Source organism: Callithrix jacchus, chromosome 7 (genome assembly GCF_049354715.1).
Source record: "Callithrix jacchus isolate 240 chromosome 7, calJac240_pri, whole genome shotgun sequence".
NCBI classification, from domain to species: Eukaryota; Metazoa; Chordata; class Mammalia; order Primates; family Cebidae; genus Callithrix; species Callithrix jacchus.
The window spans coordinates 80863965-81151344 of record NC_133508.1 but is presented as its reverse complement, the minus strand read 5'-3'; the positions used below and the strand labels follow the sequence as shown (position 1 = coordinate 81151344).

Below are 287380 nucleotides of genomic sequence, written 5' to 3'. Positions count from 1 at the left end.
GAATTAAAACCTTCTGGGGAACGATCCAGGATGGCTGATCGCTAACATCTCGGGATTGCAGCTCCCAATGAAAGCGCAGAGAACGAGAGGACGCCACACTTTCAGACAAATTTTGGTCACTCACGGAGCAGAAGATTCCAAGTGGAGGAGACCCATGGGTCGCCAGCGCAACTCTTGTGGCCGGCGCAGCGGTTTTGCCGGCACCTTGGCGTGGCAGCTCTTGGTGCAGAGTAAACGGGACTGGTTCCCCTTCTGACCAACATTTGGAGCTCTGGGAAGGCAGAGTCGCCTATTATGGACTCAAGAAGGAAGCCAGACTGGAGATTCCCAGGCAGAAAAGCACCATCAGTCTTAACACCACTGTTTTGGCTGGCGCAGTGGGTTGCTCATATTTCGGTCCTGGGAATTAACAACTTGGACATCCACCCAGAGACCTAATCTGAAAGTTGGTAATTACAAAGATGACAGGTGGATAAATTTACAATGATAGGAAGAAACCAGCGTAAAAAGGCTGAGAATACTCAAAATCAGAATGCCTCTCCCTCTACAGAGGATCACAGTTCCTCAACAACAAGGGAACAAGGCTTGATGGAGAATGAGCACATCCCATTAACAGAATCAGGCTTCAGAACATGGATAATAAGAAACTTCTGTGAGTTAAAAGAACATGTTGTAGCCCAATGTAAAGAAACTAAGAACTTTGAAAAAAGGTTTGACGAAATCCTAATGAGAATAGACAATTTAGAGAGGAATATAAGTGAATTAATGGAACTGAAGAATACAATACAGGAACTCCGAGAAGTATGCACAAGTTTAAACATTCGAATTGTTCAAGCAGAAGAAAGGATATCAGAGGTCGAAGACCAACTTAATGAAATAAAATGAGAAGACAAGATTAGAGAAAAAAGGACAAAAAGGAATGAGCAAAGTCTCCAAGAAATATGGGACTATGTGAAAAGACCTAATTTACGTTAGATAGGTGTACCTGAATGCAACAGAGAGAATGAATCCAAGCTGGAAAATATTCTTCAGGATATTATTCAGGAAAATTTTCCTAAACTAGCAAAGCAGGACAATATTCAACCCCAGGTAATACAGAGAACACCACAAAGATATTCCTCAAGAAGAGCAACCCCAAGGCACATAATCGTTAGATTCACCAGGGTTGAAAGGAAGAAGAAAATACTAAGGGCAGCCAGAGAGAAAGGTCAGGTTACCCACAAAGGGATGCCTATCAGACTTACAGCAGATCTCTCAGCAGAAACCCTACAAGCCAGAAGAGAGTGGGGGCCAATATTCAACATCCTTGAAGAACAGAACTTTCAGCCCAGAATTTCATATCCAGCCAAACTAAGCTTCACAACTGAAGGAAAAATAAAATGTTTAATGAACAAGCAAGTACTCAGAGATTTTATTACCACCAGGCCTGTTTTAGAAGAGCTTCTGAAAGAAGCATTACACATAGAAAGAAACAACCAGTATTAGCCTTTCTAAAAATATACCAAAAAGTAAAGAGCATCAACATAAAGAAGAATTTACATCAACGAATGGATAAAACAGCCAGTTAACATCAAATGGCAGTAATCCTAAATTTAAATCGACTAAATCCCCCAGTCAAAAGATACAGCCAAAACCCAACGGTATGCTACATCCAGACCCACTTCACATGCAAGGATACACAGACTCAAAACAAAGGGATGGAGAAGGATTTACCAACCAAATGGAGAGCAAAAATAAATAATAAATAAAAAGCAGGAGTTGCAATTCTTGTATCTGATAAAATAGATTTTAAAGCAACAAAGATATAGTGGTAAAAGGATCAATGCAACAACAAGAGCTAACGATACATAGAGACTTAGACTCAATGAGACAGAAAATTAATAAGGATATCAAGGACTCGAACTCAGATCCGGAACAAGTAAACTTAATAAATATTTGTAGAGCTCTCCACTTTAAATAGACAAAATATACATTCTTGTCAATACCACATCACACCTACTCATAGGTTTAAATGAAATATTAATCAGCCATTATTAATACCCATTTTTTTTAAGAATAAAGCAACATTTCCGTTCTCTCTCCCTCTTTTTCTTCCTCTTTCTTCCTCTCCTTCACTCCTTTTCTTTCTTTCCTTCTCTCAAAAGAAAAGAAGAAAAGAAATCAACTTGTAGACCTCTAGATCCAGGTCGGCAATGTCTCTCTCATTGCCTGATTTCCTTCCTTCCCTTCCCTCCCTCCCTCCCTCCCTTCTTCCTTTCCTCCCTTCCTGCCTTCCTCCCTTCCTACAAAAAAAAAAAAAAAAGAATTAAAACCTTCTATATGGTGTAAGACAATGTAAATAAAGACCAGCAATAGACAAGGAAAAAATATTTGTAACACGTATCACAGAGAAAGAATTAATATCATAATGTAATGGAGAGAACCTTCAAACCAAAAGGAATAAGATAATCTAATAGATAAATAGGCAAATAATATAAACAGGCAATTCACAGAACAAATAGAAATAATCAATAAAAATATGAAGGCATGCTCAGTTTCACTAGTAGCCACAGAAAATCTATAAAAGAATAATATACACTTTTTATTCATTAGATTTGTAAAAACTAAAGAACTAATAGTATCCAGCATTGGTGAGATGTGTAACATTATTCTCATTATGTAAATGAATATTCTCATTCTCTATTGGATGGGAATGTAAACAAGGATAAGTTAGCATAGTCTCATAAAAGAGCCTTTTTTTTTTTTGAGACAAAGTCTCGCTCTGTCACCAAAATGGAGTAAAGTGGTGAGATCTTGGCTCATTGCAATCTCTGCCTCCCAGATTCAAGTGATTCTTCTCCCGCAGGCTCCCGAGTAGCTGGGACTACAGTTGTGCGCCCCCACGCCTGGCAAATTTTTGTATTTTTAGTAGAGACGGGGTTTCACCATGTTGGCCAGGATGGTCTCGATCTCTTGACCTCATGATCTGCCCGCCTCAGCCTTCCAAAGTGCTGGGATTACAAGGCATGAGCCACCACGCCAGGCAAAAACATCTTTTAATTCAGTTCTTCCACTTCTAGAAACTTACTTGCAGAACTAACTAGATGTATCTATAAAAATCTATGTGCTGCTTTCCAGCGGTGACGATCTATCCATGAAAACATGCCTCTCGAAAAGGATCTCCTTCATCCCTCTCCAGAAGAGGAGAAGAGGAAACATAAGAAGAAACGCCTGGCGCAGAGCCCCAATTCCTACTTCATGGATGTGAAATGCGCAGGATGCTATAAAATCACCGCGGTCTTTAGCCAGGCACAAATGGTAGTGTTGTGTGTTGCTGCTCCTCTGACCTCTGCCAGCCTACAGGAGGAAAAGCAAGGCTTACAGAAGGATGTTCTTTCAGGAAGAAGCAGCACTAAAGGCACTCTGAATCAAGATGAGTGGGAAACCACCTCAATAAACACATTTTGGAAAAAAAAATGTATGTGCCAAAAGTTCTCTGCAGCACTGATTGCAATTATAAAAAATTGGAAGTAAACTACACGGCTTCCAACAGGAAAATAACTAAATAAATTATGGTAGTTCCAAAATATGAAATACCACTTAGGAGGTAAAAAGAATAAGGTAATTCTATAATGATTGACATTAAGAAATTTAAAATACACATGGTTAAGTGAGAAAAGAAAGCAGCACATTTATGGTATAATCCCATTTGTATAAAAACTATATTGTATCTACATAAATGTATACATGTATAAATAGAAAAGGTCTTCAAGGGTACCTATTAAACAGTAAATAGTCCAGTTATTTACGTTTGTGGAAGGGACTAGGATTAAAGAGGTGGAGTAAAAGAGACTTTTACTTTCTAATTATTTCTGTAATTTATTATTTTTTTGCAATGGGCATGAATTTATGTTTTATATTTTTTATATATTTCAAAAGCAATAGAAAGCCCAACCTCCTGTTATATCTACAGTAAGAGGCAATGCAGGCTTCAGCAGGGCACTGGTTTTGAAAAGAAGAAGGGAGGCCGGGTGTGGTGGCTAACACCTGTATTCCTAGCACTTTGGGAAGCCGAGGCGGGCAAATTGTCTGATGTCAGGAGTTCGAGACCAGTCTGGCCAACAGAGTGAAACCCCGTCTCTACTAAACATACAAAAAAATTTGTATTTTTTTTTTCATACATACAAACATATGAGGCTGAGGCAGGGGAACTGCTTGAACCAGGTAGGTAGAGCGAGACTCCGTTTCAAAAAATAAAAAAAAAAGAAAAGAAAAGGAGGAGGAAGGGAAATCTCTTTCAGATTTCTTTTTAAACATACTTTGTGTATCTCCATTATGTGGATCATCTGAAGTCTGCTGGTATGTATGTATTCGCTTCTACAGACACAGAGACTGATAAGTATTCACCTCTGGGTCTTCAGTGCCTAGCAATGAGTTAGGCATTTGGTAAATGTCACGTAAGTGTATGTTGAATGAATCATAATCTGAGAGGTCATAAAAAGGTAGAATAGGAAGGGCACTGTAGCCCATGCCTTAATCCCAGCACTTTGGGAGACTGAGGCAAGCAGATTACATGAGTCTAGGAGTTAGAGACCAGCCTGGACAACATGACAAAACCCCGTGTCTACAAAAAATATAACAATTAGCTGGGCATGGTGGCACACACCTGTAGTCCCAGCTACTTGGGAGGCTGAGGTAGGAGGATCACCAGAGCCCAGGAATATGAGGCTGTGTTGAGCCATGATAGTGCCACTGCACTCCAGCCTGGTTGATGGGGTGACACCCTGTTCTGAAAAAAAAAGGTAGAACATACAGTTTTTGCTAACTCTTTAGCCGAGATGGAGTGAAGAAGAGGGTTGGAATAAATGATGATATCATTACCAGACAGGAAAAAATGGAAGTTTGGGGACAATTATGGATGATAATAGCTAACATTTAGTGATTCCTGACTATGCACAGATATTGTTTTGAATGTGCTGTATCCACTATCTCATTGAATCCCAAGAGTAAACTTGTATTTCCTCACACAAAGAAAGAACAGTTCAGAGACTTTCCCCAGGTCATTCAGCTACCTAGAGCTGTGACTGAAACCAATATCACAGATGCCATGCTCCTAACTCCGAGGTTATACTGTCTCTCCAAACATGGAAAGTTAATAAAATCAGTTTTGACACGCTGAGTTTGAGGTGCTGGTGGAAGACTGACTGAGGTGGGGCTGTGCAGTGAGGAGCTAAATATCCCGTCTGCAGCTTCTTAGAGCGCACAGAGCTAGAGACAAGCCTATGAGAGTGCTATCTGGGAGGCCAGTACTCAATGATCATTCTACAAACATTTATCAAGCTTCCACATAAAAGTCAGGCTTAGCAGTATCAAGCATTCACTTCAAACCCATTTGGATTCACAGAATGTTTATGTGTGAAAGTACTGTGATCTGGTATTTTGAATTGTGGGCCTTTAAAAAATCTAATGTTCTTAATCACGTTGTAAGCTTCTTAAGGGCAAGGGCAAAACACTGAATTTCTTTGCATTCCCCTTGTTAGAGGTCTCAAAACATGTTTGTTGATTAAATGCTTGAGAAGTGTCCTAAATCTCAAGAAACCAAGAGGAGACAGTTTTCATTTCTGTTACTATCTAAAAGTCTATAAAAGTATCCAGGTTTCAGACCAAATAAGATTTTTCATCAGTGTCATCAAGGTTAATTGTAGGCATCAGGGGGAAAACTGTGGCTTGGAGCAACAGGCTGGCTGCCAGAAGGCTTGCGCCATGTGATATTGCCCTTGTCACATGTATTAAAGACCAGGGTCCAGCCTTCACCCTTGCTGGTCCAGAAACTCAATCCTGTCAGAGTCCAGAGAACCCAGGGAGGGTCATGTATGCTAAGTCCTAAAAAACTGAAGTATAAAACTAGAATGTCAGTTTATTTTATTTGTCTATTTTTGAGATGGAGTCTTGCTCTGTCATTCAGGCTGGAGTGCAGTGATCTTGGCACACAGAAACCTCTGCCTTGCAGGTTCAAGCGATTCTTGTGCCTCATTCTCCCAAGTAGCTAGGATTACAAGTATGTACCACCACAACCAGCTAACTTTTGTATTTTTAGTAGAGGCAGAGTTTTGCCATGTTGGCCAGGCTGGTCTCCAGGCTCGTGACCTTAAGTGGTCCGCCTGCCTCCGCCTCCCAAAGTGCTGAGATTATAGGCATGATACTGCACGGCCAATGTCAGTTTATTAAGATACTGTAAGGAATGTGACTATCAGGAAAATCAGATATTTACATCCACCATCATCTCCCTGTAACCAAATGGTGTGCAAAGCTGAGTACTAGGAGACTGTACAGTAGGCCCAGGAGGCAGGGGCTTAGTAATAGCATTAGAACGCTGAACAGCACAGGCAGGATGAAGCAGGGGCAGAGCATCAGCTTTGGAATCAGAGGCCTGGACACAACAGAATTCTTCACGCACCAGCAGAGTGGCAGGGGGCAAGTCATTCACGTTCTCTAAACTCCAGTTTTTAGAAGGTAAATGATACTTCACTGGCTTATGGTGAGGATTAAATGAGATGACGCGTAAGATGTGAAACCAGTCCTTGTCATGTGATATGCACCATGGCGGCTACATATTCATCTTCAGGGACACACCTGTTCATGGTCAAGTCAGCTTTCAGAATATCCTTTGCTCTGAACAAAACTAGGCAGGCAAGACTGGAAGCAAAAGACCATTTAGAAGGCTGCTAAGTAATCCAGAACATAGATGCGAGTGACTTAAAATAGGGCTGTAGCTGGGGGAACAGAGATACGTATATAGATTTGAAAGCTATTTAGGGGGTAGGTACTATCTTGGCTGTTTTACATAATTACTTATTGTCCTGACAGCAGTTTGTAAAGTAGGTTGCCTATGTTTTTGTTTTTGTTTGAGATAGTTTCGCTCTTGTTACCCAGGCTGGAGTGCAATGGCGCGATCTCGGCTCATTGCAACCTCCGACTCTCGGGTTGGGGCAATTCTCCAGCCTCAGCCTCCTGAGTAGCTGGGATTACAGGCACGAGCCACTATGCTCAGCTACTTTTTGTATTTTTAGTAAAGACGGGGTTTCACCATGTTGACCAGGATGGTCTCAATCTCTTGACCTCGTGATCCACCCGTGTCGGCCTCCCAAAGTGCTGGGATTACAGGCTTGAGCCACCACGCCCAGCTTGGTAGCCTATGTTTTAGATGGAAGTGAGAGATATTAAGCAACCAGCTCAGGATCACAGGGCAATGACTGAACTAATATATGAATCACAGCTGGTGTGACTCCAAAACCTCTATCCTTTCTATAAACACAATATACTGCTGTATACATCGTTCTCAACCAAGATGTCAGTTGTCAGGAATACAGTAATTTCTTAACACTAATAATTAAAGTATTGAACTTTAGAAAAATGATTCACTTTTTGGGAAATAAAATGTGGAGTAGATCAAAGTTATCACTATAATAATTAACATCACTATTGCTCACTTCCATTACAATACATTTTCTTAAGGGAGAGAGAGAAAGAAGTGGAGGTAGAGCTCATGGACCAGAAATTATGCATCGCTGCACGTTTGTTTATGAGACAGTATCACCTATGTAACTTCGACCATTATGCCTTATTGAAAACAGTTTAAGAATGGTTACTCCAGCTGGGTGCCCTGGCTCATGCCTATAAACAGTTTGGAAGTCCAAGGTAGGCAGATCACAAGGTCAGGAGTTCGAGACCAGCCTGGCCAGCATGGTGAAACCCTGTGTCTACTAAAACTACAAAAATTAGCTGGGTATGGTGGTGTGCATCTATAGTCCCAGCTACTCAGGAGGCTGAGGCAGAAGAATTGCTTGAACCCAGGAGACAGAGGTTGCAGTGAGCTGATATCGCGCCACTGCACTCCAGCCTGGGCAACAGAGCAAGATTCCATTTCAAAAAAAAAAAAAAAAAAGGAATGGTTACTCCAAGGAATGGGCCCTCTTTCTGAGCAAAGATAGTCTTAGGTGAAACATCTACAGCATTTCACTGTAACAGTGACAAACTCTTCAGACTGCAGACATAGGTGCTAAGCAAATCATCATCTTTCTAGCACTGTGTTCTTTAGATTTTCATGTTCTCAGTCACGTTCACACACAAAATTACAGTTCACCACAAAACTTAATTTTTTCTATGAAAGACAATATCATATGACAGATTTGAGCTTCTTTTCTATATGAACTGACAAGTTAGGTTTTTCCCACTTTTACCCCTTACTTTTTAACTGAAGCATAAAACATTTCTTTTGTTCTTATAAAATTTTACTTTGAATTCGTTTGACCCTAAGATTCCATCCTCATGAGATAAATGTAAACCAGCTTTTCATCCTCTGTGAAGTTAATACTCGTGTTTCCATGTTCCTACTCTAAATATTGCTTAAAGCAATTGTTCTTTTCAGAAGTTTTTCGTAAGTTATTAATTCACTAGAGAAATGTTACCACATGCCACCCAAGTACCAGGCTCCTCAAGGAATTTACAGTCTAATAAGGAAAACAGATTGGCACGTTCTCAGTAACAGTAATCACATTAATAACAATTTCTACTATTTCTCATATCCTTCTCTGTGCCAGACTCTGTGCTAGGCCACGAGAACAAAAAGACAATGAAGAAATTCCTCTACCTTCAAGGGGCTTCCCATGTATAACATGATGGAAGAGGCAGGCATGTTAACCAACAAATGCAATAAACAAGCACCTTGCTAGAAATAAAGATCGTGTGTTTGGCAGAACACAGGATGGAGGGATTGATGAGGGATAAGGAGAGTTGGAAAAGGTTTTATAGAGGAGCTAAACTTTGAGTTGAGTTTCAGAAGATGAGGAGGTATTCCCCCAATTAAGAGCAAAGGGAAGAAAAAGGGTAACAGTGGCAAAGGCAAATGTAAAGCAATTGTATGTGTTTAAGGAACTGCAGGCAGTTTGGTAGAGATGGAGGTTACAGTAAAGAAGCAGGAGGGAGGCCAGGTACGGTGGCTCACGCCTGTAATCCCAGCATTTTGGGAGGCTGAGGCAGGCAGATCACAAGGTCAGGAGATCAAGACCATCCTGGCTAACATGGTGAAACCCCGTCTCTATTAAAAATAGAAAAAAATAGCTAGACATGGTGGCACATGTCTGTAGTCCCAGCTACTTGGGAGGCTGAGGCAAGAGAATTGCTTGAACCCAGGAGGCAGAGGTTGCTGTGGGTGACAGAGTGAGACTCTGTCTAAAAAAAAAAAAGAAAAAAAAAGAAGTGGGAGGGAGTTAAGAAGATCCAGCAAGAGGCAAGGAAAGAAATGAGAGAGCAGATGATGAAGGATCTCACAGCCTGTGTTGATCTTCATTTAACTTCAAGGTCAATGGAGAGTCAACGAAGAGTTTTAGGCATGGCAATGACAACAAGGTTTCTCTTAGAAACAGAACTCTGGTCGCTATGAAGACGATGGAATAAAAGGATTTGAGACGGGAGACAGAGAGATCAGTTAGAACATATATTTACAGAAGACATTAATAAGTTACAATAGTTGAATAGGAGAAATACTAAGTTCACATGAAGAAATTAGGAAAGAGACAACCCAACAGAAAAATGAACAAAATGTCGAACAGGCACTTCACCAAAGAGACTATTTAAATGGCCAGTAAACATATGAAAGGGTGCTCTGCCTTACCAGTAACCACGGAAAGGCAGACTAAAAGTAAGCTAAGCAATCATTATGTATCCAGAAAGATGACAAAAACGAAAGGGTCTGACAATATCAAATACTAGTGAGAATGTGAAACAAGAAAAATTCTTATATACCGCTGGAAATAGAAGAAATTGGTAGAACCTCTTCGGAATACAGTTTGACATTAAAGTTGAAGAAGCACTTTCCCTAGGTGCCAGCAATTCTACTCTTGGGTCTCTGCCCTAAGGAAGCTCTGGACCTGTATACTAGGATACATATAAAAATGTTTATAGCAGCATTTTTCTTTTTTTTTTGAGATGGAGTCTCACAGTCACCCAGGCTGGAGTGCAATGGCATGATCTCAGCTCACTGCAACCTCCGCCTTCCAGGTTCAAGCAATTCTCTTGCCTCAGCCTCCTGAGTAGCTGGGATTACAGGCGCGTGCTGCTGTAATACCACGCCCAGCTAGTTTTTGTATTTTTAGTAGAGACGGGGTTTCAACATCTTGACCAGGCTGGTCTTGAACTCCTGACCTTGTGATCCACCTGCCTCGGCCTCCCAAAGAGCATTTATCATAGTACCAAAGAATTAGAAATAACCCGAATGTATATCACTATCAGAATGGATATAGGAGTCAGGGTAGGCCAAGCATGGTGGCTCACGCCTGTAATCCCAACACTTTGGGAGGCTGAGTCAGGTAGATTGTGCTTGAGTCCAGGAGTTAGAGACCAGCCTGGCCAACACGGTGAAACCCTGTCTCTACAAAACATACAAACATTATCTAGGCGTGGTGGTGCGTGCACCTGTAGTCCCAGCTACTCAGGTGGCTGAGGACAGAGGATCACTTGAGTTTGGGAGGTGGAGGTTGCAGTGAGCTGAGACTGCACTACCACACTCCAGCCTGGGCAACAGAGTGAGACTCCCATTTCAGAAGCAAAAAACAAAACAAAACAAAACAAATTAGGGTATTATACAGCAATAGAAATGAAAGAGCTCCAACTACATGCAATAATATGGATGAATCTCACACAAAAACAGTACAAAAAAATGATTTCTCTCATTTGAAGGTCCCAGATAGAAAACTATATTGTTTGGGGATGTATACATGGGTGATAAAATTATTTTAAAAAGCATAAAAATAATCATCATAAAAGTCACCGCATATTCTCACTCATAAGTGGGTGTTGAACAATGAGAACACATGGACAGAGGGACAGAGGGAACATCACATACTGGGACCTGGGGGTGGGGGGCTAGGGGAGGAATAGCAGGGGGTGGGGGATTAGGGAAATACATAATGTAAATGACGGGGCAATGGATGCAGCAAACCACCACCATGGCATGTGTATACCTATGTAATAAACTTGTACAGTCTGCACATGTACCCCAGAACTTAAAGTATAATTTTTAAAAAGTCAAGGTAGTGGTTACCTAAGTAAGAAAGAATGGGTTATAATCAAGGAGAAACATATAAGGGGCTTCTCACATGCTGGAGATGTTCTATTTCTTTCTCTTTTTTTTGAGATGTAGTCGCACTCTGTCACCCAGGCCGGAGTGCAGTGGAGTGATCTCAGCTCACTGCAAGCTTCATCCTGGGTTCAAGCAATTCTCCTGCCTCAGCCTCCTGAGTAGCTGGGATTACAGGTATGCACCACCATGTCTAGCTAAGTTTTGTATTTTTAGTAGAGACAGGGTTTCACCATGTCAACCAGGCTGGTCTTGAATTCCTAGTCTCGTGATCTGCCCACCTTGGCCTCCCAGAGTGCTGGGATTACAGACGTGAGCCACCGCCCCCGGCTAATGTTCTATTTCTTGAGCTGGGTGTGGTTTCATGAGGGCTCATCATGTAATTTTTTAAATGTACACATATGTCTTGTGCACCTTTCTGTATGTATGTAACATTTCAAAATATAAAAGAAAAGAATTAATGTACTTGGGGAAAAAACCAAAATGCTCTCTAACAGCTATGTACTGCAAGATAAGCTTTTATAAATGAAAAGCTAAGAGAAGGAGTAATGGTGAGAAAAGAGCCTAGAACGGAAGCCTGAAGAGTTGTGGACTTTTTGTGATAGGAATGAGGAGTGTTAGGTAGGCAGATGACACGAATGAGTCTGCATGCTAGCGAGACTCTCAGCAGCAGGGTACGTGGAATGAACTGGAAGAGAGCAGATGCTAATGCCAGAGCATGATAGGAGCCTCCTGCAACAGTGTGGTAAGACAGCAGGAGAGCATGAACTATGGGGAAAAAAGTAGAGACAGATGGAGGTATTTAGTAAGCAGAATTGTTAGGCCATGAAAATTGATTAGATATAAGGGGCGAGGTAATAGAAGGATCCTGTTTCTAATTTGAATAATATTAGCATGATAAATCAAAATAGGCAATACAAGGGGAGATACAGATTCAGTGTTAGAGAATGGTAAATTTGGTTTTAGTTCCGCTGAGTATTCAGTGCCTGCTTGACGTCCAAGAATAAAAGTCTAGAAGGCAGCCAGGTACACATGAGTGAAGCTCAGCAGCAGAGATATTTGCTCTGGATCCTGATGATTCAATATCTAGGTCTCAAACTGTGAAATGGTTCAGTGTGGTTTGGGCCACCACCAGTTATTTGAGAAGTCTCATTTCCACCGGGCATGAGGGTGGAGTAGGAGAGTGGAGAGCAAACAGGGAAGGTTCCTAACTTTTCAGCCAAAGCAATTGAGTAAACAATGGTGCTATCATCTGAGATGAGGAGACCTCATAAAGAAGCAAGATGATTTCTGGTTTTGTTTGTTTTTAAGAGGGGCAGGCCAGGCACAGTGGCTCATGCTTGTAATCCCAGCACTTGGGGAGGTCTAGATGGGCAGATCACTTGAGTCTAGGAGTTCAAGACCAACTTAAGCAACATGGCAAAATCCTCTCTACTAAATATACAAAAAAAAAAAAAAATAGCTGAGCATGGTGGTGCATGCCTGTAGCCCCATCTACTCAGCACTGAGGTGGGAGGATTGCTTGAGCCCTGTAAGTCAAAGCTGCAGGGAGCCAAGACTGCACCACTGCACTCCAGCCTTGGCAACAGGAGTGAGACCCTGTCTCAAAAAAAAAAAACAAACAAACAAAAGAATGTGCATGGTTGGGGGGGGTGAGGGGGTGGGGGCAAAGAATCAAGAGCTCTCCTTTGGACTTTTTTTAGATAGTATGCTTGAAACGTCTTTTCACGCTGGGCACAGTGGCTCACACCTGTAATCCTAGCACTTTAGGAGGCTGAGGAGAGCGGATTACTTGAGCACAAGAGTTAGACACCAGTCTGGACAACATGGCAAAATCCCATCTCTACGAAAAATACAAAAATTAGCCAGGCGTGGTGGCACAGGCCTGAAGCCCCAGCTACTTGGGAAGCTGAGGTGGGAGGATCACCTGAGCCCAGGGAGTTTGAGGGAGGGAGGCCGAGGCTGCCAGCGAGCCATGAGCATGCCATGAACTCCAGCCCAGGTGACAGTGCAAGATCCTGTGTCAAAAAAGAAAAAAAAAAAACAAATGTCTTTTCAACATCCAACTGGGGATATCAGGTAGGCAACTGTGTGTACCAGTGTGGAGGTTAGAGGACAAAGTCAAGGTTAAGAGTTATAATTTTGGGTTTCAATGATATAAAGACAGCATTTAAGGGTTTCCTGACCTAATAATTCTAGGCTGGGTGCTACTCCTGTGAATATACCATATACTTATTCCTTTTGAAATGTGAACCTCAGTGTTATGTATTTGGCTGTTTCCATATCTGTTTTCCCCGTAAGTACTGTTAACTGCTTGAAGGTAGAAGTTGGGTCTCCTTTTCATTGGATTCTTATGACCTAATGGCTCCTAGCACATAGTAGCTACTCAATAAATTTGTGGACTGAATGATGAAATGCTGCTGACTCCTCTTATCATGTCTTGAGTATGTCCTGCACTACATTCAACAGAGATCACAAACCTTCTTCATACACTGAGTTTCCAGCTGCTCCTCCATTCTTTCCTCCCCAGTTCTCCACAAAGTACTTTGTTTCCTACTTTCAAAGCAGAGGCCACTAGCATCTCCCTCCTCATCCATTTAAAATGTTCTCTTCTTTCAGAATATTGCTCATCCCCAAGGCTGATCCTTCTCTCTATCACGTTGACTGGGTCTTTTACTTCTTCCTTAGATTGACGCCCTTTATTATTCCTGTTCTGTATTATTACAAATTTTATCTCCCATGTATCCATTCATTCATGCCAGCTTAGAGAATGTGAAAGTACCATATTTACCCTAGAAAATACTAGATCTTGAATGTAGGGAGACTGACTAGAGTTCACATTCTAATGGTAATGTTCTCTTTAATATCCTGCCAGCCAGGACTTAATGCTTGGAGCTGCGATAACAAATTAAAAGCCTCAGTCCCTATGGCTGCTTAGGGATGGGGAGGCATGGCCTGACAAACTCTTCTCTCAACTTCTGGACAAGATGGGATTGCACTAGGGCAAGGATTTCCCCCTTTAACTGAGGATCAGCCTTCTTTCTTTGCAATGATAATATCTTGGAAGTGGCCAACACAACAGGTTCTAGGTGAGGGGATGAGTCAAGTCATATATTCTGATGTCCAGGAGTCCCCCTTGACAGGCTTCACATGGGAGTCCTCAGGCCAGCAGCTCCCCTTGGCAACACAGTCCTGGATCTGAGGGTTAACACCTGGGCAGAGCTCGTCCTTGAATCTGGCTAATGTCAAGGCCTCTGGAGCACCTGGAGGAGTTTTTCTTTGAGACTCAGGGAACAGGAGGCACAGCTCCAAAGAAAGCTCTGCTCTAAGCTTTTACTTCCATGCTGGGTCCCAAGCTCACCCATGATTAATACTGCCTCAACAGAAAAAGCATCAAGTTGAGAAGGTGTCTGTTCTTAGTTGGAATTCTTTCCATCCTGATCTAAGAGATCACTGGGTAGAGCTTTCTGAAGTCTGCTGGAGTGACAAAAAGGGAAGAGCACAGATTTTTGGCATCAGACAGGTCTGTCTTTGAATCTCAGCTCTGCCACTAACTAGCTGTATATTGGTCAAATGTCTTAAATTCTCTGAGTCTCAGCTGCATTATATAAAATGGAGACAATGTCTACCTGCAGGGCTGGTAGTCAGTAAATTTTAAATTTATTTCCTCTCTACTTTTTCTGTAACAGCAACTGGCTAGGAACATTAGCCCCAATGCCAGGGTCAGCTTTGAATAAGTCCCTCCATTCTTTGCTATGTTCTCTTCATCTTTTGCCACTCTCCACCCTTGCACACTGCACACCTGCTAGAGTGAACCCTTTTCAGTTTCCTGAATGCATCAAGCTCTTTCTGGACTGAGCTGTCCAAGAGAACTCTCTGCAATGATGAAAAAGTTCAGTACCTGCTCTGTCCAATATATAGCCACTAGTCACATGTGGGAAGTCGCCATTTGAACTGTAGCTGGTGGGATGGATAATTTAGACTTAAATATACCCATGTGGCTAGTGGGTACCATGACTTATAGTTCCAGACTGTAAGTCTTTGCATTTGCTCCTTCCTTGCATGAAATGTATTTACCCTCTCTTCGCCTAGCTAACTTCTACTCAGTCATAGAACCTTAACTTGAGCATCTATTCCTCCAGGATGCACATCCTGTGTCCCTGGATCAGCTTTTGTTCCCTTTTTGTCCCTTTTGTTCCCTTCTATAGCAGCCTCTACACATCTTTTATCACACTCATTACATTTTATTTCAATTATTTGTCTGTATTTTCCACTAGTTGTAAACTTCATCAGTTATCTTGAGGCTCTATGGACTTCCTCTCTCAGGTCTGGGTACCTCTCATCTTCCCTTTGAGTGGACATCCACAGGAACTTAGGATGTAGATTTTTCCCAGGGCACTATCTTTGAGATAACTACTGCACATTTGAATAGCTTTAGGGATTAATTAGAAGTGGCCATATAGCTTTCTAAGGATAAGTCAAAAGGGAAAAAAAAAATGATAAAATGTCTTGTTAAAAAGTAAAAACTTAAGGCTATTCTGGGCACACTGCCTGTGGGGTAGCCCTGTCCACAAGGAATAGTAAAAAAATAAGATGAAATAAAATAAAAATAAATAAAAACAAATAACAACAAAAAGCTCCACCGCCGTAAAGTACCAAGACAATGATAACCTGAAAAAAAAGTGCAACAAATATTATCGATTTAAAAAGATGAATATCCTTCCTATAAAAAAGACCTCTTAAAATCAATTAGAAAAGCACAGAAACCCCATAAAGGACACAGATAACCAATTCAAAAAAGAACATAAACTAATCCCAATAAACGTTTTAAAAAATGTGTAGCTTCACTAGCAACTAAAGAAATACAGATTAAATAAATAAGAGGGTAGGACGTGGTGGCTCATGCCTGTAATACCAGCACTTTGGGAGGCCGAGGAGGGCGGATCACAAGGTCAGGAGATCGAGACCATCCTGGCCAACATGGCAAAACCCCATCTCTACTAAAAATACAAAAATTAGCTGGCTGTGGCAGAGCGCATACCTATAATCCTAGCTACTTAGGAGGCTGAGGCAGGAGAATTGCTTGTACCAGGGAGGCAGAGGTTGGAGTGAGCCAAGATCGTGCCACTGCACGCCAGCCTGGTGACAAAAAAATAAGTAAATAAAAATAAATAAGCAAATAAGAAACTATTTTGTCTATTAAATTGGCAAAAACTAAAAATATTATAATGTGTTGATAACAGCATAAAGAAAACGTAATTTGGCAATTGGCATAAAGATGTAAATATGCCTGACTTTTTATCCAACCATTCTGCTTTTGGGAATATATCATAAGAAAATGATCAGACACTTGACAAAGGTAAATTTACAAAGATGGTCTTTGCAGTGTTGTTTCTAATACTGAAAAGCTGGAAACATCCTAGTTAGACAACTGGAGATTGGTTAGATAAAATGTAATACATCCCTGCAATGAAATACTAACTAGCTTTTAAGAGTAGTGATGTTGAGAGAGATTTATTTTGGCATAGACTAGTATCTGTAATAAATGAATAAGTGAAAAAGAGTAAGAAACCAGCATTTGGTATGACCCTACTTATATCAAAACACATTGATCTACTTATCTATCTACTCATTAAAAGGAATCTGGAATATACACCAAAATACTAATGATTTTTGTCTGTGTGTTTTATTCTCTTTCTCCACTAAAAATCATAGCAGAGAGCCAGTGGGAGGTTCTCCATAGCATTCTCTGGTATAAGGTTTTTGTCTCCTTACATGGGTCACAGGGTACCGAGGAAACACCCAATATTAGGCTCCCTGCTGATGCAGCTGTAAGCTCAGTGGGAGCCTACACCTTGCCTGTATTATTCATTGCTGTATCCGGGGGCCTAAAATTGCCTGATACATAGTAGGTATTTTCAATAAGAACTTGAATTAATGAATCATATCAGAGTACCAATTTTGCTTAATGATAGGCATATTAAAATATTTTTTGACATAATAAAACCAAAGTACAGGCCAGGAGCAGTAGCTTACTCTTGAAATCCCAGCATTTTGGGAGGTGAAGAGGGGAGGATCGCTTGAGCCCAGGAGTTTGAGACTAGCCTGGGCAACAGAGTGAGACTCCATCTCTACAAAAAAACATTTAATTAGCCAGGTGTAGGGGTGCATGCCTGTAGTCCCAGCTACTTGGGAGGCTGAGGTGGGAGGATCACTTGAGTTCAGGAGGCTAAGCCTGCTGTGAGCTATAATCAATCACAACACTGCACTCCAGCCTGAGTGACTAAGCAAAATGCTGTCTCAAAAACAAAAAACAAACTAAAATACAAAATTTACAAAAATTTAAGCAATACAAGACTTCCAAATAGTTGATCCTTTCTATACACTATTGCAGTGCTGGAGGGCAGAAGTTAATTTTCTTCTATATGTGTTATTTTCCCAGAAGAGTTGGAGAAACAGTAAGTCGTGTCTTTGTTTGAGGCCTTTCCCACTCCATCATGAGGCCAGGTATTACAATCTTTAATTTACAGATGAGAAAATGAAGGTTCAGTGGTTGCAAGGTCACACAGTTACACAGTAGATTGAATCAGGATTCAGATCCAGGCCCGTGCATCTCCAGAACTCATCTGTGGTTTTGAGAGGTTGAAAGTAAGACAATGAAAAGGACATTGCAGATCATGACAGCTACTGTCTGCACTTCCTAACAAGTCACCATCCCTTACCCCTGAGCTCCCAGGTCTAAGAGTTGCTTTTTCTTAACTCTTGGAGAATCCAGAGGACGATTTGTCACCAGGGTTATTAGCATTTCTCCCTGGATATCGACAGCTTGTCTTTCCTCCCTCCAACCAGTGACTGATTTCTTCAAATGCTCACCAAATACAGCCCAAGTCACCATGGTAAACGTATTGACAGAATCATATTAACAGCTACTGAGCATTCACAGGGTTGTAAGTTATGCAGGGCGGAGAAAGATAAGAAAAAACACAGGGAAATAAAACAAGTTCAATCAGCAGTGACAATTATTTATTTAAAAGCTGCTGGTTGGAACAGTTTTTAAAATATATTTTAATTGCTAATTATGGTTTCTAACAGGAGAGTGGCCTCACTCAGAGTTGCTCCTCCTTAAAGCTAATCATGAATATTTTAGGGGCTTGGCTCAGAAACTGTGCTCATGCAGTTGGCCCACCCACAGCTGTGTCTACACAGTTGACTCTCGCTTTAGCTGCTCACTAGGAAACAGAAATTCTACAGCATTGGTTAGTTTGCCATCCCAATCCCAAAGTGTGCTTGCTATCCCATTTGCCATAAGGCAGGAGTAGTCTTCTAAATCCTTACTTCTCTGAAGATGGAGGCTGGTTCAATAAGCAAAATTGTGCTCTAAGCCACCCAAACAACTGTCAATTTTTCAAAGGAATGACCTATCTTTTCTAAGTGAATTTACACCTTTTATTGGGGGACATAAGTGTTGCCTTGGGCAAGACACAGAATCCTGAAGAGTTTGTTTTCAGTTTCTAATTCCCTGGGCCCTTCTATATGAGCCTCATAACAAATAAGGTCAGCCTCTAGGCCCGGGGAGGTGCCGGGAGTAAACAGGGGAAAGGGCACTCTGGGGTCCCAAGAGTGTGAGTATGTTTTGGCATAGCCCCATCTCCCAAGTTTCCAACTTCACATGCTTCTTAAGGAGAATCTAATCCTCAAGGGAGAATTTAATCTGTTCATTTGCACGCATCTCATCAGCACCCTGCTTTGTTGAGGACTGTTTGATGTCCTAAGGAAAAGACTTCGAAGTCTTTTAAAGCCTTTTTGATGTGAACCAGAAAATCACGTTTTGTCAAGAGTGCACTCAACTTGAACCTCAAAAGGTTCAGGACTCAGAAACCACACGGTTCAAGTGGGATTTAAACTGGGCAAAATCACTTCCTTGTCTTTCCCTGCAAGTTCCTCCCCTGGCCTTTGTGCTAGCAGTTTCTGTACACTATTGGGCCTTTTCCTCTTTTCATTCTCTCTCTTTTGCTCACACATGCGTGTATGTATGCACACACACAATCTTGACAAGAAAACCTAGAAAAGAAGAAAAATATATTACCCCCCAAAAAGTGGCTGTCTTTCCACTAGGGTAAAAGCTGTTTCCCGTTCCGCTCTGTCCTCACACATTCAGAATGGTCATTTGCTGGGCCCCCGAGAGGCCCGGGCTGCTTTAGGTGAGGGTCAAATGATTTACAGAGCCAAACAACTATGATTACATCCTTAATCGAGGCATTTAACTAAGTACAAGACAAGAGCTCCTTGTGATCTAGGGACCTTTTGCAGAGAAAAGTGGAAACTTGCTTCAGGGACTCTATGCCAAGGAGGCATATACCTTAGGACACTTCTGTTAAGCTTGGAAATGGAAGGAGAGGAGATCTGACTCCTCCTAAAATCAGGGGGAAGAGCTGAGCTGACAGAGAAGATTCTAACCCCAACTTTGTCTATCCAAAGATTTCTTCTATTTTTTTTTTTTTTTTTTTTGAAACGGAGTGTCGCTCTGTCACCCAGGATGGAGTACATTAGCACGATCTTGGCTCACTGCAACCTCTGGTTCAAAGGATTCTCCTGCCTCAACCTCCTGAGTAGCTGGCATTTCAGGCAAATGCCACCATGCCCAGCTCATTTTTGTATTTTTAGTACAGAAGGGGTTTCACCATGTTGGCCAAGCTGATTCAAACTCCTGGCCTCAAGTGATCCACCCGCCTCGGCCTCCCAAAATGCTGGGATTACAGGCGTGAGCCACTATGCCTGGCCTTTTATTCCTCTTTAGACTTGAAAATCCAATTACTCAAATACAGCAAAAGTTTAGATTCAGGAGACAGAGTCTCAATTGTGAAAAGGTCCCAAGTGTTCCTCTTTATCCTAAAGAACTCTGGTGCCTTGCTCCCCATGGCTGTACGTACTCACACTGAAGTTTCACTGATCAAAATCTCAAGGTATCCTCATGTCCTGCTAGCTATAATAGTCACTATTTATTGAGTGGCTACCACAAATCAGGCAGTATGTTCTAAATATATGATCTCATTTAGTTTGTTCAATAGAACAAAATGATGAGTCAGCTGATTCCCACTGTGCAGACAGGGAAGCCCCAAGCCTCGAAAAGTTTAAATTACTTGCCCCAAAGCAACATAGCTAAGAAGTACCAGAAATGCAATTAAAGCTCAATTTGTTGCACTCCAAAGTCCATGTTCTTGGGCTAGCACCATGTTGCTCAGCATGTTGCACTCGATTGCAGATTATTTGGTGTTTTTTAAGGCACTTCACATTTTAGAAATTCATTTATTTGACATTTATCGAGTACCTACTATGGGAAGGGTATGATAGATATTTCAAAAACTAAAAGACATTATTCCTTCCTCGTCTTTTTTTTTTTTTTTTTTTTTTAAGACGGGATCTTGCTCTGTGGCCCTAGCTGGAGTATCGTGGTACAGTCACAGCTCCTTGCAGCCTTGAACTACTAGGCCTAACCGATCCTCCCTGCCTCAGCCTCCTGAGTAGCTGGGACAGTAGGCATGCACTACCACACCCAGCTAAGTTTTACATTTTTTTGTAGAGACAGGGGTCTTGCTATGTTGCCCAGGTGGTTTCAAACTCCTGTGCAATGGCCTTTTCACAAGTCTTCTGTCACTAACACTTTCCCTACGGCAATCTGTTAGTCACATGGCAGCCAAAGCAATCTTTTAAAGTGATAGATCACAACATGGTACTTCTTCCTGTTTAAAACACTCTGTGGCTTCCTCATGAAGCCAAAATAAAATCCATCTCTCTGTGGCCTAAAAGATTTACAGAGGTCTGGCCCCTCTCCATCTCATCTCCTACCATATTCTCCCAAATTCATTCTGTCCCACACCTCAGGCCTTCTCTCCACTCCTCAAACATTCCAGGACCCCCCATTCCCAAACCCTTACATAGTGGTCCCTGGCTCATCATTGCATATTTCAATTCAAACATCATTCCAAGGGCAGACAGAATATATCTGACAGAGCAGGTCATTTTTTAAATGATAAATAATCATGTAATAATCAGTCATAATGATTTTCTTGATTCCATGTAATAGTCATAATAGTTTTCTTGATTCTTTAATTTTAATATAAGCAGTTAATGATTTTAAAAGAATGTTTTATTTTATTTTTTGAGACAGAGACTTGTTCTGTCACCCAGGCTGGAGTACAGTGGCACAATCGCAGCTCACTGCAACCTCCACCTCCCAGGCTCAAGCAATTCTTGTGCCTCAACCTCTGGAGTAGCTGGGACTACAGGCATGCGCCACTGAACTGATTAATTTTTGTATTTTTAATAGAGATGGGGTTTCACCATGCTGGCCAGGTTGGTCTTGAACTCCTGGCCTCAGGAGGCCTCGGCCTCCCAAAGTGCTGAGATTACAGGCATGAGCCACCACACCTGGCCATTATGTTTTAAAGATGCTCACATTTAGTAAACTATTTCCTAGGCAAACTAAAATTTGCACATACAAAACAAAAATACTACACCCTGCAGTTCAGTTTATTTCGCTGTTTTAAAACTTAAACACATATAAGAACTCCAAGTGGTCACAAAGAACGACAGAATTTAAAAAACCTCCAATTTTCGTGACTTGATCTTTACAGTTCATGTGCTGTCATTGTTTATTTTGAATATACTGTGTCAACGCAGGAAGGAATATGCTGTGTCACGGGAGCTGGAGATACAAACTGTGTCCTGTGGAAGCTCAACTGCTTCTGAACTGTTACGTATTTATTCTCAAATCAAGCTGAATTTGCAGATATCAGGGGCCCATAGTACAACTGGAAGTTCTCCAGATTCTTCCTTGTAGATGACAATGTTCATTAAAGGACAAATAATTTAAAAGTGCTAATTTGGCTGGGCACAGGGCTCACACCTGTAATCCCAGCACTTTGGGAGGCTAAGGCAGGTGGATTACTTGAGGTCAAGAGTTCGAGATCAGCCTGGCCAACATGGCAAAACTCCATCCCTACAAAAAATACAAAAATTAGCTGGGTGGAATGATGCACACCTGAAGTCCCAGCTACTCAGGAGGCTGGGGCAGGAGAATCACTTGAACCCACAAGGCAGAGGTTGCAGTGAACCGAGATCGCATCACTGCATTCCTGGGTAGAGTGCCTGGGCAACAGAGCAAGACTCAAAAAATAAAAAGCTAATTTGAAACCTACATACATATCAAAACTCAAGAGTAACCACAGCAATTTTTTCAAACTTATACCAACAAAATATTTTTGTGGGGAGAAATATTTTCCAACTGACATTGTTTAAAACTGCCCACACATGATGATATTAAAAAGCAGACCAGAGCTTTTTGTGGTGGTGCACACCTGTAGTCCCAGCTACTGGAGAGGCTAAGGCAGGAAGATTACTTGAGCCCAGGGGCTTGAGGCTGTAGTGCACTATCATCACACCTGTGAATAGCCACTGCACTCCAGCCTGGGCAACATAGCAAGATCTTGCTTCTAAACAAACAGGCCAGGCATGGTGACTCATGCCTGTAATTCCAGCACTTTGGAAGGCTGAGGCAGGTGGATCACTTGAGGTCAGGAGTTCAAAACTAGCCTGGCCAATATGGTGAAATCCTGTGTCTACTAAAAATACAAAAATTAGCCGGGCATGGTGGTGGGCACCTGTAATCCCTGCTCCTCGGGAGGCTGAGATACAAGGATCACTTGAACCTGGGGGGTGGAGGTTGCAGTGAGCCGAGATTGTGCCAATGCACTCCAGCCTGGGCAACAGAGTGAGAAATAAAACAAACAAACAAACAAAAGCAGACCAACTTTTAGTTGATTATTGTTTTAAAATGCCTCTACAGAGAAGCAGGATTCTGTACCCCCCATGCATACTTTATCACAATAAAAAAAAAATCAAAGTGCTTTAACATGGGGAAACACAGGTTATTATGAGAGCAAAAATGGCTGAAGAAGTGGAAGAACAATAGGAATATAATGTCCCAGAAGCCAGGGTAAGGGGAATTCCAAGAAGGATGAAGCAGCTGGTTGCAACCAATATACAGAAGATTCCTCTTTTCAAGTTGGGTGCCAGGGCCAACTGGGAACAGGGCCCAGAGATCTCCCTCTCTGCTACATGAGAAAGTAAAACCCAGGTGCTTTCCTCTGGCTGAGATGTGAATTAATTCAAAGGGAAAATGTCTTATATTTGGCCTTAGCCTTACTATCAGCAGCAGGAAGATTGATGAGCACATATCATATTGAGCCAATGTCTCTATGCTCTCTAGACCTAATCCTGCAACAAACACAGCTGATGGCTACCACCAGCCCTGCTGGTGCATGAGGAGGAAAGTGATTCCACTCAGAAGATGGGCAGGGATGTAGTCGTCTTGCCCACTCCTATGTGGCTGCAGCACCAAGTTAAGTAGGGGAAAAGTTTCATAGATACAGCCACAAACGGAGCAGGTTAATTGAAATTCCATTTAGCACTCACATCTGCTGTCTGTTCACCCCATCTTGCTCACTTGAAGAAAGCAGCGAGCATTTGACCACTTCAAGTCTTATTCATTTTTAAAATAATTTCACTATATAGCTCCTGGACCAATCTGTGCTTTTTGGACGGCGAAACTGAAATAACCATCAGTTAACCTTTCTACAAACTAACTCAGAAGAAAAAACAAATTCAGAAAAGAAAACTAATTTTGTAAACACACACACACATCATTTCCTGGCAATTGTGACTGTAATCCCATCCACTTGACCATTTGGAAGAAACAGAACTAAGTAGTAATTATAGAACCAGAGAAATCATTCAATTTTATCAATTCATCTCTCCAAGATTCAATCATAAATGCTAGGTTATGAGTCTGTCGCATAATATAATCTTCCAAATCATCTTTGAAAAATAAACTTTTATTTTTGAATAGTTTTTAAATTTATAGAAAAATTGCAAAGATAGAAGAGGGTTTCCATATACTCTTCATCCAGTTGTCCCTATTATTAATATATTAGTAATATGGTAGATTGATCACAACTAACGAACCAATATTGATTGATACATTATTAACTATATTTAGAGTTCCTTAGTTTTCTCTAATATCCTTTTTCTGTTCTAGTGTCTCCAAATTACTTTTTTAAAATCATAAATTTTTAAATTATAAAAATAATACATCACATGTTAACTTTTCAAATATTGCAAAAGAGCATATAAAAAAAAGCATTACTTGCTTCTTCCTACCTAGTCACACTTCCCAGGGGAAACTATCATTAACAGTTTCATACTTATCCTTCTGACATTTTATATGCATATATACAGATAGACACGTATGTATCTTTTTTCTGTACAAAGAGGTTTTTTTCTCTCTGTATCTTGTTTTACATATAAGCACTTACGGCTCTAACTTATTTTGTTAACCACTATGTAGTATTCTATAATATAGATATATCATTACTTATTTTACCATTTCCCTATCAGTGTACATTTAGATTGTTTTTTTCACATTACAAACAATATTATAAAGAGCATGCATCTTTAAGTACTTAACCCCCCTATATATGTAGGATAAATTCTTTTTTTTCTTTTTGAGACAGTGTCTTGCTTTGTCTCCCAGGCTGGAGTGCAGTGGTGCGATCTCAGCTCACTGCAACCTCCGCCTCTCGGGTTCAAGCAATTCTTCTGCCTCAGCCTCCTGAGTAGCTGTTATTACAAGAGCCCACCACCATATCCAGCTAATTTTTGATGGGGTTTCACCGTGTTGGACAGGCTGGTCTCGAACTCCTGACCTCGGGTGATTTGCCCACCTCGCCCTTCCAAAGTGCTGGGATCACAGGTGTGAGCTACCGCACCTGGCCAGGATAAATTCTTAAATTGAATCCCATCAAAGGATATTTGTATTTAAATTTTTCGTAGAAAGACATTGCTGAAAGGCCCTCCAAAGAGACTACTGCTTTACAGGCCTGCCAATCACACATACGGGGGCCCTGTTTCCCGCTCCTTCATCAACAACTGTATGCTATAAAACAAATTACTCACAATTCCTTGAAATGCTTCAAATGTTCCATCTTCAAGTTTTCTCTCCTTCTTTTGAGCTCTCTGGCTACTTGCGGCTTTCTTCCCACCTTCCCTGTGAAGGTTTTCCTGTATTTTCTTTTTCTCCACTTGCACTCTTGACCCCCTCCTCACTTCTCTAACACCATTCCTCGTGCTAATTTCCCTTGCAGTTTCTCTGCATGGCTGAATAAAGAACAGACTCCTCCTCTGCTCTCCCAGCCTGCTGGCCCTCCTGAACCAAGAGAGAATGTTAATAGGGACACCTGAAAATCCTTAAATGGGTCAGCATATTAGAAGGAATATATTCAACCTGGTGTAATGCTAAGAGAAGACATCTGGAAGAATTTGCATGGTTTCCTTTGTTAAAATCTTATCTGTTGGTTTTTTTCTACATTCCACACCTGGATAGGATTCCCTCCTTTAAAGCAATAATTCAAATTTGTTATTCATTACTCCCCTCACTTTCTTTTTTTAAGCTAGTGTTGGAGTGAAGGCAAAAGTAGAGGTGGAAGGAAAGAAAGGAAAAATCCACAGGTGGCAGACCGAACAGCAGGAATGAAAATGCAGGAAGGGAAGAGGTGAGGAGGCAAAAGACAGTTTTGTGGAAAATGTCAATCTCTTAAGTCCTCTAAGAGGAGTTCTTTACTTAATTTCATCACCACTTCCTTCATTCCAAAGGTATAAAAACAGAATGAGGGCCGATTGGGTTGGAGGGTGGGGCACAGTGGAAGGGGGAGTGAAAGTATCCCAATTCCTCCAACTGCAACTTTCCGCCCACCCCAATTTCTTATCCAGCAAAGCTCTCTCCACCACCAAGAATCAGCTTAATAGAATAAACCACTTAGGGCTACGGCTCAGAGGAAGTCAAAGACCCCACAATCTCCTTGCTTATTAAGCCTCTTAGAAGTTAGAAGGCTGCTAAAGAAAAGTGATATTATGGCCGAGCTACTTAGAAAGAACACAAGGATGTGAAGTCGGAAAGAGGGAGGCCAGTTTGGGGGTTTATGAGCATCCATGGTTAACTAAAGATGATGGGGCAGGGTGGGATAGTGGAGTGGGAGCGAAAGCAGCCAGCCGCAAGAACGGTTCTTGGAAGTCTTCAAATTGAGATTGAGAAGAAGAGCATTTGTACACTGTACAAACGCGATGAGCTCTAAATAGAGCGAGAGCAATTTTTCCCCTTCAAGGGGAAAACACAGTCTTAAGCATTATGTAAGTAATTAGAAAATGGGAAAAATAAAGCAGACTGCAGTGGTTCCTTGCCAGCTCCAATTTCCCAGTGATTCTAAGCGTTCTATCACTTCCTCATCCTCTCCCCAAAATAGCGGGTAAACAGTAAATGGTCCACAGACTTGCTATCTGAGTGGCTGACCAGGTGGACACATAGAACAGGATTCATCAAGCCCTTTACTAAACCCAGAAAAAGTCCTTCTGGTTTACTGTCCTTCCTCAGGTAGGAGTTCAGTGTAGAATTCTAGTTATTTCCACTCTGCCTTTAAGAGTAGTTTAAAAAGGGGGTCACTGGTGAGTGCTAAACTCCTCCTTGCTCCAGCCCCCATATAACTGAAGCCAAGAAGGAAAGACAACATTATAGGTACGAACTCCCAAATATCAATTGGAAGATTTTTCAGCTGTAGAAATTTGTCACAAACTGCACGAATGTATGAGTTCAGGGCTTGGGGCTGAGTATGGTGGCTCACGCCTGTAATCCCAACACTATGGGAGGCCAAGACAGGTGAATTACCTGAGGTCAGGAGTTCGAGACCAGCCTGACCAACATGGAGAAACCCTGTCTCTACTAAAAATACAAAATCAGCTGGGTGTGGTGGTGTGCAACTGTAATCCCAGCTACTCGGGAGGCTGAGGCAGGAGAAAGCTTGAACCTGGAGGCAGAGGTTGTGGTGGGCCGAGATTTCACCATTGCACTCCAGCCTGGGCAACAAGAGCAAAACTCAGTCTCAAAAAAAAAAAAAAAAAAAAAAAAGAATTCAGGGCTTGCTGGAATCACTGTCCCCATAATGCAATCAGGAGTGGAAGTAAGAGTTGGAGGAACCTGGATTAAGAGACCTAAAATCTGTGCCGAAACCCTTGTAATATTAATCGTAGCTAACATTTATTGAAGGCATACTTTGTGCCAGGCAGTGTTCCCAGGACTTTATTTGTGTTTTGTATGAACTCATTTAATCCTTACAACACCCCTAAGAGATTGATACCAGTGTTCATCCCACGTTACCCTGAAGAGATGGAGGCACAGAAAGGGTAGGTGCATCTGTCCCATCTCACAGATTTAGCTCTTCTTAAGCTACTATGTCTGTAAAGTACATTGGGCGTTAGCAGATACTAAATCATCTTCCCCCATCCCACCAATGGGTATGTTTGACAAACTTTTTTTCTTAGATCATAACTAGTAAGTTCCAGGCAATGCACTGGGTACTGGGAACAGATATCTAAGACTAAAGACACAGTTCCCACCTCAAGGAACTCACAGTTCAGAGAGAGTGACAAGGGCTTGTGAGGGGGCCAAAATAAATTGTGCCTAAGGGCAGCCACACTGCAAAAGGCTCCTGTGAATTTTTCGAGTATGGACACAGCCTGACATGCAAAGTGTTCGGAACAGTGTCTGGCACACAGTGAACAAATGCAAGTATTATTCTCATCACCTCGTGAATCTGATCCATAGGTCTCTCTCTCCTGGAGTGTCCTTCCTTCTCATTGACTCTGGAGTAAGACTGCCTGCATCTGAACCTCTTCTCTCATACTTGCTCATGTGACAATGGGTATATTGCTTAAACACTGTACCTCAGTTTCTTCATCTGTAAAACGGAGATAACACCTATCTCATAGGGATTTTATGAGGATTAAATACGTTATTAGCTGTAAAGCACTCAGAGCGGTGCCTGACACATAGAAAGTGCTCGAAAAGTGTCAGCTATTATTATTAGGAGTAGTACTACGTTCTTCTCTTTGCCTGCAGTCATTTCATTTGCAATAAAAAGACTGAATTGAAATGCATCTGGTTTGGTTAGTTTCAGGAGGATAGGAAGTCTCTGGGACTAAATGGGAGGAGAACAGGACCCCTGGGAACTTGGAGGAATAACCTTGAACTTGTTAATTAAGATCTTGTTAATGAATCTGCTTGTTAATGGTCTATTAAATAATCACGCAATGAAGTTTACCACATAAGTAAAGCCTTTTTCTTTCTCTCTCTCTCTTTCCTTTCTTTCTCTTTGTTTTTTTCTTCTCTTTCTCTCTCTCTCTTTCTTTTTGTTCTGTCACCCAGGTTGGAGTGCAGTGGCGCAATCTCAGCCCACTGCAACCTCCACCTTCTGGGTTCAAGCAATTCTCCTGCCTCAGCCTCCCAAGTAGCTGGGATTACAGGCATGTGCCACTATGTCTGGCTAATTTTTGTATTTTTAGTAGAGATGGGGTTTTGCCATGCCCCCAGGCTGGCCTCAAACTCCTGACCTCAGGTGATCTGCCCACAACGGCCTCCCAAAGTGCTGGGATTATGGGCATGAGCCACCACACCCAGCCTAGCAAAACCTTTCTCAAAGTCTTGCTCTTCCAATCCTCCTGGCCCAGCTTTAACTTCTAAAGATCTTGCCTAAGGAGTAAGCCCTTCCACATCTGACAGGACCCTCTTCATCTTGTCATCCTGGCTGATACAGCATGGCTATTCTTGCACTAGGAAAGGTCTCTAGGGCAGAAAGCCCTCTTCATCTTGATTCTGCTTATCATTCCTCAGGCCAAAGCACTGTGCATCTGAGCCAAAACATCTCCCTCCACAAAACAGGAATAGAGTCACTGGCCCTGGAAAAGGAAAAATAAAGATGTCCTGAGCTTTGCTGAGAAGAAAGGCAAAGGGTAAACTTCTTTCAGTGGGGATTTGGCAAAATAAAATTTCAGCTGAGATGTCATAGATCTGTATAGAAAATGGCCTGCCAACTTAACATTCACAAAAAGTCTACAAGAGTTGGGTAACTTTTACCCCAAAATACCTAGGAAAATAGTGCTGCAGCTGGTCTTGGGGAATGCAGGCTGTCTTCTGTAGCTCAACTTCAAGGATGGAATGGCATGTCAGAGGGCTCCCTCTAGGTTGAATGCTCAGGCTTTTCATAAACTATTTTAGCCCCGAAGACCATTTTGCTCTTTAGACAGAGATTCGATAGGCATATTGCATGTACCCATGTTAGGTGAGGCTATGGCATTTATACGGTTACTTTTAGATTACAAAACACATCTGGTTTATCTATTTACTCAGCAACCTACAGGGTAGGGCAAGGACTATCTGCCATCTCCCATTTTATATATGAAGAGCTGGGGCTCAGAAAAACAGAGACTTACCCAGCGTCACATGGCTAGTAAATGACAGGCCCAGAGCTTCTGACTGTGCTCTTGCCCTACTACTGAACCGTTCCTCTATTTCTAGTCACCACCTCCCACTTGTAAACATGCCAGGAGGTGCCCAGTGTTTTGGTGGATCCTGTGTGGCCCTTCAGACTATGTCCACATGGGTAGAGCCAGCTGGCAACTCTGCAAACTCAGCAGAAGAAACAGTGATCCTGGGTTCATTTACTTTAACAACAAATATTTACCAAGCCAGGCACTACACGAGGGGACACAATAGATGGACTCACACAAGGAGACATATATGGGCCCACGGGAGAGGCACAATTAAGCAAATAATTACAATTTAATGTGATGAGCGTTTTTTTTTTCCTGAGACAAAGTCTTGCTCTGTCATCCAGGCTAGAGTGCAGTGGTGTGATCTCAGCTCACTGCAACCTCTGCCACCCAGGTTCAAGCGATTATCCTGTCTCAGCCTCCCAAGTAGCTGGGATTACAGGTGCCCATAACTACACTGGCTAATTTTTGTATTTTTAGTAGAGACAGGTTTTCACTATCTTGGCCAGGCTGGTCTCGAACTCCTGACCTTTGGGAGATCCACCCACCTCGGTCTCCCAAAGTGCTGGGATTACATGCGTGAGCCACCATGCCCACCCTGATGATGAGTGTTTTTAAAGGGGAAATTATGTTGGGGGAAAAATACGACCCCCAACTCCAGAAGCAAGGCTGACGAGAGCATCCCCTGCTGCACAGGTACCTGAAACCCCCTGAACCTCTCAGAGCAAGCCCCTAGTCATGGCTCACTAAACCTTCTAGCCGGTGGCAGCTGCCCCCTGGAAGGGTTAAAGCTTAAAGCAGAAAACCAATCTGCCGGTGTTGGTGACTAATTCTGCCACTGAGCGACTCCTCTAACCTTCCAACTTTTATTTCTTTACAAATGAGCATGTGAACGCTCAAGGGCTGGGGAAGAGCATAGAGGAGGCTGGCAAAACACACACACCAAGCTCTCTACAGCCCCTTCTCGGTAGAGCAACAGCAGTGAGAAGACAAGCTGGACGGAGTCCAAGGAGCACTGCAGCACACACTGGCCTCCCTCACATCTGGCTAAGCACCTCCAGCCCCTCCGCTGGGCCACCTCATAATTATAATATTGCACCAAGAAGGGGAGGCCTGGGCACAGACAGTCAGTTGATCAGCAATAAGACAGGCAGAGGGAGGCAATCCGAGGAGGATCAGCGGCAGAGGGGGAGCCAGGACAGGTGGACAGATCCTCCCCCAGACAGGAGACTGGATGAGAAATACTGTTTGTGAGCAGACGCTGGGTCTTCGCCCTTCCCCTGCCTGCCCAGACTCCTCAGCGGGCCTCCATCCTCTTCCATTCTTCCCCTCAGGCCTCACTCCTCTTTCTGCAAGGCCAAACTCCTTGGCAAAATCTTCCCCTGAGACTTTCACCCTAGAAGAGTGATTCCTAAACCTTAACGAGCACAGGAATCACCGAGGGTGGCTGCTTGCTAAATACACAGTTTCTACGCTGCATTCCTTGTGATTCTGAGTATGAAGTCTAGTGTAGACCCCAGGTATCTGCATTATAAATAACATTCTTCACCCCACCCCCATCCTCCACTACCAACACCACACCATAAGTGATCTAAAGCAGGCAGTCTTTAGATCACATTTTGGGAAAGCCAGCCTTAGGGATGACTCTCTCTTGAAATCCTAGTGGCCTTTCTGCCTGTTAGTTTACATCATCATTTCTTTTCCATATATACAGTTTAGCTACTCACCTTAACCGTAAGTCTGTCAAGAAAAGGAAGTATTATCTCCTGCTTCTTTGATACCCCTGCAAACAGCACCGAGCACAACGCTCTACACACAGGACCTCAGGAAATGTTCTGGATGTAGAGCGATGATGAAGATAAGAGGCCAGGGAAGGAAAACCACAGCGGGGATGGTGGAGTACAGAGGCCCTGGCTGGAAGGAACTGTTTTTAGCATGCCGCCGTGTGCCGGGCTGGAACAACGGTTTGCTTCGTCTTCTTTCCTTCTTCAATACTCTTGGCATATACACCTAACCTCCTTGTGAAAGTCAAGCCTGAGCAACGCACCTCCCAGAGGAAACTCTGCCAAGAATCCAGAGTGCTATGTGGCTTAGTTTAATGGCCAAGTGAGTACTCTAGGCCCTGAGACCTGTCACGTTTCTGGGTAGAGCAAAGGATAGAGCTGAGCCTGAACTTTAGTAAAAAGATGAGGACACTTAATCTACCTCACTCAACATCAGCAGGGCAATGGCCCTCCTTCATTCAGCAAATATTTCCTGAGTATCTACTCTGTGCCAAGCATGGTTCTGGGTGCTCATGGGTCCTCTGGTGGTTAAGATAGCATATGTCATCAGAAATCATTTTCTAGTGACTTATCTTTAGAAAGTTACTTTAAAAGCAGGACCCCAGATGATGATGAGCCCCAGAGCCACATAAGCACCAAATGGACCTTCTCAAGAATGCCTGGTTATAGGATGAAGTGCTATAGAGAGATCCAAGGTCAGGTCTCAGGCCCTGGCAGGAAACAATGCTATTTTCACTTTATTGTGAGCAATGCTTGGCAGATCTGGAGTTCTTTCTTCCACTCTGATACTATACTTTGTCCAAAAAAGCAACCTGCTACACCTAGCTCCTTTGAATAAATAACTCCTTCTTGATTTTCAGGTATTAGCTTAAAGGTCACTTGCTCCAGAAAGCTATCCCTGACTCTTAGAAAAGATTAGATGCTCCAACCTCTAAGTCTCATGGCACGTTATATTTCACCTATGAAAGCACTTTCCCAGAACCCTGCAATTGCTAACTAAACTTCGAGGTCCAGTAAGGCAGGGACTATAATCTGTCTTGCACATCAGTCTATCCCCAGTACCTAGCATCGTGCCTGAAACAATGTAGGTACACAGTAAGTACAGCTGAATGATTAAATGAACTGATGAGTGCATCATATCTGACCAATGATGGCAACTGTGTCATGTCTCATGTGATAAAACTCTGACATGGTTTTATCCACTGCCACCAACAAACAACTAAGATAAAGCAATACTATTCCTTCTGTGGGACCAGTAACTTACAGAGGTAAAACTGGGGCTCACAGCAGTTCCCCAGTACAGACTCCAGAAGGCACTTCCCATGATCAAAGATGGATTCAATACTGCAGAGTCAATATAATGTCATCAAGAGCCTGAGACACAGGACTTGATGGTAAGTAAGGTTTCTTACAAGTCATTCAACTTCTCATAGGCTCGGCTTTCTCATGAAGAGGACACAAGCACTTCAGCAGCAGGTACTCTCTTTAAATAAAGAAGAAATGACAATAAAACTTTCCCCACACCCGGATGGTAAGTTAGAAGGAGGAGGCAGCCTTTGCAATGAAGTATCTCTGTGGTTAGGAAAGGGTTAAACCCATGTCTGGGTTCTTTTACCCGTAAATCAGCCTTGACTGCTGCTCAGACTGAATGAAGCCCCACCAGGTTGGCCTGTCAGGAAGGAAGCCCATACGTCCAGACTTTTGTTGTTCTAAGGATTTTTTTTTTTTTAATTTTACTGCTCAGGAAGGAAGCTGAAGCCGAGGCCCTAACTGCAGTCCTGCTGATTCCTCAGCTGAGCATGCGCTACTGCCCCTACCTCTCCAGCTACTTCAGGCTCCACTCCTTTTCTAGAATTCCTTCTGAACCATGATTTTGGCATTTGGGCCTAAATCCCAGACTTTCTCCCCTTCTTTAAGAACCAAACATTAAGAACATTCAGCATTTCCCTTCCTACCTAGCACACACTTTTGTGACCAAATGTGGGGAAGGGCTGGGGACAGAGAGTGAGCAGAATTGGGTGCTCCATGATCTTCAGAGACACTTTACTTCCAAAGGTGAGCTGAACCCCTTTCTTTAAATGGAGCCATGAAGGAGCTGATAGAGACTGGGTATCAGATGACTGGCCTCCAATGGCTATTTCTGCTACAAACATGTGTGGGCATGAGATTCTTCAAATATGAGGTACTCTATTTAAAGAACAGACTTAAATCCAAGGTCCTCAGGCACAGGGTTAGTCTTCCCTACTCCCATCCTCCTACCCCCCACCTTTCCCACTGACATGCAGAGTCATTCTCTGGTAGTCCCAAGTCCCATGGGGCTTTTTTTCTACAAAGAGAAAAACACTGAGTCTATTTGTGCGTTCAGGGTAATGGACAGCCCTCTTTTACTCCTAGGAGAATGCACACAGACACTATGCCCCGCCCAACACTGCCCTCCCCTTCCCCCTGCTAATCCCTCCCCAGGCAGCCCCCCCATCTCAGTCCTGCTGCTGTATTTCTCTTCTGACCTACAAGGCCCCTTCAAGCCCCGTCCTAAGCCTCCCCCAAGCAGAGACAATCCATCATGCTGTGGGACTGTGACACACACAGATGGGGGAAGGTTCACAGATTTGTCTCACATGGGCAAGAGGGTAAAAGTGTCTGTATAACTTAAAATCTAAGGACATACAAGAAACCCAGGGACTGTGAATTCTAATACTAGTCAAATACCATTACAGCAAATCTCATTACATGTAGTCCAAATCTCTATCACACACAAATTCTAATAACACATTGATTTCAAACAATAGCCAGTAAGACAAAATTTCAGAATAAGAAAATACCATGAGATTTGGCTTTTCTAACTCGGGCCCCTGCCTAGATATCCAACCCTAGTCAAGTCCTCTCCCGACTCGCAGACTCAGTTTCTCTAACTTGACTATTACCTTGCTTCTAAATAAAACAAGGGAGAAAGAGGTCAGGGGGACACCAGGGCTAATCCTGGTGGATGGATAATAATGAAGGGAGGAGAAGCAGCTGGCCATCACAGAAAAGGGCTTTGGAGTCTTTCTCCCTCCCTCTTTCCACCTTGCCATAAGCCATGAGTGTGTGAAAGGACCCTACAAACATTGCTAGTTGCTAATGACCCTGTGTTTGGCTACATCAGTGCTTCTAACAGGGTAGGTTATAGGACCAGATTGTCCTTGAAAAAATAGTAACTAAGTATTAAACACTTAATATGTGTGAGGAATCTTTCTAAGCATTATCTGTGTATTTAATCTCATTCAGTCCTTCCCAACAACGCCTTTAGTTTATGCAATCCCCATTTTGCAGGTGAGAATACTGAGGCCCAGAGAGATTAGGTAACCTGCCCAGTATCAGAAAGCAAGTAAGCTAACAGGTCAGGATTTAACTCCAGAGGCCAAACTCGTAATGACTATATTATATTGCCTCTCCACCTTTGATCTGAAACACCTTCAAGTTGAGGCTCAAAGGGGCAAATATAGCTTTTATTCCTCTAACAGGTATTTATTATGCTAGGCCACTCTGACTTACTTTAAATCAAACCCCCAGAAGCAAGGTCAAATGAGAGCAATATAGGATTAGCTGGCACCTAAATGGGAATCATATACCTGAAAATAAAGCGAAGGTCTCTCCAGGGCTGGCCCTTACCCCCTCCCTACAGCTTTCAGTCTCTGCTGCACTAAGATGGATGTAAAGCCATAAGTCTCAGCCTGCAAATGAATTTCAGTGGAAAAAGACAACTCTTGCCTGGTAAGTCACACTCAGACTTACTGGGCTTGATTTCTCATGAGACTGTACCAAAAGGTTTCTTCTTCACTCATATAGCTCCAGATTTTCCTAAAGCTTCGGATCTGTTAACAGAATATACTGGACGCAGCACCACGTCTCCCACCAAAAACACAACTTTCATTTCCTCTAGGTCATCTTCAACCAGAACACATTCCACAGAGAAAACTGACAGCCACACATCTGAATTGTTGGATGGTTACACGTGTCTACAAAACCTCCACATCACTTGACTGTTTCCAACTTCGATCAGGATCTAGGTAGAAACTTTTTTCTAAAATACACACCAAAAGCAGATTCGTATTTGTGGACTCCACAACAGGGGATGTAATGCTGTGGGAAAACATTTGGAAAGGGGATAGACTCCAATCTTAGGTTTCTAAAGGTTAGGGTAAAAGGAGATTTAATTTTTTTTAAGTTATAAATGATTTTGTATTAATAGTACCCCAAGTAATCAATTGAATAAGTCTATATTTGAGAAAGGTGATTTCACAAACTATTGGAAAACTCCCTCCCTACCTTGGTCATTATGAAACCTCAAGGTATAAGGAAGTTCTTCCTTTCTTTCCTCTGTACTTTGGGATAACATAGTCTTTTACAGATACTTTCCTGTGCAATGCTGAGGAGTGGCAAGATCATGAAAACTTAAAGTAAAATCTAGGTTACAATCACCACCATTACAGTATTCAATATGCAATGAACACTAAACTCTTTTATATGATTGGCACCAGGCAAGAAAATAATTTTTTTAAACATTAAAGCTAAAGTAGTGTGATGAAGATAACAGAAAGGTCCAATCCATTGGGTAAGGCTGGAAGATGATGAAGTTCGTCTGTTTACTAAGCATCTGCCAGGTGTTCTGATTCATACCACAGCTTATCATTTCTCCAGGCCCAACATGTAGTCCCAATCCAAGATCTTTTCCCGGAAAAGGCGTAAAAAAGAAAGTTCTTTTGCAGAAAATTCTCCTTCTTGCTGCAAAGAAAAAGATATTTACAAATTCCTACCCTGGAGCACACATGTGAAGTTACAAAGGATAACAACACGTTCTGTTCAACCTCACATGCCACAATTTAAATGACACTTAAAATTTAGCTAATATGTAGCAATAAATTATCCTTAACTCTGCAGTTCACCTCTCTTTAAGACGGGATAAAATGGCGCTGGGAAATGCGGTTAAAGTCTTAGGAGCAACTATGCAAGTCCAAACAATATTGCTATTTTGGTGTTTAAAAATCCTGTGGATTTTACCATGAAATGTATCATCACTCCAAATCTCAAGTATTTATAAAGAGCATGGCCCAACATGTGCTTTGATATTTATTAACCACATGGATGTGTCAATAAGAGTTAAAAGTATGAAAAACCATTATAAAAATATAACTGTATTAGACATATTGTCACTCCAAACCTCAGTTATTTACAAAGAATACATTTCAATATGTGCTAATATTTATTAACCAGATGGATGTAGTTAATAAGGGTTAAAAATAAGAAAAGCAATATAAAAATATAATTCTATTTTTCAGTTTCCTCTTCCCTGCCTAATGAGGAAAGGGGGTGGGAGGGACAGCAACTTTTGTTATTTGGATACAATGTGTGGTTTGTTTTTGTTTTCAAACAAAAAAGGGCCACCAAATAATCAACCTGGAGCCGCTGACCGGAAGGCAGCCCCGGAAAACTTCCCGTGGGAAGAGTTCCAGAAATTGCCCGGACTTTAACGAGTCCCGCTGTGCTGGCTGCGAGCCTCAGACCGTCAGAGGCCACCGCTACTCGCCTCGCCCGAATGCCAGCAATCCCGCCGAAGAACGAGCCCTGGACTTGGGAAACATTCCCCGGAATATTTTTACAGATTTGACAAGCAGGAAGGGAAAAACATTCTGAGCAGAAAGGAGAAACCTCAGAGTTCTGGGGGCACCGAGGGGCCAGCGAGGTCCCCAGGCGTTGTACACACGTCCATCCTCCCTCTTCCACGCGCCCTGCTCCCCCACCCCTTCTCCCGCCCCTCCTCCCCCACCCAGAACCCTCCCCGAGCAGTGGCCGTCCCCACGCTCGCGCTGTGTCCCCCTCACACCGCGTGCACCCACTGGCGCCTCCCGCGCTCCCCTGCACCCCGACGTTGCTGGGCGCTCCCCTTATCCCTCACCCCGGTCCCCACTCTCTTCTGCTCAGACGGTGTAGAGGAAACCGATCGGGGACTGGGTTCTCAGTGCGACTTGGGGACGCACAGACTGAGGGCGAGGCGGGGCAGGGCGGGGGCGCTCCCTGCCCTCGGGGCGGCGTGCGGATTCCTTCCGCGGCCTCCAAGTGCGGCAGAGGGACAGCGAGATCACCAGCATTTCTGAAACCACTTGCGAGCCGCCTCGGTGGCGGGGACTGGGGGGGTCCCTTGCAAGTGAGCGAACGGGGCCAGCTCCGTGGCCTGGCCTCCCCGGGGCCCGTCCTCGCGCCTCTCCGGGCCCCCTCCCCCAGACGATCAATTACCAGCCACCCTTCAGCCGGGAGCGGCCAGGGGCTGGCGGGCGGCCGCGAGGAAACGGCAGCCTGGATCACTTCTGCATGACAATTGACGGGAGGGAGGGCGCGGGGCGAGGAGGGAGGACGGCTGCGGTGTCCGTTTTCTCACCATGGTGATTAGGCATTCCGGCCGTAAGAGGAGGCAGCCGCCGCCGCACAGAGCGGCGCGGCGCGGAGCGAGGACAGGGGAAGAGCGGGAGCTCAGCGAGAGCGAGCCCAGCCGCCGGGCGAGCGGCGCGCCGAGCCAAGCCAAGCCAGGCCAGATGGCTCAGCAGCCATCAGGGACTGCTCCCGTCCAGCCCGGCCCCACTTTAGCTGTGCAAACATTTCTTTATCCCAACAAGACAATTAAACCCAGCAGCATGAAAAGGAGTCTCCATGACTGTGTTGGGAGTGAACAACCAGAAACAACCACACACATCACAGGAGTTCTTACCCCCGGGGAGCGGGGGAGAACCCGGGAGCAGCTGAGGTAGAGGCAGGCTAGGTCTGGGCAGTCAGAGCAGAGGGAACCATCTGACCCAGCTATTCTGGCGCTGAGCCTTTCCCAGTGGTCACCTGTCCCATCTGCAGCCCAGTGGTGCAGCCTGGTCACCTGGCATGCCCCAAACATTCTCCCTAGGAAGAGCAACTCTCCTAAAAGCCCAGAGTACAGTCCCTGTCCACCCCAGTCCCAGAGCCCTTGGAAAGTTTCCCCCTTCACCCCAGCCCGCCCCATTCCAGGCTGCCTTTGGCTAGGTAGGCTCAGCTGATTTGCTTGTTAGAACGCAGGGTCTTCAAACATGCCTTTATAAAGACACATCTCAGAGTACAAAATACCATCTCTTACTCAGGGCTTTTGGGACTCAAGAATGGCTGTCAAGTAGATCAAAGATGAGAGCGAAACAGAACATTCAGGAGCTGCTGTGAGCCATCAGGTTTCTTGCCCACCTGTGACTCTGACCCACCACAGTGAAGGTCAAGGAAAGAAGGCAAAGCCAAGCCACTTATGGTCAGTATCCAGTGTCCATCCCTGGGGTAAGCCAGAAGGCAGAGCCAGTCGTCGCTCCACGCAGGCAGTTCTGGGCCCTCCTCTCAGCCCTGCGGTGAGCATGCATACTTAGCCAACTCCAATCTGGGCTGAGTGGATAGGCTGGCAGGCTGGCCAAAGACTGTCACACAGGCAGGAATCTGGGCACAGGGGCAGCCTGAAGAGAACCATCAGGAAATGCACATGACAGGAGCTAAGGGGGTCATAAATGTATAGATTCTAACACAAGGCAGCAGACAATACTTATCTTCCCTTTTGTTGTAAAGTTTCCTTAATGAGGAAATGTTTATTTTAAAGGCCCTGGGAAACATCATTGTAGATACTTCATATGTAAGGCACACGTGGACTATTTGTAATTGGTCCATAAATTTTAGCATTATTTCCCTGGACAAGGAGCCTTGGGGACTGGTTCAGGGAGTGACAATAAACAGGAGTTACCTCAGTCCCGTTCCTGGGGAATTACGCATCCTCCACGAATGGCTCCTCACAAAACACTTCTCCCATTTTCAGGGGCAAGTAAGTCAGTCCCGTAGAGTAAAGGCTGCTTATTTTTCTATACACCTCGACACCTACCTCAGGAATCACCTGTGAAGCCAGGTGAATGGACAGGCAAGCAAACTGGAATCATCTACCAGGAAAGATGATACTTGACCCAAATCGCTATAGCTCTGTCTACAAAAATGTATATTTAATCACAAAAGAAATTCTGCCTACCAGTACCCAGATTTAAGAAAAGAACATGTATGCATTACACCATGTCTGCAGGCCCCTCTTTCCCAGTGGGCTCACGAGTGGACACATCTGCATATTGATGTAGTGTGTGAGCAGGGGGTGGCTGCAACAGTAAAAACTGTCAGTGTTTCCATTATACAACTGATTTCTTAATGACCTAAAACTCAGTCATAAAAACTTCTCTAAGTAAAGGACACACACCCCCATATTACTCGCCCCCTGCCCCCGCCCACCAACAAAGCTCTAAAGCCAAATTCTGTACTTCAGACTTTTACTGCTGCATTTAATTAAAACATTTAAACAATCTTTATGAAAAGATATTTATATGAAGAGAACTGAAAAATGAGTCAACCGCATCAGAAATTAACTCTAAATTTTAAGAATATATATACATGTATACACATATGTGTGTGTGTTATTAATCATATGTGGTTAATTTGGGCAATCTGGGGAAAGCACTGTATCCTATCACTCTGCTCTTCTGAACACTTTCAATCCTCTGTCTTTTCATATCCCCATCCCCCGTCACTGCCCCCATCTGCCCCTGAAGCTCTCTCTCCCTTTGGAAGCAGTCTTGTATACTGTCACTCGATTATCTGAGAAATATTACTTATTTCAAAACGGTTCTGTAGGGAGGACCTGAAAGGCATCTAGTGGGAATAATCAGGCCTTCTAACGGCCCTTAAATATGTATTTACATAAAACAGACCATAAATATTCCGACACACGTCGGCATATGACAGGAGCCAAGAAGGCTACTGCAGACTTTGTCTTAGTGCCTCTTCAACCCTTCCTTACAGAAAAATACTTCTCCTGCCTTCCAAAAATTCGCAATCAAAAGCATGAATGCTATCCAGTGTGACCCAGTGAGGGATGTGCTAACCACCTAAGCTAAGAAAAGGAGGAAAGAGCACAAATTCAGGGTGATCACGGGTACCACAGCCTCCTTTTCACTTTGCACCTTTGTTTCTTATTAAAGATCAGTTACAAATGCAACTCTGGATTATAATGTGGGTGTCCAAACACCCTCCCCTCACAGACACTCCTATAGGTTTTATGTTTGTGTAACACAAGGTACTCTATAAGGGAAGATTTTAAATGAATAAAAGAGGAAAGGACTCCAATTTATATAACACTACATTGGAAATAAAGAATTTTCCCCACCCTTCTGATCAGAATCTCATTAATTTCAAGGTCAGAATTCCATTTCACTTTGGGAGACAGACTCATTTAATTTTTCTCCACCCAGGCGTATTCCTGTGTGAGGGATCCATCTCCATGGGGGATGCCACCACCACACAATGCAAACCAGGCAAACAGAAGAGTTATGGCTTTGACACTCAGAGGGGAATGGATATCCACGTCTATGAGTTCTGACTTGACTAGCAGCTTCCTCCTGCTCTGGAGTCTGATACAGGTTTGGGCTAAAAAGACAGAAAAGTGGAGACAAGCTGGATCTGTTAGGTAGGAAGAAAGGGATCTCGATCTCCAGATGTTACTTTATGGCACATTAGTTATGAGAGGATTTCATTTTCAACTTGTATTTGGAGAAAAAAAGAGGCAGAATCTGTCACACCCTAACACAAGGCAGTTTTAGCTGGAGGTCACATTACAACTAGCCTTGATCACATCAATGGACAAATGAAAAATAGAATAAAATAAAACGGACCAATACAATGCCAATACCTGTTCAGCAGGTATATCCAAGAAGCAAGATCACAAGACACACAAGTCAACAGAAAGTGAAAAGGTGAAAAAGAGCCAAAGCCAAAGTGAGAGAGCAACACTAGCAGTGGTGCTGTCAGCCAGCAGCCTTCTGCCTTAAGTGGGGAGGTCTCTGGCTTACAGACGCTGACATAAAAGACACACTTGCAACATATTTCAAAACCAAAGAGCGATGGATTTACAAGGCAGGTTGATTTTATGATGACTTTTATTGAAAAGGTACGCTGGGTTTAGGCAGATGCCTTTTAGCGCAGGAAAGTTAACACAGTGCCTAATTCAAGGAGACAGCCTGAGGAAGCAGTGGCGACAGGGGAGAGAGCTGCAATGTCTCTATTACTCTCCTCGGCATCATAAAGAGGAGGGAAAAAATGGTATTCCTGTTGGTGGTTATAGAGAGGACGGGAGCACGAAAAAATACAGAAGAGGGGAAGGCGAACCTCAGATGTAGTTTTCTTAAGAAAATAATATGAAGCAAATCTGAGAACAAAGGGCTGGGTGGAAAAAACACCCTCAGTTCATAAATTCTCACCAGGCTTGAAGAAAACTGCTCTGTCTACCCACAGCCCAAAGCTTCAAAACACAATTATTTTCTGATTATATTAGAGCAAAAGATTGCAGGGTTCAGCACTCCTAGTCTACAAGTTCCAAATAAAGGTTTAGTTCCAGCTAAGAGTAAGTGCAGCCAGAGCCCAACAAGGCACTTGGAGAACATGAGAAAAAGCTGTTTCAGAAGCAGAAATTAATAATAGTTGTGAACATCAAATATGGAGCAGTCACACAGGTCAACCGTGTCTAGTCCTAAAAGTGAGCCCCTGGATAAGCATCCAGCAAACCTGTGAAATCTCCAGAGAAGTCAGCTTTCTAGCCTTGCGATCGCAAGGAAAACACAGCTGTTTGAAATGTTTTATGGTGATTGACGACACCTTTGTCCTTCTCTGAAAAATAGTCTGATGTGGACAAGGGCTGAGAGTTGTGAAAATAGAATCACGTGGAGTCTGCTGGATGTGATACAATGGAAAAGCTAAAAAATAACACTGAGATCAGACAAACATAATGAGGACAGCAAAGAGAGGAGGGGTGGACATGTTTCTTTAGGTCCCCCAAATTCCCTAGGAGCCTACACTTCTTAATGAAATGCCATTCACTCCAGCACATCTGGGGCACCCCTCTTGGCTCCAGAGTGCTCAGAGAATAAGCCCAGAGAGAAGGGCTGTGCTGGGGCCAACTTGCTTCTGGCTACCTTCAGAAAAACATTTCAGGAACTATCAGTACTCACTGATGAGAGACAAGCAAAGGTTAGCACTCCACAGCTAGTGAAAGGGAAGTAGTTGGCCCTTCCCATTACTAGGAGCGAGCAAAATGCCACCGACCTGTTGAACACCACGGTGAGGCAGGGCTTACTAGGGGTAAGGGAGGGCTCAAACCAAAGTACTTACATCTGTCATTCCGATCTTCTGGGCTAGATGAGGCTTCCCGATCAGAAATGAGGCCAGAGACAGCAAAAATCTTCTTCCCAGTGTCATCCACCTTTAGTGAACCGGGGGAGCTAGATGGCAGCTGTGTCCCAAAGTCATATTCCTTGCCATCTGCATCTGAGAAGCGCAAGTGGGGAGACTCTGTGTCATGGCAGTTCTTAAGTCGCTTGGCCGGCGTAAAGGCTGACTGATAGCTCTCCCGGTCCTCAGTGGAGGCAAAGGGCCGGAAAGCCCCCACACCACTATGATTCAGCATACTGATTGGGGTGCAATCTAGATTTGGGGGAGCAAATTGAGGGTGGAGGTGTAGTAGAGAAGGGGGGAAATCGCGATTGGCAAAAGTGCCTGGCACCCCACCTTGCCGATGGTACATAGAGGCAAAGGTATAGGAACCGTTGGTGAAAGGAATGTGCACGTCCTTGTCAACTGAGACAGGTACACCAAAGGGTCGTGGCTGCTGACAAGGGATGGAAGCATCACGGCTGGCCTCAGCCGTGGATGCCAGGACCATCAGTGCTGGGGATGCCAGAGGGTTGGGAAGGTAGGATGAGTTCTCCATCTTGAAGGCTGCCCGGTGTAAGTCCATCGGAGTCTCTTTCTGTGGCCGGCGTTATACAAGAAGCAGTCTTCCCTGGGAGGGAGGCCAAGCAGCACTTTGGATCAGGGCAGGGAATATTACTGGGGAATCATTCCCTTCTAAGACCTGTGAAAACAGCAAAGAGAAAAAAAGAAGGGGGAGGAAAGTCAGGGGTAGGAAAAAAAGGGAAACCCCAAGTGATTGAAGCACCATCCTTATGGCTTACAGATGCTCGGGCAAGAGACACCACAGGCTTTAGGAGCCAGTGGGCAGCAGCATCAGACCATTTTCATTCAGGAAAATCAATAGACAACTTACTGTGATGTACGCGTAGCTGACTTTGGTCCCTACACGTTCCGGGTGAAATGCGCCTGAGCCCAGCAAAGAAAAAAATATCATAAAACCTCCAAATACAATATTCCCTGAACAAATGAGCTTTGGAAGGCCAAGTCATCCAGTAGATTAAGTAGGGGTCTATATTTCAAAGGGCTTCCACCTGCATCCACCACTCACAGCAGGCCTGACGTTCAGAGACCAGATTCTACCTATATGATTTCCTACATATGCATCCTCTCTTCATCTCCTCTAACAACGCCCTAATACTGAAATATCCCTAATTCAAGTTCATCTGGACCAGAACACTTGTACATATTAACTGGTACAAAGTATACACATGGATAAATGATACACATTGACAAGTACACACACACACACACACACACACACACACACACATCTTCATGCGTCACCTAAGACTGCTTCCAGAAAAAAGTGCTATGTGAACAAACAGCATTAACATTTATTTTTGATGCACACCCCTCTCTAATCATATGGGCTTTCTATTTCTCTTTTCTGAGAAGGAACAAAACCTTCATCAATAAAAGGCCTGGCGTCTCTGAAAATATTTAAAACCATAATGGGCGCCTTTGGCATACGCTCTCTAGAAGTGTCTGTCTTCCAAGGGGCAGCAAAGAACGGATCGGTAATTTTAGTTACTAATGCACTCACTCTTAAGTAGATTTGTAAACTGCCTTGGATTTGCCATTAACATTTAGAACAAAATGTTAACAAAATTTCTGACTTATTTTGCTCTGCTTATTGGCCCAGTCAGAGCTGATGTCCAATAAAGGCCTCCGGAACAAATTGGAGTTCAGGGAGACTTCTTTCAGTTTCCCTTGTAAATTCAGGTTGTACATTTTCATAGTCACTGGTTCCATTCCAAAATGTATTTTGAGTGGGGGCTGGGAGAAGGGCTATATATCAAAAGCCAGGACAACATAAGATGAATGCCAGGACTTACTAGCATCAAAAATATACGTGAAATAGAAACTTAATGGAATTCAAGGCATAACCAAACAATCACCATCTGCTACAAATTATAACCTTTAAGTTGAGAGTCATATCAGAAATAAAATCTACCTCCTCCCTGTTAAAAAGCCCACCTGGAGTATCTTCGGTATTCCCTCAAATAGAGAAACCTCAGTTAAACAGTAGATGAATCCTCCTGGCTTAATGCAGTGCAAAGAGTGTATTTCCTTCTCCCATCCTGTAGCAGACGTGTCAATGATTGTTATTAATTGGGAAGATGAGTGGACACCATCAGACTGCTTCCTCATTTGGCATCTTTCCTTATAGACATCATTGCTAAATTACCAGATTATGTATCTCACATTAACGGATTTTTCTCTCTTCCAAATTTTAAATAACTTTCCTGTCAAGTTATAGCAGTGCAGAGAATGATCTGCCAAGGACAGCCAGTCAGCCTGACAAGTCTGGGAATCCTGTTCTTGGCTGTTTTCTAGTCAGATTAATGGTCACACAACATGGATGCTCTGAAAGTAGGTCTAGGGCTGTTCCAAGGGTTCTAGGCAGCTCTTCACAACAGAAAGAGCTATTGTCTATCAACAAGCAGTATTATAGGAGGCAAACTGGAGGAAAGAACAAACATGACACACTAAGTGTGAAGGGAGGAATGTTTCCCTCTCAAAATACCACCCCCCCCCATTCACTTGCTATTTTTACTTCCTAGATCACCTCATTATCTTAAATGAGTTTCATAAATTAGTAATCTGGTGACAGCACCGGACACTCCAACAGAACCCGGTGAATCACTCAACCCTGATTATTCATTTGAAAACTTCATTACACTGAAGATAAATCAACAATATTTTTCCAGGCCACATCTCTTTTACTTCACTGCGTGGGCGTTGGTCTCTATGGGGGAGGAGGGAGTGCTTTTTTATTTTCCCTTTTCTTTCTTACTCTCTCTTCACATTAACAACTTGTATAGATGAGGCTTCAGCCGACCACAGTCATTATGAAAATCTATAGTTAATACACTCCCAATGTCAAAATGTCATGGTTTTAAACACAGAACCCAAAATAAGAAAACTAACTGACCCTCTTAATTAAAAAAATATGGATTGTAAGATAATCAGCTTGATGGAGCATTTGGGTGACTGTGAAGAATCGGGCAAAGGGAAAGTAAGTAACTGTTACTTTTCTGCCTCTATGCTGATTTTTTTTAATTTAGCACTTCGTGCAAATCCAGATTAAAATAACTCCAGCTATTGATCCGAGCAGTGGAATTGACATTAATTTTAGTTCACTTCTCACTTTGCAAAGGGATCAATAGGAAGTAATAACAGCTGACATCCCCGCTGAAAGGAGGAGAAAGAAGGGCTGAAGACAGAAATCGAAAAGCAACCAAATAAATCATCAGCTACTTTTCCACGGCATCAGACAAACTCCAAACAGATTGCAAAAAGTCTTTGTTGAATTAACTAAACAAGGAGGAGGGATCAATCTACGAAGCTAAATAAATTGTCTGGCAGGCAGTGAGGTTGGACGGAGGGACCAACAAATATTGAGTTTTAAAAATTTCAAATCCTTGACGTGATGGGTTTGGTTCAGTTCTGTATCTGTGGGAGTTTGTTTGTTTCTTAAATCACACTCCCGATCCAGGTTTAAAGTGATTACAAAACGCCAGCTATCTGAATAATTAGTGAGATTACTAATTGCTTGGTTAAACATGCCAGAACCAAGACAAATGAAACGAAGACGCCCGCGTTTGGAACGTGAAAACGTCTGAGGCTGGGCTGATGCGCAGCGCTCTGCGCTCTGCGGGGCGAACTAGTCACTTTCGCACAGAAAAACCGAAAGCCCAAGAGAAAGTCTCAAAGAGTAGGTAATCTCCCATCTCATCCTCTGCCCATCCCGGTCCAGGGTCTGGGCTTCCTGACCCGCGCCCGGGATCGGCGTAGAAGGAAGCGGTGCTGCTGCTGCTGCCGCTGCCTCCCCCGTAGCTGAGAGCGAAACCCATTTGCAAATGACTGCCACAAAGAAAGCTGCAAAGGGCTCTTTCCCGGAGCCGAGCTCAGGGCGCCCACCAAACTACTACTCTGCTGGCAATTAAAATGCACACAAAACACTCCTCTGCTTATTACAACAGGTGACATTTTTGTGGTCTTTGAACCGTTTCCAAAAGCCAGGAATTAAAATAATAGAACAAATTAAACGATATTTTTCCTTTGCATAAATAAACTTTTAAAAAATTAACAGGGAACTTAAAAAGCAAAGAACAATGGGAAATGAGGCAGAGTGGTGGGGGGTTGTTAAGAACGCAGGAAAGAATTTTTTTTTTAAGTTCACAGACTTCTTCGCTTGAAGAGAATTCCCGCACACCAAATGCCCAGGGGGTATTTGGAAATACCGCTCTAACAGAAATTTTACCACTAGATGCAAGAGCTCAGGGAACATAAGGCTAACACAGTTCCCGGGCTAGGGCCGATGCCTGCGGTTCAGGCATGGCCGGGTATCGGTCCCAGATTTGGACCCGGATTCAGGCCCAGCTTGGCCAACGGGTGCGAATCCAAGACAGCCCGGGCCAGTCCGAGAGTACGGGATCGTTGGGATACCGACTTAGCGAGCGGGTGCAGAATTCAGCTCGGAAGTCTCCACCAGGAAAAACCAACTCTTTTAGGGAAAACGGGAGAAAAAAAGGTGAAGGCAAAACATACATAAACTTGGGGCCAACACGGAACAGAGCCCCCTACTCTTTGGCCTGACCTCTCCCTCCGGCTCTCGGTTGTCTTTGTATATAGAATACTCTAGGTCCCAACAACCTCCGCACGAAACCATCTGCGCCTAACTTTTGGGCAACCAAGGCGCCAGTCTGGGAAGAACCGACACGTGCAAGGGCCCCTGGTCCGCAGCGGCGCGGGGCCCGCGGGGCAGGGGCACGGGCCTGCCAGCCTTCGACCGAAGTCTAAGGACCTCCAGTCCCCAAGCAACCCCGCCCCGAGGGTCACCCGGGTCCCGCCGCCGCTCGTCACCGCTCCAGCGGGCTCCTCCACTCCCGTTCTCCTGCAAATGAGGACCCGCGCGGGGCTGGCGGGCCCTCCCAGCTCCTGGAGCGGGGTGCGGGAGGGAGGATTCTGGCGCACACGGCGCGGCTCGCAGAACAGGTGTGTGTCCCCGCTAGCTCCGCGCCTGACCCCGGGCGCCGCCCCGTCCTCGGCCTTCCCCAACATAGCTCCGAAGCTCAGCGAGCGAACTCACGCCACTTTTGCCGGGTCTCTGCGGGCCAGGAGGGATCGGCACGGAAGAAGCCAGCAGCGCTTTTCCTCGACGCTCTTTCTGCCTTTTCCCCCTCTGTTCATTCCCCTTTGCAGGAAGAGCCCACGAGACGGAAAGAGGAGGAGGCCAGGCAAGGCGAAGGCCCCCTGCTAGCTCTGCTCCCTCCAGTCCCTTCGCTGCTTCCTCACTGCCCGCCCTTTTTTCTCTTTATTTTTCCTTTCTCTCCCCTTTACCCTTCAAGCCGAGTCCGGAGCGGAGGCTAGAGGCAAGACGTGGCTGCTGGGCGTCGCCGGCAGCGAGCGCCGTGCTCTCCCCCTCAGCGGTTCCCAGGACAGGGAGCTGGCGCAGGCGGGAGACCTCGGACGACCCGGGTCGGCCAGGCAGGGCTGAGTCCCCACACCTATGGCCCGCGCCCCATGCACCCACCCAGTGCGACGCGCGCCCCACTCAGGGCAGGAACACCGGCTCTCCGCTGGAGCCGCATACACGACCCGAGAATACAGCGTGTTCTTAATGGGAAGCGAGATCTCTTCCCCTGCCTGCTGGCTGCCCTAGTCCCCGCTACTTCGGGACTCCCGCGCGCCCTCGCCAGCTGGGGTCTACCCGGGGCGCGAGCTCTCGGAGAGGCTCCTGGAGCCGGGAACGAACCGGGCATCCCCTCGATGGCCTCGCCACCGTGGGCGGCCTCGCCCGGGGGGCCACACGGAAGCTCTCCGCCCAAGTTTGTTGTGCCCTGGAAGAAAAGGCTTTCTCTTACAAAGCACAAAGGCGAAACGCCCAGGCCGAGCCCTGAAAAGCCCTGGGTTGGGGGGCGGGGGTGGGGTGGAGGAGGCTGGAGGCTCCGGAGCATGGTGGCGGGGCTGGGCTCCAGGCAGAGAAGGTCGCTCCGCCCGGGCTGACAAGCGCGGCGGCGGTGGCCGCAGGACGGTAGCGACCGGCGTGCTCGCTGAAAAGTTTTGTTCTCAAGTCAGAAGAGAAATTGTTACTCAGTTTAAGGCAGGTCTAAGATTAAAAATAAAACTACAAACAGAGTAACGCGCCCTAGTCTCCACTACCGTCCTCCCGCTCACTCAGTAGAACCGCTGGGAGAGGGGTCCCGACCCCGAAATCCCCGGGATACCCCACGTGTCGGGCTGCTCTACGGCCAGGCCGGTCCAGCGCAGCGGAGCAGGGAGTTTACCCGTGGCATTTAGAACGGTCTGCCTCTGTGCTAGCACCTGCCTCCTTCCTGCCCGCAGAGGATCCCCCCATCCTACCCCACCTCCCTCCCTCCACACCCTTTACACCCGCCCCCGCTAGGAAAAAACCCAGCACCCGGGGCCCTGGGCTAAACAGTCACTCCCCGGGTACCCGGCGGAGCCGGCAGTGTGGGGTGGAGGCTGTCGGGGTCGTTTCTCATTCCAATCGCCCCTTCTCCATCCCGCCCGTCGCCTCGGGCTCCCCACTGAGTACCACCCAGCCCAGGCCTCGCCGGAAATCCACGCGGGGTACACAGGGGAGCCCGGAAATCACCGGGAGGTGCAGCAGGGAGCCGGGCGAGAAGGCATTCTCTTGAACGATCCAAACAAAGTGGGAATGGGGCTTATTAAAAGATGGAGAAAAGAAGTCCCACTCCCTTCCCTTGCAGTGCCCTCACCTTCCCTACTTGTCCAATTCCCGCGTCTGGTCCCTCCCCTTTGCACCTCCCCCCCCAAATAAAACACATTAAGGAAAACTCAAGACGGAAAGTTTGAGCGAGGCAGCGCACGGAGCGCGCAGGGCACCGACGCCGAGAGGCTCCGTCGCGAAGATCCAAGACGCGCCAGTCCCGGTCCCAGCCCCTGTCCCCGTCCGGGGGGAACCGCCCGAATCCCTAGGAAACGGACCCGGAAAGTTAGCCAGGTTCCTGAACAAGCCGGCCGCCCTCGAACCCACCCCTCTTGGGTACGCACACACGTCCACACCCCTTTCTGATCTCCATACTTGCCGTGGAAATTCCTTGGGAGAACGGTCGCACTTTTCAGGACACGGAGGGAAGCAGACGGAGAGCGTGGTGCATGAAAAGTCCCGGGTGCGCAGAGCCGGCGGAGGCAGTGGCGGCGGCGGCGGCGGCAGCGGCAGCAGCAGCAGTAGGCGGCTGGCCCCGGGTTTGTGTTCGCGAGCTGCCTGGGATTGCATGTACAGATCAAGAGACTCGGTTGGCGTGAGAGAAGGAGCAGTGCTGCCTCTCAGCGCTGGCTCTAATCAGTGAATGAGCCTCCACTCTCCCAGGGACTCGGAGACACACACACCCGCGCGCACACACACGCACGCACACATTCTCTCACACTCACACACATACAGGCACTCTGAGCACTGAATACATTAGGGGACTAAGGGACTCTGGGAAATGAAGTCCAGACCCAGGGCACTCCTGGATAACAGACCTGCTGGCCCTCACCAAAGAGCTTGGAAGTCTTGGGGTCACGAGCCATTGTGAACTAAAGAGAGCGTTGGCTTTTGTTTACATCCCTCCTCCCCCACCCGCAAAGGTCTCAGTGAATGGTTTGGTGCTTGCTCTTCTTCCTTTCCTGAACCAAAAGGGATCAACAATAAATGGGCAAAGCTTGAAGACTGATATCCACTGCTGCTTAAATGACCCCCCAAATCCTGGCTCCCTCATAATCTCTGCCTTTTTCCAGAAAAATCTTACCTGCTGCTTTGTTCCTGGAATGTTTCTCCGGGTCTTTGCCTACAATAATACAATAATAAATGAATATTAATAAAACTGTAACTTTGGAAGAGGTGGAGAGGGCCTAGTTTAGCATCCAGATGTGGGAATAAAATTTTTTATTGGTGTTTTATTGCTGTTTATATTACAGTTCGTTCTTTTCTGATCATTTCACATCATCCAATAATTCACCAAACACAGACAGATAAATAGGGAAAATGGATAGAGAACTAACATTCCTGAGTGCTTTCTAGGAGCCCAGTTATGGGACTAAATGCCTTTACATAATCTCATTTACTCCTTAGATTAATTCTGGAGATAATATTACCACTAGTTTATAGAAGAGGAAACTGAGGTTGAAAGGGTTTTGTAATTTGCCCATGGGAACGTGGTTAAAAAGTCTAGGATAGCAGGTAGTTCTAGTTCTGAAAGCAAAGCTCAACCAAAATCAAATCGTGGTTTTAGAAGTCATTCCTTTGTTTTGCGGTTCAGTGTCTAAAACCTCAGATATCTCATCTGGAACAAAAAAGCCGGGGAAGTGGGGAGGTGGGGAGGGAGTACACGCTGATAATCCACCTTGCAGAGAACCTCATAGGATTATAAATTGCCTAAAACAATGAGACTAAAAATCTCATTCTTGCTATTATTTCATTGTCCTTTTTACTTATGTTTAACATTAAGGTAGCATATAAATATTAAGTATGTTTAGGTATATGTGTGCTATTTATATTTTAAAATTGTAATTGACAACTCTAAATGATTAATTTGATCACGTGTACAACTATTTCTGTCTCTGTAAGTCATGGTATCAGGGTTGTTTGCTGAGGAATTCTTTTTTTTTTTTTCTTTTTTGAGATAGTCTCACTCTGTCACCCAGGTTGGGTGCAGTGGGGTGATCTCAGCTCACAGCAACCTCCGCCTCTCGGGTTCAAGTGATTCTCCTACCTCTACCTCCTGAGTAGCTGGGATTACAGGCATGTGCCTCCACACCTGGATAATTTTTGTATTTTAGTAGAAATAGGGTTTCATCATGTTGGCCAGGCTGGTCTCAAACTCCTGACCTCAAGTGATCCGCTCGCCTTAGCCTCCCAAAGTGCTAGGATTACAGGGGTCAGCCACTACGCCTGGCCTGTTGAGGAGCTTCTAATCCATGTTTAGCCATTCACTCATACACCAGCATTCATTATGTTAGCTTCTATTATTTCCACTAGATTATTCTTTCCTTCTGGACTGTAAACTTCATGAAGTCAAGAACCATGTTTGTTGTATTCTATGTCATACTCTCAGCACCTAACAGCATCAGTCTCTTAGTTAAATGAATAAATGAGGATCTAAAATGGAACAAACTTCTATCCTCAAAGAGCTCACCATCTAGTAGAGGAGACAAAGAAAGAGTTAGAAATCAATTTCATGATCACTATAATTAGGATGACCATAGAATTAATTTATCTAACTGAGATAAGTTCGATGACAAAAAAGGGACACTTTTAATAATTGTTCTGGGATGACAAGTGTGAACAAGGGCCATCCTGGGCCAAGCAGGTTGAATGGTCACCCTTGCTACATAAGGTGTTTCATTCATTCATTTAACAAGCATTTATTGAGAACTCGCTGGTGTGGTTCTCAATTAAAGGAATTATAAGCCACTGATTTCCCTAGAAATTGAGGTATTAAAACATTGAGCAGCAAGAGATAGGCAGGAGAAGTGGGCCAAATCACAAAAGGCTTTGTATACTAAGCTAAGGAAAGTGGATGTTATCCTACAGATGATGAGAAACCCCTAGAGGGTTTTAGGGGTGTGACAGGGTAGGATTTCTGTTTTAAAACAAGCACTAGTTGCTGGGTGGGAAATGTGGAGCTTAGAAAGGAAGGAGGGAGACCAATTTAAAAGTCTATTACAGGTAATTCAGTTGAGATAGAGTAGGGCCTGAACCAAGGTACTGGGGCAGAGTGAGTGGAGAGGAGGGGACACATTACAGTGAGATCTAAAAGGTAGAATCAACAGGATTTAGCCACTTTAGTGAAGGCAGAAGGAAGACCCTCTGTAAATTCTAAATAAGATTTTATTATTAATAGCACAAGACGCTGTCAGTTCTTTAACGTTCATCAGTAGTAAAAGGCTCCCTCAGATCAACTTACAGAGTTCCCATAGATCCAGTGCACATTCTCACAGATAGGTGATACAGATAAGAAGGACTGTTCAATCAGCAAGCCAAATATTTTTAGCTGCTACCACATGCAGGGGTCCTCACTATGACGCAAGTACTTAGAAACTAGAGCAAATAATCACTGTCTATAACAGCAATCTAAACGAAAAAATTAAATGCAAACCCCTGATAAAACCTTAGCAAAATTATATAAGGTAAAATTGAATATGTAATACCTCACTAATTCACAGGTCATATGTCCAGCAACCTCAGCTATCCAAAACACAATGAAGCAGGAAATAAGCAAAAAGGGTCCCAGAATAGCCAAAATAAACATTACAAATTCCATGCACTAAAGTTAACACATTTCCCTCCTAGGAGAATTACACAAGCCTTCATTCAGAGCCAATTTATCCTTTCTTAGGTACAATTCTAATAAGTTTGATTATTTGGCTTTCCCATTCACAGCTAATTAAGATTGTCAAATTAAAAGGGGGCAGCCATTAAAAGGAATGATATAGACTTGGATGTACTGACATGGAAGGATACCTCTTATACATTGTCGAGTGAGAAGAGCAAGTCATATAACAGTATATATAACATGATTCGATATTTGTCCATATACATGTACACACACATTGACAGAAAAAGGCCTGTAGGGATACATTAACCGTTAACAATGGTTATGGCTATGGAGTTACAGTGTGGACGTGGTAGGGTGGGGGGTTGGGGGTTAGACAGGAAAGAGGGGAAGACTTTGACTTTTTACTCCATAGACTTCTGTTTGTTTTCAGTGAACACATATTGGTTTTGTAATTTTAATATCCATTAAAACATATAAAAAGAGCAAAGGGTAGCGTTGTTAGAGCAAGAACACTGACAATGAGAAACTGTGACCGCACCGCACCGTAAGAAGCAAGCACCATAACTCAAAAACTAGAAGAAAATGGGGTTATTTGGTGTGAGGGCAAACAGCCCTATCCCATCAGTGGTCCCAGCGGATGTCATGAATTCCAACCAAACATACCCTGATACTTTTGGGGATAAGTCATCAAGGAACACATTAGGCTTAGTGTATTTTACTTATGAGAGCCAGCACATATGTGAAAATATAGAAAAGTAAATTTCCACCAAAATGATTTAAACAGAAGATTTTGATACTTTAAGAAGTAAATTTTTAAAAAAAGTAAATTTCGGTTGTCTGGAAAATATACTTTTGTGGAACACATCATTCCCTGAAGATGAGAAGTAAAGGAGATATCACTTTATAATAAGAGCAGAGGCGATGCAGAGTAAGGAATGGTCCACAAATTTAACATTCAACAAACATTTATTGAGTGCCTACCAAGTGCCAATCACTAAGAATAGAAAGATAAAAGTGCCTGCCCTAAAGAGGCTTATAGTCCCTTAGCAGAGAAGGATAACAGAGCAAATACATATGGTACAATGTGAGCAGTGCTATAATGGAAATTCTGAGTCTAGGGTGGTAGAAACACAAAAGGAGGAGGTGCTAAGCCTGCCTGGAGCTATTAGGAAAGGAGGCAGAGATACAAGTGGGTGTTTAAAAAATAACTATCTTATGGAATAACATCTAAGCTTCCTCAAAAATGACTGTTACATTTTTGTAACATTTTGGAATAACACTGAAGGTGGGCTTTGAAGGATAAGTAGAGTTTATCAAGGGAGAAAAATGGGAAGAGCACTCCAGGATGAGCAAAGAGCATATTCAAAGACACATGAAATTTCCTGTGACATTCCGATAGTACATCTCAAATTTTTCCACAAGAAAGAGGTGGTGCAGGTGGTGGTGTCTAAGGACAAGCCTAAAATGACTTGCCACCAGCTTGAAATTTATGTATCCTGTTTTATCTTGAAAAATGAATGGAAATTTTGCTTTCAACTCCACAAATATATTAAGCTTTAATATAAAACTGTGTTTTAAATTACTTATTATTTGACAGAACTGATGCTCCAGAAAGATGCATCGCATTTATCTGGTGCTTTCTCAAATCTGAAGTATAACACTAAATAATACGGGGGCATACATTCCTAATTTGGAAAACATTCAGAAATTGGGCTGGAAGCTAAAAGAAAAAAGAAAAGAAAAAGGAGTAGAAGATATAAGGGGAGACTGGAAAAATAGATTAATAGACTGTGAAAGATCTTGTTTGTCACGTTAAGGAACTAACTGGACACTCCCAGTGTCTAGCCAACTCCTATTTATATTTCAAGACTGCTTGGGATGGTCTCTTCCAGGAAGCCACCCTGCCCACCAGCCTCTCTTCTCCTCAAACCTGAGTATCGCAGCAGTCTAAGCATTCATCTATTCACTTATCATCTTGTGTTGGAATTATCAACTGTTTTCAGGTTCCTCTACTAGACTCTGATCTGCTTAAAGCAGAATTCTGTCTTAGTTGTTTTGCATAGTACTTAGCACAACAGACACTCGTGTCTGTCGAACTGAACTGATTTAGTTAAGAGGACACGATTCAGAAAGTTCTACCTGGTCTAGACTCTAAGCTTCTTGAAGTGAAGGACTGCTTGCATACCACTGTAACCCAAACACTTCACACTCACTGGAAATATCCCAATAGGTGATCGATAAAATGTGTAGAATGAATGCATGAAAATTCTCAAGACGGGAATGACATCATTAGATCAGGGTTTAGAAAAATAAAATTGGAGGCAATATTAATTGTAGATTGGAGAGGGATAAGCCTGGAGGCAAAGAAATGAAGGAGGTAAAAAATGCAAAAGAAACATAGGACATATTGGCAAAAGACTGCGTTTTCTTAAAAATGTTTTCCTAATTGGCTAATTTGATTAGATGTTTATGTTTATCTTACAAGACTGGTCTTTTTATTCTCTTAGGATTTCCTGGTGGAGGATGCTCAGTTGCCTTGTTCTCTGACCCCAGCCCACTTCAAGCTGGTGTCTTCGTGTACATCTGGAGGTCATTGAGGGCAGTGACTACGTCTTATTCATCTTAGTATCTCCAATGCCTAGGACATGCCTGCTCAATAAATGTTTGCTGAATGAATGAACACATAAATTGATCTATTAGTATACTGTACTCAAGCTCCGACCAAGACACAGAGGACCTAATGATCCCCAGTGTGCGCGTTTCTGGATACAGGAAACAGAACAAATAAAGCAAGACTAGATACGGATGCACACCTATTACACAGGTAACACAGGGTAAATTTCTCTCTCTGACCCCTCCATCCTCATTCTGAAGAATAACTCTCATTGAGTGAAAATCAATAAAAGTCATTTTAAGGGAAGTAGGTTTAGAAAAAGGCTCTGAAGGAGGAGAAAGGAGGAGGGGAACTTCAAGTTTAAGCAGTTTGGACTTTTTAAATATATATATAAGAACTTGTAAGCTTCAAAAAACCTTTACAAAATAAAAAGCCTGCTTTTCCACACTCACTTTCAAAAGGAATCTCCCCCACCTATGCCCAACACACAAACCAGCAGTCTTTTTGAGATTTCCAGTTTTATCACCCAAAAAGAAAAAATAAATTCACAGCAGAAATAATAAATCCTCCATTTTTCATATTGACTCTAACTTTCCGAAGTAGTTGTAGGCAGCTCCCAAAGACATTCAACCAATGTAAATGCCCAGATTGGCCATCTGGCAGTCCAGCAACAAATATTCACTGACTACATACTACGAATCAAGGTACTAGGAAGAAGCCGTAAACGATGCCCACCCTATCCTCCTAAAAAGGCACAAAACGCACTTCCTGTCCCTAAGAAGCTTGTAGAATTGTAGCATTAACTCATAATCAAAAGAAAGGTTGAATAAAACCAAACTCAATTTTATAATGTACATAAATTGTATCAGATGAGTAATACAGGGAAACTGTTGTAGGTTTTCAAAAGCCAGAGAAACCATGGCTATGGTTGGAGACGTCCTCAAGTGTTTTGGACAAAGGTAAGATTTAAGTAGGGCATTAAAAGATATAGAAGTTGAATATTGAAGAATGGAAAATATTACAAGAATAATACCCATGGTATGTCAGGGAACAATTTACTCAAGAATTGTGTCATGAAGAGTATTCACAATGATAAGAGTTATTAAACTTTGACATGGAAATACAGCATCACAGTTAAGAGCAATTGAAGGCAGATCTGGGTTTGAATCCTATTTCTACCACTTATTGGTTGAATGACCTTGTCACATTTATCTTCTCTAAAGCTCTGTTTCCAAAAGCTTAAAATGGAGACAATGTTAACTTCATAAAGTTAATATGAGGATTAAATGAAAGGTACTCACCACAGTTCTTGGCAAATAGTAAGGGTTCAACAGGTGAGAGTTCCATGCTCTCCCTTCAAAGTGCAAGTCTGTGGCTTGAAACTTCTAGAGATTGAAGGGGAATTTTTTTTTTTTTTTTTTTTTTTTTTGACGTAGATCAGAACAGACCCGTATAGAATGGATAGCCAGCCATTTTGCTTTCACCTTATCCAGTAGAGTGGCTATTCCCTGCTGATTTCCATTTGGAGCAAGATTTAGCATCCTCATTGTTTGATTTGGAAACATCCTTCTTTCTCTTCCTAAAGTACTCTGAATCTTGCTCACTTTCACTGTCATCCCCAAGCTTTTCTAGACAATAGAATGCTTCTGGAGGAAAAGAGGGAAATGTGCAGATTTCAGATTCATCTTATTTGCTTGCATTCATTCATCGATTCAATAAATATTTATTGAGCAACTATTTTTGAAAGATTAAAGGCCATCAAGTGGAAATTACTTCAACTTCACACCCCTTACTTGCACCTGTTCCCTCTTCCCTTGTTCTCTCCTGTTACAGAGAGGGAAGAAGCCCTCCTCAGATGAAAGGCGGGACAACGCCACCTGCACTTTGGAGCCCTGGTCTTCTTTTGGGGCCTTTGCACCTGTAGCATCTTTTTCCTGTTTCCAATCTCTTCCTCTGTAATGATTTTTTTCTATTCAGTACTTATACACACTCAAGTGTTTCTCATTAAAAAGAGAGAGAAGTTTTTCTAAAAGAAAGAAAAATCCTCCTTAGTCCTTCATCTACATCCTTCTCCAGTTCTAATACTCCCTCCTCCCTGTTCTTCTCAGTCAAGCTTGCGAAAGTGTGGTTTCCAGACCCCGTCTTTATTTTTTCACCTCCCACCTACTCTTCAAGCTCATCAATCTGGATTTTGTGTCTGCCATTCCTCAAAAAAACGGCTCTCAGTAAGGTTATCAGTTTTTATTTCCCATTTTACTTGACATTCCTTCTTTGAAATGCTTTCTTCCCCCTGACTTTGGGGATATCACACCTTTCTGATTTTCTTTTTACCTCACTAGTAGCTCATTATTGCCCATTTTTGACACCTCTTTATGGGACCATTCAATGTTTTTCAGGGTTCTGTTTAATGTACACTTCTCTTCCCACTCTGACTTTTTCCTAAGATAAATGCATTTACTCCTGTGGCTTTCTTACCATGGATATACCTAAAGCTCTTCAATCTGTAGCTTTAGACCCTCGTACCCAGCAGCCTATCTAACCCGAATATTTCACTGGCACCTCAAACTCTGCATATCCAAATCTCATCATCTTCATTCCCAACCTTCTCCTCTGGTGTTCCTCAACTCAGTAAGCAGCAGTAAGAGCTAACCAGTGGTTCAAGGCAGAAATTTAAGAGTCATCCTTAACTACTCCTTCTTTACTATGCATATCAAATCAGTTGCTAATTTTGCCTTTTTTTTTTTTTTTTAATGGAGTTTCACTCTGTCGCCCAGGCTGGAATGCAGTGGCGCCATGTTGGCTCACTGCAACCTCTGCCTCCTGGGTTCCAGCGATTCTCCTGCCCCAGCTTCCTGAGTAGCTGGGATTACAGGACCCACTATCACACCCAGCTACTTTTTGTTGTTGTTGTAGTTTTAGTAGAGACGGGGTTTCACTATGTTGGCCAGGCTGGTCTCAAACTCCTGACCTCAGGTGATCCAGCTGCCTCAGCCTCCCAAATTGCTGGGATTGCAGGCATGAGCCACCAGGCCCAGCCCATTTTTTCCATTTTTTTTTAACCAATATCACCTCTTGTCCAAGCTATTGCAACAGCCTCCTTTTTAAAAGAGAAAATCTGCATATCGCTTTTAATGCTTAAATTATGGCTTCCCATTGACCTTTGGATAAAGTCCAAAAGTCTTTAATGTGATCCACAGGGTCTTATATACTCTGACATCTACCTGCACTTCCAGCTTTATTCCATGAGGATCACTTCTCTCTGCTCTCCAGCCATGTTATTCTTCTCTCAGCGCTTCGGTGATTCTCATGCTCTGTCTCGCCCTAAGACTGTGTTCTCTCCCTCTTCTATCAATCTCTACCTCCACCTATTGTAATAGCTACCTAGCTAATCCTAGCCACCTTTTCAGGTTTCAGCTAAACTGTTGTAGAATTGGAAGCAGAGTTGGTTAGTTTCCTCTTAATATGTTCACATGATGCCTCATCTTTTCTTCTCCTTTTAATACCCTTTGCTTTTATAATGTCTGCCTTCCCTAATAGTCTATAAACTCGAGAGAGATAGGACCCATGCCTGTCTTGCTTATCAATGCATTCCTATCACATAACATAGCATCTAGCAAATAGTAGGTAATAACATGTTTATTAATTCATACAGTCAGCTACAGATAGAGTTTGTCTTTATTTCTGCAAAACCTTCCGGAACCACCCCAAGCAGAATTGATAACTTCCATATCAGCATCACCACTATGCCAAACACTCTGTTTTTGTACTTACACTGGATTGCAATTATCTCTTTACACATTTAACTTCTTTCTTTCTTTCTCTCTCCCTCCCTCCCTCCCTCCTTCCCTTCCTTCCTTCCTTTGTTTCTTTCTTTTTCTTTCTTTCTTCTTTCTTTTTGAAATAAGATCACACTTTCTTGCCCAGGCTGGAATGCAGTGGCTTGATCTTGGCTCACTGCAAACTCCACCTCCCAGGTTCAAGTGATCCTCCCACCTCAGCCTCCCAAAGCTGGTACTACAGGTGCATACCACCACATTGGGCAAAGTTTTTCTAATTTTTTATGTTTTCTTGTTGAGTCAGGGTTTTGCCATGATGCCCATGGCTGGTCTCAAACTCATGAGCTCAAGCAATCCACCTGCTTCAGCCTCCCTAAGTGCTGGTATTACAGGCGTGGGCCACTGCACCCATCCCATTTAACTCTCTTTCTAAAACAATTAGCTTCTTGTACATCAAGATTATATCTTATTTGTAGTTTTCTTCCTAGCACTTCACTTGGTATCTGGCACAAAGTAAATGCTCAATAAAGACTTATAGAATTAAATCAGCAGGGCCAAGTGTGGTGGCTCATGCCTGTAATCATAGCACTTAGGGAGCCCAAGGCATGTGGATCACGAGGTCAGGAGTTCAAGACCAACCTGGCCAAGATGGCAAAACCCCGTCTCTACTAAAAAAAACAAAAATTAGCTGGGCACAGTGGCAGCACCTGTAATCCCAGCTACACAAGAGTCTGAGGCAAGAGAATCGCTTGAACCCGGGAGGGAGAGGTTGCAGTGAGCCGAGATCATGCCACTGCACTCTAGCCTGGCAACAGAGCAAGACTCCATCTCAAAAAAAAAAAAAGAATTAAATCAACAAACTGCCAACTGACTAGATATGAGACTTGAAGAAATATGGAAAATCAAAGATAAACTCTGAAGTCTGGTTTAGTCTTTGACAGAAATGGAGAAATTGGTGAAGGAGACTGGGTGGTTTAGAAAGTAAACATATGCAGTTCCAAGCATAGGTATTGATAGTGGTAGTAAGAAAGGGGAAAATTTATACTCAGCGAGACGGTAAGTAAAGCAGTGGGTTCCTGAAAGGACACCATGGAAGTTGTTCCACAGTAGAAAGCCATCTGCTGTAGTCAGGAGAGGGCTGATAGGCTACATTCTAATTTGTCTAAGACAGTCCCAATTTACACCTGCTGTCTTAACATAATAATTGATGGTGCCTGACCCTTTACACTCTCAAAGTGTTCAGATAAGTTACATGGCCAGCCTACAGGAAGATTACATGAATTTGGAAAATTTGAATAAATTACGGTCAATAACATTTAATACAAGAGCATGGCAAGGAATTAAAGTGAGTTCACATAGAAGGGATGTACTGAACTGAATGATATTTTATAAAGAGCCAACTATGAAATGAAGCAGGTATTCTATAGCCATTTTTAAGTAAATGGTGTCACTTAATTTTCACACACAAAAAAAACCCCTGATAGGTAGGCATTTCCATCCATATTTCACAGATAAAATAATTGAAACTCAGATCAAGTAACCTTCTCAAAAAAGTTAACATGGCTAAAAAAGCAAAACTAAGTATAAAGAAATAATTGAAAAAAGAAAATCAAAGGAGGACACATCTGAAAGTCATTGAGCGGTAGCTTCTCTGATACTTGCAAGCATTTTGAGTGGGAAGGGAAAATAAGGCATCAATATGAACACCTTCCCTACAACAAAGGGCAGCCACCACTCTCAAGATCCCTCCTTCACTGTAACTCGCAAAATCATCATCTACTATTTTCTGGAGCAATGAGCTTCATTGTAAGTCACCCTTCTTTTCCCAAGAGGGAAGTAATTTCAGGAAGTAACTTCAATGAAATGGAAAGTAGATACTTCCAGACCAGGACATACCTAGCTTCAAAATAAGCTTATCGTAGTGAAAAATCAAATATTGAGGGACAAAAAGAAGTTAATGTGGGCTAAAATGTATGTCAGATGAGATATGATTGCAGGCTGGATGAGGTGGCTCACATCTATAATCCCAGCACTTTGGGCTGATGAGGCAGGAGAATGGCTTAAGCCCAGGAGTTTGAGATTAGCCTCTGTGGCATAGTGAGACCCCATCTCTACAAAAGATAAAACTAAAAAATTAGCTGGGTGTGGTGGCATACACCTGTAGTCCTCACTATGCAGGAGGCTGACAGTAGGGGGCTCATTTGAACCCAAGAGTTTGAGGCTGCAGTCAGCTATGATCACACCACTGCACTCTAGCCTGGGCAGCACAGCAAGACCTGGTCTTAAAGATAAAAAAAAAAAAAAGGTTGGGCACGGTGGCTCTGCCTGTAATCTCAGCACTTTGGGAGGCCAAGGTGGGCAGATAGACTGAGGTTGGGAGTTCAAGACCAGCCTGGCCAGCATGGTGAAACCTGTTTCTACAAAAAATACAAAAATTAGCCAGGTGTGGTGGCTCACGTCTGTAATCCCAGCTACTCAGGAAGCTGAGGCAGGAGAATGGCTTGAACCCGGGAGGCAGAGGTTGCAGTGAGCTGAGATCACGCCATTGCACTCCAGCCTGGGCAACAGACCAAGACTCTGTCTGAAAAAAAAAAAAAGATTTTATTGCAATAAAAATAAAAGCAGGAGATAGGTAAACTAACCTAAGGAGAATTCAGAAATCAATATGTAGAAGTAAAAATTCCTCCAATAGTTGAATAGAAGCTAAACAATGGAGTGGCACAAAAGAGAAATGGCAGAGGAGCCACGTGAGACAAAAAAAAAAAAAACGTATCATGGGGATGACTTAAAGGTTCTAAGTTGGCAAATGGGTTGACTCTTGTGATGATTTCTTCAAAGTTAGTGAAAATTGCATTTTTGCAGTAAATATCCTTCAATCTTCCCAAGAGCTAAATAAGGTGCTCTTTATTATGCAACAATAATCCTCGTTTTACTTTTTACTGCCTCCCTCATTGAACAACACCTAATAAGCAATTACGCTTCAGCTCTTTTGTATCGTTTTCATTTCTTTCTTTTGAAGACTAGAAAGAAATGAATGCAGCAGCACATATGCAGTTAGAATTTCACTTCATGGCAATCACTTTTAAGAAACACTCTGCAAAAATGGGTTGCATTTAAGAATGCATTTTGTATATTTCCTCTCCATGGAACAACACAGCCTAATAAAAAGAACAAGTACTATGAGCAAGACGTCAAGACGTTGACTAGTTGTAGAACTCAGGTAAATCATATACTTTCTCTTTTCTTCTAATAGGTTTTTTCTTCCTGTATTGCAGAAATTTTTTTGGTGACAAATTTTACACAAAAATAAGGTAGGTATTATTAAGGAGTGCCTTTTAAATATTAAATCCATTTTTAAATAATTATAAAAGCAAGCAAATAATTAAATTTTCTTTATTCGTTTCCTTTTTATTTGAGATGGAGTCTCGCTTTGTTGCTCAGGCTGGAGTGCAGTGGTGTGATCTTGGCTCACTGCAATCTCTGCCACCCAGGTTCAAGCAATTCTTCTGCCTTAGCCTCTCGAGTAGCTGGGATTACAGGCGTGCGCTACCACGCCTGGCTAATTTTTGTATTTTTAGTAGAGACGAGGTTTTGCTGTGTTGGCCAGGCTGGTCTTGAACCCCTGACCTCAGGTGATCCACCCGCCTCGGCCTCCCAAAGTGCTAGAATTACAGGCCTGAGCCACCATGCCCATCCCATTTCCTACTTTTTGTAATAATCTCACACTTTATTGAATAAAAACTCATGAACCTTAAGAGTTTGTGGATGTGCTAGGGGTCAGGTTAATGTTTGTATTTAAGCAATAATTCAAATTATATGACCTTTTCTTAATTTACATATAATCAGTCAATAAACAAACATTTGTTCAGTGCTTACTGTGTGTTAGGAATTATACAAGGCTGTTTGGGGGAGTGATACAAAGTACTATACATTATCAAATCAAAGATAGTTTAGATTATAAGATGTATCCCCATTTCAGAGCTGTTAAAATGTGGGAAAATATGCATCTCAGAATTGATTATATGTAGGTAAAAAGCAAAGAGCTTCCACAGTGGGAAAAGAATGGAATATATCCATAAAAAGTGCCAAGTGAGTATTAGAGACAAAGAGGTTCTCAGAAATTCAATGGAGCAAGAAGTTACAAGGAGCTGAGGGTGGTGAGGAAAGTGTACTGTGTATGATACTGGCCTAGTTCTGCTAATGTATTTTCTATTGATTCTATAAGGTGTTGGCAAGTAAAGGACAAATTAAAAACTAAGCTTTATACTTTACCTCCTGAAGTGTGACAACTTTCAGTTTTGTTAAGACTTCTGAATTCTATTACTATACCAACCCAAAACCAGTGTTTAGTGTGGACATTAACTTAATAAAAACAATTACTTATATTAAAAATTAAGCAAATATAGCTGGGCACGGTGGCTCACACCTGTAACCCCAACACTTCGGGAGGCCGAGGCAAGTGGATCACGAGGTCAGGAGTTCGACACCAGCCTGGGCCAGTATGGTGAAACCCTGTCTACCAAAAATACAAAAATTAGCTGGGCCTGGTGGTGCATGCCTGTAGTCCCAGCTACTCTGGAGGCTGAGGCAGAAGAATTGTTTGAACCTGGGAGGTGGATATTGCAGTGAGCTGAGATCTCGCCACTGCATTCCTGCCTGAAAGACAGAGAGAGACTTTGCCTCAAAAATAAATAAATAATTTTAGCAGATATATAATATGCTAAAATAAGAGTGAAATTTAGGGGAAATGGCCCAAATAATTTAAATGTTTAACCTGCAAAAACAAAACAAGTGAAAATATTTTAAAATAATAGTTTAGGCATTATTTCTATACTTGAGGAGTAAAAAGAAAACTTGTAATACGACAGATATAGGATGTTCTAAACTACATCTGCACCTGTAGATCTAGGGTCAAGAAAAGGCCATTCTTTTTTCTTTTTTAAATATGAAAGGCTTTACAAATTTTTTTGTCATCCTTGTGCAGGGAGCCATGCTAATCTCTGTATCATTCCAATTTTAGTGTATACATTGCTAAAACACTCCTGGGCCACTCTGAAGTCCCCCCCTTTCACAGCTACCCTAACCCAAGCTTTAAACATCAAGACCTCCAGGCCTTGATTAAGCAGGATACCAGTGGATCCTGGTCTCATCCAATCTTCTTAGGGTCACTATTCATCCCTCTCCTCAAAGAACCTTAAACTTCAAGCTTTTTTGCTCCATACAATTATCCTCTGCTGCATCTCCTATGACTAATCATATCTCTGTGTGAAAAGAAATGTTTGCAGGACTTTTCGGACCACAGCTGACTTTTATTGGCCCTTGTGTCCACCCTCCTCTGAGGGTTAAGTGAGGCTAAACCTATACAGTTTCATTCCTATTTTCACAGGTCAAAGCTCCAAATATAAACAGCTAGTCTACATATCTGTAGCCTCAGAATCTATGGTGAGGGTGAGGGGGTACTTAGCTGCTATGACTGCTATTTTATAAAGCACTCTTCGGAGAATTCTAAATCCAGGCAATACAACATAAAAAAGAAACAAGGCATATGCTTATCAATAGTCCTAGAACTCTGATTGGTCTTGCCTGCACATGTGCCTACTCCTGAGACTAAATAAGATCGGATGGGTATCATGGAGGAATTCCTCGAAAACATCAGTATAATAAAGGTGCAAATATAACATAGCATAATGAAAAGGAAAAAGAAACAGAGAAGGAAAGGAACTGTGAAGTGAAAAATGAATGGAGTGTTGAAAATGACACCAGAGGAAGAGAAAATTGTCCATGAGTGCTTCATGCTATAGAACTTTTTAAAAACATGAATTAAATGTCGAGGTGCAGTGGCTCACACCTGTAATCCCAGCACTTTGGGAGGCCGAGAGGTGAGTGGATTAACTGAGGTCAGGAGTTTGAGACCAGTCTGGCCAACCTGGTGAAACCCCACCTCTACCAAAAATACAAAATATTCAGGAGGCTGAGGTAGGAGAATCACTTGAACCCGGGAGGCAGAGGTTGCAGTGAGCCGAGATCGCATCACTGCACTCCAGCCTGGGAACATAATGAGACTCTCTCTCAAAAGAAAGAAAGAAGGAAAGAAAGAAACCCAAAAACATAAATTAAATAATTAAATAAAAGAATGCAAAGACAACATGATAAAACAACAGAATGAGATGAAAAGAGATACATAGAGCAGAGAAGAAAAATTAGGGACTAAATTAACACTATTGCATAACTTATAAATAATAAGAAATTCATGATCCAATCATAGTGAATAAGAGAAAAGGTCAATTTTCTAAGAAATTTAAAAGAAGATTAAAAAATATAGAAGAGGCTAGGCACAACAACTCACGCCTGTCATCCAGCACTTTGGAAGGCCGAGGCAGGAGGACCACTTGTGTCTAGGAGTTTGAGACCAGCCTGGGCAACATAGCAAGACACTTTTCTACAAAAAATAAAAAATTAGCCAGGCATGGTGGTGCACACCTGTAGTCCCAGCTACTTGGGAGGTTGAGGTAGAAGGATGGCTTGAGCCTAGAGGTTGAGGCTGCAGTGAACTATGATTGTGCCACTGCACTCTAGCCTAGGTGAAACCCTGTCTCAAAAAAAAATTAATAAATAATAATAAAAAACAAAGACATATAAAGAAGATATAGCCAAAGGAAAATTGGCATCCTTGAAGAACACAACAAATTAAAAAGAAGAGGTGTTTTAATATATAACACAAGAAACTTTTCTGATAGGAAGAACTATGGAGAACTGAATGTCTACATTAAACGGGTTTACTATGCTCCAAGCAAAACTGACAATGCACAGTTGAAACCAAGACCTATCCTAAGTTATTCAACTTTAAGAATGGAAAAGGAACTTCTCGGTCATCCAAGGAGAAAAAGCAGGTCACCTAAAAGAAGGAAGAATCCGGCTGGCCCTCAGGCTTCACAGCAAAATTCAACGGCTGCAGTTTCACAGGACATAGAGTAAGCCCAAGAATACTGTATCATCTCAAGTTGTCATTTATGTATACAAGTCAAAGACAGACATTCTCAAACAAGTGAGAATGCAGGGAATAAAGGACATAAGATCCTTTTCTGGGGGAAAAAAAAAATACTTAATTTCAACCAACAGAGAAGAATGAAGCTACCGGGGTAAAAGAACTAAAGCAACGTCAGAAAAACAACAGGACAATGACTTCAAGGTTCTGAGGGGAAGAAAATAAAGTCCATGAATTTTATTCTTAGGCAAGTTGTCCTTCAAGTACAATAGCAAGAGGTACAGTTTGATAAATGCTCCAAAAGAAGCTGTACCAACGTATATCCAAGTATCTGTTTCCCCATACCCTCATCAATTGCATTAAAGACACTATCAATTTTTCAGTTGAATAGCAATGACACACCTCTCTGTTATGGAGTGAATGTTTATGTCCCCTTCAGATTTATATGTTGAAATTCAAACCGCCAACGTGAGGGTATTAGGAGTTAGGGCCTTCAGGAGTTAATTAGGTCATTGGCAAAAGAGACCCTAGAGAGCTCTCGTGTCCTCTTTCAACGAAGTGAGAATACAAGAAGTGTGCTGTCTGCAAACCATAAGAGTTGGCTGTGTGCATCTCTGTTGTCTGCAAGCTCTCACCAGAACCCAACCATGCTGGCACCCTGTTCTCAGGCTTCCAGCCTCCAGAACTGTGAGAAAGAAATTCCTGTCGTTTATAAGCCACCCAGTGTATGGTACTTTGTTACAGCAGCCCAAACTAAGACACCCTCTCATATATCTTTTTAATATTACATCTATCTTACGGAAGGAGCATATCACTGCTAATTTCATTTCATTTCTTTAGTTAAAAGTGAATTGGAACTATTTTTCAAATGTTTATTAGACTTATTAATATTGAACATATTTTCTGTGACTTTTCTAATTCATATCCTTTGCCTGTTTTTCTTTTGGATTGTCTTTTCCTTATTCATTATTAGTTTCTTTTCATATATTATAGCTATGAATCCTTTATTTATTATGTATATTGCAAATATGTGATCCCAGTCTATCATGTCTTTCAAAGTTGTTTATAGTTTTTTTATTATATAGTTTTAAATTTTAATTTTGTTTCCTTTACAGCTTCTAGATTTTATATCCCACTTAAAAGAAGCATTTCAACTACAAGACTTAAAAAATGTTCTATATTTTCTTCTGGTCCATAATGACATCTTTTTCACTAAGATCTTTATTTAACTATCAGATTCACATAAACAGGTTATGAGACTAAGATAATCAGCCTCACAAAGATTAAATTCAAAGTGTAAACCAGAATACCAGCTGATTAAGTCACAATGGAGATACAGTTTTCCATTAACCAAAATGTATGAGATCTTGGCAGAGGCACCTCATCTCAGTGTGTGGGTACCTGGAAGGCAGAATTAGTAAACTAGTACGCTGATGGTATTCTCATGACTCGTAATAAAGAGAGAATATTTCATTCAGGAGATCAAAGGTGAGAAGAATGCTGGGTATCTTAACCAGAGAAATATGACAGACATAAAGCAGGACCTCTCACAAGCTACAAGAAACAAAGAACCCTGAAGTAATGATTGAAATCCTCAGGCTCCCCTGTTTCCAGTATCTTTTTCCCACAGACAATGTTGGGTGCATCCAGCTAAAGTTTATCTCTTTGGCTTTCCTCTATTCCAAGTTGCATTGCAGACCACATATTTTCTTTTTTTAATTTTAATTTTTATTTTATTTAAGATAGAGTCTCACTGTGTCACCCAGGCTGGAGTGCAGTGGCTGGATCTCAGCTCACTGCCACCTCTGCCGCTCTGGTTAAAGGGATTCGCCTGCCTCATGTTCCTGAGTAGCTGGGATTACAGGCTCCTCCCACTGTGCCTGGCTAATTTTTGTATTTTTAGTAGAGACGAGGTTCACCATCTTGGCCAGGCTGGTCTTGAACTACTGACCTCATGGTCCACCCACCTCAAGCCTCCCAAAGTGCTGGGATTACAGGCGTGAGCCACTGCGCAGGGCCTGCCAACCACATCTTTCTTTCCTTAGATGTGTTAATACCACTGATTGATTAGTAGCCAAGTAGCTGTTCCCAAGAGCCTCAGAGAGGTTGAGCTCCTTTCATCACCTGTTGATTAAGTTAAATTCTCTCAAAGGCAACCTTATCTATAAGTTCTAAGTACTAACTATAACAGTTTCACCTGAGAGCAGAAGACTAACTGGAATAAAAATTACTGAACAATATGAAACAGTATATAGCAAATGAAGAGGTGACAGCACAAGAGAGATATTGGTTTTCAGGCATAGAAATGAATGATGAAAATGATGAGGAAGACTGGTTTGTCAGTCACATGATGGTGGAAGCTTGAGTCAGGAAATAGTGATCGACAATGCAGGCAGGGAGGCTAGGCTGGAAGCTGTTACAGTCATCTAAACTAAGCCAGATCTAAATTCTAGTCTCTAGAGTATGACAAATTCATCTCTCTATACTCAGCACTTAGCCTAAAGCTTGGCATGGTGTTCAATGAATGGAAAGTGGCCAATTTTAATCAGTGTAGCAATTTTTAAGTGAGTTGGTACTTTCAAGGCACTTAAAAAAATTTTATGCCAAAGTGTTGTTTATCTTATTAATTTTTTAATCTTATTGTTTTTGCTCAGCAATATCTTTATGTGTAATAATATAACCACTTATTAAGGGCCCACAATGTGGCAGACATTTACAATTTTTAATATAATTCTTATAACAATGCTATAACAGGCCGGGCACGGTGGCTAACGCCTATAATCCCAGCACTTTGGGAGGCTGAGGCGGGTGGATCACGAGGTCAAGAGATCGAGACCATCCTCGTCAACATGGTGAAACCCTGTTTCTACTAAAAATACAACAATTAGCTGGGCATGGTGGCGCATGCCTGTAGTCCCAGCTACTCGGGAGGCTGAGACAGGAGAATTGCTTGAACCCAGGAGGCGGAGGTTTCGGTGAGCTGAGATCGCGTCATTGCACTCCAGTCTGGGTAACAAGAGTGAAACTGCGTCTCAAAAAAAAAAAAAAAACCAACAATGCTATAACAATCTACAGATATTGTGAAGCATGGTTCAGATCATTTTAAGAAACTTATACAAGTTTTCATAGTGTGAAAACGACAGCACAGACACTAAATAACATATTACTAATTAAGAGAAATAAAGTTTCCCGGGTGTAGTGGCTCACATCTGTAGTCCCAGCACTTTGGGAGGCTGAGGCGACCAGATCACAAAGTCAGGTGATTGAAACCATCCTGGCTAACACAGTGAAATCCTGTCTCTACTAAAAATACAAAAAATTAGCCAGATGTGGTGTCACGCGCCCGTAGTCCCAGCTACTCAGTAGGCTGAGGCAGGAGAATTGCTTGAACTTAGGAGGCAGAGGTTGCAGTAAGCCGAGATCGAGCCACTGCACTCCAGCCTGGAGACAGAGTGAGACTCTGTCTCAAAAAAAAAAAAAAAGGAAGAAAGTTTTATCACTTTTCTGAAAAACAATAATCCTTTTCATTTTATGGTGACCAAACTTGAGCCAGAGATAAGCTAAAATAGTGGTCCCCAATTTCTTGATCATGTCTGCCTATCTGTAAAAAAAAGTATACATTTCCTTAATACACATATATTTATTTATAAACTATCACTATCAGCTAATACTTTATGATACAATATATGGTTAGGGCAGAATTCATTATAATGTATGTACATCTATGTTTCAAATACTCTCCTCGATAATTTCAAAAAGTTTTTGCTGACTTCTCGTCAGATCTGATTAGCTTATAATTGTTTATATCTGATCATCTGGCTAACAGCTTCTACTAGAAGTGATGGCTTGTGTTTGCATTTTTGTATTATTTTCAAGTCATTTTGTTTTTTGCAGAAATCTTTTTTTTTTTTTTTTTGAGATGGAGTTTCCCTCTTGTCACCCAGGCTGGAGTGCAATGGTGTGATCTTGGTTCACTGCAACCTCCACCTCCCAAGTTCAAGCAATCCTCCTGCCTCAGCCTCCTGAGTAGCTGGGATTACAGGCTCCTGCCACCATACCAGGCTAATATTTGTATTTTTAGTAGAGACGGGGTTTCGCCATGTTGGCCTGGCTGGTCTCAAATTCCTGACGTCAGGTGATCCACCCGCCTCAGCCTCCCAAAGTGCTGAGATTACAGGCATGAGCCACTGTGCCTGGCATGCAGGAATCTTTTTAAACCATCTGTCCATTCTATGAAGATGTTTAGCTAAAACTAGTTAACATAACCAGCAAATCGCTTAACCAGGCACAGGTTAACTGCAACATATCATAGGCACCACCATCAACTCATGTGGTTGAGGTCTCCACCTGCATTCAGCACACATCTTGCCCCCTACATGACAGGTGACCAAATGACTTAACAAGTGAAGATGCCCATCTCAATGTGCATGTAAAATATCAGCAAAACCCATTTTTTAAAACATTAAAACTATGTATAAATTGTATTTCTACTATTTTCTTCCTGACCTAAGGAATCACCTTTGAAGACCTCTAGGCAAGAGGATTGCCCCAAGTAATAAGGTGAGAAGTCTTCCCATTGGCTTTCTAATTCTTAATCTGGAGTCTTCCTGAAAGTTCTGTTCCAAGGAGGAAATACAAACCTTCTTCACTGGGCAGATCCTCTGGGTCTTTTTGCTCACTCGCCTGGTGAATGAGCTCACTCTGAGTCTGGAGTGTAGGGGAGGAGCTAAGGGCTTGGCATGATCATCTCAGTTTTAAGATTGGGTCTAGAAGAGTCATAGAAAAACCCTAGAATGCAGCTCTGCTCTTTCATTTTCCTGGTGGTCACCACAAGAAGAGACAGAATCACAAATGGACGTATGATGAAAAAGGCTTCAGGAGCGCCCTGTGAGAGCCTCTTGTTTCACTGAAAAGGGAGATGTGGCACTACATGCCCCAGGACCCTCAGCCCAAGGGCCTGGGGCTTACCAGGACTTCACCTGGGACCAGGTTTCCTAGCATGCCTGGCTCATTTTGACTCCATTTCCCCATTGGGTTGGAGCCAGGAACCCAGATGCTCCCTCCATTGGTGTAGCCATTTTTCCAGAGTCTCTAGGAGGCAGAGAGCCTGGAGGGCAGTGGGGGTGGGCAGGAGGAGAAGGGCCTTCCAGTCTAGCCGGCCTGAGAGGGGCTGTGTCCTGGACCAGGGAGGGTTTCCCAGACTATGCTTGGAAAAGTAAAAGGATGCTTCATTTTCCTTACTACCTTTCAGTGCAACATCTAGTCCAGTCAAAGGGTTGATGGGGAGGCCCCAGCGCCCGAACTTGATGCACATAGAAAGGCTGAGTGTCTTGGATCGCCTGGAACACAGCCCTTTCCCCTCCAAGACCCTTTTAGAGGTGGAATTCTCTGAACTTTACTAGGAGGCTCCTCAATACCCCATAGCACATACCCCTGTTAGTCTAAATCTTGAATCCCTCTCCCTATCTACCTTACTTTGAATGACTTGGAAATTTATTCCCAAATACCAGGCCCTTCCAAGTCTCTCCCAATAAATAATAACTAATTTTTTTTTTTGAGACAGAGTTTTGCTCTTGTTGCCCAGGCTGGAATGCAATGGTATGATCTCAGCTCACAGCAACCTCCGCCTTCCGGGTTCAATTTTCCTGCCTCAGCCTCCCAAGTAGCTAGGATTACAGTCATGCACCACCACGCCCAGATAACTTTGTATTTTTAACAGAGACAGGATTTCTCCATGTTGGTCAGGCTGGTCTCAAACTCCCAACCTCAAGTGATCTGCCTGCCTTGGCCTCCCAAAGTGCTGGGATTACAGGCGTGAACTGCTATTCCTGGCCAATAACACCTAACTCTTAATGAGCACTTACTACATGCTAAATGGCTTATGTGGATTAACTCATCTAATCCTAACAGCAAGTCTGATGCAGACACTACAGTCATCCACATTTTATAGACGAGGAGACTGAGGCACAAAGAAGCTGAAGCCCTTGCCTGAAGTCACCTAGCTGGTTCATGATGAAGGTGGCATTTGAAGCCAAGCAATCTACCTCTTGATTCTGCTCTTAACCACTATACTATGCAGTATGATACACTTAATGTTAAAAATTGATGTTTTCTCAGCTTCCATAAAGTATGACTAAAAACATGTTAGGAAACATTTGATCTGTATCATATGAGCTATACAAATGCAGCTTCAAGGAACATCTCCCTAGCTGTCTTCCAGCCAAATGGCTGCTGCCCCAAAGATGCTCCTGCATTAACATTCTAGAACTACTGCTGCCAATGCCCTGTGTTTTGATCCTCCTTGAGGCCCTTGGTATCCTCGTAGATGCCTTCATTGGTGGTCTTGTGTGCTGTCAGTGATATTCCTTTCCCCTCCTTAACAGAACACCTGCAGTGCTCACTAGCTGAATGTTTACTCCTCTTTCTGGAAGGAAGATGAAAGCAAGCAAGGAGAGCTGGGTACACACACATCCATCAACTGGCTTTGATCTCTCTGCCTGGGAAGGAGATTTCACACTCAAGCCAACTGCAACAAGTTTTACTAGTGCAGTCTCCTATGACATCCCATTCAGTTTAGAATTGAATCTGCACAGTAGTGAGTCTCCTCAATACCATGCTCCCCAAGGAACTAGGGCTTGCTCTGATGCTGGTAAAGTGAGCACTCAACGAATGAACTGATGCAGGACGTGCAGTTAGGTCCTGTGGAGTTCGAGCAACATCAGGCCCAAAACTCGGAGCCCCCCTACTATGCGTAGAGCCCCTACTGTGTGTAGAGTCCATCGTACATCCACACTTGCAGCCACAGCTAGCAGAACAGGAGAGAGGCTTCTGGGCACCAAAATCAACCCCACCCATGGCTGCTGCCCTGAGCCCTTTAATCCTGATGCAGGATCAGGTAGGTAACATAGGCACAAGTGAAGACGCTGCCTTGTGGCTCTCTGAGGTAAAAGGGATTCCAGGAACAGATGAAGGAGCTGCTAGGACAAGATGCCAGGCAGCAGCTGGGGAAGAAAAGCAGTCAGCAAAGACAAGAAGGGCAGGGACCAGCTGTGGAGAGGCCAGACAGCTGGCTGGCCCGAAGAAACCCTTTAGGATGTCGTTCAGGGCCTGAAATGCACCCTCAGCCGCGTAAGTTATTGCAACGCCCTTGCAAATATAAAGTGCTGTACAAACACTAAATCTAGAATGGCTAATAATTTTGTTATGTTAAAGCATTCGTGTCAGGTAATTAATGTACTCATTGTGATCATTTAATTTTATGGCAGGTAGTGTAGGGCTGGACAGAAATAGGGCTCTTTGGCCCAGTCCTCTCATTTCTCATTAGATAAGCCAACAAGGCAGCATCCCTGGTCTGCTGCGCCAGGGTGTTGCTGGAGAGAACTGCTGCAGGGACTCAGCACCTGGACTTGGGCCTCCACGAGAAAGGGGATTTCCTTTTCCTTGGCCCCCAGTGCCTAGAGGCCCTAGTGCCCCCTGGTGGTGCCTGAGGCACCATTTCCTCAAAGGAAATTCACAGCTGAATTAATGGGGAAAGGAGACAATTAATGGGTTGCCTGGATAAAAGCTTTTCCCTTGACAAGTGTACCTCAATGCCACAAGGTGCTTTGCACAGTAAAGGTGGAGTTGGCGTGGCTGTGTGGTGCTCCTTGTGTGGGCAGGCCGAGTAGAAGGTTTTGTTGCAGTTGGAGTACCTAGAGGGAACCAGGCGGCCTGGCCATATTGCCCCAGAAAGCCCTGAAGGGAAGCTGTTCAGGTTCCTGCCCATGGTGCAGGCCACTGTGGTGCTCTGGTGGGAAGGGGTCTCTCCTTGTTCCTTGCCCCGTCTACTGTGGGCTCAGCTTGCAGCAGGGACGCCATCTTCCCTCTGTTCTCTCTCTTCTTTCCCCCCGCCCATTACCCCTCCGACCCCTCAACACACCCAAAGCCAAGTCAGGTACTCCTATTGCTTCCCCCAAACCTTCTCATTATCTCCTCTATTGCGAGCCTTTCCTAGCTAAGTAGGTCCCAAAGAAGAGCCTCACCTCCCATCTGCTCTCAGTCCCAGTTTGTTTGCCAGCCTGACGAGGGGCTCAAGAAGGTGTAGGGCTAGGGTTTGCCCCGGCCCTGAATGAGCCCCCAACCTCACGCATGTCTATATTCATGTAAATGCACAGACATCTGTCTCTGTCTCGACCTTCTCACTGATCCTTTTGCGCCTAGAAGTGGTGACCAGTCAGCTTCTCCATGTGGATATATTAAGGGTAACTTGCATAGAAACTGAGTTGTGACTTACAGAATCCTTAACTATGGTCATTGCTGTGATGTGATGCAGTCCCAACAAAGGCCCCAACCAATTCTATAGGAAGCTCTGGAGCTGGGGTGGGCTTTCAAAATTATTTGAATTGGGGTGAGGGAGCTGCGATTTTTTTTTTTTTTTTTGAGACGGAGTTTCACTCTTGTTACCCAGGCTGGAATGCAATGACACAATCTCGGCTCACCACAACCTCCACCTTCTGGGTTCAGGCAATTCTCCTGCCTCAGCCTCCCAAGTAGCTGGGACTACAGGCGCGCACAACCATGCCCAGCTAATTTTTGTATTTTTAGTAGAGACGGGGTTTCACCTTGTTGACCAGGATGGTCTCGATCTCTCGACCTCGTGATCCACCCGCCTCGGCCTCCCAAAGTGCTGAGATTATAGGCGTGAGCCACCGCGCCTGGCTGGGAGCTGGGATTTTTATATCCCAGTGTTGATCAGTCCCGAGAAAAAGAAAGACTGCTAGCCAAAGAAGATTTCTTCAACTGCAGCAGTCCCTCAACAAATCTAACACGGTTGAAGCCTGTCTACAAGCAGCACTCCCAGCAACTGGTGAAATAATTCCTTTATTCCTGAAGGTTGATCTAGGCAACGGGCCACAGCATCTACTGCAATTTACTCCTGGTGCCACTTGGATTCACTTTTTTTTTGGTGGGGGGACAGCATCTTGCTCTTGCTGCCCAGGTTGGAGTGCCGTGGTGTGATCTCGGCTCACTGCAACCTCCACCTCCCAGATTCAAGCAACTTTCCTGCCTCAGCCTCCCAAGTAGCAGGGAATACAGGAGTGCACCAATACGACTGACTAATTATGTATTTTTAGTAGAGAAGGCATTTCACCATATTGGCCAGGCTGGTCTCAAACTCCCAACCTCAGGTATCCACCTGCCTCGGCCTCCCAAAGTGTTGAGATTACAGGCATGAGTCACCACGCCCAGTCAGATTCACTTCTTTATATAACTTCTTAGAACATCTCCTCAAGGATTTTGGTAGGCCTCTCCTTCTACGAAAAATTTAGAAGAGAAAGTTTTGCAGAAGAAACTATAGATCCCACTGTTACAGCTAGTCTTAAGGCCACAATTTATTCTCATTATATGCCCTTTATACTAACAATTCTAGACTCCCCTTACTCTCAGGTAATGCATCTGTTGGTCTTGGTAGCTTAAGTTTTCGCATGACCTGGACTCTCATCGCTGAGGGATCTCAGGTTGGTCACCGTGCCCTTCTCAAACTGAGGTGGTTGCACTTGTCTAGATATCATCAAAATAGGAAGGCAGGATCAATAAATGCTCAAGTACCAAGTGGACACTCTTGGTTCCCCCCATTGTGTAATGGCAGCCCTACTGCCTTCCAATGATTAGAATCTATTACCTCTGGTGAGATAGCGTGACGTTTCTTCTCGCCTCTTGGTCCCCCAGCATGAACATGAGGAACCCAGGCAGCAACCATATTATATAGATCAATGTGAATTTGGCTATGTCTCCCAACAGAAGTGTTTTCCCTTTGGCAACCAGCTCCTTTAAATTTGCAAAGACCTCTGCTGTATAACTTCCGCAAGTGGATCACTAGGAATAATGGTAAATGGGGCCACTGCTGCTTCTACCCCTTGGTTCCCAGACCCAGTTGGAGACATATCTCTATATAAAGATCTTGATTTAAAGTATACCCTGTGTCCTAGAACAGAGTTTCTCAACTTTGGCATAATGGACATTTTGGACTGGTAATTCCTTGTTGGGGGGCGCTGTCCTACATGTAGGATGCACATCCATGGGCTCTACCTACTAGATGCTAGTAGTATTATCTTCCCTCCCTGTCCCCACCCCCAGTTTGTGACAATAAAACATGTGTCTCCATGTGCTTTTTTTTTTTTTTTTTTTTGAGACAGAGTTTTGCTTTTGTCACCCAGGCTGGAGTGCAATGGCGTAATCTTGGCTCACTGCAAACTCAGCCTCCTGGTTTCAGGAGATTCTCCTGCCTCAGCCTCCTGAGTAGCTGGAATTATAGGTGATGGCCACCATGCCCGGCTGATTTTTTGTATTTTTAGTAGAGATGGGGTTTCACCATGTTGGCCAGGCTGGCTGAACTCCTGACCTCAGGTGATCCACCCACCTTGGCCTCCCAAAGTGCTGGGATTACAGGTGTGAGCTACCACACCTGTCCATTTTTTTGAGATGGAGTCTCACTTTGTCCCCCAGGCTGGAGTGCAGCAAGCCACAATCTTGGCTCACTGCAACTTCTGCCTGCTGGGTTCAGGCAATTCTGCCTCAGTCTCCCAAGTAGCTGGGATTACAGGCATGCGCCACCATGCTTGGCTAATTTTTTGTACTTTTAGTAGAGACGGGGTTTCACAATATTGGCCAGGCTGTTCTTGAACTCCTGATCTTGTGATCCACTTGCCTTGGCCTCCCAAGGTACTGGGATTACAGGTAGTGAGCCACCGTGTCCAGCCATGTCTCCATTTTCTTCTCTTTTCTTTTATCTTTTCTCTCTCTCTCTCTTTCTTTTTTTGAGACAGAGTCTTGCTCTGTCATCCAGGCTGGAGTGCAGTGTCACCATCTTGGCTCACTGTAACCTCCGCCTCCCAGATTCAAGCGATTCTCCTGCCTCAGCCTCCTGAGTAGCTAAGATTACAGGCACTTGCCACCACACCTGATGAATTTTTGTATTTTTAGTAGAGATGGGGTTTCACCATGTTGGTCAGGCTGGTCTCAAACACCCAACATTGTGATCCACCTGCCTTGACCTCCCAAAGTGCTGGCGTTACAGGCATGAGACACCACGACTGGTCTCCATTTTCTCAGTGACAGAGCTCAGAGAGAGAGAGAAAAAAATGTCTCAAACATCACCAAACACTGCCAAGTGTCCCCTGGAAGGCACAATTGCCTCCAGTTGAGAGCCAGTATCTAAAAAATGGTGCCCCATTCTCATAAAATGTCACCTCCTACATGGAGTTTCAGCTGGGTCTTCAACTGGCCATTTCATTTCTCTATTGGGCTGGCAGTTTCTGGGTTCTGTAGTATATGATATGATTGATGGATCCCATGTATAGGCTCACTCTTGCACCTCCTTTGCTGTAAAGTAGATCCTTTTGTCTGATGTGGTGGATAGTATATGTGATCCTATGCTGGTGAGTTAAACATCACTGTGTAAGCCTTCAGTGAGTGGTGCTGGCTAAAGCCCTACAAGGCAGAAAAGGCAAACTCAGAATATGGGTCCATTCCTGTCAAAATGAATTTCTGCTCCTTCCAGGATGTGAAGGGTCCAAAAGAATCAATTTGCCAACAAGTGGCCAATTGATCTCCTCAATGCCTGTTGCCATCTTGGGGGCCTTAACCTTGGTCTGAGTTATTGGTAGGTTGGATATCCTGCAGTGGCAGTAGCTAGGTCAGCTTTGTTAACTGGGAACCTGTGGTAGTGGGCCCATGCATAACTTCCATCCATCCCTGCCATCATGGCTACTTCATCTATGCATTCATTGTGCAAACATCAGGGCAGCCAATGACAGAGGCTGGCTGATATCAACTGGCTGAGTCACTTTGTTTACTTGACAAAATGTAACAGTGGATGCTCTCTGGCAGGCACTAACAGATGATACAAAGATCTTCACACTTAGTACCCATCCTCATATGTCCATTCACCTGCCACTACTCCAGACTGCCTTGTCTGTGGTCCTCCAATCTTGCTTCCAGGCCCTGGCCAGTCATCCCAATCATTGCTCACTGCCCACGAGTCTATATATATTCTAACCTTGAATTACTTCTCTTTCCACCCCAAGTAGATGGCCAGAGGGATTTTCCCTCACCTTTGTCTTTCAGTGCAGCCACTGTCCATTTTCAGCGTGTACCCACAAACTGGGTCAACCCATCCATCAAAGTAGGGCTTTACCCGCCTCTTCCCTGATCATGAGGCACTTCTTCACACAACCTATGTGTGAGAAGAGGAAAGGCACTGCTGCCACGTGGTAGATGACATGGGGGGCTGGGATACCTGCTCTGCAGCTTGCTTGTGGCCTCTAGTCCTGTTCATGCTCAATCTTACCATGTGTTCCTTCCACCTTAGGAAGAATTGTTACTTGGCCTGCCTAATCTTATGACTTGATAAAACCCAGTTTGTTAATTTTATTTTTGTAGAGATAGGGTCTGGCTATGTTGCCCACGCTGGGCTTGAACTCCTGGCTTCAAGTAATCCTCCTGCCTCAGCCTCCCAAAGTTTTGGGATTATAGGTGTGAGCCACCATACCTGGCCCAGAACCTAGTTTTTATTAAAGAATAGAGTTAAAGGACCTGCATTAAAAAATCATGTAGGGACAGAGAGAGTACAGGCCCATAGAGAAGGTTTGAAAGGACAGTGGAGATAAGGGGAGAATTAAAATGTCTCCTGTTTTCATTTTACTGATCTTGCTTTATACAGAACAGTTCCTTTCTGTGTGCCATGTATTCTTCTAGGCCCTTTACGTGTGTTATTGATTTAATCTACACAACCTATGAAGTAGGTATCATTATACCCATTTTACAGCAAAGGAAACTGAGACAGGCAGGTTAGGTAACTTCCTTAGGATTGTAAAGTTGGTGACTAGTGGAACAAAGTCTGAATCCCAGGACTGTCTGATTCCAAGGTTTATTCTTTAAATAGCAATACTATTATCCATTCCCTTAACACCAGCTGCCATGAGATAGAATGAGGAAAGAGGTGTGTGTGTGTGTATGTGTGTATGTGAGGGGGAGTAGAGGAACCGTTTCTAGCTGTGGCTGTGCTGTGCTGTGCTGTGCTGAAGAGCTTCCAGATTCTTATGAGTTCATTCAGTCCTGCATCCAGCAAACATTCACTGAATACCTCTCTGATATAGAATAGAAAGGACTGAGACAGATGTCTTGCTACTCTACCCTTGCCAGTTCCCTTAGGGAGGGTTTTCCTGCAAGGGGAGGGTTGCTACTCACATTTTGAGAAAGGAACACCTCTGTAGGAGAGGAGGTATTCACTTGCCCAGGATAGCTCTGAGGGCTGGAGGAAGGGTAAGAAGGCTTGGCCATCTGGCCCTAAGATGCAAACTGCTCTTCTTCCCTGCTTCCAAGAGCAGCCCCTGTGGGGCCTGGGCAGTGTTGACAGTCAGGTCCTTGGAGTTCTTTTTGATAAAAGCCTATGTGTCAGTCTTCCCCTTCTCAGAGGTCTCCGGTCCCTGATGTCTCCGCAGTACCCTGTCCCACCTCATCATTAGAGCTATTGATGACTGTCTGCCTTACGGGCCTGAGCTTCTACTTCTTAAGTAGCCACCTGTCCACTCAATCTTCTGCCACTCCCTGGGTGCATGTGGAGCTGCAGTCAGACCTCTGGCCCAGGTTTTTCAGTTCAGCCTGGGAATATCAACAACCACAATAATAATCACTTACATTTAGGCCAGGTGCTGTGGCTCATGCCTATAATCCCAGGACTTTGGGAGGCTGAGGCAGGTGGATCACTTGAGGTCAGCAGTTCGAGGTCAGCAGTCCAAGATCAGCCTGGCCAACGTGTTAAACCCCGTCTCTACAAAAAAATTTTTTTAAAAAACTAGCCAGGTGTGGTGCTGTGCGCCTGTAGTCTCAGCTACTCCGGAGGCTGAGGCAGGAGAATCGCTTGAACCTGGGAGGGAGATTGCAGTGAGCCGAGATCGCCCCACTGCACTCTAACCTGGGCAACAGAGCGAGGCTCCAACTCAAAAAAAAAAAATCACTTACTGTATGCCAGGCCTTGTGTCAAACGCTATACAGGAACGATTTTCTTTAATTCTTGGGGCAACTACCTATAATGGAGACTGGAGGCTAGCGCTGAGGTGGAGAGTGCAGTCGGCATGCAGCAGCAGCTTTTTTGGGAAGGATTCTGCTACCCCTTGGCTCCCTCAGCCTCCACTTGTCCTGCACAGCCAGACCACTGCAGGACTTGCTGCTCTGGCCTGCCTGCGGCTTTGGGTTGGGTTTCCTTGCTCATTTCCTTGCCTGAACAGGCATCTCCACCAGGTCAGCTCCTTCCCCTCAGCTTCCCTTTTTCTTTTCCTGGCCTTGGCTCATGCTGTTCCTGCCCAGAATCCCTGTTTCCCTTGTTTGCCTGGTGAAATCCATACTTTCCAAGCCTTACTTTAATGTCATCCTGCCCTTCCTGCCCTCCCCTGTCAGAATGAATTGCTCCCTCCTTTGTGTTGCTGAACAGCACTTATGGCAGATAACTGTAGTTACTTGTGTTTCACCACTCAGTCTGGGAGAGGAGACAGCACAGACTGGTCTAATTCACTTCCTTGTCTCTAGGACTTGGGGGCTGCCCAGCGTTTGATGAAGCCCACTGGGATTGGGGCAGGGGCTGTGACGTTCACTGGGGACAGCTCAGGGATGGGACCTTGGTTCTTCCTGCAGCCCTGATCTCTAACTTCTCTCTCCATGGCTTTTCAAAACTGGATTTCAGAGACTAAGACAGCATCTCCTCCTCAGCTGGAATATGTCGACTGTCTCTCCCCGCCAGATGAATCTCTTTCTTTGGTGGCCAACTTGCTGCCTATGTCCTGCCTGGTATCCCCTCCAGCCTTGGTGCTCCCAGTTCTCCCCATTTAGCAGCATCTGCAGATTTCATTAACTTGCTACTTAACCCCTCTTGCTCAGATCAGCTGTGAAGATGATAAATCAGGCCCAGGGCTCATCCTTGCAGTGGCCCTCTTCTCCACACCCCCTTCTAACGAGCCTCTGGCTGCCCCTATTCATCACTAGCTGCCCTCTCTTTCTCCTGCACTTTCATGGCGTGCACCCCTCATTCCCCTCCACCACAGACCATGTCAGGATTATATTCCAGCCACTTTGGATTGAATCCTGGAACCACACTTGGGGACACATCCAGGAACCACACCCAGGGCTGCAGGAGGTCATAGGCCCTGGCCCGGGAAAGAATGGGGAAGACTAAGGGAGCACTGGATCCCCTTTCTAGCCATGGGACCAGGCTCATTTGTGTTTAAGAAGAGGTGGGGCCAGGGTTAGTTTGGACCTGTATTCTTACTCCCTTACTCAAGACCTCACAGAGTCTGCTATTCTGTTCACAGAAAGGGCCACCTTGGCCTCGGTGGAGTTAGGTTGCTGTGGCGAGCAGTGTGGTTTGTCTGGGGCTTAGCAGAATGGCTTCCCCCCTCCCCACCCTCCATCCCGACTTCTTTCCTAAGCTCTGCCTACACACTGACTCCAACTTTCCTTCATCCATGTGTTACCTTGCCCTCTCCTCTTCTCGGCTCCAGGTCTTTTCTCTTGACTTCTTTCTCTTTCCTTTCCATGCCTTGTCTCCTATTCCCTTCTCTTAATTTTTTCTAGGTATAAACTTTCTAGAAAGAACCATCCCAGACATGTCAGGGGCCTAATCTTTTTGTAGCTCTGAGCAGGGCCCTTCTGCTTTTTCCCTTCCCTCAGAGATCCCTCCCTCCTTTCCTGCGTCCCCTTTATTTCTCCATCTGCCCTTATTCTTGCTCTCCTTTTATCCCCCAATTCCTCACTTTCATTCCCAGCTTTCACAGGAGACAATGTCGAAAAAGGTGGAGCATCCTGCCTGGGCTCACAACAGGCTCTTGAAAAACATGAATTAAGCCCAGATTGGAGTCTCCTTATCTTTGTTTCTTCCCTGTCCCTTCCCAGGCCCTGGATGATCCTCTACTCTCCCTGCTTGTAAGCAGGAAGCCCCTCCACTGGTACCCTTCTTCTGTCCAGTGGGGGGTTGGGGTGTCCTGACCATTGGAAGCTCATTCAACCCTTCCCCTATGTGCGCCTCTGTCAGGTGCTATTTCTACAATGTCTTCATTACCTCCTAATTGGCCAAATCTCTTTTATTTTTCTTGTTAAAGACAGATTTAAAGAATAAGTTCAATAGCTCAGCCATTTTCAGACAATTATTAATTTCCCACCTTCTTATTTATTAATGGGGCAACTTCCTTGCTGGTATTTCTTGTTCCCTGGATAACTCTGTAAAAGGCTGCCTTGCTCATGCAACCCCTGGGACCAGTGCTAACTCACTCTCACTTTGTGCTGCCCTCAGCTGCTCTGGCATTCCCCCCACAGCCCCGTTGTGCTCACAGCCCTTCTTGGTCAAAGCCCTACCACCCACAGCTTGTAGGAAGGAGAGTCTAGAACACCTCCTGCATTCTAGGCATAGAGACTTCCTATGCACAGAGTAGACTGAGACTCCCAGTTCTCTCCTCCACCCCTTTCTTACTTCCACTGTGTTCCAGGTCCTACACTAAGCTGAACATGTACAGTCTCATTCATTCAAGACCTTAGGAAACAAAAGGCGAAACAGAAGCTCAGGGAGCAGCAATGACTTGCCCAGGGTCACTTTGCTCAGAAAAGGAAGAATCACAACGTGAGCCCAGGTTTGCCTGGCTCCCCAGCTTCAAGTTTACCTCTATGTCGGCCCACCTCAGGAAAGAGGTTATAGTTACGATAAGTCTTGATACAGAAAGAGAAACAAGGATCAGTGAGACAGCAGCAGCACTGTGGGAAACAGCAGTTGGTGACCTCCGGATTAGCAGAACTGAAGTTAGCAAACTGTGTTGGGTGACTTGTCTCTCCCTTTTGTACCTTTACTACTGTGGGTTCCACATTCTTATCCTCCCAGGCCATTTAAAGGTCTCTCTTAAGTTTAGTTTAGTTTTTGTTTTTCAGATGGAGTCTCGCTCTGTCACCCAGGCTGAAGTGCAGTGGCGCAATCTTGGCTGACTGCCACCTCCGCCTCCCAGGTTCAAGCAGTTCCCTGCCTTAGCCTCCCAAGTAGCTGGACTTACAGGTGCCCACCACCGCGCCCAACTAATTTTTGTATTTTTAGTCGAGACAGAGTTTCACCACGTTGGTCAAGCTGGTCTCAAACTCCTGACCACGTGACCTGCCTGCCTAGGCCTCCCAAAGTGTTGGGATTACAGGTGCGAGCCACCACACCCAGCCACTAGGATTCATGTTTTAATGGCCATGTTACTAACACTTGGGAGCAGTTATCTGGGAACCCTCTGCAGGCCTCTGCAGGGTAAGCCTGTATACACAGCTCCCACTGAGTCCTTCCAAATGGGTTCTCGATAGTTGCCTTTTAATTCTGGTTCTCCAGGAGCCTCAGCCCATTTCTCCAGGTGAGTGGGCTGACCTGCTGCTGTTGCCTGGGTGTACATGCGAGTCAGTAAACCCTGGACTCCTTGAGCTGACAGCTACTGCCCTAGAGCCCAGGTCTGGGTCTGACCACATGCTTACTCCACTGATGGTTCCTAAACCTCTCTAATATGAGTGACAAGAGCTTATGGTACGGTCTTGTTAGGATTCCTCCTTGGCTCTTTCTATAATCAGAAATACTCTTATTATCCCTAGGCTCTGAGCCCAGACTCCAGATGAGGGCCTATTTTATCCAGGGCCCAGTGGCTAAGGCTGCAGCTATGTCCACACGGCTGGTGAGAGGTGAGATGATGATGAAGACAGTGATCCCTAGTCAGGATACAGGCCTAACACAAAGACAGCCTGGAGGCCCTCATGGCTGCCTCCAAATGCCAAGTTATTGCTCCTCTTGTTGGAAATGGAAAAGGCAGGCCCTTAGGAGGCTCAAAGGAAGAGAGAGGAGGGAGAACTCACAGCAGAATCTTCTCGCCCAATCTGGAACCTCAGTGCCCCCCCCCCCCCCCCAGCAGCAGTAGCCCAGGAGCAGCAGCAATGCCAAGGAGGAGTCCCCTGGGACCAAGCCCTGGAGCTGTGTTTTTACACTAAAAGACCTTGTTTCTTGTCTCGTCCTGGTCATAACCCTGCTTAATAGACACATTAAGATGAATGATTGAAGCTGCCTCTCACTGCAGCTGAAAGGAGGGCAGCCTGGATAACCCTGGATGGAGGGGACACTATGGGGATGGGGTTGAGGTGGGAAGGGGTCTGCCAAGCATCCCCCCTCCAACACTGAGCCTCAGCTTTGGGAGCTGAAACCTCTTGTTCCTTAAGAGCCTTCTGAAGACTGCTTCATCCAGCAGGGCTCTTCTGGGTTAAACATCTCTGGCTGTGCTCTGTCTCCCCAGCATCAGGGAGGCGATGATGCAAATAGGAAAAGCCATAGGTGTTTAAGGGACAACAGTGACTTTTACATATACAGGCTTTCAAAGAGCTTTAATGAGCTTACACAAACACAGTTTTTCATATCTATGAAAACAACAGATAATAGTGATTGGATGTTTTCTGCATGTTTCAAAGGCTGTTTTATATACATTGTTGTATCTGATCATCACCACAGCCCCAAAGGCCAAAATACGGTCCCCAATTTACAGATGAGAAGACTGAAGCTTAGAGAAGTTAAGCTACTTGCCCAAGTTCACTCAGCTAATAAGTAATGGAATCGGGCTATGAACCCAGGCAGTCTGATTTCAGAGCTCGTACGTGTAACCACTGTCATCGTTTACTGCCTCTGGTGTTACAAATTGACCTAGTCTGGAATTGGGAGGAGGGTAGGGGAGGAGTGAGGTTTTGTATCAGATAGAGAATTGATTTAGAGGTCAGAGACAACAGTTAGGGATAAACAGGCTCATCTCTGGATGGGACTGCAGAGGCGGTGGGACCCCAGGGAGCACCGCTGAGACAGGCCTCATTTAGCATGTTTATGACAGGTCTGGCAGAGGGCAGCTCAGGAAAAGCTGCCCCTTCAGAGATAGAGATGACACCAAACACTTTTGGGCAGGAAAATGTCTTGCTTTTTATCTTCCCCCAGACCCCCACCCCCACCCTTTACCTGATACTTTGCTTGATATGGAACAAATATTCAATAAACGGCTCCTAAAATACAGATGCTAAAAAAAAAAAAAAAAAAAAAAAAGCAAGAGTCACCGTAGTCTTAAACCAGACTCAGGAGAAAGAAAAATGCTCTGTGCCTGCTGATGTGAGTGTACATGTTTGGGGAAGGTGGGAAGATGGGGAAGGGAGGCCAGAGAGATGGCGCTACTAAAACCTGGCTACTCAAGGTGTGGTCTGAAGAGCAGCAGCACAAGCCTCCCCAGGAAACTTGTTAGAAATGCAGAGTCGAGGCCTTTTCCAGACCCACATAATCACAATTTACATTTTTTTTTTTTTTTCCTGCCTCAGGTTTATTTGTACAATTAGCACAGGAGGACCCCAGCCCCATGCAGATGGCAGCCCCAGGGGAGTTACACCAGTCCTTCTGTCCTCGCATTGGCAGACAAAGATATCTATTCTGAAGCCTTTGTAGGGGCCTGGGCACCTTTGAGAGCCTGAGCTGGAACTGAAACTGGAGCTGAAGCCTGGGCCTTGGTTTGATCCTTGGCCTTGGCCTTGACCTTGACCTTTGGCCGGCAGAGCCTGAGCCCCTTGGCAATGCGTGCCCGAGCACGCTTCCCAAGCTTGGGGTGGGCAATGTAGGCAAGTCGATCGAGCTTGCGGCTGACACCCTTTGGGATCTTGGGCTTAACCTCCTTGGGCTTTACGAGGGCCTTAATGGCCTCAGCTCGTGCACTCATGGCCTTGGCATTGTTGGCCTGCATCTTCTTTAGGCCCTTCTTGTTGTGCTTCTTGGCAAAGCGCATGTTCCTCAGGAACTTGGGGTCCACCCCCTTAAGAGACTCGTATCTTTGTGATCGGGGTTTCTTGATACCATTTCTGTGCCATTTTCGGGACTGGTTGTGTGTGGTGTGGTTCTTGGACTTGGCCATGTCTGCACCCAAGCCGCGGTTCCCGAAGCTCCTAGGACCGGAAGAGCACAATTTACATTTTAACAAGATCCCCAGGTGATTGGAATGCACATTAAAGTTCAAGAAGCACTGCTGTAACACAGAAGCCCCAATAGTGGCTCTCTATTACCCTCAAGATCAAGTCCAAACACCTTAAGAATGCTCATCAGACTATGCAGGATCTAACTCTTGCCTTTGTCTTCAAACTCCTCTTTCATCGCTCCCCTTGCACACATTCTGTTCCAGTCCTACTAAGTTTCTTTCCATCTTCACATGGGCCATTTCTTTGCTTAGTACCTTTGCTCATGTTATTCTCTTCACCTGGAATGTGTTCCCCCCTTCAATCCCTTCTCGCCTTCTTGGTCTAAGAAATTCCTACTTGACCTTTAAGACTAAGACTTAAATGTCATTTGTTCTGGGAGGGCTTTCCGGGCCGTAAGGGATGCCTCATCTTTAAACCCTTATTGTAAGTGCACCTCTATAATCACAGTTATCACTCTGATAATTATTTCTTTACCAGTATGTCTCCTTCATTAGAATGTAAGCTCTATGAGGGCAGGGACTGTGTCTGTTGTTCATATTCCTGTCCTGTGCTTTTTCATGGAACATAGCACAAAATAGGTATTCAAAGAATGTTTGTTGAATTGAAAAAGTATACACTTGGAAAAGCATGGGTTCAGGCTCTTAGGACTGTGCTGGGATTGCTAGAAGAGATGCTCTGAAGGCTTCAGATGCCTTCCTAAAGGCCCTCTAGAAGTCTCAGGTCTTGGGGCTGTGGTCAAACACTGGTTAGACACTAAGATTGCTCAGCAACCCCCTGCCCTGTGGATTAAAGAGTGCTCTTCAGGGCAGGAGATGCAGGAAGGGCTTGGGACACTCAGAAGATGGGAAGGAACAGCCACTAAGAAAATGCTCCTTGGAGCAGGGCATCATTCTCCAGGAGTTCAACAGATGGAGATAGGAATGGGGTAGGCCTTCCCATTGAGAGAATAACGGCCAACAAATGCTTGGAGGCTAAAAAGTGCAAAGCACCCTGACAAGTAGGAATTTGTCCCTTGGGCCTGGAAGAGAACAGGAGTTAAAAGAATGACTAGAAAATAAGGCTAGCAGCAGAGGCTGGAGGCTTAGGATGGAGGATCTGACTGCCAAATCAGGACCAGGAAGGAGGAGCTTCATAGCTCCTATGAAGTCACTCACTGGAGCTCTGCCGTCCATCCAGCAATTTGTTGTCCTTTGGTTTAACCACACATCCTTACTCTAATCGTGCTGGTATATACCTGATCCCATTATGGGCTTGGTTCACATTTACTTGTTTTTCTCTGAGAGGTTTTTCAGCCCCCATATAAATTACCTAGGGATTGGTATTTATATATACATACATATATATATATATATACACACACATATACATATATATACACACACACACATATATATACACACACATAATACGTACACATATACGAATATGTATATATGTACACATACGTATATGTATATTATACATACACATATATGTATATGTATGTATGTGTATATATATATATATATATATATATAGATATATATATATATAGATATATATAGATGGAGTTTCACTTTTGTTGCCCAGGCTGGACTACAAAGGCGCGATCTTGGCTCACTGCAACCTCTGCCTCCTGGGTTCAAGTGATTCCCTGCCTCAGCCTCCCGAGTAGCTGAAATTACAGGCACCCACCACCACACCCAGCTAATTTTTATATTTTTAGTAGAGACAGGTTTTCACCATGTTGGCCAGGCTAGTCTCAAACTCCTGACCTCAGGTGATCCACCCCTCTTGGCCTCCCAAAGTGCTGGGATTACAGGTATGAGCCACCGCACCCAACTGGGATTGGTATTTTTATAGGAATAGGTGGGAGCCTCGAATTAGCAAGACTAGTATATCAACATAAATATAAACACATTTGTACTATGAGCCAGGATAGATTATTGGCTTGAGAATATCTGCATTGCTACAGATGAACTACAAGGCAGTCTACGGAATCAGACTTTTGACTAGAAACAGAGCCACCAGGAGGCAGCAGTTTCTGAGTGGGTTTGGAAAGACGAGGGGAGCCTGGCCTGGAGGAAAGAAGTCAGCATCACTCCACAGGGGCCAGGGTGAATGCTGGTGTCTGATCAGTGATGGGAAAGCCTGAGCAGAAAAGAGAGAGCTGAACTTGAAGCTGAAGTGGGAACAGGTAAAAGTAGGAGTGTTCATGACTGATGACCAAACTCAAAGGAAAATTGATGAAGGAAACTTTACTCACCAAATACCTACCTTATGCTGGTAGCACTTTCTTCACTATATTGGTGATATAGCTACTCCCTCCATTTTATAGTTGAGGAAACAGGCTCAAAGAAGCTGTCTTCAGTTATTCATCAACTACATGCACATGGAATATGAAGATAAGACACAGTCCTGTTCCTTGAGGATCTCAGAATATTGTAGGAGAGAGAAACAGAGGCAAACCACTTTATTACTGTGTTCCCTAGACAAGAGTAGATGTAAGCAGAAGGTGCAATAAAACCAGAAAGAAGTTTCCCCAGTCACAGAGTCAGTAAGTGTCAGAGCCAGGATTCAAATCCTGGACTGTATGGATCAAAACCTCAGCATCTTCCACCACTCTGGCTGCACAGCTAAGTCTAGACCCTTAGTCATAGTCTGAGTACTGAGGAAGGACAGCAGTGGCCTTTGCTGCTAGCAGGAATTTTTTTTTTTTTTTTGAGATAGAGTCTTGCTCTGTTGCCCAGGCTGGAGTGCAATGGTGTGATCACAGCTCACTGCAATCTCTGCTTCTCGGGTTCAAGCGATTCTCCTGCCTCAGCCTTCTGAGTAGCTGGGACTACAGGCATGTGCTGGGAACACACTTGGCTAATTTTTGTATTTTTAGTAGAGATGGGGTTTCACTATGTTGGCCAGGCTGGTCTTGAATTCCTGACCTCGTGATCCACCCGCCTCCGCCTTCCAAAGTGTTGGGATTACAGGTGTGAGCCACCACGTCCGGCCTAGCACAGAATTTTTAAGAATAAGGAGAGGACATTGGGAATTGGGATGTGACTCATACAGGTGACACAGCTACACATAAGGCCCAGAAAGGATGATGATGCCCTCAAGATTACCAGATGTGGGTCAGGTATGGTGGCTCATGCCTATAATCCCAGCATTTTGGGAGGCTGAGGCAGGAGGGTCAGTTGAGTCTAGGAGTTCGAGCCCAGCCTGGGCAACAGGGTAAAACCCCGTCTCTACAAAAACAAACAAACAAACAAAAAGTAACCGGGTGAAGCTGCACAAACCCATAGTCCTAGCTATTCGGGAGGCTGAGGTGGGAGGATCACTTGAGCCTGGGAGTCGAGCTTGGGAATGGGCCATGATTGTGCTACTGTACTCCAGCCTAGGTCTAGGCATGGAGACTCTCTGCTGGGACAGGACTGATTCCAGAGCCTAGAAGTGGTAGTGAGCTACAGGAGCCCCTGGGGCACTAGAGAGTGCTGGCTGGTCCTTACAGAGGCAAATTGGGGCCAGAGAGAGGAGCCTCAAAAATCAAGCTGTGGTGGGGAGTATTGGGAGTGGCACTGGGGCTATGAGTATAAAATCAGAAAAATCTTGGGCTGTAAGGAGAGCTTGCCCACTCTCTAGGATCACCTTCTCCTTTTTACTTCTGTTTAGTTCAGTACATCCTGACAGGACCATCTGCCTCTTTGAAAGCAACTCATTTGATTTCAAACTGCTTTTTCCTCCCTTCTGAGCACCAGATATGGAAGAAGTCTGGGGCCCCAATCTTTTCTAGGGCTGCTTTGCCTCTGACTAGTGGCTGGAGAGCCCAAGCAGACTTTGTACAGCTGGGACAAAGCTGTGGGATTCACATTTGTGAACCACACCTCTGGGGCAGGTGAATCACGACTCTCTCTGGGCCTAGGGCAAATCAAGGTGGAGTCACAGGATTTGAGGTAAAGGCCCTGGGACTAGAGAGGGGACAGAGCATAGGCAGATAGTGGTGCAGCCTAAGGAAGAGAACCTCCCTGGGCAGGTGGCTCCATTTGATTTCCGATTTAAAGGGGAGGCTTAGATAGCCAAGAAGAAAAAGGCTAATAAGAAAAATATTAAACTGCAGTGTGTGTGTCCCCAGGGACTTCCTGTTGCCATGACTGACCTCCCGGAGAGCGCCATTCGTTCCCGAGCATGGCAGCTTTATAGGCACTTGTAGGCCTGCAAAGAACACCAATTTGCTGCTGCAGTTTGTTTTGATAACTGAAACTTTCAATAAATCTATATTAAAATCAAAGGGAAAATTAACTAGGCCCTAGTGAGGGGCACGGAGATAAGGGAGCACATTACCACCCTGGCCTCAGCCACCCCACATCCATCTCTTAGTTCAGATTCAGGTCACCAGGGAGATGAATGGCTCAGGCTCTTGGGGAACAGCCCTGGGGAGAAGCAGGAAGAAAGCGGCATGGCCAGATTCCTCCTGGAGCAGCAGAAGACTGCTGGGGGTAGGGTTAGGGAGAAGAGGAGGGGAGGTGGTGGTGGTCATGGTGGGAAGGGGGCAAGAGAGAGGGGTAGGGGAAGGATGAGAATAATAGTAATAGCCACTATTTACTGAACTCTCTATTCTAGGCAGTGCTAAGCAGTTGTGTATTTAATTTCAATGACAGGTAGATACTAGTATTATCTACATTCTAGAGATGAAGAAACTGAACTTCAGAGAGGTATGTGACTTGCCTAAGGTCACAGATGGAGCCAGGACTGAGCCCACCCTCTTATGCTGTCTTATATAGCTTATAGGGATTACGATGGCAGTGGCAGTTTTTCCAGTTGCCACATAAAATGGTTTCAGACCCAGTCTGGGTTCTCTCAGCTGTGCCAAAGTTTGGGGGCTGCCATGCATTATCCTTGGGTCCTGCATTCTCTGTGCTTTGACAGCTAAGGTTTTCTAGCTTTGATGGCCATCTTGCTGCGTTTCCTGGTGGTTTGATGGGGAATAAGAAGGCCTAACTTGGTCCTCTCTTTTGTTCTTGCTCCCAGTGTTCACTTTCGTTCAGTCACTTAATCCAGCAGCCAAGGTGTCTGTGTGTTGGACTCAGTTCATCTGCCCCCACAAATTCACTTGCCCTTGCCTCGTCTGCAACCCCAACTCTGGCCATTGGCCACTTGTTTGTTGGACAGCCCAACTGCCACTCCCACCTCATTTACTAACACCTCTGGTTATCTTAGTTTCCCCTGGGAGGAGGGTTAGGTTTTGACACAGCCTCCAATGTGCCCACTGTGGTGGGACTGCAGTGGACCTAATCTGACCCAACCAGAGGCTTTCATTCCTCTCACCTTTTCTAGTCTCAAATAAATGTGCTTCAGGGTGTGGAATCTGGCACCCCCTGTGGCTACTGCAGTGGTGGGGTAACACAACCCTTCCTGTCAGACAGGATGGTTCTATATATCCTGTACGACAGAGCAACTAGCTGTATTTTCTTTGAGGCGCTGGACAACTTCTCAGTAAGACACTATCATGTACTTTCTTTCCCTCCTTCCCTGTCTCACTTCCCCTTTCCCCATACTCTTTTATTTTCTTATTTATTTAAGACATGGGGTCTTGCCATGTTGCCCAGCCTAGTCTTGAACTCCTGACTCTAAGTGATCCTCCTGCCTCAGTCTCTTGCCTCCTGAGTAGCTGGGACTACTACATGCGTCACCATGCCTGGCTCCCCTCACTCTTGATGCCTTGGGATTATACTCCCCAGTTAAATTTGAGCACATAAGTTTTAGCTCAGCTCTGTTTTCTTCTTTTACAGAGATGAGATCTTGCTATGTTGAGCAGTCTGGACATGAACCCCCAGGCTTAAGCAATTCTTCCACCTTGGCCTGCCAAAGTGTTGGGATTACAGGTATGAGCCACTGTGCCCAGCCCAGGTTCTGTTTTCTAGGGAACCAGACAGCATACAACAGAGCCACGGCTTGGGAAAGCCAAGTGCTGGGTCAGGCGGCAGTGTAAGGCACCAAGTGTATACTGAGCTGTCAAATCGTTCTATTATTTGAATGCATTTGCCTGGTTTTTGTACAGAAAGAGCCTACAGTGTGGTGAAGTCCTGGAAGCTGTACAGTTGAGCCCTAGAGCACCAAGGAGGAAAGAGCACATTCTAGGGGAGTCAAGGGGACCATGGAAGGCTCCACAGAGGATGCTGGAGCTGGGCATTAAATAAAGCCTTGAATCCAGATAGTATAGACTTACTACATTCTCATGGCCAAGGTTGGCTGTGCCCTATGCTCAGGCCATAATTCAGTATATAACCGAGCTATCTCACTGCCTCTTATTTGTCTTATTTTTATATTTATGTACTTGTTTATTATCTATTCTTCCTCCTGCTGCTCCCTCTAATTTATTTATTATGGCTCACTGCAGCCTTGTCGTCCTGGGCTCCAGTGATCCTCCCACCTCAGCCTCCTGAGTAGCTAGGACTACAAGTACGTGCCACGATGCCTGGCTAATTTTAAATTTTTTTGTAGAGATGGGAATCTCATTATGTTGCCCAAACTGGCCTTGAACTCCTGGTCTCAAAGGATCCTCCAGCCTCAGCCTCCCAAAGTGTTAGGATTACAGACATGAGCCATGGCACCCAGCTTCCCTCTCCAATTTAAAGTCTCCTTGAGAATACTAGTTTTGTGTGTTTTTATTCATCAGTGAATCCTCAACAACAGAAACAATGCCTGACACTTGAGAGGCATTATAAACACAGGTGGACTGACTGACCAACTGGCTGTACGACAGTTAATGTCTATGTTAACAGTAGGAGAATCTGTTCCGGCTCCAAGAATTGGGGGATAGTGCATCTACTTTACTGACCTTGGGATACATCTGTCCCTGTTGCTGTTTATGTCCCTGCCGCTGTTTATTCCCTCATTTGTTCACAGACATTTATTGTGGGCCTTCTTTATGCCTGGCACTGCTGTGTATTACTGATATAACACGAACAATATAAAAAAAATACTTTTCCTAAAGGGCTTACAACACTGTGGGAGTGACAACAAGGAAACAGATAATTATAAAACAATATGATAAATGCTGTAGGTGCACAGTAGAATCACCTAACCTATTACATGGGTGGGATTAAGGAAGGCATTCCCTGATAAGGGGATTACCAGGCACTCCCAGCTCAGGTGGGAATCGTTACCTTAAGGTCCGATCTCAGATGTGGTAGGCCCAGAAATGACATCTTTTATTTTTTTGAGACAGTCTCACTTTGTTGCCAGGCTGGAGTGCAGTGGTGTGATCTTGGCTCATTGCAACCTCTGCCTCCGGGGTTCAATCGATTCTCCTGCCTCAGCCTCCTGAGGACAGACGTATCCCAAGGTCAGTAAAGCCTCTGGCTACAGGCGCACCACCACGCCCGGCTAAGTTTTGTATTTTTAGTAGAGATGGAGTTTCACTATATTGGCCAGGATGCTCTCCATCTCTTGACCTCGAGATCCGACCGCCTCGGCCTCCCAAAGTGCTGGGATTACAGGCAAGAGCCACCGCGGCCAGCCAGTGACATCGTCTTAAGTGTAAATATGCAGACAGCGCAGAGAGAGGCTTGGTAACTGAAGCTGGGCCCAGAATATGGGGTCCTGATCGGTTGGAAAGCTGTCAAAGCCAACGTTGGCTTGGCTAAGGCTGAGGTTTTCCAGCTCATAATCTGGGATCCATGACTACCCAGAAAGGCATAACCAGCATGAAGAAACACAGGTCTCTCCAGCTTACTGGAGAGACTGAGCTCCTCACAGCTGAGGCAAGCCTTTTAAACAGAAGTTTCCTCTGAGTGGACCCGAAAGAGCTAGTTCCGTCTTCCTTAGGACGGCCCTTCAGTAATTGAAGCATTTTCCTCTTAGCTTAACCCCTCCTTGTCTCAGGTCTCCCGCAGGCCCACATCAGAGAGTAGATGACAACAATTACTTGTTGAATGAACGAATCATGAGGCGTCATGAAATTGAATCTGTCACCTTGTGAGCCCATATTCACCTACTGGAGGGCCGGAAAACGGAGATGGGGGACCTGGGTCGCTCTAGGCCTTAGAAAGTTTTCGTTTTAAAAAAATTCCTTTCGCAGCTCAGAAGTGATGCCCCCGCCCCCGCCTTCTCCTCTGAGTTCGTGCAACGTCAAAACTACAAGTCCCATAAGGCCGGCCGCCGGGAGTCACCATCTTTACATACCTTAGCGCGCATGTCGGCGGGAGAGCGAGCGTTTGGGGAGAAGAAGCCCCGCCCCGTTGCAGCTTATTGGTTAAAGGGGCCGGCAGCGAGCTCAGCGGTTGGCCACAGCGCCCGCCCGTCCGCCGCGTCGGTCGGGGTCAGAGTGCGCGGAGGTGAGTCGGTGTGTTGTGGACTCGTGGTGCTGGCTGCCGTTGTTGAGGCGGCCGGGAACGGGCGGTGGGGAGCGGGCGGAGCTGGCCCTGCCTCTGCCTGGCCGGTGCCGCAGTCGGCGCGGGCCGCGCCCGCCGCCGCCAACTGCCCTGAGGGCCTGCTGAGGCTGAGGGAGACGTCGGGGCCTGCACCTGGAGGGAGCCTGCCGCGCTGGCCCCGAGGAGGGGGCGTTGCCATGGCGACAGCCTCTCCCGCTGCTGACGGGGGGCGGGGGCGGCCCTGGGAAGGAGGGCTGGTCTCCTGGCCCCCTGCCCCTCCCCTTACTCTCCCCTGGACTTGGATGGGCCCGAGTTGGGGGCAACACCCCGGGGTGGGTGATGCTGAATGGTCCCCCCAAGATTGGGCCTTGGTTAATGCATGCGGGGTGAGCTTCGCGGTGCGCAGACTTTGTGCAACCTGGGGTGCTGGCCCATGTGCTCACCCTGTATGCTTAATCTACTGAGTAACGTTCTGGTGGAGGGGGAGTGGGGCAGAGCTTTGCAAGACAGGATGGGTGAGTTTATTAAGGGGGTTGACTTCTTACCTGGGATTACTAGAGAAGAAAAAGATTTGACCAGAGAGGCTAGAAATGGAGCAAGGAGATTGTAGATAGAACATTTCCCTTGACCCTCTCCTCAACACATGCACACACACCAGGTTAGCAGTTTACCTCTGTAAATCTGCAGGTGGCAATAGTGACGGTGAAAGGAGTGAATAAGGGGCCTAATCTGGCTAGCTTCTGTTTGCCTGTCTTGCAAATGGTCCAGCAACAGGTGTTTTCTTAAAAAAAAAAAAAAAAAAAAAAAAAAGGCATGAACTTGGATTGAGGTCTTGCAAAATATAACTGCTCCTTGTTGACTTGGAAGATGCTGGATGTGGGGCTCCTCAATGGGGGTTTGGATTTTGTCCTTAGAGCTGGATTTTGCAACGAATAGTGCCCTTGATTGCGTCTGCTAGAGGTCTCTGGCCACTTCAATGGTATTTACTCTTGTCAGACATTTCATCAGTCTAGCGGAGGGGCAGCAAAACATGAATCCTATTTGCTAAAAGACTACACTATTCAAACCATAGTAGGTTGTGAGTGGCTAAATGAGTTTCGATTGTAGAGTTTCTTTGAGAAATTGGCTTCATCAAATTCTGCTTTATTCTGACTTTATCATATACAGCATGCCTTGTTTTAGTGGGTTCTTGCGTGGAGCTTAAGTTTATTATACCTGAATCTCCTACCATTTAAAAGCCAATTTATAAACAGGGACTTCGAGTGTGACTCCACTAATGTGTGTCTGAGATCCTGGTTAGAAACCCACTTGGCTGCCCTTCCTCAGGAGCTGGGGGTTGGGGGAAGGGAGCTGCCGGGAAGTGATTGATAAGGTTTCCTTTATGGATTCTGTGGTGCTTCACTGGAGCTCAGAGCACTTTGGCAACTTAAGCACTCCAAATTAAAAGCTCATTAGCAATTCCTGCCCAAAGATCCTGTAAATAATCAGCTAGCTAGGTCATAGAGTTTGGCTGAGAGCTCTTCTTCCAACTTGAAATTTTCAAATAAAAGTGCTTTTATTCCCTTTCATTTCCAAAGTGTTTTCTTTGTGGTGGGATAAATTGGTGAGTGGCCTTTTCCCAGGGGATCTGAGTAGAAGAAAGGCTTAAATGTGTGGAACAGTAGACAGGAATATATTGGTTCCAACCCTAGGTGTTTCTTTATGGAAAAGATATCACTAACAGGGGCATCTCTGCAACTGTTAGTCCTTTAGAGAATATGAATTAGTTGAAAAGCATGATAGGTATGTGTTGATGTTTCACTTGGAATTTAGTTACCTTGACTTTCTTAGAGCTTGATGTAGGCTTGGAAGTATCCTGAAAGTGTTTCCTCGTCTATGTGGCCATTTGCAGTATGGCTTGTGGATTTGTGGCAACCAACTCCTCCCCTAATCCTGGCCCAGCCTTAGTTCCTTAATTCTGAATACTGTCAGCTTCACCAGTGTCTTCCTCCTTGTCTAGACTAGGATTCTGAAATCACCCAAAGAGGCACCACTTGGTGACTATCTTTCTCAGTCCAAGCTCAGATATGGTAAATTTTAGTGTTTCTAGGAGGTGAACTTCCATAGGAGAGAAAATATATGACCAGAGAACATGAAAATCCTTATAAATGTAGTACTAATAGCTTCTGAAAGCTCTGCGGGGTCACTGTCTTTCCACATAGGTAGCTGTTATCCCAAAGTTTGAGTTTAGAGTTTGAGGTGTAGTATCCTTCATGGGGATCTGATGCTTTGTATTGAAATAGACTTGTTGCAGAGATGTGTATTTATCCACAGCATTGGGGCTTTCCAGCTTTCACAGAACCTTCAGCATCCCCAGCTGCCGGTCTTGGGATCTTCGAAGTAAGGAGAGGTGAGAATCCTGTTGCATGGTCAAGTTTGGCTTGATTTCCCTCAGAGTATTTGGGCTTGGAGGGTAGAGGGTGGCGGCTGATGCAGATTGTATTTTTTCCCCCACATATCCCCAGAGTCTAAACAAATTGTATTTTTTTGTAGCTTCTTCTGATAAGGTAACATATGCTCAAAGTCTGTAGAAACTTACCTGAAGTTTATAAAGTGGTAAAAGTTGGAGGTGGGAGATCCAGACTCTCAAGTTCTGTCACAGTTGCTTTATGGGCATCTCATGAGCACCTACTTTATGTTCAGGATGGTTGAATAAAGCCAGAATACCCATTATCCTGAGAAATACACATCTTAAAGAAGTAGAAAGAAACATCTTCATTTGACTTTAAACATTTATTTGTTTGTTTATTTTAGAGATTGACTCTTGCTAAATTACCCAGGCTGGACTCAGCTTCTGGGCTCAAGTGATCCATCCCACAAGTAGCTGGAGCTACAGGCATGTGCCACCACACCTGGCTCTCATTTGGCTTTTGCTAATGTATTTGACCAAGGTCTTTGGGATCTTGGTTTAATTTACGTTGCATGTTACCTTTTGGTGGATGGTTAGTTCCAACCTGTCTATTTTACAAGGATCAGGGACCAGCTAAAGAGGCATACTCTGGATGATTGATATCCAGGACTTGAGCCTATTTGTTCAATAACTAAGGGCCAGGCACTGTGCTTGTTCCTGGGATTGTAGTGGTGAACAAGAAAACCACTGTCCCTGACACCATAGAACTTACAAATTCATGTGAGACTGATAGTAAAAAGGCAATTATGATACGGCCTGAGAGTGCTATAGTAAGGGAAGTGTAGAAATCGGGAATACTCAGAAGGGTGTCTAACCCAGACTTGTAGATTCAGGGAAGGCCTCTCAGAAGTGGTAACCTCACATAGAATTAAACGAACCCTCAACACTGAAAATTAAGGAAAGAGAAAAGAAATAGATGAAGATATGAGGGACCAAGTGTCAGGGCTTTATTGAGTTTGAGAAAGTTCAGTGTAGTTGAAACAGCACTTAGTGGGCAGGGGACAGGAGCATGTAGGGAGAGATGAAGCAGGAGGTAAGCAGAGGCCAGAGCTTTAGCCTTATAAACTCTTAGGATTAGACCAGGGGGTAGAAGAAAGATTAGGGCTCTGCAGACTTTTTCTGTAAGGAATAAGATAGTAAATATTTAGGTTTGGGTTTCTGTCACAACTTCTCAACTCTGCAGTTATGCGTGAAAGTAGCCACAGATAGTATGAAAAGTAATGAGCATGGATGTATTCCTGTAAAACTTTATAAAATAAATAAAGGTGGCAGCTAGATTTGGCCCATGGAACATAGTTTGCTGACCTCTGGGTCAGATTTAAGAATAGTAAGCAGCCATTAAAGGGTTTTTTAAGCAGTAGACTGACATTAGATTTGTGTTTTAGAAAGTTGGCAGGCTGACATGGTGGCTCATGCTTGTAATCCCAGCACTTTGGGAAGCTGAGGCGGGCAGATCACTTGAGGTCAGGAGTTTGAGACCAGCCTGGCTAACATGGCAAAACCCTGTCTGTACTAAACATGCAAAAATTAGCTGGGCGTGGTGGTGTACGTCTGTAATCCCAGCTACATGGGAGGCTGAGCGGGAGAATCATTTGAACCCGGAAGGTAGAGGTTGCAGTGAGCCCAGATGGTACTACTGCACTCCAGCCTGGGTGACAGAGCGAGACTCTGTCTCAAAAAAAAAAAAAAAAAGAAAGAAAGAACGTTTACTCTGATTTCATTGTGAAAAATGGATTGAAGGGAACAGATGATACTGGAGGCAGAGAGACTAGTCAGGAGGCTGTGGCAATTACGTGGATAGCATTTTATTTTTCCCTTTTGTGGCATTGTTCTGGTTCTTAAAAATTGAGTACATGGCTGGGCATGGTAGTTCCTGCCCATAGTCTTAGCACTTTGGGAGGCCGAGACTTGAGGCAGGAGATTGGGACCAACCTGGTCAACATACCAAGAACCATCTCTACCAAAAAAACCAAAAATCAAAAAACAACAAGAAGCACTGATCTATAGCTATGCTTTTCTTATAAATAAAAAAATTGAGTATAACTGAATTTTTACATGTATGAGTATAATGGTTCTTTTTACTAACTTCTTTCCTGTCTGCTGGAGGAACATATAGAATGTCTACCAAAGAATTTGTTGGAGATACTGGCTCCATTTTACAGATTGGAAAAGATAGAAAGGGAAAGTTGGTATAAAATGAATTTAAAGAGCTGGGCAAGTGGCTCTTACCCATAATCCCAGCACTTTGGGAAGCTGAGGTCGGTGAATCACTTGAGGCCAGGAGTTTGAGACCAGCCTGGCCAACATGGCAAAACCCCATTTCTACTAAAAATTCAAAAATTAGCTGGATGTGGTGGCATGCGCCTGTAATCCCAGCTACTTGGGAGGCTGAGGCATGAGAATTGCTTGAACCTGGAGGTGGAGGTTGCAGTGAGCTGAGATTGTGCCACTGTACTCCAGCCTGGGCAATAGAGCGAGACTCTCAAAAAAAAAAAAAAAAAAAAACTAAAAGGATTTGGAAACTGTATTTAATGAAGGAGATATGGAATAAACAGAGCTCTGGAAAGGGTCTTGATCTTAGGGTTCACAGCTTAATGCCAATTAATTTGAACTTCTTGAACTGTACACACAGAGGATGACTCATTTTCCTAAGCTTTCCAGGGAATTGCCCTCATTCTATATATGCCCTACTTGGTCTCTCCTTTCCTTGCTTGTAGCAGACTGATGACCTCGTCCTGGTGTTGGAAATGCCTCCTAGTTCAGGTATGATGGTATGTGTCAAGGACAGGGACCAAATAAAATACTGTATTTGGTGAGTGTCCGTTGAATAGGTGAGAGTCCCGTGCCTGCAGTTTCCCTTTCTTCCTGCTTTCCTTTTGCAGGAGGTCTTCATCCTATAAGCCCCAGTGTAGGTTTCTCATAGTAGTGTTTATGTGACCTTGGGCAAGTGACTTACATCTTTGAGCTTCACTTTGCTATCTGTAAAATGGAAATAATGAGACTTAATCGAGTTGGCTGAGGATTTAATAATGTATGTAAAACTCTTCACACAGCATCTTGATAACTTTTATCACTAACAGTATTTCACATAATTAATATGTTTTAAAAAGCAGCCTGTAGTTGGGTGACTTGGCCTTTGGCTTTGTATTTTTTGGATCCTTACAGTTGTCATTGTGAACATATGATAAAAATGTAGCCACTTGTGGTGGTCGCAGCCAGCAAACAGGAGGACTTTACTAAAGCAAGGCACTGCTCTTCATAATGGAAAATTTTTGGACAACTGGTGTTCCATTCAGAATCCCAGAACTGGCAGGGTGTGGTGGCTCACACCTCTAATTCTACCACTTTGAGAGGTTGAGGTGGGTGGATCATCTGGCCAACATGGTGAAACCCTGTTTCTACAAAAATACAAAAAATTAGCCTGGTGTGGTGGTGCATACCTATAGTTTCAGCTACTCAGGAGGCTGAGGCAGGAGAATTGCTTGAACCCGGGAGGTGGAGATTGCAGTGAGCTCACATCGAGCCACTGCACTCCAGCCTGGGCGACAGAGTGAGATTCTGTCTTAAAACAAAAAACAGAATCCCAGAACTTTTTTCAGTGTGGACCTTAGTCCCAACACCATCAGTAAAGCAAATCGAGTGAGCAACTTCCTGATAGAAATTCACCAAAGTGTGACCAGCCATTCCTCTCTGTCTGTCTGGGGTCATTTATTAGTGTTGCCACCCTGTGGCCTTACATCTTTGTAAAGTGTCTCTCAAATTTTTTAAAATTACTTTTCACCAGCACTCTGGGAAGTGGGTCAGGTGGTCAGCATCCTTGTCCTTGATATCATATGAAGAAACTGAGGCGCAGGAAGGTTAAGTGAGTTGCCTGAGGTCATGCTTCTATGTACTGTCAAAGCTAGGGCAGATTTGCCTCCAGATGAAAGTAGTTTATTGCCGTAACTTGGCTTTCCTTGAGTGAGAGCTGCATAGTCATTGCAGGACTGCAGTCTGATGCATGCCTTGTCCAGATTTACTGAGCTTGGTTTGAGTCTTTATCCATTTGGTTCTGTTGGGTTTTAGTTAATGATTGCTAGAACCAGAACTGTTGGGAAGCAGATTCCCTTTGGGTCATTGTTTTTAGCCTTTCCTCTTTGGGGACATTCCTTGAGTAGCCTTGGGTTACCAGGGATTGCTTTGATATGTTCAAAATTGTGCCTTGTGCCCGACAGCTACAGGTAAAATCAAAAGGAGGATAATTTATGGGAGTGTCAGAGCTGGCCGCTGGCACCTCAGGAGGCCATTAGTATGCCTGTTCAGACCCTCTGTGTCCTTGCAATTGATTCTTCTTTGCATGAGCCTGATTTGGGAAGCTGTAGATCTGTGGGTAGTGATTGGATGTGACAGTCCAAACACCGGTCCCTAAATTAATCCTTTTAATGGTATTCCGGTACCAAGGCAATTCTCTCTCTGTCTCTCTCTTTCTCTTTCTCTCTCTGTCTCTGTCTCTCTTGTTCTCTTGCTTTCACTCTTTTTCAACTAGGGAGGACAGAATGGGGTGGGCTAGGAGGAAGGATAAAGAAAGGAAGAGAAGAAGCTTTGTTTAGTGCTTAGGCCCTGCTCTGTTCTAATTAGCATGTTCTAATTCCAGAGCAGTTGGCATCATGACTGTGGGCATATTAATTCATTCAGCAAACATTTACTCTCACTTACTTTGTGCCTGGTCCTGTGCTGGGTGCTGGGAATACAGAAATGAATAAAATGTGGTCTTTACCCTTACGGATCTAGCTCAGTGTTTCTCAGGCTTTAAAAACTCTTGTATCATTTAGATTAAAACACACACACACACACACCCCCAAAACAATCTCACCCTCTTTAATGCTATTTGAAATTTTAAAATGCATTAGTCTGACAAGTAAGTCAAAGAAATATGTCAAATATGCTTTTTTTTTTAATACACATGCATACACAAACACCTATACTGCTGTCTCCTGTCCTTCTCCCTTAACTCCTTGAAAATTACTGGTAGTAGAAGAAACATACCCAATATCTTACAACGTAGTGAGATAAAAGTTGTGAAGTAGGAATAAACTGTGCCACTGGATCATACTTAGCTTTATGATGGAGTGTCAGCTTGATTTGGGTCCTACTTTATCCATTTGGTTCTGTTGGGTTTTAATTAATGATTGCTAAAACCATTAAAAAGAAAAAAGAGAAAGCCACCAAAATGGGGGAGATTTGAACTGGATTTTGAAGAAGGAGTCATAATTTGTCTGGCAAAAAATGGAAGTGCATTCCAAAATAGGGAGCAGCATTTGCCAAAGCAGATTTGTAAAAGGAAACATCACATTGGGTACTTGAGTAAGAATTGTTTAAAACCCTGCCTCCTGCCAGTTTTCTACTCTGTAAGATGGAAAGATTTGCTCTTCTGGAATTTTGTTTGAGAAAAGGCTTTGACTTCCTTATGCTGCTGCTGTTTTAATTCTGCTCTTGTGCTGAGGCCTGTAACTTTTCTTTTTAAAATATAAAAAAATTATGAAAACAAGTTGGAGTGATTTGGATAGACTTAATTGTTGCTTAAGGTTGAGTTACTTTTAAAGTTACACTTTGCCTCAAAAGCAAAACTGCAGTTGATATGCATTGTTGGCCCTGTGTCTGATGGGGGGAATCAGTCAGGTGGGAACATGTGGGCCCATCACACATGATAGAGAACAGAGCTCCAAAGAGCTGAAGCACCTCTGAGCCTTAGTTTCCTCATTCGTAATATGAGAATACTGTTACCCATTTTGCTTGATACTTGGGAAGATTAAATGAGATAAAATATGTAAGTCATCAATACAATGTCTGGCTTGGAGCAGATTTTCAGAAAATGGTGTTTCCCTTTTCTCTTTCTCATGTATTAATAGCTCCCTTTTATTGAGCACTTGCTATTGTGCAAAGCACTTTTTGTACATTGTATGGTTGAATTGAACCCCAAAGATATAGGTATTATTATAACTATTATTACAAATAATTTATCGTAGAGTCAGGATTTGAACCTAGGTTTGTCTATTACCAGTGTTTTAACACTAGATTATGTAACTCCTTGATTTTACACCAGTTCCCCATCTTGGGACCAGGAGTACAGGAAGTATTTAACAGTTCTAGGTACCTCTCCTCTGGGATCAGATGCTGTCTACAAATGTGAGAGGTGCATAAAGGGATGCTGCTACCATACCCTGCCCTCCGTCCATCTCTAGTCTATTTATGGTGTTAGGAAACAAGGCTTTGTCCCTTCTCAGGTGTGGTGAGGTTGCAACTGACTTGTAGAACTTTGCAAAAAGATGTCTTCCAGCTTTGGCCGCTAAAAGGAGTTTGCCCAAGCTACTGGGCATAGCTGATGGTTTAGCAAATAGCAGGCAAATCACAAACAATTGCCTCTGTTTATGTGCAGCTTGGAGCTGCTGAGACAGACTAATTGAAGGAGAAAACAAACCTGCTGTGACCTGTGATGTTGTCATCAGAATTTGGTGTTCCTGAAGGTCTTTAGTGATTTTAGCTCTGCTGATAGTTTGGGATTATTAGCAGCTGCTTCTGAGTTGGGGGAGCTCTCCCTAGCGGTGCCTTCGAGCAGAAGTAGCTGTAGCTACAGACCAAGGCAGTGACTGGGTGTAGAGAAGAGGAGACTGTTTTGTTGAGGTGAGGACCCAGTTTTAGAGCTCCTGCTTCCTTTCCGCAGTGGGACCATGTGGAGGTTCCAGGGCATGTCAAGCTTTGTTTTGTCTTCAACCTCTAGCCTTCAGCAGACTAGTCAGAGTCCTCAGGCTCCTGGCCTCTTCTGTAAGACTGCACAGCTCAGGAAATGACTAGTGAGACGTTTTCCTTTCCTTGTGTCAGAGCAGTAGCCTGAGACCCTGGCCTTGGAGTCAAGAGCCTGTGTTCTATTCTTACGATTTCTTGCAACGTGAACCTTGGGCAGTCCTTTTCTATTCTTTCTGATCTCATTTTCCCTAGCTGGTTGGACTGTGATTGCCTCTTAGGTTTTCTTTCACCTTTGACACTTTGTTCTTTTTTTTGAGACAGAGTCTTGCTCTCTTGCCAGGCTGGAGTGCAGTGGCACGATCTTAGCTCACTGCAACCTCTGTCTCCCATGTTCAAGTGATTCCCCTGCCTTAGCCTCCTGAGTAGCTGGGACTACAGGTGTGTACTACCACACCTGGCTAATTTTTTGTATTTTAGTAGAGATGGGTTTCACCATGGCCAAGATGGTCTCAATCTCCTGACCTTGTGATCTGCCCGCCGTGACCTCCCAAAATGCTAGGATTACAGGCGTGAGCCACTGCACCTGGCCGACAGTTTGTTTTTTTCATAGAGAATGCTCTGGCAGCAAGGATATAGTCCTTAGACTGAAGATTATGACTTTTGGAGGCATGCAGTTTATTTGTATTTTTTCCTGTTTAGCTGCTTGAGACAAAACCTGTGACTAAGTGAGTTCCAGACAGGTGTTACTGTGTTCTTTGTTGTTGTTTCTGTGACTCAGGTGCCTGAGCACTTGTGTTACTACAGGTCAGATTGGGTCAGGGACTTGTACCAGGGCTGAGAACTGAGGAAGCTGTGACTGTTGTATTCCTAGGTGCTTCCAGTCAGCTGGACTCAGAACCTATTGCTGGTACCTTGGAGTTACTCAAATGTATCCCTGACTACTAGTCTGGCTATTAATAGAATGAATTGAATCCAGAGTTGGTATAAACATACAACCTCCCGGAGATCCCAAATACACGTGGCTGGGGAGGTAGAGTGGGAGTAGACCACATGTTTCACAATGGGCTGCTCTTCTTTTCCCATCTCGAGGCTCCCTTGGCCTGTGTGTGTGGATGTTAAAGGTTGACCCCCTCCATTCACCCGTCCAGTAATGGAGGCTATAAAATATCTGTTTACCTAAGACACCAGAATGACTCCTCTGTGGATCCTCTAATCTGGTGATTTGGTGCTTCTTTGGTCTCTCAGGTAAATACAGATTGAGTCTTTTTATAAAGGCATATTATTTCCCTCATTAAATGTGTGTTTTGGCACATGTGTTATTTACCTGATAGACAGTAATGGCTGCAGAGGAGCCATTGGTGTCTGTTGTGTAAATACTCTGCACAGAGACCATCCTCCAGGGGCCCTGGCGCAGGCCTGTTTCTCCAAATCGAGCTGGCCCGTGGCGGTCCTATTTACCCCTCCCCTGTCCCCACTGGGGGCCTGGGCCCTTCATATTGAAGAGAGAATCATTCATTTTCTCCCTTGCCATGGGCTACTAATACCTTTAATTTGCTAGGAGAGGGAAAAGGATGTCTGAGAATAAATGTGTATAAATCTTAGTCTCTGATGAAAGATAGTTTGCAGAAATAGACAGAATCATAAACTTTCTTTTGAGTTCCGGCCCTCAATTAGATACTCAAAGTCCCAGTTGATATTATAAGGTATAGACTTATAGTCTGCAAACTTGTGACTAAAACATAAAGACATTAATAGAAAAGAGAAATTCCTAAGACACCAGAGGGTACAAGGGCAGGTGGGATGCTGTTGCTGGGAGCAGGGGTGTTTCCTTAGAAGGCTCTATGGTGGCAGAAGTGAGGCGGGCATTGAGTGGGGGCTCTTCTAATGGAAACTCGGCTGGATGGAGATACTGTTTGGGCTGAGAGATGCTTTGAGTCTCTCTGCCAGAGAGAATATGCAGCCTACCTTCTGTGGGCATTACAGGGAGATCTCTCTCTTCACATACGGTCTGTCCTATATTTTTAGTTTTAAAATTGTAACCACATTGCACATGGATTTTAAAAAACAATTTATTTTCATTATTTATTTATTTTTTTCTTTGAGACAGAGTTTTGCTCTTGTTGCCCAGGCCAGAGTGTAGTGGCGTGATCTTAGTGATCTCAGCTCACCACAACCTCCGCCTCCTGGGTTCAAGTGATTCTCCTGCCTCAATCTCCCGAGTAGCTGGTATTACAGGCATGTACCACCATGCCTGGCTAATTTTGTGTTTTTAGTAGAGACAGGGTTTCTCCATGTTGTTCAGGCTGATCTCAAACTTCTGACCTCAGGTGATCCCCCTGCCTTGGCCTCCCAAAGTGCTGGGATTACAGGCATGAGCCACCATTCCTGGTCAACAATTTTATTTATTTATTTATTTATTTATTTATTTATTTATTTATTTTTATTCATTCATTCATTCATTCATACATACAGACAGACAGACATACATACACATGGAGTCTCACTCTGTCACCCAGGCTGGAGTTCAGTGATGTGATCTCAGCTCACTGCAAACTCTGCCTCCTGGGTTCAAGCGATTCTCCTGCCTCAGCCTCCTGAGTAGCTGGTTTACAGGCATGTACTACCATGCCAACATGGGGTTTTGCCATGTTGGCCAGGTTGATCTTGAACTCCTGACCTCAAGTGATCCGTCTACCTTGGGCTCCCAGAGTGCTGGGATTATAGGTGTGAGCCACCCCACCCAGCTGATTTTAAAAAAGCAATTTTTTTTTTTTTGAGTCAGAGTTTTGCTCTTGTTACCCAGGTTGGAGTGCAATGGTGCAATCTCGGCTCACCGCAACCTCCGCCTCCTGGGTTCAGGCAATTCTCCTGCCTCAGCCTCCTGAGTAGCTGGGATTACAGGCACGTGCCGCCATGCCCAGCTAATTTTTTGTATTTTTAGTAGAGACGGGGTTTCACCATGTTGACCAGGATGGTCTCGATCTCTTGACCTCGTGATCCACCCGCCTCGGCCTCCCAAAGTGCTGGGATTACAGGCTTGAGCCACCGTGCCCGGCCTTAAAAAAACAATTTTAAAAAAAGGTTTGAAACAGCCCAAATTTACATACAAGTTGGAAGTACAGTACAAACAATTTTTTCCCTGAACCATTTGAGGGTTATGTTGCCAACCTAATGCCCTGTCACCTTGAATTCTTGGTGTGCATTTCCTATAAACAAGGACTTTTTCCTACCTGGTTGCAATAAAACCATCAAAATAAGGAAATTAACATCGATACGAAACCTCCATCTAATCCTCAAACCCCATTAAAGTTTTCCACTTGTCCTAAGAATGTCTTTGCGGTAAGATGATCCAGTTCAGAATTGTGGGTTGCATTGGTTATCAAATCTCTTTAGTCTCCTTTAGACTTTCCTCAATAAACATTCTTTGGCATTCATGACCTTGATACTTTTGAAGATTACAGGCTGGTTGTTGTTTAGATTCTCTCTCAATTAGGGTTTGTATGATATTTTCTCATGATTAGATTTAGGTTGTATGTCTTCAGGAATGTAATAGAAATGATGCTTTGTTCTTTTCATGGCATGATTTTAATTTATCCCATTATGGATAATATTCACTTTGATCTCTCGATTAAGGTGATGTCTTCCAGGCTTCTCCATCATAAAATTACTCCTAGTTGTAATTAATAAGTATTTTGTGGGAAGATGTTTTGAAACTATGTAAATATCTTACATCAAAGTTTAATTTTATTGATTTATGTCTTTATGGACTCATGGTTTTCTATTCAGTGCATTATAATCCATTACTATCATTGTTTCTTGGCCAGTGGATGACTTTTGTATCCTTTTGGTATGTTCCCATCATTCCTTGGGTGTCTCCTTGTTTTCCAGTGCAAGATATTATGGGCTTATCTTGTATTTCTCTTGCTACATCCCTGGAATCAGCCATTTCTCCAAGGAGCTCTGTTTCTTTTAGTGGAAAATGGTATTTAGAAGGCAACTGGGTCTGGGTGCTGTGGCTCATGCCTATAATCCCAGCACTTTGGGATACCAAGTTGGGAAGAACACTTGAACCCAGGAGTTTGAGGTCAGCCTTGGCAACATAGTGAGACTCTCATCTCTACAAAAAATAAAAATGCTAGCTAGATGTGGTGGCACATGCCTGTGGTCCCAGGTTACGTGGGAGGCTGAGGTGGGAAGATTGCTTGAGCCTGGGAGGTCGAGGCTGCAGTGAGCTATGATTGAGCCACTGCACTGCAGCGTGAGCAACAGAGCAAGACCCTGTCTTAAAAAAAAACAAAAGACAAGAAGGCAGTTGAGTGTTAGGTGTGCTCATTGCCATTGTTACTGCTCCCTGGCTCTTCCTTAGAGCTAGGAAATATATATGCATATGCATGTACATTTATGTGTGTGTGTGTATCAATCAATCTGTCTATTTATCTGATATAATTCTAATAAGAAACGATGAGTTCACATTCTTCCTGCCAGTTCAGTCCAACACCACAGATTTTCTCCCTTTCCATATTTTAACTACTTTCTCTAACAGTGAGAAACCTGGGTCCCATTATCCTTAATATATGCACTTCTTCGATCAGTCCCTCTGTATGTAGCTAATTTCCCATTACTGCCACTGCCCTTTACCACTCGTGAGTGCCTCTTTTGCCCTGTCTGTGACACCCCACATCGGACTGCCACCTGACATGGATGCTCTCCACTCTCCCCTTGCTCTGACATGCTGCATCACACCTTTCCACCTCTGCATGGATGCCTTCCTCACCCTGCCTGGGCTCTGACAGTGTTCCCCAGCCCTCTCTGGCTTATCCTACTCCACATGTTACAGATATCTGCCTTCTTCTGCTGCACTTACTGCCTTTAGGATTGAGTTTTTCAGGAAGGGAAGAGGAAGAGCTGCCCTTTGTTTCTTGACTTGAACTGAACTTCATTGTTAGAAGTAAGGGAAGTGTGGAACCCAGTAACTGCTGGTATGTGGAGGCCCGACCTCCTAATGTCTACTCTCAAGACTTCCTACAAGAGAAGTTGTATTTTTGTTTTGTTTTTGAATCATGGTCTTGCTCTGTCACCCAGACTGGAGAGCAGTGGCACCATCACAGCTCACTGCAGCCTCAACCTCCTGGCTCAAGAAATCCTCCTACTTCAGCCTACCAAGTAGCTGGGACTATAGGCATGCACAACCCTGCCTGGCTAATTTTTAATTAATTAATTAATTTTTTTGAGATGGAGTCTCACTCTGTCACCAGGCTGGAGTGCAGTGGCGCGATCTCAGCTCACTGCAGCCTCCACCTCCCAGGTTTAAGTGATTCTCCTGCCTCAGCCTCCCGAGCAGCAGGGACTATAGGTGTGTGCCACCATGCCCAGTTAATTTTTGTATTTTTAGTAGAGATGGAGTTTTACCATGTTGGCCAGGATAGTCTCAATCTCTTGACCTTGTGATCCACTTGCCTCAGCACCCCAGTTTATTTTTTGTAGAAATGAGGTCTCACTATGTTGCCCAGGCTGGTTTCAAACTCCTGGACTCAAGCCGTAATTCTGCCTCACCCTCCCACAGTGCTGGGATTACAGGCCTCAGTCACTGTGCTTGGCCAAGAGAAGCTTTTGTTTTAGAGGGAACCAGGTGATAAAGCAAGGCCTACAGGCAAGAGGACCACTGACCATCGCAATAGGGTATATGTAGTGTGCTCTATTGGAGGTCTAGAGCATTTTAGGGATGCAGAAGACATCAGTATTATTCTCTGAGGCTGCCTTATGCATTAATTGGATTTGTAGGCCCAGAATCTGGGGATCAAGGCTTGGCCAGGTGGGCGTAGCCCAATAGGATAGTAATAACAGTAGGCTAATACTTATTAAGTCCTTATATGGCAGACACTGTTCTTAGTGCTTTACATGTGTTGTCTCATTTTATTCTCACTTATGGAGTAGTTGCTATTGTTATTGTTATTTTACACATGAGGAATTGAAGAACAGAGCTTGCCCAAGGTGCCATGGCTAGTAAGTGGTAAAGCCAGGATTCAAACTTGGAAGCCCTCCTTACTCACGATGCTTAATTGCTTATAGTATTTGGTATACAGGATCTGACTGACTGTATATACTATGCATATTCTATGAACATTATAGAACATTAGGATTTTCAGAAGTCTTTACGATTTTTTTATGTGGTTAGAGAAGAGTCCGACTTTGGATCCAAACTAGAATGGGTAATTTGAGCAGACTGGTGTCTCCCATCTCATCAAGTCTTCCAGTACTGTTCAGGAATAGGTGATGTGAACATTCTGGCTTTCAAAGGGATATTGGCCCTTTTGCCTTTCCAGGAGATTCCATAGTGAAACTCAAGCCAGCATTTGTCTACCCGGGCTGAGTTTTGGCTGTATTTTTGGTGAGCCTATAAAGCAATAGTGAAAACAAGTGCTGTGCTTGTGCAGGATCCATGAAAACTTAAAATATATTTTGATCTTAGCTCCGCTGAATCCCCCTGAAATCTCATTATAGAGGTGGGAAAATTGAGGACCCACACTAGCATATATCCTAGTAAATATACAGGCAAGTTACTGTAGCTCATTCAGTGAGTCAGGGGAGAGATGGGAAGACAAGCCATACTTGGCATTATCTGCTTCTGCTCAGGTAGGAGTGACCTCATTGCCCTTGAGTGTGCACTGGACTTCACAGGGTGCTAGCTCCTCTACCCCATGTGGAGGGAGCCGGGTGTCCACTTGCCGCCATTCAGAGGGAAGCCTTTGGCTCTGTTGGAATGCTGTGTCAGAAAGTACAAACCATGGACATTACTGTATTGTATGGTGAAATTTCTTATTTGAGGATTAAAGTTGAGAAAAATTTGAATATTGGGTATTAAAGAGAGAAAGACAACATTTCTGCTTTGTTCCTTTTTTTATTTTTAAGGAAGTTTGAGTTATTTGTGAGTAAAACTTAGACTTTGATTTTTATATTTAGTTAGGCATCTGAGGAGCAGGCATTCTGCAAATTTAAAGGGAAAATTTAAAGGAAAAGTGATTTGATTTTTTTTTTGCACATGTTCACTCAGAAAACTTTACTAGACTTTTAGCCATGCTCCTATTACTGCCACATCTGGGTTTTCTTTTTCTTCCCTATTTAAAAAGTCCTGCAGTCATTCAGGGCCTGTAGTAGGGACCGAGTCTAAGGCAGCAAAAGAGAAGGCCTAAGGCTGTTGCCAGCTGTGCTCTCCAGGCATTTTTCATTCCCCCAGGGTGCCACTTACTAGTGTGGGGGTTGGGGAAGCACCGGAATGTCGGGAGCAAACTCCGCTGTGATTCACTTTGTTTGCCTTCGCCTTGGGAGAGGGGAGGAGGATATGTAGAGATGGCAAGATACAGACTGGAAAGCTGGGGCAAATGGCTCCTAGTTGATCTGAGAAGAGAGCCTTGGACATTTTCTGCTGTTTGTCTGAGTCTACTTAGCTTCCAGGACTGATGGTACAGCAGGGTCACCTCATGTTACTTTGGGACCCATAGCTTCAGTGTTAACTGTTGCCACCTGAGAAGTGACTGCACAATTTTTCTCTTTTGAACTTTAGAGCTCCATTTAAAGATGAAGGCCAGTGTTGCATGTTGTTTTGAGAATGATCTGGGAGACTCTGAGCTGTAATAATGCTGCAGGTGCTGCTATTAGGGTCTTGAACTTTAGTAAGGAGTACTGTGATTCAGAAAAGGGGCCCAGAAACACTGGGGAGAGGCTCATGTTATGTGGATATTCCTGAAGACTAGATGGAGCAGGGCCATAGTGGGAGGGAGTAACCCAGGCTCTCTGTTCTATTTTTTTTTTTTTTTTTTTTTTAACTCTCCTCCCCTAAGTTTTAGATGCTTCTGGATGTTCAATGCTAGCACCTTTACAGACTGGAGCAGCTCGATTTTCTTCGTATTTACTTTCAAGAGCAAGAAAAGTGCTGGGCTCACACTTATTTTCTCCCTGTGGTGTTCCGGAGTTCTGCTCCATATCCACCAGAAAGCTGGCGGCCCACGGCTTTGGCGCATCCATGGCGGCAATGGTGTCCTTCCCTCCCCAGAGGTATCACTACTTTTTAGTGCTGGATTTTGAGGCCACGTGCGACAAGCCACAGATTCATCCTCAGGTAACTGTTGCATCCTTGCTTTAGAAAAGGTGGGGTGGGCAAGGAGGGAGGGAGGATAGTTTTGCTTCCTGGGACCCAAAGGAGCTTTTTCATGTCTTCCTGTCTTTTAGCTACTCATTTAGAGTTCCTGTGTAGGAAGCAGGACTTGGTTCAAGTATGCTAGTGTAAGGTAGACCTGAGAAGTCTCTGGGGAGAACTGGGTACATTGTTTCCCTTTGGTCTCAGCTTTTGGGAATCAAAATATTTCCTTCTTTCCTATCTTTCCTTTCTCTGTTCTCTTCTTTCCTCTATTCTCCTGCTACTGCCACTTGTTCCTTTAAGGAGTACTGTGATAGCCAACCTCCAAGATGATCTCAGTTATTCTTATCTCCTGGTATTCACACCCCTGGTAGTTCCCCTCCCGCACTGAATCAAAGATATCCCTGTGTAACTAATAGAAGAGGTACATGTGTGTAGGAACTGAGGCTCTTAGCTAAAATCCAGTGCCCAACTTGCCAGTCATGAGAATGAGCTATCTTAGAAGTCAATCTATAGAAGTGAATCTACTAGCCCCGGTCAGGCCTTCAGATGACTGCAGCCCCAGTGGACATGTGACCTCAACCTTAGGAGAGACTTTGGGCCAGACTAGCCAGCCGAGCCACTCTCAAATTTGTGACTCACAGGAACTGTGAGGGATAACAAATGATTATTGATGTTTTAAGCCACAAGTTTAGGGATGATTTGTTATGCAGCATTAGATAACCTGACCAAGTACCATTGTTGGTCTGTTGGAAAGGACAATTTCTTTGCTTGCTTTTTTTATTAGTCACCAGCTGTGTTCAAAGACCTTTTACCTTTTAAGGTAATGCTACTAGGAAGCTTGGATTAGCTGCAGGTAATATTGAAATATGTGGTGTTTGCTTTGAGGGAATAATGAGGGGGGGTTACTGATGTGGCAGTTGATTGTAGTATTGATACATTGAATATGCCCGGCTCTAGGATTGTAACTCTTCCCTACAGGGTTAGGTTATAGAGTGTGTGATTTTGGGATACATACACATGTATCTGGGAACAGCTTTCAATAGTAAGGAGGAGGGAAAGAAGGGGACCTCAGCATTGGGCACTTGGGAGGTAGGGAGGAGTGTGGTCCATTCAAAGATAAACAGGTTCGTTTGTTGTGGTTGATTTTTCTGTCTTTAGAATGGTAGATTATTTTACATAAGCCAAATATCACAACCTCTTTAGTTTTCCCTTTCTCCTCTCCTCTTTCCCATACTCCCTTAAAACATTGATTTGCCTTTGGGGCATTGGAATGAAGCCTACTGAGGGCTGGGAACACAGGAGCTGGATAAAGAGAATATCCTAAAGAAAGGTCCCTTGGGTGAAAGGGAATGCAGCTTGGGAGCTGCTCAAGCCACACTTACTTCCTCTGCCTCTTGCTCCTGCTTGTACTGTAGAGTCTTTTTCCCTGCCTCTCCAAACTACTGGAGTTTCTCTGGTGTGGTAGGGGTAGCTGGGTGGTGCATTGTGGGAATTTTGGTTATATAGATGGTTAGATTTGGTTATGTAGATTCCCAGCCTTCCCAGGTTGGGAATCAGGGATCCGAATCTTAATATGTCATATTTATTTCTTCTACTCGGTGGTATAAGTTTCAGTCACTGAGTAAGCCTTAGTGGGACATGAGACTGAAATCTAACACATCTCTGTCACGTATGATTCATCCCTCTTATCACTCATAATTGCTTGGCATCTCCATTATGGCATTTAGTGCTTTCTGGCATATGCTTATGTATGTGTATTTTTTTACCTTTTCAGTTAGATTATAAGCTCAGATAATTATGTAGCTCTGTTTTCTTGTCCTGCAGAGGGTCCTGCCAATATTCCTGAAGGTGAAGCCTGAATCATGTCTCAGTTTGGTCTGTCAATGTCACCTTTCATCTCTCTTTCAAGGGCATTATTTTTGCTTATTTATTTATTTATCTATCACAATGCTGAAGACATCATGCAGTACAGATTTAAACAGCTTGTGTCACCAACTTCCTTCCCAGACTTAGGCACCAAGACCTTCCAGACCCAGGCTGAGTTAGGGCTTCACATTGTTTACCAGGATCTGGGCCTGATTAAAGATTATCTTCAGAATCAATGAACCCTGATGATGTGATTCCAAGGGCACTTAAGGAATTGGCTGCCCTGGTTCATTATTAGCAAAGCATTAGCTGTTGCTTTAGAGAACTCGGGAAGAAGCATTTGCTGTCTTGCTTATCTTTAAAGGGGAATACGAATGATCTTGGAAATTATAGACCCGTTAGTTTACTGTTATTCCAGAAAAGATACTTGACCTGATCGTCAGATAATCAATCAGCAAACAGCTAGAAGAGCGTGGGGCACTGAGTAATAACTTACATGGGTTTGTGAAGAAGAGCAAATCCTGTCAGATCAATCTAACTTCTTGCTGTGACATAGTGATGGATTTGAGTGGATCTACGGCAAGTGATAAATGTAACGCATCTTGACTTCATTAAACCTCTACAATGCTGTGATCAACAGTTGGGAAGGTGAGTTTGGGGCCAGACATCTGTGTTGAACTACCCATCAGACCACCTTCAGGAAAGGGATGGCAGATTGAGACTTGTTAGTAGCAACTTAAAAATCTACTTTTTTTTATGGGAGAGCTTTTTTTAAGGTTTGCAGATAGCAGGATCCTGATGGGATTCAAAGAAAGCTAAGAAGACGGTTTGGAAAGGTTCTCAGTCCTAGATAGAATAGTATCCTTCCACTGAGATCAACATGGGTCAGGTTCTCATTAGAGCCTCTGTGCTGTTTAGGTCTGATCAACCAGGGAAGTGGAGAAATTGGAAAAGCTCAGGATAAGACCAAAAATCATTAGAGGCGCAAAAATAGAACTTAGGAAACTGAATATAGTTTTGGTGATGATTTATTGTCCAGACTAAATAAATTCATCATGTGGAGTAGGTATTCCAAGGAATATGATAACAACTTGCTCTTGATTTTAATAAGGACAAAAAAGAAAGAAGTTTAAATGGAAGCAGAAAAGGTTGAGATTTGGGATGAGAATGAACTGCCAGAAGAGACAGAAAAAGGACCGGAATAAGGTATATACCTTAGATCAGCCTTCCTTGGTGCTCTCTCAGAATAGCTTGATGACTGTCCATTTGACAGAGATTCTTTGATTCTTTATGAGTAAGATCTGCATGCCTCCTGGGAATAGGGCTGGAGACAGGGTCTTGTTCTGTTGCCCAGGCTGGAGTGCAGTGGCATGATCACGGCTCACTGCAGCCTCAACCTTGAGCCTCAACCTCCTGGGCTCAAATAACCCTCCTGTCTTAGTCTACCAAGTAGTTTGGACTATCAGTATGCTCCATCATGCCTGGTTAATTTTCTGTTTATTTTTTGTAATGTTGGGGTCTTGCTATGTCGCCCAGGCAGGTTTCAAATTCCTGGGTTCAAGTGATACTTCTGCCTTGGCCCCCATAGTACTTTGATTACAGGTGTGAGCCACCACAGCCAGCAGGAACTTTTAATACTCAAGACCCTGCATTGTACACTTGTTTTTATGAGAGTGTGTCATACCGTTTGAGTGTATAAGAGGCAGAAACAGTTTTGGGCCATGACCTATTTGGAGGCTTAATGTGGGGCTCTTTTATCTGTCTTTGATTTTCAGAAGTCCCTGAGTGAGCTGAGTCAGCTTACTGGTACTATCCTAAAAGAATGCCATCATGAAAAACTAACAGGTGTAAGCTCTTTTGTACTTGGGAGAGTAACAGTATTGGTTATAAACATAGTAAAACATGGTATTTTCCATTTGTCATCAGTTTTGCTGTTTATTTTTGTACTTTGTTCAGCTAGGTGAAACTGGAGTAGTTGGCTTGCCAGTAATAGGCTTTGGTGTTCTGGTTTTTGCACTCATTTGTATTACATGTTTTGATTCAGATTAGCATGATAGGTATTGGTTGAATAGGAGACTTTTTCATTTGAAAACATTTTTTCACTTAAATGTTAATTTAGGTGGTTTAAAATGTTTTAGAGGGCGTAAATTTTAGGAATGCAGCTCCTTTCTTGTTTTAGGAATTGTTTCCTAACATAGAAGTAGATTTTTATCTGGTTTAGGAGAATTGTGCCTCCTTTGTCCTCACTAGCAGGAGTTCACGTTGCTCATTTTGGTGTGGATGTGCACCGAATGATGGTAGTTGTGACCCTGAGGCCCAGAGAGCAGCCTGAAAGCTTTGGTGGGATCTTTAATTGTGCATCTTTAACCTTGGGGCAAGTTCTCTCACCACCTCAGTGTTCAGAAGAGACCAAAGCAAATGTAAGTGAGGAAAATGAGGTATAGGCCACAGCACGTTGGGAGGAGGAGGTAACCTCAGCTGTCTGGTTGGCCAGGGAGGGAGGGGGTGGCCCAGCTCTCCCCATCTGAGGCGCTGCCATCCTGGCCGCTGCCCACATTCCTCGCCGAGTGCTCTGGCTTCTGGGTAGTCTTTTTCTCTCTGCTCTGCAGCAACCCTACTGACTGCTTGCCTTCTCATCTGTATTCAAGTGCCCATAATTTTGGAGAAAAATGACCTTTGGGGATGAGGTTTCTAGTGTTTGGTCTTTGTCCACAGAGGCATTTTTTTTTCTTTTTACAGAAACCTTGAACAGAGTCGATCTGCGTTTTGAGTTAGAACTATAAGTAAAGGAGTTTCTCGTTTCTAGAGCATTGTCCAGATGCTGGGTTATTTTTGAAGGGTAGGTGGGGAGGGTTAGTGGTGACAGAGAAGGGCTGATATAGAAGAGAGGCATTTGGAGGGTTTTAGTGTGACCTAGAGCTGCCACATTGTTACTGTTCTTTTGTGAAAGAGACATTTTAGAAAACTTTAAAGGAAATTGGTTAAGATCCGCATAAAGCAAACTATATTGATTCCTTTCTCCTTCTTCAAGGCTGAAAGGCAGGAATCCTCTTAACCTCGCGTGCAGCCTCCCCGCTCTGCCCACGCATTGTTCTTTGCACCATGTTTAGCTTCTTTCCTTCTCTCTGTTCTTGGTTTCTGCCATGACTAAGTGAACAGAAAAGCAATTCCCTGGAGAAGGAACCCACCCTTCTCTTCCCATTTACTTGTCCTGGTTGTAGCTCCTCCAAGGGGGAGAGATGGGGCCCAGGCCTTTTCCCTGGAGGGCCTAATCCTTAGATTGTGGTCCCTCTGCCTGTGGCCCCAGTCAGCATGCACTTTTTTCTGTACAGACAGGCGAAGGCGCTGACGCTATTCTTCTAAACTGGGAAATGAAATGCAAAACCGACGTTAATGTTACATTATGGTTGAGATTAAATGCACCAAAATCAGGAAATTCAAAGTTATGCTTCCCACAGCAACTATAACTCAGCCTCATCTGGCGTTTGTAGTATTTTGTGTTAGTGTGGATGGTGTTATATGTTAAGACATTAAAGTTAACACCATAAGCAGAGCACAAAATGCTTGAGGGGGCTGAGTTATGATGACTGTGTGAGCCGTAAGTGTTCTTGCACAGGCTCCCAACTCCTGGAATAATTTTTCCCCTGCCCATCAGAGCAATTATTGCCTTTCTTTTTAGTTATATCTCTACTTTAACACATCTCTTCTTTCAGGGTCACTATAAATGAATTCCTCTATTGATGGCCGGTGATGGTTGTAGGAATGGGGCGGACCACTAGTCCCCTTTGTCTTTTTTGTCGCTGCCTCCATAAATGTGGTATGTGCCCCTCCTCCTCCCAAAGCCATCTTCCTCCACAGGCTGCTGTTTCTTGGTGGTCCCTCATAAGTATGGGTCTCCCCCTGGCTCCCACTATGGCTCCTCACTAGTGCTCTCAGAATGGGAACAAGCGTTTGCTGTGTCCGAGTCTTGGCCGTATTGCAACTTCACGTGAAAGCGGAAGGGCCTGTCTTTATTTGGAGCAGACATAGCAATGTAGAAGTAAAATATACATCTCGGAGAATGGAGCACTGATGCATGGTGGTGCTGCCTTGTGTGTTTGGCATAGCAGAGGCAGAATCGAAGGGGTTTATTTGCTCTATTCAGGCTGCTTCTCCACCTTCCCCAGGGCTTATACCTTTAAGCTGCCACTGTGTGTAGTAGGCTGTGGAGTTGCCTGGGGGTGGGGGGTCAGGAACTTTCCTTGGGGAACAGTGATCACTGGTAACAGAATCACCACATAATTTAGTGCAAATCAGAAAACATCCCCCCTAGCCTCTTATTATCCTGGTGGCCTCCCCAGGGCTGAGACAGCTGTTGGAATGCAGATTTTTTTAGGCACTGGGCTAAGGTTGGTGGTGGGGAAGAGCTCTAAAGAATAGGGCCATTGATAAATGGTGAGTGAAATCAGGGACTGTAAAATAACAATGACACTGAGCTGCCTTTTAAAGTTTTTGTTGGATATGACAAAACCAACTAAGTCAGCAAAGAAATGGGGAAGACCTCATTAAAACCACCTCAGAGGCAATGAAAGGCTTCTTTTTACTCTTTGGATTGTAACTTAAAGCTCTATGTTAGATGTTGGGGAGATAAAGAGAGGTAAGGAATGGTCTCTACCCTCAGGGAGCTCATAGTCAAGGAGGGCATACATATGTGTAACAACCATTTGGCTGTGTGATAACCACCATGGCACGGATAAGTACTTGGTAAGGGAGGAGGGCACAAAGGATGGGAATGATCAACCCTGCTCACAAGTGTGGGGCAGGGCTGCATATTTTCATGTTATAGGAAATTCAGGAGACCAGAGAGACCCAAGTGGGCCTGAGGCCATTCAGAAGTATTATAACAGGAAGAGAAGGGGTTCACAGAGTAAGCCAGAATGAAATGGCCTACATTTGAAAAAACTGACCTTGATTGCAGGGTTGTTTGTGGAAATGTTGAAAATGAGATAGAAGGAGAATAAAGACTTTGAACCTGGCAACTATTTCACTCTTCAGTTTATCTATATCACTTTTACCCATTTCTCACATTCAAGCTAGAAGGTCTTATTGGAATGCTGTAAGTGGAAGTACAAAGCCTAGAAGAGGCTTAAGAGCATTTTACCCAACAAAGTGTGGGTCAAAGGGTGAGGGCAAAAGTGGAAATGGTGTGAGCTAAGGTTTTGAGGCATTGCCAGGGAGGCTAATCTGATACCTCAGCATAGCATTTGGGTGGGCTGCTGGGACTCTAGGGAGAGTCAAAGGCTGGAGAATGACATGATGCCTCCCCTTCACCTTCTTCCTGCTTAAAAAAAATACTGGGAATTTGGATCTGGATCTGCTAGGACCCACGTTCAAACCAGAGAGGTTTAGACCCTTCAAAGAGTTAAACAGCTGGCTATCATTGAGATAAGTGTGGAAGGAATGACTGATGAAGAGGCAGAAGGGTCTGGGTAATGTGGAGATTGGTGGGAGCAGAAGGGACTGGAGGGCATGGGGGTGGAGGCTGAGCTTCCTTTGAGCATCGGCAACAGGTACAGCCACAGAAAGCAAGCCAGCAGATTGGAAAGCAGGGGCAGTAGGGAAAGTGAAATCCAAAGGAGTGTTTAGGTTAAGTCCTTAGTCTTCACTTCTCCCTCCTCCATCCTGCCTTGTTTTTCCTCTTCCCTCTTGGTTACATTTCTTTTGTAGACTGATTTCCATTGTTTGTCATGAGGAAACGGATATCAGGAGACCTTTTCTCCATCTCCCTGTCTTATTGGGAGGAAAGGATCTTGCATCATTTTGATTAAGATGCCATTGGGATGATTATTTTTTATCCTCTTACCCTGGGTGTTCACACTACTTTAAAAAAACCCACAGCCTTACATTTATGTGATGAGTTTTGAGCTCTGGCTGTAAAAATCGAGCTATAGCTGAAAGCCTGAAATAAGAGTATACCCATGTTAACACCAGCGCCCCCAAGGCTGGCAGGTCTGTAGCAGATGGGTGAACAGGCTGGCTCAGGCAGAAGGGTGTTCATATGTATTGATGCCCATGGACAAAACCCTGTTAGGTGTTGGGAGAGTCAGAAAGGAGGTAACTCAGAAAGGAGAAATCTGGAGGAAGAGACAAATATCAGGGCAGCTTTTATTTGGATGTAGGGGTGCTGTTTTTGGTCCTGTTCCTCTATGTAGTTGGCTAGTAAAGAGATCTGGAAGGTCTGTGAGCAGCAAAACAGATCTGATACACAGGTGGCTCTGCTTCTGTTGAAGTGCTGTGGTCAGTTTCTAGTCCTGAAAGGTCATTCCAGCCAAGGGCTGATAGGAGGGTTAGGTGCTGGCAGAGGCACTTACTTGGAGATGCCCGTGTTGCTGAAAGTAAAGGAGTGTTCATACTCTACGATGGGGGTACAGCTGGAGAGCCAGAAAAGGAAATTTGAATGTGCTACTGAGTGGAAAAGAAGAAACAGAAATAGATATTGTAAGCCAGAGTTCATGGGAATGGAAAGGAAGTTGTTCCAAAAGGTTAAAAATGTGTGTTGGGAGACTGGTACGAATGCAGTACTTGAGAGAGATGCTAGTGGGTTGGACTAGGATGTTAGTTGGTTGGTGATGGTGAGAATGGAGATGAGATGGTGAGAACGGTTGTAACCCTTAGGTGTGCTGGGAAAGAAACAAGCTTGAGGACTGTGTTCTTATGTAGCTCATACCTCTTGGATACTAGTGGGCTACTGAGGAGTCAGTGGTATTAAGAGGTTTGTTAAGAAGTGGCACATGGTACTTGTTATAAATGGGGTACTCTGAGTGGAAGATCCATTTTCAGGGAGAACACAGGCGGAGCTGTTACAGTTGAGTTCTTTAGTGGTAATGTGGGTAGTTACTCCTCTAGGATCTATTTGATGCATTATTTGGCTTTTGGCCTAGGGGAGGTAGTGATGGTTAGGTAGATAGGATGATAACTGGCAAGAAAGCTTGGAACCTTGGTCTCTAAAAGCCTGATAAAACTGAGAGCCATGATTTGAGATTGCATTGTCTGGAAATGGAGTCTAGGGACTATGTCTGCATTGTTACAGCACTAGCAGCATTTAAAAGGCCAACTGATCAACTGAAAGGGATTGATAGTTACAGATGGGGAGGTAAGGCTGATGAATGGGTTGAAACATGGCATTTTGATCAGGTCTGCTTTCGCTGGAAAGGTAATATGACCAGAGAAACAATGTCAGGGGCAGACCTGAAAGGAAGTCTATGGTTGATGGTGTTGAATGTGGTGGCTGGTGACCTTGGCAAGGAGTCCCCAAGTTGGTGCCTTAGGATATGCGGGAATTTTGTGATCCTGCTCCAAAGTTGAGGCCAGAATTAGAGAGGCCTTTCTCAGGACCAGAGGCAGTTAGATAGACCAGATAAGCTTCTGGCTTGTGTCTGTAACGAGCAGTCTTCTCACCTGGTCAGAGGAAGGTGTCTTTCTAGAGTGTTGAGATAATAGTGTGCTCAGCACTCGAGGGGTAGCTGATGCCTTGGTCTTGACAGTATTCCTAAAGGAAGCAGGCACTGCCATGACAAGAAGACTTTTTGCTAGCTCCCTGACAGAGATGTGCCAGTCTATTCTATGAAGTTCTGGGATGTGACAGGCCTGTTTTGCTGCCCTAGCTCTTGGCACCAAGGAGGATGAAATGTCTGGCAGCAAGAGCTAGGGATGGTTAGCAGACTTACAGGGCTTGACTTAGGTGCTTAAAAGTGAGCTGAGTAAGGGTTTGCTCTGAGAGGGGAGCTGAGTGCCTTGGGCTCTGATTCTCACTTGGTCAGTACCTCAGCAGTAAGGAGTTAGTCACATAGATGTTCAAGACTACACCTTTACTATTTAAATTGTGATCTGAGTACCAGCAGCTTCCTCATCACCTGGGAGCTTGTTAGAAATGCAAAATATCAGGTACGCCCACTCCAGAGCCGAAATAGAATCTGCAATCCGACACATTCCTCAGGTCATTGGAAGTCTCAGAAACGTTGCTGTAGTCTGGACCAGTGGTTCTTAAACTTCATACTTCAGTGAGCATCAGAGTCATCTGGAGGATGGCTGTTAAAACCAAGGTTGCCGGCCCCACTCCTAGGGCTTCTGATTCTGAAAGGCTAGGGTGGAGGCCAGAAATGTGCATTTCTAACAAGTTCCCAAGTGATGGGATGCTGCCTGTGAGGGACTGTGGTTTGACAACAGCTGACCCTCTTAGCTTTCTCATCTGTAAAACGGGGGAGTAATTCTTGCCTGCTTACAGAGATGTGTGATCATATGGGATGATGTGTGAGAAATGTGTTCACTACACTGTGGGGGTATGTCAGTCTGTGTATTGCTTGCTTACTAGTCAGTGAATTTTTAAAAATCTATTGTCATGCCAGCACAATTGTTTACTTTCCTGGCTGCTGGCCATCACTTGTGGGCAGAGAACAGGGAATCTATGAACCACCCCATGGGCATGCAGTGTTCTGTGAAGAGAGCAGCAGTCCCTGGGGCTGTGGATGGAGATTACTGAGCAAGCCCTCCTGTAGCCCAGCCAGCTTCCCTAGGCTCCTGGCCAAGTTGTCTGACTAGAATTCTCAGTCTGTTTGAATGGGCCTGGTCTTGTCTTGATCACCTGTTACCACCGTTTCTTCACCTCCAGCTAGTGTATCTTTAGGGCAATATTCAGATTGGTTTGAAAACTGGTCTTTGTCTGACCAAGCCTCTGATTCGTCTTGTGATCCTGAGCTTGCTTTTCCTCCACTTTATTGGGTGACTGATGGAAGAGGCCTTGGCTGCATGTGCTCAAGTCCCAGGATGTGGACTCTGGACCTCCAAAGTGAGGGGAGCTCAGAGGCTATTCTGATGAGAATCAGTAGAGCAGAGTGGTAAAAAGCATAGACTCCAAAACTGGACTGTCTCAATCTGAATCTTGACTACCTACTGGTAGTATGACTTTGTACTCTTTTTGTCTCAGTTGCCTTATTGGCAACGTGGGGTTAATAATAGTACTAGTCTTATAGGACTGATGGGAGGATAAACTGAATTAACATATTAAGTGATCAAAACTGCTTGATATGTGATGGCTATAGGTATTAGCTCTTATTAGTAGAATTAGTGCTAGTATTATTCTGATCCACAACCTCATCATAAGCTGTTGGAGAACAGCAGGTGACTGGGAGGCAGGCCCTTCTTCTCTGGGTTCAGGCAATTCTCCTGCCTCAGCCTCCCGAGTAGCTGGGATTACAGGCACGCACCACCATGCCCAGCTAATTTTTTGTATTTTAGTAGAGACGGAGTTTCACCATTTTGACCAGGATGGTCTCGATCTCTTGACCTCGTGATCCACCTGCCTCGGCCTCCCAAAGTGCTGGGATTACAGGCTTAAGCCACCGCGCCCAGCCCCCAGAGATTTTTTTGGACTTGGCACCCTTCCACTTCCAAGGCCTTCCTTAGTGATGCCTTCAGGGGACATCTCTAGCATATAACCTGAGATTTGTTTAAATTAATTTCATGACAAATGTATGTATACAGGTAGCTACAAAGAAATCATTTGGTTGTTTGGTGCCCTGAAGGGTCAGCTTCACAGAGGCCACTAATATCTGAAGTTATTTACAATTGAGTATGTAAAAATGTTTGAACCGTGACTGCTTCTGAGTCATGTGCATATAGAGGTAGACACAAGTGTACATACCTCGGGTGAGGATGTGGCTTCTAAGACTTGGTCTCCTTCATTTATTGGTATTATGTTTTTTTGAAAAAAATTCAGATTTCAATAAAAGTAAATTATAATTCATCTTAGCCTATACCCCCTTTGAATAAAGAATAGCAGTGTCTATTTTCAGCCTGTTTTCTACATTTTAATTGCTTTGGGGTCTACGGAGATGGGTAGAGGGGGACATGTAGGTGAAAAATCAGCCTTTTAAAACTCCAATTTTGTACCCTTCCTTGTCCTGAAACTTCGAGCATCAGCTCTCATCTGTCAAAGTGTAAATCAGCAATTAAAACCCAAACAGCCAAATGCCAAAGATGACCTGAAGCACAAAGCAACTGACAAACAAGTCCGGACAAATCGACGGGTAATTTATAAGCTTTGCCCTAAAATCTAATTATTTGGCAATTTGAATTTGCAGCCAGCCAGGGCTTGGCAATAAATTTAACCCGCCATAAATTATTTAGGAGCAGACCGTGGTGTAAATCAAAACCACGAGTGTTTGTTTAAGAAATAAGCTCCTTGTGCATAAAATGTCTTTTTTTTTCCCCCAAGGGAGAAACTGTTAAGCAAACCATACCCCATTGCCCAGTGTAACCCTCACTTCTCCCATCCAACTTCCCCTCTTCCCTCTGGCCAGGAGGCTTCTTGATCCTTGGAGAAAGGGCCCATCTTTGCATGAGACTTTTATCCAAAACTAAATATTTGGGTAAAACCCACATGTTGCCAAGGACTACATTTTCTACCTTGTGGTATGTGTTGCTTTTAGATTTTATCAGATCTTTTAGTGCAGGGACACACACTTTTTGGATTTTTCTTCAGAGGGTTGAAGGAATAGATTAGTTGTTATGAAGGAAAGCCAGCTCCTTCTTCCTAGATTGAGAGAGGAAAGCCATGAAAAACGATCTGCTCATTCCTTTATTTCAGATAGGACATGGAAACATCAGCTCAGGCAGAGGAGAATCTATGCTTATGAAAAAGGGGTTAGAAAGCTACACTATTAAATCCAGTGGCTCTGGCCTGTAATCCCAGCACTTTGGGAGGCCAAGCCTGATGGATCTCTTGAGGCCAGGAGTTTGAGACCAGCCTGGCCAACATGGTAAAACCCCGTCTTTAGTAAAAACACAAAACTTAGCTGGATGTGGTAATCCCAGCTACTTGGGAGGCCGAGGCATGAGAATCTCTTGAACCTGGGAGGCGGAGGTTGCAGTGAGCCAAGATTGTGCTACCGTACTCCAGCCTGGGCGACAGAGGAAGACCCTATCTCAAAAAACAATAAAAAGAATTTGTAAACCCTCTGTCCCATATTGATGAATTCCAACAATCTAACCTAAGTCCCTTCTGCTTAACTCCTCTTGTTGTTGTTGTTCTGTCTTCAAATACATTTTTGTTGCTGCAGACACTTTAGTTGAAGGGAGTTTGAATACCCCAAAAGCAACTTACACATTTATTTCTTGCAGTCTACTGATGGTGATGTGAAATTTCATTTGGAATGCTATGCTGTTGAAGTTTTGTCCTCAGTTTATGAAGGAAATCACTGGGGGTTCCTAGCTGAGCAGTTAGAAAGCAGCTAGGTTTAAAACCTCTGCTCTAACCCACTTTAAAGGTAGATGAATATTTGTTTGGTGCTTCTTTTTTATTTCTGTCTTCTCTCCCCTCAAAAACAAACAAAAGATTTGCAGGGACAATATTGAGGGAGACAGTAGGTACATTGGAACCTTGGATATTTGAAAAATCCAAATTCTGAGGCTTTTGTTGTTAGTTGTTAAGTTATGGCCAGTTTTCATCCACCATTGGCAGATAGCCCAGTGCTGTAGGTAGTTTTTTGAATGTAATGTCTCAATGTTAGCATTGAAAGTCCCATGTTTCAGGAAACCCTTGGTCCTGGTCAACAAGACAGTTGATTGCCCTAGGTAGGACTGGGATTTGGTGGTTTGTAGTATTTGAGGGAGAAAACCACTTTGAGATGAGAGTAGATTTAGTAGAAAGTGCTTTGAACTGTTAAATGTCTTGGTTTGAATCCTGGCTGTACCACTAACCTTCTTTGACATCTTAGACAGATCATTTCTCCTGTCTGATTCCGTGGAGAACTCTGTGTCTTCCGGTGCAGCCAGGCCCTTGGCTTGTCTCCTCCACTTAGCAGCCCTTTCGTATGTTTACCCTACAGAAGTTGAGAGAGTGAAGCTTGTGTGCCAGCATAGGAATTAGGTGCTGGAGATCACACTGAAGGCGCATGGTTCCTGCCTTCCCTGATGCCATCTGTGCCATCTGTGTTACTGTAGCCATGGTGGAGGCTTTTCAGGAGTAAACCTCTAAAACTTTTCTGCCGGGATAGTCCACATTCATTACTCTTAAAATAGCCTTTTAGACTAAAAGAACCAGATCTTTCTTGACCCTTCAGATTTTGAAAGCTGCTAGTCCTACTCTTTTTTGGTCTCAGTCTCATTTTCCACTTTTGGAGACCCAGCTCTGTCTCTCACAAGCGGTATAACTGTGAGCAAGTAACTTAACATCTTTGGGCCTTACTTTATTTGTGAAAAAGGGATGGCAATGATTCCCACCTCATGAGTTAGGAGGATTAAATGAAATCATTCCTATTAGCACAGTGTCTGCCACATAGTAAACAATAATAAATGGAACGAATAAAATGATTGCGTTTTCCATGCATCTTGGAGAGCATTGGAGGCCAGCTCCTCTCCACTCTTTGCCCAGACTTGAGCATCTCACAGAGAAGAGCCACCTTTCATTGTATTATCTCTGTGTCTACAGCTAGTCCCTGCTTGGTGAATAGCAGATGCTTAATAGTATTGATTTATGACCTGATGATGGTGATGGTGATGGTGATGATGATGTGACCTATCTTCCAGGATTAAGGGGGGTAAAGTAAGAAAATGTGGCCGGGTGCTGTGGCTCACGCCTGTAATCCCAGCACTTCGGGAGGCCGAGGCGGGTGGATCATGAGGTCAAGAGATCGAGACCATCCTGGTCAACAAGGTGAAACCCCGTCTCTACTAAAAATACAAAAATAAGCTGTGCATGGTGGTGCGTGCCTGTAGTCTCAGCTACTCAGGAGGCTGAGGCAGGAGAATTGCTTGAACTCAGGAGGTGGAGGTTGCAGTGAGCCGAGATCATGCCATTGTACTCCAGCCTGGGTAACAAGAGCAAAACTCCATCTCAAAAAAAAAAAAAAAAAAAAGTCTGTGAGACTGGGTGCAGTGGCTCACAATTGTAATCTCAGCACTTTGGGAGGCCAAGGCAGGTAGATCACCTGAGGTCGGGAGTTCGAGACCAGCCTGACCAACATAGAGAAACCCCATCTCTACTAAAAATACAAAGTTAGCTGGGCATGGTGGTGCACGCCTGTAATCCCAGCTACTTAGGAGGCTAAGGCAGGAGAATCGCTTGAACCTGGGAGGTGGAGGTTGCAGTGAACTGAGATCGCGCCACACTTCAGCCTGGAGAACAAGAGCGAAACTCCGTCTCAAAAAAAAAAAAGGAATATGTGAAACCACACTTTTATAAATGGAAAAACATAACACTGTGTATGTCCCTCCACTAAGATATTTATCACAGTGTACTGTTCTTTATTTGTTTGCCTCTTTTTCACTCATAGTCCATGCACTTCTCCAAAGTGGAGACTACATCTTATCTCTAGTCCTTCTCGAGCCCCTGTCTGATATCCTACACAATATCAGGCATACCTTTGTATGTGCCATTTGCATTCAGGTGGTTTAATTGGATGCAAATGGCATACAAAGGCAAAAAATTGTAAAGCTGTTATTAGGGTAGGGAAAGAGGGCTGGTAAATACAAACTGGCCCTTCCTTCCCTCCTGGTGCTACTTTTACACTAAACTGTTTCTAAAATAAACCTCTTCTTAGGGGAATGATGAAATTGGATGAGAGAAAAGGTGAGGGTCAGGAATAATAGTTTCATTATCTGAGCAACTGGACATAAGAGGCTGGCACTTGGGCACATGGTCACAAATCTTTGTGTTGGAATTAATGCCACCAGACTCTAGTGTTGGAGTTCCATTTCTGATCATTATCAGCTAAAAATCATCAAAGTGTTTGTCATGCTCCAGGTGCCCTGGCTATAGAGTTGTGCCAACTTGGTACAGATTAGGGCACTTCTCCCGTTACTGGGTTGTTTGGGTCAGTATTTGAGGTTCTGGGATTGCTGGGCAATATGGGAAGGTAAGAAGTAGTACCTAAGTGAGGTCCTTGCTGCTCTGACTTCTCAGAGAGTCTTTTCCAAGAAGCTTCTCTTTTACATCCTTGGTGGCTCAAGTGAATATTCCGATGTGCAGGCTCATTGTTCCAACAGCTCCTTATGTTGTGGAGGAACAGCCCCTGCAAAGTCGTGTTTTGAGACTGACACTTGAAAGCACCTCTTCTTGATCTTGGGGAGAAAGCTTGGCTGATGAGCTGGCATTATCAGAGATATGTTTATAATAGGCCCAATCCGGTATGTCCTGGGCCTTGGGTCTGGGCCCTCTAGGAATTTCAGGGGCCTACCCTCTCCTCTCCTCTTTTTTTTTTTTTTGCATAGATCTGAGTCTGGCTTGTTCTTCCTCTCTGGGAGCATGGCACTGAGTTTCAGCACTTATTTGGCCCCATTTCCCTATGGGTGAGGAAGCTAGCATCAGGAAAGTTTGAATACTGAGCTGCAGTATTTGCTGTTATTTGCTGCAATGGGGAAACCCAAAGGCCAAATTTCCAGAGAGTCTGCTGGGGATGCTGACTTGGTGCTGGTCAGCGTGGAAGCTGAAGCACATACTATTTTATAATAAATACTAATGAAATCCTAGATCTATAATAGCATTTCAGATATCTAAAACAAACCATGTGCTTGTTAAAAAGTGGAAAGAGATCAACTTTAAGCCATAAATTCTTGGTAATAGAGGGTTTTTTCTATTTATGTTTGATAGATATTTTTATTTCCAGAGGAATGTCAACTCCTAATTTCATAATGTATCATGGGCTTAAGAAAATTGAATTTAATAAAAAGCCAAAGATGAATGGCATCCTTAAAGGTCCCAACACTTGTCTTTATTAGCAGGACAAACTGTAGGTCTCCAAACACTGCTGCTCTCCAAATGAAAGTTTAAATGAAAAGTACAGTTGTGTCACAGGTTAAATTTCATTGTGGGCCCAGCTAACGTTGTTAGTGAGAAGCTGGCTATATTTGTTTCCTTAGACACCAGGGCAGCCAAACTCACCAGGCTATAGAGCTCTTTCTGTTGGGGAAGGGTTTCTTCTACTTAGGGGGAGAGGAAGGACCCATCAGAAAATCAGGAGTCAGATGGGCCTGACTCAGGGCCACACCTCAGAGTTGACTCTTGGAAATCATGGATACTGGATTTTGTAGGAGGACCAATGTGTATTTTTTTTGGTGTGTGTTCAGTTTTGTTATTCAGTACCAAAAGCCCCATTACTCTGTATGTAATGGTTCATGGGGAACAGAAGGCCCAGGGAATTGGGAAATGAGTGTTGCCCTCTCTTCACCTTGGGAGAAGAGGTATCACCCTGGTCTAAGCAGCAGCCTGGGCCTCCCCTCTCTCCCCTCTGCCTCAGCCTAGCAGCCATTTTGCCATTTCTACTTCTGGGAATAAGCTCCTGTCAGCTTCCTCATCTTTGGAGATTAGCCCACGGAAAACAAGGCAACCAGAATCTTTGAATCTCTCTGGCATGAAATCTGACTGACTTGATTTGGTTTTCAATCCTGCTGTTTTGTGTTGGATTGAAGTAGATGCTTTAAAAACAAGCCCAATATTAGTGGGTATGCTTTGAGGGGAGGATACCTGGCTTTCCTGGGACATCAAGGAGATTGATCATTTCTCCTGTTTTCCTACCCATTCATTTCCTAAGTGCCGTCAGGTGTCATCAGTTTCGTGTTGCTTCTCCAGGCTGTCTCTGGAGAGAACCAGTTTACCATGATTTTAATGATACTGGAAAGGTCTTCTCGGGAATGAAGGACCTGGGGAAGGGGTGCTGCTGGAGCTAACTGTTGGGGCCACTGAATGGGCAGAGCCCCCTTTCTTTTTCTGCAGTGGAGGCCCTTTCCACATGCTAATTTTACACAGAGAATTTTGCTTTTATTTATTTATTTTTTATTATTTCCTATTTGTCTCCTCCAGATGTTTTCAGGGCAGTTGTTTTTTTGTGTGTGTTGTAAACTAATTCCATTCATGTTTTAAAAATTTATGAAAGCGCTAATAAAAGTGTCAAAGTGGTAAAAATGTTAGCTTTTCCTCTGCTTTGATTAAATTTTGCAAACTGTTTTTGAATATTAAAAAGCAATAATTTTTTTTATTCTCTTTCCTTGCTTTCCCTCTTCTCCCTGGTATGCATGTGCTCTCTCTTGGCCTCTCCCCACTCTGCTGTGTTCCTCCCTTCCCAGGAGCGATGTATGAGGCGTGCTGCACAGCCAGCCTTCTGCAAGCCTGTTTGCACACCAGGAGCTTGGTGCTGTGCATCTCTATTAAATAGCGGAGACAAATTAATCTTAGAGACACCAAACAAATTGTCACTCCTCCTCCTTCTCTTCCATTATGTTTCAGTGGACTGGGAAGGGCTGGCTAAGCGATTGGGCTGGCGGTGCAGGGCTAGTGTGTACTGCCTGAAAGAAAGGTGGGAGGTGCTAGCGTCTATTATTCTTACTCACTTTTCTCCTTCTCTTTGGGATCCCTTTTGGCTTTATTTTTTACCTTTTTTTTTTTTTTTTTTTAAATAAGAACTAGTGAAGAAACGTACCAGCTCGGTTCAAACTTCATACAAGGTAATCTATGCACTGGTCTAATGGCTGGGTGTCTATATGGCAAGAGATCAGACCCATTTCAGGACAGGGGCCTGGGCAAGAGAAAGAAGGGCCTATTCTTAGGGGCTCAAGTGAGCAAGCCTCTGCTAGAGAACCAGTTGGAGAACCTGGGGAAGATGACACCCCTGTCTTCCTTCTTGTTTCCGGAAACAATGGGAATGAGAGCTGTGTCCAGTTCCTGGAACCTATGAGGATATTAGCAGTGGGATGGTTAGGATTGTAACTGTGCTGGCACTGTCTCACTCAGTCTCTTGGGTTTGGCCTGGCAGGAGCTAATGAACCCAAAACACTCATTCTTTCTTGACTTGGAGCTATTGTTGGAAATGGTCGATTACAATAACTTATTTTTCCTTTTCTGTATCTTTGGCACTCCAGGAAATCATTGAGTTCCCCATCCTGAAGCTAAATGGCCGGACCATGGAGATTGAGTCTACCTTTCACATGTATGTCCAGCCTGTAGTCCATCCACAGCTTACCCCCTTCTGTACAGAGGTAAGGGCCCTGGTATTGGGCAGCAAGGGCTGCTGGGAGGGGAATTTTAGAGTCATTGGTGCTCTATATAGGCCACTTAGGGAAAGCATGGGGCTTATCAATGCCTAAGGCAAGTACACACTAGACCTAGCAGTTAGGTTTGGTAAAGTCTGCCACTCCACTCAGGCCACTGTTGTGACTGGGGACCCAGGGAGAGCACTGGCTCAGTCTACCTCTGCTTCCCCAGCATCCCTTTTTGGTGACTGGTACTTGGAGACCAGGAACAGAATGGTACTTCCGGGGTTCAGGTTCTTTCTAGTTCCATTTCTCTTAGGGCCCCTTGTCAAGAAGTAAAGATTTCAGCCACTTGGAAGGCAAGGTTACGTGCAGGCCTTCTTAGCTTTCTGGCGTTGTTACTCTGTCCTCCCGTAAAGCAGCCCTGCGTGAAGCATAGGTTGAGTTTGTTGGAGGAACATCTGTCACCAAGAGAAGAGTGGTCTGAGCAAAGCATAAGGCCTGGCTGGCCAAGGCTGAAATGCCCTTATCCTAGGTGGGTGCTATACTTGGCTTCCTTGTTAGCAGGTTAGTATTGATCCCATTTTACAGCTTGTGAAACTGAGATTTTGATGCTTGCTGGAGGCTCAAAAGAGCTATTGGCAGCGGTGAGGAGCCCCTGCAAGTTCTGACTCCCAGGACTGTGAAGAAGCCTTCCGTGGCTGTTTCCCTGTGACATGTCATGTAATGCACTCAGTGGTGGCCCACAGGTTGTGGTGCAATCGGGTTGAGAATGTGTAGTAACAGGGGTGATGAGAATCTTTTAAGAGTCTGGGGTTGAGGTACATTAGAGACTTTGTGCCTTCATTTAGAGACCCATCTTCTACATGTGAATGAAATAGGTGGAAAGGGGTTCTCAAGTTGTAATCTCCCAAATAATCTCCTTGGTGAGGAGGCTGGGGACAAGGCTGCCTGACACTGGTGGGAGGGCTCCATGGGCCCTGAGACTGACTTGAGGTCTCGAGGTTGCTCCTGAATTTGATGCCAGTGTTTGCCAGCTGACCCAGGTAGGCCTTTTGTTGCAGGCATCCATTTGGGAAGGTGCCTAGCCTCTTAAGCCTTTTGTTATTCCAAATAATGATGTTGGGTTCTGGTTCTCTTTTTCTCTACTGTGTTTTCCCCTTTTCCCTGGGATTTACCTATACCACCAGGGGGCGCTAATCTGACTTTTCTGCCCCTTTTGAAAAATCACCATTTTAATGATGATGAAATTCCCTTTCTTATAGCAAGGGAAGGAAAGACTTCCTTTAGCCAGCCATTTTCCTGAGCCCTCCACTGGCCTGAAAGGCTAATGTCCTCTTGTCCTTGCATAGACAGGCAGGCCCAAATTGTGAAAAGTTTGCTACCTGTTTAGGAATGGTACAGAATTCTGCTGGAGCTGGACCCTGGGCAGGAGTGGATGCTTTGAGAGTGTCGGAAGAGGGACTTCTTTTAGAGTAAGGCTACTGCTGCTACTTTTTTGTGGGGATGGGAGGAGGGATTGTGAGGCTTTGATGAACAGTTTCTTCATTCTGGAAAGCTTCACCCAAGGATGCACATACATAATTTGGAGGGGAGTAGGAGTGGTGATTGGGATCCTTATTATGAAGCCTGTTCTAAAAGTGCAAATGTGGTTGTTCTGTAGGCACTGGGTCTGCCATTTTGTCTTAGGTTTCTGGAGCTTAAAACTCTCCATGATCTTGTCCCTCCGATTTTGCCCAGCCTTATATCTCCCTGCTTCATCTCCCACCTAGCTCCCCTCACCCAGAGGTTGCCCTCTTACAGTCTGTCTTTTCACATGATGGTCCTTGCCTGCACAGGGTTCCCGCTCTTCTCGCCAACTCCTGCTTGACCTCCAGGATTCTGCTTAGGGTCACTTTCCCTGGTCCCCAGATTGAGTTGTGCTTACCCCAACACAGAACTGATCAGATACTTTATGCTATAATTATTTTTCTCTTCACTAGACTATAAGTTCCTTGAGGGCAGAAACTAGACCTGATTCATCTTTGTCCTATCATTAGGGTCTGCTACCAAGTAAACACTTGATATGTGTTCCTTAAATGAGTGAATATTGTCAAGGAGTTATTTTCTGTCTCCCCCTAAAAACACTGTACTGCTGACTTGTTATTTTGAGTAAGTAAAGCCTTGTTGGAAAACCTCAGATCATGTAACTATTGCTCTGTCTCCATACTAGATGGAATTGTATCTCTAAGAGGCATAGACTCAGAATGGGGGCTGTCATTCTGAGACCTCATCCGACCTGGCAGTTGCTGCCTTTGGGGGTAGGGGTGGAGGTCATTCCAACCAAAGACAATCTCTTGTTAGTAAGTGAGGAACAACCTCAAGCATCCAGATTATACTTAAGTAGTTCTTTTGGCAGGATTTTCTCTCTTGTGCACCAGAAGTTCTTAAGAACCCCAGCCTGTGTGTGTGTGTGTGCACGCACGTGCGTGCACCTGCACATGCATACGACACATGCACACACATGGGCACATGCTTGTGTGGGGAGAGAAGCAGGCTCAGTGCTGTACAGTAGGAAGAAGGATTCCACTTTGAGTGAGTCCCTAGCACACACAGAGAGACTCTTACTGCTTCATATTAGGAATGTGTTAGTACACTTCTTAAGGTCCTTTCTTAGTTTCAGTTGATAGCCTGGAGACATGGTTCTGACAGATAGGATGGGATGTGTTTCATTCCTTCCCAAGTCCTTTCCCTGTGACTTCTAGAATCTGCTCCAGCTCATCAAATCTCTGTCTCTAGCAGCTGGGCTGCTGCACAGTCCCTAACCATGTCTTCTTTTTGTTGTTGTTGTCATGAAAAAAACTAGAGAAATACTCATTTTGCTAAATGCCAGTAAAGGGCTTTGTCTTGCACCTGTACTTATAAAGGGTGAGATTTATTGGTCTCTTTCTCTGAGGAGAAAGAGTGGGTCTGATTATCAGATTGTACACCAGAGACAAGTGCTTATGTAATCAACAAACTGTCTTGGTGTCAGAATACGATTGTGTTGGAGATAAACTGTGAAAGGAGAAAACGCTGGATGCTGACATGCTATTGGCACTGAGTTTCCTGGGCTGCTTCCTGGAGTTGCTAGTGTTTATGATGAAGCCAGCTCACTCCTGGACAAAGCCCTTGTGAGGGTAGGGGATCTCAGTAACCAGCCACGTTATCAGTCAGGGTCAAAAGCCCCTTGGCTTGTGGTTTCTGAATCTGGAGAAGTGGGAGTTAATCTGTAATCCCTCAATGAAAGGAGCCACAGAGCACACATTAATTCTTCCTCTCACCTCTCCTGCTTTAAGTGGCTAAGGTCTCTGAGCTCTGTTTAGCCTGTGAGCCCTGGTTCTCAGCTTAATAATACTTGGCTTTACTCTAGTACCTTTTGTTGTGAGGATGTAAAAGCTTTTAACAAACACATATTAACCCAAGTGGGACATGGCTTAAACTGTAATATGAAGGATTTAAGTTAGGCCTAAGATAGAACTTCCCAGTATTAATTTGATAAAATTGTCATGTTCCTTCCTAGCGTCTTGTATAAGCCTTAAAGGTGTCTTATAGGTCGTTAGTATCAGGTATAGGAACTAATTTTCACTTAAAAAAAAAAAACAAAAAGATGGGGTCTCCCTATGTTGCCCAGGCTGTTCTCAAACTCTTGGGCTCAAGCAGTCTTCCTGCCTTAGTCTCCCAAAGTGCTGGGATTGCAGACAAAGCCACCACACACAGCCCAGAACTAACTTTAATTTAATCCCTTCTTTGTCCAGTGCCTTGGCAGAGCTGATAAGCGGTGGTCCATCTTTGGAGGGATTAATATAGGGGCCTGAGGCCTTCCCTGAGAAGGCTTGTGTAGCTGAGCCAACTGCTCAAGCGTGTCTCTGGGGGCTATATGCAAATTCTTGAGGAACTCAGCTGTGAGCCTTGCCTTGCTGGGCCCCAGATGAAAATGGCTGTTGTCTGGGAACATGGTGAGAAAAGGAGCTGACCTCACTAGGCTCCTCCCAGGCTGATGATTCTAGGATCACTGAGCCCTGGAGTGGAGTTTGTGAAAGCCCCAGGATGATGGAGCTCTATTCCCCCTGCTCCAGGTGGGAGAGGTGGGCTTAGTCTGTAGTGAGACATCCTGCAGCAGAACACCTGAGCAGCACCCCGGTTTTCCATTTTGGTGTAGTGATTTTCTTGCCCCACATCAGTGATTTTACTGGGGCCCAGGGCAAGTGCTTATGGGTTACATAGGTGCTGACCTAAGCCTTATTAAGCTCCAGGAACCGAGGGTTCTTGGCAAGGGCGCATTGGTTTCCTGTGTGAGTGAGACTTTCTTGAAGTCCTTGGCATTCAGCTCATCTGAGTGACCGTTGGTGGGAGCCAAAGAAAGGAGTGGACCTAATCTTGCCCCCTGAAACTCAGACCAGACACAAAACTAACATTTCAACCCTAGAGCTTCCTAAGAAGTGAGAGTAGCTGTGGTCCCCCTTTTCCAGGATGGTCCTGATCCGAAGCCCCATCTCCAAGCTTGAAGATATATCTAAGCCCCAGGCTTAGCAGGAGAGAAGCTGGGCCAGAACGGGCAGCGGTGGGTCTGTGGGTGTCTATCACTAATCTGGGGCTGGTAATTAGCCTCTTTCTGACTCTCTTTGGCCCCTTCATGCCCAAGGCAAAACATACGGCAACTGCCTGCTCAGTTTGTGGCTCTGGAAGGCATACAGGCTCTGAGTACTAGTTGGGGCTAGGCCTAGGAGGGGGCTGTGGAGAACACACATTCCATGAGGGCAAAGTTTCCACATTTTTCTTCACTGCCAGATCCCTAGTTCCTGTAATGCAGCCCAGCCCATAGTAGGCTGTCTATGAATAGTTGTTTACTAAATAAAAGGAGGAGTCCTTTGTACTCCAAGATCATTGAAGCTGCTGACCAAGGGCACTTCCCCACTCCCAGCCCCCGAGCCCTTAGCAGACCATCTTTTCTTCACTTTGACTCAGGCCCTCCCTCTACTGGGCAGTTCTTTGGTCTTCCAAGCAAGGAAAGGGTGTGGAGGTGCCAGTCGGGTGGGCATGCTGTGGCTTAAAGCTTTTCGAAACAACAGTGTAGTTAATCTTTCTAATTTATTTTCCTTTTAGACCATGGGAAGTCTGTAGGCAGCAGCTGTTACCCAATTAAAATACAGATTAATATAAAAACAGTTTCTGGAATATAAAATAGAGTGGCTATGTCCTTACACTTCCTTAAAATACCACCTAATAATGATTTGATGAACTACAGAAAAACCCACCTAGAGGAGCTCACATTCTTAAAATGAAAATTTCTTTCCTAAAATGTGTATATTACCATTCCATGTAAGTCGCCATGAGAAAATAACCTTACCTCTTAGACCAGCGATTTCTGTGTGTTGGGTATTTGGAATTCATTAAGTGTAATTATAGTTTAATTGGAGTTTAATCTCCCCCCCCCCCCAGCACACTTTAAAAAAAAGAAGTTTCCAAGCAAGCCTGAGAGACTGCTCTTTCTGGAAGTAGCCAGGGACATGCTGGGGGTGGTGATTTCCCGTTGATGTCCAGGACATGGGAGCTTCATGCCCTCAGATCCTTGTAGGCAATCTGTCTCTAGTCTGTACCTGAGGGATATTTTTACTTAAAACTAAACCAAAACAAAGCAAAACAACAATCTTGTTTGAATCCAGTCCTGACCTAGGTGGAGTGTAGGCCCGAGTCAGAAATTCTCCTGGCCATATTCTGAACATAGGGCCTTTTTGTATTAGTTTCCCTGCCAGTTGAAGGTGACTCTGTTTCTTGCTTGGTTGGTTCATATTGAGGGCCCACATGTGCAGGATGAAGGATAGGTGCCTGTGGCACGTCATGGATGTTAGGGAAGGTGTTAGGGAGAGTGTGGCAGTGAGCAGTGCTGGACATTGAGGCTCAGAAGGTGTAGACTTGAAGCCAAGTGTGCCTGTCCTGTGTGAGCACTCCCCAAGTTTTACAAGAACTTCTGTGAAGTTAGGAGCTGAATTTGAGACTAATTGCGGGAAGTTATTGAGCCTGTTGAATACAAAAGATATGTAACATCAGTTTGTTTGCAAAATGAAAGCTGAAGCAGGTGTGAGAATACACCTTGTGGTCAGTATATGTATGTGTACATCTATCTCAGGGCAAGATTTCATGGGAGCAGCTCACATTGTGTCCTGGGTCCTGGGACTTTATTCCCAAGGCTTCTAGTTGGGTTCTGAACCTAAAGCAGTGCCAGCTCAGAGCCCTTTACAGCAGGAGAAAAACAAAAAGGAAAGGGTCCAGTTTAGCCTTGAGTCCCTACACCCTGGTTTTCTACCCATTGGCTATTTCTCTTTCCTTTCAGCTCACCGGGATTATTCAAGCCATGGTGGATGGTCAGCCAAGCCTGCAGCAAGTGCTGGAGGTAGGTTGAGTGACCTTTAATTTCTGACCTCTGACCCCTTCCTGCTGCCTTTCTCTCCCTCCCCTCCTGAGAACGTAGCCGTGTAATTTGACTATGATTATGGCTTGATTAGAATAACATTTGCTGTCACATCAGTGACATGCTGTTGAGAGTATTGAACCATTGATCTGTCATCTCCAGCTGTTCCCGTCAGGGTTTCTGACAAGATGTCCCAGTGCTGCCAGGAGTCAGGCAGAGGGGCCCCCACCCCTTCCTGGCCTATGGCCCTGTGCTGGCTGGCTCTAGGGTAGCCTACACTGGGTGGGCTGGGGAGTAGCGGAGCTGGGCTGTGGCACGGTGAGACTGGCCCTGGGAACTGGAGGTGTTTTTGTTTAGCTTTAGTGTTGGCTTCTTGTGGCATGTGAGCACTTCATTAACTCACCCAGAACTCCCCATTGATGGCTTTTGTTTGCTGTGAGCTCCTCCAGGAGCTGTGGCTGGGCCTGCCTGCCCCACTGCAGCTTGCCGCTGGATGCATTGTGCCTGTTGGGTACAGAGGCTGCACTGGGTAATGATTCCTAATCAGAATAATTACAACAATTGCCTGTGTGAGGGAAATCAAATTAAAGACTTTAAAACCCTTGGCAGAGACCACACTTCTAGGATGTTCTCCTCAGGGAGCTAGAAAAGGTTAAGATGCTGCTTCTTGCGCTGTGGCCCAAGGGAATAAGGAAGGGCAGTGCTTGGTCTTAGCCTGTCTTCCACCCTCCTCTGGCCTGGAGGTTTTCACAGGGGGAGAAGGTCCCCCTCCCATTTCTTTCTTTATAGGGGGAGGGGAGAAGAGAAAAAGCCTGTGGATCTCATTAGGTTCTTTATTTATTTTGAAGACCAATAAAGCCAAAGCTCAAACCTTATCGAAATATAGGAGAAAGCAGAGTATCTGCAGGAATAGCAGGGCACATCTGCACTGGAGGTGTGCAGCCTAGAGGAAGTAGTATGGTGGCAGGGAGCAGGGCAAGATATCTTTCTTTAGCCAAGAGATCCTGTCCCACAGAGGAGAGAGATGCAGATTGAATTTTGTGGGGCTCCCAAGGAAGGAGCCAGGGTCAGAGAGGCAAGTTTAGACTCACCTTAGTGGCAGAGTGTATTTCTTCTTCCTGGGAGTGTGGGAACCCAGGCTTTGTGACCAGTCTGGTTGCGGGGGTCAGGTTTGGGCACCTGTAGTAGATTGGGAGAAGAGAACATGAGCTCTGAGAAGCTTCCCAGCTATACTGACCTCCTTTTTTTGAAGAGGCTCATTCCTGTGACCAAGGGAGCTCCTTAGCATGGACTGTCCCCGATAAACCAGACTCAAAGAGACAGAAGGAACTCGTTGTTTTCTCTGTCCCAGCCATCATCCCCAGCCAGGGCCTGGCTCCTGAGGGATGCCTGAAGATAGGCAGCTTCTTCCCGGAACATATGTAGCTGGGATCCTGGAAGAAGATACTTGCTCTGGGCCAGCACCAAACTAGGACTGTTGAGGTTATGGGTTTTTTTCTCAATGACCCTAGTTGAGGAGGAGATGTTGTCTTCAGGAGGCAACACCCTGTTAACCCTAGGCCAGCCCTGAAGCAGGGCATTCACAGAATTCTGAGTCTCACCCAGGAAGCTACTTTCTGCTACTGCTACATACTTTGTGGGTAAGGAGGGAAGATTCCTGGTATCAGCCTGAATAGAGAGTTTCTGGCAGCACTAGGAGACCAGACCAGGCTCTGCTTCATCTCATTAGTCCTGAGTTGGTTCTAGAGCTAAATAGCTTGTTTCTTGTCCCAACCAAGACCCTTAGCAGGCAGTCAGCTAGATGTTTACCCTATTGATTTGTTCTAAGTAGAGCTCAGCCTGGACCCCACTAGAACTTCAGTAACTGGGATGGCTGGCCCAGCTGATTGAGGTGTTGGTGGTTCCTCCAACCCTTATTCATTCAAGCAGAGAAGGAAAGGAAAAGGACAGGCCTGATTCAAAATGTAGTATCCCTTCCCTGGACAGGCTCATAGTAAAAGATGCTCACTAAATAGCTGCTAAGTCCTAAGCTTCCAGGGACCCTAGTGAGTGTTGAGTGCTTTTCATGATAAGGGCCCAGTTTTGCTGAGTGTGTCCTCCTGACAGTCCTGTTGTGTCTTACTCTTTCACAGGAGTTAGGGCACTGGGGAGCCCCTCTAGTATGTGGGGCTCTTAACTTGGAGATATAAAGCAGTGAGCTGGGGGAGACGTTATGCTGATTTATGGAGCCCCAGTTTCACCTTACCTCTTTTCTTAGGTGACCCAGGGGAAGGGATTCACGTGTATGTGGGTGTGTGCATGCGTGCACATACATGCAAGGAGCTGGGCCAAAGTAACTGAGGAGATAGACCATTCAGCAGTGGATGATCCAGAATTTACCTTTTGGGAAGATTCTTTGGCTGAGGAGGATTCTCTGTAAAGAGGGTTTAGAGACTACATGGTCTGCATTGTCTGGCACCGGGAGCAGCTCTGACATTCTGGTTGGTAGGACTGACGTAGCCATGGAACTAGGTAGGATCCTTGGCCTTACTTAGTCAGGGGTGACTTTAGCATGGGCCAGGCCTCTAGCATCTCAGAGGTATCCAGGGAGCCAGCCTATACCTGCTAGAAGTAATCTTACTTAAGATACTTAAAGATATCCATGGGCTCTCTATCACCTGCTGAGCACATGAGGCCCTTCACAGTCTGGCCTAACCTAGTTTTCCAGTCTCTGTCCTTCCTTTCTATATACTGTGGACTTCAGTCACCCTAAACTTTTACCTACTCATGTTTTCAGTCAGTCAGCAAATATCTCTTGAGTAGATCCTGTGATGGGTGAGAAATTAAGGCAGTGAGTGAGACAGAGTTTTCATGGTGCTTATAGTCGCAAGGAACCAGATGTTAAACAGATAATTGCTTCAAATACAAAATTATTGTGCATGTACCTTTGTCTCTGCCTGTAGTATCCTTTTCTATGTTCCACCATGTCAGGTTCCTAGTTCAACTATCTTCTTTGTGAAGCCTTTTCTGACTCCTTTCCCTGTAAAAGGTAGGGCTAGCCACTTCCTCTTCTTGGTCCTGTAGCATTGCCACGGGTCCATTGCTGCATCTTGTATTATGATGATCTGCCTTTCTCCCCTTCTCAGCCTACTGCCTGTTTTGTGGTAGGTACTTTCAACATTATCACATTTAATTCTCAGAACAACTCTGTGTAAAGTTTTATAGATGAAGGAAACTGAGGTTCACAGAGGTTACATGACTTTTAAATAACTCTCCCTCAGTGACACAGCCAGGATATGGAATAGCCAAGGGTTGGAATCCAGGTGTATCTGGCTTCCAATCCTGCATTTTTAACGACTATGTGAGATAGCCTTAAAAAATAATCCTCTTGCGTGGGTAGAAGCAGTGATGTGATCTGTTGCACTACCTCTTTGTGCCTGGGACCTTCTGAAAAATAGCCAATGCTTCATGAATTCTTTTCATTTATTATTTTTTTATTTTTTACAGAGTCTCGCTCTGTTGCCCAGGCTGGAGTGCAGTGGTGTGATCTCAGCTCACTGCAACCTCCACCTCCTGGGCTCAAGCAATTCTTGTTGCCTCAGCCTCCCAAGTAGCTGGGATTACAGGTGTACAGCACCACACCCAGCTAATTTTTGTATTTTTAGTAGACACAGGGTTTTGCCATGTTGGTCAGGCTGGTTTCAAACTCCTGGCCTCAAGTAATCTGCCTGCCTCGGCCTCCCAAAGTGCTAGGATTACGGGCCTAAGCCACCACACCCGGCCTTGAATTGTGTATGATATTTCTCTTGTTGTATACTGATTTTAGCATTTGTACTTCCAGTGTGAGTGCAAATAATAAAACTGATCAAAGGGATGAAGGGAAAGAAAGTTTAGAGTGTTTAGGAGCAGTGTTTCTCCCTGTGTAGGAATTGAGCTCTGCCTTAAAATATCCTTCTAAATTTGAATCCTCAACCACGAAGAAGAGAAACACGAAGTCGGGGGCCAGTTTTTGAACTTTTAGCAGCTAGAGCAGGCAGCACTCTCCCAGGTGTCAGGATGGGGCTCCAGCCCAGTGAAGGGGCCTCTTCTGAAGGTGAAAATGTTCATCACCTTCATTTGGTGAATAAGCAAATTCATAAGTTTGGTTAATAAACATTTGGTAGAAGGGTAAAGTGAATAAATGAATGAGTGAAGCTGTGGGTGGAAGCCCCTGCCTGGGGCCTCCTTCTAGCCTGTTCTCATGCCCTAGGACAACAGCCTGTCTGTGCTAGGCCAGGGGACCAATGAGAGGAAGCCAGGTCAGAGCAAGGTATTTGGACTGACCTGCTGGGATCTGGGGAGGCTGCTGGGCAATAGGCAAGTGTAGGGGCTCCCTCCTGCTACACACTCAGGCTGCAGGATCTTCCTGAAGGGGTTCTCTTCCAAGTGCTTTTGTAGTTCTGACCAAGGCTGAGAGCCCACAGTGGGGCCATGGCTGGATAAGATTACAATTTTCTCCTGCTCTGATTACAAGCAGCTTATTTGCCTTTCACTGTTGTGGCTCTTCACAGGCTCAGGAAAAAAAAAGGAAAATCTCATCTGTTCTTGTGTACTTTTCAGAGGGTCGATGAGTGGATGGCGAAGGAAGGCCTCTTAGATCCAAACGTCAAGTCAATTTTTGTCACCTGTGGAGACTGGGACTTAAAAGTCATGTGAGTATGAGAAGGGCTACTTTGCTGTCAGGACTTGGAATCTGTAGGACCAGGTCTTGCCTGCTAGAGCCTTAAATGTCTACAAGTCAGCTGGGTGAGGGATTCTTCAAGTCTTTGAGGCTACCAGGGATAGAAGAGGATTGGGAGCCCTGCCTTCTGCCTCTCTGGAGCAGTGTGTGTGCAAGTCAAGGGACTGCCTGGACGGTTGGGGTCTTCCTGCCTTTGCCAGGTCTCACTGCTCACGACAGCCCTTCCAATTGTGGGGTTGTATGTTATTACCTTGGAAGGGAGGAGGTAAAAGAGCATCTTGAAAAAAAAAAAGTTGAAGCCAAATACAGTGTTTATTATGTAATGAAATACAGTAACTTATTTATCAACCATATAAAGTAGGCATTATTATTTTTCCTATTTTATAGCTGAGAAAATAAAGGCACAGAAAGGTTAAGTAATTTACCAAAGGACACACAGAGCCAGGATTCAAACTCAGGTCCTTGCTCTTAACTATTATACTATGCTGCCCCTTTATCTGGCCTGCAAGACCCTGGTGATCCAACCAGGATCCCAGTGGTGGGATAAGAGAGGGCTACTTCCAGGAAGCTGCCCAAGTTACCAACCTCCTCTTTCCTCCTTTGTCCCCACTACTTTTTTACCTTTGTCTCCTGATCCTGTCCCAGTTACGGAAGGCAGAACCGGTTTCTTTGCTGGGTTGACACTTGTGCATTTGTTTGCCCTATTGGATACATGGCTTCAGATGGCCCCCAGGGAACTGAAATGGGATGGAGGTGGTGGGGGCACTGTTTGCTGAGGAGTCATGGAATCGATTACGTCTGTGTTCGTTGTGACTGAAGGTAGCAGCAAGTATTCTCTCACTGTGTGTGTGTGTGTGTGTGTGTGTGTGTGTGTGTGTGTGTGAACTTTTGAGCATAAAGTGGGATGTTGGTGAGGGCTATAGTATAGTAGCTCTGGAGTAACGTTCTCTACCACATCAGATGTCATCTTCTCAACAAGACCCTTTGTAAGCCTTTTGGATGCCAGGCATTGAGGTGATGTTATATACCCAGGTGGGTGTCAAGCCCGCTATTGGACTCCAACTTTCCAGGTGAGACAGGAGGAACAAAAGGCCCCAAATCACATGAGCACACACAAACCTCATCTCCCACACCCGTGTGTACACACATTGACTATACCCCTCTTGGTTTACTCCAGAGGGTCTCCATATTCCCATATGACACCTCTGTCAGGGAAATTATACAGGCTGGGACTAGAAGGAAATATGAATCAGAGGAGGAGTTCATGGAGAAGGAGAGGAGGAAAGAAGGCTCTTGTTCTTATTAATGGGGTCCTGGGCAGCTTTGAGTCCTTAAAGTGAGGAAGGGACCTAATGTGGAGCTCTGTAGCCCAGGAGAAGCTCTTCAAGGTGGGGCCAATTTCAGGCTGATTCCCAGAATTCTGGGGTTCGTATGGCCCAAGAGGAAGGCCCTTTGACCCAGTCCAGAGGTCTGCTTCCTCCAGGTAGCCTCACCAGGACTCCCATTCGTCCAGTATTTTTCTCTCTTTGCCATCTTCACCTTCCAAACACACACATTTCAGAATCTTCTACTTTAACTATGCACGATGTGTACATATATGTATATAAGAAAACTTTCCTGTGCACGAGGTTGGAGACTATATAAGCTTGGAGTTGGTCTCCCCATGAAATGGAGAGGGAATTTCAGAGGATGCTGTCTTCTTTGGGACTGGCCTGTTCTGTAGCACAGTGGGCCCTGAACAGGTATTGGTGACTCAGGAGATTGCTCTGCTGGGTTGTGGAACTCAAGCATATATGAAAGGAAGCCAAGTTTTTTTTTTTTCTTTTTGAGACAGAGTCTTGCTCTGTTGCCAGGCACCAAGCTGGAGTGCAGTGGCGTGAGCTGGGCTCACTGCAACCTCTACCTTCCGGGTTCAAGCAGTGCTGCTGCCTCAGCCTCCCAAGTAGCTGGGACTACAGGCACGTGTGCCACTGTGCCCAGCTAATTTTTTTTTTTTTTTTTTTCAGTAGAGATGGGGTTTCACCATGTTGGCCAGGATGGTCTCAATCTCTTGACCTCATGATCCGCCTGCCTTGGCCTCCCAAGGTGCTGGGATTACAGGCATGAGCCACTGCGCCCGGCAGAAGCCAAGTTTTAATGAGTGCATACCTTACCATATCCACACCTCTTGACTACCATCTCTGGTGGGTGGTGGTATTGTCTTTCTTTTGTAGATGAAACAAACCAAAACCCCCTGTGGCTAAGAGAGCTAAAGACATGTAGCTAGACAGAATTGAATTCTAAGACCACTTAGTTTCCAAAAGAGATGGGTAGGGCAGACTTTGTGGGCTGGTTTGGGTTTGGACTGGGAAGGCTGGTGAAGCTTCAGAAAAGGGTGTGCAGAAAGGAAGCAGGTGGCAGGGCTTGGGGGAGGGAGCTCTGTGGCTGCCTCTTATAAGCAGGTCTCTGCATAACTGCTGGGAAGGCTCTTAATTAAATGTGTAACAAAATAAAAACAGCCGGAGAGGAAACCTAAGTAGTGCTGCGTGACAGCGCACAGCTAATCGGTGTTCCTGGAACCTCTCGGCAGAGGCTCGTCAGATGGCTCTCGTCAGAGCCGTCACCTTTTTATGTGCCCGGTAAAGGCTGCAGATGAGCCTGACAAGGGTGGTGGTAAATTGACACTCACAACTTGTTAGTCTGTGGCTTACTTCTTATTTTGACATCCATTTTCAGATTTAACTAAGTCTAAGGAATTCAGCAAACATTTTCATTTACACTCTAGTTTCTGGAAGCTATGGCTCCTTCTCATTGCTGTCCTTACCTCCTGCTCCCCTTCTCCCCCCAGCCAGCTTCACATCACTTTTGTTGGAAAGGGGCTGATTAGTGAGGCACTGAGAAATGGGAACTGAAGTGGCAGCAGAAATCCCACTGGAGAAAAGAAATCTGCTCCCATCCTGACAAATCATTTTATGTCCATCTTTTGTCAAAGCCAGATGAGTTGATTCTCCACGTTTTACATGGGCTTTGATGCCATAGTCACAGATCCTGCTAAGCCGAGTTTTTATTTAGTGAGTGTGGATTTAATTTTACCTCTCAAGTTTTTCAAGAAACAACACTTATTGTGGGTCTGGCTCTTGGTCAACTTGCCTTCCCTACCTGCCCTGCTTTTTCTTTCACCTTGCTTGCTGTTTCTTAAAGCTCCCCATAGGTTTTAGTGTAGTTTCTCTGCTTACCCAGGTAGGAAGTGCCTCTTTCAAGGGGCTCCATCTTTGGTATGGTGGCGGGGGTATCCCTGGTGTAGACTGAGGAGGGACACCTGTGCAGGCACCCACTTGAAAAACTTAGATTTTAGCCTGTAGCTTGAAGATCCAGGTTCACCAGCCAAATAGCACAGCATGGCTGAGAAGCTAGAATAGAGGCTTTCCTAGTAGGCTGTGAGTCTGAGAAGAAAGAAGATTGGGAAGAGGGAAAGTGCTGGCCTGAGGGAGGCCCTGACCCTTACTGGAAGTCTGAGAAGAGGCCCCTTAGAGAGGGTCAGGAGAATCTGATGCTATTCTCTGGTGGAATAGGGGCCGGGGGCCTGCCCAGAGTCTGGTAAGAGGACTCTCGTCTAGGAACAGCCTCAGTTTTGGAGCAGGAAGTTTTCCTCCCCCTGGAGGGAGGAGGGAGGTTGAACACATAAATGCTGGCATTTGTCTTTCTTGTTTTTCTCCTGTCCTCTTGCTGGGGTATGCATACTACATTCTGACTGTGCTTTGCAGGTGTGGACCTGGAGTTCACTTCAGGTTTTAGGAGGTCTGGAGATGGAAAGATACTTGCCCAGATTACATTATCACTGTTGGAGATGGGGAGCATGCACTCAGCAGGGGCTACCGAGGTTCCCTTGAGGCTGCTGTCAAGCAGTCAGGACCACTGAAGAGACTGCTGTTATCTGGAGTGAAAGGTGCCATGATGGAACCACACACCTGGGCGAGCACTGTGGGGTAGTGACCGTCCTGTGGGTGTGTGGAAGATGGCTGGAAGGGTGGCCTAGTGACATGCTGGCTCTGGGTCGGGCTGGGTGCTCTTGGCATTGCTCAACAGAGTTGACTACTTCATCCTCCTTGAAATCCTTTTACTTTTGTTATGTCTTCTGTTTCTCTGACTTCTCCTCCTCAGTCACTTGTGGAGATGTGAATACTTCTTTCCTTCTTTTTTTCCTGTTGATGTTTCTTAAACAGTGGTGCTTTTTTGTTCTCTATCCTGGTTGTTTTTTCTGTTTATTCTGCACATTCACACCTACCAGAGTGATCTCATCTTTTGCTGTAGCTTCAACTATCCTCTGTATGCTGATTTCTTCTAATCTTTTTCTCCAAGTGGAGAAAAGAAATCAATTTCATCTGCCACCTAAACACCACACCTGCATATCTAGCTACCTACTCTACATCTCCACCTAGATGTCCACAGGCCCCTTCAAGCTCAGATGTTATTGTTTTCCTCACACCCTGCCCTCCAGCATTCCCTCGAATAATGACTGGCACCATCTACTGAGTTGTTCTGTTGGAAATCCGAGAATCATCCCTTCTCGAACCATACCAATTAATTGCCAGATCCTGTTGACTCTGCCTCCCAGAGGTTTCTCAGATGTACTCCTTTCTTCCCATCCCTACTGTCCTGTCCTAGTCAAGATGATTATATTCTTCTTGGATTACTACAAAAGCCTTCTAACTAGTCTCTTTGACTCCAGTTTTGCTGCTTCTATTCCATTCTCCTAATTGCAGCAGATTATGTCATGCTTCTGCTTAACACCCTTCAAGGTTTGCCCTTGCCCTCAAGGGTGAAGACTACACTGTTTTTTGAGACTTTCAAGGTTCTTGCTTACATCTTTAGCCTCACCTCTCAATACTCTCTGTGCAAGTCCTGGATTCCTCCTCACCAGTCACATGGATGAGCTGGCCAGTTCCTAGCGATCCTTCTTTCTCTAGGTGCCTTCCTTTGTGTTCCTGGAGCACATCTACATATTAATACATAAAATGGTGCTGTGGCTGCCTCTGCTTGTCTGTCTCACTAGATTATGAGCACTGTTGTAACCCTAGGACAAGGACAAGGCTTGACATGTAGTTGTTCAAGAAATAATTGTTGAATAAGTGTCAACTGAGTAATGGAGTGGTCCTGTATAATCTCTGCTCAGGAAGAACGACAGAGGACTGTTAGTAGGTAGATTCAGGAAGCATTCGTTGCCAGTGTACAGGACAAATGGACCAGAGGAGGAATTCTTGGGCCTTGCTACACCAGCCTGAATGTGAAGAGTTAGAGAACTATGCTGCTAATGTCAGGAAGCCCTGAGTTTCCCCACTGCCACTGTGTGTTGGGCCCTCCATGGTGGGTACTGGGTGAGACAGCCCGCAGGCCTAGGCCAGGGAGGAGGAGCTTGGTCCCAAAAGCAATGCAAAATGCTTTCTCTTCCTGGAAAAGTAAACAACAGAGAATAAAGATAGACAGTGTTTACTGAGCACTTACTACATACCAGGAGCCTGTTCACACATATGATATTGTTTAGTCCTTACCACAGTTCTGTGAAATAAGTTCATTTTACAACCCTTTTTTAACAAATGAGGAAACTGGGGCCTAGAGAGGTAAATAATTTGTCAAGGGCACATAAACTTTTAGTGGCAGGGCAGGGATTTGAACCTGGGCATTCTGACTCCAGAACCATGTGTTTAACCACCGTCCTGTCTAACCGTACTCCATGGGCTGTGGCTTGGTGATGCAATGGGGACGCCCCTCCTCCTCTCCTTTGTTCGCACTGAGTGGCATAGCCTCAGGATGTTTTCTGACACCCTAGGCTACTGGTTCCTTGTTTGGTATTGGTAGAGGTGTGAACTGTTATGTTCATTTGATATTGGAGCCCCATTGGCCAGGAGATGTGGTGGGGATGGTTTGGGGCTGCCTGAGAGCCTCTTTGCAGGGTTACAAATGAATGAATCTTCAGGTCTGTTTTAAGGAAACCCCAGCCAGCATCCCACTTGGGACACCTCTATCCTGTATTTATGTTTGGAAGCACATGGGGCATCGCACCGTGTCACTAGGCTCACAAGAGCCTTGCCTCTTGCCCACAGGTGAGCCAGTTGGTACCAGCACTGAACAGCATCACCTTTGATTACCAGCCTGCTGGGGGAAGGGGCTTGAGTAAGAACTCCCTGCCAGTCCTGACTTGTCTCATTTCCCATTACTTTTATCTGTCATTGCAAGCGCTTGGGCTCCCCTCCTGAACTAATTAAGTTTGCATGTGTTTAGACATATTGCCAAATAGGGCTTAGCAAAGCGGAACTGAGCTACATCTCTTTCTGAGTAGGTAAGGAAAGAGATATGAATGCTCCTCCGAAAGGGCCAGGAAGAAGCATGGATGACATGGAATGAATGCATGCAGATGATAGGCATTGTCTGACCTTCCTAGGGACACAGCAGGCCTGCCAGGCAGCCTTGTGATTGGCTGACAGGAACAGGGGAAAGCCCACCCTCCAGCTCTCTTAGTGAATTGGGCATTCTAAGGGGGCTGAGAATGGAAGGAGGGCAGATTCTGAAGTATTTTTCTCCCAAGCACAAGCAAAGTTGAAAGTTAAGTTTAGTGATATTTGCAAGAGGAATTTGTAGGGCTGTGTGCTGTTCGCTACCAGCTTGAATCAACCTAGCTCCTAGGCTTATAACCACCTATGTGGCTAGCAGAGTGCAGGGTGACCTTCTTTCCAACTCTGTGAGAAGTACATTGGAAACTTGGATAGCCAAAGGCCCAAATTTTTCTTTTTGTCTAGAAGACCCCAGTTCCCCTTGCTCAGCCACTGGAGTGGTTGTGTGAGGGCAGTGGAGGGAAGGAGAATAGTGTGCCCAGAACCTCCCCACCCTGGAGGTGGGGTTCAGTGTAATGGATTGTCGTAGTGAAGTGATGGCTGATGGCATGTTTTTGTGTCAGATGGATGCCTGGAGGCTTTTCCCTAGTGTGGGGTGGCCTGAGGTCTGAGATGCCCTGTGGGAGAATATTTGGGTCCTATCCAGACAGCAGTTATGGGTGCATACTATGTCGTGGCCTCCTTCTCTGAGGTAAGGAATGAGGGTATTGCTTGCCACAAAAACAGAAGAGCCGTAGTCAGGGTGTTAGTCCTGTAGACATGAGGGCAGTGGGTCAGCTTCCTGGCCATGCAAAGTCTCTTGATGGGTAAGGTCGGTTCAGAATCAGCCCAGGCTTCCTGTGCACTGTGGGAGCAGCGGGAGGAGGTTCTGAAAGTTGTATAGGAATTCCAGGTCTTAGAGTTGTAGTCTGAGTTCAGAGAGAATGGGAACCAGACCTTCTGCCCTCCCTTCAGTTTCCCTAGAGCCCTCTCGTCAGCAGAGGTGCACCGGGTTAGCCCCAAGAAGGCAGCGTGAGTTGATGGGGTCATGTTTCAGCTGCAGCTAATCCAAGTCACTCGATATAAATCTCTCCCTGCTGCCTCTCCCCTCCCTCCCATCCCCAACCCACAGACAGGGAAATGAATCCTGGCCCTCACCCTGAATACATCATGGCAGGCTTGCCTCTAATGAGAGAGGGCCATTCATTGTGGGGTGAAGCTCCCTGCAGAGCCCGGGATGCCATTAATTAAAGAAGAGCCACCTGAAGCCAGTCGTGCGGCGCAGGCTGCCACGCTTAGATGGAGTGGTGGTGGGGTAGCCTCGTTAGCCTGACAGCTCCTTGGGCTGAGAGTTCTTGGGCTTGGAGGAGCGAGGGGTGCTCCCCCTCTGCCTGATGCCCCTGGGGCTAACCTACTCACAAACATGAAAGCCCCTCCTGCACATGTCCCTGTGGCAGACAGGCCCTCTGGGGTTCCACTTTCTGGGCACTTCTAGGCTGTAGGGTGGAACCCCAGTGGCAACCTCATTTCCTCACTAGGAAGATGTCAGAGGGTCTAAATCATTGTGATTATAGGAACCGCTGGAATGGAAATTCTGCTCAGTGAAAACCCTGATAAAAGATAAAGATACTTGCTTAATGACTGATCAGGCTTCAAGATGTTCAAAGCAGTAGGAGCCCCATGCTTTGGCCTGAATTGGTAACTGAGTGGTTCTTTACTGCTTAACTGGTCCAGAAGCAAGTGTTGCTGCCTTGGTTCTGGCCCTGGATTTGATATGAGGCTCTCCCCTTGACCATGGACGAGGGTCTTATCACCTCCTCCTTGCTGGCTGGAGGGGGGCTGTGTGTTCTGAGATTTTCACCTTAGCCCAGAGTTGGGCTAACTCAGCCAGTCTCTGCCTGGCTTGTTAGGAAGACAAATTAGATCCTATGTTGGTGGCTCTTCAGGGCAATCTTTGGAAGTCCGGTTCTATGCTCTGTGGCAGAATCCAACAGACAGGCTGCTTCAGATGGCTTCAGATGGGCACCTGGCTGGAACTGTATGACCTATCTTTGCTTTCCTGTAGCTCACCTGGCATGGAATAGAGGCTCCATGCAGCCTCCCACCAGGCCACAACCTCCTAGGTGTGGGATCCATGCTATACTCTTGTATTTTGAACATTTTTCACCTTCATAGGCCTTTGCCATTTGCTTGGGCCTTTCTGACCTTTGTCAGATAGATAGTGAAGGCTGGAGGACCTTTTTTCCCAAGCTCCAAGATGGAACCACTGGTGCTCCTGGAAAATATTTTCCTTTGCATAAGCTATTGTTTAGATCTGTGTTTTTTAAAAACACTTTTCAAGCATCAGCTTGTTTTTGGTTCTTTAAAAAAATTGATGCCTTGGCCGGGCGCGGTGGCTCAAGCCTGTAATCCCAGCGCTATGGGAGGCCAAGGCGGGTGGATCACGAGGTCAAGAGATCAAGACCATCCTGGTCAACATGGTGAAACCCCGTCTCTAGTAAAAATACAAAAAAAAATTAGCTGGGCATAGTGGCACGTGCCTGTAATTCCAGCTACTCAGGAGGCCGAGGCAGGAGAATTGCCTGAACCCAGGAGGCGGAGGTTGTGATAAGCCAAGAGTGCGCTATTGCACTCCAGCCTGGGTAACAAGAGCAAAACTCCATCTCAAAAAAAAAAAAAAAATGATGCCTGGCACAGTGGCCCACACCTTGAATCCCAATGCTTTGGGAGGCTGAAGCAGGAGGATTGTTTGAAGTTGGGAGTTTGAGACCAGCCTGGGGTAGCAAGGGCCCATCTCTATTAAAAAAATAAAATAAAAAAATTAACCTGGTGTGGTGGCACATGCCTGTAATCCTAGCCACTCAGGAGGCTGAGGCTGAGGATTGCTTGAGCCCAGGAGTTTGAGGCTGCAGTGAGCTACAATTGTGTCACTGTACTCCAGCCTGAACAACAGAGTAAGACTCTGTCTCTTAAAAAAATTGAGGTATGAAATAGGTACAGGTGCATAAATAGACAGATGTGAAGTATATGGCCCAATCTGTTTTTATACAAGTACACACTGGGGTAACTATCACTCAGGTCAAGATCAAGAACCGTTTTCATCATCCCAGAAAGTTCCCCTGTGCCTCTTCCCAGTCAGTGATGCCTTCGCCTTGCCAAGTAACCACTGTTCTGACTTCTGTTAGTTTTGGTTAGTTTTTACCTATTCTTGGCTTTCATATAAATGGAATCATGCAGGGCATACTCTTTTGTGTCTGACTTCTTTCGCCCAGGCTAGAGTGCAGTGGTACAATTTTGGCTCACTGCAACATCCACCTCCTGGGCTCAAGTCATCCTTCCACCTCAGCCTTCTGAGTAGCTGGGACTGCAGGCATGCACCACTGCATCCAGCTAATTTTTGTATTATTTTGTGTGTGTGTGGAGATGGGGTTTTGCCATGTTGGTTAGCCTGGTCTTGAACTCCTGAGCTCAAGCCATCTGCCTACCTTGGCTTCCCAAAGTGCTGGGTTTACAGGTATGAGCCACCACACCCAACCTGTGTCTGACTTCTTTTGCATGACATAATGTATGGGAGATTCATGTGCATTGTATGTATTAAGAATTTAGCCTTTTAATTGTATTTCTGTGTAGTATTCCATTGTATTATACTACATTTTATTTATTCTCCTTTTGTTGGAACATCTACTATACTTCGTTAGTTGTTTAGTGTATGTGTCTGAATGAATATGTGAATCTTCAATTTGATATGAGACTCTCCCTATGCCCATCAGCTTTTCTCAGTCCCCCTCACCCTTTCAAACCTAATTTCAGTCCTTTGGCCATATGGTCTTCCCTGTCTATCTGGAACCCACACTGGCCTCGCTCTTCTCTGAGGTCTTGTGATAGGGAGAGACTGGCCCCTGCAGAAGTAGCCTTTGAGCTGTTTTGATTCATTTATTTATTCTTTCAGCAGATGTGTTGACTACCCACTGTGTGCCCTGCACTACTGTAGATATTCAGGTTATAGCAGTGAATAAAGAAAGAAAACTTCCCAAACATCCTGCCTTCATGGAGTTTGTATTCCAGTGCATGCAGCTGGCACTGTCCTCTGCCTTTTGAAGAATCTTAGTCTTCTATCCTTTGGGATTCCGCAGGAGCTAGGTGGCAAGGCCCCTCTAGGGCTTGTGGCCTTTCATCTTCCTTTTCTGCTGTTATTGGTACAAGTGATATTAGCTGCTGCTGCTTGGCAGTGAAAGGGTTTCTCAGTATTGGTGCTTCCCTTCGACTATCCTGGAGTCTGATTCCCTCTGTGAGAGGAGAGAATTAATCTCTAAGTTTCCATGCCTGTAAGGTGAGTGACCTCTGTTTTGTCAGCGCTTGCCAATCTGTCCTCTAATTCCCAGCCAGGGTAATGGAGACATTACTTTGTGCTAAAGCAAACCACTAGTTCTCCTAGTGCAGATGCTATGCAGATCCAGGCACTGGGAAAGAGGTCACAGGCAGAGGCAGCTCCGCAAGTGTCTCTTCACAGATGCAGAGGCACATGAAGGCTATAGGGGTGTTGGCACCTGAGCCACTATGCTCCTGAACTGTGGCTGGCAGATTCAAGAAGGAAAGATGCCCTGCCATCATATTCTCCTTATTCCCCAGCCATGCCAAGAGGGTGGCTGCTTCCGTTTGGTCTAAATTAGGTTTCTGTGGTCAGGTTCCTAAGAGCACATGAGAGGCTTTGAACACCCCAGTGAAGAAGATGAGACAGGGAGCAGAGGTCTTAGGAGTTGAAGGCCAGGGAACTCAAGGCTTCACCTGGCATAGTGGCCCACACCTGAATGATTTGTGGACTCCAGGGGCATAGCTTTTGTAGGGCTTTGGGAAGGCCAACTAGGAGTGGGTGGGATAAATTCTCAGTGTCCCTGGCTAAAGGGGGACACAACTCAGACTTGATAGTTCTGTAAAACTGTTTCTTCCAAAGCTTGCGAGGATGTTGGTTTGGGGAAGAAAGCCAGCCAGCCCAGAGAATCCCAGGAGCCTGACAGGCCTTTTTCTCTGCGATTCTTTCTCGCAGGCAGCCTGAGGCAGCCTGTCTCTTTGTTAACAGAGTGACAGCAATGTGACACCATGGAAATAATTACTAACAAATCACGGTGCTGACTGCAAACAGCTCTCTGTCTTCAGAGGCATGTCAGGGTGCATTAGAGCAGGACTGGAGGAGCGGCACATGTGGGGGCTGAGGCACAGCCTCCACTCAGACACTATTCTTCCCCGACTCTGACCCCTTCCTGCTATGTCTGACTTTCTTGCTCTTGGCCTTCCTGACTAGGTCAGCTAAGGGGCAAGCTGGACAAGTGGCATGTAGATGGTTCAGCTTCTCTGGGCAGGTAGCTAGGACTCCCATCTTTGCCAACGAGCACCTGGGTAGTGATGAGAGCCAGGAGTTTTCCATTATGGGACCCCCCAGAAGGATGCTCTGTTTCTCTGATTTACTCTCTGCCATTGAGACCAGCCTCACCGGTCAGTAGTTTGGGGTTTGGGGGTGACAGAATATTTGCTTCAACTGGACCCAGATTGTGGAGGGAGCCTTGCATCTGTGTTGGCTCAGCTCCCTTCCCCCACGAGCTCTGGTTTCTTCTTCAATTGCCATAGTCAATTTTTGGTAAGTCGACTTTGTCCATTCCCTCTTGGTTAGCAGAGTGATTGCTCTGACTGTCAGGACTGTAAATAATGTTCCTGGTGTGTGTGGCTGGAGGCAGTGCATGGGGTGGGGAAAGGAGTGGAAGGAGGAGCAGCATTCCAGCTCCCTCGCTAGCCCCCTCCCCTCTCATACAATATTTATCCAGGGATGGGAGTCAGATGCAGCGACCTCAGGGGTCACCCAGTTAAATAGCTTCTGAACCTCCCTGCATTCTAATTGCTGCAGTTGTCCTTTGCTCTGGAGACTTCTCCTCCCCATTGTCTGCTGAGGCACACACTAATGGCTGTCCTCCCTGGCCCTGCTGGGAGGCACAGTGGAGGGGGGTGGAGAAGAGAGCTCATTGCTACCTTCCTTTCCCCAGGGATAAGGGAATCTAGGGCCTATTAACAAGTGGCTTTAGATAGGAGGAACACAGTCCCCTGCCTCCCCCCACCCTCTCCCTAAACCTGGCTGGAGAAGGAGGCCCAGGCAGTAGGCTTGGCTGATGGGGCCAAGGGGCTTTACTCATTCTCAGTCCTATAACCAGAATCATGGGACTAGTACTCCTCTACAGGCTACAGGAAGCCAGGGGACAGGCCCTTGAATGCCCAGCTGATGAACGTCATTCTGTGTTCCCATGGTCAGCTTCTAATGAGTGATATTTCCTGTTGAAATTTGTTGCATTTTCCCCAAAGATTGGCCAAGTGCAAAAGTCTGTTTGGTCCCCTGGAAGTTGATTTAGATGATTCCTCGTGGTAGCAGATGTGTCCCTTTCTTTGATTTAAGAGTGGCATGTGCTATACATTTTCACAAGGACCTTCCTGTAAGTATGAGTTACCCTCCATCGCAGCTCTTCTCTCCCAAGGAATCCTGTTGGAAATTGCCATTGAAGGTGCTGACCCCAGCATATCCCGGAAGTGTTGGCATTCCGGTAGTAGCCTAAAGTTAGTACCTGTTGAGAGCTGCTCTGGGCCCTATAAGTACTGTGCTGGGGACTATAGGGACTGCCAAGTGATCAGGACAGAAAGACCAGCACACACATACCTAATTATAGGGTAAGTAAGGTAGTGTATGAAAACACTACAGTGAAGGCACAAAACAAATTCTGTGAGAACCCAGAGGAGCCCTGTAGAGAGATGGAATGGTAATATATATTTTTTTATAACTCTAAACTCTCTTTTCTTTTGAACAGAATTTTAAAGCCCAGCATTAATCTGGTTGGAGCTGGGGAGAAGCCCTGCACAGTCTTCCTCTCCCATTCTTCCTTCTCTTCCCCCGGTCCATTAAGTAGCCTAATGTTCCTCCTTAAAAGCCTAGGACTCCATGGAGCACACTTTAAAAATCACTAGCCTATTCTAATGCCCATGCAGAAGTCTGACTCTGTATAGGACAAGTGCTTACACCTCTTGAAGGAGTCAGAAGAGCTGGAATCAGGGCAGAGGAGACCAGCTAGAGGGTTAAGGGCACAGCTGTGTCTTGAGCACCCATATGAAAGCAGAGGTCAGACTGCATCCCAGATCCTGAACACCAGGAGGATGCGTCTCTGCAGAACCTCCAGAGGGCATCATAGGCCACACAACAGCAGCTCAGGCATAGGGTCAAGATGGCTACAGGGGAAGATGGTAGTAGTATGAGCAAGGTATCTTGGAGACAGCTCAGCCCACCAAGGAGCTCCTGGTTTCCCTGGCCAAAAAAGAGAATAGCTCAGTAGCTGAGGCACTGACCAAGGTGCCCTGGAAACCTCCCATCACTTGCTCAGCCTCCTCTCTATACCCACTCCCTACTGGGGCTTCTGCCATTCCATCTGGGAAAGAGAGCTCTGGCTGGGCCCTGGTGGCAGCTCCAGCTCTTCCTACAGTGACAACAGGTGGGGCACTGTGCCTTTCACTGATGAGTTGCCATGGGAAGGACAGTGGAGAGGCACTTGTCTTTATTGCTTCCCTAGAGAGGGGCTGGGGAGATACAAGTTAGAGAGTTTTAAGGACTATTTGTGGCACTGGGGAGGTGCTTGTCATGTGGTTCTACAGGGCGTGTGTGGCACTTGTATGCTTCATGTGGGCTCCATAGAGGAGAAATGAGAGATAGTTGGCAGGTGGGCTAATGAGAGATAGTAGGCATGGAGCAGGGAGGTGCTATGTGCATACAGAGTGTCTTTTGGAGGCTTTGAGCAACTTGGGCACTAGGGATTTGAAGTTGGTTTTCCTTGGGAACACCAGCAGCCTGCCCCACAGGGGCATCCCTCTGTACTGCCTGTGTTCTGGTTTCTGTTGGGACCTCTCCAGAGTAGCATGTCTGGGAACACTTCCAGCTGTGCTGCCAGACCCAGACGCAGGTGACGGCCTTTCGTCTGTACTATAGGGAAACCAAGAGGAAATTAAATGTCATTTGCCCCCTGCACAGCAGGTTGCTGCCAGATCAGACACTGCTGCTTAGAGCTGTGCAGAGGGCACCCGAGGGAGGGCTTATGCCTGCAGCCTGTCCTGTGAGCTGTGGAGACCCCCAGGTGATGGCCTGGCTCATTCCCAGGGCTTTCTCTGCCTGGCTGGGTTCACCCTGGCCTGGAGCCCAGCCCAGTGCTACATGGCAGCTGTGGCCCATGCCAGGCCAGAGGTGTGTGTGTACCAGTGGGGGAAATGGAGGGGAAGGACAGAGCCTGGCAGTAGAGGACACACAGGAGACAGTGAGGTGATCAGCCCTTCCTCAAAGAAGCTGTGTGACATTGTGGAAAGAACAAGGCCTTTAGAATGAAGAGACCTGGTTTCAATTCCTGGCTTTACTGCTTTCTAGTTGCAGGGTCTTGCAAAACTTCCCATTCTCAACCTTCATTCCTTTATCTGTAAAATAATAAGCAGCTCTGGCTCCTGACATCTGTGGGGAAAATGTAGCTTCCTGTTAGGACTGCTGCCAGAGTTTCCCACCCCACCTCGCCTGGGTCTGGAAGTGTGGCCTGTAACCCCTTGCCGTGGGGCCTCACTGTGAGGTGAGTGAGGTGAAGTTGGTTGAGGTGAGGCGGTAAGTCTGGTCTGGCAGGCACCGCTGGTCATCTCTCCCTGCCTCAGGCCTTTCCTTCTTATCCTAGGCCTCTCAACAAGGCATCCCAAGGCCTTGATGAGATGAGTAAGGGTAATGGTGGCAAGACGAAGCCGGAGGCTTGCCAAGGTCATCCAGCACCACATGGGGCTCAGCTGGCTCCCTCCAGTCTCATGCTTGCACTCCCCTCCCTTTCTGAGAGGACAGCAGGGCTTGCCCCACCCCTTTTCTGCCCTTGAAGTCCTGGTGGTAGACCATAGTTCTCAGCTCCGCAATGACATTTATTAACAGGGCTTTGGGAAAATGTGTTTTAATACTGCCGGAGTTCTCCCTAGAAAACCCCCCAGCCCCCAGCTCACCCTCATCTGAAGCATGGCTGCTGGTGGTGAAATTCATTAGTGTTCCCTGACAGGCAGTGGCGACAGAGGCGCTCGCTGTCTGCTTCCCGCTCCCTCGCTCTCGTGCTCCTGCTTCATGCACACTGATATTTAAAGCTGATGGGATGCTTATAGACTTCTTGTACCATGACAAGTTTGGGGAGGGCGTTGAGGAGGAAGAGACAGACAAGGAGCCAGCTGTCATGCTGGTATTTCAAACAGTACTCTCGCCTGACCCTTTGCAGGCTCCATCAAGTGTATCATCTTTCTGAAGCCTGTGGTTGGAATTGTAACCTGCAGCCATCCCAGAGGATGGGGCAAGTGTGGGGACAAAGTGAGCTGATAAGTCAGCAGTGCATTTCCCCCGGGGCTGTGGGCAGGCAGAGAAGAATGGAGGGACCGCATGTGCGCACGTTCGCACACTTGCTTGAGCCCGGAAAATTGCAGCTGAGTCTCTGAGTGCCCTCGAAATTGCCCTCCTACCAGCAGAAGTGACATGGTCCTTTCTCAGTAGTCGCTCCTAGAGTGACCATTCTGTGTCTGCTATGATTATCTTCTGGATGGGCCTGGAAGCTTTCTGATGATAGAAATCCTGTTCCATTAGCCTCTGTCTGAAGGTCCTGGGTCTCAGTAATACTCCTAAATATAAAGTGGTTGGTAGTGGCAGAAAGCTCTCTCATTTTGTGTCTAGCCTGGGGTCTTAGCTTTCGTTCCTTGGTATTTGTGTGCTGATTCTTTGGATTTGGAGAATGAGTCCCAAGGTGCTTTCTCTATTCATAACTCCTCCCCTCAGCCCAAGCTTCTTGGAATTCATTTTACAGCTATGAAGTGGTTCTGGAACTTTCCATTTTTCTGTCATCCCCAGCAAGCCTTCTCCAGTATCCCCTTTCCTGACCAAGGCACTGCCTTTTTCAATGCAGTTGGCCTGGAAGCATCTCCAAAGGCCATTGCAGGTTTGGTTTCAGTTGATCTCCTTATAGCCAGAATCCTTTCCATGAGGCCTTATTTGTAAAGCATGTTTCCCTTGGTTGGCTCCTTTAACCCTCACAGAGCAGGGCATGGAGGTGAAGTCACTTACCCCAGGACACATGGTCACTTGACCAAGTTACCTTAGTGTAGTGGAGCTGTGATACTGGACAGGGCCCCACCATCAGGGGGCTTTGATGCGAAGAATGAGTCCCAGGGTGCCTCCTCCATTCATGACTCCGGGTCCTGCAGTAGGGGAGGTCAATGAGGAAAAGGCCCAGCTCCTCTCCTCCCTGTTCTTTTGCCTTGCCAGTGCCGTCAGTGCTACCATTGGCATCCTCAGTTTCAGGCTCAGCAATGGGGGACTGTTTGTCTGAGAGGTTATGCGTGAAACAACCTGGACATGCGTGAAACAACCTGGACATCTTCTGTTAGAGGTGGAGCCAGGATGCCTTTTTTCTGTATTGGCTGAAGTGTATTCTTGAACTGTCAAGAACCACCTTTGATGTGATCTGCTCCTATAGTATCCCCAGCTCTCTCCAGCACTCTGTCCTATAGGCTTCTAGCAGGGGTTTCTGGCTTGGGGCTGATGTCTGTGGGCAGTGCTTTTCTCTTCCTGTTCTTTCTGATTCCTACCCCAGCTATAGGTACTGAGTGCTAGGCCTGCCTGGGGCGGGCCCATGCTGTGTCTTCTGACATGGTGCATCTCGCAGGTGAGATAGATACTAACCAGCTTTGATAAGTAGGAGGCTCAAGCATTAATTTTTTATACATCAGCAGTGGCCAAGTGAGTGAATTCAATTATGAGTCTGCCTTCTCTCTACCCTCCTCCCCTCAATGTGGTAGTTCAGAGCTGAGACTAAGGAACCTGTTGAAATGAGAAACCCCTATTTCCTAGCTTGACCCCCTCACTAATTCGGGTTAAATTGCTATGCTATTGCAGTGGTGACACATTGTGTCTGCCTCTGTTTGTATAAGAGGATGCAGTTGGGGAGGAAGGACCAATTTGTGCAGAGATAAAAGGTGTCACGGGCAGATAACTAACGTCCCAGCCTTGTGCCTGCTCTCATTGTTGCTCAATTTGCTCCGTGTGTAAGCTCAGCCTTCCCCTCTTTCTTCCTTCCCTCCCCTTGGTCATATTTTACCTCGATGCCACAGTGTAATGATGCCCTGCGTAGTGGGGGAGGAGATAGGCACCTCTGGCTGACAGCCCTTCCTGATAACCAAATTCCAGCCCATCCATCACTAGCTACTCTCCTCAACTTGAGGAAAAGTGATCGTGAAAGGCGGGCCGTTTATCACCCAGGGTCTGTTTATCTCCTCTGGGTGGGGGAATGGAAACAGGAGAGACAAAGAGCTGTGTCCCCAGCTAAGTGCTGCCTCAGCTGGAGTAGCCTGAACGTGCTGGATGCAGACTCACATCGTGCCGCCTGTGAAGGCTCTGACTAGATAGGACTCCCAGAATGGGATCCAGTGGGAATGGGCCCTTTCCTGAGGCTCAAGACTTGGAGGAAGCATAGGAAATTGTGGCAGTTATGAGATACAGGGCCGCTAGTGACAGCATTCTTTGAGAGCATATTGGAATGAGCAAGTGTAGCAACTCTGCATGGAAGCAAGCCCACCCACCCTCACAGGTGTCCCTGTGGCAGGATCTTCCAACTGGCTTGTTGGTTGGCTTCTACTGGCCCACTCCTCCCCAAGGCTGGGCGTTTTATGCCTCCATGGTCTAGCGATGACTTTGAAGAAGACAGGCCTCTCCATACTCCCCCATTTCTGCATATTCATATAGTAGTTTGCTCCTGCAGGTGAACAGTATGTGTCTGTCTTAGAGCTGGTGGACACCATGACTGCCAGCCTACATCAGTCCAAGATCCAGGTCCCACAGCCTTTCTTGAAAGAGAGGAGCCAAGGAGGCCTCCAGAGTCTGCTAGTCCCCCTCCTCTTTAAAGGCTTGAGTCTGCTAAAAGTGAGAATGACATGCATCTCTCTGAGTTGGGTCTGTCCCTAAGTCTTGAAGAGATGAAAGCATGGAAGGAAGAGTGTCCATCACCTTTTCCAGCATGGTGCCTGCCCTCTTGCTGGTCCTGGCTGTTGGTCTGTCTGCCAGTCTGTCCAGCAGACCTCCATGGATGTGCAGTTTTCCTTGCCTCAGTCTAGCAGCTCTCCCCCCATGTCTGCTTCACCTAATCTTCAAAGCTGAGCTCCTGCTCACAATGGCTCCACCGTGGCCATACGCATTAGCAAGGGGGGTGTTCCCCTAATGAGCTACTCCCCTGCCTTGGCTGGCGCCGGGTTAGCCACACCTGTTTGCCATCAGGGCTGTCTCGGCCCAGCCACTGTGGCTTAGTTGCAGGTGGTAGGGCTGAATGAGGGGTGGGGTGGGGTGGGGTGAGGAAGGCTGGGCTCCTTTTGCTTTGTGCTATGTGCTTGTGAGGGTGAGGGGCAGTTTCTTACACCCGTTTCTCCATGTATTGTTCTCTTCTAGGCAGGGGGAACGCTCTCTGCTTTCTTTTCTGTTATTCAAAAAGAGTAATGAAGGAACTTAAGGAGTATCTCATCTTTTCTAATTTTCCCCTGGACGGAGAGAGAGGAGCCAGTTAGGGTCTGAGGGTAGGGTTTGATAATTTGTTCTGGTGACCCTGAGGGGCCAGTGTGGTAATAGCAGGGTCACATGATAAATGCCAAGGGAAGATCCCCTCTCTGGCCTTAGACCCATAGTATTTGGAAAGCATTCATGCCCCTTGGTTTAGAGCCCACAGTCAGGACTGGGGACCCTTCCTTAAAGGGGCCTCTTGGATTCATGAAGCTGAAGGAAGTTTTGATTTGGTTGAAAAAAATCTCATTCTTTTTATGGCCTGGACATAATTGGCTCTTTTCTATTGGCCATCAGTGATGTCATTCCGGCCCTCATAAAGAAGGGGAAATCACACCTGTGGACTCGGTGCATAAAATTTCATTGGGCAACAGTAATAAGCATGACCAGATGATGTTTGGGCAGTTGGGGAGATTTGTGCCCAGTGAATCCAGCTGCATGGAGACCTGGGCACCATAAACCTGCCTGCACATTTGTGCCTGAAGGCTAGTCCAGGGCCCACTGCCAGTGGCTCTTTTCTTAGGATCAGGATCTGCTAGGAACATACAACATTCAGACCCTTTGTGCCTGGGGATCTTTTTTTTTGACAAATTGGTGGAACCATGTACCCACTGATACCCACTGACCTTAGGCTCCTAAGAACCTTGAACCCAGGTATGACCTTGAGCAGTGCTACCAGTATGCTACCTGCTTCTCCAAAGCCCTGGACTTTGCCTTCCCAGGGACTATAAAGAGCTCTGAGTGTATCTGTACAACTTATGCCTGGGCAGTCAGAAGTTTTGGGTTCCATTTCTAGTACTACCCTTGGCTTGTTGTATGATTGAACAAATCTTTTTCTTCTCTGAGCCTCAGTTTCCTCTTTTATGTAAGGGATGATGACTGCTCTAACCCACCTTCCTCACAGATTTCATATCTTGGTCCTCTCTAAGCTGGGGTAGGGTATGTGACAGAGATGTGTAGCTGTCTTCCCATGAGGCACCTGTGAACCCCAGTTCTGGCATTTGGCCCTTTGTCTCTCATGAAGATGAAGCTGGGCCCTGCTACATTTTTACGGCTTGCGTCTTGGAGCCACAGGGCTAGGACTACCCAGAGGACTACTCCACGACCTGAATACCTGTGGGGGAGTCTCCAAACTGCATGTGTACCTGCAATGACTAGAGCCCCTGCGTGAGAATTACGGTGCCTAACTCCCATGCACATCAGTCAGACATGGGATTCAGAATGGCACTCGGGATTGCTCCTGAGCCATATCTCAGGCTGAGTATCCAACCTGACAGTCTGTCTGGTCTGTCCTCAGTGTGGCCCTTCTGGGATAGGTCCTCCTCTGAGAAGAATAGGCATGATCCTACTGACCTAGACCCTTCCTAGACAGTAGAAATGTCTACAGCTGTTGTCTACCCTTAAAATTCTGCTAAGGAGAGAGCCCCTCCACCAGGGCTAGCTAGAGCCAAAAGGACTCCTGGCCTGTGTCAACGAAAAGAATCAGAGAGTGCTACAGTTGGTTAGGGGAGAATAAGATAGAGGCTCCCTGCCTTTTGCTGGCCAGTCCCCCTGACCTATTCCTTTGTGGATTCTGCTCCTTCGGGTGGCCCCCTTCACTCATAGACTTTAATGTGATTTTTCTAAAATAGCTAAGTTCAGCGAGCATTTTCACAAATACCAAGGATAAGGAACAGGACAGAAAGATTGAAGGAAATAGAATTATTGTCAGATTACTGTTCTGCTTCTTAGGCAACCACGTTTTAGCTCCTAAGGCTACCTTTCAGCCTTAAAAACCTTGCCTCATTTCCTCATGTTCTTGGTCCTTCATCCTACATGGGCACATCTATCTGGATACCCCTTCATCATCTTGGTCTCAGCCTGAATTTCCCTTCTAGGAAACTGACTAGTTGTAGTTAATGTCACTGTGCCACTTGGATGTTTGAGAGGAACCTGCCCCTCAGGTAAGATATCTTGGGTCTTATAAAAATAAATCCTTACTATACACTGCCTGAAACAAGGGGATCAATTTTCTATTAGTATCTGTCAAATATTTGAAGGGTAATGGAGGGAAGACTGAACTGCCTTGTACTTTCTGGAATGGAATCAGTCATCCCAACTGGATTCTTGTAGCCAAACTTTCTAGAAAAGGAGTTTGCACTTGTAATCTTCACTGTCTTATCTCTCACTCTTTGACACTTTGCAGGTTGCCTTCTGCCTCCCATACTCAGCCCACTGATGCTCCTTTCACCAAGATTACTTTTGACCCCCTTGTTACTAAATCCATTGGGTTTTTCCCAGCTGTCATCTTGCTTGACCACTCCATGGCAGTTGACACTAATTACTTAGCATTTCAAACTCAAAAATCAGTTCTATATATTCTGGAAAGGGGAAGCATACTTTTATCACAGTTTAGGTTGACCACAGGTACTATGAAGTGAGGTCAAAAGAGCATGTGTGACTTTAGGTGTCACATACCCTGAGAAACGTCTGGGGCCCTGCCCTTTGGGAATGGGGGTAGGTTGGATAAGTCCTGACTCAATGGCATATTGTCTCATGAGGAACTCTTGAAGTTGCTAAGGGTATGTGGCTTGGAGAAGGGAACTCCGACGGAAACTTTCTGGACTCTCAGATCTTAGAAGGATTCTGTGAGGAAAAGATAGAAGTCCTGTTCTTTGTATTTTCTAAAGACAAATACTTTGACCCCGTGAATAGAAGTTACAGGGAGACAGACTTTAGTATTTAAGGAAGGATTTCTAAGAATTGAGTTCAAAAATTAGATCTAGCTGTTTCATGAAGTAGTGAGGTCCTTGTGTGTGATGATGGCGGTAGCCTGGTTTCATTTTGGCCCAATAAAACTTGCAAGGCATTAGCCCGGGCCCTCTGCTCACCTCACTCGATATGAGGTGGTCATATTTACTCTCCTGGCTTCAATTTTACTTAAGTTGTGTTAATGATTACATTAATAATTCTATTAATGATTTAGCAATCCATATTATTCCAGATCTCTCTTTAAAACTGGATATCCTGTTGTCTCTGAGATACATTCCACTGCCAGATATCTCCTAGGCACCTCAAACTCAGTAGACATTGAGTGTTTATTGTGTGTCAAGCATCTATCTAAAACTGCATCCCCAAACTCCTGCTTCCTTCCAGTGGCATACTAAAGATGGGGCAGGGGAGCAATTCCTCCCCCCACCAACCCCCAGTTTGGGCAGAAAGGGGGGTACGCTGCAGGTAGAGCATTTAAAAACCATAATAAAATTGACCAAATGCAGGCTTGCTCTGGATGTCACATAGGCTCTCCATGCCACTGCCTCCTCCTTTGGATCCATCTTAGTGAGTGGCATGAAGCTAGCCAAGCAGAGCTCTACGGCTTTCTCACTGGACCCCACATATCATTTGGTCACTGGGCCTCCTTTACATCTCTTAATGTCTGTTCCTTGATCACCATCTTTACCATTACTGTTTCTCTCTCCTGGCTTTTTCAGGAGACTGCTTTTTCAGTCTATTATTTTTGCTGCCTCTAGAACAATCTTGGTAAATCACAGCTCTTCAGAGGCTCTCCATTGCCTGTGGCAAAGCTCTTCTCTTAGGAATAGGACTGTGATCTTTTCTGGCTGATATTTCTAGTATTGTCTCCCTCCATCCTTGCATATGCCCCCATGCTCTGACTTAAGACTGTTTTTGTCTTTCTTTCATTGCCCATATCTCTGAACAAACTGAGCCCTTTATGGACAAGAGGTACATCTTATTTCCTGACTCTCATTAAGCATCAATGCGTGTTTGATTGAATGGATTTGTCTGAGTAAAACAACATCATCAGCTAGAGGGGGAGATAGTTGATAAATTCTAATTTAAAGAAAAAAACAAGAACAGACCCTTGATTTAAATTCTGACCTCCTCTTATCCTTCTACCTTACCTCTTCTCTATTTGAAACAAACCTGTAGCTAGATGCTTAAACGTGAGCTGAAACCCCTGCTCATCTATCTCTAAACCATATGCTCTGCCTTTCTCTCCTCCTGTCTTGTCTGTTTGCCTCTCTGCTGTAACAAAACAACAACAAACCAGCGCGTGGAAAGAACATAGGCTTTGGAGTCAGACAGAACTGGGTTCAGTTCTTGGCACTATCATGTTTCAGCTGTGAGACCTTGGGTAACCTCTCTGAATCTCATTTTCTCATCTGTAAAATGTTGACAACAGTACCTGTGTCTCAGCATTGCTTTGAAGATTAAATGTGAAAATGTAAATAAGGTGCTTGGCATACTGTAAGCCATTAGGAAATAGTCACTGCTGCTGTTATTTTGAAAAGAATTTTTGGGCTCTCACACTTGGATCTCAGGGCTAGAGCTGGAGCCCAGTATCTATGGTGGGACCTACGGCTAATGGGTTGACCTTTTGAGGTCTATTTGTCTTGTAAACTCTGTTGGACTTCCTATCTTAAGTCTTCATACCCGAGACCTGGATGTGCCCAACTTGTTCTCTCTTCCTTTTTTTTGTAGGCTCCCAGGCCAGTGCCAGTACTTGGGCTTACCAGTGGCGGATTACTTCAAGCAGTGGATTAATCTGAAAAAGGTACTGTGTCTGAGCCCCAACTGGGTGCTTCCCCTGGTGCTCCTTTGCCTCACAGCTCCCCTACTTTGCTTTCTTTTCCTATATGTGTTCTTTCCTTTTCTTTTTGTTCTTCTCTTTTCTTAACATCTCTCCTTCCTTTTCCCTAGCTAATATGCACTGAAATATGATTATTTATGACAGTGGAGAGCTGCTTGGGGACCAGGCTGCTGGGTGGATTATGATGCTGCCTTAGTTGGTGTCTTTCAGACATGGAGAGACGTCTCAGTTAAGGAGATTTTGGGGGGCTCTTGCTCAGAGCTGAATCTGGGGGCAGAGCTGCCTTGTCTCTAGGAGTGACGTGGCACTAGCTGAGCCTCTGGGAAGGCATTCTCCTTTGTTATCATCATGAATGTGGCCTCTGACCCTCCTGACCGTCCTTGATATATCACTCTGGTTGGGAGGCAGGGTTCATTTAAGTTGGCTTTATTCCTGCCTTGCTCCAGGAGAGCCTGGCTCATGTGACGAAAGGCCATGGAAACTAGAGTCCAATTCCCTGATGGGGAGACTGGAACTCATGCAGCGTCAAGCACCTGGGGAGGTGATGCCGAGGCTATAGACTGGGAAGGACATTGTGTGGCTAGGATAGTGAGCCCTGGCAGAGAATGAATCACTTAGAAAACTGTACTTTCCTAGCAGAGTATCCCTGCTCTGGAGGGATCCTTGCTCTGGGGGGCTCAGTCCACTAGAGAGACACCCCCATAAATCATTCTGATCCAAGGGCAACAGTCCTGGAGCAGCCTCAGGAACCTCATGCCACCAGTCAGCTTAGCGACTCCCAGGAAGCTCAGAGAAAGGAGAGCACACTGGGGGTCAAGGTAGTGGCTCCCAGGGGTCTTAGAGAAGAGAGAGGTCAAGGGAGGGTAAGGCTAGGTATGGCGAGGATTTGAGTCTTGACCTGGGCATTCAAGGAAGGTGGGATATGGATAGGAGGAGAAGAGAATGCTTTCTCAGCAGGGAGGGCTTTTGGTGTTTGGGGAGGCTGGAGCTAAGCAAACGTGGAGGAGCAGTAGAAGAGAAAGTTTTATAAGTATTTGTGCCACACTGATAGTGACTTTGCATTTAGTTGCACGCTTTGTGGCATCATTTGTGAAGTCCTTTGCTTTCCACTGGTAGACAGGTGCTTTGCACTTGGCTTGTTCGCAGTTTAACTCCTACCCCACTCTCCGGCTGATCTCCCTTGAAACTGACCAACTGCTGCTTACTACTCCTGTTATGCTGAGGAAGCTAGACACTGCCCTAGGTTTGGGCCTTCCCCTATGGCCTGCCTTCTGTCTGAAAGGTCCCTCAGTCATCTTCATCAGACATGTTTCCTGTCCTGGAAGATTCAACTCAGGTATCACTTCTGCTGAGAAGCTCAGCAGTCAACCTCTTGCCTTGAGGTTCCTTGGCACTTGGGAAATCACTTATCTCAGTTGAAACTGAATCCATGTGTATTTCCTTCCAGACATGTCCATCTGGAGCACAAAGATGGAGTCTGGTTCCTCTCTGTGTCTCTGGTGGCTAGCCAGGGCTGGGCAGAGGCTGTGTGCTCAGTGAGTAAATTGCTGGCTGATGATTCATCTTCAAGAACTAGTTCCATGGAGGCCCCTCCAAGTCAGAGCTACGCATGTGGTGGGGCTAGACATGTGGGTGTGGCTAGGCATGCACCCCTGGAAGATAGCATACCGGCTGTCAGAGCACATCTGAGGCTGCTTGCCGGCCTCAGCAAATGCAATGTGAAGGCCCGGCCAGGCGAGGCAGGCGCTGACCATGAATAATTACCCTGTGAAGTTCACTAGACTTTTTGGTGTATGGATAGCTCCCTGCCTCCAGGTTCCTTGGCAGAAAGGCAGGAAAGCAGCCGACCCATGTGGTAACATTGCCACTCAGGGCCACCTTGGTGCTGCTGGCCCAAAGGGTGGGGGTAGAGGCTGGCTGTCCAGACTTTTCAGCTTGATTCCCCTGCAGACTGTGCTGAGCTGAACAGGGAAGGAATAGGTACAAGGGGAGGGGAGACTGAGGACTCTGTTCCTAGTTGGCCTGTGATTTTCTCATGTGAGGTAACCTGAGCAAGTCTGGGAAAAACAAGGGGTCTAACCCCTTCCTCTCTGCACCCCAGCCACTTTGTATTGCAAGTGTGCTTAAAGGCCCAGCAGGAGAGGTGGCTTAACTTTGAACTTCAGCCCAGTCCTTACCAGCAGCCATTCAGGACATAGAGGCTGCTGAGTCCTAGAGGCCCAGTGGCAAAGTAATCTCTCTGACCTTTATGCTGCGTGACTTGGTGCAGGTTGCACTAAGATTCCTCCTTAAAAAGAGTAATGATAAAAGCAGAGCCAGAGAGGTCATTGCCAAGGTTGCAGGAATATTATGTAAAAGCCTTACTCCATGCCTTGTTTCCTCTGTGTGACCCAGGCTCTGGCTCTCTACAGGGTCCTCTTGTGTCCTTGATCTTACTTTATGTTTCCCCCTTCCCTTTCTTCCCTCGTCCTCCTCCACTCCCCCAGCAGAGCTTTACTTCTTCAGAAAGGTGGGGAAGACCCTGGTCTGCTTGGTCACCTGAGACTTGCCTAGTGAGTGAGCAACTGGGGATGAATTCACCATGCCTATTTCCTAAGACCTTCAATCGGAGAAGAGGCAAAATGTCTTTCAGCTGCCCTTACTTCTCCAGAAATGGTGTGGGTTGTATCAGGAAATAGGAACTTTTCAATGGCCAAGTTTCCACATCTCCCACTGCCACCTACTTCCCCTGTAGCAGAGTGGAGCAGGCCTGTGTTTGCTGACATTTGGAATGTCATTGAATGATCTTATATTCTTATTGAGCTGTCAGCTTAGAGAGGACTTGGGGCCCTGCTTCCAGCTCCCTCTAGGAGATAGAGCTGTCACTGAGGCGCCAGAAGAATACACACGTACGCAAATGCATTAATATACACATGTATATGCATGTGAACGCATACACCCCAAGTGGATATACTCCAAATTGCATGTCTGTATCCATACATGCATTCATATATAGGTGCATATACACATAAGCAGTCATCTGCAGAAATATTTGGAGACATACCCAGACATGAAGGTGTTTATACATACATATTCATAAAGATACATGCACATAGGTAAACATATATATTTTCATTAGTAAGAAAAAAAAAATTTTTTTTTTTTTTTGAGACAGGTTCTCACTCTGTCATCCAGGCTAGAGTGCAGTAGCACAAACATGGCTCACTGCAGCCTTGACCTCCTGGGCTCAAATGATCCTCCCACATCAGCCTCCCAAGTAGCTGGGACTACAGGTGCCCACTACCATGCCTGGCTAATTTTTGTATATTTTGTGGAAATGGGATTTTGCCATGTTTTCTAGGCTAGTCTCAAACTCCTGGGCTCAAGCAGTCCCCCCACCTCAGCCTCCCAAAGTGCTAGGATTGCAGGCATTATCCACTGCACCCAGCCAATAAAAAAGTATTTTGAATGCCTTCTGTGTGCCAGGTACTGTGTGAGGGCCTGGAGATATAAAAAGATGGATGTTGAATAAATAAGTTTAGTTGCATTGAATAACACTAAACAGTTCAGAGTCACAGATCATATCATAAGGAACTAACTTAGTAGGGTGGGGTGAGAGAATAGTTCCCTGAGGAAAGATGTCTAAGCTGAGCCTTGAAGAATGAGTTGGAATTGGCTAAGCACAGTGTAGCATGTGGGGAGACCCCGAGGTGAAGAGAAGCCTGGCAGCTTCATGAAACCAGAATGTAAGTTTCAGGAGGAGAAAGAATTTGCGTCTCTTTTGTTCATTGCTCTATCCCCATCACTCTGAGTAGTTCCTGGCACACAGATGTTTAATCCTTATTTGTTGTGTGAATAAATGCCTAAAACATAGTGAAGGTGGCAAAAGGAGAGTGGCATGAGATGAGGCTAGAAGGGAGTCAGGAGCCTATAAATCACACTTTGATTTTGACCTTGATGTTTAGGTTAAGAGGAAGCTATTAAAAGGCATTAAATATAAGAGGGGCATCATCTTATTTGCATTCTAAGAAAGCTCTCTCTGGCTGCAGTGTAGAGGGAGCTAAGAACAGATACAGGAGACCAGTTGCTGGTTTTTCTTAATAGGGTTACATTTGACATTTTTGGGTGGGAAAAATCATTGTGTGGGTGACATTGCTGAACTTGTAGCATCCCCAGCCCTGTTAACCGAATACCAGTAGTGCCTCTCTGAGTCATTGTGATAATAAAAAATGCCACCCTGTATCCATTTCTAGTGACCTGGACAGGGTGGGAGTGGAGGAGTACTGTCTTTGGTTGAGAACCACAGAACTAGGCTGTTTCTGTGGTCCAGGTGAAAGATGGTAATTACTTGGATTAAACTGATAGCAGAGGAAATGTAGAGAAATAGGCCAATTCCCCAGTATTAAATGGTGCAGTCAGTTCTGCTATAATGCAACATATAGATTTCTGAAAATCACCATGCTAGAGAAAGTCATGCAACAAAAATTCCGTTAGTGACACATAAAAGAAAAGATAGGAATCTAATAAAAATGGTAGCAGAGTTTTACACATTAAATGCTTAAGAAATACATAAATACCATAATAAATATGGTACTTTACTTTGTAAAACCCCAAAGTTTGCTTGTAGAAATGGGCATGAGAAGGGTTGCAGCTTGTGAGTTACTGTGAAGTGGTGGAAGGAGAATGTCTGAAATCAGATGGAAAATTGTAACCAGATGACTGTGGTCCGTACATGCAGTGATCTAAGTGGCTGGTAGATATTTAAGATGTGTGCACGTATATGTTTTATATATTCCTACCCAGCTCTGTTCAGCAAGGTGTAGTTTCCTGTGTTCATCTAGTGTTTCTCGTGAACAAAATTGCACATAAACAAATGCAAAATTTGTGTTACTATAAATTGTTCCCAATACATCAATTGCATTGGACAAGTTTGCTCTTTCAAAGAGTATTATAGTAGCACTGATTGTATAATAAACAGGAAATGGTGATTGGTTGTGAGAGTTGAGGATGAAGGAGAAGACCATTATGATCCCAAGATTTATGCTTTGAGCAACTAAGTGAATTAGAATGAGTTTACTGAGATAATGTTAGAAGGAGAAGTTTCAGGATTGGAAAAGATGAAGTCATTGTAGGGTATATGAGTTCAGATGCTTTTGAGACATTGAGGAGGCAGTTAAGTACGTAAGTCCGGGGCTCAAGGGTGAAGTCTAGATAAGAGATACAGATTTGAAGACCAGGTGTGGTTGCTTATGTCTATAATCCCAGGGAGGCCGAGGTGGGAGGATCACTTGAGGCCAAGGAGCTCAAGACCAGCCTGAGCAACATAGTGAGACCACACCTCTACAAAAAAAAACTTAAAAATTAGCCAGACTTGGTGATGCATGTTCCTAGTCCTAACCACTTGGGAGGCTGAGGCAAGAGGATCCTTTGAGCCCAGGAGTTTGAAGCTGCAGTGAGCTATGATTGTACCACTTCACTCTAACCTGGAGTGCAAGTCCCTGTCTCAAAGAAAAAAAGATTTGGCAGAGTTATGGTGTGTGAATGATAATTAAAGCATGGAAGTGGATGAGATTGCCAAAGAAGAGGATATAGGGTAAGAAGAAAGCCTAGGCAGAACACTGAGAAATACCAACATTTGAGAGTTAAGGAATAGTCAAAAATAGAAAGAATAATAAATAGTCCTGAATTATGGATTACATTTTGTGTGCTAGACCTGCGTTTTCCAATCTAGTTTCTACTAGCCATATATAGCAATAGATCACTTGAAATGTAGCTAGTATGATTGAAGAACACATTTTAAATTTTATTTAATTTTAAAATCAATTTAAATTAAAAACTTTCTTGGCTGGGTGCAGTGGCTCATGCCTGTAATCCCAGCACTTTGGGAGGCTGAGGTGGGCAGATCACCTGAGGTCGGGAGTTTGAGATGAGCCTGGCCAACATGGCAAAACCTCGTCTCTACTAAAAAAAATTCAAAAAATTAGTCAGGCATAGTGGTGGGCACCTGTAATCCCAGCTACTTGGGAAGCTGAGGCATGAGAATCACTTGAACCCAGGAGGCAGTGGAGGTTGCAGTGAGCCGAGAGTGCACCACTGCATTCCAAGCTGGGCAACAGAGTGAGACTCCATCTCAAAAAAATTAATTAATTAATTAGAAACTTCCTTGAAAAAGTTTAAGTATGTTTAGTACAACCTGGGTGGGTGAATCTACATTTTAAACTGTTAATCATATAAAATCTAAATACAAATTAAGTATTTCTCTCATTTTTTTCCTGAAACAGTCTTGCGCTTTTTTCCAGGCTAAAGTGCAATGATCTTGGCTCATTGCAACCTCTGCCTCTTGGTTTCAAGTGATTCTTGTGCCTCAGTCTCCCAAGTAGCTGAGACTACAGGTGTGTGCCACCACGCCCGGCTAGTTTTGTATTTCTAGTAGAAATAGAGTTTGCCATGTTGGCCAGGCTGGTCTCCCAACTCCTGGCCTCAGCAATCCACCTGCCTTGGCCTCTCAAATTACTAGGATTACAGGTGTGAGTCACTGGCTTGGCAGGTTAAGTATTTCTGATGAAGATTTAGCATCCCAGTTGAGATGTACAGGAAGTGTAAGTTATATATCAGATTTCAAAGACTTGGTATGAAAAAATGCAAAATGTCTCATAATTTTTTTGTTGATTACATGTTGAAATAATATTTGGATATACTATAATAAAATACATTATTAAAATAATTTTATCTGGTTCATTTTACTTTTTAGTGTGGCTACTAGAAAATTCTAAGTTTCATATGTGGCTCACATTCTATTTCTGTTGGACAGTACTGTGCTAGACACTGTGGTTATGTACCTACATTGTCTAGTCCTCACAGGACCCAGTGCAGTGTTTGCTATTGTTTTTCACAATTTAAGGTTGAGAGAACCAACCAAGGCATGGAGCAATCACGAAACTTGCTCAGTGATTTCACATTAGTACATGGCAGAGCTACAACTTAAATTTAGTTTCGCTGAATGCTGAAGAGACAGAGAAAGAGAGAAAAGAGTGATAGATGAAGAGAAGACTGTAAGAGTGTGGTATTGTAGAAACCAAGAAAAGAAAGTGTTGGAGAAGAGGAGAGTGGTCAGTTCAGAGAGGGCTGCACAATGTGGAGACTAAATTATAAGCCCTGAATTACAAGGGCCTCAGTGACCTTGGTCCTGAGTGGCATGATCGGGACAGGAGCCAAACTGGAGTGAACTAACGAGTAAATGAGAAATGAGGAGATAGAGAAACTTCAACTTTTTCAGAAATGTGGCTTTGAAGGAGAGAGAAAGGACAAGAGCTGTGATGGAGCAAGTGGGGGTTAAAGCAGATTTTGTTTTAAGTAGAAGACATTGTTTGTAGGCTCTATTACAAAATGAAATCCTGTTGAAGGTGCAGAGGGAGAGGAAACCAGTAAGGGAGGCCTCTGAGGAGGTGAGAGGAGAAGGGATGGAAAGCCCAGGCTCTTGAAATTGGATCTCCTTATTCTGAGAATCTAGGCAGGAAAAAAAAAAAAGAAAAATTTAAAAAACATTCGCTCTCTTTAGGTGGAAGGTCCCTGCTTCTATTGGGACAGGAGGGAAGAAGAAGATGGGCTCATGTGGAGGTAGGTGGGCTTGCAGATTTGGTGGCAGCAAAGCAAGTTGAGGTAGTTACCATCCTATGGCTTTTATTTTTCTGTGTGAAACGGAAGATGAGTCATTTGCTGATCACCAATAGGGAAGGGCTGGGAGGGTTTACAGGATTGCTGTTCTAGTAAAGAAAAGATGTGTGAGCTGACTTGAGAAGTATAGTAGGATTTCTAGGCAGTGTTGAGGATCCAGTTGAGGTTGATGGCATTAATTCATTGTGGAACCACTCTGTTCAGTTGCATGACTTCTTTATTGGACCTCAGCTGCCTGGTTGTGGGCATGGAGAAAGTAGACATTTAGATTCATCCAGGGCGGAGATTTTCCTCAAGGAGGTTTGATGAAAGGGATTAGGGAATTGAAGATGTTGGTAAGACAGCAGTCGGCAAGATGGATTATGAGATCCAAGCTGGATGTCGGGGGAAGAAAAGATAGCAGGAGGTCTGATAGGTATGGAAAAAGTAAATCGGTACCAATAAAATGAGGAACTGGTACACTGGGTATAGTTGAACATGCCAGATGGAAGGATTAGAGAGTATGGTTAAAGAATAGGATGTCTGAATTAGTGATTTCAGAGATGGGGCAGTTCTAGGTGTTGCCAGGTTCCAAGGTGTGGCCATGGAAGTGGGTAGCTAATGTTGAATGGAAAAGAATGTTATTATAAATAAGGAGTCAAGAAACAGAAAGGATGGATGAGACCTCCATAAGGATGTATGTGTGTGTATGCGTGCACACATAAAATATGTTTACCTATTGCATACGCATGGACACATACGTGTAAATGTAATACAAATGCATACCTATACACATAGCCGTGCAAGTGTGTGCGCATACTCACAAATTGTGTGGAATTCCCCCTGACTCCTGGGCCTGATAGGTGGTGCTGTGGTTTGGATGTTTGTCCTCTCCAGATCTCATGTTGAAATTCGATCCCTAATGTTGAAGTTGGGACTGAATGGGGGGTGTCTGCATTGTGAGGGACAGTTCTCTCATGAATGGATTAATGTCCTCCCTGGGGCAGGAGTGGGGGGTATGAGTGAGTTCTCACTCTTCATTCCCAAGAGAGCTTGTTGTTAAAAAGAGCCTGGCACTTCTCCTTCTCTGTCTTGCTCCCTCTTGCCATGTGAACTCTACACAAGCCAGCTCCCCTTCACTTTGTCTTGAGTGGAAGCAGCCTGAGGCCCTCACCCGATGCCCAGTCTTTAACTTTTCCAGACATCAGAATCATGAGCCACATAAACCATTTTTTAAAAATAAATTACCCAGCCTCAGGTATTCCTTTAGAGCAACACAAAATGGACTGAGGGACGTGGGCTTCTGGGGAAGCAGGAAGGAAGCCTTAGGAGGATTCTGAGTCAGTCCTTGCAGTCAGGGCTCAGCCAGTCAAACCTAGCAGCGGTAGGGATAAGGGCCACCTAGAATTTAACAGACCCTGGTATATCAGGGTATGAAGGTTGCTGCTCCACTTCTCCTCTCCCATCTGTACACTATGCCTTGCTGCAATTTCTGGATGCTCTGAAGAGGGTGGGATTGGGACCAGCTCTTAAAGAAAATCTTGGGTCTCTCCAAGAAGCATTCTATCTCTCCCCCTCCCCTGGGAGGGTACAGCAGGAGAAACTGCTGAAGGGAGGGTTGGTATCTACGATTGAGTGTGACTTTTCCTGACCTTGGAGCATTCAGAGTCCCAATCAGTGCAATAATAAATTAAGGGCTTATGGAGGAATAAATTCTCGGCCTTAATGAAGTTCTTTGCTGGGGGCCATAGGCAGGTCGGCAGGTCAGCAGGTCGGGATGATGCAGATTGGAGGCTTCAGCAAGTGGGCTGAGCTGGCTGGGAAGTCATCAGGCGTGAGGGGATCCAAAACCCTGCTAGTCAGGGTTAATTTTGGGGGAGCTGTGGGGATTAAGCTGCTCAAGTGATAGCAGCCTGACAGAAGCGAGGACTCTATACAAAGGCAGCTGCAAGGTGCTGGCCACAGAGTTCCTCTCCTTGGTCTATTCAGAAGCTAACTTGGAAAAAAAAATTAAGAAAAATGAAGATCAAGAAAGGTGTGACTAGGCACTTCACAAGGTGTTCGTTTTGTTTTGTTTTGGAGATGGGGGGAGTCTGCACTGAGGGCAGTTACTTCTGGGTCACTCCGAGGTCAGAACCAGACTGGGGCTGTGGTCTCAGTCTTTGGCATCATCCAAAGTGCAGAGCATTGTCCCTGGGGCAGTGGGCAGTTGTGGGCTGGTGTCCTGATGAAAATCAGCTCTGTAGGCCAGGTAGATAAGGGCCTTCATCTGCCTTTGGGGGGGAAAAAACGTGCACAGAACACTAGGTAGAGATTTGGCAGAGGTGGGAGCACAGGCATGGGTTAAGGAGAGAGTAAGTGAGAGAGCAGCCCAGAGTGCTTGCTGCTGGGTTTGATGCCAGAACCCTGGGAGGGACTAGTCTTGGGGGCTGGAGGCTACTGAATTGTAAGCTGAAACTAGAACCTGGGCCTTGAGACTCCAGATCCTGAGCCCTTTCCCCTTTCATTCCACTCTGCAACATCTGCTGTTGGGGATAAGCTCTTGGAGTGTAGTCCAGAGGCAGAGGAGGGAAAGTGCTGTGTTTGGAGTCAGGAGCTGCCAGAGCTAGAGGGAACATCTCCTTTCTTCCCATCTCCCTGCCCCCATGGTGTAGTGCCCAGCCTGGGCTTTTCCTTTAAATATGTCTTACAGCTGTCTGAACTCTGAAATTTCTTTCACTCCTTCCCTCGCCTTGTTAACATGTGTTGCCTTTGGGGTAATCAGGGAAAAAATATTATGTCCTTTTACAATTACCGGGTTTTGGAATATTAAAATGTCTCGCTGCATCGGCACTGTTATTTTGATTGGTATTCTAACCTTTGACTAGCCCATAAAGCGCGCCGCTCCTGAAGCCAATATTGCAGGACTGAAATTTAATTCCGAAATGATTCCAGATAATAGGGAGACAGATAATATATGCATGAAGGATATTATGTTTGGACTAACTGCAGCAGGGCCAGGGCTGGGGAGCTGAATAATAGCCCAGAGTGAGTTATAATCTGTGGGACAGAAATGCCTTACTGTCAGGGCCAGGAGAGGAACTCTTAAATCAAAGGCTCAGGAAAGGGTGTGATCGCAGGGTACTTGTTTTGACAGGAAGAGCACCAGAGCCAAGGGTAGGTGTGGAAGGCTATGCCCCATCTTTTCTCTTGAGCAAGATACCAAGGCCCTGGATGATCTAGCTCATTGCAGCATTCCTATCTCTACATCTCCTGTCTCTCCATAACATTCCAGCTGTGTCAAACTTCTTGCTGTTTTTCAAATATACATCACGGTTTCACCTATCCTTACATATACTGTTCCCTTTTCTTACATCACCTTTCCCCTTTTAGTGTGTTGGGAAACTCCTGTTCATCCTTCAAAACCCTGTGTGTGATGCTTTCTCTGATGTTCCCCAGCCTCTGGTAGGAATAGTAAATCACTTCCTCCTTTGTACGACTTCAGAACTTTGTATTGAGTGTATCACATGTTTTGTAATTATCAGCTTACATGTTTTTGTTTCCCACTACACTGTGAGCTCATCGAAGTCTATATACCACACATCTCTGAATTTCCAGTGCATGACACTGAACCTGGCACACACTGGGCATCAACAAGCATTAATTGAATCCACCCTGAATCTTGGGCTAGACTAATGAGCTCCAGAGTCCAGATGCCTGTTCCTCTGCTGGAATTCCCAGACAAATAAACTTAGAGAAATTAAGTAACTTGCCTAAAGGCACATAACCAGGAAGAGGTGAAGCTAGGATTTGAACCCAGGTCAGTGTGCTCTTTTCTCCAGGCCAACTGTCTTAGGCAAGTGGGCAGGGAAGGAGTTAGAGGTTGAGGTAGGAAAGACAGAAATTCATTGCCCTGACTCCTTCCTTCCATAGCCCAAGTTTTGGGTCCACCTTGCTGGAAACAGCATTAGTTCTTAGCATCTATTCTCAGGTCCCAGAAGGGAGTGTGCCTCCTGTGCTGCTGTTGACCTTTGGACAGTTATTCCACATAGAAGGCAATTATCAATTGTGAGTTTGTAACCAAGAATTAGGACAGTACTTAGGGAAAAGTACCTAAGTGTGATTTTGGAGAGCTCTTAGAGAAGTAGGCAGGCGGAATACAAGGAGCTCTTAGCAATGTCGGAAAACACCACAGACATTCTGTTCCTCCTTCAGGACTTGGTGGAACTTGTATTTTTGGGTATATAATGATAAAATACATAATGGAAAAAAGAATTACAGTAAATTTGGTTGTTTTTTATATGAATTTATATTTTATTTTTTGAGACAGTCTGTTTGTCACCCAGGCTGGAGTACAGTGGCATGATCACAGCTCACTGCAACCTCTGCCTCCCAGGTTCAAGCTATTCTCATGCCTCAGCCTCCAGAATAGCCCAGACCACAGGGGTGCACCACCACACCCAGCTAATTTTTGTATTTTTAGTAGAGATGGGGTCTTGTCATGTTGGCCAGGCTGGTCTTGAACTCCTGGCCTTGAGTGATCGGCCCATCTCAGCCTCCCAAAGTGCTGGGATTACAGGTGAGAGCTACTTTGTCTGGCCTGTATTTTATTAATTACAATATTATCTGTAAAAATCTGGAAAAATAGTATAGCTATATGTGAAATTTATCCCTCATTTAGTCTTCAGGTGATACATGGTATATCACTGTGAAACCACTGTGCAAAGGAAGAGCTTTGGAGTCAGAGGAGTCTGGCTTGTATTTCTAATACGGCTACTCACTAGCTGTGTGATCTGAAGCAAGTCCCTCTCTGAACCTATAAATGATGATTATCTGTCACACAGAATTTAGACTCTGGAGTCAAGTAGACCTGATTTGGAATCATCGCTCTACACTTAGTAACTGTGGTATTTTAGAAAAGTCACTTAACTTCTTTAAGCCTTGGTATCCCCCTTATAAAAAGCAAGAAAAAGCATACCTACCTTCTAGAGTTGACCTTAGGATTAAATGATAGCACTGTGCCCCTGCCCTTCGCTTGCCCTGATACAGACCATTGGAAATGAGATGACTAGTACTACAGGGAGAAAAGGAGTCAGGAGGACGGGAGATCAAGGTAGACATAGGACGTTGTGGGCAGCAGCTAGGAAAAAGAGACTCTCACAGCAGAGTTCATGTGAGCATTGGCAAGGATGAGCTTAATGCTGTCCTTGGACCAGATTACCCTCAGTACACACTGAGGGACAGAGTCGATCATCTCCCGCCCTTGATCCCAGCTGCCATCAGCATGCCTGGCTGTCCAGTAGAGTACAGAGGCACATTCACCTTACGTCAATTCCTGGCCCTATCATCTACCTGTGTTATGATCTTGGACAAATTACTTACCTTCTCTGAACCTTGGTTTCTGCATTTGTAAGGTAGAGATAATTTATAATAATACTAATTTAAAAATCAGGTGCTGCTCTAAATGCTTTATATGGATTAACTCAATCCTCAAACAATTCTGAGAGAAGTTCTATTACTAGCTTTTGTACAGCTGAGGGAAACTGAAAGGCAGAGAGGTTCAATAGCTGGTGAGTGATAGAGTAGGTATCTGAATTTAGGCAGTAGACTACAGAGTCCATGCTCTCAACTGCTTTGCTTTGTTGCTGCCAGTGCAAAGGAGGGAGGTGTCATTTTTATTTGGGGTGTGGGAGGGAAAATCAAGAAAGATTTTGGTGGAGATGCTTGAGTCTTGAAAGAAGAGTATGTTCTCAGGTGACGGTGCAAGTGCATCCAGGCAGAGGGAAGAAAGGCCTGAAGTGGTGAATCACTTTGCAGGATTGGTGAACTACACAGTTTTCAGGAATTTTAAGCTGCTTGTGTGGACCAGCCACGTGTATATCTTTACTGAAGGAAAAGCAGAGTGAGGGTGAGTGTGTGCAGTAAAGAATCATTGGCCGATGTCTAGAGTGGTGCCAGCCTAAACTGCCTTCTAAGCATGGTACAGTAGCTCCAGAAAACCGCCATGTTCATGTGCATGAAGGGAAGAGAGAGCCTGTGGGCCAGTGATAGCAGGGAGGGAAGCGGCCACCCTACCTTTTAGCATATTAGCTGTGGACAGTCCACAGGTAGAAAACCTCTATATCCTTATGGTAAATGTGGGAAATCACAGTGTGAGGAATCAGTTAGATCATGCTTGTAAAGCTCTTAGAGGAATGTGGGTACTCTGTGTTAGGTGAGCAGCTTGGCACACCCTCAACTGGAGAGCTAGCCTGCCTTGCTCTGCATCCCTGGTGGGTGGCCACATGGGGGGAAGAAGCAGGTGAGAGAATCAGCTCAAGGCAGCTGGGATTCTTTCTTTCTCTTGAGGTTCACTACAGCTGCTGCAAATTGACCTCTCCTCTGGAGTTCTTATAGTGCCCTCTGTGGCAGGCCCACCCCAGGGCCTGCCTTCTCTTGCTGGCTGCTGCTCAGAGTCTGTACTCTGTCAAACAAGGCAGCCTCTTAGTCCTAGTCCCATGATGAGCCCTACCTGCCTTTCTCTTGAGTCCTTGAGGGAGTGAATTCTGGGCTCGCTCTGGAGCACAGAAGTTCTGGGAGCTCTGCTGGGTGTGTTTGGGACCTGCATCTAAGCTTAGGCATTCTATTGAGTGTGTACTCCAACCTTTGGGCCAGTTACTAGGGCCCAGTGTAGCTCAGAGCCCAAGCCTCTTTGTTATCACGGTTGGGCTGGTCTGGTCCGGGTCATGGACCACAAGCTACTTGAGGAAAGGGACTAGATCTACTGCTTCTCTGAATCTGCAGAGCTAGGCAAGCAGAGTGGACTTCAGCAAGCTAAGAGGCATAAATACTGCAGAGGAGCTGAGGACAGTTTGCGAGAAAGGTGGGGCATGGTGGCAGGGGAAAGGCGAACTTATCTGTTGAGTCTGAGAGCGTTAAAGTTAGTCTGCCTTGTCCCCAGGGTTTTGTGTGTGTGTGTGTGTGTGTGTGTGTGTGTGTGTTTCCTTCTTTTGATTTTGCTGTTGCTACTCTAGACCCTGAAACTGGGAGTAGTTGCAGAAAAGAGGAGGAAAAGACAAGGTAACTTCCTTCAAGGCAGGGAGCACAGTCCTACCTTCCATCTCCCACACTGTCTGTAGGTCAGTCTGCAAAGGCAGGTTTCAACATGTTTATCAGTATCAGTAACAATAGAGCACCAATGCATTGAGCCGCAGTTGGTGCCATCTGTATGTGATACTTTACACACATTATTGCATTTAATCCTCGCAGCTACTGAGGGGCTGTGAGGGCTGTTGTCCCTGTTTGATGGGTGCTGAAATGGAAACTCAGAAGCTTGCCCACCACATGACCCGTAGGATGCAAATTCAGTTTCTCTCCTTCCATAGCTTCCCTCTTGTCACTTGTCCCATAGCAGATACCACCTGAAGGCTGCCTGGCCTGTTTTGAACTGGAGGCCCAGGCAAACACACGGCAGCCATTATTAGTTGTATGGTCAGTGAAAGTCAGTGAATGGGCAAGGATAGGGATTGGCTTCTTACTCCAGTTCTCTTGAGAGTGACACCGCTGTGTGTGTAAGAGGGTGCACCCATTTGTATATGCATGTCTGTATGTGTTTAAAGAAGTGTATTCGCCCAGTTGGGGAGGTTTGTGCAGGCTTGAATATGTCTATATATTCTGATGCATGCATGGGCCCGCAAATGGGAATGTGGGTGAAGATGTCGGTATGGGATTTGTGGTCTAACTAGACACTAGAGGTGGACAGATGAGGCCCTTGTCTCTGGAGGGCAGTATGATGCAACATGGAGAGATCTGGACTGAACTCCATGCTAGAAATGGGCTCTGGTGTTGGGTTACTTGCCCTTTTTGAGGCCTCAGTTTCCTCCTATAACAAGTAAGGGAGTTGGATGAGGCAGTTTCTTCTTGTGGTCTCTTGGTTTCTTCTGCCTCTGCCATTAGGAGATCATTCATAAAAACTTAGGTTTTCCTTTTTTGCTCCCATCTAAAAATGAGTCAGATGCAAGGAAGACAGCAGAAGTTCCTCTTTTACCCTTACCAACTTCAATCTTTGGCTTTGAGATGACGCCACTGTCCCACTGGAAGAAGTTGAGGGTTTAGGGAAGACAGGGCATTGCTTGGCATCAGGATAGGAGAGCTCAGGTGTTGTGGAGGAGTTTAGACAGCTGTCACTTGTCACATGCCTTGCACTGAGGTCAAATGCCTTTAGGCTTCACCATGAGGATATGGGGTGAGAAGAAGCTTGTTGTCTCCCTTCTTCTTTGTGGGTGGAAAGGAGAGGGACCTCTCAGTACCCTAAAGGCAAGGAGCAGCCTTGGCCCTTACTTGGTCTTTGATTCTCTATTTGTTGTCTTGGTAGACACTGTGATGGCCAGGTAGAGACCAGGAAGAGTAGCTGGATGTTTGTTCACATTCATAGGCTACCATACTGGCTCAATCCATTGTCTTTCTGTGAGTTGACTTGGCTTGCTGTCAGCTCCCTTCGGGGAACAGTGTTTTGAGCTTAGGTGGCTTACTTTTCCCTGGCTGACTCCTCAGGGATGGTCTGGATGGCTGCTGTAGATAGGACCTTTGACTGTTTCAGTCTTCAAGTTGGATAGTAGCTGGTTTTTATTTATTTTTCCCATTAATTGGTTTTCAGTTCCCTATAATTTCTGAATTTGACTGGCTGGGGCACTAGAGAAGGGATGGGCAATGTGTGATACAGTGCCCTCAGCCCTAATAAAGACATTTTTCTCTTGGTTGGGCTTAGATCACCTGGACCTGGGCCTCAGATAGCAAGCGTCCTGTGCTCTGCCTGGGCTGGGACATCTATATTCACCTTCAGCCAACAGTCACCCCATGAAGTCCTTCTGTGGTTTGGGGCCTCTGGACCCAGAGGTGACTCAGACCTGGTCTTCACCTGTACAGAGCTCCTGGTCTGGTAGGGAAGATGGATGGGTCAGTAGGCAGGTGGGAAAAAAAATATAATAGAAATGGTAAGTACAGTGATAGAAATACGTGTATGGAGTGTATGTGAATCATGTGTGTTAAAAATTATTTTGAATTCAGCTCTGTACTGAGTCAGAATTTACAAGAGACAGAGGATCCATGTAAACAAATTTTTGTGTTCCTGTGCCTCCTGCCTGTGTTCCTGTGCCACTTGATAAGCTTTGAGCTACCCTGATGAGCTAGTCCCTGCTAGTGCCTGCTGTGACTTCTTCAAAGGTCCTAAAACAGGGCCCTCAGGAGACACTAGGTTGCCCTATTTGGAAAAGAGGGTGGCCCTCCTGGGGAGATGAGGTTCAGGCTGGCTGCTCAGGAAGTGTTTTTGTGTGACTGTGGGCAGGTAGGCTTGAGTGTGTACAGACACAAAGCCAAGTGTGCTTATGGCAGCTGTCAGTGATCTGTCCTTAGCACTACGACCATGTCTTATGTTTCTAGGCCTGGGCTTGGCACCTATTTGGCTGCAAGCAAGCAGGCGGGCTGCAGGCAGATCCCAGGGCAAGCCTGAGGCCTCCCCAGTGGTGTGTTTGCTGTGCCTAATTACCCGGCAGTTGTTTAACTATGCAAGCTGCATGCCTGCCTTTATTGCGCTGTGATTGCTGAGCTGCCTATGGGGAGTGTCATAAAAAGATATAAAATGCCCATTATCTGCCTGACGCCCTCCTCCTGGACTGTGGGTGTTTGTGTTTTATTTTATTTTTATGGCTGGAGGGAAGCTCTGCAGGAAAGAAAGGGAGGGAGGAAGAGAAGAGGGGAGGAGAGACCCATAGGAATTGGGGGTTGGGAGAATGAGGAGCCCCTTTCTATACTGTGAGCAGAAGGGTTCTCCTGACCAGAAGTATGATATGGAAATGGCAGATCTCCAGGGTCAGGACAAACTGCTTAGAAATTAAGTCACAAATCTTTCCCTCCCCATCCACCTACAAGTCTTAGAGCTTATGTGTCCACCTTACCTAAGATGCTAACTTCTCCCTGCTTTAGGCCCACTGCCTTGGGTGCAGGACAGGGTTGTGAGAATGGTCTCTCATTCCCACCCAGTTCTTCACCAGCTTGAATGACTCAGATTTCCTAGTAGCCTCCTAGAGCACCAGGGCTTGCTTTGGGGCAAATACTGTTAGCACCACCACCTGCTCCTATTGCTCTATTGAAACCTTCCCTCCCTTTAGCTTTCCTTCTCTTACCAGCTACAGTGATATGTTCAGGATGAGCCTATCAAATAATTCACTGGGTCTTAAGGAAACCACGCATACTATGAGAGGGAAGGGAATTAATACAGATTGAGGACCTGCCCTGTGCCAAACGGAACATGTGTAAGGCACTGAGGTAAGAGATCAGAGATCAGACAGGGCTTACACTATATAACCAGAGTGCCAAGGTTTATGGTAGGTATTCAATAAATGTGTGTCAAATGGGATTGAATTCAACATAGCCATTCATTCATTCATTCATTTTCATTCTGTAAATGGCTTTTGAGTACCTACTGGGTCAGGCAGTCTGCCAAGCACTGAGGAAAAAACAGTGCAAAACACACAAAATCCTAGCAGTCACTGGTCATTAGGGTTTATTGGGAGAAGGACTTAAGGATTTAAACTCTGGATATTGTGATTCTGAAAACGATGCCCTTTCAACTGTGACAGGTTGTTTCCTGTGCCTGAACCATCAGACGCTAGACTATCCTGGACTGATCTTCTCAGTACTTGAAAAATCTTGGTGTCTACTGAATGAAGTATAAGCTCTCTAGCCTGACCTTTGAGACACTCAAAGTCCTTTCAAACTGTGCCAAGATAGCCTGTATGGTCCACTTCCAAGCCTTATTCACAGTTATTCCATTTGGCTGCATTCTTGCCTAGTGAGCTCCTGCTTATCCTTTAAGATCTAACTTCTCTTATGTCCTCTGTGAAGACTTTTCCAGTTTCCCAGTGGAACTTTCTCCCTCTTCACACACTATACTGAGTGCCTTTGGAGGGCTAGGCGTGAGGCTAGACCCTCCTCTGACTTTGTTCACAGTTGGTGAGCCTGCTGTGGGTTTCTTGTACTTCTTTGATAATAATTTTTTAGTAAAAGAGTTTTATTGAGATATAATTCACATACCATACAGTTCACCAGTTTAAAGTGTATAATTTGTTGTGTTTAGCTTACTTACAGGATTGTGTAACCATCATCACCATCTAAATTTAGATTTTTGTCCCCACTAAAAGAAACTCCATTAACAGCTACTTCTCATTTCCCCACAAATGCACTAGCCTGAAGCAACTACTCATCTACTTTCCATCTCTATAAATTTGCCTATTCTGGCAATTCTGGAAACTTCTTATATGTGGTCTTTTGTGATTAGCTTCTTTCACTTAGTGTAATTTTCAAGGTTCATCCATGTATTATAAATTAGTGCTTCATTTTTTTTTCACTGCCAAATAATATTTTATTTTATAGATAGTACCACATTTTCTTTATTCTCCCAGGTGATGAATATTTGGGTTGTTTCTACTTTTTGGATGTTATGAACATTCATGTGCGAGTTCACTTGATCATTTTTGCCTTTTTAAGAAAACACTTGTCTGTCTTTCCTAGTACATTGTGAGCTCCATGAGAATAGGGGTCACTGCCATATTGTTGACTGCTGTACCCCCACCACTTAGCCTATAGATAGCACTCAGTAAATGTCAGTTGATAAAACCATCCAGGCTTTCTCATTCTCATTCCCCACTTGTGATGTAATAGAAAATTGTTGGGACCTGTTTTACCCCATAGCCCACTTCTATACAGCTGTATAGAAGTGTAAGTTCATTCATCAGTACCCTGGACCAAGCCCTTTATTTTCCTTTCTTTTTTTTTTTTTTTATTTTTGAGACAGAGTTTCGCTCTTGTCGCCCAGGTTGGAGTGCAGTGATGTGATCTTGGCTCACTGCAACCTCTACCTCCCGCGTTCAAGTGATTCTCCTGCCTCAGCCTCCCAAGTAGCTGGGGTTACAGGTGTCCACCACCACACCTGGCTAATTTTTTGTATTTTTAGTAGAGACAGGGTTTTGCCGGCTGGTCTCGAACTCTTGTTTTCAGGTGATCTGCCCACCTTGGCCTCCCAAAGTGCTGGGATGATAGGCCTGAGCCACTGCACCTGGCTGAACCAAGCCGTTTCATCCCACTGGCGGCCTCTCTAGTTAAGTCCTTGACCAACAACAGGTGATTTGAGAAACTTCCTTGAGTTGTCCCCAGGGTGGCAGATATGGCTTCTAGCAGATTCAATTCCTGTTCTCTCTCCTTCCTTCTTCTGTGGGCCTCTGAATTGTTTTATGCATGGAGGGCTGGATCTGTGGGAGGATAATTGTGGGAGAGGGTGTTGGGCTAGGTGGCCTCCTTGCTCAAGGCCAGGCAGGCTTTGGGATAGCTCTGGATACCTGGGCATCTGAGGAGAAGAGGCTGCCCCTGCCGTTCTAGTCAGTAGCCCATATGAACCAGGTCCATGGAAGAAAAGGAATTTCTAGAACCAATAGCTTCTGAGAGATTAGTAAAACCAATAGTTCTCTTTTCTTTGTACTTACTCACCCTAATAGTTTGAGCCCATAATTAGAATTGGGCTTTATTAGGCTAATTAGGAGGAAGGAATGATGGCAGGAGGGCTTGGAGATGCATCAGCATGGTGGGCAGTAAATCTAGGGTTTTAATAGGTTTATTCTGTAATCAGATGGTTTGGAAGGCTGACTGGGTGGCTGCCCCCCCCTTCCTTGTACTCCCACCACTCCTTGAAGTGGCCTTCACACTTTGCCGTCCTTGTCCTCAATGCTGGCAGCAGCACTGGGATATGGGGGCTCAGAAAGGAGGGAGGAGACCCCACCCGGAGCTTCATTGCCTATGCACGCGCCGTCCAGCCTGGCGGCATGATTACCTTGCTGAGAAATCCGTCCAGGCGCGGGGCTGCTGATAGCAATCATTGATTAAGAGGGTAATTGTCCTGAAAATTCAGATTGATCAGAAGGCAGAAATGATAACTTGTGTAACTGTGTTTAAAGCCACGTCCTGTCAATAGAAGAGACTGAGATGTATCACGCCAAGAGGGGGGCAGAACGGATGGGTGTGTGCGGGCGGGCGGGTGCTGCCATCCTTCTCTCAGGGCTGAGCAGGATGTTTCTTGTCAGTAACCTGGACTATTGGAGATTCAATCACTTTTATCTCCCCCTCTCTCTCAATCCAAATGCCTTTTCATATTAGGAAATTAGAATTGGCCCTGCTCATGCAAGATTTATTAGCTCTGCTGAGCAGTCGCACCGAAGAGTAAATGATTTTGCTTTGCTGGAGCTTTTTGCACATTAGGACCCAACTTCTTTCCTGCTCTATGCCACTGGCTTCCTGGAGGAGGGAGTGAGCTCTAGAACTGAATACTCAGGGAGTAAGGGAAAAGCCTCACTTGGATCTGGCTTCTTGATCTGTCAGAGACAGACTGACTTTTGGTGTCTGACTGTGTTACTCCTACTGTCCCCAGACATGTCCCCTATTGGAGTCTAGGGTTGTCTCTCTCCTGAGGAGATGAGGTTTATTTCTCAGACTTGGATGCCCAGGTGGTGGCTTATCTTGGGAGGAAGGGCTCAGAGAGGGCTAGAAGAGTTGAGGAAGCAAGGCCAGGGGAGGGGCAAGAGTTTGTGTTGGGTCAAGATTGGCAATAGCAGCAAGGAATAGAGGGGACACTGTGACTTCTCTTCTCAGAGCCCAGGTCTATACTCCTTTCAGGAATGGGACTGCAAGGACCAGAGCATCTTTTTGAGCACCTGGGGAAGCTGTCCAGGAAGGCACCTGGTTGCTCAGAGAGTATAGAAACTGTTTAGAGCAAAGCTGAGGGTGTCTGGGCCTGCTGCCCCTCTGTATCTAAGGGACTACAAAGTTGACTCTGGCTGAGGCTATCTGATCTGCCAACAATACAGGCTCTTAGTGGAGGAAGGACTGGGGATCCATTCCATGTTTCTGGAATCCTACTGTGACCTTGGGCTGAGAGGCAGTGTGGGCCTGTGTGGCCAGTTGGACCCAGCCTGCCCTGAAAGCCAGGGCACCAGCAGGCTGGGCTTACTATAGGGAGAACAGTTCCCCTTCACTGAGACTGTACAGTTTCTCTCCTTCTTGCTCTTCCTCTTCAGGCCCTCACCTCCTTGGATCACCTGGGCCCACGGATGAACGTCAGTTACTGTCATTCTTCACCCTCCCTATTGCAAGTGTCTGATCCTAGAGGCCTAGTGGAATAGAAAAAAGTGTGAAGAATCCTTCTGATGTAGGAGCTGAGGAAAGGTTAATGGAACTTCTGGATTTTTTATGAAAGGGATCCCAAGGACTGCCCAGTTCAATATCACTTTCCCCTTGTGGTTTGCTTTTTTTCTTAGCTCTGTGAAGCCTCCTTTTCTCTGCTTTCAAGTTATTTCCCCAAGTGGAAATGTGACTAGGCAAACTTGAGCGCTGTGGCTAGAAGTGATGGGGTTCCTGGGAGTGAACGGTGGAAGTAGGCAGCAGCCATTTTGGCCCAGAAAAAGGGCTAAGCTTTGGGACAGGGGATAGAGAGAGGGAAGTGGGGAAGCTTTGGGGAGTGAAGAATCTGGAGAGTGTCTGTAAGATGTTCCCTAGATGGGACCTGGTCTAGACCACCATGCCATCAGCTTTCTACTGAGGGTCTGCTTAGGTCTTTCCTGTATAGCACAAAGCTTTGTCCTCAGAGAAGCCTTGATTCTCCTAGAAGGCTCCTCCCACTAGGCTGAACTGGGCAGGGCAGATCTTCACTCTGCCTGTGCCACCCTCACTGACCCTGCAGCCCAGCATAAGTGTGCTAAGCGATAGGGTAGTCTTGGTAGCCTGGTGTACCCCCCACCTCCCTGACTCTGTTAGATTGTGAAGGTGCGGGTGCCCAGGGCCACCTGAGCTTCCCAGTGTGGAGTGCTTCTGCTTCTGCCCCTGAGCCAGACTTGCTTGCCACCTAGGAATACTTTGCAGCCCAGAGGGAAGGTTGAGCTGTGTTTGGCTAGGGTTAGTTTAGGCAAAGTCAAGAACGAATGGAAGTGCTGTGCCATGGGCAGCTTGGACCTGGGAACAGAGAACTCAGAAGACAGACTCCTGGGATATGAGAGAAGCACGCAGTCCCTACAGGGTAATGCAAGTGGTGCTGCCTTCCAGAACCTGGAGAAGGAGGTTAATGGAACTGCTGGATTTCCAGAGAGAGTGTGACTGAATTCTCCTGGAAAAACTCAGATGGGCATCCAGAAGGGGGCATTGAACTGGGCCTCTGTGGAGGATGGGGAGTGTGCCGTGGAGACAAGTGTAGGCTAGCGTGGGGCAGAGAGGACAAGTGTCAGACATCAGTTGGTTATGGTAGGACTGGGCTCAGTGGGGGTTATTGTCCTCCTCACAATTCTCCATCATAATATGGAGGCATGCACCACCCTCTGCTTTAGCTAGCCTGAGGGGTAACTACTTTCACTATCTGACTGGGCTGCCGTGAAGGGCCTTGGATTGCACTGTCTGGAGCCTAAAGTTGGAAAGATGTGAGGACAGAGCCTTAAGAACGACCCCAAGCAGATCCTCCCTCTACTCTGTTCCCTTCCTCTTCTGCTGAAAAAGCAGGGAAGGGGTGAGGTTTCAGGTTAGGGGAACAGCTTGGGGGAAGCTATAGGCACACTTGCACCACACTCATTCCCAGCCCTGTGTTGCACCCAGACCCAGCCCCGCGACCAAGGGCCAGGTGGGTTCCTGGGCCTGGTCAGGAAGCTGGGAGTAGATGGGAAAGCCAGGAGACTCATTTTCATTGGAATTTGACCTAAAGCAGGATTGGAAGGGAAGAAAAGAATTTGAACAAAAGTGCAGGCAGGAAGGAGCTGTTAACGAGCCTTTCTTTCTCTTTGGGGACGGAGCGGAGCGCATAGCGGGGCGCAGCCGCCAGCTCTCCTCAGAGCGGCTCTCTAAGGTAGCTGCAGTCTCTGGCCGCTGCCTGCTCTTGCTCGCTCTCCTTTTTTCCCTCTCCTCTTTCTCGGCTCTCTCTATTATGGGGACTTGCTCCAGCTCTTTCTCTCTCTTCTGTCTCTCCTTTTGTTCTCTCTTTGTCTATTTATCACACTGTGAAGGTTGAAAGAGATGTTATTAATCTGGGAGAATGAAGGCAGGATTAGTGGTATGAATCGGATTTTGAGAGGTGTAATGATAGAAAGACTCGCTCGGCTGGCGGCCTGCGTGAGCTTGATAAATGGGGAGCACTCCAGACTGACTCGCGCCTTCCTCCGCGCTGTGCGCCCTGCCCGCTGGGGCGTGCCGCGCTCTCAGATCTGCCAGCCAGCCCACCCCGCTCCTACCTGAACCGGAGCAAAAAGCCAAGGGTAAAGCAGACACAAATATCTCCCATCGCACTTGGAGACATCATTGCTTTTAGCACCCTTTTCAAGTGGAGGCCCGTCGAGTTCTCAAAGGACTGTGGGCAGAGGGAATGGGGACCTAGACTTTAGGCTGGAACAGCACCTGCCTGCTTCTAGGACCTGTAAGAAATGGATATTGGGGGTCAGGGAGTGATAAAAACAGTCCCTAGACCAATCAGGTAAGAGTACCAGACCCTACGCAATATGTGATTAAACAAAGTGCTGTTGGGAGAACTGGGTGTGGAGGTCAGGGTGGGGCATGGAGGAGTGGGAAAGAGAAATCATGAAGGACTTCCTGAAGGTAGTGCCCTAGTAGACAGGATTTGAAGAAGGGAAGTTGAGTATTCCAGTTGGGGAAATAGTATAACCAAAGACAAGGGGCAGAAATAAGCCTGACTCTTGGGGTTGTTGCAGCGGGGAGGGGTTGAATGAAGTACCTCAGATCTGGTGAATTTAGGATCAGGAAGAGACCTAAGAAATCTAGTAGTTAAGTCCTTCATTTTTCAATGAGAAACTGAGACCTGGGGGTTAGAGTTTCCATTTCTGAAATTATTTTTTGTCCAAATCTTGTTGCTAGTTCTAAAGGTACCCCCTTCTAGCCATCCAGAGACTATACAATGGGCCTGTCTCCTCTCCTCTGTGACTCTGATCACATCCTTTCAGCCTTCATTTTTGTGATCAGAAGATCCAGGCTTAGGGTCACTGTTGCTTGGTCTCTAGCTCCTTCCCAGGAGCCTTGGCTTAGGGTCCTCCTCACACTCCTGCCCCTGCCCAATCCGCAGTCTGTGTGGATCATGCTGTCCCAGCCAACCAACTGCTGCCTGTGCAATGAGGCAGGATCAGAAGCAGCCCACACCATTCTGGGCTCCAGAGGCCACTGGGCCTGAGAACTTTCGTCTTTTCAATCCCTACTGTGGCTCTCTCCTCTCACTGTATCACAGTTATGGGGAGTTACTGGTTTCTGTGTTTGTTCCCCCTCAAAGGACTATGAGTTCTGTGAGGGCAGGGTCTGCATGTGATTCTGTTTGAGTTGCTGGGGTCTAGCAGGCCCTCAGTGAATGTGTGAATAGTCAGTGAAGGAATGCTTGTGTAACTTCTTCCTCCCCTTCTACTTGGAAAATGGCCTTGGTTCTAGGTTTTTCCCAGGCCTGGCTACCTTTAGGAATAAGGAGGGGTTGATGTGCGAAGGCACTACCTTTCATTCATTCATTCATTCATTCGTTCATTCATTCATTCATTTATCTTGAGAGAGGGTTTCTCTCTATACTCAGGCCTGGAGTGCAGTAGTGCAAACATGGTGGCTCACTGCAGCCTTAACTCCCTGGGCTTAAGGGATTCTCCCACCCACCTCAGCCTCCCTAGTAACTAGGATCACAGGTGCATGCCACCATGCCTGGCTAATTTTTGTATTTTTGTTTTTGTGTCCATATTTTTTCATTTTTGTAGATACAATTTTGTCATGTTTCCTAGGCTGGTCTTGAACTCCTGGGCTCAATTAGTCCTCTCCCCTCAGCCTCCCACAGTGCTGAGATTACAGGCATGAGCCGCTATGCTGGAACTACCTTTTCACATTGGTAGAGTACCCCAAGATTACATAACGTGTTAGTCGGAGGCCCCTGGATGGCCTTAGGAAACAGTACAAAGCCCTTACCATGGCCTTTGAGGTCGTGCGTGGGCTGCGTCTCCTGCCTTCCTCATCAGCCACATTTCATGCTTGCTTTTTGTGCTCAGGGACCCTGGCCTTGATTTGATTCCTTCCAGGCCTTAGCATGCCCCCCATCACCCGACCTCTGCCCTTCCCACCCTCCCTCCTGTCAGTCAGTCAGCTTCTACGTACCTGTCCTCAGGGAAGCATTCACCACCTAGGTCAAGCTCCCTTTTTCTGTCCTATTATAAAAGCTTATGTGTCTTGTTGGAGCCTTTATTACAGTTCCTTCTTTGTACTTAAGACTCTTGGAGAAAGCCATAGATGCTCTCTGAGGACAGTACTGTGTTCTGTTGCCATATATATGCATATAGCCTGGCATGTAATAGGCTCTCAGTAAATGTTTGTTGTGAATGAGTCAGTGTGATTCCAAAGCCTGCACTCTTCCATCATATTACAGTAGAGTGAAGACTGATTTGACAAAAGAAGATATAGGAACCAAGAGAAGGTTCTTTGGGCCTTAGCTCTGGAGGCTGTAGTTTCAACCTTCTCACCCTTTTTTTCCCCTCCATACATCAAGGAAGAGAAGGGCTTCATCTGATTCTAAAGGTTTTTACCCTCTTCCTGGGTGGTCTTCTCTACTCTTGTTTCTTGCACCACTCATCTGCTTCTTAGGATTCTGCCTCAGCTCAGACTACTAGTCTTAACTCCTTGGCTACGTGTCTACCTTCTCTAGGCACCCCACCTATGGCCCACTGAAGACCCTGTTCATCCTTCTTGCTGATTTCTCTCAGTGTTGTTTTGCAAGTATGTTTACATGACTTTCCTTCTAGCCTGGGAGCTCCTTGAGGGCAGTGGCTTGGTCTACTTGATCTGTGTATCTCCAGCACCTAGCCCAGGGCTGTGTATCTCCAGCACCTAGTACATGGTAGTTCCTCAATAAATGGGTGTTACATATACAATGTAATGAAGAGGGAGGAGGATCTGGGATGAATGTTTTGAATACCCTTCTTTTTCCCTGGGGGAAAGAAAGTGAAGGCGTGCATGCTGTGTGCAAGCATGCACATACCTTTGTATGTGAGGGCGGGGTGGGTGGTGGCAGTAGTTTCGCATGCTCAATAAAGGATTATATTTTAATTTGGAAAGCACTTTAGAACTTAAAGTGCTTTGCTTAAGTGCTGACTGCTATTAGTGTCTCCTTTTTATTAGGAAAAAGGACATGATTTTTCTCTTTTATCTTCAGGCCTGTCCAACTTCTGAGAGTCAAACTTAGCAAAATACCTGCCCCTTACTGAGGACTAGTTACATGCCAGGTTCAAAGCTTTGGACTTGAAACACAGAATTCTGCTTTGCAGACTGGTTCTGACACCCCTGAGGGGATTAGCCCTAACAGCTCAGTATCAGGAAGGGGGGTGGGAGAGACAGGGTCATTTGACATAGTTCAAGCTGCAGTCCCTAGCCCCTCCTCTCTCCATCTAGGCTTGGTTGGGAGGACATAAGAACTTAAATTGTTTTGGGAAAATGGAGGAACCTCCCCAGTAGTCATTAAAACTCACTTGTTGTATGATACGAAGGGCCAGCTTCTGAGAGAGGATTAAGGAGGAATGGCCCCAGGGAGTTGGGTTTGGTCAGCTGTCACCGGGAGTGACAGGACTGAGAGGCAAAGACATCACAGCTGCTGGACCTGGTGGAGCTGTCAGAGGGCTGGGTTAGAGGGAGGGAGTATGTATAGGAGTAGCAGAGGGAATTCTAGTGCAAGAGGCCATGAGGGAGAAACGCACTCCTGTGCCTTACAAGCGCCTTTGAGGGCCTTGCTGAAAGAAAAGGTGACATCCCTCCCATGGAGATAATTTGGTGCTGCAGTGGTAGAAGGTCTGGAAGGACCCAGCTAAGCCCTGTAGTTGGGCCTCTCTGACCTCTGTCTCAGGCTTCTTTCCTGAGGAGCCACAAGAGGGACAAGCACACTGGTCTTCATCTGGACTGTCTCTGCCAGCCCTGGGTGTGGAAGGCTCGCTCTGCCCATGACTAAGGCACTGGAAGTGGGGCTTTGGCCCAGCTGGCTAGTGCCCTGCAGTCCCTATCTCCTAATCGGGTCCTGATCTGGGGGAGCTAGGATGAGGGTGGTGGGGGGAGTACATTGAGCCAACTGCCTTAACTGAATTTCCATACCTCCTGTTGTTAATTATAGAGATGTAATAATGCGATTAGTGCACGATTAAAAAAAATCCCTGATATGATTACCATGGATTTAATATCACATGATATATCATTATATCGTTATGCAGTGACAGATGTAATTGAAATACACTTATTGGAGCCGGGGGTGGTGTTTCATTCAATCCCCAGCACCCCAGGGAGGAAAGGGCTGGCTAAAAAGAAACGGTGGGAGAGGAAATTGTAATGAAAACAAAGAAAATTCACAATGTAGCTCTCCCACCCTGAGCAACTGGCTCAGAGTGACCTGCTGTCTTAGACTCTGTGACAGTGCACGTGGAGCCCCAAACAGGCCACTCTCTTCTGCAGGGACTGAGGCAGCATCTTGTTCTCAACTCAGAAACTTCCCTGTCCCCAAGTCCCCTCTGACTCAGCAGTGAAGCCAAGGAATCTGGGAGCAGGAAGGAGATAACTACCTGGAAATACTCGGGACCCTAATAGTTGGGATCAAACTGAGCTGGTAGCTGTCTTTCATTCCTGGAGCCCCCCCCCCAGTGCCAAATGCTGTGGAACCTGGACCTGTGGCACAGCCCACGCCTTTGCTATAGTGGTAGCCCAGCACTCTAGAGGCAGCCATGGTGCTAGAGGCAGTGAGCAGTAAGGTTAAGTACACAGAGACGATAATTATCCCACTCAAGTTCCATTGATGAAGAGAGGCAGCAGCAGCTCTGGGGCCCCTGAAGTCTGTTGGTAGCCAGAGAACACTGTGCACACAACAGAACTGCCATCTGGGGTTAGGGAGGATGGGCTTGTGTCACCTGATGCAAGTGTCCAGCCCTTTGCTGCTATATCTGTGCTGGTCAAGTCTCTGCTGAGCCCGAGGAATGGGTTGTGGGATATCTATAGGCTGAAGAGTTCCGAAAAGGAGGAGGCAGGAACAGTTCCCTCTTCCTTAAAACTATGGAAATTAGGAAAATGGCAGAGAGCGAGGAAAACTGAGTAGAATGTCATCTGAGCCCCCAGTTCCAAGCATGGCTATGGGGCAGGAAGAACAGCAATGGTTCCTGAAGGAGACTGGGTAGGGTTGGCAGGAGCAGCAGCTCCGGAAACCAGGCCTCCATGCTTGGTAGAAGTATACCCGAAGAGGTGTCTTTTCTTCCTCTCCCCTTCTCCTCTCCCTTCCCCTTTTCTCAATGGACACCACTCAGAGACAAGCAAATACAGCCCACCACCCCCCTTAAGAATCTCCCAGCATAATGGGAGACAAATTCCATGTTACAGGTACCATTCGCAGTATGAGCGATTTAAAGGAGGGATGGGCCAGGAAACACGATAAAGGAAGAAACTTTTTGAATTGAGTGTTGAAAGAGGAATGTCTGTTCAAATTAGGATAAAATGTCGGAGAAGGCAGAGGGCATTCTAGGCAGGCTGAAGGAACAGCTTCATCAAAGGCTTGAAGGAATGAAACAACCATCCCAGGACTTGGTGGGCAGTAAGGAAGTGGAAGGAATCAAGATTGACCCCCACATTTCTGGCCTGGTAAACCAGGTAGACGGTAATAGCTTTCACTGGGATTCGGGAGCCCAGGAGAAGAAGCAGTTTGAAGAGGAGATGTTGAAATGAGCTTTAAACATATTGAGAATCAAGCATCTGTGTGAAATCCAGGTGGATATTCGAGGTAGGCAATAGAATAGATATGTTTGACACTCAAGTGGGGTAAGAAATACAGATTTGGAAATTGGGAAGGTTGAAGACAACAGACTTAAGGAAGTCACCCAAGGAGAGTGGTAGCATGTAGAAAAAAATAGGAAGAAAAAGTGCATAGTGGGTGAGTACACACATACGATGACCAAATGCAGAGGAGACTATACAGGAGAATGTGAGAAAAATGGCAGAGAGCTAGGGAAACTGAGTAGAATGTCAAGAAGAGAGAACAGCTTCAGAGATGGAGCAGGCTGCAAAGTGGCGAAGGCAGGTAAGAATCTGAAACTCCACAGATGTGGGCAGCATGGTGGCAGCTGTGACCAGACTACAGGGAGTGAAGGACCGAGGGAAGAGAGGAGTAGAGACAGTCTTGAGAAGCTGGTTGTTAACAGCTGGATTAGCTGGATGGGATGTGAAATGCATAGAGAACTTTAAAAATAATCTACAACTTAACATAGCATTTAAAGAGCCAGGCAGTATTTAACACTTTACAGACAATAACTCATTTAATCCTCACATCAACTCTGTAGGGTAGGAACTGTTATAACACCCATTTTGCAAAGAGGAAATCGAGACACAGAGAGGTTATGTGAAAGCGATAGGGATCTAAGCATATGCTTGAATCCTAATGAAGAAGGCACAGAGAAGAGAAGGTTAAGGATTTAGAAAGAAAAGGGATACTCAATGGAGCAAGGGCCTGAGGAGGTGGGAAAAGGGTGACATGTAAAGCACAAGTACGGGGTTGGCCTTAGACAAGAAGCGTGGTGTCTCCCATTAGAACAGGGGAGGTGAAGGAGCAGGTGGGGAAGGATGCATTTTGTGGATAAGGGGTGTGCAGTAGAAAGAGCTCTGCCTAGTAGCGTTACTATCTTTGTGAAAGTGGGAGGGGAGTAGGGTTGGTGAGTACCATTGAAGGTTGCTAAGGTTGTGATCTTGGATCTGTAGTAACCACTTCCTGTATATAAGAATGACTTTTTCTGGCATTGCTGAGCTCAAGAGCAAGTATGGAAAAAGGAGTCATGGTTGGGGTTTTCCAGAAAAGACGTGCCCTAGGACAAGTGGGCAGGGGAGTTGAAAATTGGGGGATAGGTGGTTGAAGTGATAGATTCAAGGGTTCAGGCTTAATAGAAAAGTACTGACGCCAGAAAAGGGGATCAATAGACTAGGGGCAGGCTGGGGCTGGGAAGAAGCAAGAGCAGAGAGAGAAAGCATACAAAAGCTAGAAGGATAGGAGGCTGGGGCCAGAGTGGAATCTGTTCTTGTGAGATTTCAGAGGGAGAGCAGTTCTGAGTGATAACAAGGCTCAGGGGGTACCTGTGGGGAAAGATGACTGACATAGGTAGAGGAGAAGGTCATTAGAGCACAGGGAGTCAAGAAATTGAGAGGCAAGGTCCATGGCTGAGTTATCCTGTAGATACCGAAGTTACCCAGAGTGATGATGATTTGGAATGAAGTCCCAGAGGGAGAGGAAGAATAGTCTAGAAGCAGCAGGAGAAACTTTGAAGACATCTGCAGAGTGTATCCAGGAGTGAATAGATATTGACTTGCCAGTCAGTGTTGCTGCATAACTGATCACCTTGACACTTAGCGACTTAAAATAACAGTGAATACTGTATTATCCCTCATGGTTTCTGTGACTGAGGAATTCAGGAGGGGATGGGTAATGTGGTTCTGGCTCAGGATCTCTTGCATGGCTATAGTCAGGCAGTGGCTGGAGCTGGCACAAGGTGGTCAGAGCAGTTGTGGGCTGGCTGGGCCTCTCTCTTTCTTCACTGAGTCTCATGGCTTCTTTCTGTGTCCTCTCTGCATGGGTTAGTTTGGGCTTCCTCACAGCATGGCTACCTTGGGGCAGTCTCACTGCTTAACACAGCAGCCCCAAACTGCAGGGAAACTTTGCAGTGTTTGAGGTGGAAGCTGCCTAAGCATTTTTGCAGTAGTCTTGAAGTCACTTTACTTCTGTATTACTCTGGTTGGTTGAAATAGTCAGAAAAGCCCACCCTGTTTCCAGGGCAGGGATGGTGACATAGACAGTCTCGATGGTATAGGTATGTCAGAGTCACAGTGTAAGAAGAGCATGTGGGATGGGAGATAGTGTTGCGACCTGTCACAGGAAAATGTACTCTGCCACCGTTGGTGTTAGGCTGAACCTGGAAAAGGATTCCCTGGGAAAGGGAAAGGCCAGGTGCACTTGGTGCGATGGCACCAAGAATATCTGGAGGTAGCAGTGGGAGTGAGTATTCCTGGGTGATCTCAGATGTAGTTGGGAAGAGTACTATCATCCCATTTTGCAGTACAAGAAACTGAGGCTCAGAGAGGTTTAATAACTCATCCAGAATTATAGTGCTAATAGTTGGCAGATCTGAGCTTCTGTATGAGAGGCATGGACTGCCAGGTGTGCCATAAGTATATGTGGCCTACTCCATTCTAGTGTTTATCTGTAGCCTTAGGTGTTTGGCTCGCCAGCTGTGGAAGTGTTGGTCAGGATAAAAAGTTACGTAGTATTTGTGTCTGTCAGACTTTCTCTCCCCTGTCCTCTGGAGTATCGCCATCACAGCTTCATCTCTGTTGGGGGTTAGGGGAATGGCAGGTGGTTTGATTTGGTTCCTAGTCTTGGGCAGTCACCACAGGGTGACAAGTCATCAAAAGGCCTGCTTCCCCTCACTTCTAAGTAGGCTGAATGTGCTAGTGCAGGCTCCGAAACTCTGGATTTTCTGGAAGTTGCAGAGCAGCCTGTTCTGTCTGCAGGCTGAGCTGGGTTCTAGCCCTTTGGCCCAACTACAGCCCTACCCACTCTGGGTCCACCCCACTCTCAGGATCCTGGTAGGCAGTATATGGGTGGGCAGAGACACCATAGCAGCTGCTGATGCCTCTTCTTTCCTCTTTGAAGGATCTGTTGCTGCAGCCTATGAGGGCTACTTCATCTATTAAACCCAATACACTTGTCGCAGCTGCTAAGCCCCCGTAAGCCGCCGGGCGCCGTGTTTGTGATGGGACTGACAGTGCATGGAGGAGGCTGATTATACACGATTCCATTTCGCGGGCCCAGCAATGTAATTTCACAGGGCGATCAGCGTTTGCATGTAATAGCAGGCTGTGCTGAGGTGTCAGAATATTAAAGGCGCTAATGGCAAAGCTCCCTGTTACACAGGGGGCCACCCGCCGCGCCTATAGCAGGGCTATGCGGCAGGCCCGTCGCAGATGGCTGGCCACTAAGCTAATGGGGCAGCAGCCAAGGCGGGCAGAGCCACAAGAGAGGAGAGCCAGCCGGGAGCAGCTCGGCACCTGCTTCCCTGCGCATGGAAATTGCAGCAGCCCATGGGAAGGGAAGCGTGCGTGCCTGCCTGGCACAGGGCTGGGGTGGGTTGGTAGGCCCAGCATCTTTCACCCCAGCCTGCTCCACCTGTCCCTGTGGCTCAGCATCAGTACCTGCCCTGCTCAGGACTCAGGAGCTCCTCAGTCATCTTCCTACTTGCCCCACCCTCTGGCCAGGAACCCCAGGGGTTAGGTGCTGACTATGCGTAGCTGGGCAGGTGGACCCTGATGGCTGACAGAGGTGCAGCCAAAAAGTGGCACTCAGAGGATTTGGAAGCAGCCTTGGGAAACAGGCTCGGGCACAAGCTCCTGAAGAGAGCTCTTAAAGCAAATTCCTGCCCCACATTGATCAAGGTCAGAAAGCTTCTGGGCCCCAAACCCCACTCCTCCAAGCTGGCAGGAGAGGGAAGGGAGCAGTGAGAGGGAGCAGGCAGGATTAAAGGGATGGACACAAGGCCCCTTAATGCCATGTTGCTGTCTGGTACACAGAGTTGGGAAGCAGTGCTTTAAGAAGTGGCTCCCCTCTAACTTGGCTGTCCCAGCCACACCCAAGCCTTTATTGTGCTTGCTTCTGCCATTTTCCTTTGTCCTTGCTGTGCCTTCTGTCTGGAATGTTGTACTCCCCTGTCATCTGTCAAACCCTCCCAACCTGCCACTACCACTCCCTCCAGGAAGCTTTCCTAGCCTCCTCCAATCTCACCAGGGCCTGCTTGTCTTCATTGTCTCCTGTAGGCAATCCACAGGGCTCAGCTTTGCTGATCTTCCTGTTCTGATGGGTCTCTGAGTACCAGCCTTGGCTCCTCAGCCAGAATCTCTGAGACATAGCCCATAACACGTCACCTTGAGCAGGACTCCCAGGAAGGTCTCTGCTGAGATTTGTAGACAGATACAATCTCTTAAGGAGGGCAAATGGAGGGAGCAAGTAATGGAAGGGTGGCAGAGGCACCTGAGGGTGAGTCCAATGCCTGTGTGGTATGCCAGCATATAAGCAGTTGGGCCACTCCATAGCCTGCATATCTGGTAGGGAGAGGAATGGGCTTTAGAAGTGAGTGGTGGGCACGGATTAGTACAGGTACAGAGGGGCAGCAGGTGTGAGGATCCAGACCATACGTTGGCAGGAGCACAGGTTGCTGTGGGACCTCCTGTGTTCTGTGGCCGGCTATCTGCATCTGTTGGCTGTGCCTGAGCAGTATAAGATGGCAGGAGCTGGGGGAGCATGTCGTGCTGGGTGGGCCCTGGTACTGTGCCTAGAGTGGTCCCATGAGGCTGATGGTCACATCTGAAGGTTAGACTCCGCAGGGGCATTTGTCAGTACCTGGGGAAGACGTTCCAGGGTTCTCAGCAGAACCAACAGCAGGAGAGCCCAGGCTGAAGAAGAGCAGTTTTAATTAACCGTTTTTAATATAATTTTTGGACCTTGGCTGGTATGCGAAGGCCCCACTGGAAGCAGCATTTGTAAAAATTAAATCCCTCTTATTAGGAGCTTGGCAGATCCATGTGCATGCGCCGCCCCCACCCCTCCCTATGCCCCCCTGAGGAAGTGCTGGATGAGGCCATGTCACGGCAGCAATTGGTTATCACGCCTTATCTGGGAATATTAAACTGTGCAGCATGAAACCCGCGGCCGCAGTAGAGATGCCAATTCATCTCGACCTCGCTCTGACAAGCTAGACTGCCCTTCCTGAAAGGCATCTGTCAGGCAGAACCGGGTTGCCGCCTTGCCTGGCACTTCCGCTTTCCTGCCAGGGGCCCAGCTTTCCCTGGCCCAGCCAGGCCCTCCTGGGCTCTTCTGTCCTTCGGTCCCCCTTCCGCACATCCCAGTCTGTGGAAGATCTTGGGGAGTCATAATTATAATAATAATCTAATCATGATGACGCGGCAGGGCAAGCATCTAATGTTATCTGAAGTGGTCTTCCCACTTAGCTGCGATAAGACTCAGGATGACGTGCAGATAACGTTGAGCTGCCCTGTCCCTGAGCCACGAGCAGAGCGGAGGGGCCTCCTCAGCCTCCGCAGCCCTGCCGCCCGCCCGCCACTTTAAGCCGGGAAGCGGCAGCACCTGCTAATGCAAGTGTTTAATATTTGATGGGCTGGGATAAAGCAGGATCACCTTCGAATTGAATTGAGTGTCAGCCGAGAATCTATTACTGAAATTCGGGTGTGATTTGACAGCAAAGTAGACGATGTTATTCTTCACTAGTTACTGCAATCTTCTCCCCGACATCACTTAAATATTTTTTTCTTTGCTTGAGTAAACACACATTATCCTTCTTTTTTCCCTCTTCCTTCCCTTTTTCCTTTTTAGAGGGGGGAAAAAAAAACCCATCCAGCTCGCCTTCTCCAGGCCGATAGAGTAGATTGTTATTTCTTTATTTGTCCTATTAAATGGAATTTCTGATCGTTTAATCCGGCCTTTGTAAGTGATTTTAAAGTACTTGAAAGGCGGCCGCCACTGCTCTCTGGCCCACTGCGCTCCAGCCTCAGCCCTGACCAGGCTCAGCGGTTCCTCCAGCTGTGCACCGCCCACTGGCTGCTTCCCTCACTGCCTCCGTCCTAGCTCTGCCCTGGCCCTGAGCCAGCGTCTTCTTCCCTGTCCTTGAGCCTCACACTCAGCTCCTGATTTGTGGGTTCAGCTGTGGCCTGGGAAAGGGTAGGGGGAGGCTGGCTGGGAAGTTGAGCTGTGGCTGGTACCTCTGCAGTCAAGGAGAATGGCTTTAGAGGGTGCTAAGGTTTAAGTACACTCTCCTAGCTTCCTAGTACCTAGTACAGGGCTGGTGTGTTGGTTCATATAGCTGGGAAGGCAGGGTGGACACAGAATCCCTGGGCCCTGGCACAGGCTCTGTGTGTAGCCTCCCATCTTGTGTTTCTGACCCTGTGCTGGGCCCTCTCCCCTGTGTGTTAGTGGAATGGAAATCTCCTGGGCCTAGCAAAGGGCTGGACCACTGCAGTGCCCATACACTCACAGCTGTCAGTCACTTTGGTTCCATCACTGGACCGCCCCCCTTGCAACTTCTGGAAAATCACCCAAGCTTCATTCTAACTGACTACTGTCCTTAATGCTGTCCTGCTACCAGTAGAAGGACAGCCTGGTGTCTGGGGACTTCCAACATGAGGGGATGGGTAATGTTTGAAGGCCTAACTAGCTACCAGGCCTACCAGGAGAAGCCCAGAATTTGGTTAACAGGCTGAGCAGGAATTAAATCCTATTCGGCTACTTCATCGTGATAAGTCTTCTTTCTGGCCCTCAGTTTCCTCGTCTGTGGTGTCAGGTCAGTCATGGCTAAAAGGGACTGTAAGGGAAGGTGCTGCCCCTGCCCCGCTATGTGTTCCCACCAGGTGGAGGTTGCTGGCAGCCAGGTGGCGAGTGAAGGAGATGGAGGGGGGGCAATGGAGTGCTGGGGCCTGAGCAGATCGATGCCCCCAGCACTTCCTTCCCCAACCCCAGGAAAACAATTAAGTACAGATCGATGGGTGGCCGCTTTGAATATGCATAAGTGAGCACTTGACCTTCAGCAGAGCATCTGCTCCCCCTGACTGACACACACACACACACACACACACACACACACACACACGTGCACCCATGTATTCCCCCTCTCAGCTGCTTCAGTTGACCATGTGACCTTACTCCGTTCCTCAGTTGAGCCCCCACAAAGCTTCCAGAGCCTTCCATAGCCTGGTCTGCTTGTGGTTATGGCATCTTGCTGGCCAGTTCTTGCTTCAACATTTCTGTCTGGAGTACAGTTGGGATGTGCTGGTCTCCAAGGCTCTGCCTGAGGGCAGTCTTTGTGAACAGTAATACTGTGAGGAGGGGGCCCAGCAAAGTGCTGGGGGCTCTGGAAAAGGAGGATCCTAAGGAGGGGTGCATGGTGCAGGGGTGCCCGGGTGAGAGGAGGAGCAGGAGGAGCCTAGTGAACAGGAACTCCTTAGAGAGGAGTCTTGGTGAGGGGCACCCGGTGTGGGCCAGGGACTCAGATGGGGAGAAGCCCAGGAGAAAGGGGACTCTAGAGAAGGAAGGGACTTTCTGCTTGGTTGGGGGAGGACCTGGGTGGAGAGGGGACTCTCACGAGATGGCATTATGAGAGGGATTTCTTGTTGGAAAGATTTGGGAGGTGGGGGGAAGACCTTGTGAGTGGGGTTGGTTCAGGGGGTCAGGGCCTCCGTTAACCACTTGCCTCCTGTTTTCCAGGCTTACAGCTTCGCCATGGGCTGCTGGCCCAAGAATGGACTTCTAGACATGAACAAGGGCCTCAGCCTGCAACACATAGGCCGGCCCCACAGCGGCATTGGTCAGTCCCTTCGCATATTCCCCGGCAGCTCCATCCATTGTCCCTGCCTGCATGCCCCAGTCCCCAGGCACACAGAGGGTTTTCGTGGCTCATTCAGTGCCCCAACAGGGCTTTCTACATAGTTGGGGGATGGCAAAAAGAGGGTGGAATGAGAAAATTACCGAATGGGATCACTGGAAAGACCACTCAAAATGGTATTTCGGAGGAGGCTGGGGTCTGGGCTTTGAGTGAGTCACAGGTGGTCTTGGACTCAGGCCAGGGTCCCCCCTCACTGGCTGCATATCTGGTGAGCAGTGTCCTCAGGGGGTGGGGACATGTCAGCTTACCCACCCCCCATGGAGCTGGAGGAGGCTGTTTAATATTGTTTCAAGTCTGTGGCAACTAAACTGGACGATCAATGGGAGTTAAGGAGATGAATTATTTAAACCTCACCAGCTTTTAATTAGTCGGGGTCCTTCTGACCGATGACTCCGTCCACAGGGTATTGACTCCCCCGCAGGAGCAGCAGCCTCCATTGAGCGGTGCCTGGGTTGAGGGGGACCACTTGGGGTACTAAATGGGGGTACACCCTCAGGTGGATTCATGTTTGAAGGAAACTGGAGTGGCTATGATTCCAGGCAGTTGGAGGCTCTGTTAGTTTCTGATCTATCAGTATGAATATATATCTGTCTGTGAGTATCTGTGTGTCTGCATATGTGTGACACCTTTAGCTGTATGTCTCTGTGTCGTACTGAGAGTATAATGTATCCATGATTATACATGTCTGTTGGGGGTGTGTAACAGTATATCGGTATTTTTCTGAGGGCATGAGTCTGTGTGGAAGCAGCCACAGCCTGTGTACATATCTGTCAGGTGTGTCTGTTCAGTTCTGTATATCTTATTTTGTTTGCATATGCTCATGTGTGCATGCAGATGCTCTCAAGTAGGGCACTTGACCAGGCGTAGGCCTTGTTCCAAGTGGGCAGGAGCCAGAGTGTCTCTGGGCGGTGCTCTGACATTACCACAACTTGTGAACCTTTGGGGACGCATCGTCGTGGGGAGGGACTAGAGAGATACACCAGGACCAAAGGACCCCGTCACCTCCTTCAGAGTAGCCCCTTTATCCATTCCAGACATTCACTGGTGCCTTGTGGATGCTGGGCACGCTGAGTAGAAGTTTCTGTTCTCAGTGAGCTCACATCCTGGGAAGAGACAGGGACTGAAATAGGTGCTTGCCACCCAGGGTACTAAGGGCTGTGATAGAAAACACCTGGGTTGCCCCAAAGGTGGTTTTCCCTCTCCTCAGTTGCCAAGTAGCTTCTACTTCTTCAGTTACCTCTCACTAAGAAGTAGTGATATGGGGACATCTCAGTCCAAGAGGGATGCCACCATACTCTTGTTGGGACATCTCAACAGTGTCTCGGGTCCAGGGAAAAGAGGAAGTGACCACTGGGGAACTGGGGGTACTCCACCATAACTGCTGTTTCCTCTCGTAGATGCTTTCCAAACAATCTAGAGAGATGCCAGACCCAGCAGGGTCAGCAGGAAGTTTCCTAGAGAAGAGGACACTTGAATTGGGATTTTTGAAAGATGAATGGGAGTTTGCTAGGCAGAAAAATGGGGGAAGGATATTTTAGATTAGAGGACTAAGTAGAAAGGCCTGTGGGCATGAGAAAACCCAGTGTGCTGAGGACAAGTTCAGACACCTACAAGAAGCTTCCCGTCACTGGAGTGGAAAATTTGGATTAGGAAACAGCTAGAAAATAAACAGAGACATAAGCAGGGCCTTGAATGCCTGGTTAAAGGATGTGAACTTTTCCTGCAGTTTTGAGGAGACGTAGGAGGTTTATGAGTGAGAGAATGATGTGGCCAAAGCTCTGATTCAGAGTCAATGAGGCAGTTTGTATTGCACAAACCCAGTTCTTAGTAGGTGCTCAATAAATGCATCTGGGTGGTTGAATGAACAAGTAGGTGAGTAAATGAATCAATGAAAGAGTGATGGGAAAGAGAGGAACCAAAGAGGACCAGTGAGAAGACTTGTATTGGTCCAGGGAAGGAGGAACTGGCTGGGGGCTAGGGACAGCAGGACTGGGTTAATGCACTCTACATGTACTTGATCTGGGTGCCCCTTCTATCATCTGTCCCAGGATGTGTTTGTGAGCAGAAGGGGTTCCTTGTTCCCGCTCTTTGTGCTTCTTGAGACTCAGCAATGACCCTGTTGTCCATTCACCTGTTGACCCTAGGTTAGGACCTCTGAGGTATCACTTCTTTTTTCAGAGAAGAATATTTATCTGGGTGGGCCCCATGGGGCAGCCCAAGGCTCTGAGTGACAATGGAGCAAGGGTTTTGAAGCCAGAAGTAATTCTGGTTCTTCTACCCAGAACCCTGCAACCTTGGGTAAAGGACAGTGCCACCTGCCTCTCTGGGCTGTTGGGAAGGCTCAGTGAGTCCCCTGTGGAAAATGTTCATGCAGTGCTGGGCACACCATGGGGCTGAAGGGGCTCCCGCCTCCACAACCAGCACCAGGGGCTCACCAGGGCACTGGGCTTCTTGACACTTGGTCTTTGTAGTCTTTGAATGAAGAGGGCTGCCCTGCCATCTCCAGGCTGGCTCTGAGGTGTGGGTGAGGGTGCTTGGAAGGGAGGGAGGATGCAGGGCATTAATTGGGCTGGGAGAGGCGGGGAGGGGAGGAGTGGGTTTTGAGCAGTGAGGTTAATGGCCCTCGCACCAAAGAGACAGCTTTAATGAGCTTCAGCTGGCGGTGCCCCGAGTTACTGTGCGTGCTAAAAGGGTCACGCTGTAAGAGTTTGATGTGGACTGCTTCCCAGCCCTGGGGGTCAGAGGTCAGCTCCTGTCACTGGCCACTCAGGCTGGTCCTTAGTGACATGGTGCTAATTAACTGTGTGAGGAGCTGCCAGCCTGGAGTGGGGAGTGGTATATGTATTGGTTGGGGGGGTGAGGCAGCATTGGGTGCTGCCAGGCAAGGGGGTGCTGCAGATCCCATAGCTGACCATGTCCAGGGCCTGCTCAGTTCTCCTGCAGTGCCATAGGGATGTGGCATGGGTGGTGTGGAGGTGCTGAGAGAGCACGGAGGCAGGCTTGGGGTGACAGGGTTGTGCATGGGAAAGCTGTAGGAGTGTTTTGGACAGGTGAGTTATGTGGTCAGTGTTGGCTTCAGTCAGAGGAGGCTCATAGTTTGTAGAGGAAGGACTTGTGAGGAGAGACTACAGACAGGGAGGCTGTAGGGGAGGGGCAGCAAGGTAAGCAAGAGGGCGTCGGCTGTGGAAATAGAGGCAGGGCACTGGGTAAAACTTCCTTTCATTCAGTGCACACTACCTTGGACCTACCATATTATCAGGAACCATGGTAGGTGCTAGAAATGTATTGGTAACAATGGCAGGCAGGGTGCTCTGCCCCCACACAGTTCACGGGTGGAGTTGTGGGGTTGGCCCTGGGGACTGAGGGTGAAGTTGGGTTTAGGGATGGCCAGAGAGGGTCCGGAGGTGGTGGAGCGCTGGCAGAAAGGCTGCTGGAGGCTTGTCAGCGTGACATCATAGTCAGGGGAGGCCTTGGGAGCCTGGTGAACAGCATGGTGCCAGAGCAGGTTGTGGCGAATACGGCCTGCATGGTCTCCGGCAGCATCCTTGGTTTGGACCACAGGCTCTGAGGCAGGGCAGCCTCCACAGGGGACTGCTGAATGGTCCTTCCTTCATTTCAGCAAAGGGCAGCAAACACTCACATTATTTGGGGACACTTTATATTAACTAATTCAGTTTTCACAACGGTCTTATGAAGGCAGGCATCATCATTCCCATTTGATAGATGAAGAAACAGGCTCAGTTAAGTGATGTGCCTAAGGTCATACAGACAGTTAAGTTGAGGAGCCAGGATTGAAACCCAAGCCCATCTGAATACAGAACCTGCAGTGGTTTTTGGTTTTTGGTTTTTTTTGAAATGGAGTCTCACTCTGTCACCCAGGCTGGAGTGCAGTGGTGTGAATTCGAGAGCTTGTGTTCTTATCACTGCTGAACTATGAAGCACTCTTTTGGTATTGGGCTTTGCACTACCAACAGAGACGATGTGGAAGAAAACAAGCTCGCTTTCCTCATTTCCCTCAGCGTCATGTGAAACGTGCAGGCCTTAACAGAGCTTCAGGAGCAGCAGCTGAGGAAGAAAGCAAAGGCAGCATCACCACTCCCTGTCTGCTGCTACTGTTGGCATCTGACCTCCTTCTGGCCCTGACAGTTCTTTGTGATTTCAGTTCTCTCTCCACCTCATGGCCCAGGAAAATTCTGCTAATCTTCCAGGGGCCACCTCCTCTGGGAATCTTGCCTGGCCCTCCCAGTATGAGCGTTCATAATACACACTTGGGCCCTGTTATAATTTGTCAGAGGTAATGATCTGGCCCTGCGTACTTGGGTTCTCTAAGGGCAGGGCCTGGGCCGCCTCCTTTCGTTTTGGAATCTGCACAGGAAATGTCAGTAAAATCTCACCTGCTGTTGTAAGTTGGAGGCCCCACAGATTACTGCTGGTTTCAGCTGGCTAGGAGAGTACCTGGAACCTTCTCTGGGTGGTCCTGCCCTAGGAACTTGGCCACTCTGCTCTGGGATGGAGGAAGATCCCACTGAGGCTTGTGGTACAGGTGGCATGGCCAGAGACCAAGTGGACTCTCAGATGCTTGCTACCCAAAACTGTTTGGCAAGAGAGCTAGGCCGGCAGGTGGCAGGGTGGTGGCCTGGCCCCCAGGGGGGCAGTGCTGGCCTGTGGTCTCCCCTGAAGGAGTGGGGTGTCTATCAAGAGTCCAGTCAGAACGCATTAGCTCTGTGACACGGATCTCATTAGCGCCCGTGAGAGGTGTCACTGCGGGAGAATCGTCTGCTCAGGGAGACGCTTGTACCAAAAGGAAGAAAGGACAGTGACAGCCTTTTCTCTGCCGCCTCTGCCGCCACGCTCACTGGGCTGCCCGCCCTCCTTCTCGTTGGGGGGGTGTGGGGGTGCTGGCTAATGAGCTCGTCTGCAGTACAGCTTTGCCTTCCCTCCTTGAAGTTTCCCGGGTCCCTCTGAAGACCTCAGGCCCGGGATTAGCACACACCAAACGCCAGCCCCCCTCTTGCCCAGCAGGGAGTTCCTTCTGATCACCCTATTCCTGCTGCCATAGGCAAGGAAAGGGGGTGGTGCCAAGACAGAGCCACTGTGGCCTGGGGGAGGGGGCCTTGTACCTCTGGGAAGCCTCAAACCCCTCTGCATCCCTTGACAGAGTGACCATGTCCACCTGTCTGCAGAGGGCTCCTGTTTCCCAGAGCTGCAGTCTTCTCCTTCCATCCTCTTTCTCCATGATAGCTAGCCTGGCAGTGTCTCCATTCCTCTGGGGGACTCCCCCGCCCCAAGGCAAGGGAGAATGTGAGGACCTTGGCTGAGGGTTCAGCAGGTAGCATTTAGATCTCATGGGACTTCCTGGCTCAGCTAGAGAGCTTCAGAATCAGTGAGATTCATGGAGTCTTCTGGGCTTCAAATGACCTGAGTGGTGATGCACTGATGTGAAACCTCTAAAGACTTTGATGTCCCTCTCCCTATCTGTCCCAGAGAGATGCTTTGCCTGCTTCCTTCAGCTTTGGCCACCTTCAGGGCTGGGAGAGATGGAGTCAGCCCAGCCACCTTATAGGGAAGGGCAGAGTACAGTAGAGTGTTTGCTTCCCCAACACTATGGCCCCTCCCATCCAGTTCTTTCTGGTGTGGCCCTGAGAAAGTGGGAAGCTGGGGAGGTGGATGGTCATGAGAAGGGATAAGTCTCCCAACCTCGACAGGGCCTGCCTGGATAGTGCCTGGGGAGAGAGTACTGGCTCTGTGATCCCTGAGCTGACCCCCTTTGAGCCCCAGAGACAACTGAGGAAAGGGTTCTTGCCAGACACCAGGCTGTTCTTCAGTAGCAACCATAGACGAAAGAATGGATAGATGGATGTGTGAGTTGATGGATAGATGGATGGAGGAAGGTTCTCCTGTAAGTGTATATGTATGTATGTTTGTGTTCTGTGTGTTTGATTCATCAGGAAGTACAATCTTTGTTTCTCTACCTTCCTAGCCCCAGGCCCCGGCCTCACCTCCCCTTGTCTCTCTGTATCTCCTGTCAAACCATCGCAGACTTAAATGACAAAGAAATCAGAAAGACAGATCAATGCTGGCCAAATTAGCACTTGCAGATAGACTGTGCGGGGATGTCAGCGCCCTGACCCCTGGTGATCTTGCAGCCTCCGCTGCTGATATTATGCAAATTGCATCCATCTGGCAGGACCTGCGTGCTGGCTGCTCCTACTCAGAGGAGTAATGGGCTGGGGGTGGGCGGGAGTGTTGGAGCAAGAGTCAGTGGAGTGTGTGCATGTGTGTGCATGTGTGAGCATGTGTTTGAGTGTGTGTGAGGGCGTGCAGTGCCCACCAAGCACTGGGCGGTGATTGAGTGATTGACAGGGCAGATAAGGGACTGCATTGGATTCCTTTGGGCTGGGGGATTAGGAGCAGCCACAGATGGGAGATAACTGGACTTCATTTCAGTTTATTTTCCTCCTTATCCCCACTCCCCACCTTCACTTCCCGAAAAACACAATCTCTCTAGTTTGTGTTTTCATCAATATTTGCAAGTCATTACCACTGGTTTAAGGTGAGAGACAATGTCAGGGCCCAGACCAGGCCAGCCCCTCCCCCAGTCACTGGTACCCTGAGAATCAATCCCTAGAGCAGCACAGACAGCCTTCACTCCAGTGGCGTTCACAGCAGCCCCTCCTTTCAGGCCTGCAGTACTCATGGGACGATCCACACCTCATGGGCCAGCCCTGCCGACCTACCGCATCTGACCTAATGCCAGCTGACATTCCTTAAGCTGGGCCCCACCCCTCCACCTGCAGCTGCTGTGGGACAGCCCTCCTTATGCTTTGGTTCCAGCATAGGTGCTCTGCCCTCCACATTAGCTGTGCCTCCTGGGGCTGCCCCTACTCTTCTGCAGGGTTCTGGACCCTTCCTCTTAGTTCCTTGAATCCTGGAGGCTACTGATCAGGCCTAAGCCCCACTGGCAAAGTGGGGCCTGTGGAGAGGAGAATGTGTTCGCCCTGGTCTGAATCATACCAGTGACATTCTACGTTTGCTGAGTGGCAGGTATTAGTACAGAGGGCTTTATATCTGTTCTCTCATTGAATTCTCAAACCCTGTGTTAAGGGCTGTCATCTCTACTGCATGTGAAGAAACAGGCTCCACAAGGTTGTCATGACTGAGAGCTACTCAGCAAGGAAGTGAGAGAGCAGGAATTTGAACACAGATCTCTCCTAGCGTAGGGTTTGAGTTCTTCACCACCATGAGTACTGCTTTACTGCCATTCCCCCAGCTGCAGGCATTCAACATGCCACCACGCTTGGATCCGTTTAAGTGAGCCATCCTTGTACCATAGGCAGCCAAGTTCCTTCAGCTGCTGGCCTGTGAACATAGACCCTGACTCAGACCTCCTGCCCAAGCCAGGCTGAACCAGGCCAAAGAGGACTGCAGTCAAACAGGCCCTGCTTTCAGGAGCTGTGTGTCTGAGACAGTTGGGCTGTAGCAAGAAGGACACACAGAGGACAGAATGCACCCAGCAGCTGAGCCAGCTCAGGGGAGTGTCCCAGCACATGGCATCCAGGCCCATGTAGCTCAAGGAGTGAGGCTGGTACAGCCCAAGCCAGCCAGCTGTGGTGGTGGCTGAGGGTATAGCTGTCCCAGAGGCCCCTCCAAAACTGGGTCCCTGCTGTACCCTCCCACCAGGCAGGGCTGGGAGCTGGGAGTGCTAGGGACATGTCCGGGGACACGTGTGCAAGGGGAGCTTGTCCTAATGAGGAGAACATGGCTGCTAGTTAGGCAAGGGGCGGGCGGGGAGCCGCAGAGCTGATTGAAGGCAGGGGCAGGGGTCAGACAATTAGGCCCAGATCCTGCCGTTTGATGTGAGTTCTGAGGCCTCAAAGCCTCCCTTCAGCCGGCTCCCTCCACTCCCTCCTCTCCCTCCTTTCCTTTCTTCTTCTGCCCAAAGGCAGGAAGGATGGAAACGCTTACACTCACTGTTACTATTATTAAACCCTGCGGCAGGCCAGCCAGACCCCAGGACTCCTGCCCACAGGGGGCACCCCAGGCCCCCAGGAGGTTTCCTTGGGCCCCACAGGGGGCATCTGGCCAGAGGCCAAGGCCAGGCCAGCTGAGCCCCAGGGCAGGGTAACCCTGCCCCTCTTGCTTCTGAGGCGGGAGAGTGAATGGGGCTGCCCGGTGGGAATTGGGCTCTGGGCTGTCAGGGCCATATCCCAGGCCTGCGTTTACCATCACCTCCTGCAGCCGCTTAGTTCTTTTCTATCCTGGCCTGGGCCTGGGCCTGGGGCTGAGGGTTGAGGGCATGATTCATTCACACTCATATCCTGTGACACAGTGATCTGCAGCAGTCACATCAAGACCTTCTGCCACAAAATGGAGCCTTGCAGCCCCACAGCACTGTCACATACCCCAGAGCAGACCCCCACACCAGATATAGCCACACATACCACCAGGGACCCTATCCACAGGGTCTTGCACAAAAGCCCCTACTGCCTTCTGCCAGAGGGCCCTAAGTTCTAAGCTCCTCTCCCAGATAGCTAGGAATAGCAGTTAGATCTTATATCCAGGTTGGGGGTTACCAGGCGTCTTCCAGTCCCGCCGACCTAGGAAATAAGCCTAGAGAGTTGGTAGTGACCAGGGAGTGGGAGGAAGCTGGATTGGGGGGGCAGTGGGGAGAGGGAGGGTGGGAGCAGAGATAAATGTTAGCTCATTTCTTCCGTAATTAGTTACTCCCTCATCCCCGCGTTGTAATTGTGAACAAGCTGTAATGTTTAATTAGTCTGTAAATGAAACCCCAATTTCATAATGGCCTGGCTGACAGGGCTAAGTGAGTGGGGGGGGGGGGAGGAGGAGGAGGGGGAGGGGGGAGGGGGAGGGACTCTTCCTCCTCCTCCTCCTGCAGGGTGGGGGCAGGGTGGGGGATTACCTCCTTTTCCTTTCAGCCCCAGCCTGGCCTCTGTGGAGGGACGCTATGTGATGGGGTTCAGTCCTACACTGTCACTGTTACTGTTAATATTTCTTCCACGTGCCCATCTTACCAGAGGAAGGGGAGAGGAGGATCTCAGGCATCCTTCCTGCTTCCCCATCACTATTGAGTTAGAATAGGACAATCAGCCCAACGTTCTGGTGGGAGAAGCTGACTCCAGTGGCCAGACCTTGTGATCTCAGCAAGAATGATGCTTCCTCCCTGGAGACCTTTGCTTGGAACCTGGCACCTCAAGATCTCGCCCTATACTCGGAAAGGAGCCGGTGATTGGTTTAGGCCCCTCCCAGACCCATCCGGTCCCACTGCTAGGTGGGACCTAGCGCTGCGTTGCCCCGTGCTGATACCGAGGCCGCCTTTAACTCTCTGCAAGGATTATCACTGCAGCCTGCGATAAACCGGAGCTGCCGCAGGGGGGAGCCCCTGGCCCCGCCGCTGCCTCATTGGTCTCTCCCTGTCTCCCCCACAACATCCTCATCGCCTGCACACACCCCCGCCCTGCCTGCCGCAGCCATAAATCTCAATTTACGAGGGTGGCTCTGGTGGGGGAGGGAGGCAGCACCGCTAATGATGGCTCCTCAGCCGGATTTTTCATGTTGCACAGTCATAAATTTTTAAGAACAGCATGGGCAGCACGTTAGCGAGTTATCGAGGCTGCCTCCGTGCTGGCTGCCTAGCTCCGAGAGAGAAGAGCGGAGGCTGGGTAGGGCTAAGAAAGTATTCTGGGGCAGGGGTGAGTCAGGGCAACCAGAGGAGTCTGAGGCCAGGGTGAGACAGGGCCAGTGGACGGACTAGAGCTACGGTGAGTCTGTGCACAGGGCAAGGTAGTGCTGCCGGCTGCCAGGAGCCAAGATCAGGCATGTGGGTGGGATCAGGCATGTGGGCATGCAGACCGTGGCCTTCGGGAGCCCCTGATGGATGCCTCTGCTCCAAGACTTGACACTATGATGTACAGGGAGCCTGGAGACATATGGATTTTCAAAGTGGAAACTTTGAATAGAATTACAAACCCTGAGCATGTGTGCAGTGAGGCCTCTGCCCTGGCAGAGCTGCACCTGGTTCATAAACCAGGTGCCTTTTAGGATTGTTGTAGAGATCTAGGGTCCCTGGGGAAATGCCCACAGAAGGAGCATATCTCTGGATATGCTGGAGCCTGGACTAGAACTGGGCTGACATCATTCTGTTTAAGGCTCACGCCTTCAAGGTTGAGTGGTCCTAGGTAAGTCATTCACCATTCTGGGCCTCTGTTTCTTCCTCTTTAAAATGGGGTTGATGATGGCCCCCGTCAGGCTCACTGGACACAAGAACTGTAAAATTGTTGGCCCATGTTTGCTCCTTTATTTAAATTTCTAGAAAAGTTTTTTTTTTTTCTTTCTTTTTTTTTTTTTGAGATGGAGTTTTCCTCTTCTTGCCCAGGCTGGAGTGCAATGCCTCGATCTCAGCTCACTCACCGCAACCTCCACCCCCCAAGTTCAAGCGATTCTCCTGCCTCAGCCTCCCAAGTAGCTGAGATTACAGGCATGCACCACCACGCCTGGCCAATTTTTTGTATTTTTTGTATAGATGGGGTTTCTGCATGTTGATCCAGCTGGTCTTGAACTCCTGACCTCAGGTGACCGCCCACCTCGGCCTCCCAAAGTGCTGGGATTACAGGCATGAGTCATCGTGCCTGGCCTTCTAGAAAAGTTTCTGAGGGAAGTGTGTGGGAAAAAGATCTTTGTGGGAGATGATGGGGCCTTGCCTGTGTTAAAATCATTCATTCACAAAATGTTTGCTGAGGTCTTCTGGGTGCCCAGGCCAGTGCCAGGGCTTCAGAGGTAAGGAATGCTACTTCGCGGGAGGTGAAATGAGCACTTTTGGCTGAGGCAGGTCAGTGTTCTCAGCCGTGTTCCTGGTTCCACCACAGGGTTAAGTTGCCAGATCCAGCCTGTCCTTCCATGGAAGCACCTAAGCCTTCAGGATGCTCAGAGGCTCACGCAGATCTCCTCACAAGTCCCTGGGCCAGGTGCTCCCCTGAATTCCCTGACCTGCACAGTTGAGGGTTAATGCTCTTGACCACCTCAAGGGTGGACAAGTAGGAATCCAGGAGTCCCTGGAAGAGGTGGGCCTAGCACGAGGGACAGCCTCAGAAGGCCACAAGTACAAGGTCAAGAAATCAGCAGTTGCTCAAGTCAGCAAAGGTGATAGGAGTGTGTATTGGAGGTGGTGAGTGAAAAATCCTGTGTTCAAGAAATGTGTTTTGTTTGGCTTATATCCCCAAAGCATAGCACGGTGTCTGACACATGTAAGCAGATAGTAACTAAAATGTACTGTTTTGAATTGAGTTAAATTGAGTTGAGATGGCCCTGGCCCACCCCTGGGTGCCAGGGCAGGGGGAGGAAGCGAGGGAAGTGCCTGGAGCTGAGGTGGTTCCTATTAGTCCTCCCTGGTGATCCATCAGGACAGCTTGATCATTTAGGCAGAAGAGAGTCCCCACTTGGGGCCTCGTTGGCTTAGGGGGATCCCCTGTCTACTTATGCATAGACTCACAGCCTCTGTCTTCTGCTCTGGCCTCTCCTGCCCCCGTTAAGCCACTCTCCTCCTGCTCCCTACACTCCACACCCTTCCCTCATCTCTTGGAACCTGCCACACCTTCTTTTACCCCAGTGCCTTCCCATGTGGCTTTATTTCCCCCCAGAGCCCCACATTCCCCCCCCCCATAACCTAATTAACTCCTGCTCATCCCTCAGAGCTCAGCTTAAAGTTTGCTTCCTCAGGGATGCCTTCCCTGACTCCTAGACTTGTTCAAGTCTCCCTCTCCCGGTGTACTTTTCCACAGCACCCTGCTCTCCCCATTCATAGCATTTAATCACAGTTGTAATTAAGAAATTGTTTGAAAGTTGTTTAATGCTTGTCTCCCTCACTAGATTGTAAGTTCCCTGAGGGCAAGAAACATGTTTTGTTTGGCTTATATCCCCAAAGCATAGCACAGTGTCTGACACGTGTAGGCATATAGTAAATAAACTGTGCTGTTTCGAATTGAGTTAAATTAAGTTGAGATGGCCCTGGCCCACCCCTGTGTGCCAGGGCAGGGGAAGGCAGCTAGGGAAGTGCCTGGAGCTGAGGTGGTTCCCATTAGTCCTCATGATTAATTCACAGCCACACTGTGATGGAGTGGGCTTGTCCCCAGTCAGCGCCTCCGCTGGGGCCCACCTGTTAGCGACAAACAAACAAAGGGGATAAATAATGCATTGGGAGCTGAGCCAGGCAAGGCGGCGGTATTGAAATTAATAGGGATTAGCTGAGCAGCTTGAGGATGAAATATTTACCAGGTGGGACAGGGCTTAGGGAGGGCATCCCCCCTTCCCAGAGTCCCTAGGCATAGCTAGGCTCTTCTCCAGGGCATCATTGGCTAGGACTGGGGAGCCCCAGCACCACCACTGCCACCCTGGCTGCCTGGGTTTGCAGGACAGGCTGGCCAGACAGATGAAAGCTCAGCTTCCAGCCAGTCTCCTGGCACAGTGAAGTCCTGGAGAAACCAAGGTGCTAGAAGGGAACGGAGGTAGGGAAGGGGCTGAAACCTTCAGCGCTTTGGAAGCTAGAGACAAAGACCATGACAGGGTTTCAGGGCCTGGACATGTCAAGGCTTTGGGTGGCAAATGTCAGGAGTAGGATTGCCTGTGATCTTACCCTTCTTTCTTTTCCTCTAGTCCTTCCTTCCTTCTTTTCAGTGTGTGTTTACTGAGGGTCTCTGTGTATAACATTTGTGCCCTCAAAGAGTTCATGGTCTAGCACGAGGTGAGGGAGAGGCAGTTACGATACCGGAAGAATTGGCTGCTGTGGGAGCACACAGAAGAGGTTTCTAACACAAAGGCGTGATGGAGGGAAGGCACCTAGAGGAAGTGCTAGCAAGCCTGGGTTCTGAGAGGAGAGGGCAATGAGCTAGGTGAGAAGTGGGAAGCAGTTTTCTAGGCAGAAGGCATAGGACTTGAAACTTGGCTGCATAACAGGAAAGTGGGAATGATGAGACCAGAGATGTAAACAGGTCCAGAACCTAGACTTTTATAAAGGGGTTTGAATGCAGTGGGAACTGAGTCAGGCAAGGTGGCAGTATTGAACTTAATAAGGGATTAACTGAGCAGTGGCTCACTGAGAGCAGTGAGGAGCCACCGGAGGTGGTGCTGGTGGTGGTGGTTTTAATTTTTGACTCTTAAACTTTTTACTTAGGATTAATTTTACATTTGTAGGAAAGTTTCTATGTATCCCTTACCTGGCTTTCCCTCATGTTAACATCTTACATAATCACAATACAGTTGTCGGTACCAGAAAATTAACATTGGTACTATGCTACATTAAAGGCCTTATTAGGTCAGGTGTGGTGGCGCACGGCTGTAATCCCAGCTACTTGGGAGGCCAAGGCATTGGAATTGCCTGAACCTGGGAGGCAGAAATGCAGTGAGCCGAGATCGGGCCACTGCACTCAAGCCTGGGCAAACCCTATCTCAAAAAAAAAAAAAAAAAAACCACCTTATTTTAATTTCATTAATGTCCTTTTTCTGCTCCCAGGATCATTGAAGGGTTTTAAGACAGGGAGTGAAATTACCAGATTGATGGTTTAAAAGGACACCATTGAAGAAAGACTGGCAGGGGAACTGCTGTTACCTAGATGAGAGACGATGGTGGCCTGGACCAGGATGGTGGTAATAGGAATATGGGCTTAGAGATTATTGTAAAATATATGGTAATTAGACACCCAAGAGTGATAAGTTTGCCCGAGGTGTAGGGGGTGGAGAGAGTGAGAAGAAAGGGAATGTTCACAGGACCCAAGGAGAATTGCATGGAAAGTGAGGGTGGGTCACTGAAGCCCAGGGAAGAGAGCTTCAAGGAGTGGACTGTTCACCAATTGTCCATCAATCAAAACCTGAAAAGCTTCATCCACATGAGTCATAGGGATCGTTAGAGAAAGAGTGTTGGTAAAGCAGTGATCAGATTGCAAGGCAGGAGATGAGGAAATAAGATCTTGAATGTAAACAACTCTGAAGTTTGCCTCTAAAAGGGAGGAGAGATTGGGCACTAGCCAAATGGAAAAGGAAGTTAAAGGGAGACTTTTTTACTCCCAAGATGGGAGAGAGTTACTATATTTACATGCCTTTGTGCAGGAACCAGTGCAGAAGAAAAAAGTGAAGCTGTATCAGAGGAAATAGAAATAATCAATAATATAAGGACCTTGAAAAGGCCTGGATTTGGGCTTGGACCCTACCCAGGTGGAGTGGAAGGGATGGGTTTAGAAAGTGACATCTGGCTTGGCCCTCTCTTGTGATAAGATGAGAGGACTGGGGCACACTCAGGAGAGTGGCTTCTGTGTGGCTCCTGTGAAGTAGGAGATAAGATTGTTGGCATGGGTGTGGGGTTTGGGGTTATGTTGAGGGTAGGGGATTTGAGATTTGTGGAAAGTGGAGAAATTTGACATTGTTACTACGGTTGAAGGGAGAGAGAGAGTACACACTGATTAGGAACACTGAAGATAGGCTGGGAAGTTTTATATACCAGCTGAGGCTGATGACTCTGATTTTGTAAGTGGCACTAGTCTATATAGTTGTGATTTTCTCTAGTCAGACACTCCAGGTGGCAGGCACAGAGAAGGCAGAGTTTGGGTTTTCCCAGGCAAGGGTGACAAAGAAAAGGGAATAAGAGAGTTGAGGATTGGCAAGAAAAAGACTGAAATGATGGACCATGGAATCCAGGCTCCAAAGGCAGACATGTCAGTTATGTTGCTAGGACAGAAACTGACTCTTCCCTTCTTTTTCACTAAATAGAACCCCTGTGTAATAATCTGTGTGTACCCAGTTAAAAGACTGCTTTTTTAGTTTTCCAGACAGCTAGGTACAACCATGTCTCTGAGCTCCAGCCAGTGAAACAAAGGAAATGTGTTGTCTTTGACGTCCAGGGTTGACACTTAAAGGGAAACGACTTGGCTGGGAAATACGCTAGTCTTGCCTTTTCCCATCTTCTCCCTTCCTTTCTCCTGGAATGCGGATTTGATGGTTGGAGCTCCAGCAGCTATTTTGGACTATGAAATAGTTTGAGGATTGGAAACCATGTGCTGAGAATGGCAGGGCAGAAAGAATTCTGAAGAGTGATGACTTTGTGGAACTGCAGGGCTTTTAGTCAACTTACATTGCAACCATACTCGTAAAATGCCTTTCTTAGTAAAGCTGTATTTCTTCCCTCTCTGTTTTCACTTAGGTTTCAGTCTTTTAGCCCTTTTTTTGTAACATGGCCTGTGTTCTGAGATACAGCAAGAAACAATTTGATCAAATGTTTCAAGAGAGAAAAAAAAAAAAAAGGTGCCGGGCAGGGGCAGGGTGGGGACCAACTTCCCAGCCTGAAATAGCAGTGTCCTCTCTGTCCTTCGGCCTGCCTCCTTTATTCAGTGAGTTCTGTGTTATAAGGTCCATTCCTTATGTCATTCTCCTTCCTGCCATTAACATTCTGTATCAGTTAGTATATTTTGAGCTGCAAGAAAAAGAAACCCCAATTTTAAATATCTTAAATAATAAGGGGATTTATTATCTCACAAAAGAAATTTGGAGGTAAGGCAGATTGTAAGGTTGGTTGATTCAGCATCTCAGCAATGTTATCAAGGACCCAGATTTTTTCCCGTTTTTCTGTTCTTTCATCTTCAGCATGGTCTTCACAGGCTAACTCCCCTCAAGATTGGAAGATGGCTTCTGCAGTCCCAGACATTATGTGCAGATATGAAAACATCCAGCAGAATATAAAGGACTATTTTTCCCTCATGCTTGTCCTCATAAGAGAGAAGAAATTTTCCTTGAAGGCCTTTCAGCAAACTTACCCTCATGTCTCAGTAGCCAGAAAAAATGCCCATCCCAAGGGAGAAAGGACCACCAAAAATGGCACAGACCAAAGAGGATTAATTTTGATTACTTGAAGGAGTAGTGGGCTCTGCCAACAGGGCAGGAGGGGTGGCTGTTGGGGTATGTCATCACAAGTGAACAAGGGCCAGGCCTGATGGCTCATGTCCATAATCCCAACACTGGGAGGCTGAAGTAGGAGGATCACTTGAGGCCAAGAGTTCAAAACCAGTCTTGGTAACATAGCAAGACCCATATCTACAAAAAATAAAAATTAGCTGGTTATGGTAGCATACCTGTAGTCCCAGCTGCTCAGGAGGCTGATGCAGGAGGATTGCTTGAGCCCAGGAGGGTGAGACTGCGGTGAGCTATGACAGAACCACTGCACTCCTGCTTGGGTGACAGAGTAAGACTCTTAACTCAAAGAAGTGGGCAAGGACAAATGTGAATACAGGAGAGACGAATATATATGGAGAGAGTAAGGGTATAAATTTTAAGGTTTCAGTGAATGAAAGAAAAAGTATACAGACAGGTTAGGCATCCCTAATCTAAAAGTCCCAAATCCAGAATGCTCCAAAATCCAAAACTTTTTGACTGCCAACATGACACCACAGTGGAAAATTACACACCTGACCTCATGTCACAGTCAAAACTTTGTTTAATGCACAAAATTATATAAACTATTATATAAAATTACCTTCAGGGTATGTGCATAAAGAAATATAATTCCATGTTTAAACTTGGGTCCCCATCCCCAAGATATCTTACGTATATGCAAATATTGTACAAATGCTTGGGGATTTTGGAAAATAACCTTGTTATTGTCAGAAACCAGGGATATTTGGATTTAATATTTCAAAGGAAAAGTAGTAGGATGTTTAAAAGGTGAAGTGTGTTACTGTGAAAATGGGTAGAAATTAGATACCATGGAGAAGGCCATTAGTGCTGAAGTCAAAGAACGAAGAGGCTGGCAACAAGATTTCTCAAAGGTCAGGGTATAAAGGTTGTAGCAGGCAGGTCTCTCGGGAGGGAGACCTGTGGCCGTGATCTGGATTGATAGCTCGTGCTCACAAGAAAGACTCCAGATAGGCTGCTAGCACATGTGTCTGGGGCCAAGTCAAAGGTCCTGGTACTCTCCAGCTGCCTGGGGCAGCACAGGCAAGTGGCATAACCTCTCTGTATCTCAGTGTTCTCATTTTGCAACGAATCTGTCCTGGTAGTTCAGGCCATTCTGGAAGAGGGTGAGGCCCTGATGCCTTCCTATTGGAACCACTACAGGGCCCAGAAGACTGATGTGGCTGCCAGGGATGGCAGATCTGCTCAGCTGTTCTCAGTAGCCAACCCCTCCCTGGCTGGGTTCCCTTCACTTGGCCATAGGTGATATGGCTATAGCCTGGCACTTCTAGCTGTGGCATCCCAGACCAGGAGGAAGGTGAGGCTTCCTGGCCCCTCTACCTGGATGGGGCCTTGGCTGGGATTGAGTTGGGGGAGGCGGGCATCCTCTGTAATGGCCAGAGCAGCCGCCCTGTTACTACGGCGTATTTCACTTTTAATTCTGACATATAATGTAATGATCTTTTTTAAGGCCCGATGATATTATCTGCCTGACTAGATTATTGAGTCTTCATCATCTCCAGATAAATTTATGGCCAGGACGAGCCTCAGGATTTATCATCAGTCAATAGAGCTCGATACTCTAACAAGGCGTGTAATAAGATATACATATTTAATGATCCAGGGGAGGAGCGCTAACGGGAGCTGAGTGAGTGGTCCATGGGGCTGGGGCTCTGCCCTAGGGTTGCCGTGGCTGTGGGGACATGGATGTGATCTTTGCCCTGTAGTCCCCAACTCTGGTCTTTCTCAGGACTGCCTCAGTCTCCTCCTTCCCAAGAGCCTGAGGAGGGAGAGGTAGGGAAAAGAAGAGGCAGCATCAGGGTCAGGCCAGAGCTGGGGCCCAAGCATCTTCAGCCCCCAGCAGGTATGCACCCCCTGAGAACTCTGCTCCTGCTTCCAGGCCTTGGAAGGTTTGAGGGTGTCCTTGGACCTGTACGCCGAGGCCCCTGAGCATTAGGGCAGGCCCACAGGGGAGGGAGTGCCGGGGCTGCGTGCCCAGGCCGCACTGATGGTGACGGATGGTTTTTCATTATAGCCTCTCAGGTCCTGCCCGCGCCCTGTGTGGAAATTCTATTTATTCCCTAATTTGTAAAAATTCCCTCTTTATCTGATCCCAATCAGGGCGGGGTAATTGGCTCTCTGGGGCAGCGGCTAGGGTCCTTGATGAAGAGCTATGTGGATGTACCCAGCCCGGCCCCCACCCAGCCTGCCACCAGGGCCCACAATTAATAATGATTTGCAAATGGCAGACAAGCAATAACACAGAAAGATGTGGCGTCCGTGCTGCTTCTTCATTTCCTTCCCTCGAAGATATAAATGGCCGGCCACAGAACAAAAACCCAGCACTATAAATTCTAGAATTAGTTATTCACCGGGATAAATGGGGCCCAGAGCCACCAACCACTCTCCCTGCCACCATTCTTGCCTGCTTCCCGTTATCTAGGTTCTGGCCCCAGGTCTGTTCTTGAGCCTGGCCCCTGGCTCTTCTGCCTCTTTGGCTCCCAGCATAATTCCTCAGCTTCTTCCCACCACTCCAGCTACCTCCTCCTGTGTGGCCGAGACTTGGAAGTGGTCACCTGGTCTGGGCCTGTAGCTTTCTCTGCAGTTGCTGGAGCCAGCCCCCACTGGGGGATTCACTCCCCCGCCCCACCTCCTCTTGTGGACCTCCCTGGTTGCCTAACCTGGCTTCTGTCCTCATTCTGTATTGGGTTTGAATGAAGTTGAAATGGCCTGCCAGGTCTGGGAGTCTGGATTGAGGTTGGTCTTTGGGTATCATCTTTGGCATTTGGGACCAATCCTGTCCTTTGCCTGGCCAAATCTGAGTTGGGTTTCTGGTGGCCAAATGTGCTGTAAGCAACATAAGGGGTTTGATGCTGTGCTTACTGGTCAGGCAGTTCCGGGATGCTGGCAGAGGGGTTTCCGGGCACCATGCCCTCCCGGCCAGGCACATCCCCCCCCACCCCACCTCCCCCAAGTGGCTGTGAGCTGGCGGGTAATGGGCGTGTAATGGCCTCATTTCCATGCCTGGCCTCCAGGAGCAGCGGTAAGTGTTTGATTGCCTTAATTTCCAAACACATCATTATCCCAGCTTTACCAGCGCTTAATAAACACTTTATGAGGATTTTTTTAAAAACATCTTCGGTCTGCATACTTCTCTGAAGTGATAAACTCTAATTAAGTCTAATATTTAAAAATATGGTAATGGTGAGTTGTTTGAATAAGTGGACTGCATTTCTGTAATTTCATTATTACGTAAAACACGCTAATTATTTGGAGCGCGCTTATTACGGTGAGAGAAATCGTCTGCTAATCAAGATGAAATTGCCTTTTCCCCTTATTGTGGAACCATCGTCATCCTTCACCATCAGCCTGTGGCACCTCCAGGCACCTCGATGGGATGGAGGGGGGCTGAGGGGAGGGGCTGAAAGAAGGGGACACTTTGGAGTGGAGGCTGTAAGGACCCTGTCTGGGGGAGGGGTAGGAAGCTTTGGGAACCATGGCTGTGGGGAGAAGGGAGTGTGTGTCTGGAAGGTGTATCGGGTGTGCCAGGGTGGCCATGAATCGGGGCTTGGGACTGTGTGGTCTATGTCTGAGACAAGGAACTGGGGGAGGGGGGTAGGGGGATATTAGGATATTGTTGGAATAACATTATTTTTAGATGTTATTGGAATAACAAAAATAATAACTAACCCAGCTACTGTTTTAAGCACTTCACAAATAACTCATTTCATCTTTTTAACAATGCTTTGAGGGAAGTCGTTGCTATAATTATCATTTTAGAGAAGAAGAAACCAAAACAAAGAGACGTTAATAAAATTCAGGAACTTACTCAAGTTCACGTGGTTATTAAATGGTAGAGTTTGGATTCAAACTCAGAAGCAGGATATACTGGAGCCCTCTGCTGTGTCAGTCCTAAACTCACTGCCTTGGCCCCCATCTTCCTTCTAACATTTGATGCTAAACCTTAAACTGCACCCAGCTGTTGGGTCCCCATCACAAGATTGCCAGATTTAGCAAATACAGGACCACTAGTTAAATTTGAATTTCACATAAACAGTTTTTTAGTATAATAAATTACAGTGTAAGTACGTCCTGTATGGAGCTAGGGCTGCATTTAATCTGGCAGTCCTTGTCAAGCAGGCCTAGGCACTGGCACTTTGCTCTCAGGGCATTACTGTGGCCAGGATGTCTAGACAGACAGATGTGGCAACAGTGAGGTTCTAGAATGTGGACACACCCAGGGATCCTGCTGTCTTTATCATGCTTGGTTCCTGCTCCTTGCACTGTTCTCCACACCCTCCTCCCAACCACCCTACCCTATCTCTGCTGGACCCTGTTACATGGACTATCGCCCCATTCCTCACCACGTCCTGAAGATCACCAATAAAGTGTTACCAAGCTAAGCATTCCACAGGCAGGAGGCCTATGGAGACTCCAGCAGACCTTAGAATGCATCTGCATGTTCCTTTAGGCCACGCTGCCTCTTAGTCCCATAAGATGAGCAGCTTGCCACCCTACTGCCCCTCCTGTTCCCCCAGTTTGATTGGCTTCTTTGATCATTTCATGTACATTCTCTCCTGCCTCCAACAGACCCATGTATGGGAATTGTATATATGACAGAGGTGTCATTATTTCAAAAGGGTGAGGAAAGTGTAGACAGTTCAATCAATGGTGGTAGGACAATTGGCTATCTATTAGGGGGAAAAAAGGTTAGTTTTTATTTCTTACCACACACAAAAATAAATTCCAGACAGATTGAACAGTTAAATATTTAAAAAACTGGAGGTATTAGAAGAAAACATGGTGGGGTGTGTGTGTGTTTGTGTGTGCGTGTGATAATGCTGGGATAGAAAAACAGACATTAAGCCTAGAAACCATATAGAAATGCCTGACAAATTTAGATGTCCCACAGGAATATGACAACTCATCCAAAACTAAGTTCATTACTGCCCTAAATTTGCACCTTCTCTGTTATGCCTTATCTTAGTGAGTGGTCCTGCCGTCCCAATCCCCCCATTAAGGCTTGCTCATTCTATTTCCTAAAAAATTGTCTTACTTCCATCCACTTCCCCGACATTATCAATACATCTTCTGCTCCATTTCCACCACTCCTGGCCTAGTTCTGGGCCATTATTTCTGGTCTGGACCATAGTACAATGTGCTAATTGATCTCTCTGCCCTCAGGGTTAATCCTTCTCATCTTGTCTTCACACCCAGGATGATAATTTTGAAACATAGATCTGGTATTGTCATTCCCCTCCTTAAACATGTAAATATCTACCCATCATTCTCAGAATAATAACATCTTAAGCTCCTTAGTTTAGTATTTGAGTTCTTCAGGATCCCCTTTAGTCATTCACTGACCACCAGCTTCATCTCTTGCTACTCCCTTCTGATTCTTCATTCCTTCTCCTGCCACCCATCTGATAAACTTATTTATTTTTTGGACACTCCACATTTCACTTCCATAAATGTGCCTATACTATTATGCTGAGAACATCTTCCTCACCCCAATATTAACTGGCTGGGCTAGCTTCCTCTCCCATTCCCGAAGACCTCTCCTTAACTTTGGAATCTTTTTCTGATTCTTAAACAGAACGAGATGACTTTTCTATGTGTGCTTTTCTCATAACACTGCACCCCTGACAGAGCTGTCTTTGAGTTCCTTGAGGGCAGGGAGCTACAGAGTCTTGCACATCCCTCAGAAGCAGTATAGTACAAGATCACTGAGCACACAGGTGTCAATGCATGTTTGCTGAATGAATGAACCTCCAACTTCTTGGGTCCCTTTCCTCCTGAGGGCCTCCGTAGCCCAGGCCCTGCTTCCTGTCCTCTACCACTCAGTTCCCAGGTAAGTGCCACTAATAAAGAATATCAGCCTTAGGTTGTTTGCCCTTTGTGAGCTCTTTCTGGGTGTCCTAAGTGATATGAGCGACTCTCCTGTGTGCAGGTTCTTTGTCAGGCAGACATTTGACTGTCCTTGGGCCCGGCCAACAAGCTGATCCTTCTTTGTTAGGTGCTACCCCCACTAATCTTTTCTGAGGGATTTATGCAGCTGTACTCCTCACATTATGGTCTTGGCAATAAAAAAATATTTCCAACATTGAGAATATTAATGCTCCAAAAAAGAAGAGGAGAGGGTCATCTTGTCACAAATTGATGATCCTGCAGAAACATAAAAACAGATTAGCCTGGCCAGGTACAGTGGCTTACACCTGTAATCCCAGCCCTTTGGGAGGCCTAGGTACAAGAATTGGAGGCAGAGGTTGCAGTGAGCTGAGATCACTCCACTGCACTCCAGCCTGGGTGACAGAGCGAGACTGTCTCAAAACAAAACAGAACCAAAGGTTAGCCTTCTAGAATTTGAAGATGAGGAAGACCTACTCTTGGAGGCCTCTGTTGTGGGTGCAGGGCTGTGCTCCCTGCAACCCTACTCCCACCCTACAGCAGCTTCATGCTGGCCTCCTTAGCTAAATGAGAGGTGCTGGAAGACAAGCCTGCTAACCCAAGTAGCCCTCAGAGCTTCAAGCAGAAAACTTTGCAAGAGACTGTGTTGCCACCAGACTCACCCCCTGCTGCACTCTCTCTCTGAACTTTTGGTCTATTAAAGGCCCCAGATCTGTCTCTAGTGCTGCTTCTGCCAAGTTTCCTCACTTTATAGCAGGGCCATAGACTTAAAAAAAAAAAAAAAACAAAAAAAAAAAAAAAAAAAAAAAAAACAGTAGTTTGCATGGACTCTCATCAAGGCTTCTTGGGCTGGAAAAAGAGCCTATGGCTGGAAGCCCATGACTGCCATTCTACTGATTTGCTAGGAGAACCAGAGCAAATTTCTTCCTTTCCCTGGCCTCTCTATATTATAGTGGGCCAATTGCAACAAGTTAGACTCCAGAAATACCCAATAAACAGGATCTGTAGTCAGAATTTGGAGTGAATGCCAATTGGTTTCACCAAGTCTGCCAGCCCCTATCAGTCATCTGTGCTATCAGTTGTATGGTTTACACTTTCTCGCCACTGAATCCTCCAGAAAACTAGCTTCCTTGCCTTTTCTTCAGAAAGAGGAGGTAATCCAAGCATAAAGAACAGCATGTGCAAAGACGGTGCAACACCTTGTTAGGTCTTCACAATAACAGCAAGGCCATTATCACCCTAGTGGAGGAACCTAAGTATTTAGAGACGCTAAGCCCTTGCTGTGTGTTATGCAGCCAGTGGGTGAAGTTAAGATTGGTGGCCGGGCGCGGTGGCTCAAGCCTGTAATCCCAGCACTTTGGGAGGCCGAGGCGGGTGGATCACGAGGTCAACAGATCAAGACCATCCTGGTCAACATGGTGAAACCCCATCTCTACTAAAGATACAAAAAATTAGCTGGGCATGGTGGCGCGTGCCTGTAATCCCAGCTACTCAGGAGGCTGAGGCAGGAGAATTGCCTGAACCCAGGAGGTGGAGGTTGCGGTGAGCCGAGATCGTGCCATTGCACTCCAGCCTGGGTAACAAGAGCGAAACTCCGTCTCAAAAAAAAAAAAAAAAAAAAAAAGATTGGCAACATGTCTGGCTCCAAAACTCACCTTGCCATTTTTAGAAAACAGTGAGTGGGTCCTGAGATTGGAGTCCAGGGATTGAGGGTTGATCATGGCAGAAACCAGAGATAGCAGGGATCAATTTTTGCAGAGCCTTTAAGACATAATACAGAAGTGAAGACTTTAAACTGAGGGCAAGGAGAGCCAGAATGGCTTTCAAGAGGAAGAACGTGATCAGATTTATGTAAGAAAGATCACTTTGGCTATAGGAATGAATTCAAGGGAGAAAGAGGACAGGCTGTTGTAATCCGAGATAATTAGGCAGAGAATAAGAGAAAATCTGCAGAAGTTCATACTTACTTGGATTTGGAGAGTGAGGGCAGAGTGGCAACATGACTCTCAAGTTTCTTCTTTGGGCATTTTGGGTGGACTATGGTGCCATTCACTGGGATGGAGAACATGGCAAGATGGGTAAGAAGCCTCTTGGGGAGGAAATTAGCTCATGATTAGACGTTTTGAGTTTGTTTATCTAGAAAGAGAATATTCAGGATTATGTGGAGTGAAGCCCAGAAGCTGTCTAGGCTGGAGACTGTGATCTTCAGGCGGTAGCTGAAACTCACAATTAGATGAAGTTATCCGGTGTGTAGAGTGGGGAGAGGTCAAGGACAGAGACTGGGACATGAGGACCTTCTCCCAGCACAGGGCCAGGCACAGGTGGGAGATCAGTGCTTGCCCACTGGATCGCTGGTGACCTGGAGGTTGGGGCTGGGACAGTCACTTGGGCCAGGGGAAGCAAATTGAACGATATGTCCAGCAATGGGGGAGGAGCCAGATGAAGTCAATAGAAAACTAATTTTCTTTTCTGCTGGAAGAAATGAGGTGTGTGGCCGCTGGGTAATTGCAGATAACGAGGGGACTTATTCTTAATATGCACAGAGGCCATGGTCCCTAGGGTGCAGGAGACAGGAAGGATTGGAGGTACCCTGACAGGGCCAGACTTATTTGGGAAGAAAATCACCCTATCATAGTCCCTCTATTGGCACCATCACAGCCCATGGTTCCCATCCTAACCCCTCCCTCTCTGAGGCCCTTTCCTGTCCCATTCCCCTTCCTGTCAACTGCCTAGCACAGCCCCTCCCTCCTCCACCCTCTACCCCCACTGCACAGGCACACACACTAAGAGAGACAAATGATGGGGCCTCAGCTGAGCGGGGCGCGTGTCCGGCCCATAAACCACGGGGATGGGTCACGTCTGGAGTTGCCATGGCCGCCACTACCCACCCATCTGTCTTCCCACTGTTCTGCCTCAGACCAGCCCTTATGGCTTCCAGAGTCCCTGGGGGAAGGTGTCATCTCTCCATGCCCACATCCACTTCAGGTACATCCACGCTGAGCTTTGTAAGACAGGACCGTCTGACTTGCCTGCTCAAAGCAGGCTTTGCAGAGCTAGGATCTGGCTAGTGATAAAAGGCCTGGGCTGACCCTCCCACTGCCCTTTGCTAGTGCTGGAGGGTCCCCCTTCCTAGGCTAAGGTCCTGGCAAGGGTGGGCCTTGACATGCAGAGGTTTCCTGACCCCACCTTGACCTTACTACCCCCCATGCTTGATTATGACATTGATGTACAATATTTCTACAATCACGGCATCGATCCTATGAAGGTTGGTGGTGATGGAGGCCCTGGTTATGGCCCAGCAGCAGCATCTAAAGGAGGTGGAGAAGAGGCAGGTGAGGGGATGAGTTGGCTGCTGTAGGCGGCTGAACTGAAAAACTCGGGCACTCAGGCTCTTTCTCCTAGGCTTCCTCTAGGGGAATAAGCTCTGGGCAGGTACACCTCCTGCAGGTGGTGGTGGTGGTGGTGGAACAAATCCTGGCCCATGTCCATGATACTGAGGGCCCAGAGGCCTGATCCTGCAGCCTCCAGGGTTCTAGGACAACTGAAAGCATCCAATACTGGAGAAACTGCTTGTGAGAGTCTGACACATGCAGACATATTCCACATGAGGTATGGGGAGAAACAGGGCCCAAAAAAGTGACCAGCACCCACTTTGAGCCTACTGGGACAAAGGGACTTTTGCTGATGTATACAGCAGTGTCTGCTATGAGGAGGACTACAAATCTGGACCCTCCCCATCCTGTCAGGGCTGCACAGGAACAGGTGCCCAGGCAAGCCCAGGACACAGGGCAGGTGTGTTTCCCAGGGCCCTGGCCCAGCAGTGCCGAGCCTTGTGCCTTGTCACCAGTGATTACGGCCTGGGTCACATCTCCCACACACACGAAAGTACCGGCAAAGTCACCCTGGCCGTGGGTGTGATGAATGGCCGCGCAGTAATGAAATGGAGACATCAAGGCGGGTGGCGGGAAGACGGAGTGTGGCGGATGGGCCGTCCCCACGCGGCGGCAACAAGAAGGATCGCCCGGCGGCCGGGGGCCGTCAAGGGAGAAATTACACATTTACTCTGCCTTTTTCTTACTGCGACGGCGCCCATACATCACCACTGGGGCCAGGGCGGGACATGCCGGCCAATTTCCAGCATGAATTATGAAACTGAGAAGCATCGAGACCAGGCTTCCTGATGGCCCAGCATCACCCAGCGCAACCCGAAGCTAGGGATGCTGCCACCAGGGGATGGGACCACCCTCTCTAGAGCCTGTGGCTCCTTAATCTGACCCTGCTTCCCACCCCCACCCTTATAAGAGCACCTGTGGGCATGAAGGGGAAGGATCTGGGGCTGATCTAAATGTTTTCTCTCCTTTTTAGACGACTGCAAGAACATTGCCAACATCATGAAGACACTCGCCTACCGAGGCTTCATCTTCAAGCAGACATCGAAACCGTTCTGATCGGCCAAGGACAGGATGGGGCAGGACAGGGTAGCTGTTTGGCCCAGCCCAGAATCATCCACTCCCTCACCAGAGGGGAAGAGGGAGAGTGGCATAGCTCTGCATCCAGAGTGTCCCCCAGCTGCCCTGTGGGCTTGTGCCCTTGGCAAGGGCTTGGCCACTTGGCCCTTCTGGAGCAGACACTTTGTGACCCCCATCCCCACCCCTCGATCTCAGCCCAGTATCAGCCCCTCCCATTGTGGGCCTGGGCTAGGGGGACCCAGGCACTCACCGCCTCCTCCCTGGTACACAGGCTTCTGTGGGGCCACCAAGCCCCCCTGTGCCCCCTCCCATCCATAGTGCATGGTGTGTGGTGCCCCCAGGGCTCCAGGACAGATCAGGCCCCACCTTGTGTCTACCCCCATCCCCGCTGTGAACGTGCCACTGAATAAAGTCGGGGAAACGAGGCACTGGGGGTGTGTGCAAAACCATGTGTGTGTGAGAGGCTGCTGCTGCACTAAAGCTCTCAGGACGTGAAGGTAGGTAGAGCACGCTCCAGACTGCCTCTGTGCACAAGGCCGTCCATGTGTGACTGGCCATCACTGCAGCACCTGTAACACTCTCACTCAATATGTACACATCTTTGGAAGTGTGGGGACTGTCAGCACAGGCTGCATGCAAAGTCATCTTGAGTGTAAACCACAGGTGCTCTGAGGTACAGGAGTTTGGGTAAAACTGGTTGTGGTTAGTGGCCAGAGGGCTAAGGACCTCAACACAGGCAAACCTACCTGCCACCCCATGGAGTGGCTGTGACAATCCCCTCCTGGCCCAACCCTCCCACTAGGAGCATCAGAAGTGGTAGAAAGGAAAAGGAAGCAGTCTGGTCCAACTCAGCAACTCTATTTACGTAACAGTGTCGCCCACACCCCGTGGGGCCTCTCACGGCTTCTTGGCTTTCTTCACAGAAGATGAGCTGGAGGCTGACTCCCGTCGCTTTCTCTGAGGACACAGAAGGCGTTGAGGTCAGTGAACATCCAAGGACTGAGTCAGGCTTGGTGCATGTGTTTCACACGCTCAGTGACAAGGACGCCCACTGGTCAACCACTCCTACCCTGGGTCTCAGACCCGCACAGAAGGGATGATACCTGCTGCGGCACTAAAGGGAGAGGAGCCCCTACATCATGTGCATGCCTCCCAGCCTGTCCAGGCTCTTACCGAATTGGGCGTGAGGGGTGCGCCCACCACATCGATGATGGTGTCCTTGGGGTCAGGGCCAAGTCCGGGTTCAGTCACTGCTGGCTCAGCAGAGGCCGGGCCTGGGCCTGATGCTGGTGTGGCAGGGCCCCCCAGCACACCAGCCCGGGCCAGTGCCTCGTGACGGTGCCGCAGCATCTGCAGCTCATACTCGCAGTTGGCACAGGCCTGCTTGAGCTCGTAGAGCAGCACCAGGTCACTTCGCAGCTCGTTGAACATGTGCACCAGCTCCTCCGTAGGTGTCGGGCTCAGCTCTGCAGGCAGGCAGTGGGCAGCACAGGGGCAGAGCCCAGGTGTGGTAGAGGGTCAGCAACAGGAACTGTCCTCCCCCTGCCCAGCCTGTATCCATAGCCTCGGGTGGGTACACCCTATAGGGCCCAGTCCCCATACTCACCCACACCAAGCTCCAGCAGCATCTGTTCCAGGGCCTTGATTTTCTTCTGTCCCACAGAGCTTGGCAGCTTCATCTGCAATGAAACCAGGCAAGCTAAGCCTCTCCCAGCCATAAGACGCTTAGGATGAAGGGGACAAAAGGCAGTGGGAAAGAGGGGTGGAAAAGACGGTAACACAGAGGTTAACTATGAGCCAGAAAAGGAAATAGCCAGGAAGATGAATATAGTGAAACTGTGACCTTAGTCTGGCCACATCCCTTAGATTCTGGAGAGGCCACCTCTGTAGCAATCTCTTATGGCTCTAGCTCCACTTGCCTGCCCTGTGGAGCTGAGAGCAGAGAACCCAGGCCCAAACATGCTAAATGAGAGAACTCACGTACCCGCTGGCTCCGCAGCGTGACACCTGCAGACTTGAAGTCTGGAAACTTGATGCCTGCAGTCTCAGGAACAGCCTGGGGGAGAAGGCATTATGGAGACCAAGGTGTCGTAGGGAGAGGGCCCACCACCCCATCAGCACTGAGTGCTCTCAGAACCCTCCAGTCGGGTGTGGGGCCTTGTGCCAGGTGACCCTTCCACCCTGAGCTGGGCTGGCTGAGCCTGCGCACCGGCTTCTCAGCCTCCTTTTTCTGCGGTAGCTTCTTCTTAGGGGCCTTGCGTTCCGTGCGCCGCTGCTCTGCAGTGGTATCTGCCGCTGTGATCAGCTTCTGCAGGTCCTGGCTGCGTTTCTCCCGCTCCTTCTTCCGGGCCTCGATCTTGCGCAGCTCCTGCAGCAGGTACTCCTCCTCTGCCACCTGGGAAAGTGAGGGATGCAAAGTGTGTGAGGGCACTTCCAGGAGAGAGGGTAGACACGGAGGTGATGGGGTGCTGGGCTGTCTGTGAGGGAATCTGAGAAGTAAGGGATCATGAGGGAGGTGAAGGGCTATGAAATCAGGGGGGATGAGGTACCTCAGTGAGAGGTAGGAATGGGCTCGGGGCAGATAATAGGGTATCGGTGGGAGGCACAGGGACCTGCGAGTGGGAGGTGAGAGCTGCGGAGGATAGAGGGAATGGGCAAGGAGTTTGGGGCATGAAGCACAGGTATGTGGCCTTGGGCTAACCTGCTCTGGGGTCCGGTTGTATAGCCGCTCGAGCTGTTCCTTCCGTCGTCGTTCATGCCCAGCATCAAATACTGGTATCTTAAGGTCTGTGCCTGGCACAGCCCGCACATTGGCAAGCTTAGCACAGATGTGGTAGTACCGTTCCTTCAAGTCTTCCACAGAACGCTTCTGAGGAGCAAGACAGGGTGGAGGAATAAACATTCAGGGGCATGTGGAAGGGATGCATAAAAGTAGGGCCTGCTAGACCCAGGAGCTGGGCACACATGCAAATGCACAGTGGCTCACCTTGAACTGCTGGTGGTCATACCGGTCATGGATAACAACAAAACGCAGGTCAAAGCGGCGGCTGAGGTCAAAGAGGTGGTCAGTTTCTGCCTTAGTCCAAGCATCATCATGGAGATAAAGCTGGTACTCCTGCTCTGAGTACACAGGTACCTGCACAGTCTACTGGCACAGAGGGACACAGTAGGGGCATGCCCACATCATGTCATGTCCAACAGGCTCCAGCCCCCTGTGACCACAGCTTCTCCTGTTTGTTGCCAGCCCCTGGGCGTGTGCCCCTTCAGCACGGAGTGAGAAAAGAACCTGTCTGCTTGATTAGAGGCCATGGCAGGGTTTGGGACTGCAGCCTGCCTCTGATTTATTCCAGGAGCAACTTCACTATGTCTTCAGCTCTAGAGCCTCAGTAATGGGACAGACACTCCTGCCCCCATGGTAAGGTGAGGGGCCCACATGTAAGTGTTTCTGTGGAGTCAAAAGATCAACTCTGAAGCAAGACAGATGGCTAAATACCTGGAGAAAGGCCCAGCACCCCTAGTCCCTACAACTCTTGTCTGAAGCACTACTGCCACCCAGTGGGAACAGTGGGACTTGTCGCTCCCCAGAGTTTGCCAAGGTCAGGTCTACAGAATATGGAAGTGGGCCTGAATCCTACTCCCAACATATGCAGCCCTGCCAATGCCCCTTCCTCCCTTCTCCCACACTACCAGTCTTACAGTCCTCCCCCAGAGACAAACAGCACTACCACCAGCTGGGTCTGTCAGAGACCCAAGGATGGAGTCAATGCTAAACTAACTCAGGGAACTCTCTCTTCTCAGTTAAAGACCACAGCCAGCTCCAAAACTGGTCGCCTTTTGGATATCTCCTACTGGAGTCTTCCATGCACCTCAGACTTAGCTCAGAACTGAACTCATGGTCCTCCCTCAAACATTATCTTCTCCAGTCCAGATTTCAGTCACTATCACCATCACCCAATACAGCTGCTCAAGCCAGAAACCTGGGCAGCATCTTTAATTCCTTCCTTTCCCCTTGACTTCTCCCCTTCACCAAATCTGTGGCTTTTACCTCCAAAATTTGTCTCCGTTGCCACTTCCCAGTCCAGCTTACCACTGTCACTTGCCTGCATCAGAGAAACAGCCTCCCTGCTGAGCTCTGCCTTCATTCAATCCTCCTCCAATCAATTCTCCATCTACAGCTAAGACGTGATCTCTTTGAGCAGTGCTACTTAAAGGACAGTCTGCAAACCAGTGCTGTTTACAGTTATCTCTGGTCTATGATAAGGGTGGAAACTGAGAGCAGACACTGAAAAACTTACATAACAATTTTACAGTAGTTGTATGCTGTGCTGTTGAACCTAATATGAAGAAACATGGACTTGTATATGTCTTTATAATGTTATTATTTTTATCAGTCTCTGATGGATTGGAAATAAAATAGAAAACTGTCCTTCAACACAGATAATTTGAGATACACTGTCCTAGGTGTTCTAGAATATATATCTTATAAATCCCCCCGACCATCCCTTATTAAACTCCTCAAAGGCTCTCCATCTAAGATAAAGCAGCTTCTAGATAATTCACAAACTCCTCAAGAGCAAGGGTTGTCCAGTGCATCTCCCACCTTTAGGATTCAGCACACTGTACCTATCAGTGTCTACCAGATCTGTTAATGAACAGACAAATAAATGACCTGGCCTCCTCCCATAGCCACTGTCCTTCATGAACCCTAAATTGCAGCCAAATGACTAGCAGTTTCTAGAACATACCACACTTCCAACTTGACCTCTGCTCTAGCCTGAAATGCCTTCCACTTCCACATTCCTTCTACCTAGATAACTTTCTCATCCTTTCGAGCTCTCAGGCATCATCTCCTCTGGGAAGTCTCTCTGGTTTCCCAGGTTTGGTTACGTATTTCTCCTATGCATTTTAATTCAATTTAACTAAAAAAAAAACAAAAAACAAAAACTCAGGGCCAGGTGCTGTGGCTCACACCTATAATCCCAACACTTTGGGAGGCTGAGGTGGGTGGGCTGCTTGAGTCCAAGAGTTCGAGACCACCCTGGGAAACACGGTAAAACTTGATCTGTAAAAAAGACACAAAAATTAGCCAGGCATGTTGGTACACACTGGTGGTCCCAGCTACTTAAAAGGCTGAGGTGGGAGGATCGCTTGAGCCCTGGAGATGGAGAATGCAGTGAGCTGAGATCATACCACTGCACTCCAGCCTGGCCGACAGAGACCCTGTCTCAAAAAAGGAAAAAAGAGAAAAAAAAACCCAGGAACTGTGTAGCCAGTCCTCTCAAGTAGCTCATAGTCAAGTGAAGAAGACATTTTTTTCATTCATTCAGCAAATATTTATCATGGGACTGCAATACCTATGCTGAAGACACAGTGCTGAATATGACAGGCAGGGATTTTAGCCTCTCAAAGCTCATACTGTAGCTGAAAAACTAATTTTGGTACAGTGTGGCAAGTTTGATGCATAGGGTATAACAAGTGATACTCCAGCCTGTGGACAAAGATTAGTTAGAGAAGAGGTAAATAAGACCTGGTTCAGTCTTAAGGTTAAGTAAAAGGGAACCCATGAGAGAAGATGGGAAAAAGAATCCTAGGCACAGGGAGCAACACAAACACATTCATGAGGGAAAGACAGCCTGATGTGTGTGGAGCTGGCAGCTGGGGACATGTTGGGGAAACAAGGGTGAGACAGGAGGTATGAAAAGAGCTGGCACGCCAGCAGAGGCCAGCTTCTAGAGGCCTATATGCCTGCTAAGGAGCCCAGAACCCATCTGGTGCATGGCAGCCAATAAGGCTCATCATAAGGAGTCAAATGGTCATGCCTGTCTTTCACAAAGACCACCCTGGCAGCAGTGAGGATGGAGAAGGTAAACGAGTCTGGGAGACCAGCTGGCAGATTTTAGAAATAATGCCGGTGAGAAGTGAAGAGGCCAGAACTAAAATAGCAGAGGGGAAGAGAGAGAAAATGGCAGGCTTGAGAGGCTTTAGAAGATAAAAACCACAGGATTTGGATGTGAAGGGTGAGGGAAGATGCTCTCCTGGGTGACTCCTGTGTTTCTGGCTTGAGTAAGACAGTGGATGGGGGCACTACTGACTGAGAGAGGGACTGCCAGGAGGAGCAATATTGGGGAGGAAGATTGTTACTTCATTTTACTCCAACTCCATTTTCCACCCCATCAAATATCTTTCTGAAACTCAAGAGGTAAGTCATCCGAGGCGATGGGAGGGAAGGCTAGATGAGACAAACTGAAGTGGAGACAAAAGAATATTCATTCTGTATATTCATCCCCCAGGCCCCTGGTCCAAGCTGAGTTATTGCTGGTCTAGATTACTGATGCTCAGCAGAGCAGGGCCTTCCCAGACTCACCCAGCTAGTGACAGGCAGAGCTAGATGGGCCAGGATTTCCTAGCCCATTACTTAAGCCAGTGTACAGTGTGGCCTCACAGTTGCTGCAGTTTTAGACAGATCACCATGATCTTCCTAAAATTCACATCTTATCCTAACATGACTGTGGCTAAAATCTACCACTGGCTACCAAAGACAAGAGGGTAAAGCCCAAATTCCTGGGCTTGGCTACCAAGGCTCTGCTTGGCCTGGCCACTGCTGACCTCTCAGGCCTCATCTCCCACCATGTCCTACACCTCAGGCTTTAGGCTTCATCAACATGGAAATACCCATAGCATCCCATACATGTGAACTTAAAAAAAAAATTTATTCATTCCTTGACAATGCTGTTCCTGCCGCCTGAAGTCACTGCACTCCTTTCATAATACCACCTGGTGACATCCTTCAAGACTGACTCTACCTACTCTATGACATTCGGGTCCTCCCAGTATGGCAAGTATCCCAGCAAATTATAATTGCTTGTACCTCCCCCAACCCTTTCCCCAACGATATGGAGTTTTTTAAAGACATTGTGTCTGATTCATTTTTGTGTTCCCAATGCCTAGGGCTTGAATTGGCACAGAGCAGTATTTACTAAATACAAAATGAATATTCTTTCATCTCCACCTCAACTTATCAGCCTTCCCTGCGATTGCCTCAGATCCCTCACCTCTTACTTGCCCTTTCTCAGTCTTACATCTCCAGCCTTTCCCTCTACTGGGTCTGAGGAGTCTAAGGATAATGGTAAAATGGAAGAAAACCATGTTTGGGGAAGGGGAAAAAAGATGGCTGCATACCTGGCCATGCTCAGTCTGAGAAGCCTGTAAGTCATCCAGGGGGAGGCATCCAGGTGCAGTTGGATATACTGGGCTGAGAAGAGAGAGGCTGGAACTTGAGTCCTGGGTTTGAGTCCCTAGTGCTTTTCAGCTATCAGTCTAGGTTATTCCAGGCTGCAGCAGCTGTGAGGCCACACTGTACACTGGCTTAAGTAATTGATTAGTTAACCCTAGTCCAATCTAGCTCTGCCTGTCACTGGCTGGAAGACTCTGGGAAGGCCCTGCTCTGCTTAGCTGCAGTAATCTAGACCAGAGATAACTCAGCTTGGACTAAAGGGCTGGCATAGGAGATGAAGAATATAGTCAGTGACGTGATTTATTATGGAAACAGAATCAACAGGACTCAATAAATAGATGCCACTGGCATCTACCTCAAATGCCACCTTCTCAGAGAGGCCCTCCCTGACCAACCTATTGAAGGTAGGACTCCCCTACGCCTACAAATGCAGTCTTTATCCCATTTTGTATCCATTCAAATCCTGGCTTCATGTTATTGGTGGCTCTTATTTGAAAGACTCCAATTTATTTCCTCAAAGCTCATACTGTAGCTGAAAAACGAATTTTGGTACAGTGTGGCAAATTGTTTTCCCCTACCTTGTTTGTCCTATTGTTGATTTAAATACTGTGAGGGCTAAAGGAGAAGACTAAGTCAAGGACAATCCCCCAAGTTCCTGGTTTGGGCAACTGGGTGGAAAATGGTGCCATTCACTGAGATGGGGAACAGATTTTGGACAGACAAAGCAAGGGAAGATGATGAGCTCTGTTTAGGGTACCTATCTGATCTAAGGTACCTGTGGGGCATTCAGAAAGAGATATTAGTAAATGACTGGATGTGAAGGAACCATGGCTCTGGATTGGTGACATATAGAGGGTAACTGAAGCCACAGGGTTCATACTAAGGAAGTATACAGCGACAAGAGCAGAGCACCTAGGATACAGCTCTGAGGAACAGCAACATTTGCAAGGACAAGAGAAGGCATAAAAAACCAGAGCAGGTCTGGGGAAGAACAGGATCCCTTGGGCAGAAAAGACCCATGGAGTCCCACTCTGCACACACTGCCACAAGGACAGGGTGGGTAACCGCATGCATTGCCATGTGGACTGGGTGGGTAACCACAGTTGGGCATAAGCGTGCCCCTGGAGCCAACCCTAAGAGACTGGAGAGCTTGCACAACTGGCTCAAAGTTGGAGGGCAATCTTGGGCTGTGTTCGAATGAAAGTAGCTCACCTTATTGAACCTGGCAAAGGGGTAGTCCTTGCCCTCCTCCGCTGCACGTCGCCAGTGGAAGAACATTGCTCCATCCTTGCGTGCCGGGTTGGTGAATGGCATCCACTTCCAAGGCCGCACCTTCTTGGAGCCCAATTTGGCCTTCACTGTACGGTAGCCCTGACCGGTGTCACTGGGTAGCAGTGGGGGTGCATCCCTGGCAGTGAGGTTTAGGGAGGTGGGAGATTAGGATCAGAAGGGGTGTTAAAGAGGTTTTTGTCCTAGGGAGCTGATCTACCCTACCCTACCCTACAGCAAGAAAGTCATGTCCTGGAACAAGAGATTTCAGGCCCTCTTGCATCCTGCTGAGCAAGCAGGAGCCCTGGCTAGGGAGGAGAGACTTGGAAGAGAAAACTAGGAGTTAGGGACATGGCAGGTGAATCAGGGCCCATAACCTGAGGGACTTGGGATTCCAATACTTGCTTCTTGTCAGAGTAGAGCAAGGCATAGACCTCCCGGTGCATGCCCTCAGGCCTCTTGAAAGTCAATGTCTCAGAAGACTTCTTGGATTTTTTCTGAGGAAGGAAACCACAGAAAGGAACCACAGCCTACACCCACTTTCCTGAAAATTATTTAGTCCAGTTCAATCCCTGAACAAACCAGCACCAACAAGGTCAATGACAGGCATACTGACATACTGTAAAGGCACAGAAACCCACTCCCAAGGGCACCACCCTATCCCCAAATCAGAGCAGTCCGCTCCCCATCCCACCATCTCTGCCTGTCACAATGTCTTGATCTCTCCCTGACAATATCTTGCAAACATCACACTCGCCTGATCCTCTCATCTCTTAGAAGTGTCACACTCTCTTGGTCCCACAATCTCCCACGATGTTCCTCTCATCAAGGATGACACAAATTCTCTGTCCCGTTATGTCACCGCTTTTGTCGCCCAACTCACTAGAAGTGTAACGCCCATCCGTTGCCCCATCTCTCTTGTGCTGTCACTCCTCTCCATCTTCACTCCCCTACCCTCCCTTAGCCAACGCTTTCAGGTGCCCATGCTACCTTGTCCGGGTTGATAATGTCCTTCTTGCTGATAGTCCCAGAAGCTGCATCCCCTTCTGGCCCCCCGAGTTCTAGAATATCCCGTACATCCGCGCCCGTAGCCATCGCGCCTGAGAGATGGGGGAGCGACCCAAGGTCGAGGGTCAGTGCCTGAGGAAGGACCAGGCTCGGGTCAGTGGACAGGGACACTCCAGACCCAAGTGGAGGCGAAATGAAGAAGCCGGCCGCCAGGAAGAGGGTGGTCCAGGTCAGGTCGGGGTACTGCCTGTGTCCCACCGCTTGGATGTTCCTAACGGCCCCTTCAGCCACCTGGCCCCACACGCCTCCGCACCTGGGTCCCGCGGCTGCAGCCCCCACTACCCACTCCCCCGTCCCCGCCAAGCTGCGGCAGAAACTTCCGGCGGTGCTCATTGGAAACGCGGCCGACAGAAACACTTCCGGTCGGTGTTTTAGAAAACAGAGCCGACTGGCAACCGAGGACGAAAGCTGCTGGCCGCGCTGAGCTTGCCACCGTTTGCTTCTCCCGCGAGCCGGTTCGTATTGGTGCACTGCCTGCTTTCAGGCATTTTCCCTTTACGATGCTCCGCTGCATCTCAGGCAATGAAGAGATACCAGAACTTGGGAAGTCACTTCATTTCTCTGAACCTGTTTCTTCATTTGCAGAATGGAAATTGTAATGGCACCTGTGTAAATTGAAATACCAAGAATCCATGTAAAACATTAGTACAATGCCTGGGACATTTTTTAATTAAATGAGTTAATGATTAGAATTGCCCCCTGTTCATTAAGTGCTAATATATACCAGGCACTGTGCTAAGCTTGGAGGTGAAGAGAGAACACCGTTATAAGCTGGGCCGGGTGTGGTGGCTCACGCCTGTAATCTCAGCACTTTGGGAGACTGAGGCGGGCGATTACAAGGTCAGGAGTTCAAGACCAGCCTGACCAACATAGCGAAACCCTGTCTATACTAAAAATACAAAAATTAGACGGGCGTGGTGGCGCGCACCTGTAATTCCAGCTACTCAGGAGGCTAAGGCAAGAGAATCGCTTGAACACAGGAGGCGGAGGTTGCAGTGAGCTGAGATTGCGCCATTGCACTCCAGCCTGGGCGACAGAGAGAGACTCCGTCTCAAAACAAAACAAAAAATTGTGACCATTGAAGGTGAAGAAATAAAGGCAGAGCTTCCTAGGGCGGCTGCCAAAATGGGGTGAGGTATGGGCCCTCATTTCCACCTCCTCGGTTGGAGATACCTGGGGGTTGTGGCCTTCTGGGGCTTTCCTGGAGCCAGCTTCGTGGAACTTCACTAGTACAGGAGGTAGCTGCACTCTCTGGGTTATGAAGAAGCCGAAAACACAGTCCCAAGCAGGGAGCAGCTTAGAAGTATCTCTCAAGGGAATAAACCTGCTGATCTTCCCGAAAAGAGAGAGACAGACAGGTCCTGAGGAATGGCAGAAGGACAAGGAAAGCAGCTCCCAGCTTCAGCAGTCTGCAAACCAGCCTGTCAACTGGAAGGACACATAGCCTGGGGCATGGAGTGGGTCTTGTTAAGGAATTAAGAAGGCTAGACCCCAAGTTAAGACTGCCAAAGATCCCAGGGGCTAGAGGAGCAGACAGCTTGCACGAGTTAGCTATAAAGGCTGTAGCCTGTTCTGGCCTGGAGAAGACCGAGGGATACAACAGCTGTAGCTAAAAGCCTGATTAGGCCCCAAAACTTTGGAGAACCAGGCCTGGAGGTTCAAACCTTTTCTTGGGCCTGATTCCTGGATGGATCTACTGAGCTCCAAACAGTTTCCAGAGGAAGCCACAGTCTTAAAGCAGAAATTGCCCACAGAGTAAGGGAATGGTCCTTGGAGCCAGAAGGGGATAGAGCAATTGGCTGCCTGAAACACTTGACCTAGTTGTAGTTAATTAATTGTTTAATTATTTGTTTAATATGTATCTCTAATAGACTTATTTCTGTGAAGACAGGGATCACAGTACATAAATGAATGTATGTGCCAGGCACTGTTCTAGACTCTGGGCATGCAGTGGGTGAATGAGATACAAATAGCTACTGGTGGAGCTTAATATTTAGTGTAGAAGGAAAAACAGTAAGCAAATAGACAATAAAATTGATCATGTAACTTTCGATGGTAACAAGAGCTAGGAAGGAGATGGAATCGAGCGATGGGATGGAGAACTGCTTTACAGAGTCTCATCAGGGAGAGTGAGTGGTCTCTTTTTATAAATGTGTATCTACCTAGAAAAAAGTCTGGAAAGGACTAAACCAAAATGATTTCATCAGCTGTTTTTATCTGGCAATTTACATTTTCTATACTTTCAATAAGGAAGGTGTACCTCTTCTATAATAAAAGGAAAGAATGAAGGGAAGGAGGAAAGGAAGAAGGAAAGACAGGCAGACTGTACACTGTGGAAGGTGGACCAGGCAAGAGTTTAGGAAACTAGGGGGCAGTTGTGACTGTCTAGGTGAGAGGTGTTGGGAAACTGAACTAAGTCGTAGTGGCAATGGGTTCCAGACGTGTTTGGAGAAAGATGACCCTGTTATCTGCAGATAACGACGAGTTTATCCCTTCCTGTCAGTTTATGCACATTCTTTCTTTTTCTTTTAGCATTTTCCAGTACCTCCGGTAATAGGTTAAACAGCAGGTGTGGCAGTGGGCATCCTTGTCTTATTCCAGATCTTAAGGGGAGTGCACTTAAAGTTTTTCTATTAAACATAACATTTGCTCCAGGTTGTTTGTAGATACTCTTTCCCAAACTAAGGAACACTCTTTGTAGTTTTCTAAGAGTTATTTATTCCTTAAGGTGATCATCTTGAGCAAAAACAAATGTTTTTCATCAATTGATATATTTGTAAAAATTATCTCCTTTAGTCTACTATTGAAGTGTTAACAGATTTTTGTGATGTTACATTTATAGAATGAAATCCATCTGATCATAATACATATATAAGAAGGTGCATTGTTGGACTTAGCTAATATTTTATTTAGGATTTTTTAAATCTATGTATAACTGAAATGGGCCTATAATTTCCTTTTCTTTTAACTATCTTGATGTGATTTTAGAATCAGAATTATACTTGTCTTCTAAAATGAGTCGGGAACCTTCATTCTTTTTCTACTCTTTGAACGGTGCTCAACACACACACACGTTCACATACATACGTACATTTTTGTTTGGTAGAAATGACCTATAAAGCCCTCAGGCCTTTTTTTGTTTGGGGGCAAAGTGCGTCTTTAAGGATTATTTTAAACACATATTAGTCTACCTCTTCTTGATTACAATATTAGGAGTTTATATTTTCCCCACAAGAATAGCTAAAAGTTGGGGTCCAAAGTGGCTCCCGCCGGAGGTCATGGTGCTCGCGAAGGCAAGGTCATCAGTTCAAGGCTAACCTGAGCAACCTCATAAGCTCAAACCGATTGGCAAAAAAAAGAATAGCTAAAAGTGAAAAGACTGACAATACCAAGTGTTGGTGAGGATGTGAAGCGACAGAATTCTCATACATTGCTGGGGGAAATAAAATTATTACAACCACGTAGAAGCATTGACACCATCTATCTACTAAAGTCAAACATCCATATCCCTGAGGTCACAGCAATTCTACTTCTAGGTACATTCCTATGAGAAATAGGTGCTTATGTTCACAAAAAGACATCTACAGAAATGGTCATAACACTGTTATTCATAATAGTCCCAAACTGGAAACAATTCAGACATCTCTCAAAAGTAGAAATATAGTACATGCAAGAATGTGAGGCCGGGCACAGTGGCTCACACCTGTAATCCCAGCACTTTGGGAGGCCAAGGAGGGCAGATCGCAAGGTCAGTAGATCAAGACATCCTGGCTAACATGGTGAAACCCCATCTCTACTAAAAAAAAAATACAAAAAATTAGCTGGGCATGGTGGCACACGCCTGTAGTCCTAGCTACTTGGGAGGCTGAGAAAGGAGAATAGCATGAACCCGGGAGATGGAGGTTGTGGTGAGCTGTGATCGCACCATTGCACTCCAGCCTGGGCAACAAGAGCAAAAAGCTATCTCAAAAAAAAAAAGAATATGAATGCATCTCACTGACAAAATGCTGTGTGAAAGAAGTAAGGCACAAATGAATACATAATATACTATTTCATTCTTACAAAGTTCAAAACAGGCAAAACTAATCGATCATGATAGAGATGAGAACAGTGGGAGGGGCACCAAGGGGGAGAAGGCAGGAGCCTATTGGAGTGCTGGGAATGTTCTACATCTTGATATGGGTGGTGGTGTGTGGTTACATACGTTCCTATGTAAACATCATTGAGCTGTACCTTTTATTGTATGAAAGTTATTCCTCAATAAAAAGGAAGCAAGTACTAACCATATAGGAAATAATTGATAAATTTGACTATATATAGGTAAATACAACCGTAGGGTTAGCAAAAGTTAAATAGTATTTGGTTGACCAAACAACAAGGAGGTCTTTGTGAATTAATCAGTACCTTCCATTACATCTATGTGAATAAAACTCGACAAATAAAAATCAGGCTAGGTGTTGCAGCTTACGCCAGTAATCCCAACACTTTGGGAGTCCAAGGTGAGTGAATTACTTGAGCCCAGGAGTTCAAGACCAGTCTGGGCAACATGGTGAAATCTCATTTCTAAAAAAATATAAACATTAGCTGAGTGTGGTGGTATGCACCTGTTGTCCCAGCTGAGGTGGGAGGATCACCTGAGACCAGAAGGTTGAGGCTGCAGTGAGCCATGATGGTGCCATTGAACTCCAGCCTGGGTGACAAAGCTGTCTCAAAACAAAGACAACAACAAAACATCAGATCAAATCAGAAATCACTAAACAAACTTAGATGGGCAAATCCATGCTTATGAATAGTAATAGACCCCAAATGAATGGTAATAGACCCCAAAGAGGGACTGAGGCAAAACCGACATCTTTCTCCACCTCTATTTTGAGTAGACATGCAAATCACATCCCTCAATCAGGGAAGAAGTGGGAAAAAAAAAAAGCACTTTGTTCCTGGAGATAAACAAAACAATACAAAAACAGGGTCACACTGACTAGTTCTAAACCCAAAATAAATGAAAGCTCAATTCTTTCCAGTACCTTACTACTAACGCCCTAGCAAAGACAACTTTATTCCTGATTTTTGCAATGCTGATCTCAGACAGAACTCTCATAATTATGAGAGAGAATTGCTGTTTTTCCACTGGTAAGTTTGCTTGTCTTTTTTATGTTGTATTTTTTATTTGGTTAACCAGTCCTCCTAAAGTCTGGACTTTCTTTCAGACTTCTTTGCAAGTCAATTCTTTTGCTTTCTAAACTAAACTAAGTCAATAAAAATTAAGAGATAAAGTGATGCACCTTGCTCTACCCACCCTGAAGACAATTACAAAAGCTGGTGGTCCTCTTTGGGTTTGGAGGCATGTGGACAACACTTGGTTGTGCTCTCATTTACCAGGTAACCTATCAGTTTTGAGAGGGGCCTGGCTCAAGAGGGGTTCTGTGGTACATCCAGGTCACAGCGCATTTGTGCTGCCATTTGGGACTGGTTATCCAACAGACCCAATGATATTGGAAGTATCTGGTGACAAAGACGTCATGTATGGTCTCTGGCAATCCTAATAATAGAATTAGGATTAGCACAGACACTCAGGGTTCTGAAGGCCATAAGCTCACCTATAAACAACTGCCACTTGAAAAGCAGTTTCTCTGGCCCGGTGCAGTGGCTCATGCCTATAATCCCAGCACTTTGGGATGCAAAGGGCAGGAGGATCACTTAAGTCCAGGAGTTTGAGACCAGCCTGGCTAAAATAGTGAGACCTGTCTTTACTTTAAAAAAAGAAAAAGTAGCCAGGCATGGTGGCATGTGCCTGTAGTCCCAGCTGCTCGAGAGGCTGAAGTAGGAGAATTACTTGAGCCTAGGAGTTTGAGGTTGCAGTGAGCTATGATCACTCCACTGTACTCCAGTCTGGTTAACAGATCAAGACCCTGTCTCAACAGCAACAAACAGGCAGCTTCTGGCTTACAGTTGGGCTCTGGTAGAAATTGAATGCCTGACCATGAGACACTTAACTGGAACTGCCCAGCATGAACTAAGAATTATCCAATCTACTGAGCCATAGAGTTAGGGGCGTAAGTCAGCATTCCATTATTAAATGTAAGAGATGTGTGTGAGACCTTCTTTCTTTTCCGTTATAAATATTTAAAGCTTTAAGTTTCACTCTAATCACTGCGGTAACTGTACCCTGCAAATTGTTACATTTTCATTATCATTCTAATTTTCCATGTGCCTTCTTACTTGTCTATTTTATTTTTATTTAGAGCAGGGTCTCACTCTGCTGTCCAGACTGGAGTGCAGAGGCAAGCTCACAGCTCACTGCAACCTTGAACTCCTGGGCTCAAGTGATCCTTCCACCTCAGCCTTCTGAGTAGCTAGGACTACAGGCGCACACCATTATGTTAAGCTAATTTTTTAAAAACATTTTTTGTACAGATAAGGTCTCATTATATCGTTCAGGCTGGTCTCAAACTTCTGGCTTCAAGCAATCCTCTTGCCTCAGCCTCCTAAAGTGCCAGGATTACAGGCATGAGCCACTATGCCCAGCCTGATTTCAATCCTTGTTTTATGATCCAGCATATGGTTCATTAGTGAATGTACCAGGTGTACTTGAAAAGAATGTGTATTGGCCAGTCATGGTGGCTCACGCCTGTAATCCCAGCACTTCGGGAGGCCAAGGCGGGCAAATCACTTGAGGTTAGGAGTTTGAGACCAGCCTGGCCAACATGGTGAAAACCCGTCTCTACTAAAACTACAAAAATCAGTCAGGTGTGGTGGTGTGTGCCTGTAATTTCAGCTACCTGGGAGGCTGAGGCAGGAGAATTGCTTAAACCCAGAAGGCAGAGGCTGCAGTGAGCCGAGATTGTACCACTGCACTCCAGCCTGGACAACAGAGCAAGACTTTGTCTCAAAAAAAAAAAAAGAATGTGTATCTTGGTATCTTACAATTCTTTGATATAGGGTTCTATAAATGTTAATTAGGTCAAAATAATTGATAATATTATTCATATCATCTATGTCTCTATTGGGTTTTTTTGTTGTTTATTGTTCTATTAGTTGCTGAGGGGGGTTAGAGTCTCCAGTTACGATTGTGAAATTGTTCATTTCTTTTTGAGTTTTTTTTGAGACAGGATCTCTGTTGCCCAGGCTGGTGTGCAATGGCGTGATCTTGGCTCATTGCATCCTCAAACTCTCTGGGCTCAGGTGATCCTCCAACCTCAGCCTCACAAGTAGCTAGGACTGCAGGCACACACCACTACACATGGCTAACTTTTTCAGATATGGGGTTCACTATGTTGCCAAGCCTGGTCTCAAACTCCTGGGCTCAAGTGATCTGCCTGCCTCAGCCTCCAGAAGTGCTGGGATTACAGGCATGAGCCACCATGCCCAACTTGTTTATTTCTTCTATTTTTCCTCCCTATATTTTGAAACTCTGTTATTAAGTGCAGGTACATTTATAATTGTTATGTCTTCCTTGTGCACTGACCTCTTTATGAGAGATTCATCTTTATCTTTGGCTTTGTCTTGAAGAGTACTTTATCTGATAACTGCTCTAACCCTTATGTGTAAGCTTATTGTTGGCATGGTATATCGTCCTCTTTCCATTTTCTTTGAACTTATATGTTTACATTTAAAGTACAGATATTTGAGTTTGGCTTAAAAAAAAAAAACCCACTTGCACAATCTCTGGCTCTTGAGCCCACAGTGTTGGTTGAGGAATGGGGGACAAAGGAGGAAATGCTTGGGCTGGGTCTCATTTGTGCACTTTCTACTTGATGATTTTGCTGTTTACAGATTTCACAGTGGATCAAAATAGTTTACAGGCTGTGAGGGCAGTTCAGTTTGCAAGGCAGCCTGGCTGCCCTTGGACAAGCGTTCAGTCCACCAGGGCCCAGGAGCACGGAAGCTGTTTCTCAGTGGAAGATGGGTTATTTGACAGACTGCACGGCTTTCTTCACAACTCTCAAGGCTCCTGCTGTGTTCCTCCTGGGCTTTCGACAAACTCTATCAGCATGGTGACCTAAACATGAGTGGATCTGGTGGGTCATGGAGGCCAGGGGACACACTGACTTACCTTGTAGCCTAGACCAAGTCAAGAATTTTCCTTACTAAGGTTTCCTCTGAATGCTGACAGCCTTTCAGGTTACTAAGTCAATGAGTGAGTGCAAGACACTCAAAGATTATGTATGTTGCCCCGAAACTCCGAGAAAGGCACCAAGTACCATATTTCACCTCATCTAAGATGCTGTCAACTGTAAGGCACACCTTCATTTATATTCCATATGAATATATGAAAGAATGTTTTAAAAACACCATCAGGCCAGGCACGGGGGCTCATGCCTGTCATCCCAACACTCTGGAAGGCTGAGGCAGAAGGATCACTTAAGGCCAAGAGTTTAAGACCAGCCTGGGCAACACAGCGAGACCCCATCTTTACAAAAAATAAAAATAAATAGCCAGACATGGAGGTGTGCACCTGTGGTCCCAGCTACATGGGAGTCTGAGGCAGGGAGATCTCTTGGGCCCAGGAGGTCGAGGCTGCAGTGAGCCACATTCATGCCACTGCAGAGGGAGTGACAACAACCTTCTGAATACACTAAATGCCACTGAATTGTTCATTTTAATTTTACGTTATGCAGATTTCACCTCAATAAATTATTTTTTAATATGAAAAAATATGCATCTTAGAAACTATAACATATAGTATTATTCCTCTTTCATAAGTTTGGGGTGTGTAAGGTGAAGTAACTTGTTCTCATGAGGGAAGATTGTAACATATCCTAGAATGCTGGACCTTCAGAAACATCACTGAGATGTGTTTTCATGGGATTTGCAGTTGTTCTTCAGTATACCTGGGAATTATTTCCAGGACCCCCAGGTATACCCAAATCCATGCATGCTGAAGTCCAGCAGCTGGCCGTGCAGAACCCGTGCATCAGTGGACATACACAGTTCAAACCCATGTGTTCAAGGGTCCACTGTACCTCACTTCAGTGAATCTACGCTGCTTTGATCCTAGTGCATCCTTGATTTACCAGAAGGCATCAGAACTATCACCTCTATTTCTTCCTGCTGACAGTGATTTTAAGAAGTCATCCGTTAGCCACATCAGAAGAGGAGCCATTTCTGCTGGCAAGAGAGGCTCAAGAGGGTAGAATTTTGGATGGCCTGAGTTGTCAATGCCTTCTTTTCTGTCAGTACTGCAACGTTCACATGAGAGACCTGGCAATGTGTGAATTTCACTCACATAGTGCTACAGCAATTATCAGTATCCCATTTTGAATTTCAATTCCAGCTATAATCAGTGCCATGACTGCAAGAGATAAATTATTTTTATCATAGACATAGAAAATCAACGATTTGAGACTTATCTTGAGCCAAATTTTAGGATAGTGAGCCTATCCATCTTTTTTTTTTCACTCTGACCAGAATAGTTAAAAGAAACCCCTCTTCACTGCACAGTTCACAAATTCCCTCTGTTCCGCCCCCCCCCCATAAAATTCTGTGAGAAAAATTACTTGGTTCCCCCAAAGCTTTGCCTTCAAGGAATCTACCATTCAGGTGACAGTCAATTCCAGATGACAGTCTATTCTCTGCAAGCCAAGGACTATCTTTAAGATTAGTGAGATTTTTACTGCCCAAACCTAAATACCAAATTCACACCTCTCCAACACCAATTCCTGTATCAACTACATATCACCAATATCTTGGTGATATTTTCGAGGAAGTACAAGTAGCCAAAATTGTTCCAAAAAGAGTTAGAGAACCAGATAGAGTGATAACCACAGAAAAACAAGAAATATTGTTAATGAGCTGAAAGGTAACAGGCTGAAAATTATAAATAGGTGAGTTCTATTTGACCTTCAAGTAACAGATTATTGTTTATTCAGGTTAACTTTATTTATTTTACTTTTATTATTATTATTATTTTGAGATGGAGTCTCACTCTGTTGCCCAGGCTGGAGTGCAGTGACACGGTCTTGGTTCACTGCAACCTCTGCCTCCCAGGTTCAAGCGATTCTTCTGCCTCAGTCTCCCGGGTAGCTGAGACTATAGGTGCCCACCACTACACCTGGCTAATTTTTGTATTTTTAGTAGAGACGGGGTTTCTCCATGTTGGCCAGGCTGGTCTCGAACTCCTGACCTCAAGTCACCTGCCAGCCTTGGCCTCACAAAGTTCTGGGAGTATAGCCGTGTGCCACCACGCCTCAACTATTAAAGTTAAATTTAGAGCAGCAGTCCCCAACCATTTTGGCACCAGGGACCGATTTCGTGGATGACAGTTTTTCCACAGATGGATAGAAGGGCGGGCTGGGGATGGTTTCGGGATGAAACTGGTCTACCACAGATCTTCATCAGGCATCAGATGCTCTTAAGGAACGCACAACCTAGATGCCTTGCACACGCGGTCCACAACAGGGTTCATGCTCCTCTAAGAATCTAATGCTGCCCCTGATCTAACAGGAGGTGGAGCTCAGGCAGTAATACCTTCCATCGGTACCAGGCCATAGCCTGGGGGGTTGGGGACCCTGCTTTAAAGCATATTAGTTAAAATGTTTCTCAGCTTACGAAAATAGCATAATGTAAATAGCAGAGCTTAACAAGAGAGCCTTGGAAGAATATGTAATTCTCAGCTTATGTAATCTATTTAAGAAAGTAAGGGCTGGGCACAGTGGCTCATATCTGGATTGCCAGCACTTTGGGAGTCTGAGGCAGGAGACTCACTTGAGGCCAGGAGTTCAAGACCAACCTGGGCAACATGGCAAGACCCAGTCTGTACAAAAAAAAGAAAATTAAAAATTAGCCAGGCATGGTGGTATGCACCTATAGTCCTAGCTACTCAGAAGGCTGAGGCAGGTGGATTGCTGGAGCTCAGGACATGAAGCTGCAGTGAGCCATGATCACACACTGCACTCCAAGGCAACAAAGTAAGACTCTGTCTAAAAAAGAAAGAAAGAAAGATAAGAATGTAAGAAAAGATGGAAAGCCACCCAACACAATGTACTGACTAGTATATTCTGAAACCAAAGCCAGACAGCAGAAAAAAAATTTATTTATGAACAATAAAAGAAAAATCCTGAATAAAATGTTAATAAATTAAATCGAGCATGGCTGGGCATGGTGGCTCAGACCAAGCAACAACAATAAATTAAATATAACAGTGTATTAAAAGAACAATCCCAGCACTCTGGGAAGAGAGAGGATTGCTTGACGCTAGGCATTTGAGACCAGCCAGGGCAATATAACAAGACTCCATCTCTACAAAACTTTTTTAAAAACTTAGCCTGGTATGGTGGCACACATCTGTAGTCCCAACTGCTTGGGAGGCTGAAGCAGGAGGATCACTTCAGCCTAGGAAGTGGAGGCTATAGTGTGCTGTGATTGTGCCACTGCACTCAGCCTGGGTGACAGCAGACCCTGTTCCAAAAAGCAACAACAATAAATTAAACATAACAGTGTATTAAAAGAACAATTCAGCCAGGCACAGTGGCTGACGTCTATAATTGCAGCACTTTGGGAGACTGAGGCAGGCGGATCACTTGGGGTCAAGAGTTTGAGATCAGCCTGGCCAACATGGTGAAAATCTGTCTCTACTAAAAATACAGAAATTGGCCGGGCATGGTGGCACACGCCTATAATCTCAGCTACTCAGGAGGCTGAGGTGGAAAAATTGCTTGAAGCCAGGAGGTGGAGGTTTCAGTGAGCCAAGATTGCACCACCACACTCCAGCCTGGGCAACAAAGTGAGACTCTGTCTCAAAAAAAAAAAAAAATCATCAAGTCTAAGGAGGATTTATCCCAGCTTTGCTAAGATGGTTCAGCATTAGAATACATACATATATATATATATATATATATATATCTTCACACACTTTACTTATTAAATTAATGATGTAAACATAAAAAACACAATTATCTGAATAAATTAAACGCATATTAATATAAAAGAAGAAAAAATCTGGCAAACTAGGGAAAAATGCTTAACTTGATACATGTTCTGTTTTTAATAAAACAATGATTAAAAACTACATGCCACAGGTAATGGTGAAACAATGGAACTTTCCAACTGGAGTTAGAAAGAAGACTAGAATGTCTTTACACCACTACTGTTCGGAATGCTACCAGATGCTCTTTCTAGTTTAAGAAGAGAAAGAAGATATTTAAAAAAAAAAAAGAAAGAAAGAAAAAAATTGGTATGCAAGAAGGGTTAAAGAATATAAAAAAAGAAGAGAAAGAAGGCTCTATGAAGCATAAACAGTAGAAAAGAAGAGGCTAATTGTGATTATTTGCAGATGACACTATCGCTTATATAGAAAAACCTAAACAAATCAATTGGCAAACCATTAGAATTAATAAGAGGATTCAGCAAGGTGACCACATACAAGATCAATGTACAAAATCAATAGCTTTCCTATATAACAGCAATAACCAATTAGAAAATGTAATAGAAAATAACATCCCATTCACCGCAGCAACAAAAACTATTAAGCACCTAAGAATAAACCTAAAAATAGAATTTATTTGAAGCCCTTGGGAACAGTTCGACATTAGGAAACCCAACAATCTAATTAATCACATTGACAAAATAAAATTGAAAACCACAGGTCAGGTGTGGTGGCTCACGCCTTTCATCCCAGCACTTTGGGAAGCTGAGGTGGGAGGAATTCCTGAGCCCAGGAGTTGAAGACCAGCCTGGGCAACAAGATAAAAACCCATCTCTACAAAAAAATACAAATGAGTCAGGCAAGGTGGTATACACCTCTAGTCCCAGCTAATTTGGAGGCAGAGATTGGAGGATGACTTCAGCCCAGGAGGAAAAGGCTGCAGTGAGCTGAGATTATGCCATTGTCCTCTAGCCTGGATGACAGAGCCAGGCCCTGTCGCAAAAAAACAAAAAAACAAAACAAAACAAAAATTGAAAACCACACAACTATATATATATATATATATATATATATATATATTTTTTTTTTTTTTTTGAGATGGAGTCTCACTGTCACCCAGGCTAGAGTGCCCAGTAGCTGGGACTACAGGTGCACCCCACCACACTAGGCTAATTTTTTTTTTTTTTTTGAGATGGAGTTTCGCTCTTGTTACCCAGGCTGGAGTGCAATGGCACAATCTCGGCTCACTGCAACCTCCGCCTCCTGGGTTCAGGCAATTTTCAGACACAAAAATTTGTTTTTCAGACACTAAAACAAAATTTAATATTTAGTCATGTTAAATGGCTAAATATTAAAGGCATTGCCATTAAAGACACAAACAATGCAGGACTGTCACCATCCCTCAGAAGTGTTTTGTGTAAAAATAGAACAGAGGATTTGACAAGGGGAATAAAAGCTTCATGTAATAGACCCTTTTCCAGGGGTTGCCATGTGTCCTCTCTATAAACAAGACTACTTTGATTTTACATTCCACATAGGATGGAAATTGAAATTTCATCCAGAGAGAGAGGCTGATCAAAAGGGTCTTTCATACATTCTGAACGATGTTTGCCTGCCCTCTATTCCTTTTTTTTTTTTTGAGACAGAATCTTGCTCTGTCACTCAGGTTGGAGTGCAGCGATGTGATCTCGGCTCACTGCAACCTCTGCCTCCTGAGTTCAAGTGATTCTCCTGCCTTAGCCTCCTGAGTAGCTGAGATTACAGGCATGCACCACCATGCCTACTGATTTTTTTTGTATTTTTAGGAGAGATGGGGTTTCACTATGTTGGCCAGGCTGGTCTCAAACTCCTGGCCTCAAGTGATCCACCAGCCTTGGCTTCCCAAAGTGCTGGGATTACAGGCGTGAGCCACTGGGACGGGCCTTGATTCCTTTCTTTTTTCTCCTTTCCATCCTCTATTTACTGTGTGTACTTTTGAGGGCCATTATTCTCTCTTTTGTTCCTTCCAGGTTAGTCTTTGTTTCTGAAACATTTTTGTTATTTCTAATTCTTGTCTAAGCTCAGTTTTCTCTTTATGTCTTCTTATTGCCTACCCCATCTATTTCTGAGTAAGCTTTAAAATGTTAAATTTGTATCACTCTTTCATCGCTTCTATTATTTTCTTAATTTCCTTTGTCCATTTAAAAAATATTACATTACAGGCTGGGAGCAGAGGCTCACACCTGTAATCTCAGCACTTCGGGAGGCCGAGGCAGGATGACTGCTGGAGGCCAGGAGTTTGAGACCAGCCTGGACAACATATCATCCTTTCTGTACCAAAAATTTTTAAAAATCAGTCAGCCATGGTGGTGCTTGCCTGTGGTCCCAACTAATTAGGAGGCTGAGGTGAGCCCTGGAGGTCGAGGCTGCCATGAGCTGTGATTGTGCCACTGCATTTCAGCCTGCATGACAGAGTAAGACTCTGCCTTTAGAAAAAAAAATTATGTTACAGTCTTCTGCTTTGTGGCCATATTTTTCTGGTTGCTTCATGTTTGTAGGCATGTTATTATTGTACTCCTATTTTTTCTTATAATTTCTATGAGGTTTAACCAAATCTTTTTCTGTCGTTCATGTTTGTTTTTTTATTTTTTTTAAAGACTTAATTCACTTTATTTTTCTTGTATAAAAACCCTATGTCGTAGCCACAGCTGGAGCCTGGGTCCTCTGCATGAAGACTCTGGTGTGGGTCTTGATGAGGTGGTCAGTGAAGTCCTGATAGGGAGACTTGGTGAATACAGTCTCCTTCCAGAGGTCGGGGGTCAGGAGGCTGTAGGTCTTAGTGAGATTGGTTTCCCTGTGCTTTCAGGAGAATGTTCCTGTACTGCAGTGGGGTTGGGCCGGGATAACTTCCCCAGCTTCATGGTGCCACAGATCCCTTTTCTGTTGGGACTTTGAAGTCTTAAGAAATTTGTTTGGTCAGACCCGGCGCGGTGGCTCATGCCTGTAATCCCAGCACTTTGGGAGGCTAAGGCGGGCAGATCACCTGAGATCAGAAGTTTGAGACCGGCCTGGCCAACATGGTGAAACCTTATCTCTACTAAAAATACAAAAATTAGCCAGATGTGGTGGCACATGCTATAATCCCAGCTACTCGGGATGCTGAGGCAGGAGAATTATTTGAACCCAGGAGGCGGAGGTTTTGGTCAGCCAAGATCACTCCAACCACTGCACTCCAACCTGGGTCATGGAGTGAGACTCCGTCTCAAAAAAAAGAAGAGGAAGAGGAAGAGGAGGAGGAGGAAGAAGAAGGAGGAGGAGGAGGAGGGAGAGGAGGAGGAGGAGGAGGAGAAATATATTTGATCAGTGTAGCCACCCTGCCAATAGTCTTGGATATGTATCCCTCTTGTATATATAAAGGCTTATTCTGTTTGTTAATTTTATATCTTGCTACTTTACATAATACTGTTCAGAGAAGTTTTCCACTGATGATAGTAAATTTCCCAGAAATATATCATCTGTACATGAATGTGATTGTATTTCTTTTCCAACTTTTATGCTTCTAATTGCTTTCTCTTATGTTAAAATCGTGGGCATTCTTTTCTTGTTTGAGACAGAGTCTTGCTCTGTTGCCAGGCTGAAGTGCAATGGCGCAATCTCGGCTCACCGCAAGCTCTGCCTCCTGGATTCAAGCGATTCTTCAGCCTCAGCCTCCCAAGTAGCTAGAACCACAGGGGCACGCCACCACACCCAGCTAATTTTTGTATTTTTTAGTAGAGACAGGGTTTCACCATGTTGGCCAGGATGGTCTCCATCTCTTGACCTCAGGATCCACCCGCCTCGGCCTCCCAAAGTGCTGGGATTAGAGGCGTAATCCACCTGTAAAAAAAACCACCACGTCTGGCCACACAAAATTCATTAAAAAAAAAATTTCAGGCCGGGCATGGTGGCTCAAACCTGTAATCCTAGCACTTTGGGAGGCCGAGGCGGGTGGATCATGAGGTCAAGAAATCGAGACCATCCTGGTCAACATGGTGAAACCCCGTCTCTACTAAAAATACAAAAAATTAGCTGGGCATGGTGGCACATGCCTGTAATCCCAGCTACTCAGGAGGCTGAGGCAGGAGAATTGCCTGAACCCAGGAGGCAGAGGTTGCGGTGAGCCAGATCGCGCCATTGCACTCCAGCCTGGGTAACAACAGCGAAACTCCGTCTCAAAAAAAAAAAAAAATTTCTAGGCCAGGTGCCAGTGGCTCATGCCTGTAATCCCAGCACTTTGGGAGGCCGAGGTGGGCAGATCAACTGAGACCAGTCTGGCCAACACAGTGAAACCCCGTCTCTATTAAAAATACAAAAATTAACCAGGCGTGGTGGCTGGTACCTGTAATCCCAGCTACATGGGAGGCTAAGGTAGGAGAATCACTTGAACCCAGAAGGCAGAGATTACAGTGAGCTGAGATCACACCACTACACTCCAGCCTGGGTGAAGAGTGAGACTGTCTCTGCCTCAAAAAACAATATCTAATAGTTGGTGTTTTCGAATAACTCTTTTTATTTAGGTATTATTGCTACTTCTGTTTCTATTTTTTAATTCACCAATTTTTGCTTATATTAATTCCTTTATTTGATCTTTTTCTTTGTGACTTTGTTGTCAATTATTTATTTCATTTATTTACTTTCATTTTCATTGACATAGGTAGTTAATACTATGAATTTTCCTCTGATAACTGCTTTTTCTGTAGACTATTCATATGTGATGTTTTCATTGTCAGCAGTAGCATTTTCAATAATTCTAAACTTTTCATTTTCCATGTATTGTGGGAATTATTTTTAAACATGTGCATTTTTAAAAATTTCCCAGTGGGAGAAACTTTGTTAATATTATCAATTTCTGGCTTTATTACTTTGTTGTTAGAAATGCTATTTGTGTTATTTGTATTTGATTGAGATTTTTCTTTTGGTCTAAAAGATCTACTTTTATGCACATTCAAAAAGTGTAGTCTCCAATATTGAAATTCAGTTTTATATGTCTACCTAAATATTCTTAAAATTGTATGCTCCAAATACTGTATGGAAAGTCAAAAGTTAAATAAACAACTGAGACAAAATACTTGTAATTTACATCACAAAAGACCAACATCCCTAATATTTAAAATCCTATTCTGACAACCCATTAGAAAAATGGGGAAGTTACAGAAAAACAAATGAAAATAGCTCTTAAATATGGGGTTGAAAAGATGTTCACTGGCTGGGTGCAGTGGCTGACGCCTGTAATCCCAGCACTTTGGGAAGCCACAGTGGGCAGATCACAAGGTCAGGAGATTGAGACCATCCTGGCCAACATGATGAAACCCTGTCTCGTCCTTAAATATAAAAATTAGCTGGGCGTGGTGGCACTTACCTGTAATCCCAGCTACTTGTGAGGCTGTGGAAGGAGAATTGCTTGAATTCAGGAGGCAGAGGTTGCAGTGAGCCAAGATCATGCCATTGCACTCCAGTCTGGGCAACAAGAGTGAAACTCCATCTCAAAAAGTAAAAAAATAAAAAGATGTTCACTTCACTCATATTAAGAGAAATTAGAAGAGAAATACATTAAAACTAAATGGAAAAGACAAAAACAAACAAACTAAATGGAGATACCATTGCTCATCTATCAGATTTGTGAAAATCCCAAACCTGACAACACTCTGACTTGGTGAGACAGTGAAGAAAAAGATACTTTCCTGTATTGTTGATGGAGATGTAAATGGTACAACTATGCAGGGGGATTTGACAATATCTAGCAACATTACATATATATTCACTCTGCCCAAGCAACCCTTCTTCTAAGTATATACATCTAAGAATACAGTGCCAAAATGACAAAAGGATGACTGCTCAAGGCTATTTACTACATAATCATAATAAATTATAAAGCACATTTTATAGTCATGAAAGACTATAAGCAGCCCACATCTCTATCAGCAGAGAACAGGTGAATAGACAATGAATGGTACATGCATGCACCAAACTGTTCGGTAGAAAGTCCCGCCATCTTTCCCCCAGGTTTCTTGCCCCCACCCTCCCCCCAGGCTTCTTGCTGCCCTGAGAAAAGCCCGCCAAGCCTGCTCTGTTCTGCCTAGCAACAACAAGCAGCCAATCATCGCAGCAGGAAAGCCCGCCAAGCCTCAGCCTATCCTGAACCGACACATAACCCTCTGAGCTACCTCAGCAGTCCGCCCAGAGACGGACAGCCTATCCTAAGCTCCTACAACATTCAGCCAGCCCTGTATCCACGCCCCGTCCACCCCCCCTATAAAACCCTCCTACCCCAGCTGCACAGTCACAGCCAGCCCCCGATCTCCTTCCTTTCCTGGCCTGCCCGCTGGTCCCAATAAACCTGAACTCGACTTCCAACTCTCGCTCGAGCTGTTACTTGGGATCGGGTACCGGGCAGGGGATCACGTCGGGGTTGCACATTTGGTGCCGAAACCCGGGACGGAGGGTCGCTAGCCCCCCCAGCGACCCCCTCCCTCCAGCGACCTCTCCAGCCCTCCTCCAATTCAGCCTCAGCACTCCGGACCAGGTAAGTCCTGTTTCTTACCTTCTCCTTCCGTGGTGCGTGTGGCAAAGGCCCTTCCTCTCAGTCCCAATCCACGGATCCCTCGCCAAGCGCCGGCCGGCCCGAGCAGGATCCCCCAACCAGGCTCCAGGAGCCTTGGGTCGGCAGACAAGGGACGCCTTCTCTGACCCACCCAATCCAGAACCATTAAATAGGAACGATCAGACAGGGGACGCCTTCTCTGGTCCTTCCTATCCACCTTCCTCTGGGGAAGCTGGTGGGTTGGAGGGACGCCTCCCCCCACACTACCCCAGCCCACTCGGAAACTGTTCCGAGCTCGGATACTGTTCCGAGACCGCCCTCGGCTGGCAGGAACCCTTTGCCGCACGCATCATGGGGAACGTGGAGTCAAAAATTCCAAAAAACACCCCACTAGGTTGTTTACTTCTCAATTTTACTCGTTTGGGCTACTCCCAAACCCTTAGGCGAAAAAAAGCTCATCTTCCTCTCCCAGGTGGCCTGGCCCCAGTATCAGCTCGATAACAGGTCGCATTGGCCTCCCACCGGCACTTTCGATTTCAATGTGCTCCGCGACCTAGATAACTTCTGCCACCAAACTGGCAAAGATAAGGAAGTGCCTTATGTTCAGGCTTTCTGGGACCTGCGTTCCCACCCTGACCTCTGTTCCACTTGTTCTACTCACCAGGTCCTCCTAGCCCAAACCACCCTACCCCGGACCCCTACCTCCCCGACCAAACCACCTCCATATATCATGCAAGAAGAGATGCCTAACCATTTGTCTTCCCCCTTTGTTCCCACTCCAGAAGTCCCCGACTCACCTAACCCCCCTCCCTCTGTGCCTCCTCCTGCTATGCCTCCTTCCTCCTCTCCACCTACGCCTTCCGCTACTCCCCCGACCGCTCCTCCTCCCATCTGCTCTCCCCCTTCTTCCCCCGTGGCGGCCCATACCCGTACCAAGACTTCAGCGCCTCCCTCTGTCATAGCACCCCTACGGGAAGTAGCCGGGGCGGAGGGCCTTGTTCGGGTCCATGTCCCTTTTTCTCTCCAAGACCTAGCTCAAATTGAGCGCCGTCTTGGGTCCTTCTCGGCAGACCCCTCCACTTACATTAAGGAGTTTCAGTATCTCACCCAGGCCTATAGTCTCACTTGGCATGACATTCGAGTCATCTGTACATCGACCCTCTCTGCCGAAGAGCACGAGCGCGTCCTAGCGGCAGCCAGGCATCAAGCAGATAGAGATCATGCCATAAACCCAAACCAAGTCCCAGTAGGTACAGAAGCCATTCCCACCACAGATCCCCAATGGGTATATCAGGATGGAGCTGGCTCCCACATCCCAGCTCGAGACCGCATGCTTCAGTACCTGTTGCACGGGTTAGAAGCTGTATCCAATAAGGTCGTTAACTATGATAAGCTAAGAGAAGTCACACAGAAGCCAGATGAGAACCCTGCCCTTTTTCTCAACCGCCTTCAGGAAGCCCTTGTCCGCTATACCCGACTAGACCCAGCCTCCCAGAATGGGGCTACTGTCTTAGCTTCCCACTTCATTTCCCAATCTGCCCCTGACATTCGAAAAAAACTTAAGAAGGCCGAAGAAGGCCCAGAGACTCCCATACAAGACCTGGTTAAGATGGCCTTTAAAGTCTTTAACGCCAGGGAAGATGCAGCCGAGGTTGCCCGCCAAGCTCGATTGAAGCAAAAGGTTGCGCTGCAGGCCCAAGCCCTAGTGGCAGCCCAGACCCAAGCCCTGGTGGCAGCCCTACGGCCGGCAGGAGCCAGGGGTCCGAACAGCCACTCCAAGCCCCCGCCAGGGGCATGTTTCAAATGTGGCAAGGAAGGGCATTGGGCCTCTAGTTGTCCTCAGCCACGGCCGCCTACCAGGCCCTGCCCCCTCTGCCAGCTCAGTGGCCACTGGAAATCAGAGTGCCCCCAGGGATCCAGGACCCCAGCCAACGCAAGCTGGAGTACTGGACCAGGGGGTACCTCTCCGGGAGGGCCAGCCCCTGACCCCTCTACTCGGGAGTCTGGCTCTCCTGACCGCTTATACCCTGAGCTACTGGGGCTTTTGGACGACTAGGGAGGCCCAGGCTCGTCAACCCCAGTAACCCTCGCCGAGCCTAGGGTGTCACTTCAGGTAGTGGGAAAAAGCGTCTCCTTTTTGCTCGATACGGGGGCTACCTACTCTGTGCTTCCCTCCTTCCAAGGCCAGACCATACTCTCCCAGGTCTCTGTTATGGGAATCGATGGGGCTGCACACACCCCACGCCAAACTCCACCGCTCACCTGTATGTATAACTCAGTCCCATTCAGCCATTCTTTCCTCATTATCCCCTCTTGCCCTGTGCCTCTGTTGGGACGAGACATCCTAACAAAACTCAAAGCCCACATCACTTTCCCTGCCTCTCCCCAACACCTCCTGTTAGTTGCTCACCACCTCAACTCCGACTCAGACTATGCTTCCCCAGGCATTCTCCTCCCCAAAGTACACCCTAAGGTATGGGAGACAGACACACCTGTAGTAGCCACACACCACAAGCCAGTCAAGATTTGCCTCCAGGAACACTCCTCTCGATTTCTTTGCCGACCTCAGTTCCCTATTTCCAGGAAACACCGCCTAGGACTTCGCCCTATCATTGAAAGGCTGAAAAGCCGCGGCCTCCTAGTACCCACCAATTCCCCATGTAACACTCCCATCCTCCCAGTCCGGAAACCCTCAGGAGAATACCGCCTGGTCCAAGACCTCCGACTAGTCAATGCTGCAGTAGTCCCTATACATCCTGTAGTCCCAAACCCGTACACCATACTCTCCAGAATTCCCTCCGATACTACCTTCTTCTCAGTCCTTGACCTCAAGGATGCCTTTTTCACCATTCCCTTACACCCAGATTCCCATTTCATCTTTGCTTTCACCTGGGAAGACCCACTTACTGACAACTCTTGTCAGCTCACCTGGACAGTTCTTCCCCAAGGTTTCAGGGATAGCCCTCACCTGTTCGGTCAGGCCCTGGCAACAGACCTTCTAGGCTGCCACCTAGCCCCATCTATTGTTCTTCAGTATGTTGATGACCTACTCGTCTGTTCCCCCAGCCAGGAAGAGTGCACCCGAGCCACTACTGTCCTGCTCAACTTTTTAGGAGATAAAGGGTATAGAGTTTCAAGAAAGAAGGCCCAACTCGTTACCTCATCAGTCATTTACTTGGGCCTACAGCTTTCCCCGGGAAAGAAATCCATTATCCCCGATCGACTGCAGGCCCTGAAAGCCCTCCAACCCCCTCAGTCTGCCACTGAAATACTCTCCTTTCTAGGGGTAGTGGGATTCTTCCGGCACTGGGTGCCCAACTTTGGCCTTCTGGCCAAGCCACTTTACCAAGCAGCTGCAGATACTCCTGAAGGCCCACTTACTTCACAGGGAACAGTGACTCGAGCCTTCCACACGCTCCTACAAACACTATGTGCTTCCACCTTTCTTGCTCTACCCAATCCCAATCTTCCTTTTCACTTGTATACGGAGGAGAAAGCCCACATCGCGGTAGGAGTCCTGGCTCAACCGGTCGGCAACACCCTCCTTCCACTAGCATACCTTTCCAAACAACTCAGCCCCACGGAAAAGGGGTGGCCACCTTGCCTCCGAGCCTTAGCAGCAGCCACCACACTTACGACAGAAGCCCTTAAGATCAACCTCCAGCAACCACTCACAGTATTCTCCCCTCACAAACTGCAGGCGCTTGTGTCCGGTCAGGCCTTGCCACACCTCGGGCCATCCAAGGTCCAACTCCTACACCTTCTATTCCTGGAGAACCCCGATATTTCCCTCTCCCACTGTCCTGCTCTTAACCCAGCCACCCTTTTCCCTTCTCCAACCACTCCAACACAAGATCACCGATGCCTCGAAGTTATCATTGAAACTCAATCCCCACGGCCCGACCTACACTCCACTCCTATCGAGGCCGAAGCGACACTTTTTGTAGATGGGAGTTCCTTCCTACGCCCAGGAAAATCCCGTATTGCTGGATATGCAATAGTGACTCCTTCAGACGTCATTGAGACTCATTCCCTCCCCTTAGGAACCACCTCACAACAGGCTGAGTTAGTCGCCCTCACCCGGGCTCTCAAGTGGGCCAGGGACAAAACTGTCAACATCTACACAGACTCAAAGTATGCCTTCCTTATTGCCCACTCCCATTGTATGATCTGGAAAGAGAGAGGATTCTTAACCACCAAGGGCACCCCGGTAGTTAACGGAAAACTTATAGCTGATCTTATCTCTGCCATCCAGCTTCCAAAGCAGGTTGCCATCATTCACTGTCGAGGACACCAAACCTCCGGGTCCCTAGTAGCCCTAGGTAATGCTTTTGCAGACAGGACGGCCAGAGAAACAGCACAAACCTGCCCACCCCCAAAGGAAATCTACTTCCTGTCACGCTGCTACAAATCCCAGTATTCCAACTCTGAGCTCGAACTTTTACAGCAAAACTCTGGAGTGACCTTTAGGGATGGATGGGCCTTCAACCACAACCTTCTGATACTTCCCCAAGCACAAAAAACTACCATCATAAAGGACATCCATGATTCCTTGCATATCGGGCCAAAAGCCCTACTCCACTTCCTCCTACCCATATTATATCCAGAAGGGCTCCCTTCCCTTATTCACCAGGTCCACGCTCAATGTCTCATTTGTGCGAAGACCAACCCGCAAGGAGCCTGTCATCTTCGTCAACAGCTCCACCAGTTGCGTGGATCTTTACCAGGACAAGATTGGCAAATTGATTTTACTCACATGCCAAGACATAAACAATTTCGGTTCCTGTTAACCATTGTTGATACTTTTTCAGGCTGGATCGAAGCTTTTCCCACCACTTCGGAGTCCGCCGACACTGTTGCTGCCCATCTCATCCAGGACATCATCCCTCGGTTTGGGCTTCCGGCCACTATTCAGTCAGACAACGGCCCGGCCTTTGTCTCCAAAGTTACTAACGCTGTCTGTGCTTCCTTAGGGATTCAGTGGAAACTGCATGCGGCCTACCACCCCCAGTCATCGGGTAAGGTAGAACGGGCTAACGGACTAATCAAGGATCAGCTTACCAAACTCTCTCTCGAGCTTAAGCAGTCATGGGTCTCTTTACTACCGTTAGCTCTTGCCAGGCTACGGGCCCGCCCCCGAGGAGCTTCACAGCTCAGTCCATTCGAGCTCCTATACGGGCGACCCTTCCTGCTATCTACTCCACCTTCTCCAGAAAGTTCCCCCCTGAATACCTACCTCCCCTATTTTACTCTCCTCAGACATTTACTCAGGGAACACGCCAACGCTTCTATACCTCAGACCTCAGAAATTCCACCCACTCTGGGAAAAGTTGCCCCCGGTGACTCTGTCTTCATTAAAACTCTCACTCCAAAATCCCTCTCACCTCGGTGGGAAGGGCCCTACACTGTCATTTTAACCACCCCAACGGCTATCAAGGTTGCTCAGATCCCATCCTGGGTACACCTCTCCAGGGTTAAGAAGTGTCCAAGCTGCTCCCCTAACCCCCGTTGGGAGTGCGTTCCCACAGGTCCCCTATCACTCAAAATACATAAACTCTGACCTATTCAACCTCTCCAACCCTGAGCCGACATGTGGCCCCTACTCGCTGTAGTTCTAACCTTCTTGCCTACTGTTCACAGCGGGTTTGGGCGACAATATGATCTCAGCCAAGTTCTAAAAGCTGTTTATGGTGAGCCCTGTGAATGCAAGTCAGGGGTTGTGTCCACTCCGCCCTCATCCTTCTCAAGTCAAATTGATTGTGGAACAAAAATAGCATACCTTTCTTATGGCAACGACCACAAACCAGGCTATGAATGTCTTAACAAACCCACCATAGCAATAGTTCCCCCAGGGTCTCCCCAACCAGCCTGCAACTGCTCCTTGGAAATGCATCTGTCTGTCCACAGCGGTTGCTATAAAAATTATGCCACTTGCACAAAAAATAATAAAACTTATTTTACAGCCTGGATCAATGCCGATCATGTTGGCTCTTTTGGAGGTGACTGGGCCTCCAGTTCCCCATTGGGCGTCACCTATAAATATGCCGTTGCTTCTTGCCCGGCCTTGGGGAAAGTGGCATGCTGGGAAAGCAGCCCAACCATTGGTGTCAGTGATGGAGGAGGCCCACATGATCAAATGAGGTCCCACCATGTTAAAGAGATCCTAAAGACATTGTTTCCCACTATATCTTACCACCCCATATCCTTAACCAAGTCTCGACAGATAGACTTAGATGTCCAAACCCAAAATCTCCTTAAGGCAGTTCACAGTTTCCTCTTACATAGCAATTCCTCATTAGCTAACAACTGCTGGATCTGTATGCCTCTGGGTACACCTATGCCTCTAGCTTTACCTGCAATTGCTAATTTCAGCACTAATGGAACTCTCCATCTTCCTTTTGCAGTTCAACCCTTGTCAAACCTCTGTATTAATGTCACTTGCTATCAAAAGCCCCTCATGAATAATTCCTATGACATTGACTTAGGTTCAATCACGAGTTCCTGTAATTGTTCCAAATTTGTAAATAGCAACTCCAGCATGTATGCCCCTGCTGGACAAAGCTTTGTCTGCGGGAGCAACATGGCCTTCTCTTATCTACCTCAAAACTGGACAGGAATATGTATGGTGGCCTCCTTGTTTCCTGATGCCAGCATAGTTTCAGGGGATGATCCCATTCCTCTTCCCAGTTTCGATGTGATCGTGAGCAGGAAAAAGCGGGCGATTCAGTTCATTCCTCTGCTAGCTACCCTTGGAGTAACCGCTGCCCTATCCACAGGGGCTGCAGGTCTTGGCTATTCTTTACACTCTTATCATCAGCTTTCCCTTCAACTGATTAATGATGTTGATTTACTCTCATCTACTATACAAGTTATTCAGGATCAGCTTGATTCCTTAGCTGAGGTGGTCCTGCAAAACTGCCGAGGCCTAGACCTACTCACCGCAGAAAAAGGAGGACTATGCCTAGCACTAGATGAGAAGTGCTGTTTTTACGCCAACCATTCTGGCATTGTTAGAGATAAGATAAAAACCCTCCAAGAAAATTTAGCCGCAAGAAGAAAGGCACTCCTTGACAACCCACTATGGGGAGGGCTGAACGGCGTTCTTCCCTATCTCCTTCCCCTCCTCGGCCCCCTCATAGGATTCCTCCTTCTATCAGTTGCCCCATGTTTTTTTCAGTTTCTACAGCGCCGGTTTCAGGAACTCACCCGGCTCACCATCCATCAGATGTTACTACAGCCAACCCCTCGTCATTCCAACTACGCATACCACCCTCTGCCGACTTCCCAGACTCCTTAAAAAACCCCACTTCGCCCCTGTACAGCAGGAAGTAGCCAGAATGACTCAGCCGCCCTTTGTCCTTTAAGGAGTCGGGAATGTTCGGTAGAAAGTCCCGCCATCTTTCCCCCAGGTTTCTTGCCCCCACCCTCCCCCCAGGCTTCTTGCTGCCCTGAGAAAAGCCCGCCAAGCCTGCTCTGTTCTGCCTAGCAACAACAAGCAGCCAATCATCGCAGCAGGAAAGCCCGCCAAGCCTCGGCCTATCCTGAACCGACACATAACCCTCTGAGCTACCTCAGCAGTCCGCCCAGAAACGGACAGCCTATCCTAAGCTCCTACGACACTCAGCCAGCCCTGTATCCACGCCCCGTCCACCCCCCCATAAAACCCTCCTACCCCAGCTGCGCAGTCGCAGCCAGCCCCCGATCTCCTTCCTTTCCTGGCTTGCCTGCTGGTCCCAATAAACCTGAACTCGGCTTCCAACTCTCGCTCGAGCTGTTACTTGGGATCGGGTACCGGGCAGGGGATCACGTCGGGGTCGCACACAAACTACTATTCCGCTGTTAAAAAAAATTAATAATATCTTTATAAGGCCAGGCATGGTGGCTCATGCCTGTAATCCCACCACTTTGGGGGGCCAAAGCAGCCAAGGCAGGTAGGAAGTCAGGAGTTTGAGATCAGCCTGGCCAACATGGTAAAACCTCGTCTCCAGTAAAAACACAAATAAATGGCTGGTGTGATGGTGGCTCACAGCTGTAATCCCAGCACTTTGGGAGGCCAAGGTGGGCAGATCATTTGAGGCATTTGAGGTCAGGAGTTCAAAATCAGCCCAACCAACATGGTAAAACCCCGTCTCTACTAAAAATACAAAAATTAGCTGGGCATGGTGGTGTGCACCTGTAATCTCAGCTACTTGGAAGGCTGAGGCAGGAGAATTACTTGAGCCTGGGAGGTGGAGGTTGTAGTGAGCAGAGATCATGCTACTGCACTCCAGCCTGGGCAACAGAGCAGAACTCTGTCTCAAAAAAAAAAAAAAGATTATCTCTATAAATGGTTAGAGAATGAAAATGAGAAAAAGTAACATACAGAAGAATATTATAATATTGTATTTTTTGTGTGTGTGAATGGAAGAAAAATAAAAGTATATACCTATACATTTGCTTCCATTTTCAAAATTTAAAGGTGTTAAAATAAAAACTAATAGAAATATTACCTATTGAAAAAAGAGTAGGGATGGAAGCTATAACTTTCTGAATGTGCCTTGTTTTGTAGTTTTGATAAAATATATATAAAATTTAAAATAAATTTTACCAAAAAGCAATCAAATAAATTTTACAAAAAAGTAATCACCATAAAAAAATAAAAACCCATTGGTCTATCAAGTTGTGTCATAATCACACAGAGAATTCTTTCACATGATTTTGAAACAATATAATTGTGTATAATGTATAGTGGGACAGTATATACAGGCTATATGTTAGAAACGTTCATTCCTTGGTGCTGAAAAGAATAGTGCTCAAAGAATTTTCTTGGCAAGGCAATTTTACTTTCTACACAAAGGGTGTTACTCATCAGTAGTCCTGCCACGAGAGCACACTAAACAAAGGAAAGGTAGGAATATTTATCCCTTATGCACTGGGTCCTTACTTCTGTGTCCTATCTCTGTTGGTTGGAGCTGGACCCCACAGTCTAAGCTAAACCTGACTGTCTAACAACTAAAAACTTTGCTTAAAGGCAATGCAGAGCAAAGGAAAAGGGTAAGTTGCTTGTGAAAGGACTTAGAAAAGTAAAAACATTTTTAAATAAGGAAGGGGCATAGGCTGCGAACTGGGACATGCCTAAGTATGTCAAGAACAAATATCTTGGTTAAATTACAAGGATATCGAATGCCCCTATTCCTTTGTATCTAACAGCTACATAGGATAGGACTTAACAAAGGTTTATTAGCAAAAAGCAAGAAGGCTTTGAACGAAGTTAGTCTTTAAAAGAAACTATTATTTCTTGAAATAACAGTTTATTTCTAACATTTATTATTTATTCTTTTTTTTTTTTTTGAGATGGAGTTTCGCTCTTGTTACCCAGGCTGGAGTGCAATGGCGCAATCTCGGCTCACCGCAACCTCCGCCTCCTGGGTTCAGGCAATTCTCCTGCCTCAGCCTCCTAAGTAGCTGGGACTACAGGCGCACGCCACCATGCCCAGCTAATTTTTGTATTTTCAGTAGAGACGGTGTTTCACCTTGTTGACCAGGATGGTCTCAATCTCTTGACCTTGTGATCCACCTGCCTCGGCCTCCCAAAGTGCTGGGATTATAGGCGTGAGCCACCTCGCCGGGCTGGGAAACTTTGAAGAGGAACTTTTTACTTTCCACACTGTACAATATATGGTGAAATATATCTGAACAAAACAAATATAAAGAAATCTTAGGGCTGGGCACAGTGGCTCATGCTTGTAATCCCAGCACTTTGGGAGACTGAGGCATGTAGATCACCTGAGGTTGGGAGTTAGAGACCAGCCTGACCAACATGGAGAATCCCCGCCTCTACTAAAAATACAAAATTAGCCGGGCATGGTTGTGCATGCCTGTAATCCCAGCTACTCGGGAGGCTGAGGCAACAGAAGCACTTGAACCCAGGAGGTGGAAGTTGCGATGAGCCAAGATCACACTGCACTCCAGCCTGGGCAACAAGAGCAAAACTTTATCTCAAAAAGGAAAGAAAGAAAGAAATCTTAAACAATATTCAGTAGACTTATTGCTAGTAATAATGTTGGTAGTGGTATTTCAAAACTATTATATTTATATAATGGGATAAAGTGAATGCCACTAGGAACCAAGATCTTTAATGTGTTTTAGTCCGTTTGTGTTGCTATAACAGAATACCACAGACTGGGTAATTTATAAGAAAAAGAAATTTGTGTGATCTGTGACACTCATCCTCCCCCATCCCACCTGCTTCCCCACTCCCGGTTCTCTGACATTCAGACTGAGACTGAATTGCCACCTGCCAGCTTTCCTGATTCTCCAGCTTGCAGATGACATATTGTGGGACTTCTCATCCTCCATAATCACATGAGCTAATTTCCATAATAAATTCCACCTTATATTTCTATATATTCTATTGGTTCTGTTTCTTTGGAGAACTCTGAGAAATATAGTATGAGTTTACATGGAGGATAAATGACATCCTAAGGTTACAAATTCAAATCCAGGATGTGGAAATCACACATGACAAATTACCCAGTTTCTTCAATAAATAAATGGCATAAAACTAAAACTAAATGACATAAGTAACAACAAAAAAAGCCATTCTGTTGATTAAAAGAGACTTAAGGGTAACAACAGTCAGCCCTGTCAAGATGGTGGCTCCTTGGAGCTCAGCAGCTAGAAGGCAGCCAAGAGCTTCCATTGGTACACAGCAAGTACCAATGTAGCTCCCAGCACTTTGGGAAGCCCAAGCAGTGGATCACTGAGCTCAGGAATTTGAGACTAGCTTGGGTAACATGGCAAAGCCCCATCTCTACTAAAAATACAAAAAAATTGCTGGGTGTGGTAGCATGTGCTTATGGTCCCAGCTATTCTGGAGGCTGAAGTGGGAGGCAGAGGTTGCAGTGAGCAGAGATGGTGGCAGAGGGAGACCCTGCCTCAAAAAAAAAAAGAAAGTTAATGTCATAGATCAGTCTATCTTCCCTTAAACCGCTCCAGTGGCTATCTATGACATTAACTTTCTTTTGGAAAGTTAAAGAATAACTGAATAACATTGTTTCTTAGCTGGTAAAAGTGTTAAACTTTTAAAGAAAACAGAAATATAATGCTGATTATGAACCTCCAGCAAAAGGAAGGGCAGATAGATACACTGGCTTTCACTGCTCTCCTCAAACAGAAGCTGTCTCCTTCTAGTGCTTCGCACACAATCAGTTGAAAGCAACAATCAGTTTACTGTGACTAAGCTGTGGTGTTGGTTTGCTTCATAGATTCCTTTTCCCTTGGGTTTGATCCTGCCTGGAAAAATACCTGAAAGAGCACTATTAGAATTCTCCTGACCAGAAGAGAGCCTCTCCGCCTGTGCGAAGCAGAATCACGGATCTGCAGAGACACTAAGAAGTGCCTAAATCTTCTGTCAGATAAATTGTGACCATCTCAGTTTCTCCTTGGGGATACCCATTCTACTTTGGTTACCCACATTTGGTTTCCTTGCACCTCTGCATACGGCGCCCTCTCCTAAAGTTCAGTTACAGGAACATTTGAAACATGTCTCCAACCTGCGATCCTTTTGCAATGCTATCCTAGTTATTTTAGGCTTAGCGTTGGAGACGGATGGCAATCTTCACCAAAACCCTCAACTTCTTCCTTGGAAACTGCCAACATTCAAATTGACATCAGCAGAAGAAGAAAGTAATTCCTCATGTTAAATTAAATAATAAGTACTCATTAAATATATAGCTTATTTCCAAATAAAATATATTTTTAATTTAAAAACTATAAAAAGACTTTTAAAATATGCTCGTTATTTTTAAAAAATGTCTTAAATCTAACTTAATTGTTGTTTCAAAATAGGAAACAAAATTTTTAAAAAACGATAAATGGAAAATATATGTTAAAAGTTATAAATATAAAATATACATATTTTTGAAAACAAATATATATATATATATATATATATTTTTTTTTTTTTTTTTTTTTTTTCCTGAGATGGAGTTTTGCTCTTGTTGCCCAGACTGGAGTGCAATGGCACGATCTTGGCTCACCGCAACCTCTGCTTCCTGGGTTCAAGCGATTCTCCTGCCTCAGCCCCCAAGTAGCTGGGATTACAGGCATGTGTCACCATGCCCGGCTAATTTTGTATTTTTAGTAGAGATGGGGTTTTTCCATGTTGGTCAGGCTGGTCTCGAACTCTCAACCTCAGGTGATCAGCCTGTCTCAGCCTCCCAAAGTGCTAGGATTACAGGGGTGAGCCACCACTCCTGGCCCGAAAATATATTTTTAATTAACAAAAGGTTAAAAAAGCTTTTCCTCAGTGACCGGGCCCCGTACTTAGGTGCAGACGGGTAAGCGGAGCCAGCCATTATGCCAGTGGCCCGGAGCTGGGTTTGTCGCAAAACTTATGTGACCCCGCGGAGACCCTTCGAGAAACCTCGTCTCGACCAAGAGCTGAAGCTGATCAGCGAGTATGGGCTTCGGAACAAACGTGAGGTCTGGAGGGTCAAGTTTACCCTGGCCAAGATCCGCAAGGCCGCTGGAGAGCTGCTGACACTTGACGAGAAGGATCCACGGCGTCTTTTCGAAGGCAACACCCTGCTGCGGTGGCTGGTCCGCATTGGGGTGTTGGATGAGGGCAAGATGAAGCTGGATTACATCCTGGGCCTGAAGATTGAGGATTTCTTAGAGAGACGCCTGCAGACCCAGGTCTTCAAGCTGGGCTTGGCCAAGTCCATCCACCACGCACGTGTACTGATCCGCCAGCGCCATATCAGGGTCCGCAAGCAGGTGGTGAACATCCGTCCTTCATTGTCCGCCTGGATTCCCAGAAGCACATCGACTTCTCCCTCCGCTCTCCCTACGGGGGTGGCCGCCCGGGCCGCGTGAAGAGGAAGAATGCCAAGAAGGGTCAGGGCGGGGCTGGGGCTGGGGATGACGAGGAGGAGGATTAAGCCCACCTGTCCGCCTCTGGGGCTCGTGGATTGCCGAGTTTTCCTGCTGAATAAACAGGATCAGCGCTTAAAAAAAAAAAAAAAAAAGGTTAAAAATATCTTATATTGGCCAGGCGCGGTGGCTCACCCCTGTAATCCTAGCACTTTGGGACACCAAGGTGGGTGGATCACCTGAGGTCAGCAGTTCAAGACCAGCCTGGCCAACATGTGAAACCCCATCTTTAACAAAAAAATAATAATAATAAATTTATATTAAAATAAATCTCAGCCTGACATGGTGACTTATGCTTGTAATCCCAGCACTTTGGGAGGCTGAGACAGGAGGATCACTTGAGGCCAAAAGATCAAGACCAACCCAAGAACATAACAAGACCCTGTCTTTATAAAAAATAAAAAATAAATTACCTGGGCACGGTGGGGCACAATTGTAGTCCTAGACACACAGGAGGCTGAGGCAGGAGAATTATTTAAGCCCAGTGCATTGAGGTTGCAGTGAGCTATGATTATGCCACTGCATTCCAGCCTGAACAATAGAGCAAAACCCTGTCTCTGAATAAAAATTTTAAAAATTGTGTATACTGGCCAGGCGCAGTGGCTCACGCCTGTAATCCCAGCACTTTGGGAGGCTGAGGCAGGTGGATCATGAGGTCAAGAGATCGAAACTATTCTGGTAAACATGGTGAAACCCTGTCTCTACTAAAAATACAAAAAATTAGCTGGGCATGGTGGCGCGTGCCTGTAGTCCCAGCTACTCAGGAGGCTGAGACAGGAGAATTGCCTGAACCCAGGAGGCAGAGGTTGTGGTGAGCTGAGATCGCACCATTGCACTCCAGCCTGGGTAACAAGAGCAAAACTCTGTCTCAAAAAACTAACTAAATAAATAAAATTGTATATACTATATTTTTGTCCTAAAATAAACTAGTTATTTCAAATATATATATACAGTCATCCCTTGGTAGGGGGATTGGTTCTAGGACTCCCAAGTATACCAAAATCCATGCATACTCAAGTCCCCCAGTCTGTCCTAAAGAACCTCCCCATACAAAAATTTGGCTCTCCATGTACCAGAGTGTCATACCCCATTAATACTGTAGTTTTGATCCATGTTTGGTTCAAATAAATTAATATGGAAGTAGATCTATGCTGTTCAAACCTCTGTTGTTCAAGGGTCAACAATCAATAAAGCAAGACAGAAAGTCCAAACATGTCATCAATGATCTAAATAAGTTATAATAAGGTTCATTTAAAAGATTTATTTTAGAAGTTTTGTGCATAATCAAATTGACTAATTAAAAAGTTATTTATGTCTTTCTAAATATTAAACTTTAGTGCTAAAACTACATTAATACAAAACAAAAAAAATTGGTCCCCTATGTTAAAACAATAAGGTTTTCTTAAAATATTAATTTACACTTAATAAAATTACTACAAGCAGCTGGGTGCAGTGGCTCATGCTTGTAATCCCAGTTCTTTGGGAGAGTGAGGCAGGTGGATCACCTGAGGTCAGGAGTTCAAGACCAGCCTGATCAACATGGCGAAACCCCATCTCTATAAAAATATAAAAATTACCCAGGTGTGGTAGTGCACATCTGTAATCCCAGTTACTTGGGAGGCTGAGGCAGGAGAATCATTTGAACCCAGGAGGCACAGGTTGCAATGAGCCAAGATCATGCCACTATACTCCAGCCTGGGCAACAAGAGCAAAACTCTGTCTCAGAAAAAAAAGAATAATGTTGGTCTCATAGAATAAGTTAGGGAGAAGTCCCCTCGCCTCAATTTTGGGGAATAGTTTTGATAGGAATGGTACAAGTTCTTCTTGATACATCCAGTAGAATTCAACTATGAATCCATCCAGTCCTGGGCTTTTTCTGCTTGGTAGGCTTTTTATTACTTTATTCAATTTCAGAACTCATTACTGGCATGTTCAGGATTTCTATTTCTTCCTAGTTCAATCCTGGGAGGTTGTATGTTTCCAGGAATTAATTCATTTCTTGTAAGTTTTCTAGTTTGTGTGAATAGAGGTGTTCATAATAATGTGAGAGTTTTTTGAGCCACCACGCCTGGCCATACTGTTTCTTTTTCAATTAAAAAATTTTTGACCAGACATGGTGGCTCACACCTGTAATCCCAATATTTTGGGAGGTCAAGGCAGGAGGATCACTTGAAGCCAGGTGTTCAAGACCAACCTAGGTAACAAAGTGAGACCCCCATCTCTACAAAAAAAAATTTTTTAATGTGTCAGGTATGGTGGCGTATGCCTGTAGTCCCCACTTGGGAGACTGAGGCAGGAGGATTGCTTGAGTTTATGAGTTCAGAGGCTGCAATGGAGCTATGAATGCATCACTGCACTCCAGTCTGGGTGACAAAGTGAGATCCCATTTCTAAAAAAGAAAAAATTAAAGAAAAATTTATCTCATATGTGATCGATAATTTACAATAATAGCCTGCGTAACATAGCAAGACCTTGTCTCTATTAAAAATAAATAGCCAGGTATGGTGGCCCATGACCTGTAGTCCCAGCTACTCAGGAGGCTGAGGTGGAAAGATCGCTTGAGCCTGGGAGATTGAGGCTGCAGTGAGCTTGATCATGCCACTGTACTCTAGCCTTGGGGACAGAGTAAGACCCTGTCTCAATAATAATAATAATAACCTAATAAAATATACTTTTTGTTTTTGAGACAGAGTCTCACCCTGTTGCCCAGGCTGGAGTGCAGTGGCATGATCTCAGCTCACTGCAACTTCCGCCTCCCAGGTTCAAGCAATTTTCCTGCCTCAGCCTTCTGAGAGTAGCTGGGATTACAGACACATGCCGCTAAGCCCGGCTAATTTTTTTTTTTTTTTAGTAGAGACGGGTTTCACTGTGTTACCCAGAATGGCCTCGAACTCCTGACCTCAGGTGATCCACCCACCTCGGCCTCCTAAAGTGCTAGGATTATAGGCGTGAGCCACTGTGCCTGGCCAAAATATACTTTTATAAACAAAGATAAAAAACATTTGCTTTTTCTCCCTACTTAATTCCTTTAAAAGTTCAAAAACTATTCATAATTTTTATAACAACATAATTATTTACACAAATTCAATTAAAATCTACTCTTTCTTTATAAAAAATACAATTAAAAACATTGATTAAACCATCGTATTTTTAAATGCACATAAAATGCCTGACTTCAAGAGTTCTCAACCTGACAATAACTAAAAATTGTTACTTCCTTACAGGCTCAAAAACTTTAAGACTTTTTTAAAAAGCTAATATCTGCTTCGATTTGGTCTCCCAGCCTTAAAAAGTTTTTAAATCTAAGATTCCTATATAATCATTTTTTAAATTATGTTCTAAAAAAACCTATAAAACACCTCTTAGACTGTAACCCCATACATTATTTTCCAATTCCTTTTATCTACCTATATACCATATTAAACTAAATTCTAATTTCCTCCAAAATTTCCTCCAACTCTCTAATGAAAAACAAAAAATACTCTGTTTCTAAACGAAAACTGAATTACTTTTAAAAACCAAGCCTCATGCCTGATATACAGGCCACACAAAACATTCACCAAACCACCCAATGTCATGACCAAGGAAACTGAAACTGCAGCTCCCAGGAAAAGTTAACGGTTTTTACTTGTGGAGGGAAGTCTTGGTTAAAAAAAAAAGTAAATGTTTTCATATTATAGACAACTTTTTCAAAGATACCAATGCAACAGTCCGTATCATAATCAAACTTTTATCCTCCTTAATGCCTACCTTTTTCATTGAACAAAAGAGTATAATTAAAATTTCACAATCAATAACTTCAACTAGTAACATAAAAGCTAACCTAGGCCAGGCGTGGTGGCTCATGCCAGTAATCCTAGTGCTTCGGGAGGCCAAAGTAGGAGGATCACTTGAGGCCGGGAGTTTGAGACCAGCCTGGGCAATGTAATGAAACCTTGTCTCTATAAAAAAGAAAAATACTAGCCAGGCTTTGTGGTGCGGGCCTATAGTTCCAGCTACTCAGGAGGCTGAAACAGGAAGATCCCTGGAGCCCAGGAGTTCAAGGCCACAATCTCTTTAAAAAAAAAAAGAAGAAGAAAAACAAAAACAAGAACTTAAAAATCCTTTAATATCCATTAGTTAAAACTTTAAAAGGCTAGAGTAGTGGGTGCAGTGGCTGACACCTATAATCCCAGCACTTTGGAAGGATGAAGCTGGAGGGTTGCTTGAGCCCAACAGTTCAAGATCAGCCAGGACAACATGGGGAGACTCCATTTCTACAAAAAAGGCCAGTTGTGGTGGCACGCACCTGTGCACTCAGCTACTCGGAAGGCTGAGTGGGGAGACTGCCTGAGCCTGGGAGATCCAGGCTGCAGTTAGCATGATCCAGCCTGAGCAACAGAGCAAGACCCTGACTCAAAATTAAATTAAATTAAGATTAAAAAGAAATTTTAAAAGTCTATACTATTACTAATATTACATGGTATACCTAAAAAAGTTAAGAATCATACACAGAAAATTAACAAAACAGGTCATATAATTACCACAGGTGTAACTGAATTCCCTATGGCCATTTAATTAATTCAATTGGTAGTCTTTTAAGTCTCAGTTCATGGCTCAAAACGATTATACAAACTAAAATTGTCAAATTACTAATAATGTACTTTAATTTCCCCTTTTAAAACTTTTTATCTATTGCTTGTGTTAAATTTTCACAAAAATGCAGCTCCTAACAAAATAATACTGCCCCAAAATTTTAAAAGAAGACAAAAGATTAAAAAACAAGCAAAATTAAACTTAATAATACACACCAGATAAACAGCCTAAGGGCCATTTTCTTCAAACTCCATTGTTACTCAAACGAGACTAAAATTTTGACACTGACTCTCAGTTGCCAATTATTCCCGGAAACAAGAGATGAGACCAACAACCAAGACAGGTTAATCCTGACACCGGGGACTTGAAAGCCTAACTACAGAGTAATGATCAGTGTCCGACCTACCCTCTGCGGGAAGACTGGGCTCATTGGGAAAGAAACCGGACCGCAGGCTAGAGGAAATTCCTTAAGTTCAGGCTTTATTGAGAGGAAAGAGCCTCCGGGCAGGCCAGCCGGGACGAAAAGGAAAAATGGCCGCGCCGCTCAGAGGGGCAGGGTTGTTTTATAGGGGGCTGAAGGGCTAGGGGGTGGGGAAGCCAAAAGCCGAGGTGGTGGGCAACTGTTGGTCAGTTTGAACTGCTGGGCGGGAAGCTGGGCGGCGGGAAGCTGGGCGGCGGGAGGGCTAGGACCGGTATGTAAAGTGAGAGATAAGGGAGCCTCTTTGTGGGGGAGGGAAAGAGAGAGAGAGAGAGAGCGTTTGCGGTAGGGGCAGAGTTTTCCAAACATTCCCGACTCCTTAAAGAAAAGAAAAAGAGGGGGTCAGGGGCGTCGGTTGTCTCTCTGGCTACTTCCTGCTGACAAGGGTCAACGGGGGGTTCTGAAGAGGTTTCTTTTCCTAAGGAGCCTGGATGTTCGGGGAGAGGTCTGTTTCTTGCACTCGTTCAGGGTAGGGTTGGAGCAGCATCTGGTGGATGGTGACTCGAGTCAGTTCTTGAAAGCGCCGCTATAGGAACTGTAGAAAGCAAGGAGCAATAAGTAAGATTAGGCAAACAGCTACTAGGGGCCCAAGCAATGGGGACAAGAGGGTATACATAGAGGAAGACCACCACGCCGTGGCTTCAGCCGAGAACTTCTGACTCTGCAGGTTAGTTTTGAGTTTCTGGAGGCTCTCGATTCGGGTTTCTACTAGGCCGGATTCATTGATGTAGTAACAGCACTCTTCCTGTAGGAAGATACAGGTCCCTCCTCGTTCAGCAGTGAGCAGGTCCAGGGCTCTTCGGTTCTGCAAGGCAACTTGGGCAACTGAGGTGATCTGTCGTTGGAGTGATGCTAAAGACTCAGTAGAGTCATCAATAGCCGCTTGGAGTTGTGAGGTCAGTCGGGCTATGGCCAGGTGAGAGTGGACTAGTGCCCCTCCTCCTAATCCTGAGTAAAGTAGGGGAGGTAGCTGTCTAGAGGAGTAGTCTCTGGCGGTGGGGGAGTTGAAAGCAGGAAGGGGCAACCATACAGCAGCTCAAATGGGCTAAGCTGTGATGGGCCCCGGGGGCTTGCTCTTACTCTGGTGAGGGCGATAGGAAGTAAGGTTACCCAGGATTGGCGGAGCTCAAGCATGAGCTTGGTCAGATGCTCCTTTATTAGGCCATTGGCCCGTTCTACCTTACCAGAGGACTGGGGATGGTAGGCGGCATGTAGCTTCTACTGAATTCCTAGAGAGGTAGAAACGGCATTAGTGACTTTGGAGATAAAGGCTAGGCCGTTGTCTGACTGTATGGTAGCTGGGAGTCCAAAGCGTGGGATGATGTCTTGAATGAGATGAGTGGCTACTGTCCCGGCAGACTCAGAGGCTGTGGGGTAAGCTTCAATCCAGCCTGAAAAAGTGTCAACAATGGTTAGCAGATACCGGTACTGTTTGTGCTTTGGCATATAGGTGAAATCAATTTGCCAGTCTTGGCCAGGTAGGAACCCGCGTAGCTGATGAAGCTGGCGCCGGGGATGACAGGAACCCTGGGAATTAGTTTTCGCGCAGACAGTACATGAGGACTGGACTTCCTGTATGGTACTGAGGAGATGGTGAGGGTGAAAAAGTGGGTTGAGGAATCGGTATAAGGCTTTAGGCCCAATGTAGAGTGAATTGTGGATGTCTTGGATTATCTGGTACCTTTGCTTTTCAGGGAGGATGAGGAGGTTATGCTTGAAGGCCCAGTCATCCTTGAACTGTACCCCGGGGGTAGACTGGAGGGTCTGGAGTTCTGAGGCAGAGTATTGAGGGCTAGGAGAAAAAGGCTGTGTGGGCTGGCGGTGGGGAAGGTTATGACGGCCTTCAGCTTTGAAAGGATGTCTCACCCCAGAAGGGGAACTGGGCAGGTGGGGATTACTAAAAAGGAGTGGGTGAAGGGAGTGGAGTTATATGAGCACATGAGTGGTGGGGTTTGATAGGGGATACTCGGGGTCCCATCGATTCCCATGACTAAGACCTGGGAAGGGGTGAGATGGCCAGAATAAGAAGGAAGTGCGGAGTAGGTAGCCCCCATGTCTTGTGACCCTAGGCTCGGCGAGGGTAACCGGAGTCGGAAAGCCAGGGCCCCGCTAGTCATCAAGCAGCCCTAGTAGACTGGGGAACGGAGCTCCCTCGGAGGTCGGCTCCTGGCAAGCAGGCTCCTCCATACTGAGGGTGACTGCCGGCTGTGTAACACCAGTGTGTCTGTTTTGAGGAACCGGCACCCTGGGGAAGCTGGGGCAGTCTGACTTCCAGTGTCCCGGGAGCCGACAGATAGGGCAAGGCTTAGTTGGTGGCCGTGGTTGTGGACAGGCTCGGGACCAGTGTCCTTCCTTTCCACATTTGAAACATGCCCCTGGAGGGGCATGGGTTTCGGCCTTGGGCTTCTGGTTCCCTGCCGGCCTTAGAGCCGCCACTAGGGCTTGGGTCTGGAGGGCAGCCTTCTGCTTCATGCGAGTTTGGCGGGCAGCCTCAGCCGCATCTTCCCTGGCATTGAATACTTTAAAGGCCATTTTTACCAGGTTTTGGATGGGAGTCTCTGGCCCCTCTTCTGCTTTCTTTAGTTTCTTTCTTATGTCGGGTGCTGATTGGGAGATAAAGTGGGAGGCTAATACAGTGGCCCCGTTTTGGGAGCTGGATCTAGTCGAGTGTACCGGACTAGGGCTTCTTATGCTTGAGTGAGGTATTGGAATTCTTTAATATATGTGGACGGGTTGGCTGAGAAGGATCCTAAACGTGTCTCAATTTGGGACAGGTCTTGGAGTGAGAAAGGAACATGGACCCTGATTAAACCTTCTGCGCCTGCCACTTCTCGGAGTGGGGCCAGGATAGCTGGCTGGTGGGAGTGGGTGTGGGCCGCCACCGGAGAGGCAAGAGGAAGTGCGGCCTCTGAGGGAGGGGGCTCGGAGGGAGTAGAGGGAGAGCAAGGCATGGCCTCTGAGGTAGGAGGTGCAGAGGGAGTGGGGGAAGGGCGTGCCGTTGATGGCGACTGGTTGCTGAGATTGGCAGGAGAGGACAGATGTTCAGGCAGATCCTCCGGTGAGGAGTAGGGAGGGGGAGAGGTAGTGGAGGAAGATTTACGGGGGGTTCGAGATAAGAGGATTTGGTAGGTGGAGCAGGAAGAACATAGGTTGGGGTGGGTACGGAGGTCCCAAAAAGCCTGGACGTAAGGAATTTCATTGTCCTTGCCCGCGCGGCGACAAAAATCGTCGAGATCTCGGAGGGTGTTGAAATCAAAAGTGCCAGTCGGGGGCCAATGTGACTGGTTACCGAGTTTGTATTGGGGCCAAGCCACCTGGGACAGGAAAATAAGCTTTTTCTTTCTGAGGGTTTGGGAATATCCCAATTTGGTAAAATTCGCAGCAAGCACCCGAGGGGGGTGCTCAGAGGTATTTTGGACTCCGAATTTCCCATGGCAGGCGCAGCTACAGACTCTCCGGCGCGGATGGGCAGATGCAACGAAAAGGCGTCCCCGTTCATTGCAAATTCCCCGGAGTACAATTAAGTACGGAAAGGGAAGCGGTCAGAGGGGCGTCCCCCGTCTGGCGGCTGTCCCTCGGAAGGCTCCTGGAGCGGGAATGGAAGACTACCTTGGCTCGGCCGAGACAAGGCAAGGAGTCCGTGCGGAACGCCGGAGAGGGAGCAACTGCACCATGCCGTAGGAAGAGGAGACGGGAAGTGGGGGAAGGCAAAGCAAGAAAAACTTGGCTTACCTTAATCGGAACGTGGAGGTGGCAGGGCCAGTGTTGGGTAGGTTGGGGAGGGGGGCCGTGGCCGGGCCAACGGCCTCAGCTCCCGTCCCGGGTTTCGGCACCATTTGTCCGACCTACCCTCTGCAGGAAGACTGGGCTTATTGGGAAAGAAACCGGACCGCAGGCTAGAGGAAATTCCTTAAGTTCAGGCTTTATTGAGAGGAAAGAGCCTCCGGGCAGGCCAGCCGGGACGAAAAGGAAAAATGGCCGCGCCGCTCAGAGGGGCAGGGTTGTTTTATAGGGGGCTGAAGGGCTGGGGGGTGGGGAAGCCAAAAGCCGAGGTGGTGGGCAACTGTTGGTCAGTTTGAACTGCTGGGCGGGAAGCTGGGCGGCGGAAGGGCTAGGACCGGTATGTAAAGTGAGAGATAAGGGAGCCTCTTTGTGGGGGAGGGAAAGAGAGAGAGAGAGAGAGCGTTTGCGGTAGGGGCAGAGTTTTCCAAACAATCAGTAATACTTTTAAAAAAAGATTTGGGCCGGGCACAGTGGCTCATGTGTGTTGGGAGACCAAGGGAGGTGGGTCACTTGAGCCCAGGAGCTCCAGACCAGTCTGGCAATATGGCGAGACCCCTGTCTTTTTGTTTTTCTTTTTTTTTTTAAATTAAATTAATTCTTTAAAAAAAGATTTAATCAAAAACAATATATAAAAGTTGTCAAGATCATAATAAAATCAGGAATATTTAAAAAATGATAAATTGGCTGGGTGCGATGACACAAGCCTTAATTCCAGCACTTTGGGAGGCTGAGGTGGGCAGGTTGCTTGAGCCGAGGAGTTCGAGACCAACCTGGGCAACATGCAAGACCCTGTTTCTACAAAAAAATTTCAAAGTAGCCAGGTGTGGTGGTGTGCACCTGTGGTCCCAGCTACTTGGGAGGATGAGGTGGAGGAAGCTACTCAGGAAGTTGAGGCTGCAGTGGACTGCACTCATGCTGCCGCACCCCAAACTGAGTGACAGAGCAAGACCCTGTCAAACAAACAAAAACAAACAAAACACCCTTAAGACCATAAAGCGATGAAGTGAGCGTTCTCATACTTGCATGCCTAACGACAGAAACGATCCCAAAATACTACAAAAGCCACAGCCTCACACAAAGACTACCACAATCTTATACAAAAAAAATGCTTCTACATGGACACTTGCTCAACAACTACAAATGGTGTCATTCTTGTTACGGATCTTTATAAGCCAAAGATAATTATTTCAAAACAATCGTATAAAGCCTCATTTTTTCCTTTAAAGATTTTTGTCTTCTTCTACCTCCGTAAATACATACACAGTTTCACACACTACGGGTGTTATAGTTATACTATGACATAGTGCTATTACAATACTCTATTCCCATGTAAATATCTTTTTCTTTTAAAAAGCCTCTCTGTTATTTAAACTGGCACCAGAGTTATGACCCTGACAATCAGCATGCTTTGTGCCCAAACCTTTGCTTCAAGTCCTATGATTGTTGCAGTAATTTCTTACACTAAATATGTAAAATCAAAAAGAAAACATTTTTAAAAAGTATAAAGAATTTAGCACCAAGGGTTGCTAAAAAAAATAAAGGAAAAAAGAAAAAAAAGTACAAAGAAGACTCAAATAAAAATAACTTTCTATACTATATGTATTTTTTTTAACTAAAAAGTTTGTATTCTAACTTAGCAATGCACATTAAATAATGTCAAAGTGAACTCGAAATGAACTTGGATTAAAAAAAATACATTGTGCTGTATACATATTTTTAAAAGAAAGCCTGCTTTACTCTTGGCAGACTTTTGCCTTTGGTTTACATTTTGCTGACCAAAAGGCACAATTCTGCTCTGAATGTGTGTTCAATTTATTCAAATTAATTTACTCAGTTTGTCTGTTATTTTAGGCCAATCTGAATGTTTAATCTGGCTAAGACCGTTTCTTCTGTTTAGAAATCTGATTTCTGGGCTGGGTGTGGTGGCTCACACCAGTAACCCCAGCACTTTGAGAGACTAAGGGAGGTAGATCACTTGAGATCAGTAGTTTGAGACCAGCCTCGCCAACATGGTGATACCAGTCTTTACTAAAAATACAAAAATTAGCCAGCAATGGCATGCCTGTATTACCAGCTACTTGGGAGGCTGAGGCTGGAGAATTGCTTGAACCTGGGAGGCAGAGGTTGCAGTGAGCTGAGATCATGTCACTGCACTCCAGCCTGGGCAACACAGCAAGACTCAGTCTCAAAAAAAAAAAAAATCTGATTTCTGTTTTAGAAACCAGGAAAAATATTAATTATTTCAAAAGAAAAGCCTGTATTTAACTTGAGAGACAGAGAGAGAGAGATAAGACTTATCAACCTAATGAACTATATAGCCTTAGTCCTGATTTAAATAAATGATCTTCAAAAGACATTTAGGGACAATTAGGAAAATTGAACATGGACTGGTCATTATATGAGATTACGGATGTGAAAGGAAAATAAATCTGTGCTAAAGAGAAAAGTCAAGCTGGGAACCGCTTAGGGCAAACCTGCCACCCATTCTATTCAGTCATCCCTCTGCTCACTGAGATAAATGCATATCTGATTGCCTACTTTGGAAACGCTAATTAGAAAGTCAAAAGAATGCAACTGTCTGTCTCACCCACTTACGGCCTGGAAAGCCTTTCCCCTCCTCCCAGCCTCGAGTTGTCCCACCTTTCCAGACTGAACCAATATGCAACTTACATATATTGATTGATGTCTCATGTCTCCCTGAAATGTATAAAACCAAGCTGTATCCTTTATCTTTTTTTCCCCCTTTTTTTTTTTTTTTACAAATATCTCTCCAACCTTGCTGGAATTTTTTTTTTCTTTTTCTTTTTCTTTTTTTTTTAAGCTGTGTCCTGACCACTTTGGGCACATGTCATCAGGACCTCCTGAGACTGTGTCATGGGTGTGTATTCTTGACTTTGGCAAAATAACCTTAAATTAACTGAGACCTATCTCAGATATTTTGTGTTCGCATTTGGCAACCATGAAGGGACCCTGAGTGGAGGTGGCTCTGACTTTTGACAAATCTCCTGTCGGTGCTTGGTATCAGCTTGAGCTATCTTTATGGCTCAAACCTTAAAGGACAATTTGCTGAGGCCCGGAAGCTCCCTGCCCTCCAGAGAATCCCAGATAGCTGAAGTTTATTTTGCTGTACACTCCCCTTTCTGGATTTTTACTTGCTTCCAACAAGGAAGGCAATTTTTCCCACTTCCATGACTATGTTAGGCAGGTAACTCCTTTCTGGAGTTTGAGCTTGCTTCCAATAGGGAAGGTGAGTTTGAGTTTTTTCCAGAATTGGGGTTTTATGCAGGCTAAAGTTAAGACTAACAACCAGCTGATCTGAATTTATGGTTATCATTAGAGCACTCAGTAATCCTTTGCAGCAACCCTTTGTTTGTTTTGCTTAACTGCTTTTTGTTGCCATTTGTTTAATTCTGTTTTTGTTGTTGTTCCGGTCTTTTTCCTATTGAGTTTGACCAACTCTGTTCAACTTGATTAAATCTGAAGGAAAGTTCCAAATTACTGGGAACAAGACCTCTGAAGTGGCTAAATTCTTGCCAAAAAAAGAAGGTGGGGGGGAAATGGCCAGCAAAACAGGGGAAGAAAAGGGAAGATTGTTTATTTTGATTACTTAAGAGGTTTTATTTACATAACAAGGCCACTTTTTGCTAGCCAGTCCAAACAGAGAGCCTGGGTGTTGCCCCATGCTGAAATTCCAATACTATGGTCCTGCCTTCTTTTTTTTTTCTTTTCACCTTGGCAGCCTATTGGGTTCCTAATCAAGTCCTTTCTGGTTTGATACTTGTTATTTCTGAAGTATCAGCAGTTTGTCCTAGATGAAATATGGTAACAAGATTTTTAAAAACTTTTTAAAGAAGTTCAAAAGTTTAAAGGATGTTGAAAACTAACATCCAAGTTGTTTTGTATTAAAAGGCCTTTTTTTTTTTTTGGTCTCCTAGGACCTTGTCTTTTTCTCAAGCAAAAGCTTTTTTCAGACCAGGTTGGGTGGCTCACACCTGTAAGTGGCTCACACCTGTAATCCCAGCACTTTGCAAGGCCAAGGCAGGCAGATCACCTGAGGTCAGGCGTTCGAGACCAGCCTGGCCAACATGGTAAAACCCCATCTCTACTGAAAATACAAAAAATTAGCCAGGCATGCGGGTGCATACCTGTAATCCCAGCTACTGAGGATGCTGAGGCAAGGGATTTGCTTGAATCTGGGAGGCAGAGATTGCAGTGAGCCGAGATCACGCCACTGAACTCCAGGGTGACTACAGAGCCGTACTCCATCTCAAAAAAAAAAAAAAAAAGAAGAAAAGTTTTTTCTTCTCAGTTGACTGAATTCTGTTTACTTCATTTACTTCTCCTGTCTATCCTTTCTCTTGCCACCCTCTGCTGCATGAGGGACCTAAAATAGTTTATAATAGCCTGGAATTGCTTAAAGAAAATGGAGAAGGGCCAGACTTTCTTCTGGGGAGTAACCTGTTTTTCTTTGGGTTTCCTCATGGAACCCAAGAACGTAAACAGACAAGTTTGTCTCAGATCTTAAACTGCTTGCTTTTGTATCATGTTACCCAATTTTTTTTGACTAACAGAGTTATTACAACAGAGGCTACTCTTGGGTTTTTAAGGAAAAGTGTAATTTATTTATTATTTATTTATTTATTTACTTATTTGAGACTGAGTCTCACTCTGTCGCCCAGGCTGGAATGCAGTGGCATGATCTCAGCTCACTGCAACCTCCTCCTCCAAGGTTCGAGTGTTTCTCCTGTCTCAGCCTCCCAAGTAGCTGGGATTACAGATGCATGCCACCCTACCCAGCTAATTTTTGTATTTTTAATAGAGACAGGGTTTCACCATGTTAGTCAGGCTGGTCTCAAACTCCTGCTTTCAGGTGATCTGCACCTACCTCAGCCTCCCAAAGTGCTGGGTTTACAGGTGTGAGCCACCATGCCCAGCCAAGGAAGAGTGTAACTTAGGCATTTAGAAGTATTTGTTTTGAAAAAAAAATGTTTTTTAAGTGCACTGTCAAAGCATCTTGTGGTCTAGCTTCATAATAATTCTTCCTTTTTGGAGACACAGGATTCAGTGTGGGCTCTGTGCAGAGCTCTGGGATTTAGTTAAAAGATAAGTAGTCCCTATCTAAATAAAATTGGTCTCTTTATACAATCCTATGATACATTTTATAATTTTATATTTAATTTGGTATCCAACTTTAATCTCCCTCTACCACCACCAGATTCTCTTTCTGTACTTTGAGATGTAAATTTTGCTATCTGATTTTTTTTAACCTAAGAGTTCCTTTAATATGCAAATTTAGGGCTACCTAGCTGACAACTGCCGAGGGTAATAAAATACGTTAACAAGAAGTTGAAAGTCTAAAATAGGAGAAAAAATTAGAAGACTTATATCTGTAAGATTGACTTCTCTTTCGTGTCTAATATATCTATGTATATATGTGTCATGCAGATGATGTTTTAGTCCTAAAAATGTATAAAAGAGCTCTAATTAATCGGTTTTAAAAAGCTTTTAAATCAAATACTTTATCAGAAAAACAGAGACTTTAAGCCAAATGCTTTTTCAAGTTCACACGACTTAAGTAAACTTTAATAAATAAATTGGTTTTAAAATTTTGGTGAAATAAAATTAGAAATGGCTTCAGAATTGTCAACATACATTATTTATCTCTGCTAGATGTCAAAATTTGGCATGAGGATTATAAAGCTGTGAATGCAGCTCAAAAGAGAATTATCTTTGTGGGCAATGTAATAAATAAGGCAGTCAATATTGTTTGGTTAATGAAAACACCTAAATCCTGAGTTATTGGCAAAACAAAAAAAATCCATTTATCTAAACTTAAGTTTCTTACTTATGAACACCTAAAATTCACAGGTCAGAAAAATGGTTAACAAGAAAACAGCTTTAAATTATAACTATCACAGTTTCAATAAGTAATCTGAGTAAACTATTTTTTAAAAATTAATTACTTAGGTAAATGGAATAAATGCTTGTAGATAATCTTGTCATATAATTTGAAGTCTAAAGTTATATTAAGCTAAATAATAGATATTCATTAAATGTCTGGGCCATTTCCAATTTTTTTAAAATTATAGGAAAACATTTTTCTCAAAAACTAAAAGAAAGGTGTTCTTATTTAAAGGAAAATAATTTTTATCCAATTTAAAAGGAATTAAGAGTTATTTAAGAAATTAGGTAAAGGTAATCAGTGAATAAGAACAATGTGAAGAAAGTTATAAAGAGGTACTTGGGCAAGAAATGTTAAAAGGAAAGTAATTTTATATGGGAAAGAATCTTGTATGGTAAATTTTTGTCCTAAAATAAAATAGTTATTTAAGAAAGAAGAATGTCTAGGATAAAACAGGAAGTCCAAGCATGTCATAAATGATTTGTGTCAAATTGTCTATAATTAAAGAGAATTTATAATAGTATTTTTAGAGATGGGGGTCTTGATATTTTTAAAAAAATACACTAAAGAGTTGTTTATAACAATAAAATTGTCTTAAGGGATTCATTTACTCTTAATAAAGTATATGAAATTTTAATTTTTTTAACCCAAAGTTCAACTTTTATTGCATCTGGCCATTTTTGGTTTTCTCTCCCCTTTTAAAAGGTGCAAAATAATAATGTTCTCCTTCAACTAATTTTCAGCTCATGTAAGTTTTTTGCCTTGGTTTCTGTTTGTTGTGGCCTGATGCTAAAAATGTTTTCTTTCTTTTTTTTTTTTTGATAAACAGTTTTTTTCTCCTCCTCCTCCTCCTCCTCCTCCTCCTCCTCCTCCTCCTCCTCCTCCTCTTCCTCCTCGTCTTTTTCATCTTCCTCTTCCACTTTTTTCCGGGCAACTTTAGCAGGACCCTTTGCACCATCAAACTTTCCTTTCAACTTACAGTCAGCAACATCCTTCTCATACTTCTCCTTCAGCTTTGCCGCCTTAGTGATGGAAGGCTGCTTTCGCTGTCATTTAGGTTATTCCACATCTTACCCAGCTTTTTTGCCACGTCTCCAATAGAGATGCCAGGGTTTGTGGATTTGATCTTGGGGTGGAATTCTGAGCAGAACAGGAAGAAGCCAGACGGTGGCCTTTTGGGGGCATTAGGATCCTACTTCTTCTTGCATCCCTTAGCTGGTCCATAATCCTTCATTTCCTGATCATAGCACACTTTATCCGCCTTTGCCATTTCATCAAATTTAGATTTATCTTTCCTGGACATTGTCTTCCACCTCTCAGAGCACTTTTTGGAAAATTCTGCAAAATTGACAGGGACCTCTGGGTTTTTCTTCTTAAGTTCTTCTCTGCACGTCTGCACAAAGAAGGCATAAGCAGACATCTTGCCCTTTGGTTTCTTGGGGTTACCTTTAGCCATCCTGACTGTATTGTTCGCTAGTCTGGGCAGCGCAGGGCACAACACGCTGCTCAGTGCTCCCCAGCCTTGCGCTAGCTGCCTCCACGAGAGCTGCCTCAAAAATGTTTTCTTAAAGGTCGGTTTTCTTCCAATATAATATTTTGTGCACTGCAGAAGTTCTTTTCTTTTGCATTTTGGTAACTGGACCAACAGATTTTATGTTTTATCAAAGCAATTCCTATGCCATTATTATAAAGTTTTGGTTTGCTTAGGGAAAAAAAAACTGAGATTAAAAAAAAGTTTTTTAATTAAACTTATTACATCAGTATATCTTTCTGTATGTGCTGTTAAAGTCCTTGTGCCATTGAATTAAAGGGCTTTGACTTCTGGGTCTAAAAAGGACACCAAGTCCTGCTAAATCTTAAACACTAACAGCAATTACATCCTCATCTTCAGGCCTGGTAGGAGATGCCAATCAAAATAAATTGCATTCATAAGACACAGGGCCAGAAATTAAAACGATTAAACTCTTCAAGACCCAGGGACTATGACAGAAGAGATGGGCACATGAGATTGTATAAGGGCCAATTTTGAGAGATAAAATAAGTTCAGTTTCTCTATAAATTAACCATTAATGTCAAAGGCACACTGATGCAAGACCAGTATAAGAACACCTGCATCAGATTAACAGGGTTTTCTTGGAGCATTAACCCACTCCTCAATAAAAACTATAAAGGTTATAAAAGGCTTATGGAAATTATATCTTATGGTCAAGATAATTAAAATTGTATAGGTTGTTTATAAAATTTTGGAAAACAAATGTAATCAGCCACATGCTGTTTTTATTAGGGCTTATTGTTTGGGATATTAAGTCTTCTCTCTCAAAGAATAAAAGTTTTCACTTTTTAAAAAAAATCTTTGAGTTATCAGTGTGGTTAAATGAACAACTTATTTTATAATGGCCTGTGCTTGTGATCCTATTTTGTTATATTGAGCATTTAAAATTTTTTGTATTTGACCAACTTTCCAAAGTCAAATTCTAACTTGGTTTCTCATTAATGTTTTGATATTAGTCCCTTGAAGTCCAAAAGAGCCATATTCAGCTTATTTGGTATAAAAATTATACAAGAAGCATTGTCAAATACGAAATGGTGTTTGGCCTTCCTTGGACTGTATTTGTATAAATGTTATTGGTATGTGTTACAAAACTATGTAAAACTCCTATAATTCTGATATGACTTAGTGTATGTTATTATTATTAATTATAATTGTTATGT

General features: G+C 45.8%; 3 protein-coding genes, 2 long non-coding RNA genes and 3 pseudogenes across 35 annotated transcripts in view; 2 read left to right on the top strand and 6 right to left on the bottom strand.

Annotated features, from left to right (window-relative positions):
- Window positions 1-49990, bottom strand: part of RNF220 (ring finger protein 220) — a 257437-nt gene extending 207447 nt beyond the window's left edge. For 6 of the 12 annotated variants that reach the window (XM_078331527.1, XM_035251200.3, XM_035251201.3 and 3 more), the window contains exons 1-2: window positions 49725-49990; window positions 42565-43306 (exon numbers count right to left, since the gene is read on the bottom strand). In XM_078331527.1, coding sequence (XP_078187653.1) covers window positions 42565-43189 — 625 coding nt within the window. In that variant the 5' untranslated portion in view covers window positions 43190-43306; window positions 49725-49990. Of the gene's footprint in view, window positions 1-42564; window positions 43307-43498; window positions 48474-49720 lie in introns of those variants that run through there. The other 6 variants (XM_078331528.1, XM_035251202.3, XM_035251205.3 and 3 more) reach the window with 3 other exon arrangements.
- Window positions 49991-64287: 14297 nt separating this feature from the next.
- LOC118143381 (U6 spliceosomal RNA) lies at window positions 64288-64388 on the bottom strand (annotated as a pseudogene).
- Window positions 64389-88611: 24223 nt separating this feature from the next.
- LOC118142921 (uncharacterized) lies at window positions 88612-94559 on the bottom strand. Its single transcript, XR_013519992.1, has 3 exons — window positions 94513-94559; window positions 93495-93651; window positions 88612-88758 (listed from the first exon to the last, which is right to left on the bottom strand). It is a non-coding gene; the product is annotated as an uncharacterized LOC118142921 (long non-coding RNA).
- A 53-nt stretch (window positions 94560-94612) lies between these two features.
- Window positions 94613-229447, top strand: ERI3 (ERI1 exoribonuclease family member 3). Of its 20 annotated transcripts, none has more exons than XM_078331524.1 (12): window positions 97012-97089; window positions 111711-111988; window positions 113834-113857; window positions 114432-114523; window positions 114987-115081; window positions 117589-117692; window positions 130766-130882; window positions 137229-137288; window positions 141885-141976; window positions 165451-165523; window positions 202524-202623; window positions 228919-229447. In XM_078331524.1, the coding sequence occupies exons 7-12, from the start codon at window positions 130808-130810 to the stop codon at window positions 228999-229001; spliced, it is 483 nt and encodes a 160-aa protein (XP_078187650.1). In that variant the 5' UTR covers window positions 97012-97089; window positions 111711-111988; window positions 113834-113857; window positions 114432-114523; window positions 114987-115081; window positions 117589-117692; window positions 130766-130807; the 3' UTR covers window positions 229002-229447. The 20 variants fall into 20 exon arrangements, 17 of the variants coding, with proteins under 17 accessions (XP_017830136.1, XP_003733476.1, XP_017830135.3 ...); XM_078331526.1 differs by having other exon boundaries at window positions 97028-97089; window positions 111717-111988; XR_013519991.1 differs by lacking the exons at window positions 113834-113857; window positions 114432-114523; window positions 114987-115081; window positions 117589-117692 and adding exons at window positions 94613-94664; window positions 173097-173155 and having other exon boundaries at window positions 97014-97089.
- Window positions 229448-229859: 412 nt separating this feature from the next.
- Window positions 229860-238904, bottom strand: DMAP1 (DNA methyltransferase 1 associated protein 1). The gene is made up of 11 exons (XM_009001066.5): window positions 238847-238904; window positions 238516-238665; window positions 237931-238022; window positions 237469-237664; window positions 232009-232167; window positions 231724-231891; window positions 231232-231417; window positions 231007-231078; window positions 230629-230701; window positions 230196-230488; window positions 229860-229979 (listed from the first exon to the last, which is right to left on the bottom strand). The coding sequence occupies exons 2-11, from the start codon at window positions 238618-238620 to the stop codon at window positions 229920-229922; spliced, it is 1404 nt and encodes a 467-aa protein (XP_008999314.1). The 5' UTR covers window positions 238621-238665; window positions 238847-238904; the 3' UTR covers window positions 229860-229919.
- A 30399-nt stretch (window positions 238905-269303) lies between these two features.
- On the top strand, window positions 269304-270034 carry LOC100388574 (small ribosomal subunit protein uS4 pseudogene; annotated as a pseudogene).
- A 4934-nt stretch (window positions 270035-274968) lies between these two features.
- On the bottom strand, window positions 274969-278968 carry LOC144577151 (uncharacterized). Its single transcript, XR_013520461.1, has 2 exons — window positions 278716-278968; window positions 274969-276374 (listed from the first exon to the last, which is right to left on the bottom strand). It is a non-coding gene; the product is annotated as an uncharacterized LOC144577151 (long non-coding RNA).
- Window positions 278969-285396: 6428 nt separating this feature from the next.
- On the bottom strand, window positions 285397-286164 carry LOC100388217 (high mobility group protein B3 pseudogene; annotated as a pseudogene).
- Between the last annotated feature and the right edge of the window lie 1216 nt (window positions 286165-287380).

Coding starts and splice junctions, on each gene's coding strand:
- ERI3 (XM_009001068.5), top strand. CDS start 94,898: ATGGCGACAGCCTCTCCCGCTGCTGACGGGGGGCGGGGGCGGCCCTGG. Junction 141,977..165,450: donor GACTGGGACTTAAAAGTCAT/GTGAGTATGAGA, acceptor TTTTTTTTGTAG/GCTCCCAGGCCAGTGCCAGT. Junction 165,524..202,523: donor AGTGGATTAATCTGAAAAAG/GTACTGTGTCTG, acceptor CCTGTTTTCCAG/GCTTACAGCTTCGCCATGGG.
- DMAP1 (XM_009001066.5), bottom strand. CDS start 238,620: ATGGCTACGGGCGCGGATGTACGGGATATTCTAGAACTCGGGGGGCCA. Junction 238,023..238,515: donor ACATTATCAACCCGGACAAG/GTAGCATGGGCA, acceptor TTCCTTCCTCAG/AAAAAATCCAAGAAGTCTTC. Junction 230,489..230,628: donor GCTGCTGGAGCTTGGTGTGG/GTGAGTATGGGG, acceptor GCCTGCCTGCAG/AGCTGAGCCCGACACCTACG.